Source organism: Microtus pennsylvanicus, chromosome 1 (genome assembly GCF_037038515.1).
Source record: "Microtus pennsylvanicus isolate mMicPen1 chromosome 1, mMicPen1.hap1, whole genome shotgun sequence".
NCBI lineage: Eukaryota > Metazoa > Chordata > Mammalia > Rodentia > Cricetidae > Microtus > Microtus pennsylvanicus.
In genome coordinates, this window is record NC_134579.1 from 59,589,728 (window position 1) to 59,878,085 (window position 288,358).

General features: G+C 48.1%; 2 protein-coding genes across 2 annotated transcripts in view; both read right to left on the reverse strand.

Annotated features, from left to right (window-relative positions):
• Positions 1–2,779: 2,779 nt before the first annotated feature.
• Adcy5 (adenylate cyclase 5) lies at positions 2,780–151,035 on the reverse strand. Its single transcript, XM_075965287.1, has 21 exons — positions 149,721–151,035; positions 57,601–57,750; positions 54,301–54,422; positions 42,128–42,239; positions 40,603–40,730; positions 38,672–38,830; positions 37,674–37,815; positions 35,369–35,509; positions 30,987–31,009; positions 30,017–30,161; positions 28,884–28,981; positions 25,684–25,771; positions 19,780–19,896; positions 19,228–19,392; positions 17,805–17,980; positions 16,278–16,307; positions 15,287–15,419; positions 9,521–9,784; positions 8,555–8,759; positions 6,064–6,188; positions 2,780–5,021 (listed from the first exon to the last, which is right to left on the reverse strand). Exons 1-21 carry the CDS (start codon positions 150,852–150,854, stop codon positions 4,893–4,895), a joined length of 3,786 nt encoding a protein of 1,261 aa, XP_075821402.1. The 5' UTR covers positions 150,855–151,035; the 3' UTR covers positions 2,780–4,892.
• Positions 151,036–198,121: 47,086 nt separating this feature from the next.
• Positions 198,122–288,358, reverse strand: part of Hacd2 (3-hydroxyacyl-CoA dehydratase 2) — a 98,269-nt gene continuing 8,032 nt past the window's right edge. Inside the window, exons 3-7 of the mRNA XM_075965299.1 lie at positions 278,966–278,984; positions 249,929–250,017; positions 209,715–209,836; positions 207,278–207,456; positions 198,122–200,915 (exon numbers count right to left, since the gene is read on the reverse strand). Coding sequence (XP_075821414.1) covers positions 200,833–200,915; positions 207,278–207,456; positions 209,715–209,836; positions 249,929–250,017; positions 278,966–278,984 — 492 coding nt within the window. The 3' untranslated portion in view covers positions 198,122–200,832. The remainder of the gene's footprint in view (positions 200,916–207,277; positions 207,457–209,714; positions 209,837–249,928; positions 250,018–278,965; positions 278,985–288,358) is intronic.

Here is a 288,358-nt window from a genome sequence, read left to right on the forward strand (position 1 = left end):
CATGCCTTTCGGTTCCATTCCCTCCTAATCCCAAGGCACAGGGGCGAGGGGACCTTGCCTTGTCCACTGTGGTGCTAGAATCTGGGCCTCAACAGACTTATGTCTGTCTGTCTGCATGACAGTCACGGATGACATCATCCCTAGTACCCCTGAGTCTGCATTGATAGGTGAGGAGGAGCGGGGTGGACAGCCAGCAGCCTATGATCCTGTCAGCTGACAGGCATTCTTGGAAAGCACAAATATAGCATGGCTATAAAAAGATGAAGGTGCACTGCTCTGAAAACTGTGAGCCAGTCGGGAGTGCCACTGTGGCTGAGTGAGAGTGGGGAAGCAAACTGCGTAACTCGCAAGTAGGGACAGTCAAGGCTAAGCAGAGATGCCGACAAGCCCAAGACCAGACAACCAGGCCCGAATTAGAAGTTGGCCAGCGAGAAAACACTAAGTTACTAAGCTCCCTAATGGATTCCAGTGAGTTGTTCTGGGAAGTGTGAAAGGGATCCTAGGGACCATGAGCCTGGGCTGCTCTGCCCTGCTCAGTAGCACTGCAGAGCTGAAGTTGAGAGCTGGGAGGCTGCCTCTATGACCTAGGGACTTCCTTTCTAACCGCCACTGTTCTTTTCCCTACCTAGCCTGTGGTTCAGAGCTTCAAGGTAGAGTACCCAGAGGTGTTGCTGTCCTGCATGGCTTCTGCTAAGGGCAAAGCAAGGGCCTTTTCTGACTTTGGATTGGAGGTAATCATAATGTAACCCCTGTGGCATGGTGCTTTTGCCTCACTGGTCTCTGCCTAGAGCTCTAAAAGTCATAATCTTAACTCAATTGTTGGTGCTGTATGTGTGGTCTGGCATCCAGAAATTGGGTAAAAAGCCGCACAGATACTTAGAAAATGACAGAGGGGACCTTGGAGACCTGCCAGACTGCTGTCCTCACTAGGCAATGTTCTTGTGTGGGATAGAGACCTTTCAGGTGAGGAGAGGCAGGATAGCAAAAAGGCTATATATGTGTGCCCCCTATAAACAGAAGCAGAACCCTGGGGCTTGAAGAAAATCTAGAAGGATCTCACATCACCAACCTTAAAAAAAACTATATATGTGTATGTATACACATACACACATATGTATGTGTGTTTATGTAATTTGTGTGTGTCCATGCTATAGTGTATATGGAAGTCAGAGGACAACTTGTGGGAATGGGTTCTAGATTCTACCACATGGGTCCCCGTGATTAAACTCAGTGCAAGTGCCTTTACCTGCCAAGCCATCTCAGCACCCCACTCACTAACTTCTGACATCAAGGAGTGCCAAGCCCCTCTTCCAGACCATGGCTATGGACAGAGCATCCTGGGCAAGTGGTAAGCTGCTCCTTGAGCTCTCCAGACCTGCCACCAGCCACAGCAGAGAAAAAACATGCACCGGGGTATGCATTCTTTTTAGCTTGACGTTTTACTTTCGGTGGTGATGCAAAGCCTTGGTTTCCTAGAGCCGTTGCTACTGTGACCATTCTGTAGCTTTGGAGCAATTAGGTTTCTTGGCACTGCTTCCCAGCATTCCACCTCCCAGCGTCCAAGTGCTTTCTGCCCAGGTAAGTGTCTGGCGCTCGGAAGTTCAGGAGCATGGCTTCAGTGTATAGCTGTTGAAGCATTATGCCCAATACCCATAATTTACCATGTGAAAAACCTCAGCCTCAGAACTTATGCCTCTCAGGTGAATTTTGCTTTTGGAAATTCATAAATGTCTGTGTAACTTTGAGAGTTTTTAAAGTAGCATGGCTTTGTGACAGACTTCATCTTCTCTGATATGGGAAGTCCTTGTGGCCTTCCACCAAGTCCTTGCCAGCTTCATGCTGTTACTCACCATGTTAGCTGCAAACAGGGATGGGGTGTCTGAACCCAACCCGTACAAATTCTCCTAGTTAGCTCTCTAATGTGGATATGCTTCAGAAGAAATGTAGAGCTGAACCTATTCTCTGGGTTTTGCTCCATGGGCATGATGGATATGGGAAGGACTTTCCAACTGCCCCTTCGGGGTGATCAGGTGACTGTGTGTATGTGCATGTGGTTTCAGGAGCGGCATGAGGGCCCAGCCACAGCAGGTAGGATTTCTTTAGGAGCTGGCTCCCACTTTGACCAGTGATAGTTGGAAGTTTGAATTTTTCTTTTCTTGAGACAGGGTCTTTATGTAGTTTTGGCTTGTCCCAAATTCAGATTTTTGCCTGTTCTTGGGTTAAAGGTGTGTTAACAACACCCTGTCAACTTTGAACTTCTTCATCATTGAGTTTTCTTTCTACTTGGCATGCCCCAGCTTAATTTCTGAGTTACGCCCTGCCTCTATAACATCCATCTTTTCCATGTATACCTGAAACCCTCTTCCTATCACCTGTTTCCAGTGTCATTTGTCCGTACCCCGCTAGAGTTATTTCCTGGACCCAGTTAGTCCTGAGTTTGATGAGTGCAGCACATAGGGTCTGCTGCGAAAGGTCCCACTGTGGACTCACGCTGCACCTCCTGTTACTTATCAGCTGTGTGGCCATAGGCAAACAGTATCAGCCTCCTGTGCCTCAGTTTCTTCCTCAGTGAAATGCGAAGGCTAGGAGGCTTTAGTGAGATGGTATTTGAATGGTGACCATCCTGGTGTGATACACAGCTGTCTCCAGCTGTGCAGGTCAGAATAGTTGGCCATCCCCACCCCAGGTCCTTCCAATGGTCTGGCTACTCTTTATTTCCTTTTTGGAAATAAAATCCTTCCTGCACCCTGACCCAGGATGAAAATCAGACCAGGACACGTTACCAGTGAAAGTGTTTTTAATAGTTAAATTATTTAAATAGACTTTTCAATTTCCATGGGAAATCATAATTGTATCATTTTTGCAAGAGCAGGAATAAAAAGAGTGCACACACCCCTTAGAGGGAACGAAGAGCTAGCACTGCACACTGTCACCAGTCACTGCTGGAAGGGAGAGGAGCCTCCACGAGGGAGAACACAGTATAAACGCAGCACGCACACTGTACTCTGGTTGGAAGCTAAACAGAAACCTGCCAGCATTGGCAGGACATGTGGGGGGCTAGGAACTGGAGAACAATTTGAAGAAGCAGCCCCCTGTGTCAGAGGTGAGGGCAATGCAGGACTCTGGTGGAGTGGTCGAGCACAGAACAGGTGCAGGTGTGGTTTCTGGGCTCATACTTTGCTTTTGGGTGCTGTGTTCAAACGAGGAAGGGGAGGGTGGTGAAGGTGGCATCAAAGTAACACTGAGCTGGCACGAAGCTGCCACCTCACCTCTATTCTCCTGTTAGAGGGGAGAATGATTGCGCCCTGAGAAGCAATGAAAGATCTGGGCACAGACAGTAAGGATGCTGTTCAAGTTTATCTGTGATAGAATATCATTTTCCAAATGTGTTCTTCGAAATTATAAAAATAGTATTTTCCCCTCAGTATATTTAACTATCCCCTCCCATCAAAATTAACAAATTTTTTTTGCTAATTTTCCTTTATGGGTAACTATGCCTGTGTTTGCAGGTAGAAGGCAAGGCCACACCCTTTCCCCAAACCTGAGGCCTACACATAACATCCCCAGGTCACAGGGACCCTCTCCGAGACAGCCTCCGGCACCTGGGCCAGGTGAGTAGGCCATATAGTCTGGGTGTCCTCTAGCCCTAGCCCCTGCTGAGCTCCCAAGAATCTATAGGAGCTGCCTCTGAAGGGAGAGAAACTTCATACAACATTTGACACAGCCTGGGGTGGGAGTGATGCCTTCTGACTTCTTGTTCTGTTTGCATTTATTTACTTGGGAAATGGGATGTGTGTAGATGAGGCTTAGAAAGAGAGGGACCAGCATGGCGCCTGTGTCTTCTACTTAATTGGAATGTGTAATATCCCAAAGAACGCACACCCCTGGCTGTGCCTAGGAAAACCAAAAACTGCCAAGTGTGAAATGAGGGGAACAGACCCTGCAGGGAGAGGCTCCACGGCATGAACACACAAGTACACCAATACACACACTGACATACGTACAGCATAGAGGAGCAGAAATGCCCTGCTGTGCACAGCTGTTTCCTAATATAGAGAATTTACAAAATATAGAATTTGGTATAGATCTCCAAGGTTTCAATAATACAAAATAAAGAATACAAAAAGACAAGTTGGGGTTCCCACCTCCCTACCCCAGTGGTATCCTCATTTGCTTGTGTGTCTCTTACACGCATACAACTAGCATAGTCTAAAGAAGGGCACAGAAAACTTGTTTTGTTTTATTTAATAAATATTTTCTTTTGCTCAGAGCCACCGCTCCTTGCTTGGTGTCCTCTTGCCTCCCTCTCATCAACAATACTGTTTCCCTTTCAGGGCACTGTCTGTGCGTGGAGGTGTGGACAGAGGATGGCACAGGCCACACCTCTCCAACTCCTGCATTCCTGCCCCCAAAACACCATCAGGGACATGGCTTCTCCACAGTGGAAAAGCAGACCCTAGAGATCCCTGGATGCCCCCAGGTCAGCTTCAAGCCTGCCTACCTACCTATCATGGCCAAGGCCTCTCCTCAGGCCAGCCACCATGTGCCATGCTGCACCACCAACGAAGGCCCCAGTGGCAACCCCACCATGCAGCAGCCCCACCATGCAGCAGCAGCACCTGTCAGAAAACTCAAGGCTCAACTCAAGTCTAGCGGAATCTTCTGCCAAGGGAAACATCTTTGGTCAGCTTGGTGCTCGCAGGACACTGGCACCCTGGGTCTTGGCCAAAGGCCATGCCCACCAGCAAAGGCAGAAGTTGCTTCTGAGTCAAAGTGGAAATTTTACCAGCACAGTTGTGAGGCTGGAGCACAGGCCCCATCTGCTCACGGTGCAAAAGAAGCTGTCCCATTCCTCTGGAGGCCAGGCTGCTGGCACCTCGAGCTGGCATCTGCTAACTGAGGGGAGGCCCTCCATTGAGGAAGTAGGTCATCATCTCACCCTTGCCCTTGACCTTGACCACACCCCGGCACTCCAGCTGGTATGTGTTGGCGGCCAGCACCTGGTACATGTCTGTAGTGACCTGAGGAGGCAGAGGGAAGGAGAGGACAGGCTGTCAGTGACCTTACCCATGAGCTGCTGTGGGCCCATTTACCTCTGTGCCTATGTCATGCTGCTGTCTTGACTTGAGAGTGGGGAAGGCCCTCTACCACTGGCTCTTGGGGACAGGGAGGGGCTCATCCATGGAACCTACTTAGGAATAGAGTGGTGGCAGTTGTGGTCAGCACTTCCCTGTGCTGGGCACTGTGACAAGCACCTATATGGTCAGCACAGGCTTGGGGCCATAAACTGTGTGGCTTCCAGAGGAGCATTGTCCCATGGAACTCAGCAAACAGATACTGCCCATAGCCGAGGGAAGGACTTGGGTCTCCTAGAGAATGGCTCTATGATGGAGGGAAGGCAAGGCCTGGCACCTTGGACAGCACCCAACAATTCAGTTGGGTGGGGCAGACAAATGAGAGGACATTCAAATTCAAACAGTGTAATACAGCAAAAATAGAAATGGTACAATTAGCACTTGTTAGAACAGGCCAGGGAAGTTGACTTCCCACAGTGCATTGGGACCTTCAGGTGTGTGGGAATGGAACAAGAACCACAAGTCTGCGGGAATTGAAGGAAGGGACTGAAGAGCTACAGGCCCAGGGTCATGAACATGAACAACATGCAAAGGATGGAGAACGGGAAGGTAATTCCCATTCCCCTTGGATGCTGATGCCATATAGACCCCAACATCCTCACCAGGCCTGGAAAACTGCAAGCCCTGCTGGGTGACCTTTCCCTACAGTTGTCTGCTCTCCTGTACAGCTGGCTGGGGAGGCCCAGGCTTCCCATTGGCACTCTTAGGTCTCTCTGCCCCAATGTGCTCATCAGAGGCGGCTGCACAGGCCCGGGGCTCTGTCCAGGGTAGTGAAAGTCTGACCCATCCCTGTTGATCAGCCCTGACAGCCACATCACCCTGGGATCAGAAGAGAAACTCTGAGCTATGTGTGGCCTGCAGTGAAAAGCTCCTGGTGACCGAGGCCCTTCATGTGCATGCTGTGAGTGGTGGCTGTGCTTGGACTCACCTGGATGCGGTCAGGTACCCCAGTGCTGTCCATACGGCTGGCCACATTTACTGTATTTCCCCAGATGTCATACTGAGGCTTGCGAGCCCCAATGACCCCAGCCACTACGGGTCCAATGTTGAGCCCTGTGTGGACAGAAATCAGCCATACTTGTTAGCTTAAGGCCCACACAAACCTGGCTTGCCTTTGCTAGCATCCACCTCTTGGCACGTGGCAGGTGCTGCTGACCCCTGCTGGCCAGAAGCCAAGCTTAATCCCCCAGTCTCGCACTTCTCTGCGCAATCCATTCTTGTTAGTGCAAGAAAGCAGGGATCTGTGCACGCATCCACTGGTACTGTGTCCTTACCCCAACCCTTCCAAGCCCACAGCCAGTGGTGTCCAGCATAGTCCAATACCTTCTCCTCTTAAACATATGATACTCGTGTGTCTGAGTGTATGACACATGCATGTGAGGGTGCCTGCAGAGGATGCTGGAGTTAAGGGTGGCTCACTGGAGTTAGGTGCTGGGAACCAAAGCCAAGCACTTTGGAAGTGCTCTCCAAACACTCGGCAATCTCTCCTGCTGCCCAATGCCTTTTCTTAATCTTCCCTCTTGATCTATTTTCAGCAGCAATTCAAAAACCACAGCAAACTCACTCAAATTCACTCTGTCTCCCTTTCTAAACCATTGATGTTCTTGAGACCTTGCTCCTAGCCCATTTCCCTGTCCTAGTCTTGTCTCTTTCTCAAGTCCTGTCAAGTGACTTTTTAACCCTACAGGCTATTTCTATGCTAGTGTGACCACCTTGCCGACCACATTGAGCTTGGTGGCGTGGCCTTTGGAATAGAAGCCATCTAAGACTACTTAGCTGCCTGCTCGTAGAGTCTGTCATTCCATCCCCAGTCTGGTCAGTCCAATTGTTGAGACAATTTACAAAAGGGGATGAGTGGAGCAACATTACACGAAACCAAGGACAGAGTTAACACAGACACAGGCTGTGTGCTGTGTGCTGGCTACAGCAGCAGCCTGGCCCAGTCCACAAAGCAGTGTGCCCAGAGGGCACAGTAAACAACCTCTTAAGGGGTAGCCCGATTCCCGACACTTGGGCCAGAACAAAATATCTCCTGGGGACATTAGTGATCACAATATTGGTTTTTAGTGATGCAATATTTCAGTTTAATGTGCTAATTTTGAGAACTGAAATGCCAGTATTTTTGTGAATTACTGTTACTTAAAAAAATTGACATCTGAATCATTTATGACTTGAGACATACTCAGGGAGTTGATAATGCATGAAACTTTTGACCAGAACAAAGATCTGCTCTTTAGAAAGCATTTCCACTGCTACAAATCTCAAGAGAAGGGAAGACTGCCTCGACTAAGCTCCCTTTGCAGAATGAACTGGCAAGCACACTGCAGAACAGCTCTGTGCCCTCCGGGAGCAGCACACTCAGAGCTTCAGTTCTAGAAGTGTTTTGTGGATGGAGCATGGGGCCTGTGTGAATGCAAAGATGGCTGTAGGTTCGCTCAACTCTTCTGCAGAGCTGAAACTCGAATAAAATGGTTGGAATTGATGATAGGGCTTAGCCAGGAAAGGGGCTTCCCATTAATGACCTGAGTTCAATCTCCAGGACCTACGTGGCAGAAGTTGTCCTCTGACCTCCACATGCACGTGTGTATGTATACACACACACACACACACACAAGCTCCTTTAAAGCCATCCCACAAGACATTTGCCAAAGATGGAGCCCAACAGTATAACTCAGTAGAGCACTTGTCTGAAGAATGTGAGGCCCCGGGTTTAATCCTCAGATGCAGTCAATGAAGACACACAAGCTTAACAGCACATCACACCCTCCCTAGTGACTGTCCCAGTGAGTGTGGACTACACAGCTTTCAGAGTAGTCAACTGGCCCACACCGAGAACTCAGAAGTAACCAACCCACTCACTGTACAATAGGGGCTAGAGAAAGATCACTGGCTGCTCTTCTAGAGAACCTGAGTTCAATTCCCAGTACCCACTTGGCAGTTCACAACCATTTGTAACTCCAGTTCCAGGGGACTGACAGCCTCTCCGGACTCTGCAGGTACCAGGCGTATACTTGGTACACACACATACTGTGACAAAACCCTTCTGCACAAGAAGTCCTTAAGCTTACGCTGATTTAAAAGGCTAAAATGTGCCAGAGACAGTAGCTCACATCTATAACCACAACACTTGGGAGGTTGAGGTAGGAAGGCTGTAAAGAGTTCCTGTCTTAAAACACCAGAAAAAGCTGAAATAAAATCATCGGCCAAAGGTAGTCCACTTTTGCCATCAGAGTATATGTTCAATATACTTATAAATTTGCAAATATGCTAATAACATGCATGTTTCGTATCAAACATGTAATGAATGAGTATTTGGTTTGACTGCTTTTCATTTTTACTGAATAAGTCTGGTGTAAGACTGGCTTGGGATGGAGCATTGGGAGAGCCCACAAAGCCCTCCCCCCCCCCCGGCCCCTCACCAATCTTCATCTGGAAGTTGTTGAAGGAGTGCTCATTGATGTACTTCATCTGGTCCATCAGCTTCATGGCGAAGTCTGCGAGAGCTTTGATGTGGGTCTTGCCGGCCTTGTCATAGGTAGAGTCGTTGAGGCCAGAGGCAGCCATGTAGGTGCTACCTATGGTCTTGATCTTTTCCAGCTGCCTGAACCGATCCTCACTGATGATCTAGACAGAAGGGGTTCAGACCTGAGTCACCCTCACATGCTGGGGCATTGATGTTCACAGGGTGGAGGGCAAAGTGGAAGTAAACACACGGTAGCCTGGTTTTGTGAGTCCCCTCCTTACACAGCCAGAGCATCAATTCAAGTGGGCTCCTCCACACTGCTCCACTAGACAGGGCCTCTGGAGGACAAGGTCACTAATCATTACCAGGTCTCATGCCCTTGACAGGAGAGTTATGTTTCCTTTACTCATGAAAATCTCCCCTAACTTTATCTAGTGTCCCTTTTTCTATTTCCAGGCTTCTGGAAACTTCACAGACACTTTCACCTAACAAATCACTTGAACGCCCTAGGGCGGCAGCCCTTCGAGCATTGCATATTCATCCTTCCAGATTGCACTCTGCTCCTGACGTGATGGAACCCTCCTTGTTGGCCTGCACAGATGATGTGCTCCACAAGGATTTAAGGAATACATTAAGCAATGGCTTGTTTTCCTGCCTGCCTTCTTTCTTTGCCCAGGTCCCTCCTGTTCCCAAAACCCTTCACAGATACTGGGTCATCTCTGCCTTGGGGCCACTTGAGGCTCAAGTTCAAAGAGAAGGGCAGAAACCCCAGCTCCCACACATCCACACAGTGACCTTAGGCAGGACACTTAAGGTGTGAGGCCTTGGTTGTCTCACTGTAATCTATGCCAGGTTCCTGCATCAGAGCCTCTGCCAGATGGAGAAAGGGGGCAGCAGGGACGTGTCGGGGCCCCGGGAGCACCTCATCAAAGTCTGCGATGATCTCATTGAGCAGCCGCAGGCACTCAACGCCCTCATTGTTGGCCTCCAGCTCCACATAGAACTCAGAGAAGTTGGCGATAGAGGCGAACATGACAGCCACACACTCGCAGGACTGGTAGTAGAGCTCATCATTGCGCCGCTCGCGGGCCAGGAAGTGGGCAGCCACATCCTTGGGCAGAATGTTGTGCAGCAGGCGCCGGTTATAGGCCTGCAGCTCCTCCATCTCCTCCTTCTCCTCTGTGGCCTGGGGATAGAGGACTCAGTGAGAAGGGACAGAAATGGCCCTAAGCACTCAGTGCCAACTGGTAAGTGCCGGCTGTCTCTGCTTCTGCGTGTTCTCCAAACAATCCCACTGCCTCTGGCTAACAAAACACGTGGAAGAAGGGAGCAAAGAGTCTGCAGGTCTCCCCAAGACTGGAGCTGGCAGCTGAGAGGAGCCATGATCCAAGTCCACACTCCAAACAGCCCTCCACCACACCCTAACCCTACGTTTTCTCAAGATTAGAAAATGCAATCAGAAAAACAGTTTGCCAGAATGGCTCTACTAGACTGGTCCCTCAGGAACATGGCTCAGGTCCTGCCCATACTACTTCCCATTAGAGGAGACTTGCTTTGAAGCCAGCCAAGGCCAACCACCCAGGAGGAAAGGTATCAGCCAGGGTGGGTTGGGGACATCACCTCACTGGATTTGGTTTCCCTCATTTTGGGAACTGGGTCTGCACAGCCGGATTTGAGCTCTTGCATGAAGGTAATGCTGACCCACATGAGGCTGAAGTAGCGAGGCAGTTATACACAGAGGTATAGTATATAACCTCAGGTAAGGAGCCTGATCAGAGTGGCATGTATGGATTACAGAGTGGTGTCAGCTGTATCCTCTATCCTGATGGCAGACAAAATGGTCCCCCTTCCTGGGAGTGGCTATGCGGGTTGGCGGGCAGAGAGTATCAATAGCAGAGATGTTTTAAAAGACCCACCCAGTGTCTCTGGGGCTTTCCAACACAAAAAGGTGTGTTTTGGTGCAAACAGATTCTCTAGCTGGGTCATGGCTGGATCTCAGGGTCCTGGTCTTCCCTGTGGACAGTGGCTGTCCAAGAGAAGGATCTTCTCATGGCTACAGGACCCAAAGCCAGAGGGCACGGAGAACCCCAGGTAAGATCTCATCTCCACAGCTGGGTGACTTTTAGAACCACTGGAATTGTGGCTGGGAGAGCTCAGGCTACACTGAGACCCAGGGACCTCGGCACACCTCCATCCTTTCTCCTGCCACCCTGCACTTCCAGGTAAGTCCAGTGGTTTGCACCGACTTCCTGCCTAACCTTTGCCCTGGGGACTTAATGTTCCTATGAGGTGGGCACTTGGACCTGTCTCTCCCCATGAACAGCAGCCACCTGTGCCTGCCTCTGAGCCAGTTCTCAGCATACGCCCTCCTCCTAGGATGGCAGACAGATGCAAAGGCACAAGGCAGTGAGAGGGTGAAGCGCAACAGTCGCGTCTTCCTTGTCAGGTCTGCTGCTCGCGTGTTTCTGTTATTTGATGGCTGCTGTCCTCCCAGCTCCCCAAAGCCCAGAAAAATAGGAGATGGAAAGACCTGCTAGCATCATAAGCCTGCTGATCAGCTTCAGGGGAAAGTAAACATCGGCTGGGGACAGGGACAAGCCACCCACACAAGCAGGGGACACTGGAGTCAATGCCCTCCATCCCAGTGCATAGCCCTCAGAACCTGGGGAAGTCTGTGGAAGTAGGAGGCAGAGGGACGGAAGACAAGGGCAGAGGGGGAGCTTGAAGGGAGCAAGTCATCAGTCACTAGGAATGGTAGGAGGGGGTCTTGCTCCCAGGGTAGCACTGGCAAGCAGAGTGGGGAGGCCTGAAAGAAGTCAGAGGCATTAGATCAAAGAGGGGGTTCTGGAAGGAGCGCATGATTTAAACATAAACAACCGAAGCAGTGTACACAAATAGTATACATGCACACGGAGGTTCTTTGTCTCCATAGAAGCGGTGTACACACAGTAGCATACATGCACACGGAAGTTCTCTGTCTCCATAGAAGCGGTGTACACACAGCAGTACACATGCACACGGAAGTTCTCTGTCTCCATAGAAGCGGTGTACACACAGCAGTACACATGCACACGGAAGTTCTCTGTCTCCATAGAAGCGGTGTACACACAGTAGTACACATGCACACGGAAGTTCTCTGTCTCCATAGAAGCGGTGTACACACAGTAGTATACATGCACACGGAGGTTCTCTGTCTCCATAGAAGCGGTGTACACACAGCAGTACAATGCACACGGAAGTTCTCTGTCTCCATAGAAGCCGTGTACACACAGCAGTACACATGCACACGGAAGTTCTCTGTCTCCATAGAAGCCGTGTACACACAGCAGTACACATGCACACGGAAGTTCTCTGTCTCCATAGAAGCCGTGTACACACAGCAGTACACATGCACACAGAAGTTCTCTGTCTCCATAGAAGCGGTGTACACACAGCAGTACACATGCACACGGAAGTTCTCTGTCTCCATAGAAGCGGTGTACACACAGTAGTATACATGCACACGGAGGTTCTCTGTCTCCATAGAAGCGGTGTACACACAGCAGTACACATGCACACGGAAGTTCTCTGTCTCCATAGAAGCGGTGTACACACAGCAGTACACATGCACACGGAAGTTCTCTGTCTCCATAGAAGCGGTGTACACACAGCAGTACACATGCACACGGAAGTTCTCTGTCTCCATAGAAGCGGTGTACACACAGCAGTACACATGCACACGGAAGTTCTCTGTCTCCATAGAAGCGGTGTACACACAGTAGTACACATGCACACGGAAGTTCTCTGTCTCCATAGAAGCGGTGTACACACAGTAGTATACATGCACACTGAAGTTCTCTGTCTCCATAGAAGCGGTGTACACACAGCAGTACACATGCACACGGAAGTTCTCTGTCTCCATAGAAGCGGTGTACACACAGCAGTACACATGCACACGGAGGTTCTCTGTCTCCATAGAAGCGGTGTACACACAGCAGTACAATGCACACGGAAGTTCTCTGTCTCCATAGAAGCCGTGTACACACAGCAGTACACATGCACACGGAAGTTCTCTGTCTCCATAGAAGCCGTGTACACACAGCAGTACACATGCACACGGAAGTTCTCTGTCTCCATAGAAGCCGTGTACACACAGCAGTACACATGCACACAGAAGTTCTCTGTCTCCATAGAAGCGGTGTACACACAGCAGTACACATGCACACGGAAGTTCTCTGTCTCCATAGAAGCGGTGTACACACAGTAGTATACATGCACACGGAGGTTCTCTGTCTCCATAGAAGCGGTGTACACACAGCAGTACACATGCACACGGAAGTTCTCTGTCTCCATAGAAGCGGTGTACACACAGCAGTACACATGCACATGGAAGTTCTCTGTCTCCATATCCATGGATACACATCTAGCTGTGTTCTCAGAGGACTGGATGAGCCACTGAGTACTCAGATCTGTTTCTAAACATGATTCTCCACCAGGAAGAATCAGAAATCCTTGAAGGGATCACTGAATCCTGGCCTAAAGCCAGAAAAATACAGAAAAAGCTAAGGCATTGTGCTGTGCCGGGAGGGAAGGGGGTGGTTGAAGGATGGTGGAGAAGTATCCCATGGTGGCCACCAGCCAAACCTACAGTGATGTGAGCATGAAAATAACTAGGAAGGGGCAAATCATGACCCGTGGGCTTAAGGAACTGGGAACCGGTGATAATATAGATATGTAAATGAAGTAGATTAAAGGCCAGGACAGCTCCTAAGAGTGCACTGCCACCTAGAAGGAAGGAAAGGCAGAGCAGTATCTCTCCTGCTGGGGGGGGGGGGGCAGCTTGAGAACAGGTCCTGTTATGTAGTGCTGGCTCGTTTGGTACTTGCTATAGAGACCAGGCTGGCCTCAAAACTGCAGCCATTCTCCTGTCTCTGCCTCCCAAGTACATGGGCCATCATGCCAAGCTACTAACTGGCATCTCTGTGCAAGACACAGGAAAGAATCAACAGATGCAGAGGCTGAAGATCAGAAAACTGTTGTGACATCATACTGGAAGGCAAACAGAGAGGAGATAGGAGACCTGACGAGTGAGTCCAGAGGGCTCCTAGAGAGGGCCTGAACCAGAGTCGGGACAGCTGGCAAAACATGATGTGGTCAGAGTGCCATGGTGAGTTCCTACAGGGAGGGGGCAGGGGGCAGTGCGGTGCCTTGTCTTGAAAGACATCCATTGCTGATGTATGTGTGTCAGGAAGTAGAGGTGGGGTACCAAACTAGAAGAGCGGAACTGCTGGACCTCAGTATGTAGTTCTTGTAGCATTTCTGCAGATGGGAGCTTGGGTTTTTTGTTTTGTTTTGTTTTTGTTTTTTTCAAGACAGGGTTTCTCTGTAGCTTTGGAGCCTGTCCTGAAACTAGCTCTTGTAGACCAGGCTGGCCTCAAACTCACAGAGATCGACCTGCCTCTGCCTCCCGAATGCTGGGACTAAAAGTGTGCCCCGCCACCACCCAGCAAAGGGAGATTATTTTTTAAAACTTGCCCAGGGCTGGGGAAGAGACCCCAGTCCTAAAATGTTTGCCTTGCAACCACAACGACTTGAGTTCAGTCCCCACAGCCCGTGTGTTTTTGTTGTTTGTTTCAATGGTTGTTTTTAAAGCCAGGCATGGTGAGATTAGCTTTGGATCCTAGCACCCCCAGGTGAAGATAAGCGGATCTCTGGGACTCGCATACATTCGTGCATCCGCATACACACTTGCATCCATCCGCATGTATGAGAAAACACAAACACAGAGATAAAAATATGAAAAGGGCACCAGGGGCGTGGGGCTCCAGGGAGGAAACCAAAGGGAAAGATAACCTACTGTTCCTACGGCCCGGTGGGACAGAGCAGAAGGACATTAGTGACAAAGGAGGACTAGAAGCTTAAAATGACTTTAGCTTAGTGAAGGGCCTCTGGCCAAGGTGACAGTCTTGACCCTCTCCCCAACACAGTCCCCCTTGCTACAATGGAGAGACAGGGATCGCCACTCAGCCAGGGAGGGTCAGACCACTGGAGCTGGGAGGCCTCGGCTCTCGCAGGAGCAGTGCTTCCCACCCTTTCTGGATCCCAGGGCCTTCACTGGCTGCAGCTGTGCCACCCAGCAGAGGCTAGCGACAGGCTACCTCTTCTTCAAGCCTCCGTGACACAGCAGAGGGGCACGGTGGCGACCATCTTGGGAGTGGCACCCTGGGGAGCCATGCAGGAAGACAGAGGTGAAGGTGTGAGCACAAAATGGAAGGGCATGGGCTCTAGGTCCCACAAAACCTGCTTGACTCTGGGAACTTTCTCAGAGAAGAGGGATGACATTGGTACCTCAGCTCACTGACAGCCAGGACTTTAGGAGGGTGCATTCCCCAAGGGAACACAGATAGCAATGCTCCGAGGGCCCAACTGGATGCTTTGCTACCCATCGAAGCTCAGCCTGCCACCCCTGCCTGTGCTTCCGCCTGGTGACACACAGGAAGTGTGAGACAGTGCTTTGGACCCCAGTGTACAGTCTGGACACTGTCCAGGTGGGTGTACCTGGAACCCTTTAGGGTGGCCCCTGGAGAGCAGGGAGCAGACCTGCCAGCACAGGGCAGTCAGACAGGATGAGACCAAAACGGTACCAAGTGCCAGGGAGTTCACTGAGGCCAGCTGTGTCCCTGTGAAGCTCTAGTCCAGGGCCACCCACCTGCAGTTTCCACAGGAAGTCAAGGCGAGCGGTGGACTCCACCTGCTGGGCATGAAGATACAGAGCCAGCACGAAGACAGAGATGACGATGGGTGTCACCACCTTCAGCGCCACCTTGGTCGCATGCTCAGGGCTGTCAATGAGAGGTAGGCAGGCTTGCGCTCACCCTGGTACTTCAGTAGGCTCTGAGGACTCCCCAGCCTCTTCCTCCCTCAACAGCTCTGAGTCCTCCCCCTGCTCCTCCCCTCCTGTGCAAGCTTCCTGAGGCGCCTCCTTCAGGAAACCTTCTGGCAGTAGGGGCAGTGGTCTTGTCACTGGGTGAGCTCTCAGCTGTCCTACAGAGCAGCAGCAATGGCAGAGTCATGGTAATCAAGGCTAGCCTGATGGCCTTGTCTCTGGACAGTTGGGCAAGTCAAGCCTGTAATCTTACCCTCAGCGGTAAAATGGGGTGATACCCCCATTTCCAGACTTCAGTAAGGAGAAAGATGCTGTACAGCATGCTCCGTGAGGTACCAGGCATAGAGCAGGCCTCCCCAAGTGGAGGCTGTCACTGGATAGCTACGTTCCGGCTCATCTGGTGCACGCTCACAGAGAGTTCTTGTTCCAAACCTGCTCCATGTGTAGCACAAAGCCCAAACCCTGAAAGCTGGGATTGACTCCTGCCCACCCCTCCTGGATGGAGGGCCAGCCTCACAGCCTGTGCCTAACCTGTACTGGGAGGGAAGCAGGCTCTATCCCTAGTTCTATGATAGAGGATTGACCTTGGGGGTCCTGAGTGGAAGCTGGAGGAAGCTTTAAAGCAATCTTTGGGGGATCATCTTAGGTCAGATGAAACTGTCATGGAGCCTTCAGGGCACCTCTCAGTATGGAAATCAAAACAGTCCAGGGGCTGCCTGACTCCAGGCCTGGCTGACCTCCTCCACTGCTCCTGATCACAAGGCCCCTCCTACCTGGGAGGCTGGGGCCCTATCACAGAAGGGTGTCCACTCACCATTGGGAAGTCCCGTTGTTGCTGAAGTCTCTGTGAAGAAAAGTTGGGGAGACTGCTCAGCCTCCAGGTCCCCCTGACCCCCAGCCTCTGCTGTGTTCCCAAAGCTCTGCTCTGTTGCCCTAGTTACTACAGCGCTTGGCCCTCCTCAGCCAAGGGCCCTCTGAACAGTCCGGCTGCAGAAAGCTCATCTTAGCCAGCACCCGGTCTCCCTGACCAAGGCTGCTCAGTTCTTACCCAAGACCCTGTCTGTCCCCTCCCATAGCCACCTGCCTATGCTGTCTCAGGCCTATGCTGCCATTCGAAGGAGTGGAGGGGAACCCTGCACCTGTGCCTTCCCAGATGGCCACACGGCCTTGAAATAAGGGAAGAGCAAATTAAAGGAGGCTGTGCATGTAAATACACTCTAAATATATCGGGGGAAAGGTAAAATAGTTTTCTAATAATTAACAATTGGTTACATCTTTTAAAGATGGATATAGTGGCTATATAAAATTGTTATTAAAATTAATTGCACCTGCTGGGTGGTGCCTTTAATCCCAGCACTCTGGAGGCAGAGGCAGGTAGATCTCTGAGTTCGAGGTCAGCCTGGTCTACAAGGGCTAGTTCTAGGACAGGCTCCAAAGCTACAGAGAAACCCTGTCTCGGGAAAAAAAAAATTAATTGCACCTTTGGTCTGAGGCGTTGCTCAGTGGAAGGGCACTTGTGCAGTACAGACAAGCTTCCATCCCCAGCACCACAATAAAAAGCTACTGTATTTTCTTGCCTTCTAAATTACAGCTACTGGAAAAAAAAATTTAAATTGCACACATGGATTGCATTATTTATTTACTGTATAGCACTGCCTAGAGTCAAACAGGGTCACTGGACAGTAAAGGCCTCCACTGTCTACTTCTACCCCAACAGAGGGAGAGAGAGGGGAGCGGGAGGAGGAGGGGAGGGAAATAAAAAGAAGCCAGTATGCTGGCTCCAAAGCTGGGAGCATTGGCTCCTAGCCAGGTGGAGGCAGGAAGATTCTGAGTTCAAAGCCAACTTCCAGTACCCATTCTTCATGACAGTGCCTTCCTGTCATCTGCCCACACAGCACCAGAAGTTCCTGTCTGACTCTGACATCCAGCCTCAACTTTCTCACATGTTGCTCTTGTGGCAAGACAAGGGCATTTCTGCTGGATCACCTGTTCTGCCCTGCCTGTCTCCACCCGACTCGGGATCTGCTCCTCATAGGCCCTCAAGAATGAAAGAACAGCTGAGCAGATGAGCAGACGAATCACTTGCCTTCCCTAGCCCCTGTAGAAGCTGCCTTACGCCTGAGGTGAGCACTGACTAGCCAACTAGAGACAGAGAGGGAGGGGCCTCGTCCCCTGTGGCATCCCCAACATGGGAAGAGGAAGGGGAACACAAGACCCTACGACCCCGTGTGATTTGCCTTCCTTGCAGGTGCCCTGTGCTGCCAGCACCCAGGCTCCTGCCATCCGTGCCACCCTGGACTCTCCCCAGATCCAGCAGAGGACAGAAGAAGGCGCTGCATACATGGCATTGGCGGTGACCAGAAGGTCAGCGTTGTCAAAGAGGGTGACGCCGGGCACCTCGACGATGAGCACATAGATGAACTCGATGGCCAACATGAGCACCAGCTTCCCGATGCAGCTGATCTGCAGGAACACGGAGCAGGCCAGCAGGCTGAGCAGCACACTGTAGGTGAAGTACTGGAGAGAGAGGGCCTGTCAGATCCCAGGAGGCCCTGGGCCGCGCGGGCCCCTCCCCACCTTCACCTGATCTGGGGGTGGGGCTGGGAGTAAGTCAGCCTGTCTAGGAAACTGGAGGTGGACTCCGGGATGAAGTGGACCCGGAAGTTGGTACAGATCAACTGTCAACAGATTAGCAGATCACTGGCATAGCTCCAAGCTCAAGCTGACCTGACTCACCCTCTCTGAGCCTCAGTTTCCCTGTCAGTAAAGCTCCCTTTCATATATGTCCATCCATGGACACCAATGATGCTATGCCTGGCACCGGCACCAACTGCAGGGAACAAGGGCCCCTCCCTGAGCTGCAGTTTAAACATTGACACACAAGGACTTTCAGAATTCCCCCAGCTGAGGGGACACCTGAACTAGCCTGCCTAACAGCATGCCAGAGGGGAAGTGCCACCTTCACTCCACGTCCTGTGATTGTTCACACAAGTGACTGCAGAGGCAGTGCTGTCTGGCCATCACCTTCTGCCCGGTCTCCTCTGTGGGCATGTGGGAAAGAACATCCTAAAATCTGAGAGCGTCTGCAGGCCCAATACATTGGTTCTAAATGAGGCTTCCCAAGAGAGACCACCAGGCCCTGCACTATGACCCTGGAGCCTCTCTCTGTCCTTTGCTGGCTGAGGGGCTGAGCCAGCTGATCTTAGGGCCCTCATGGATCTTTCATGTCCTGGTGCCAGTTCCAGACTTCAGTATCTGTTCTTTGGCTCTTTACATCTGGGACCATTATTTCTGAGTTTTCTCCACTCTCACTGTTTCAACGGCATCTCGCCTCTGGGCTGCAGCTGGCTGGTAGTGACTAGCTGTGAGCAGCCCTGGGCTTTCAAGAGTCAACAGAGGTACTATAAGGGGGAGGTCCCTGGTGATTAGATGGGTTTCAGAACAGCCTAAAGTCAGCCCCAGCATCAGAAAGGAGAAGACAGGAGAGCCTGCCCAGATAATTCAGTGCTAGAGTCCCATCTACCCGTCTTGTAGAGGGAAGGCTCTTACCATCCAGCCAGTACCTGGTACAGGATAGGCACTGCCTACACCTCAGCTATGCCGTGAACGCTGGCTTTGTAACAAGAAGGCTCCTGGGGTATGGAAGGGACTGGGAGAAGGGGCCTTTGTGGCCACCACCTTGCCAGATCTGTGGGGCCAAGTGGGGAAGGGCAGGAACGTCTGCTTCTGCGGCCATCCCCACACCCTGTCCCCATCTCTCGAACCTCTGGGAAGTTGCAGTTGGGCTGGGGGCTGCCACAGAAGCCCTGCTCGTCACCCAGGCTGTAGTTGAAGGCCGACTCCATCACGTGACACGCGTTGACCTGGTTCACCGTGATGTTGTACTCCGTTGCCAGGCAGCCCACCAGGTTCTTAGAGTTGCACATGAACTAAGAGGAAGGGGGGATTGAGGTTGCTCAGCCCCTGCAAGCCAGGCTAGGGAGGCCCATCCCACATGATGGTGGGCAGTACCAGTCCACCCTGTTTCCACAGCACGGCTGTACACACACCAGGAACAAAAAAGGCACCTGAAGGACAGCCTTGCTCTGGCTACAGACATGGCCGTGTAATCCACACTGGGGACATCCCCTGTACTCTTTCTAGTTTGAAAACAAGGAACTGAAAGCCTGTGTGAGATGCTAAGGACAGTCAAATTAGACCGCAGCCTGAGAAGGGACATGAACTTCCAGGGAAATGCTTCCCCTGGTCAGCCACAGGGCTCCACTGTTTGAACCCACAGAGCTAGGGAGGCACCTGGAGGCTATGGAGGTACCCACCATGTTGACAAAAGCCGAAAGGAACACCAGGATGATGGTGAACACCCCAACCAGGGTGCTGTTTGTCTTGGATCGCACGATCTTCCTGGAGAGTGTCTGCAGGGGAGTGGGGAAGAGCTGGGAAGGAAGGGGAAGACACAAAGCAGAGTTCAGTCAGTACCCTTCAGACAGCCCTGGAGCTCACTGGCCACACCCTGTCCTTGACACGGCTCTCGAGACTTTCCTGAGCTCCTCTAGGGTTGCACAGCCCTAGCCTCACAGTACTGCCCGGTGCTACAGCCCACCAGTGTCAGAGACTCAGACATGGCCAGGGGGGACTGCCAATGGCATGCAGCCCACAGGTGACAGAGGCAGGATGAAGGAAATGATGCTATCCTGACCAGATAGGAAATGGCAGGAAAGCCTGTCACCTGTGGTGGGAGCCTGAGCCTTGGGCTACAAGCAGGGAGAACATTGGGTGTTTGAGGAGTCAAGATAGGGAAGGCCCTCCTGGGAAGCTTCATGGAAGGAATGGAGAGTCAGAGAAGGAGGGCCCTCAGAGGAGGAGAGGGGCCTGGTAACAGGAGGGCATTGGGCGAGCATTTTCTTCAGCACGAAGGTTCCATGGAGCCGCCATTTGGCTTACCCAGATCCTCCTATATCCTCCCTAGTGAGACAAGCCATACATCTGCTCCCAGACCCTCTGTGTTTTTAGCAACCAAATGACAGCCTGCTAAGCCCGTCCTGTCACCAAATCTGACACACTTCACTGGCGTCATATACCACACCCTCCTCATCTGTTACACAACCTAGACTGACAAAGACGTTGACAGAGCAAAGCAGGGGACCTGGGCTTCTACAGCTCTACCACCTCGGCTGTCCCGGTGAGGCCAGTCTGCTGCCAACAGGGCAAGTGACCTTGGAAACCCCCAAGGACAGAGGGTGGTGGGTGTGGAGGGGCATGGGAAAGGAGGCAAGAAGCTGTGCTCTGGGCTGGTCTGTCCCCTGTAACCCTGAGCAAGCCACACTACTTCTTGGAAGGATGTCTGTCTGTCTGGGCACCTTAATTTTTTTTGGTTAAGGAGAGTAAGACATCCACAGGTCCTCAGCACCCCTGGACATTTCAAGAGTATGCCAGGCCACCAGGTCCGTCTATCTGTTACCTAACACTGAGGGCTGGTAAGTTGACATCAGAAGCTACCTCCCCTGTGCTCCGAAAACAGAAAAGAAAAAAAAAAACAGGTAAGTTAGTTTTCATGAATTAAAAGATTTTGTGGAGAAAAAAAGTTCAAGAAAGCAAAATGAATACTAATAAAATGAGGGGACATCAGAGCACCCCTGTGCTGCTGCAGGAATGGCCAGATAATGCTCCTGCTGTGGGCGGGCTGCAGAGGTATCTTAAAAATTAAGGGCAAATTGTATTCAGCACTTCCAGCCTTGGGTTTATACACAGAATTACTGGAAGCAGGGACTTGAGCAGACCTTTGAGCATCCAAGTCCACGGCAGCATTGCTTCTAATTGGGTGGAGATGGAAAAATTCTCAGATGTCCGTGAAGTGAAAAGCAAAATACGCTGCAGCCACAGGGTGCATGTACTGGGCCCCGAGACGGAACGACCTGAGGGCGCTATGATGTAGGGGAGCCTTGGAATCATTATGCTAAGTGAAGGAAGTCTCAAAGGGCAATCTATTGTAGGAGCCAACCCCTTTGTATGCGGTATGGAGAGCATGCAAACTCAGTGGACTAGAGGTTACCTATTACGGCGGACGGGCACAAGGAAGAAAACAAACATGAGGCTTCTTTTATAATAATGACAGCATTCCAGAATCAGTACCAATAGTTGCGTACACTAATACGCCCAAGACTCGTATATTACAAATCTGTCTGCCTTTATACAGGTACATTGTATGGAATGTGACTTGGCATCTTCATACAGCTTTTATTTTTCAAAGCCTTGTTCCATCTCTCCAGCAGCCCCAGTAATCCTGGGGAGACTGTTAACTTCTCTGAGCTTTGGTTTCCTTATCAGCAAATGGGGACTGCTGTCTCATTTGAAAAGGCTTTGTAAGCTGCTCCGTGTGGTTTGAATGGGAAATGTCCCTCACAGGCTCTCACATTTGACACTAGGTTCCTGGGTGGTGGCTCTGTTTGGAAATGCGGTGGAGCTGAGGGGCAGTGAGGAAGGGCGGGGGTGGGGGGTCTGCTTCTGCCACCTCCAGCCCTGTCCCCAGCTGGGCTGGGGACCCGCTTGGAAGTCCTGAGCATTGCCCAGGCTGTAGTTAGCTCTCTATTGCCTTGATGACCCCCACGACAAAGAGCAACCTGGGGAGGGAAGGGCGCATTTTACAGCTTGTAGTTCATCACTGACAGAAGTTAAGGAACTCTCTGGAGACAGGAACCTGGATGCAGAAACTGGTGCAGAGGCCATGGTGGAGTGCTGCTACTGGCTTGCTCTCCACGCCTTCCTCAGCCTGCTTCCCTACACCATCCAGGACAACCTGCCCACAGCAGTGGGCTGGGTCCGCACTCCTACATCAGTCATTAATAAATTGCTCCACGGGCTAGCCTACAAGAAATATTTTTCACAGTTGTAGTTCTTCTCCCCAGATAACTAGCTTGTATCAAAAAAAACTAAACCAAAAGACCCAGCTGCATAGCTGAGTGTTCTCGCTGGCTCCTGTGTCCTGCTGGAAGATGCCAGCCTTCTGCATTGAAGCTGTGTTGAGGTGCCACAGGAAGGCACGACAACTGGACTGGGAGAAAGGGAGCCGCCATTCTTTCCCACTGGTAGGCACGGGCCTGGGCTTCTTCCTAAGACAATAAGGTTACTACAGAGACACCGATGGAGCAGCTGGAATGGGCACAGAAGGGAGCGGCTGTACCCAAGACACGTGGGTAAGTGTGCTGTCACTGGAGGTGACCAAGATCAGCTGGCTTATCTTATGCAGAGTCCAGGGAAGGGATTTTGACCTCAGCAAGATGGCAGATTCCCACTGCTTAGGGCCCTCCACGCTGAGATTCTCTGAGTCTGGGATAGTGAGTGATAGTGGAGAGGGGCCTAGTTTTTTTTTTTTCAAAGAAGAAGAGTACCAGAAATGCCAAGAGGGGCAGGAAGGCTACATGTTGATTTGCCCTCTATGATAGTGGCAGCAGAAAACAGACTGGATGAGGCATACTAGGGGCTGTGGGGGCTCCAAAAGAAGCTGACACACTGAGAAGTGAGACCAGGCCTGGGGACAAGATGAAGAGCCCAGCACTGAATCAACCTTCTCAAGAAGTCTAGATGTCTGTGCACAGGCTGAAGGTAAGCCAGAACCCTTCATACAGGGAAGGGAAACCCTGGCACCCAGGGAAGGTGATCAATCGACCTATTCTGTCCTCAGGTATCTCTTGGCAAAGAGGACAAAAGATGGACAAATTAACAAAGGAAGCCTGGGCGTTTGTGGGAGATAGAGAAGCAAATGAAGTAAAGCGGCCTGGCTGCGGCTCACCAGAGCCTATGCCATAGAAACTGAGGAATTACCATATCTGAACCCCGGCCCGCTCAAAAGCTGAAATATGGTGGGGAGATTTAGGCATCCTTTTAAAAGGGGAATGCTTTCCAAGGGCAAACAGAATGACCATGAGTGTCACAGTCCAGCTAGCTCTGGTCAATACCACACAAGGTGATACGGTAACAGTTACTCCTTCTAATCCTAATCAGCGTTCCAGGGACTCAGTGATGAGACAGTCTGCACCCTGGGGGAAGCATTTAATATTTCCTGCTATGTATCTGCCCAAAGGTAAGCATTCCTTTACATCACTGTTCTGAGATAGGATCTCACATAGCTCAAGCTAGCCTCAAACTCACTATGTAACCAAGAATGGCTTTGAACCCGATTCTCTTGTCTTCACCTGAGATAACAGGAGTGCACCACCAAACCTGGTTACCTCTTACACATCGTAATGCACACTCAGGTTTTAGTGCACAACATGAAAGAAGGAAGAGGAATTCAGTGGAAATAGTTTGTAATGGAAATATTTTCTCCTGTTGGCTTCTGCTTTGCAGAGTAGGAACAAATGAAGAAAATCTGGCTGACCAGAGGAAGTGGGGAAGGAGGCAGCGGGAACAAGGGTGAGGAGTTCTGTCTACCTAACGTGTGATCGCTAACCTGGAGCGGCAGCTTCCAGAGTTGACAATATGTGGGGTTTTCTCAACATAGATGCAAAGGAACTGAGTTCAGCTCCCAACACCCACAGCAGGCAACTCACAACCATGTGTAACTCCAGCTCAGGGAATTCACTGCTCTCTGAAGGCATCTACACACATACACACACACACACACACCCCAAATACACAATTTAAAAGGAAAGTCTTTTCTTAAAAGGATATGTTCTCTTTAGAATTTAGAAAAGATAAAGAGTTTTTTAGCTATGGTATGCTTTAAACAATTGTGCTTATTTTTGAAGACAAGTTATCACTATATAGCTCAGGCTAGCCTTGAACTGTTATCCCTATATAGCTCAGGCTAGCCTTGAACTCTGTTATCCCTATAAAGCTCAGGCTAGCCTTGAACTCTCTATCTACCTGCCTCAGCCTTCTGAGTGCTGGCATTACAGACTTGTGCTAGAATGCTCTATCTGTAATGTTTGTATTGTCGTGAAATACCACACACAGCTTGCCATCTCCGTCATTTTGATGTAGCACCCATTACAGCCACACTGTAGCCATCCATTGTACACCCATTGTAGCCATCACTGCCACCTATCGCCAAAGTTCCTTCAGCACTCCACACAGAAACGTCACCCCCTAAGCACGACACCTCCCCATTCCGCCTGTGTGAGTCACCTCTAGTCTACTTTCTGTCCTATAACAGAAAATTCCATATCTGAAATAATACCAGAGTCGCCTGGCTTCTTTCCCTCAGCAGTGTCTACAAGGTCCATCCGCATTGCATGTGACAGGAGACTGCTCCCCTAGGCACTCAAACATTAGTCTATCACAGTGACGTGCCATTGTTTTATTTTTTGGCCCTCTGATGATGGACACTGAGCTGCTCTCACCTTTGCAACAATTTGGTGTCTTATTATGATGTCCATGGATGAAAAAAGTGAATTTATTTCCCTTTCTTCCTATTTTTTATGTATTTATTTCACTGTCTATTAGGGCCAAACAGGCCTAGCGGTCTTGACAACTCCAAGGCCAAAGCAGGAGGTGATTGAAAACAGAGCAGGAGGTCCCAGCCTGGAGGAAGGACAGCCAGTGCTCGCCTTTCACTGCAGTGAGCCACCCACACACGTGATTCCTGAGGTCCTTACCAGACCTGACAGCCACTACACCAAGACTTTTGACTATGGGGCAACTAAGCAAATAGATTAAGGAAGGGCCCTGTTTTGAGGGTGGAGAGTCCTTGACTCCCCACTGATGGAAATGAGGGAAGGGGGCAAAGGATTTCAGGGCAAGGGAAACAAGCCTAGATAATTCCTAAGACACACATATGGCCAGGGGTCAAGTACTGCCTAAAGATACAACTTAGACAGGGGCCTGCCATGCCCAAGAGGAATGGAAGATAGAATATACAACAGGAAGCCATGCTCCTTGGTGTCCCGTGTGGCTCTCTCTGGGGCCATATCCCTCATGTGCATGCTAGGCTCATCCCTAATCTCAGAGAATGTCCCTTCTAGGGCACCTGGGCCACTGAAGGCTATGACACTGAAGCAGCGATGGCAACCTTGTTGCAAAGATCAACAGGGGCTTAAAGAGGCGGCCAATAGGAACAGTCTGTAGTCTCCAGACAGGCTTGCCGTCAGTGCCAGTCAAGAGATGTGGACCAGCATCACACACTCCCTTGCCCATTAACTAAGCCAAGTGTGACGCTCAGGTCTTGACAGTGGCCTCTGCCACTGGTAGGAGACCCTCTGGATGGCATGTGGAGGGAGACTTACCTTTACACAGGCGTAGATCACGGACACAAACACCACCAAGGCCAGCAGCAGGAAACACGACAGGTAGAAACTCAGCATGAACAAGGAGCTGGGGGAATTAAAATGGTGAGAAGGAGCCGCACCCTAGTAGGAGGCATCCAGGGCCTAGCATCCAGGGCTGTCTGCACAGCTCTTGGGGCTAGCAGCTCTGAAAACAGTTCCATTTCTCCAAAAGCCAACTGCTCCATCCTTTCATCCCAAGAAGAGCTCTCTCAGCAAGGGCCCATGTAGGGCTATGTTGTAATATGGTCCGTTCCTGCTCTCCCCACCCTCCGGCCACCCTCATGGGGGACCAGCAGCCCATAAGGAGCCAATGGAGAGCTACAGAACACCTGGTCAATAGTGCGCCTCTCAGGCAGCATGGGAGAACTTATTTAAAAGTTGCCTGATTATCCTTACTCATCAGCACTCACGGGTTGATAACAGGGCCAAAAACAGACCTGGTAAGTGGCCGTCACGTCAGCTGCCCAGACAGCTCCTCTCTGAGACACCGTCATGTGTGTATCTAGCCCCCATCCCTTTCCATTGTCAGGGCCCCACAAAGAACCCTGCCCAGTTCCCTGATTCTTAGGCAGTCCTGGTTTCCCTGAGGAGGAGAGAGCAGGCCACAAGGGGAGGAAGCCTCAGACAAATGAGCTGCAAATGTTCTTCCAGGAACCCTCACTGCCCTCCCGGGGTAAGAGCTTGTCTAGGTACAGCACAAGCACAAGGCTGCCGGGGGTGGGGATGGCCTCCAGATGCCAGGCATTGTTGGCAGGTTGTAGGCTATTGGAGGGGAACACTGAGCCCTCCTGGGGAGGGGGCACCTCACTCCTGGCTTCCACAAAAAAACAGCTCTCAGCAGACTTCAACAAGGCAACAAGGGGAGAATTCTCATGAGGGAAAGAGAGAGTCTCAAAGTAACTGTTAAGGCTTCCCCAGTGGGCATGGTTGGAATGACCTGAGTCAACACGTTGGCCAGCTGGAGCTGTGGCCACAGGCAGGAATGACACTAACCACTGTAAATAGGGCAGGGAGCTGGCATGGCCCCAGCCTTCAGCCTTGCTGCCCTAAGAGCCAATGACAAAGGGGCAGGAGTGTGCACTTGAGCTAATGGACTGCCAACTGCGATGGGACAAAAGGCCTAGGATTCTCGTTGATGTACATGGTTATTACCTGTACCATGTTTTTAAAAAATGGGGTTGAATGACCATGAGGACCCACAGTTCCACGGCTCTGAGCAGCCTCCACGCAGGGTTAGCCAGTGTCTGGTTTGCACCTGAGGTGTCCTGAGAGTCAACAGACACATACGAAGGGGCATCTTTACACAACGGATGCCATAGAAATAAAAAGTGTTAGGAAGGCAGAAGTAGGGCAAGCAGGATGGCTCAGTGGACACAGGTGCTTGCCACCAGGCCTGACTAGCTGAGCTCCATCCCTGGGGCACAGATAGTGAAGGGAAAAGAGCCAACACTTGAAAGCTGTCCTCTGACCACACACATGCAATGGCTCATGAATGTCTGTGTACACATGTGCACACACACACACGCACACATAAATGTAATTTAAAAATGTTTAAAAGAAGGCAAGTGAACAATCTGTGGCTCCTCTGATTAAGATGCTCTGGGAAGGACAGACACGTCACCCATGCTGGGAGAAGGTTATCACAGCCACGGGGATCTAGTCAGGAGGCCCTCAGAAACACCCAAATGAAAACATTCTGCAAACCACCTGGCTGGAGTCTCAGTAATACAGCCACGGCCACAAAGACAAACAAGGCTACAGAATTATCTCCGACTTGTGAAGAGCTAACTGTAGTGTGGGGACCCGGGCAGGGAAGGAGGAGGTACAGCTAACTGCACTGTCGGACCTGGGCAGTGTGGCTTCTGGAACAGAAAAAGGGCACAAAAGGGGGAGGAAATGGGAATTGGGTGTACGGGTCAGCAGGCTGAGTATGGTTACCATGGTAACTTGTGAAGGAGGCTGTTGACATAGGGGGAAATGCAGGGAAGCTATGGACAAGCTCACCGTGCAACTTCTGCAGCTTCTCAGTGGCCCTACAATTATTTCAAAGAGAAAAGTAAAGTTTGGGTCGGGGACACCTCAGATCAAAAGTGGCTTAGAAGGCTAAGCCACATGGAACCCTGGATCCCAAGGGAGACCCTGACTAGAAAGTAGGAAGACATTTGGACATCTGGGGAATAGTTTTGGAAATTTGAAATTGACTGGGTACTAGGTGATAGGAAGAACTGTCGTTGGTTTTAGTTGATGTGTCAGATACTATGCGTAAGGGGAAAAAGTCCTTAAAATAGATGTCTATTGCCTATGGGAGAGAAATGTCTGTAAATTAACTTTTAAAAATCAGAAAAAATCCAGGCGATGGTGGTTATCCACCACCACTAATCCCAATACTCCAGAGGCAGAGGCAGGTGGAGCTCTGTGAGTTCAAGGCCAGTCTGGTCTACAGAGTGAGTTCTAGGACAGCCAGAGCTACACAGAAAAATCTTATCTCAAAAAAAAAAAAAAATCAGAAGTAGCTGAAACTAACAACTGTTCTAGGCAAGGAGTGGCAGTTGTTTGTGTGACTCCCATGTGCTTGAGTGATCAGATGCACACATACATGGGACAACACACTTCTCTCCTAGGTGTGACTCCTGTGAATTACTGTCATCTAAACCTCATTTCAAAAACCCTGTCTGCTCCCAGGTGTCCTGAGTGAGCTGGTCAGTCTTTGTTAGAGTTCCAGTGTGCCTCTTGGTAAAAGGGCCTGATGCCCCTGCTTTAAAATACTCTTCAGTAGTAGAAAAAAACAACTGTATCTTTTAAAGATATAAGACAGACAGACAGACAGACACACACACACACACTTTTTTGTGGGGCAGGGCGTGCGAGAGCTAAAGGTCTCCTGGCAGATGCTTTGGGTGACTTGACCAGGTCTGAGAGGAGAGTGACAGAAAGGGGTCTCTTGTGCAGCTGAGACGTGCCCAGTGAGGTCTCCACCTAGGCATTGAGCACTCACCTCCCCAGCCCAGAGGTAAAACCCCTGACTTCCTAGATCCACAGAGGAAACTAGGAAACCTCCCTCCCAGCCTGCACACCAGCCCACACTTCCTTCTCTGTTCCCTTCCCACTCCGGGGACCCTGCAGCCAGAAGAGGGAGTGTGTGGGGGTGGAATACTTACTGGGGCACCACGGTGACCTGGACAAAGCAGATGAAGAGGAAAACAAGGGAGGCACACGCCACATAGGCACCAAATCGGTCATCCACCTGCTTGGAGTACTGAGAGGGATGTGCACAGTGAGCTCGGGTGGCCCCGCCCACTGTCTGCTACAGCACAGCCAATGCTAGTAGCCCAGTCCCCAGGATACCCTACTCCAGGACGGAGAGCATATGGAGCCCAAAGCTAGGTTAGATGGACGGCAGTCAGTGTAAACGCCTGTATGGTAGAACCTGTGTGGCGGTGACAGAGGCTTGGGATTGCTAACCAGTCATTTTATGCGGGCTCACCCATGATGAACACAATTCACAATGATCACCCACCCGCACAGTGCACCCACGGGGACCCCTGCTGTGGTTTCTCCTTCCAGGAAGCGCTCATCTCACTCCGGGAGCTCCTGTGACTTATTCAGGGTCCCAACTCCCAGTCTCACCTCCTTCTGTGACACCACCCAGCTACACAAATGCTGAGGGACACATCAGTCAGGTCTACTTTCCTTTTCCATAGCTGTGCTTTGCTAACCAGGCCTTCCTAGCTTAATGCTGACAGTGGCTCCTAAGAGGCCATTTCAACTAGATGCTGCTGCATAGTGGGGCTTAGGGTAAAGAGAAGTGCCTGGTGGCCCTGTCACCACTCCACTGGGTGGCCCATTGGGCTGTTCAATCACAATCTAAGGTGGGACAATGCAGCACCTGGAGGTTCTGATGGGCCCCATGAAACTGGCTGGTTCCATGATCACAGCAATGTTATGGACACATTTACAGTGTGTGGTAGACGCTGTGTGTGTCTGACGGATAGAGCTCAACTGGTCCTCACTCTGATCCTGAGGTAGACGCTGTGTGTGTCTGACGGATAGAGCTCAACTGGTCCCCACTCTGATCCTGAGGTAGGTAAATATCTCCAGAGAAGGAAACTGAGGCACAGCAATAATAAGATGTATTCCTTTCAACCAAGGAAATCTCTTCAGAACTCCATCCGGGGTTCTAGTGTGGCCTCACAGGTTAGGACACTGGCTCTGGAGGTGACAGGAAGCCGTTCTGTGGGCTGCACCCTGTGCCCTGTCTTGGTTCTGCTGGGGTCCTCTCCTGGGGCCATACCTTCTTCTCTAAGTCGGGCTCCCTGAAGGTCAAAAGGAACTTGCGGACATGTTCAGACCGCAGTCTATCAATGCTCCTGGCATCAATGGCGCGGCCCAGAAACTCGTCCACTTCATCTTCTGGGTTGGCACTTTCCTGGGCATTCCTGGAAAGCAAGGGGCAGACAGACATAGGCAGACTGACACCCAGGGACACTGTCACATGGGTAGCTCTGCATGGCCATATGGGCTGGCCAGAGACACCTGGCAGACCCCCTGAGAGTTGGAAGGGACAGTGGGGACTGAGACCAGGCTGTGTTCTTAACTGCATATGACAGAAGGTACCCAAGTCCCAGAGGACCTTGCTGGCATTATAGATTACTATTGAAAATTTAATTGTGTTTGTTTTGAAACAGGGTTTCTCTGTGTAACTGCCCTGACTGTCCTGGAACTTGTTCTGTAGATCATTCTGGCCTCAAACTCAGAGATCCACCTGCCACTGCCTCCCAAGTGCTGGGATTAAAGGTGTGCGCCACCACTGCCTGCCTGAAGATTTTGTTGTTATTGTAACATATAAGCCTCTTTCTTTACCCTCTAGCTGTCTCCTCATCCTGAGCTAAGGCTAGGACTGGTGGGTGGGCCTTCCACCACAGGGACCATGGTCCAACTGCACTTGAAGCAGGAACAGGATCCCCTTGGGAAGCATGCTTATGGTGCCGCATTTAGAAGTCTAATTTCTCACAGTGGAACCTGGTCTCCGAGTACAGTCTGGCAGTCTCGAGGACTGGGAAGCACAAGAGGAGGAAGAGAATGTTCCCTCCGGATACTGGGTACACTCAGGCCCTGCTGCCAGCGTGCAAGGTCTGCATTTTCCTGGGGGAGCTGTGAAGAGAGAGCGCAGCCTCCCGGGCTGCTGCTCCTGTCCCTGCTGAACATCTGGGGCATGAACGACTCAAGGGAGGAGGAGGAGGAAAAACAGGCATGCTACTCACTTGTCCTTGGGGTCTTCAAAGCCCTGAAGGAGAAGGAGAGAGAGGAATGTGAGAACAAAGAGCCAGGAGCACACGCAGGCCTGCGGTGGCCACTGAATCCATCAAGGTGGCTGCATCTCATGGCTCTCTGCCCGGGAGCACCGTGATGACTTGGTGAACACAGTGGGTCCTTCCTAAGGCACAGACTCGGTGCTAGATGCCAGGGTGCATTGTGATTTCATCCTATCCACTGGCACAACGCCCACCCCCTCTACCCTGACTCTTTATATTCCTTGGGCCACTCCTCCTTCCTCCTGAGCCCTGGCTTGAAGAGAAATTGCTGAGCTGCTCAAAACTTGACATGTGTTCACACTCATCACCACACTCATGCACGTGTCTACACTCATACCACACCCATGCACATGTGTCCACATTCAACACCCACATGCTCATGCGCACCTGTGCACACACACACACACACACATTCACACACACACATCACATCAAACAAAATCTACAGGAAACCAGAAGCTTCCCACTTGCAAACAGCCTGGTTCTGGTTACCTACAACCACATATGTGGTATCTGGGAACCAATGTGTTCCTCCAAGGCTAGAGTTGACCAGATTTAGGAAGCAAGGAACCCATATGCCACCTGCGGGGGCTGAGTGTCTTTCTGTGGTTCAAGTCTCTAAGCCCTCAGATCTCAACCACAGAGACCTCCTTAGAGGTAATCTACGAACATCACCAAAGAGAAGCACTGGGGGGGGGGCGTCTGCCTGCTGTGGTGGGACTGGGGGAGGGGGTGTCCCTGCGGTCCCATGATGTCACCAGACAGATTGCCAGAGCAGGAACTGAGGAGGATCTCGTGTGGAGCACTAGCTAGCAAACGGAAAGTTCAGCAAGTGCTGATGAACCAGAAATCCAAACAGATCCCTGCTGTGGGACAATGGTCTGTACCCTGTCACTTGTATTTTAAATAAACTCTGATTGGCCAATAGCTAGGCAAGAAGTAGAGGCGGGGCAACAAGAATTCTGGGAAGAGGGAAGTTTCAGTCTGCAGTCATCACCTAGACAGAGAGAAAGCCAGACACAGAGCAAGCAAGATGTGACTGCCTAGCCGAAAAAAGGTACCAACCTATGTGGCTAACAGACAAGAATTATGGGTAATATAAGTTATAAGAGTTAATAAGAAGCCTGAGCTAATAGGCCAATCAGTTTATCATTAATGTAGACCTCTGTGTATTTCTTTGGGGCTGAATGACTGCGGGACTGGGTGGGACAAAAACTTCAGTCAACAGATCCCTGCCCCGCTTCATTCCTGTGAAGAACTTGGCTTAGAAGCCACTGAAACACATTTCCTCATGAGCCAGGGCTGGCAGGTGCTGAGTAGATCTGGCATACCTGTGACATGAAGGACTCCCAGGACCTCAGCAGCCTCTGGAGGTCCCATGCCGTCATTCTGACCTGTACCCAGGTGGCTATCCCTAGTGTGGGATGGCCAGTCAATCACTGTCTGCGCAGACCAGCCAGACCCTTGTCCTCACTCTCTGAGACTCACGCTGCCTTCTCTTTAGACTACAGAGACTTTCTCATGTCAACCTCCTTGCTGTAGAAGTGGGTGTCATACAGCTGAGTGTTTTGTTTGGGACAGGCCCATGTATGGGCTCTCATGACCCCTCAATGAGTTCAGCATAGCCAGAAACAGAGATGGATAGGCAAGCTGTCTACAAAAGGCCACCATGAGCCTCCAGACCACGGAGTTCCATCCCATGAGCCAGCACAAACTAACTATACAACTGGGAACAATGGGGCTACACATATACAAGCCCATCTCCACGGATCAAAAATACCCCCAAGTGCCTTGTTCCTGGCTTCTGTCAAGGATACACTTTCTTCCCTGTACTGAGCAGAAAGATGGATTGAATCTCGGTCCCTGGGGGATGCCATGCTGGTGTGGGTAGTTCAGGATCCACTGAAGGTGGCAGGTACGTTGACAACAGGATAGAAGACATTGCTGTCCATAAACCAGCTCAGTACAACTATTAAGAACAGGCCAGGCTGGACTGTGGCTCAGGGTCGGGGCATGAACCCACATGACTTTCACCGGTACCACTGCAATCCACCTACCCACCCATGCATCCATGCACCTAAACCTCAGTCTAGTGAACTAGGAACACTCACTGACTATGCGCACTACTGCTAAGACCTGGTCACTTCATCTCCCTCATCCTGCTGGTCTCATCCTGTCTCCCAGCAGGGCAGGCAGAGAGCATCTTTGGATTAATCATATAAGCTCAGGCCACACACATGTGCCCGTCAGCCACTTATTAATATACAACCTTAAAGCCTTGACAAGGGGTGTATTCAAACACAGAAGCCCAGCTCAGCAAAGCACTTGGCAAGCTGAGTAAAACCTTGATAAAGATTTCAGCAAACAAAACTGCTGGCCATGGATTAGTGCCTTCCCATTCGCTGTTATGCTTCACTGAATCCAAGCCATCCACCTTCAATGGGCTACTTTTGAGTTTGTGTATTTTTCAATGCTGTTTTTGTTTGCCTATTTGTTTGTTTTTTTAACTCACCCACGTGCCAGAAGTCAGGCAGAAGTGCTCTTTTTGCATCTTCCTCAAAGATTTTTGGGAAGCTTAACGCCAAAGCCAGTGGCTGGCAGGACAGCTGTTGAAATCGGCTTCATACCCAGCACACACTCCCCACAGGATGGGTGAGGCTGGGAAAGGAGGCTTTGATGCCAGTGTCCTCAGAGAACACTGTGCCCAGTCAGCACGGGGCACCTTGTTCTGAATGATCTTCGTCCCCTGCTGGGCTAAGCAATTAACACCCAGGAGCCTCCCCTGAGGCGCAGCCTCCTCTGGAGCCGTCCCTTCCCACTCACAGCCCCTACTGCTACTTCTTCCAGAGTTCCCTGCTCTAACAGTGATGAATATGCCTGCCAAACCAGTGCTCACAGTCCAGACTTCCTAGGAAATTACTGAGGTTGCAGGTTATTCCAAATGTCACTGGAAAATGACCCCAGGGACTGCAGAGAGACTGTGGTTTCCCACAAGGCTACTTTGTCGCTTGCTGGCTGTTTCCTTCCTTTCTCTGTACCTTCTCTAAGTTCCTTTTCTTGCTATCTCTTCCTACTCCATATTCCCTTCTATCCCCCCCCCCCCGTCCCATCTAACTTCCTGCCCCCCCCAAAACCCTCTGGTCATATGAATTCTAATTCTGTAGGAGGTTACTAAGGAGCAAACCAGCAACAGGAAGGACTGGACTTTGATTTGTGGAGGGCCCTGGAGGACATTGCGGCTGCAGGTCATGTTGGCACGGATCAGGCCTGTGGACGGCTGGGTTCATAGCCCTGGGTAAGCCCGGGATCCTCCTGTCTTCTCCCTTGCAGTAACAGTATAAAACCAGTAGTTTATCTACCCTCCAAGTTTTAAATGGACTCCGGGACTCTTTTTTTTTTTCTGGCTGTACATCTGTGTATCATCTGCTACTTGTCAGCTGGCAAGGAGTGGAGCAACCAGGTCCCCTGCCTGTTTCTTCCTTCAGGTCCTTGGTTCTAACTGCACCTAGTCTGATCTATATATCTGGATCATATTGTCCGCAGCCTGCTCCAGCTTACTCCCATGACAGAATGGCCACACCTCTTGCTCTTAGCCTTGAGTCTCCCCAGCCCTCCTTCAGTAGACAGCTTCCACCTGAGAGCAAGGTGGCCTTAACCTGAGCAGTGTCCAGGGGTGGCAGCTGAGGTCTAGGCAGAAAGTACAAGTACAACCATTGCCCCTGGCTTCCAGTAACTCCTCTTCTCCTTTACGAATCAGCAACACATTCTAAATTATACTTAGGGTTGGCCAGGTGCATGTGTCCCCAAGTGGACTAGGTGCCTAGAGTAGCTGTATGACCTATGACTTGACCTATGCTAGTAGGTTGGTGTTAGCAGGGAGAGGGTGCTTCTCAGCACAGAAGCAGAAGGGGCCATCACCAAGCACCTGCCAAAAATCACTGGGGTGGTTTCTGAGCAGCAGAAATAAGGAACATGTTCTCGATTGCCCAGGAAATGCATTGAGGACTGGAAGGGGCCAGGCAGGCCAGAGCCACCCAGTTCCATGGGGTCTCACCAGTCAATACTGAGGCTACTAGAGGCCCTAGTGGTACACCAAGTCTGGCCAGCCTGCACCAGGAAGCTCTGCCAAGAGAAAGGGAAAGACACTGCTGCTATGTCCCTGAGCCATGAGATCGTGGAACTCATGAAGCAGAACCAGGCCAGGGTCGGGAGTTTCATTTTCTAGCATAAAGTCAGGTGACCCCTACTTCCCTCCCTTATAGAGTCCCTCAAGCTGAGACCCCAGGGCCAGCCTTCCCAGCCCCAGGAGCACCATGCCACCAGAGACTCACCATCCTCTTCATCTCCTTGGACACCTGGTTACCACCCAAGTGGTTGTAGAAGGGGCGCTCGGCTCCCCAGTGGGGCGGATTATGTCCGATGGAATTGGTTCTCTGGCGGTTCATCTTGGCAATCATGGCTTTCTCTTCTTTCTGAAGAGCAACAGAGATGCCTCAGTGTGTGGGCAGAGCTATGGGAAGAGCGCCAATGAGCAGACCCTCACGCTCTCTCTAGGAACAAGAACCTGGGCAGGCAGAATGAGGAGCCTTTGCACAGCCCTGGAACTCGCTGCCCCAAAGTCTGGGGTGCTTGGTGTAGATAATTATGAGAGCTGGTGTCATGAGAAAGTCCGGGGTGTGGGGACACCTGTCGCATACAAGATGTACTCCTTACAAGTCTGAGCACGAGATTCTCTCCTGGAACTTCTCAATCCACTTGAAGGCCAAGCTCCCAAAGTTCTAAAATACACCGCAGCCTGCCACCATGTAGCCTGCCTTCCCTCTAACCGGTGGTGGCAGGGATGGGGTAACTCCATGGGAGGGCTGAGCTTCCCTTCTAGTCCCCCAGGTAGCCAGGTCAGCTTGCACTATGGTCTCCAGCCCTGGCAGGTTCTACTCACTGGGATGCGGGGCTCAGCACCTATTAGGGTCTGTTTATAGTTTCACGGGTGGGTAGAGCCAGGGCTGAAGATGTCCAGAGACGGATGGAGGGAGAAGGGCCCTGGATTCCAGGATCTACTTCCTCTAGGGTCTGTCAGCAGAACAGACCTGCCATGCTCCAAGAGCAGCTCCCAGAAACCTGTCGCTGAGTTAGGAAAGTCAGAAACGGCAAGACAGTAAGTACACAGAGACCCAGCCTCCTCCCTATGGACAAATACTCCTTAAGTACCTATCCGTCAGACTTTCTGTCATTCCCAATAGGCACCAGAGGTAGATGACATAGGGCTTAGGGGACACTCAGCCTTCCTTGGCTCACACTGCCAGGGATGGGGCTGTCACACCATTTATCTGTCCCCTCCTTATGCCTTCTGCACTAGCTGTCAGCCGAAGGAACGGAGACCCAGAGGGCTCACGGCAGGAGGGTGCAATGGAGGCCTATGCATCAGGGACCGGAAGGAGGGATACGGAGGGCCTGGGAGGGTCGCAGTTCATTCACACTCTGGTCAATGAACAAGCGGATGTTTAGGAGATTGTCTGAAGTGCTGCTCTCCCCTGACACCCCCTCCCTTCCGCTGCTGCGGCTGCTGGGGTGTCTGATCCATCTCCTCACAAAGGCCACTGTAGCCAGGACCTCTCTTCATGTTCACAGCAAGGAATCCCCCTGCTTCTGCCTCAGGATGGATAGGCACTGTTCTTTCTGCCCCACCTCTCCTTAGAAACGCACTGTCTCCACCCAGGGTTCTCTGGACTCTGCCTCCACACGGCTGTTCTGTTTCTAGCACTTTAAGCAGGAGGGAGCTTTTCTCTACCAAAGGCCACTGACCACTGGATACCCTCAGTGGGAAGACAGCAAGGTGTCCTCATTTGGGGAAAAACAGAAAATGCTCCATTTGCCTTAAAAATTACGAACATGGAACATGACACTATTAAAAATAGAACGCTGAGGGCTACTAATAATTCAGTTTTTCTACTTTACAGATGTGGGCTGAGACAACGAGGAAAGAAGAAAGAAACCAGAAGGCGAAAAGGAAGACAGTTTCAAGAAACAGAGATGCAGGGGCCAGCAAGATGACTCAGCCCGTGGAAGTGCTTGCTGCCAAGCCTGACGACCTGAGTTCAATCCCCAGGAGCAGCAAGATGGAAGGGGAGAGCCGACTCCTGCGAGCTATCCTCTGACCTCCACACACACATTTGTACGTAGAATACAAGTGTTTAAAAACAAAACAGACACACATAGATGCAGGCTGAAGCAGGCATCCACAAACACCAAAGGGAATGAGAAGACAAGGAAGCGAGTGGGAATGAGAAGAGGAATAGGGAAGAGGAGAGATGAGAAACCACCACCACCTAGCAAAAGCAGAGAGCGATTCCGTGGACGCTCACCCTTCCCTCCTCCCCCCAGGCATCCTTGCTCACTCCTCTGGGGCCTGTTGCAATTTTTTTTTTCAACCGAAGTGGAATGAAAATATCCTTTCTCCCCCATCAGCTCTGCAAGGTCTCAGTCACTTTCAGGTCCTTTCTGAGAGATGGGAGGCAACACTGAGGGATTCATAGCCTTCCTCAGGGGGAAAAGAAGAGAAGGAAAGAAGGGGCCAAGAAAAGGTTCCAAACCAAAAGACTGCCCGGGGCCCCTGACCCACAGGCCCCGCCCACTGACCCGCTTCTGGGTACAGCGCAGGATGAGGAAGGTCTCGATGCTGTGCTCCTTGAGGTAGGCATTGCGCTCGCCACCACAGCCTGGCTCCACCTCATAGTCCCCATTCAAGTAGTTGAGCGTGGCCTTGGTGATGTGAATGCGCCTAGGGGTGGGGGAGGCAGAAAGTGTGAGTCGAGAACTGCGGTCAGATACTAGCAGCCCACCCAAGGAACACGCCTCTGGTCTGACAGTCACTCCTGCGCAGAAGCCAGCCATGGCTCCTGCCACCATGAGCTAATCTCCAGCCCAGTATCCAGGTCTCTCTCAGTCACTCCTGAGGACCGTTTCTCCTGGCTGCCTTTACAAGTCTGTCTGTGCCACTTCTGTCTACTGCGTCTCCCCACACCTGTATCCTTGGTATCCATGCCAGCTGGTGCTTCAGCGTCCTGTAGGGAACGAGCCTCTCTCCACTGAAATAGGCTGCTCTCTACCACAGGGCCACAAGCCACCGTTTGTCATCCAAACAAACACTTGGATGTTTGAGACAACATTCCTTACGACTTATACGTAAACTGTGGTGCATGATTTGCTAAGTTAAAAAAAAAATCTTCCTTTGTCTTCTTTCTTTCTTCTCCCTCCTTCCCTCCTCTCTCTGTCTCTCTCTTTCCCTCCCTCTCCTCTCTTTCCCTCCCTTCTCTCTCTCTCCATCCCTCCCTCACTTCTCTCCCTCCCTACCCCTCCCTGCCTCTCTCTTTCCTTCCCTCCCTCCCTCCTCTCTCTTTTCAGTGCTGAGGGTTGAATCTAGGATCTTGTGTGTGTTAGGTAAGCACTTTATGGTACAGCTACATTCCCAGCCCAGCACCCCTCTGCGCACACACACACTAAAGAAACCTCTAACCCCGCCTGCCCACAGCATGCCTGCTCCTCCATCCTGCCGACTCCAACCCCAACTCAGGACAGTCTCACTGGGTGAGAAGGGAACTCTGGCTTCCACCTGCACCACCGCAGCTCTCACTCACCCGGCTTTGCCACCAGCCTCCATGTGGTTGGCCAGTGTGACATCGTTAGACCACACGTCGAACTGCCACTTTCGGAGACCAAGGACGCCGCAGTGTACTCTCCCGCTGTGAATTCCCACACGCATGTTCACGTTCACCCCCGTCACCTCCCGGACCAACCTGGAGATGGAGCAGGGGTAAGGCTGGGAGAGGGTCAGGGGCTAGGCACACAAAGCAGGGGTGAGGCTGAAAGGGAGGACTGGGGTGAAAGGGGAGTTGGGAGGGGCAGGGGTCAGGTGCCTTTCTTTCTGCTCTAGTCTAACCTGAAGGGCACTGGCAGCAGGTGTTTGGTTGCCTGTTCAGAGGAACCATAAGTGCTGTTTCTATCTCGGCCATAAGGTGGCAGTGTGCTGCACAGTAAACCGAAGCAACCCCCCTCCACACACCCACTACCTCCATTGCCATTGCCACTGTCAATTAGATGACTGCTCAGAAAATCATAAATGTACTGTAGTGCTCTCTTGAGTCCATGGGGGAGATGTGGTCACCCTGAACCCCAATCATGCAATGCTCTGGAGGCAAGGTAGACTGAAACGGTTTTCCCAAATATCGATTGATTGGATTTAATGCCGTTGCTCCCCTCTCGAGGTTAGCAGGACATAGGAGACGGGCATTTCCATGGGTTACATGGAGGTGGGGGTAGGGGTGGGGTCATGACTGTATGATGACATAGGAAGAGGTGAGTCTGGGACAGTGCAGGGAACTAGGTTGCTCCTTGAACTACAAGACATCTGCATTCCAAGCCACAAGCACCAGCATAGGAGTAGGGCTCACAGTCTGCTTAGGGTCTGCAGAAAAAGGTTTAGGAGTTGAGGAAGAGGAGGTACACAGTTTGCACTTTAGAAACTAGCCTTCCGTGACACTCGGCAAGCTGTGGGACTGACTGGCGGTCTAATTTGGTATGGTGGGCAGGTTCGCCCCACCAGGACCACTGCCAATCTCACCTGTCAGATCACCTGCCCCCCACTCTGCCCAACTGCAGGAAAGACTTGGGGCTCCCTCATTTCTCTCGTCCTGGGGTCAAGTCGTCAAGCATTAGTGTGGGAGTAGTTCCTTTTGTCCGAGGTGTCTGTGGACACCTCGTTTTATTGTTTCTCTTTTCTCCAGAGCTACCTGCTTTGCAAGGCTTCTCAGTCCTCTATGTGGCATCAACCACTCCTCCCTACCTGTGTGTCCGGTTGACACACCGGCTATCAGTGCAGAGGGGACCAGGCCTCCCCTCTTAGCACTGGCTGTATCCAGGGCATGACTGTGTAGCCGAGTCAGGCAGGAGACAGTCAGGAGAAGCTACTGTGCCCCAAAATGGGTCTAACCCCCTTCCTGGCCAGCCACTCTGACCTCTGACCTTACCATCCATCTTTTACTTTTACTTTCATACAGGCTATTTCTAAAGTGCAAAGTTACAGGACACCCTCCCTGAACCAGCCCCTAGCTGGTAATGCCATTGAGGTTTTCAATGACGAAGGGCTCCTTCCAGGGACACAGCAATCATGTCTGTCCCAGGCTCCTTCGGCTATTGCTCACAGAAAGATGCATTATCTATGCTTGAACCCCAAGAGATCTCTTTAGCCCACAAGAGTCTAACTCTCCCACCTGGGAGGACATGGAGCTAGTGTGCTTTACTTCGGGTCTGGGGTTGTGAGAAGTGGTGAGGGTTTTGAGGACAGGCCACTGACTCAGACACGGCCACTCCTGAAAGCTCTCCCTCTTGCCTCCTCCACCAAGGAAAGCAAGGAGCCCCGGGAGCCGGGATGAAGATTGAGGTACAGACCTGCCCACCAGCCTAGCGGGGGGCCCTGGGTGCATCACACCACTGCCCTGCCTCCATCAGTCACTTCCCAGACTGTGGGTTAGTTCCCTGGAATGGATAAAGCCTGGAGGAAAGCACTTACGAGATGGCCTCGATCATGTCCAGGCCCATCTCCACACAGCAGTGGGCGTGGTCGGCCCTGGCTTCTGGCAGCCCCGAGACGCAGTAGTAGCAGTCCCCAAGGATCTTAATCCGTAAACAGTGATTCTCCTGGAAAAGCAAATTAGTTTTAAGAATCCAAACTAGTGGGAAAGAAGAGTGGGAGGGAAAGAATTGAGAAACCAAGAACCACCCATGCCTCGAGTAAGCTGCCTTCTAGAGAAGCGGCCACAGCTGCAGTGCTGGAATTGAGTCTGGTCACAGCCGGGGCTATTGGAAGCAGTGGGACACGGGGGATAATGGCTAAGGGACAAGCACTGCGGTCTTCCAAGCCTAGGAGCTCCTCCCCCACCCCCTTTGCTTGGGCTGGCATCTCTGGTCCCACTCCTTACCCTGGGAGCATACCCCTGATTCTTGCCTGATTCTTATAAGTCTATCAAAAAATTTTTGAGACATATATATGAATATATAGACTAAAGCCAGCAGAAGTGAGCTTGAGCCAGAAACCCATCTGACCCTCAGCCTGCCGAGACGCTTATCAAAAGGAATGTTTGGCTATGCCAGCAAACACACTGACTGCCGAGAAGTGAGCAGAGCTCAGCACCGGTGGCCACCGCCACCACTTGGAGACAGGTGGCACTGGGCATGGAGGCGGGTCACCACCAATGCCTAGCTGGGAGTGAGGGAGGCTCCGTTAGTCATCAGCTACTCCAGCTGCTTGAATCTGACTCTGTGCTTCTCCATGAAGCTGGGTCAGTGAGGGGCGGGTGCTCGTGAGGTGCCTACGTCTACCTTGTTCAAGCTCAGTGATGAGAGGCTACCGTCTAGCGCCCTCAGTGGCTCCAGAAAGCCCCTGGGCACAGTAGACTCTCCTCCACATGTTAGCCTGACACCCTGTCTATAAACAGGGCTGTGCTCTAGGCCAGTGGACACTGTAGTAGGTGGCTACTTACATGGCACGACTCTACAAAGGCCCATTCTGGAGAAGAATGAGCGAAAACAGAGACCAACTGAATGAATGTCTTCATTGCCACTCCCTGCTAAAAGGTGTCACTTCCGTTTTTGGGTCCAAGTGCTGGTGAATCCCTTTCTGGAGACCTTTAGGGAAGGCACCCAGCTGCTTACAAGCCAGCTGGAGAGTCAGATGTGGCCTCCCATCCCTCCAGACAACTTCAGCAAGAATGCAGCTACATGGTACCTGATTCGCCCCAGGGAAACCGAAATCTCACTGAGGGCTTGGACACTATACCCTGCAGGCAGGCATGGAGACAGCCCCTTCAGACTACCTCACAGCCAGGGATCATGTCTCCCACTGTGCTGCCAGAGAAGGTGTGGGACATCAGGACACACTCTGCAGCCTGACTGATGTCTCTACCCATCACAGGTGCCCAACACCAGTTTCTACCAAGCTGAGCGCAAACATGGATTAATGTCTTCAACCTCCAATCCCTGCCCTAACAGTCCAGGCCAGGCAGACCACGCTCTGGCCCACACTCAGGGTGACTCACCGCAGCCAACTTGTCAAAGCGGGCGAAGAGCTCATTGAGGGTCATGACCAGTTCCTGGGCAGTACACTGGGATGCCAGGCTAGTGAAACCCTCGATGTCAGCAAACAGGATGCTGGGAGACAGGAGGAAAAGGAAGACTTGCTATAAACTGGATGTCTGTGCCCCCCGCATCCATACAGTAAATCCTAGTGCCCACTGCAGGGGTTGTAGCAGCAGGGACTCAGAAAGATCATCAGCCCATGATAGTGGGGCCCTGTGAATGGGATTAGTGCCTCCATAAGGAGGAAGAACAGGAGAGCTTGCTTCCTGGCTCTGCTGCCATGAGAAGATTCTGAGAAAGGGCTGGAACATGGCCCTCACCAGACCCAGCCATGCTGATACCATGGACTTGGACTTCCAGCCTCCAGAAGTGGGAGACAGTTGTCTACAAGCCCAGTGTGGCCCCCTGTCACTGCAGCCTAGACAGACTAACACAGGACTCTGCTGGGGAAGAAAGTTGGAGATTATCCAGGGACCTTGGGAGTACCTTAGGTGCTAGGACGGTTATGGGCTCCAAGAGTCCTGGGGGGGTTTGTCTTAGTTAGGGTTTCTGCTGCTGGGCTAAAATACTAAGGCCAAAAGCAACGGGGGGCAGAAATTTCTTCTTGCAAACCGCATAGCACACTCTGTCACTGAGGGAAGTCAGGGCAGGAACTCAAGGCAGGAAGCTGGGGCAGGAACTGAAGCAGAGGCCATGGAGGAGAGCTGCTAAATGGCTTGCTCTCCGTGGCTTCCTCAGTTTGCTTTATTATACAGTTCAGGACACTTACGCAGGGGTGGCACCCCCCATGGTGGGCCAGCCCCTCCCACATCAATCATTAATTAAGAAAATGCCCCACAGACTTGCCTACAGGCCAATCTTAAGAAGGCATTTCTCGATTAAGATCCCCTCTGCCCAGATGTGTATGGGTTCATGTCAGGTTAATAAAACCCAACCGGGAAAGGACTCCAAAGGCTGCTGGGGAGGGGACGAGGGCACTGGTCTCTCCTACTACGGGGGATCCCTGATCCTGTTACCTGAACTTTCTCTGTACTCTCATGCCCAGGCAGGAGGATGGGTGCAGAGAGAGTGAGCTTTTTGAGAGCCCCCCACTCCCCAATCACCTTGCAGGATTGCCCCTGTTGATCTTTGAGCTGCCCCTACCATAAGGAGCTCTGGGAAGCATGGGCCAGAACAGAGCCCCAAAAGACTCTCACTTCCCAGTCTCAAGCAGACCTCAATCAAGCCCTCCACTCCAGGGAAGACCTTTGGAAGGACAGACTGAAAGAGGATCAGGGAAGAGCGGAGGTAGACCCTCCTCCCCAATCCCCCCCCACACACACCCACCATCACCAGGAAGTCCCCTGCTCCTCCTGCGGGGCCTCCAGCCTCACCATCCACGGCTGTTATCACAGCCACACCAGCCAGCTATGGTTCTTTTGTCCGTTCTTGTTTCCCCTGTCCTTTAGTTTGAAAAAAATCTCTTTTCCTTCAAAACAGACCACAAGAGAGAGGGCCTCAAGACCAGGGTGTATAAGGGCCCCTACATGTTTGGTTCCTTAAGAGGGACACAGAAATATTCTAACTCTTAAGGACTGAGCTGCTTCTGGTAGACAAGCCCTGAGCCCTCTAGAACCTAATTCAAAATTAAGAATGCATAGCTAAATATATTTGGTAATTGTATTACAAATGTTTACAGGTATATGGAGCAGGTAACTGTATGTGAGAATATGTATGCAGATGTTTATGTGTTCATACGTACACGCACATGGGTGGAGTGTGCATGAAATGGGTATCTTCCTCAACCGTTCTCCACCTTATTTTTGAGATAGGATTTCTGACTGAACCTGGAACTTGCTGATTGGCTAGGCTGACTGGCCAGCAAGCCCTGGCCCAGCAGCCTTGTGTCTCCTGCTCTTTACTGCTAGAATTGCAGGTGCGCACCATTTTGTCCAGCCCCATTCCCGTACAGACTTTATGAACTGAGCTATCCCCCAGCCCAGCTTTTTTATTTTTGGACATGACAAATTGTGACGGGTAATGGAACACTAAGTTATGCGGCACACGCAGGGTGGATCAAACGCAGGCAGAGTAACACACACATTGCTTCAAGGAGTCATCGTGTCTCCCTCCCGATGAACCAACCTGCACCTTTAGATGAAGCATGCCTTTTATCATGCTGTTACCTGTGGCCTTTCTGACTCTCGCAGGGCTAGTCAAGTTCCAGAGACAGACAGCAGCTTACCTCAGCGTGGACTTTTCACATGCAGACTAGCCAGGCAAGACTCCCCTCACCCTTTCAGGCTCTGATTACCCTAGGGACAGTTAAGGGGTGCCTTGGGATAGCCCCCACACTCCAGTGGTCCCTGGAATTAGGCACACTAGTTAATCAAGAACTTCTTCTCCCAACATCATTTTCCTTCCCAAGGAAGCACAATGGAGGCTCTGACCTGCATTTTCCTTTCCTCCCCATAATAAATACTCGATTATTTTGTTACCATATTTACTAGTTTAACTAACTTAATCATTTTTTAAAAAGATATTTTAAACACACTGAAGCTGTGGGTGCTTTCCTTGCACCCAAGGCCCTAGATTCTATCTTCGGCAGCACAAGGTAAAATTATTTAATATATAATAATATATTCCTTTATGCTCCTACATATATTCACTTCTACCTCATAGCTATCCTATGAGGTTGGTACTTGCTTTTAAGAGAAGGAAATTAAAGCATAGAAATACTGAATCGCCATCCCAACGCCACACAGACAACCTGGATGCCCATTCCAAGAGTACAACCAGTTCATGTTATGTGGTCTGTCAGCCCCACAGTCCTCGGAGAATAAAAACAGCTGTTGCCCTGGCAATGACTAGGGGGGCACTTGCCACAGTTGCTCACAAACCCACAGAGCAAAACATCAGGGTGCATGGTAACAGGCTGGGTCACGGGGGCTCCAAGGCATGTAACTGGGCGGGGGGTGCCAACAAGGCCACAGAGAAGCTGGGAATGTTCCTTTTGCTTTTTCCAGACAGGGTTTCTCTGTGTCACAGCCCTGGTTGTCCTGGAACTCTATGGAGACCAGGCTGGCCTCGAATTCACAGCGATCCACCTGCCTCTGCCACCCTAGTGCTGGGATTAATGGAATGGACCCCACACCTGGCTGCAAATATTCCATTTAAAAAGTGAAAAAAAAGTACAAGTTTATTTAGTTTAGTAGAACAGTAAAATTATTGCCCAGGCAGGGTTCTAGGGTGTCTGCTAGAAAGTCTAACCCCCTCTCTGGGGGTCCAGGAAATTACCCTTCAAGTATAGGTGGAGCACAGCACACAACACTGCGGCTATGTGTTTCTTATTCTGTCCTTCTCTACTTTTTTTTTTTTACCAGAAATGTGAACTCTTTGAGGGGGAGGGTCTCATTTCACCACTGTATCCCAGTCCCTACAAAATTTGCAGCCACAGGACTGACCAACTGGGGACTGGCTCTTGGCTTTACCAACCCCCAATTTGGCACCTACATCATAGGTGCCCATATTAGATAAAGGACTGCCATTACAAAGTAGCTTAAACACTGGAGAGATGTACACTCCCTATTGTTCTGGGCCTGGAGGTCTGAGCTCAAGATGCTGGTGGGGCGAGGGCCACATCCCCCCTGAGATTTGTGTTTCTGGGGTGCCCATTCATTTTTGATATTCCTAAACCAGAGACTGCAGTGCTCAGATCGCCGCCTTTAGTGTCTGTGCCATCACACAGCCCTTCCCTCTTCTCATGACGATACGAGCCATATTTACGTGACAAGTGTGAGCTTGCCATAACCTCTAGCAATCTCTCTTACCTGTGGGGATCTGTCCCAAATCCCTTCATTCACAGCTGAGGTCATGGCTAACACAAACCCTGTGCTGTATCTTATACACACATGCATGCAATAAAGTTTCACTTAGGTCTTAGACAACAAGAGGATAATGAAAGAAATAGAAAAATTGAAACAATATACTGTAGCAGCAGGTGTGGGAATGTGTTTCTGTTTCTCTCTCTCTCTCTCTCTCTCTCTCTCTCTCTCTCTCTCCCTCCCTCTCTCCCTCTCTCCCTCTCTCCCTCTCTCCTGTGACACCCAGCCTCCCTCTCCTTGCACATAGCTGGTTGTGGATAATCTAAACTAACCTAAAGCAACATTTTAGATAAGGAGGTCGGTTCACAAGTACTATGGACAGCACTTATCTTCTGTCCATAAGTACATTCAGCCCATAGCAGTGCCTGATGCTTATTTACTGGAAGGGAGAGAATGCCCACAACTTCCGGGAAAGCAAGAGGACAAATCGTGAACTCCCCCTTCTGCCTCACAGGGCCTCCTAGGATCCCAGAACATCACCTCAGAGAGGAGCCTGTGAAGCTTGGGGGTCCCTCACAAAACCAGCATGGTTACCACGGACAGAAGATACTGTGTGGTTATCACCAGGGAGGCTTAGAAACCCGAGACCTCCCCAACTGCTGGCATACTGGGAGGGGTCTCTACGGCTCTCTCAGCTCTTGGGGAAGCAGAGAGGGAAGGTTACCCACAGTCACCCAAGAGTCATGCCAAGCACATTTCTAACCTGGGTTGGGAGAATCTCATACAAGGTCTCTGAGGTCCCAGCTCTGACCCCGGAAGCCACTCTGGCCCTTCCGTGGAAACTGGCAACTGCGTCCTCATTCGCCCTTTGAGAGGCTTCTGTTCTGTGGGAGGATTTTGCTTTCAGACTGTCCCTTATGGAGGCTTCTATGCTTCATAGGGTCTCCCCAACACAGACCATCTCTTCCGCCCACCTGGCTTTCCTGGCTGTATCCCTGGGAATTCTAAAGCCAGTTCACAGCCTAGCACCAGGCCTAGAGAAGCAGAAAGATGTTGGCTCATACATCAGCTCACTTGAGACCTCCTCTTGACACACTAGTGGGTCCTTGGAGCGACTAGACACTGGGGACGGGCGCACATGGAGGATACTTCCCTAACGATCTGTCCTCTGTCACTCCCTAGCTAGCCTGACTGCCACTCAGAGGCACGAGTGTGGGGCATGTCACCAATTACCACTATAGGCCCTCTGCAGCCCTGCTCTGCCCGCAGGCATTTCCTTACACTCAACCCCTCCTCCTGCCAACAGGCCCTGTGATTTATGAGTTGTCAGCATTTGGCCCAGCTCCTACACACAGGGCCACATCCTGCAGCATTGCTGGGCACTCAGGACTGGGTGGGCTGGCAGTGCTAACAGCTGTGCCTGAGGAGTCCCGATCCCTGGATCCTCATCCAGATCGGGGCTATGGAAGGCAGGACGGGAAAGAAGTGAGGTAAGGTTTCAGTCCACCTCTGAGGATGCTGGCAGCACCCTGGGGTGGTTAGGCCTCTGTAGGAAACCATTTCTTTGTGTCCAACAGTGATGCCCCTGAAGCACCCACCCTTGATCTCCTCCACATCACCCAGCCTGGACAGACACTTGAGTTTGTGGCTTTTTTGGGTAAAGGGGAGCAAAGAGTCATTCACATCCACTGGGAGAGTTGGCACTACCAGGTGTGAGGAGTCGACAGAGGGCTTTTTTTATTTTTTCAACAGATTTTTTTTAAATGAGTCGGCATCAGTCAGAATTACCCTAGGCACAGGCTGGAAAGGAAAGGGGGGATGACCTCGGAGAGGACACCAAATACTAGTGCACAATGCCATCAAGGCGAGGATCTGCCCAGGTGGCCATAACGTCTCCACCCTGGCAGAAACAGGGACCTAAGTGAGGTCCAAGAGGAGAAGTTGGGGGACCTCAGATCAAGGTATATCCCGTAATCCACTTTGCTAGCAAGCCTTTGGGCCTCCTGCAGACCCCAGGCCAGCCCATAATCACATCTCATCCTTACCACGCAAGCAACAGAGCCTGGCGGTGCCTGTGGACACTCATCCAGGAATGTGAGAGGCTCGGGAAAACGCCCTCCACAGGAGAGGCCCACAGAGGAGGCTGCACCAAACCCCAGCAGCAGTCAACCCGATCTGCATGAATTCCTTTTCTTTTCTACACCGCCTACATTTTCCAATTTCACTACAAAACACAGGCCTTTATATAATAAAATGTTTATGTTTGAAAAGGCAGAAAGCAAATCACTCTTTCTCTTTCAGAACCCGATTCTGACCCACTCATCTTCACGATGCCTTCCTCGACTAAGCCCACTCAGAATAATCCTCTTGTCTGAATTCTTAGTAGGATCCGACCCACGGGTCACACCTGTTTGTACTTGTCTCAGAAACACAGCCCAGCGTGCTCAGCCATCAGAGCCTCTCTCCCCCTCTCCTCCCCCTTTCCTGGCTTGCCAGAGCCCTGATTTCTAGAGTTGAGAGCTAAGCCCTTGCTGATTGCTGGCTCCATTCCCCACTGGTCCTTATACTGTGTCCCAACACAAATGTGGGCCTTTTGTGAACCCCAGACAAGGAGAGAGCAGAGCCCCTGAGCAGGTGCCGTCAGGAAGGCTGGAGTACAGAAACCTGTGTGTGTGTGGGGGGGTTCCTTAAAGAAAAAAAATCAGACCAGTTTACCACATGAGCCAGCAGCCCCACTTCTGGACATATACCCAGACAACCAGAAAGCAGAGGTATGAATAATATTTGTTCACCCATGCACACAGCAGCATCACTCACAAAGGTAAAGCTGCCCGAGGGGCATCCCAGGAAGAGATGGCGCGAATGTGGCGTACTCAAAAGGCGCCTTACTCAGCCTCAACGAAACACTGATGAATGCCACAACCTGGCTGAACCATGGGAACATTGGCTGGGTGAGCCAAGCCAGTCATCAAAAGCACAAATTCTGTAGTTCTATTTATATGAGATCTCTAGAATAATCAAACTGCTAAGGACAGAAAGAAGAAAAGCAGTTCCTGGAGTGGGGGTCTGGGGGTACAGGGACGTCTTGAACAGTTATAGTTCCAGTTTGGGGATGACAGCCCTGGAGGGAGAGGTGGGTGTACAACACAAACGTGGCTAATGCCACTTACACTTGCAAGGTTGGGTTTTAAGCAAAATATCTTATGCTAGATCAGTCTTTTAAAAGGTTTATCATCTATTTATATGTATATACATATGTGGGTATGTACATGAGCATGCAGTTGTCCATAGAGGCCAGAAGAGAGGGTTAGATCCCCTGGAGCTGGAGTTACAGGACATTGGGAGCTGCCAGATGTGGGTGCCAGGAACTAAACTCTAGCCTTTCACAAGAGCAGCAAGGTCTTCACCACAGAGCCATCTCTGTAGCCCCTTATACTACAATATATATGTGTACACACACACACACAGACACACATACACAAACAAAAAGTAAATAAGTGGCTCCCAACAGAACTGGCTGGGTTGTCAACTCACTGCTCCCACAGTCCTCTGCTCAGCTCTTACGTTCCCATGAGGACTAGATACTTCCTAATAGTGCCCTTTTAATAGCATCACCTGGCACATAATAGGATCTCAGTAATTGTTTATAGGCAGAGACCATTTGCAATCATAATTGGTATCGAATAGAATTGGGCATACTTCCAGCATCAGGTTTGAGATGTCCATGGTCCACTCTTCAGATGGCTAAGGATGGACTGGGGGTCGGTTCTTTCCACACCCTGCCCCCAGAAGGCACACTCCATCAGTGGGTATCTAAGGCATCTCAGACATGGTCCATGATCATTATAATTCAGAACCACACCACATGGTGGCTGAGCCAGACACTAAAGCAACCTAGGGAATGCAGCCATGTCCTTGAAGGAGACAGGAGAGACGATAACCTTCAAAGGGGAAAGAAATTAGAGAGAGGGGGGCTGGAGGAAGGAGGAGGCATGTAGGTCATTCCCACAGCACTTAACAGGGAGCATGCATATGACCTCATTCACAGCCCAGGCTGGGCAGCCCCTCTGCTGAACCTCGTGGGTACCAGCAAATGAAACAATGAGGCTCAGATTCAGTATCCCACATGAAACTTCCGAAGTGAGGAGATAAAGATGGGAACTGGGGCAGAGGCAAGTTACCTCGGAAAGAATATACTTCCCCAGCAGGGATATGCACCCCCTAGAGGTGGTGACCTTCCACCCCTTTCTACAAGGAAGAATCTGGAAAGGTCCTAGCCATTCTACCATCTAACAACCTTAAATCCTAAGGAACACCAGTGTGAGGGGAGTCAAGTGGGGTTCACCTTCATTCAGTAGGACCACCATGGAAGTCAGGAGAGCCTGGCATTCTCTGTCCCCTGGCCTCTGGAGTAGTGGATTACCACCTGATCTTGAAGCCAGGTTGGCAGTCTCCACGGACATCAGAACATAGACTACTAAGCAGGCTGGGGGCTTTCCAGGCATGTACCCCTAACGTTGTGTCTCCCAACACTGGGCACCTTCGAGCTGACTGCCAGAGACGGAACATACACTAACTTCAAGCATCCCCAGGAGTGGCACGGACCTCTCAAGTGCCTCCGGGGACGGTAGAGATCCTAATTTCAAGTCACCTTCGGAGATAGTGCCCCTTAGCTCCCAGCCATGCTCCCTGTCTCTGCTGCATCTTGGCGTGAAGCTTGTGACTGCACAGATTGGGTGACACGTGCACTAAACAGATGAATGAGCCCACACATCTACCCCCAGGTTACAGCTGAGAAAACAAGGTGACTGTCCACAGTCCCAGTTCCCAGCTGACAGGGCTGGGATGTGTGCCGCTCTGCTCCATGCGGACACTTGTCCTGCTCCACTCCACAATGTGACCTCTGCATCTTCCTATACTGTGTCCTCTTCCCCTAGCCCAGTGGTTCTCAGCCTGTGGGTCGTGACCCCTGTGGGGGTTGAATGACCCTTTCATGGGGGTCATCTAAGACCATCAGAAAACACAAGATATTTACATTATGATTCATAATCATAGCAAAATTACCGTCATGAAGTAGCAATGGAATAATTTAATGGTTGGGGGTCACCACAACATAAGGAACTGTATTAAAGGGTCACAGCATTCAAAGGGCTGAGAACCAATGCTCTGGCCTCTCTGAGCCCTGATGTCCCCGTAGGAGTAGAAGCCCTCTCTGAGCCACCAACCACAGGGGCTGACACAACCCATCTGTCAGCACTCATCAGACAGGAGCGGCATCTGGGACCTCATGCCACAGCCAGCGGTAGCCCAGGACCAAAGCGTTCTTCAACTCCTTGCTCAGTCTCAGCTGGTACCACAGGAGCTGCATGTTATGGGGTTGATTTACTTTCGTTGTGGCCTTGCTCTTGTTGGGGGCAGAGAACGGCATGCCATCATCCTCAGTAACTGTTACAAGTCTGCAGAGAATTGAGGAATGTGACTCATCACCCTTGCCCTCTCCAGCTAAGAACCAAGGGCTTCCTCTGGATTACAGGTGGGATAACAACCCAGAAAACAACAGCAAGGATCGCAGCTCCTGACTGCTGCACACTGAGACACCAGCACAGCTCTGCACCGTCCCACATCATCCCACTCACTCTAATTCTATGTGCAGATGAGGAAGCAGGTTCAGAGGGGTCCAGTGCCTTGTTCACACAGTCAGTACACAGCAGAGACCCCAGAACCCAGGCCTAACCTCTGCACCTCTTGGTTTCTCTGAACCTGGCCCTGGTGTGTTTTTAAATTAGGAGGCCCACCAGTACTACTAGTCTAACCTGACAACCTCTTCAAATATGAGACTAGAGTAAGCATACGCCTCTTCCCAAGGCTACATCCAGGCTAGGACCCTAGGAGGGGACCCGGCAGGATGTTTGCATGACTGTGATACCCTAATCTCTGATGTACGTTATAGATTCTAGCCCTCCCTGAGAACTTTAGATTCTCCCCCTTAAGCACCACAGCATCTTCATTTTTCTCTCCTTCCTTCTCTTTGCTGATCGCTGTTCTCAATCTGGCTTATGCTAAATAGAAACATGTCCACTGTGACAGGCCTGACTTGTGCCTTGTAGATACTGAGATAGCTCTACGACTTTCCTTTTAATCACCTGAAGTCACTGCAGGGCCACTGCTGGAAGCAGGTGCAATGGTACCCAGAACAAGGGTCATCCCTTGAGATTATCACTGTGAACTGAGCAGGTCTGGGTACTCTCTGAGCAAGCCTCTTTGCTGGAGGGCTGGGGCTGAGAACCCATGCCAGGCTGTTCCTCAGAGCAGATTTTCTTCCAGATTATCTGTGTAGACATCAGTGGAAGCCACAGGACGCTCTGCTGAGCTCAGAGTAGCTAAAGAAGGCACCTTTGTCCCTTGCCAGGGACATGGTTGGGAAGATGGAGAGAGGAGCTCAGAACCCAGCTCTGACATATTGGGGCCACTTTTGGAGCACCCTCTTCCCATCTAAAACCCCAGCCTCTTGCATCTGTCCCAACAGGCAGGGAAAGCTATTGCTTCCAATGTCCCTAGACAGAGACCTCAGATCATAGAAGGACCCTGCGATACCTCAGTCATGTGATTGAACACACACACAATACTCTCTCTCTCTCTCTCTCTCTCTCTCTCTCTCTCTCTCTCTCTCTCTCTCACACACACACACACACACACACACACACACACAACATCTCTCTTTCCCTCTCCTCCCAAGAGCTCTCCAAACTTCCTCTCAGAGTTCTTGCCCAACCCCCCCCCCCCACCTAGGTATAGAAACATATATTCAAAGTCAAAAGGTCAGAAATCTTGCTGGGGACAAGCGTCCCTCTTAGCCAGTGTTGTCCATAGATAAAGAGTAAACCTCGGGGGCTGGAGAGATGGCTCAGCGGTTAAGAGCACTAGCTGTTCTTCCAAAGGGCCTAAGTTCAATTCCCAGCAACCACATGGTGGCTCACAACCATCTGCAATAAGATCCGGTGCCCTCGTCTGGCCTGCAGGCATACATGCAGGTAGAACACTGTATAGATAATAAATAAATAGACCTTTAAAAAAAAAGAGAGAGTAAACCTTGAGGCCTCCGTTTCCTGGTCTGTACAGTGGGGAAGACAACGTGGGGACTGTGGGAACACAGAAAGCACTGACGGAGTGATATTTCACACCCAAGGACAGGTAGAGGAACCAGCATGCTGTCTGCTTCCCAGGGCTCATGTCCATTAGCCACGTGGCAGGTAGCCATCTTGGCACTGCCTGATTCGGAGCGTGGGTGGCTTATGGGGAAGCTTCAAAATCCACCCCCAAACAGACCACAGATGTGTGGTGCAGTCTACACTTGCCCCTCACAGCCTTGGCCTTTGAGTTTTAAGAGACAGGTGGGAGGGGCCCTTAATGAATGCAGAATGGTCATCGCAGACTTCAGAGCACATCTGGAAGCTAAATGGCTCTGCTCATTCTACAAGCAAATCACAGTGTTGTGTTCCTCCTCCGTCCCCGCCGACAGCCATAGTGGGGGCAGTTTGCCTGATCCAATGGCTCCCTTCAGTGAAAACAGCCCATGCCTCCCACGAGCCTCTTCAATCAACCTCAGAGGACTTGTGCCTTAGGAAAGAGAAGGTAACTTTCCCGAAGCTCACAGTGGCTCCTTTCCTGGGCATACGGGAGAATTACCAGGCTCTTAGGAGCCACGGTGGATGAAGGCCACCTGTGTTGCTTACATCCCTGTGGAACTCATAAACAGATTTTGCACTCTATTAACCTACATCTGTTTGCACATCCCTGCTGTCAGCGGCTCTGCCTAGGGAGGCAGCCAAGGTGCAGCAGAGGCAAAGTGGGCTTCAGAGCAGGCTGGGTTTACCATACTGGCTTGGGGCGGGGGGCTTCAGCACTGGTCTCAATCCAACTGGATCTCTAAGTTAGGAACAGTTTGTGTCTCCCATAGAGATGTCCAAGGATCAATGACAAGGTGGGCAATGCCTGGGACAGTGGCTCGCGCACACAGGCTTAGAGGGCATGCCAGAGGCTGGTGAAGGGGACTGTAATAAGGGTGACACCAGGGTCCACGTCCATGTGTTCTATCTTTGTCAGGTGAGCGGTTCCCCTGGAAGCAGGTCCACTTCTTTTCTCCCCTCCTTTCTCTATTCTCTCTTACAGTCTTGCTGCCTACTTCATACCCTGACAGGAAGTTAAACAGTGCTAATTCCCTAAGCAGACAAAGGGCAGAGCTGGCATGCTCCACAGCACTGGGCCACCCCCACCCTCCATGAGGCTGTCTTCACCAGGGTCCAGTTCCCCCACCCTGCCCTCACCCCTACCTCACATTGTCATGCTTCTGGATGTAAATCTTGTGGAACATCATATCCTCCTGCTTGGCGTTGATATCTGCTTTCATCTCCATGGCAACATGACGGGGAAGGACAGACAGCAGGAGACGCTCCTGCAGAGGGAAGCAGATGAGCCTGTCACTATTCCTTCCACATCTCTGGCAGGTCCCCTCTCATCCATACCCATGCCAATGGGGGCAGGACACAGGAGGACCTCCAAGGCTCTTCTGAGAACCACGGAACTAGAACCAGTGTAAGAGGAGGGAGCAGCCGGAGTCACGCCCCAGGATTCTCTGGGATACCTCCTGGTTCATCACCTATCTTGCCTCCATTCTACTCTGGGAAAGGCACTCCGGGTGGAGCCTTGAGGATCAGGCAGCTTGGGTTAAAACCTTAAAAACCCGAGTGGCCTTGGCCAAACTACTGTTGACAGCATTAGCTGGACCCATTCAACAGACATTGAGTATTTATAGATGTCTACTACGTGCCAGGCAGCAATCTCGTGAGAATTAGAGCCATGCACCTACAGGCAGCCTCCCCCCCTCTGGAGGCAAGGAGCAGGCCTAGGCTAGGACTGCTGTCGTTAGAGAAGGCCCAAGAGCCTGCAGCACCTTTCAATCCCATGTGGGAGACAGTGGCCCAGGAACAAGAGAAAAGAGAGTTAACTTTGAGGAAGCAAGAGAAGTTAAAGCCAGTCATAAGGGAGGTGGGAGAGAAGCAGGAAAAGGGGACAGGGCCACATCGTGGCAAGTCATGTCAGCTACTTATAGAGCCTGGACTTGACTCAATTCCTGAGTTTTCCTCCATGGTCTGTTCTGTGCTGAGTGGCTCTATCTGAAGGCCACAGCCTTGGCTCCAGGCTAAGCCCTCTGCCGGGCTCACACACTTAAGTACTCTCCTCTCAGGCCTTCCATTCCGGTTGCCGGCAGCCCTCTCCGTCTCTCCTTCACACCATTGTGCACTGAATTCTGTGTACCCCCTCCCCTGAGGTAGCCCTGAGACTGAAGTGTCCTCTTTGGTTCCTCTTCTTCTGGGTGCCCAGTGAAGCATGCTCTACTTCTGTCCTCAAAACACTCTTACCTCGGGGAGCAGATCCACTGTCGAGCCACCACCATCCATCCATCCATCAACTCTGTCACCTCCACTCATCTCTAGCTCCATGGCTCACTGACTCCCAAATGCCCACCTGTGACATCCCATCCCTCCCTGCCTTTGCAGAGGACACTTCCATCCTCCTGCATCAGGGTCCAGATCCTGCCCCTGCAGAAACTGCTTATGTTTCTAGAACTTTCCTCTGGTACTCATTCCTCTCCTCTCAGCCCCAGGCCAAGCCCTGGCATTCAGCACTGACCTGGGAACAGCTCTCGAATGTGTCCTTTCCCTTCAGTGTCCTCTTCTATGGCTCCAGTGCCGCGCTCACCTGTGTCTGGGACTCAGGCAGCACCACTTTGGCTCTCTACCTTCCCATTAGCCCTCCCTGCTGCCTGTACAGCCTAACTCTCTCCAAAACAGGTCATGATAGCACACCCTTGCTTAACATCAATCACCACATCAGGCAGGATTCTAGACCCCTAGCCCTGAGGCAGCAGGAGACAGGGAGAACTCAGGGCAATCTGCACTACACAGGGAGACCCTGTTTCAAAGCACAGAAACAAATGAGCAGCATCCTCGGGGAAAGATGACGCCCAGAGCGACCCTGTAAAATGCAAGTGAAGGAAGGGGTTCCATTCTCAGGGGAGAGGCCCTGGAGTTGATAACAGAGATAAGACGGGGCTCTTGAGGAAGGCAGGGACTTAGGGGGTGAGCAGGGTGTATGCACAAGGGGTGGGAAGCCTGTCAGGGCAGCGATACGGCGGAGCAGGGCTTCCTCCAAGGAGCTGGACGGGGGGCGGGGGGGCAGGCAGGGTTAAGAGAAGGGAGGCTGGGGGCAGAGTTGGGGCAGAGCTGGGGCCACATGTAGTTTAGGTGGAAGGGAACTGGTCCAACAGGCATAAAGCCTTGGGTTTGATCCCAGTGCTGTGGAATCTGAATACACGGAGACGTGCCTAGAATTTGAAGATGGGGCAAGGGGAACAGAAGTTCAAAGTCATCCTTGACATCCAAGGTTCAAGGCCAACCTGGGATACGTGAGGTTGTGTCTCCAAAGTGGGGGAGCATAAACAAGGACAGCCAGACTTCAGATTGGTCAGTGTCCATTTGGGCACCTGGCAAATCACGGCAGCCACAGGGAGCAGCGTTAGAGGGCACAGGCAGGGACAGGAGGACTTGGAAAGCTCATCCCCTACCAGGTCGTCTGGATGTCAGCGGCCACGTTACTATACCCACCTAGCACGCATCCAGACCAGACCAGACAGAGACACCTACCCTTCAGTGAGCAGAGCAGTCACAGTGTGTACTTTTCCGCTGCCTGGCCATTCTCTTCCTGTCTCTAGCTCAACGAGACAGGGGCCTGATGGCACGTGGCATACAGGAGGCCTATGCCAGTGTTTGCTGAGGATCCGTGGGAAGGACCCATTGGTCTACAGAACTCCCAGAGTCATGCTGGTCCAAGTGTATAGATACCCCTCTCCATGCTGACCACCTTCTGGGGCGAGCATCCACACCCTCAGTCTGTCTAGGCAGTGTTAGCAGGGGGAGCAGGGACAGATAACCATCTGTCTGGATTATCTGCAGGAATGGACAGCAGTGACCTAGATATGACCCCCAAGTAAAACCTCAGAGTAGGATCAGTTGGAACCTTGATGCCAACCTGAGTCACCGTGTCACCTTACCCAGGAGAAATGTCTGAGGCTTTTCTTTTGGCACAGAGCTGTGGCCCTATGGACGGCCAGTCTCTCTGGTCAAGTACACTGTGGGGGGAGACAGGACGACCTCCCTTCTCTGAAGCATCCACACCCAGGACTGGACAGAGACAGAGAGCTGGATCAGGGTACCCAAGAGGCTAACAGTACCTGCTCCTTTTCCTCCTCCTTCCCTTGGGTAAATGCCTCCGCCCAGGCTGGAAATACTGGCTGATCTCACTTCTTCAACTTGTGGGGGTCCAGGCTAGAGGAGGCCTTTTGCTGCCTGACCACAGGGCCACATGAGGAGACTACAGGCAAGGGACAGGAAAAGCCAAGAGGCTCCTACAGAGCATCAAAGTTGGACTCCCTGAGGGAACTATTGCTTGGAGGAGGGGCTGGGCGGATGATGAGCACAGCCTCGGGAGCAGGCAGAGAACTAGCCAGCTGCTCCTCGGCCAGCCTGCGGGCCTCGGCTGCCATCCAGGCCTCCCGGCTGTGCCTCACTCACCTGTTGCTGGTTCTCCCGCTGTGAGTGGAGCCGAGCCTGGATACACTCCCGGGTCTCCTGGAAGGCCTGTCTCTGGGACACTTCAGCTGGGTAGTGAGTGCAGACACCCACAATGTTGGTGCAGGAGAAGATGAGGACATTGGAGACAAGCTGCAGAGGAAGAAGCCAAGCACACAGAACTCAAGAACATGGCAGGCATGGACACCGGAGCCCTGCCCAACCCCAGTCCTCCAGACCCCGAAGTCCAGAGCCCCCATCCACATCTCACCTAGCTAGTAACAAACAAAGGCCAAATGTAGCTAACACAGGACTAGAAGAAGTCAAACTTAATCTTTCGAATTTTCTAATGTCCCCAAAGACCTAAGCCTGGCTGGCATGTGATAGAGGCACAGCACCTAAGAACAGAGTCTCTGAATAATCATGCCACATACGCCAGTGTTATCACAAATTAAAAAGACTGGAGTTGAGAGCTACCACCAGAAAGGTTCCCCCAAAGTGGCGGAACTTCTCTTTTCAAAGTGTGGTAGTTGGGATGGCACAAAGGGGTTCCTTCCTAAAGAGACCCTGACTCACTATTATAAAACCTGTCTCCCACTAGTCCAGGCTGCACCGGCCATGCAGGTCACAGGACCATGACAAGCACTCTGGGGAGTGAAGTCTGGCCGGTGGAGATGAGAGGAGGCTCAGTTCCTTCCTCTCCAGACCTCTCCTGACAGCTCTTCGCTCCAGCGTCTGTCCTCCGCTACTCCTCACGGGTCCCTGCTGAATGCTGACTGAGATGCGTGTGGAAATCCATTTTCACCTTGTTGCTCAGCAGCCCAAAGCTAAGCTTCTTTTGAAAAGAGTACTTAGTGAAAGGCTAAGGTAAAGCAAAATGGTGTAACAGACCCCCCCCCCAAAAAATGCAAGGGGATTGAGCTCTGTGAGCTGAGGTTCTTCAGAACAAACCTGGGCAAGCAAAGCTCTGTGGATATGACCATGCTGAACCTGTTCCTATCCTTGCCCTGAGACACAAGAATCCTGGAGAGATCTTAGGTCTGGAGGCTGTGTGGGCTTTGAGCTCCACTCCTCCAGTCCCACTCCTTAGCTTGTTAATCTCAACCTTGAGCTCTAACCTCAGCCCTGCATCCTTCACCGTGGCCTTCTGGCCTCTGAGAAGCCTGCATTGGTCGCCAATTCAGACTAAGGAAGGTGCTTGTCCCTATAAATCTCAAAGAGCTTTACTTGGGAATGTCTCTGCCCAGCAATAGGTGCAACACATGATTCCCACAGTCCTCTGGATCTTCCACTGTATCTGTCCTTGACTCAGATCCACACCCTGCCATACCCTGAGGTCGTGTTGAGCCCCACATCCTCCCCAGCCAAGTGAAGGTCCAGGAGCCAGATGAGCTCATACTGGCTACGGTGCCATCCCTCTCTAGAAATGCCCAGAGAGTGTCTTCCCTGCTCCACAAACAGAACTCATCTGTCTCATTCTAACAATCAGGTAACCCCCTAGCCAAAGAGGACTCTGAACTCCATGGCAGAAGCAGGCTCAGGTGACCAACGGTCCCAACTTCATTGGCTAATATTACTGTTACCAACTCCTACCCAAATCCTACCAATACCTAAATTCTGACATTTTACGTAAAGAACTGACATTGAAAATCTATTTATGACAAGGGGAAAAAAAAAACCCTTCTCCATGGCAACTAGCAAGCCACCTAAAGAATGTTACATATGGGATGCTCAAGTTCCCTTAAAACACCTGCTATTGGTAGAAAGAGGAGGAGACAGGACCATCAGGGTGGATGCCTCATGAACAGGATTAATGCCTTGATGGGAAGAGATTTTTGCTTGTTCCCTCACCTCTGCTGCCTACCATATGAAGAAATGAGAACCCCAAGGAGGAGCTCACCAGAACCCAAAAGAAGGTGCTCATCAGAACCCCAAAGAGAATGTTCACCAGAATCCAGCCATGCCAGCAATTTAATCTCAGACTTTCAATCTCCAGAATGTGAGAAACAAGTTCTTACGTTTACAAGCTACCCAGTCTATGGTATTCTTAGCAGCTCAGATCATCTAAGACAAGTGGACAAGTGATAAGACCTGAAGGAGAAGCAGGAATATAAAGCAGAAACAAACACACATCAAGCAAAAGCAGAGGTAAGTGCTTAAATGGAGGACTGATGAGGAGGCCTCTGGACAGGTCAGAGTGCACTGGGCATTGAGAGACATGTAGCAAGGCTGTGAAAAGCAACTGGTCCTTGAGTAAATAACTCAGATTCTCCAGAAACCCAGAAAGAAAATACGTAGTGCAAGCCGGGCGGTGGTGGTGCACGCCTTTAATCCCAGCACTCGGGAGGCAGAGGCAGGTGGATCTCTGGGAGTTCGAGGCCAGCCTGGTCTACAAGAGCTAGTTCCGGGACAGGCACCAAAGCTACAGAAAAACCCTGTCTCGAAAAACCAAAAAAAAAAAAAAAAGAAAGAAAGAAAAAGAAAATACGTAGTGCAGGCTGAACAAGCCGGACATAATCCTTACACAGTGGGAACCATTAAAGATTGCTGAATCAAAAATGCAGGATGAGCAGGCACATGGCTTCCACGACTCATAAGGGCAATCACATAGGGAATGGAAGGTAGGTAGAAGCCTGCCACACAAGCCCAAATAGAAGCAAACCAAGACCTGTCTGACATTGGGGCCAGGCAAGGTGGAGCCAACACAGAACACCATGACAAGATAGGAGTGTGTTCCTGAAGAAACAGACTGTGGCCTTCAGTGTAATCAGCCAAGACCCAAGAGCAGGCCTCTGGGAAGTCACTGGGGTCATTAAATGATAGGTTTGGGGACACTGAAATGAAGGCTGCAGGGTATGCTAGTTAGGGGAAGTCCTGTGAAAGGAAAGGGTAGTGAGAGCAGCAGCAAGACAGAAGAAAGTGGAGAAAACAAAGAGTTAACCGTAGTTAAGACAGTGAGTAGTGATAACCCAACCTGACTAATAGGAGTTGTCCCAGTAACGGAGGCTGGTTCAACTTCAAACATCTAGCATTTCTCCATATTAACAGAATAAAATAGAGAAACTACATGACATTTCAATAATTACCGGCAAAAACATTTGACAAAATATAACATACATTCATGACCCAATGGGGAAAATCCCACCAAATTAGGAATGATGTCACTTAATCTGATCAATAACAAATGCAAAAACTTATAGCTACCATCCTTCTTACTGGGAAAGACATAATGTCTTCCCCTACGGCTAAGGAAAAGTTACGTATATTTCTGCTCATCATTTTCATTTATTGTGGTGGTGGAGGTCCCAGACCACGCAATAAGACAAGAAAAAGAAAGACATACAGATTGGAGCCAGCAGCAAATGTAAACCTTAAAACCTAGCTATCCAAGAGACTAAGGCAACAGAGTCCATGAATTCAAGACCAGTCAAGGTAGCATAATGAAACCCCATTGAAAGGGGGAAAAGGAAGGAAAGAAAGAAGGAAAGAAGATGAGAGATATTAGAAATAAAATATAACACTTTCAGATTGAAGACAGAATAATTGTTTTCACAGAAAATTCTAATGAATCTAGAAAACCATGACCAGAATTAATATGCAAGTTTATAAGTCATGGGCTGTAAGACTGATAAAAAGTAACTGATTTTCTATATATAAGCAATGAAATATTTGAAAAGTACCATTTAATAGCATTGAAACCATGAAAATTATGCACACTATAAACCCAACTAATAATTTTCTACAGAACACTGATAAAAAGTATTTAGACTTATTTTTTAAATGGAGAGGTGTATCTTGTATTAGGTAACATACAGATGTCAGTTTTCATCCCAAACTTCAAGCACAACATGATAATGATCAAAGCAATGATAACAGGCAAAATAAGCCAAAGTGATTTTGAAAATTATGGGCTAAGTTGGGAGATTTAAAGTATGAAACTTAAAGACTTATTACAAGGTGTCATTAACTTAGAAACCATAGAGGTATAGGTCAATGGGATAGAGCTTAAAACAAAATTATCTATTAATGGTTATGTAGTCGGGGGAGGCTGCTTGTTCATTTCCAGTTCCCCAGACCTGAAATAATCACACAGAAACTGTATTAATTAAATCACTGCTTGGCCTATTAGCTCTAGCTTCTTATTGGCTAGCTCTTACATTTTAATTTAACCTGTCTTTACTGATCTATGTATCGCCATGTGACTGTGGCTTACTGGCAAGATTCTAGCTCATCTGTCCCCAGTGTTGGCTACATGGCATCTCCCTGACTCTGCCTCCTCCCCCTCTCTATAGAGAGAAATATATATATATTATTTCTTCCAGCCTGGCTATATTCTGTTAAGCCATTGGCCAAAAGCAGCTTCTTTATTCATTAACCAATAAAAGCAACACATATACAGAAGGACTTCCCATACCATGACTGGTTGAGTTTTGACAAAGATAAGCAATTAAATGGAGAAAGAGAAGCCATTTCAACAAGTGATGCTGTGTCAATTGGTTGGGTACATACAAAAGAATGGAACTTAGATCCCCGTCTCACACCACATATAAAAGTTAAATCAATGAGAAGTCTGAGAGCCATAGTTATAAACCACCCACAAGAAAGCATAGGAACCTCTTTGTGACTTTATAAAGATAGGCATCACATATTCTCCTTCATATGTAAACCTAGCTTAAAAGTGATTGTGTATATAAGTGCTTTATCTGCATGTATGCCTACACACCAGAAGAGGGCACTCAATCATGAGCTGCCATGTGGTTGCTGACGATTGAACTCAGGACCTCTGGAAGAACAGCCAGTGCTGTTCCACTGAGCCATCTCTCCAGCCTGTAAATCCTAGATTTAAATTTTTAAATTTCTCTGCTTAATTTTGAATGTCTGTAGAGATCAGAAAGCTAGAAAGGGTCTAAGATTGGGGGAGAGGTCATAAGCCAGGGAGGGGATAGTAGAACACACGTCATATGAAAGTAGGGAAGGATCACTGGGGACTAAAGGCTTAAGTGAGGGTGGGAGAGAGGAGTTGGGAAGAGGAAGGGGTTAACCCAAACCGAAGATGTGTGAAAAGTCTTATAGAAATGTACTGCTTTGAATTTGAACTGAGGTATCTTGCATGGTTATTAAATGAAAATCTCAGTGTTGGGTGTGGGATATTTTCCTGTAAGTCATTGGTCAGAGAGGCTCCCAAACAGCACAGGCTACTGTCAGTGCCTTTTGTTGCCCATCACAGCCCTCTTGGAGAAGACAAAAACCCTTTTGGCTGAAGGTCATAGAGAAATCTAGCTGAAACGGACATGGAAATTTTCTCCCTGCCGGCTATTTTTCAGTGTCAGAAACTGCTATAAAGTCACTGGGGAGAGAGAACATATCCAGTGGTGAACCTACATGCCACAATACTGGCCTGCCAGCAAGACGTACCCAGAGGCAGTAATGGCATGACTGGCGTGGGGTAACCAACCACTTTCTGATTGGATTTGAGGTCTGTTCCATAAAAGGAAATTCATGTCTGGTACTGTAGACCTGGTTAAAGGCTCATGACTAAGGAAGCCATGGCCCTAGAGGGGGAATCTACTACTGTTGTTCTGATAAATGGACACAACGTCAAACTGCTCTTTGAATATTTATCTTTATACCCATTTGTTAGTTCTGCTGTCCACCTTGGTCAGAAGGCTGGAGTGGGAAGCAGTCAATACAGAGACTCACAACTGTTTAAAGTGCTGAGAAGTGTGCTCGGTTCTAAGTGGGACGTTATCACCCCATCCCCAGCCAAGGGAACATCACGGAAGAAGGGGTGGGAAGGACGTAAGAACCAGAGCACAGACATTAGTGCTATGAAAGGCTGCCTTCTGCACACGACATGGTCATTGTTAGCAGCTACTGCTCCCTGCATCAGATCAAGGCAAGCAATGATTATAGCATGGATGCTGAGGAGCGTGCCCACGTGTGCATAAAACTGTCAAGGAATAAATAGTAAGCATTTTGGGGACAATAAGAAGTAGTTTGAATGAGAAATGTCTCTCATAGGCTCAGGTATTTAAACTCTCTGTATATAATTGGTGGCACTGTTTGGGGAGCTGGTATAGCCTTGCTGGAGGAAGTACATTACTAAGGGCAGGCTTTGAGAGTTTATAGTCATGTCCCACTTCAGTCTGCTTGCTGCTTCATGCCACGGTTTCGGCTGAAGATGTGATACCATCCTATTCCTTATGTCATGCCTGTCACTTGTTTCCATGCCTCTCCTTGCATTGACTCTGCCATGATGGACCCATCCTTTCGGAACCATAAGCTAAAATAAACTCCTATACGTTGGTTTTGATCATGGTCTCACCATATAGACCAGCTGGATTCAAAATCATAGGACTCTGCCGGTCTCTGCCTCCCAAGTGCTGAGATTAATGGCATGCACCACTACATAAAAATATTTTAAAAATCAAAAAACATTCATGGCTTTGTATTTGGCAACAATCCACTAGATGTTGCATCAAAAATACAAAAAAACAAAAAGACAAAAATAGATTCTATTAAAATTTAATTAACAACATCTTCTCTCAAAAAATTTTCTGCAACTTTGGGTCAGGTTAAATGTACGCTTGCCATGTGCCCCAAAACCCCCACTCTTAGGGTTCATTCAAATAAGATAAGAAGTTATACTGATACAAAGAACCTACACTTTCCTGGTCATGAACACCAACTCAGCTGTGGGAAGGAACAAACCATGGCTATGTCCAGTATGGATCAACACAAATACACTATGCTAAAATGAAGAGGCAGACGGCATTCTGGGAAAAGCACAACCACATTGACTACAAACAGATGGGTGTTCACACAGGGCAGGAGTGGGGTTGACTACCATGGGGCAGCAGGAGGAAATTATTAGGGGTGATGGAAGGAACTCTTATGTACCTTGGCTGTGCTGGTGCATATATTTCTATATGAATCTATTGAACCCACAACTCTAAAATAGATATATTTTTTACTGTATGTACGTTACCTTGGTAAAAAAAAAAGAACACTAAGTCAGTGCTCTGGGAGAAAGAATATGAAGGGCTGGCCAGACAGAGCAAAGGTAGGCCTTTCTCTTTCTAGGGCGAGAAAGGAGATCAAAGTGGGTTTTGAGACATGACTCCAAGGTAATTATCAGCAGGCTGTGGCTCTAGCCTGTGGGTCCTAATCCCCAGAGGTCTCAATCCTCAAGTCTCCACTGCTGTATTAAGTCTTTTCTGCAGTCTAGAGTCCAACAGCAGCGGTCGGTGCAAAGCCAGATAAAGCAGTGACAGTAACCCAATAGGGTCCAAATGGCTTTGTAAACAATGCTCTCATTCACTAAACACAAACCGGCCAGGACCAAGACGGTGCTGGGGTGCTGGGGTTTCAGAATCAGTGATAAGATGGGGGGACCAGCAAACAGAACTAAGAGGGAGAGTCTAAGCTTGCCTCACTATCCTCTACAAAGCAGGCATCTGACTGAGCACAGCAGATCTTCACACATGCTAAACCCTCTCTGCGGGTGTTCTGCTTGGGTTACACTAGAGAGGAAGCACCAGCCAGGCCTCCTGGAATTCTGCTTAGGGACACCTGGGAAGCCTAGTGTACACATGATACTTTGGACGCAGGGATGGCCCATGCAAATGCTGCCTGGCTCTGCTCCACTGACAGTGATCACGCCTGTTGAGAGTCTCTTCCTTCCCGGGTCTCCATGGAGGCAAACAAATGAAAAGCAAGGACAGGGTCTGCCTTCTATAAAAAGCTTCGTTAGTAAATAATTGTAAGTGTACAGTGGTAAAGACTGCGAAGACTGAAATGACAGGGCTGTTGATCGTCCCCATGCTGAGGGTTCAATTTAGGGTACGGTGTAGATGACATTGCTGACAGGAGACTGGAAGAAATGCCAGCAGCCGGCCTCAGACAGTGCAGTCCGTACTGAGGCTCCTGTGGATCGGACTCACTCCTCAGACCACTGCAGAAGGCGCAAGGCCTAGTGCAAGGAGGAATAAACAAACATGGGCAGAACGGAAGGAAATAGGAACATGGGCTAGCGAAGACTTCCTACAGTTTTCTCTTTAACCTGGCTCCTGTTTCCAAGACTCAGCTTGCTGCCTGCAATGTGGTTAATTTACTGAGGTGGTGGTAGTGGTGGTGGTGGTGGTGGTGGTGGTGGTGGTGGTGGTGGTGGTGGTGGTGGTAATGGTGGTAATGGTGGTGATGGTGGTGATGGTGGTGATGGTGGTGGTGGTGGTAATGGTGGTAATGGTGGTGATGGTGATGGTGGTGGTGGTGGTAATGGTGGTGATGGTGATGGTGGTGGTGGTGGTAATGGTGGTGATGGTGATGGTGGTGATGGTGATGGTGGTGGTAGAGGAGGTGGCAGTAATCAGAATTCCCCACAGACCCAAACTTCACCATGTGGTAATGTGAGTCAGAACAGGGTATTCTGTTATTTGGACTTCAGCCAGTGATTTTTAATCCAAATAATGTTTAGTATAAGTCGATCTCACACAACATAAGAGATCATTCACTGCTTTTCTGAAATTTACATTGAGCAGAGTGACCCAAGTTTCACCTGGCAATCCTGCCGGAGAGTTTACTGGCCACCCCTGTCAGCCCCCAGCTATGGCTGCCCTCTGCCCCACACCCAGCACTCGGCCCAACCACATCACCTCACGTGTACCCTGCCTGCCTCTGCTGGAGTAACAGCTGCAGACACAGAGCAGTTGCCCAGCATCTTCTTATACACGACGGTCTGAAATCTCCCCTGACAGAGTGCAAGCCAGCGAGGCAAGGTGCCATGCCATTTTCCAGGCCCAGCCCAGGCCTTCTGAAACCAGGTGACCTGGAACTAAGGGACAGATAGGTCTCCTGGTATGGAGAGGGAGATGGCCCCTCCTTCCTGTCACCAGCCGGTCCCAGTTTACAAACACATGAAGCTAACAACCACATGAGCTCCAAATGAAAGGAGCCGACAGGCCTGCCAAAGCTCACTCCTCCCACACTGACGAGCCTTTGTCCCACGCAGTGGTCGTGGGGAGCTTGGGGGACTGCCGTAGAATCCCATTAAGATTTGAAATCAAATAAATGAAGGGAAGATTATCTTAAATTATATACTCTTAGAAAGTCTATCAGCGAGGTTTCTTGTCTACTGCACCATGTTCAGGTATATACTCGATGCCTTTTAAGAATATTAAGATATTTTTAGAATTTTTAAAATATACCTCTAAAATCTATTCCTTGCAAAGAATAAGGATTTGGGGGGGGTGATTGTATTTGTTTTTGAGACAGGGTCTTACTATGAATCTCTGGCTGGCCTTGAACTCAGAGAGGCTCACTTGCCTCTGCCTCCTTAGTACTGGGATTAAAGTCACATGCCACCACTCCCTGCCTAATCCACCTGTGCCTGGGGACTTTTGTACTGAGCTCTTTTCATGTGCAGGCATATAGCGTGACTCGCCACATCCACAGGGCTCTGGACCCAGGAGCAAGCTGACCTTCTCTCCACTCCAGCTAGCATGCTAGCACCTGCTACCCTGGGTCTGCCACTCTAATGGGATAGCTCAAAAATCTCTCCCAAACCAACACATCTCCTGGGGGACTCCCACCTCCTCTATGCAAAGACCCTGGAAGGATACCTGAAACACCAGATACTTTCCACGACCCACAGGACTCCCCACAAACTGTCAGCTGGAACCCCGGCTCCTGCATTGCCCTTAACATCCTACAAGCCTCACTGTGAACCAAGTTCCTGTCTCATCACCAACCCCAGCCATGTCGGTTAACTCCCTGTCTCTGGGAAACATCACTCCATAACGTGATTCCCAAAGTACAGTGTGTGTTAATGTAATTGTGATACAACTAAAATCAAAGCCTGAATTGCTGACAAGTTAATCATTAGCATCTGCTTAATACACTTCAAGATGCCTGGAAGCACAGCTCACAGCATGGGCAAGGTCCATTCCCAGCCGCTTATAAAAACAGTAAAGGGAAAAAGAGAGCTGGAGCGATGGCTCAGTGGTTAAGAGCATTTGCAGCTCTTCCAGAAGGCCCTGGTTTAGTACCTAGAACTCACATTATGGCTCACAACTATCCATTAGCCCCATTCCTAGGTGTTCCAATGCTCTCTTCTGACCTTCCCAGGCACCAGGTACATATGTGGTATTCATATACATATGCAGGCAAAACACTCAGACACACATAAAAGTCTAGAATAATTTTCAAATGTTAGGAAAACCAAGACAAATCTGAAGGTGAAGACAGACAGGACTCGCGGAATGAATGACCACGGACAACAATTTCCAGGCTTAGAAACACTTTCACATAAACGTGAAACACGTTCATATAAATAAACACTTTAGCATAAACACACACTCTCCAACCCCTATAAGACAAACAAGCCAAACGCCATCACCTCGTCTGCCAATAAGGAAGACAGAGGCTCTGCCTGAGGTCACAGACCAAGGCAGTGGCAGAGTCAAGATCGTAACTTCATCATTCCAAGCTCAGAGCTAGTCCCACGCCACTTATACTATGCTGCTATTTATCCCAATTTAATTTAAGGCCAGTTTTGTTTTATTCTATTTAATAAAGAACACTCAACTTTCTCTCACCCTGTTGTAGGAGCCCCAGGCCTTCTTCACAGACCCTGGTCACATAAAGAACTACTGATTAGGTAGGGCGGACTCCCAGCCCCTCCAGATTGGCTGAGCATCCTCAGGGCCCTGCTGCCGCATGGCTCTCCAAAGCACGGGCTGCTGTGAGTGAGAGTGGCCAGCACCTGCCTGACGAGGCCAAGCCTCTCTCTACCTGAGCTGCCTTTAGTTATCAGCCTTGTGGAGACAGAATTCAGTTTCCACAGAGTCCTCAAAATGTACAATTCAATACTTTCTTTAGTCTATTGACACAGCACCTGCAACCTTCCCCCCGAAACTCTGCACCCATGGGAGCCCCGCTTTTTATACCCACTGCCAGCTCCAGCCAGCTCCTCATCTGCCTGTCTTGACCAGCTTGCCGATTATGGCTTTTTCATAGACATAAAATCGGACAAGCCAGGGGGCCTCCACGCCCGGTGCACCTCACTTGAGCACGGCATTTCCAAGACTCATCTGTGTCATAACGAGTATCAGTGCTTTGTTTCTTAGGATGGCTAAGGAGTAGAAGCAAGGATCTACTGCATTTTGTCATCTAGCATCAGTCAGGGACATGTGGGTGGCAGCCACTCTTTTGATATTGCAAGTTGAAATGGCCACCATTCAGGCGCGTGTCTGGGATATACACTCAAGTCGCAGGGTCGTGACATTCGATACTTGTCAGGACTTGCCGAATGGTGCTCCGAAGCAGGTGCATCACTTTACAGTTCCCACCAGCAACGCAAGCGAGTGCCACTCTTTTTTCCCACAAGTTTCCCCAGGCCTTGTTCATTGTGTGGTCGCTGGGTGCTTTGTTTTGTTTTTTATGACAGTCACATTACTGGGAATGACGCCTTATCTCATGCGGTTTTGAGTCCCTCAAATTTGTAAAGCAAATAGTGATAACAAGTGAGACCACGTAGTCTGTGCCCTACAGAGCTGTGCAGGTCTTGTTTTTCTCTCTGGTTAATTATTCCTGGGAACACCGCAGGTATTGTGTGTGACTCTCATGGAAAAACGGCGGCTTCCGTGGATCAGTACGTATAAAAGCAGGACAGCCCTGCAATTAACTGATTCCATATTGATCAGGTTCCCTGAGCTGAACATTGAGCAGAATCCCCTAGCCATCCAGTCCCCACCCTGCAGGACCCTGAAGCTGCTAAGTTACTGGCATGGGAGTGGCAGCGAGGACACAATGTCAAAGGTTTTCTGGTCTCCGGTGTCTACCATCAAGCTAAAGTCCCAAGCAGCATCCAGTCATGTGTTGGGGGAACCAAGTGAGACAACATCCTTAATATGCAAAGAGTTTTATAAACCCACCAGCAATAGTTTAGGCTTTAACAAAGTATCGGCAACATAGATGATAAGCTCTTCCAAGTAAAATATGGCAGCAGTGATGCACACCTTTCAAACCAGCCTCGGCAGGGAAAGGTGGGTGGATCTCTGAGCTTAAGGCCAGCCTGGTCTACAGAGCAAGTTCCCGGACAAACTTGTCTCAAAAGACAAACAAACAAACAACAACAAAAAAAGCACACATAAACTAAAAGAAAAAAGAAAACAAAAATAGCATAAAGTATGGAATCTTGCAGCATTCTGCCTATAAAAATAGAAAGTTTGGGTTTTCCTTTTCATGGTAGTATTAATAAGAATACAATGGAACAGGCCTCCATAAACACCACCCCCACCCCACCAAAATTTAACAGTTGGGGCACAAACTAATAAAAGCTCTCTGGAAAGCAGCTGGGTGAAGAACCTTAAAAATGTTCAAGCCCTTTGCCCCAGTCCTCCAGTCCTGTCCAGAGGTACCCGTACCACAGCAAGCCCAGGGTCTAGACTGCTTTCACTCCAGAGAGGACTGCCAGGGTTGAATAAATTACCGTACAATAGTGTGCAATGCCTCAGGCTCATGCTGTTTCATTTAAAGGAAATTTAGCATGATAGGTGATTTTTTTCCCCAAATATATCAACCGAGGGAAAAGAGAATATGGAACTATACAGTGTGAACACCAGTTTTTCAAAGGTATATACTTAAAATATTAACAATTAGTAAAATGCCTCTTGATGGCAGGATTACAAGTTTTCTTCTCTCTGGACCACTAATTACTTTCCCCTCATACGCTGTTCTTTAAGGAGAATATGACAAAATACAGGATGGAGGGGGCAAGGTCTTGCTTTTCATGATGAGCAAGGCAGACTGAAGAAAGCATCTCTTCCAGCAGCTGAGATGAGGTGAGAACTCAAATGCTCACAAATCCAGGCAGAGAAACCTGGAGGGGAGCAGAAGCCCAGACTAGGAAGAGAGAGTCCCAGCCGGGCAGCGGCCATGGAGAAGGCTGCATGGGGGATGCAGGAGGATGAGCCTCTGGTCCGAGCCTCAGAGCGAGGGGTGAGACAGGCAACAGGTCCAGGGAGCCCACGCGAGCAGGGATAGAGGAAGCAAGGAGACACCTGACCAGTGACACGGTAGGCTCCAGACAACCAAAGGTTAACTAACACCAGATCACCAGCGAAAGTCTCTGTCAGGGTAAGAAGCTGGCAAATGATGTTGAAGGAGTAAAGACTTGTGGGCTCCACTTTCAAAAACACACAAAAAGGGTACAGAAGTTTCAGATAAAATTTGCATTCATGATAGAAAATTTCAAAGCCACAGGAAAATCAATTATCACCCAAAGACAGGCAGTATTAACATTTTCTCTCATTCTCTTTCCTTGCTTCTTCTTTTTTCTTTCAATGCTTTCTGTTTTGCTCTCACGGGGCTGTGATTTTCCTGTTGACATCATGTGGTACCCTGCTTCCCTCACTTGATATTACAGCAGAGGCATGCTCCCCTCACATCACAACTATGAGCATTGCCAGCCTTCACCAGGGCAGTGTGACCTGAGCTGCATTTCAGGGAGGGAGCTTTGACAGCGGGGAGCAGGCCGAGAAAAGAAAGATGCTCAAGGCAGAGAGAGCCAAAACCAGCTATAGAAATGGCACAGGCTAGGTATGCAGCCCGGCTGCCAGAGCACTTGCCAAGCATTCAGTGAGCTCTGGCTTCAATACCCAGCACGGCATAGAGCTGGGCACAGTGGCTGCTCATACCTGTAATCCCAACCAACACTGGGAAGTGGAGGGAAGGCAATCAGAAGCTAAACGTCATCTTCAACTACATAGTAAGTTTACAGCTAGATAGGTCAGAGCCAGGAGCTGACCTCCCCCAGAGAAAGGGGCCTTTGGCGTATAGCTATTCAGGGAGGGGACAGTTTGGAGGTAAGTGAAACATGGAGAAACATGTGTTGGTGTTGGAGAGATGATTGGGCAGTTAAAAGCACTCGCTGCTCTTTCGGAGGAGTCAGGTTCAAATTCCAGCACCCACATGACGACTCCTAACAGTCTATCCCTCCAGTTCTAGGAGATCCACAACCTTCTTCTGGCTTCCATGGGTGTTGAATGCATGTGGTGCACACAGATACCAAATGCATGCAAAACACACTCATGCACATGAAATACAAATAAATAAACCTTAAAGGCAGGGGGAGAAAGGTCGGGCATGATAGAAGTCAATAGGAGAATTCAGTGGAGGGGCGGGAGCCAGAATCAGGTGCTGTAGAAGATGGGGACCTCTGTGCCCACAAGTGATCTCACATCTCTGTGATCAGGTAGATGAGAAGGCAGTCTACCAGGCTCTCAGCAGAGAGTATGAGGTGAAGATCACTGTGTCGGGATGCTTGGCAGCCTGGGCACTAAGAATGGAGAGCTGATGGGACACAACATGGGGACTGAGAGGTGGAGAGAGGGGAAGAGGGGAAGCAGACAGTGAGGCAGACCCCCACAGAGCCACACCGCAGAAGCCACCAGTCGCATGTAGCCACGAGCACTTGAAATTGCTTGTGCCTCTGGGTATTTCGTTTACTGGGTATTTCGTCATACTTCTTTAGCTCATGGGAGAGCTACCATAGTGCATGTGACTCTCTTGTGTTCTTGGTGGACAGTATTGTTACTGAACACAGAGAAATCCAGCTAGGAGAAACAGAATATAAGCTAACTCGTACATTAGCACCCTAGCCTGCAACTGTGGCCCTCTGTCGGGACCCAGATAGACCTGTCTCCCTCCATCCCTGGGGACCATTTTCCGGAGGTCCAGGTTCACCTGACTGGTTCTGAGCAGTCTCCCGAGGGCGATGTTTATGGCAGGCAGCCTCTCTTTGCAGTTTTCAGGGCAACAGGTGTGGCAGCAGGAAGGGGAAGGGATGGCCAGGGCCTGACGGTCAAGGTTATTAGACCCAAGGTGTCAGGTGTAGGCACGGGTGTGATGATAGAAGTCTCCAGGGTGATCTAGGCGAGTTACCCAACTAGAAACCAACCTCTCTATCACGCTGCGAAACCAGGAGAGTTTTGGGAGATGTCTAAATTGAAGCCCATAGTAAAGGAAGGGTCACCTCCAAGCGCAGTGAAGGCTTCTGGAGGCAGCAGTGTCTTGGGGAACTTAGATCTGAAAACAATGAACACTGTGGCTCTGGGCAAGTCCGTTTTCCACTGGGAACTTCAGCTTCCTTGTACACACAGAAGGGGAAACAAGTGGGGAACAGTCAACGCCTTTGCCACCTGGGTACGTTCACCTGGGCCTCTGACTGCCCAGGAAGGGCAATTTGCAGTCTCTCAACACAGTCGCTACTTACAGGATCCTCTGAAACCTCTGGTGGAAGCTGTCTCTATCCGCTGCAGGCTCACCAGAACACCACCGAACTGTAGCATGCTGCTATAACCCCCACCCACCTGGGTCATCCTGGATATGGAGGGGAATCCCACAGGAAGCCAGAGTCCTTCAGAATCCATGCCAAGTCAAGACTCCACCTCGCCACCCCTGAAGTTGTGGGAATCACAAGTATGGGGCAGTGTAGAAAAGCAAATACGTTCCCACATTAAAGACGGAGTTGGTGGGAGGGGGGCTGTGAATAAAAGGCTCACTGGATGCCGTCGGACAGGCTGCATAGGGGCCTTGCCCACCCACAAATGACTTCTGCAGCTCCCTGACCTCGCGCAGAAGAAAGAGTTTGCTCTGTGGCCTGGCAAGAAGGCTTGTGGGCTAGAAGTTTATTTATAATCCAAGTGCATAAAGTTTCGCTCTTCCAAAAATCTCAACTTGGAGAACAATTATCCTCTCCCAGCCTCAGCTTCCTCCTCCTGATTCCAAGGAGTCAGACAAGCTCTCATTGTTCTCTGTGAGCAGTGGTGACAGCTGAGGGTGATGGGGGTGGTGTGGGTGGAGGGAAAGGGTTCAGGGGAGGGGAAGGCAGCCCCACCTAAACACCCAGTTCCTGCTTCTACCCCAAAGGTGAGGGGCAGCACGTTCCAAGCTTTCCCATCCAACCCTAACTTTTCAGCCACCCCCAGCCACTTCTACCTTCTTCCTATAGTCCTCACCTCCAGGCTCCATTTGAGATGGCAAAATCTGTTTTCTCAGCCAGGCAGTGGTGGCGCATGCCTTCAATCCCAGGACTTGGGTGGCAGAGGTAGGTGAATCTCTGTGAGCTTTGAGGCCAGCCTGATCTTCAAGAGTTAGTTCCAGGACAGCTCGGGCTGTTACACAGAGGAACCCTGTCTCGAAACTACTCCCCATCAAAAATTTGTTTCCTCATACAGCTCAAGCTGACTTCAAATTTATTATGTAGCAAAGGATGGCCCCAAATTCCCAACTCCCCTGCCTCTGCCTCCAAAGGCTGGGATTACAGGAATGAGGTTTTTACATTGGGTGGGTCGGGGGTATGTAGGTACTGGAGAACCAAAACAGGGCTTCCTGAATTCTAGATAAGGATTCTACCAACTGGGCTACATGCCTAGCCAAGGCCAGTGAAATTTGGGAAAGCTTTTCTTAAAAATTACCAAAGAGAGAGTGAAACTTCCCAGTCAATCCCCCCTCCCAACCTCAAACTGAGAACCAACTGTATATAGTCTCTGTGTATGGCAGCCCTCACTGAGGGCTGCCACGTGTACAGCCCACTGCCTCATGGCCCAGGACAAAGGGGCACCTGGGCTTTCTTACACAAGGCTGTCTTGCCAGCTCTGTCATGTATCTCATCAGGGAACTAGGGGTCGGCAATTGCCTGAAAGAGTCAAGAGTCACAGTGGAGAAACGTTACATTGAGAGCCAGAGCACCCCAAGCCTTATGACTTGGCAAAGTCACGTAGCCCACTGGAATCCCGATACCTTCATCTCTATGATAGTGCTAATGATACCTGATAGCAAGGATGTCACAGGTACAAAGGATGTCATCACAGGTACAAAAGGCAGCATGGGTTGGGGCTGGCGATGCCCCAATGAGAAATAGATGAAGAATCTAGAAGGGCTGGATTGGCTTCTTGTGCTAACCTATCATGTCTTCCATCATTCAGAACAGAGGTACACACGTAGCAGGCACCAGTGAGCCCTGTCTGCTGAGCAAATCAGTGAAAAAGAAACTGAAAGCTAAGGGACCCTTCGGGGCTTCAAATATTCCAGCTTAGGCATGAAGAAAGTCCCAGACCTCCAGTCACTGTTACCTGGCCCTGATGATGACATCGGGGCCCAGAGGGGTTGCAGGGTCCCACTGTGGGAATATCCAGATCTGTGTCAGAGCTAAGCAGAAGTTGGTCAGATGAACACAGCACAACCACTAAGGACCAGAGAAGAAATCTTTCGGAGAGATGAGCCATTCGATCTGTATATGCGTCCATTAGTGGGAGGACAGCTCTGCTGGCCTGGGAACTGGGAGTCTGGACTATAGCATTGGCAAGACTCTTGCCATCTGGGCCAGCCTGAAGGAGAAATGGGATGATACGGGAATGAGGCTGGTGGAAGGGATACCAAAGAATTTGGATTATAGACTGTCGGTCATCTCCTCACCCCCTCATCCTTTGTCCCCTCACCCCTCATCCCTCAGTCTCCTTGTACTCTCGTCCTCTTATGCCCTTACCCCCTTACCCCTTCATTCCCTCACCCCCTCATCCTCTCTCTCCCTCTTCCCTCGTCCCCTCATCCGGCTTGGCCAGATCCTCAGCTCTCTAGGTCCCAGGAGGTTTCCTCTTATATAAAGCAGGAAGAACACAGCGCATGGTTCTCAGCTGTTCCCTGAGGACACCGACATCCTGGGCCTGTGGGACTCTGCATCATGATGATTCAGTCTCTCCAAGTGAACCCACAGGCTCTGCCCTGTCTCTGGAAGCTGTATAGCCAACAGGGGGCAGGAAAGGTGAACAGGCCCGGTGCTGAAGCAACCAACAGCACCCTTGACCCGCGACTTGGGGGCATGAAGAATCAGGCTCCCATGAGGCCAATGAACTCCCAGCCTGGGGGCAGAGGGCCGAGCTGTTCTACCCTACCATTCTTGATGAAAACCTGGAAGAGGCACACAGGGGCAAGATTGTGGCTAACATTCACCACTGCCCATCCCTCAAGCTCCCTCCCCTCCAGAAGCCCATTCTCAGGATCCCTGGAGATCTATTTCATGGACTACAATCACACCACCCCTTCTTTTAGGTAGATAATTTAGAGCCTTCTTGTTTAAAAATAATAAACTTGTTTAAAGGCTGTGACAGAGAATGGTAGTTGTCCAACTAAATTTATTGTCCCTTTCGTTCCAAAACAGTACACACTTGCCAAGCGTGACTCAGCAAGACAACACTGCCTAGCCTGCCTGGCAGCTAGGTGTGGCCACGTGACGATGTTCAGGGAGGGGTGTGAATGGAAGCGACGCGTGCAGCTTCCACGTCACCGCTCATTCCATCTTCACACAAGCCCTACCCAACAGCCCAGCAACCCCCACTGCCATTTTCTTCTAGGCTGGAACAACATGGATAGCCTCCAACCTAGCTTCGGCCAGAGGGATACGGCAGCCTCGTGAAGACCAGAGTCCTACCAATCTGGAGCAGTCGCTTCACACAAGACATGAAAGCCGCTCTCCCCGGGTGACTGTGAGTAGCTGAGCCTTGCCCCCCCCCCCACTGGCAAGCTCCAAGCAGTGAGGTTTCCAGAAATGAGCCCAAGGGGGCGGCCCCACCCCATCCCACCTTGTCTTCCACTTTTTCGCCTCCTCTCAGCTCAGAACACACAAAGCCAGGGAAAGCAGGCGGGGCTGAGGTGTGAAAATATGAAAGCCTCTCCAGACGCTGCTGAAGGCTTCTGGGCAGTGGTCCTGATGAGAGCTGGGACTGAGCCCAGACAGAAAGCAGACAGGGGCTGGAGCTCATGAAGGAAGGAAGCACAGTGGCCGAACTCTGCCGGTGGGGAGATGGAGGCCCCCGAGGAAAGAGAGCAACGGCTCTGCGGAGTATCACAGAGATGAAACCCTGTGCGAGGAACAAACAGAACTTGGGCCTGAGAGAAACCAAAGCTCAGGGCCTTCAGCGCTTCGCGGGATGGCTGTGAGCAACCTGGCCTTGAATTCCTCACCTATAAGACAAGGACAATGCAATCTACTTCTCGGGGACTGCACAGACTCACTAATTCGATCATCTAAAATGTCAGAGAAGCCGTTACTCCTCCATTGCCTGTCCAGGGTTAGATAAGCGTGAAAGCAAGAAACTGGGAGCCCCCCCCATTCCCACATACAATGCCAGGCCCCTGGAACCGGGGAAGATAAGACCATCAGTACTTTGCCAACTGTCCTGAGGCATCATGCTTCAAGCTGGCTACTTCACTGGAGCGTGTCCCAGAAAAGTGGACCGTGACTGGTCACATTCCCCGACCTAAACTGCACTCTGACCCTGCGCCTCCAGACACTATGCATAGAAGCCCAGCTTTTCTCTCCTGGGCTTGGAGAACTGGACAAGTACGTGGATAAACACCTGCTCTGTGCCCCTTGTGGGTGACACTCTTGGCTAGCCCAAGAGGAATCCCAGAGCTAAGACAAAGGCTCCCTTTCCTCTGTTCAGTGACCTCTGGAGGCTGTGGCCTAGGGCTGACGGGACAGCAGTGCAAAGGCTGCGTGTTTGCTAACGGAAAGGTGAAAGCCAAAGCCCAGCCTCCCTTGGAGGCTGTCAACTCTTTCCTAGACTAATAGACCTTCAGAATTTTCATGTAACCAAGGGCAGGGAAGCACAGGCTAGCTGAGGGCCTCAACAGGCCTTCAAGGGTGACAGCCCCACAGGCTCCTCACGGGACCAAAAGTTAGGTGAGGGGTCTGTAGAAGGCAAGCCAACCAGAGTACCAGAGGAGTTTGTAGCAAGAAGAGAAACAGGATGTGGCCTTGCCCATCAAGTCCCCAGGTCTCCTTTTTCCTCCTTCATGTCTACAGTTCAAAATTCCAAAGTAAGACACAGGGTGAGAGGGATGAAGAGTGCCTTACCCCTCCCCGGGGAGCCTGTCCCTGATAAGCCCACATCGCCTGCTGTTGGCCAGGCAACAGAACCTGGGCTCCTTGACCCCTCAGCCATGCATTTCGGCTTGCTGCCACGATGCTCTCTCATCCTAGAGTCTCTGCCTAGCTTCCACGTTAGCCTAATGTTACTTCCCATACCTCGGTTTACCCTCATGTGTCCTGATGGAGAGCTCTGAGACTCAGGAAACCCATCCCAGGCATCCTTCACCCTCCCCTCTACTGAGGTTCTAGGAGCAGCACACACCCCAGTGTGCAGGAAGAAGACACACACATGCCTCACAGGGTGGTACTAGGGTCTAAGAAATGAAATGGACGGACCCTCAACTCTCATGTTGAAGGTTTGGTAGCCAGACTGGCAGTGCTGTCGACAGGTGATTGGATCACGATGGCTCTAACTTCAATGGATTATCTGTTCATGAATTAATAGTTATTAATGGATTAGTAGCTGAACAGGCTCTTTGAAAAACAGAGTCTGGTCAGAGAAAGCAGGTAACCGGGACAGGCTTTTGAAGTGTGTATCTTGTCCCCCGCACCCATCTACCTCTTCTCCTTTCCTTTCCTAGACATCAGCACATTACGTCTCTATTGTGCCTTTCTGCCATAGCTTGTCACTCAGCTAAGTGACCAAGGACGAAAACCAGGAGTCAACAAATATTTCCTTTCTCGCGTCTTTTCTTCTTTTGTAACGTTCCTTCCTCACGTACTTTTTCCTCAGGTATTTTGTCGGTGGTGAAATGCTGACCAGTAGGAGCAGATTAACTATAGGCCCATAGGGGATTCCATCCTGAGTGCATCCAGGCGAGGAGAGAGCATAGGGTCCCTCCTAGAATCACTCGGATACACTGAAAAGCGCACGCTGGGGTGGCATCCAAACCCATATCACTTGCTCTCTGCGTGTACATCTTTAGGGGGTGAGAACGAAAACCTTGAGAGGACTGCAGCATGCCTGTCAATCTGTGACCACCACTGCCATGCCCCCATGCCCCACATCTATAGCCAGGGCAGATAAACCTGCTAGGCCAGAGGATGGAATGGAGCCATCTCTAGACATCTGGACCAAGGGAACTGCTGTGAGAAAGCAAATGGAGGCTTCCCTGATAAACTAGCATTGGCAAGTCTAGGGATGTGTCAACTGGGTTTTCTTAAGAGGGCTACGTGAACGACAGCAAGCAGAGCCCACAAAGCTGCCTTTGAACCTGGATCACCTCAGTCCGGACAAGCAGAGGAAAAGACAGAGGCTGTGAGTGTTAGGTAGTGCTATATGTGACTGTCTGTTCTGTCTTGTTTAGTAAAGGCTAAGCTCCTCCTACTCTGGGAATTGTCCTCAACAGTCTGCCAGGCAGGGACCGCCCCTCATGGAACCTGCAGCATCCAGAATGCAGCAGGCTGGTACTCAGTTACTGTCTACGGAGCAAGAGAAGGGACACATCAGTATAGGCTGCTTTGTGTCACCCACACAAACTGACAGGTGCACTAGGAACACAGATTAGTCTGAACTCAGCATGAGCCAAACATTAAGAGCAGACACTGCTACATACCATATAGTGTCATTACAAACCCCCAGGGTACCAGGGCGCCGAGAAGCCCTCTGCTGGCAGCGTTACCTATGCTCCGGCCATCCCAGCCTAATGCAGCCAATGGGGAATGCTCTAGAAGCTATACAAGTTTCACTGGGGCTGTTCCAGAAGCCAGAACAGGATTTGGGAGAATGATGGTCAGGGCGAAACTAAACCTCATCCACCTCAGGATCTCTCACAAATGCCCACAATTCCCCATCCCCCACCCTATCCCTGGAGGTGCTCCAGATTTGGGGCAAAGGTCTTTGGCAGAGGAGTGAACCGGGTCCAGTTGGAAGCTTGTACAAGTCACTTAAGTAGTTGTCCTTGTCAAAGCAAACCCTCTGCAGCATTCAGGACACTCAGACCAGTCCCGGCTCCTATCACTGACACCTGCTGAACAGCGGCATGTGGCCAAGAGGCTGAGAGACCCCAGGTGACAGAGAAGCAGGCTGGGGTTCTCACTCCATTTAGCCTTTGGATAAATCTCTCGGTTCCTATAAATTCAGGGCAAGGTTCCTAGCATCTGATCTCGTTTCTCTACTGGTCATGCCTGCCCTATTCCTAATCACCATCCTAAGAGAGCCAGTCAGTGGGCAACTAGCACGGTGGGACCTGGCCCTGCCGTCCAGGAACTGATAACTAAGGTAGAAAACACAAGAGAAACAACACAAGCAGATCCTGAGAAACCACAAGGGCTCTGGCTCTAACGCCTCTTTGAGTCACAGACGTCAGAATAGGCATCAAAGAGGAGCTGGAGGTTTCGCTGGGAACTGAAAATTATCTGGATGAGGTAAAATTTTCAGATAAAAGCAACTGCCCCCAAAAGTCAAAAGTGCAGTAGGATTAGAAAAGAGGCCACCAGAGGGGTCTGGAGAGATCGCTCAGGGCTTAGGGCACCTGTTGCTCATGGAGGACCTGGGTTTGGGTCCCAGCACTGACGTGATGGCTCACAATGATCTGTGACTTCAGTACCAGGGGATCCAGGGTTTCTGTGGGCACCAGATGACCTTACATACACGCGGGCAAAACACTCCTACAAATAACATAAACTAAACACATCTTAAAACTAAAACAAGAGGCTACCACAGCGTGGCCAGAGGACAGTTGATAACCAACCTGTGAACTCCTGTCTGCCAGAAGAGAAGCCTGACTTGGCCACAATTAGCAGTCACTGCAGGCTGGCAAGGTAGGGAATGATGGTGGAAATGCTGTCAGCCCTTGTCCACTGACTGCCTCCCAGGTGCAGGAATAGTCTCATCTAATCAAGACAACACTATTAGCTGCGGGCAGTTACAAATCCCACTTTACAGTCTAGGAAGTGACAACCATAAGCCTGAGGCCACCGAGCCAAGGAAGGGGTGGAGTTGGAACTTGAATGGGGCTTGCTGATTCGGAAACCTGTGCTCTTAACCACTAAGCTACCCTTCCCCTCCCCTGCCCCTGCAGGATCATTTACCTGCAGGAGGGACAAAGACTGTGTCTGTTAGGAACTGGGTCTGCAGGCCATGACTAGGTCATGAGAGACATGGGGCCGCAGAGGGCAGGTGAATCCGCAGATTCTATGAGGGAAATATATTAACATGATTCAGAATGGCCTTTCCACACAGGTCCTGGGAGAACGGAATGCACAGAGGCCTCTTGACAGAGAGGAAGAGTGGAAAAGGCATGGATCATGGGTGCGGTGATGAACTCAGAATGCCAAGCAGAGAGCGTCCGTATCACAGACCCTAGAATACCTTTCCTGGTCAGGCTCTTCAGCACCCCCAGCATCTCCCTGAAATACAAGCCTCTACAGATCACTCTCAGGGGAAGGAAGCTCCCTGCTACTTTTAGACTTTTCAGGGCCCCATCTTCTGATGGCAGGGTCTGGTCTGAGGGGAAGTAGATGGGGCCTGCTTAGTGTCTGTCACCGCGTCTATAGCTGTCACCAAGTCCAGAGCAAGGACTTATTTATCTTCAGGTCCGTGCATGTGAAAGCACACAAGCTAAGCGTGTGTCAGGAACGTGAAGCTATAAACAGCTCCCACCTCTGAAAAGGAAGCGCGGTCTCATTTGTCCTCAGGGGAAGACAAGCAGAGGGAAAGCAGGCACAGAGCTTTTCTTCAGCCAAAAACCTCAGCCAAAGTAGCTCTCAATACGGCTGCTCTCCTGAGGACTCACCGGACCCCAGTAGTCATCAAGGCAACACCCCAACATCCCAGCCTACCCTAACTTGGGGCTCAACAATCCTGGGAAAGGTACCTCTGCCCCCGGTTCTCAGAGCAGTCTGGAGATAATAAAGGGACAGTTAAAGCTCAAAGTCAGATGATCTTATGTATGTCTTCAGAAAGAATGTCTGCACCAAGGGTTTACCCCCCAAACACTTAAGCTGTGAAGAGAAGTCTCCAATACGCCAGTGTCCTGGGGGCTGCTTTTATCCTTCAGCATTTCCTAAGGAGCAGCTGTTTGCTATGCATACATGCATGCATGAATCCTGCCATGCAAACAGAGCAGTTGCATGGCCAGGTAACAGCTGGAAGACAGAGCAGAGAGGCCATGAAGACCTCAGCGGCCCTGCAAAGGGATCTCCTTGCTCATCACTCCATGGTAGTATACCCATCCTCGTGATTCTTGGGCACTCACTATGAGGCGGTCTGGCAGGCGGTCCCGCAACTGGGGCTCCACGAGGTCCTGCAGTAGTGATAGGAGTCCTGGCGGTGATATGACATGGGGCCTAAAAAGTTCAGTTACTTCATGGCTGTTGTAGAACATGCGTGCAGCAGACCAGAAAGCTGCCATCTGCCTGCTTTCCTGGGCAGGAGACCAGGTGGCAGGGCATGGAGCCGGTTCTAGGTCTTCTTGACAATTCTGCTATTTCAGCAGGATGGGAACACAGGGGGTCCTGACTTGGAGCCCTACAGCACTGATGGACAAGAAAATGGCAACAGAATAGCTGACGTGGCCACGCTTGAGCTAAGATGATACCTGGGTGGGTGCTTAGACCTAGACTTCAAGAAAATTCAGAATTTCTTCTATGCAAATTCTTTCTGCCTGAGGCCCAGGATCTCTATGTCCAAGCTATTAATAGGAGGAGGCGACACCATAGCCTGAGGTGCACAAGACTGGGTGGGATGCTAAAACAAATACCCACAGACCCCTCCACCTCAGCCCTGGGATCCAAGAGCCGGTAGGAGAGTGGGGCTGGAACGGAGAGGTCAAGGATGGCGAGAGGGAGGAAGCAAGGACCAGCCTTCCTCAAGGAAGGGGCAGGAAGAGCGCTTTCACTGAAATATTCCCAAAGCCTAATCTTCGACCAAGTTCCTCTCTCCACCAGCACTCTTCAGAACCAGGCCCTGGATCCAGTGTCTTCCCATCATCCCCAGGGGAAGTTGCATGGTGTTTCAGGCATGGTGGGCCAGCTTCTGTTCTGTGGCAGGGCAGACAAAGAGCCACACCCCAGCAAGGAGGAGGACAGGTGGGCAGCAGTCTCTCCCCACACATTCACCTGTCCACCTCCAGCTGACAGCACGCAACCATGAGACCTGAGCCAAGACAGCTTTTTTTAAACCAACCCGATCGTGTAAATGACATAGCCTCTCCCACTTCAAGCTTTGCTAACTTCCCAGACTGTGGCGACCCAAAACCCTGCCTCCTTGATTCAGCTGTTGGTACGCGGATGTCACAGGCTCCCCTGCTTCTCCGGTTTAGCCCATCCTGCCTCTTGCTAACACCACTGGCTTCAGAAACCCCACCCCACCCTCTCTCTAGTTGCTTCCTCTGCCTGCAGCCCAACAGTGCACTTCTTCTGATAACCCAAAGTGGCACAGCCCTAACACCCGCCACAGACCTCAGCCGAACACCAAGCACAGCCAGGACTTTACTGTGACCTGCCTGACCTCCCTGTGCAGCATAACTTCCCTGCTGACCGCACCCTCCATACAGACCAGACCCTGAGATGCCCCGTACCAGAACATCGGTACTTAGCACTCTGTCTGGCATGTGCCGAAGGCTTACGAAACGCTGCAGGCGTGTGTATTGCGTGGTGGAAGGATGAAACAACAGGGGAATCAATCTCTTAACTTCTGGGCACCCTCCAGCTACTCATGGCTTTAAGTGGGAACGCTCAAACAGAGCTGTAGAACAAAGCTATCGAAGAGCTCAGTGACCCTAATTCTCACTGTGACTGGTGAATGTCTTCCAAGACCCCTATGATGCCTGAAACCCTGGACATGGCCTAACACTGTATTCTGTGGGTTTTCCTAAATACAACTTACAACGATGCCTCATTTGTAACAGCCACAGTAAGAGATTAATAACAGTAACCAATGTGATAGAACGAATTATAACAATCTAATGAGTTAGTTAATTAAACTTAAATATGATTTATTTCCCAAATTTTCACTTAATATTTTTAGATCATGGTTGACCATTGGATAATTGAAACTTGTGGGGGGGCGGCTAGAGCTAAGTGTGGGTGGGTATTGCATGGCGGTTGTGTGTCCTTCTCTTTGGCATGGGCCCAGGCGCCAGTCAACCTTCTCCAGATGGTTAGTCAGAGCAGGCAAGGCTATAATGTAATAATAAATAAGCCCTTAAGTCCCAAGAGCTTAACTCACAAAAACTGTAGTCCTGGCTTTTGAAATATGCCAAGTGGCCCTACCCTACCTTGTGGCTGTGCCATCTGGATCATGTGACTTTTGTGGGGGAAGAGAAGAAAAGAGAGGCTGGGGGACAGTAGAGGAGGTTTTTATGAGCCAGGTCTGGAAGTGGTGCATACATATCCTGATGTACACAGCTTCTGCCCACACTGCCCTGGCTAAGGATCAGTCATATGGCCACAAGTCAACTGTGCGGGAGGCTGAGGAACGCCGGATTCCCTCCCTGCTCGTAAAGAGGGAATCTTCACTACCACCGCTGTAGTGTTCCTCATACAGGCTGCTTTTATCTAGAGCCCTGCAGCAACCTGAAGCCTCCAGCAGCCAAGAAAGCCACATTTGTTCATCGGGTGGACAAATCGTCTTACCCCAAGACAGTACACGAACCATGCAAGGCCCTTGCAGAGAGCGGCAGACCATCTTCTGAATTGCTGTGGAAGTCAGAAAGGGCTGCAGAGAGGACTCAGTAACTGAGCCCTGATCCTGAATCTCTGATCACCATCTCTTATTCCTCAGGCTCCAGAAGGCCCAGATGACCCCAACCAGTGGAAGGTCAGCTTGACACTGTCCTAGGGAAGCCACATTTCTGCATGAAAACATAAGGGTCACAGCTTACTCATGGGCCAGATGAGCCAACTGTCTGTTAGAGAGAGAGAGCCTGGCACAGGAATATGCCTTGAGTCATGTTCTACCCAGCTGGCCAAATATCTTCAATGGTGTCTCTTGAGCCTCTGTTGCCCCAAACCTCTTCTCTCTCGGCCCTACGCTTAGTGCAGGAGTTAAAGGGGTAGGGCGAAGAACAAGACTCAGAGGTAAGGAAAACCTGTAACCGTAAATAAAGTCTCTTGACAGGCATGGTGGCATACACCTTCCATCTTAGTGCTCAAGGGACACAGGCAGGCAAGATCTGACAGTCTGAGGCCAGTGAGTTCGAGGCCAGCCAAGGGTACACAGTGGGAGCCTGTCTCAACAACAAACAACAAAACAACCAACCAAACAAAGGCTCCTACAGCTCCAGGGCAGGAAAGGTGTGGTCCTTCAGTCCAGTGCCACATTTTCCTCCCCTCCAGGTATTCAGGATCCAGGCTCTCCAGCTGAAGCTCTCTAAGCTAGGACCCTGGCTACCATCTTTGGCACTCAGTCACTCTGGCAGATGCAGACATTCACAGGGTGTACATGCGCACACCAGGTTCCCTAACTGGCTCTTACACTCCCATCCCCTTGCAGCTTCTGCCACCTGCAGCGGGGACACAGGGCCACTCATCCACTTCACCATTCCTGCCTGGTCATCCGTGGGCAAAGGGACTGGGGTGGAGGTCCCCAGAGGGCTCTGGCCTTCCTCGCAGTTGTGACCTCTTTCTAGTTCCCCTCCAAGAGGGCTTCCGCCAATCTTTTGAAGTAATACCCAATCTCTTGACGGGGAACTAGAGTGTGTCATGAAGGAAAGCAGGAGGAGGCTTCAGGCCTACAGAGCGGGTGGGTTTTCGAGACTCTTGCCTGAGAAGACCCAGAACAGAATCCATCAGTCACTGCTGTGGAGAGGGGCGGTGGGAGGCAGGGGAGGGGGTGGACAGAAGAGGGTGGGTGCACAGACAATGAGGGCTGTCAGGAGAGGCCTCAATGACAGCACAGGCGTGGGAGGGCTTGGGGGAGGGGAAGATCTCACAGGGGCTGAGAGACTAGCTTTCACTGTCAGGAAATCTAGCTGGAGTCCCCCGGTGTGCTCCAACTTCGGAGCGCATGCTCGGTAAGCAGCAGAGGCTTGACCTGAAGTCGTTTCTGGAGACTTGCTTCCCTTCCTTTGAAACCAGCACACTGTGAGACTAGACACCATTTCTACTCTCATCACTACAGTCTACTCTCTCTTACAGAAAAACAAACGAGACTCACAGGAGAAGTCAGCTCTGCCCAAGGACACACGGACAAGACCCAAGTGCCACCAGCACCTGAGTTCCGTCCAGACGCACCTATGTCCGGACTTCCTCCTCCCAACACCGGAGGAGCAGTCCCGAAGAAGATCTACTTCACTAATGATGAGCCATTAGGCAACTTCTCCCCCATCTTCTCAGAAACACCAAGTTCACGTTTGAACACAGTTTGTTCCCTAAGGGAAAAGTAAGCCAGGGACACCCTGGTTGTAATTACCAGTGGCATCAGTGTGTCATCCAGACAGTTCCGCAGGGCGGCTTGGGTAAAGGAGCTACGGGAATGAGCAGGAAGGTAACTTTAAACCCCTTTGCCCTGGGTCCTGAGCCTCCCAGAACAGCAGAGAGCAGGGGAGTGTAACCCTTGTGGCCCACACCACTGGTCCTCCAATACAGGCACAGCTGGCTGTCTCTTCTGGAATTAGGATGCCTGGCAGGAGCACAGTGCCTAAAATTCAAAGGACAGAACCACACCACTATGCCAGAGGCCACACATCCTTCCTGCATGAGAAACCCAAAGGGCATTGGCTCTGTCCACAGCAAGTGCCTACCCAGGCCTCCTCCTACTGGGGACCCCACCTTTAGTCAACATAGGGGATCCGTTACTAATACTGACCCACAGACGTGCCACTCACGTGACTGCTCAGAAAGGATGCCACAAATGGGCCTCTAAAGAGGGTAGCAAGCCTGGGAGCTGGTCCCCAGGAGAGAGGAAACAGAACACTTGGGTAGAGAGAATTCTGTCCTGGCCTCCGACCTCCACTGCAGCTACCGGCAGGCTTCATGAGCGGTCTGAGTCTGTTTCCTCATCTGCATGTGGGGATATCCTGCTCTGGGCGGTACATATATGAAGGGCTAACACATTTTAAGGAAGAGTTTAACACAATATCTGATCTTTCATTCTTAGAGGCAAACACCTCTGCGACCTCCCTCTTCTATACATATTAAGGTTTGTCAGTGACCCTTAAGAGCCCAGGGGTCTCGGCATCTATTTCACAAGTCCCTTGTCTCCACTCTGCAGGTATCTAGGCCTATGACCTATGGCACATCCTGGGAGGGGAACTCTACATACCCTTCCCACAAAACTTCAATCCACACATCCTCTCCCCAGAAAGGGGAATGGGGCTCGCATTGAGGCAGGTGCCAGTTCTACCTGTGCTTGCCACTCAGAGTCCACTCGAGCTGGCCCATCTGGCAAGAGGCTGGCAACACGAACATAGGACGTTGCACTGGGCCCCATGCTGGGGTCTCTGCCCTGCTGCGTGTGTCTTTAACACTTTAATTCCTTTTGTATAACATGCATGCATTTTCAGTTTGTGCTGGGCCTGGCTCCACAATCACGTGGCCAGTTTATCAAGATCACACACTCATCTCCCAGGGATTGATGGCTCCTCCTACCGCCCCCAAAGCCTTGGCCATTATTGTTTCTGGGCTTGCAGCTTCGTGCCAGTTCTCACCTGGAAGGTGGCTGCCAGCTCTCACCTGGAACGTGGCTGCCAGCTCTCACCTGGAACGTGGCTGCCAGCTCTCACCTGGAACGTGGCTGCCAGCTCTCACCTGGAAGGCGACTGCCAGCTCTCACCTGGAAGGCGGCTGCCAGCTCTCACCTGGAAGGCGGCTGCCAGCTCTCACCTGGAAGGTGGCTGCCAGCTCTCACCTGGAACGTGGCTGCCAGCTCTCACCTGGAACGTGGCTGCCAGCTCTCACCTGGAACGTGGCTGCCAGCTCTCACCTGGAACGTGGCTGCCAGCTCTCACCTGGAACGTGGCTGCCAGCTCTCACCTGGAAGGCGACTGCCAGCTCTCACCTGGAAGGCGACTGCCAGCTCTCACCTGGAAGGCGGCTGCCAGCTCTCACCTGGAAGGCGGCTGCCTGCTCTCACCTGGAAGGCGGCTGCCTGCTCTCACCTGGAAGGCGGCTGCCTGCTCTCACCTGGAACGTGGCTGCCAGCTCTCACCTGGAACATGGCTGCCAGCTCTCACCTGGAACATGGCTGCCAGCTCTCACCTGGAACGTGGCTGCCAGCTCTCACCTGGAAGGCGACTGCCAGCTCTCACCTGGAAGGCGGCTGCCTGCTCTCACCTGGAAGGCGGCTGCCTGCTCTCACCTGGAACGTGGCTGCCAGCTCTCACCTGGAACATGGCTGCCAGCTCTCACCTGGAACATGGCTGCCAGCTCTCACCTGGAACGTGGCTGCCAGCTCTCACCTGGAAGGCGACTGCCAGCTCTCACCTGGAACATGGCTGCTCTCCTTTTAAAATGTGACTCCGAATCCTGCAGCCTCTCTGCTCAAAGCCTATGATGGCTCCCATCTTGCTCAGCGTATCAGAACAGCTGGCTCTAGCTAGCAGTCCATAAGGCCCGTCATGGTGTAGGCACTTCCCTTTCTTCTCTGGTCTCATCACCTGGGGGCCCTGCCCACTTTTTTCTATACCAGCTACATAGCCCTCCTCAGTCCCCTACAAACGAGGTACACAGAACAGTCTGGCACTAAGGTTCTGGCTCTGACTGTCCCTTCTGCATGAGACACTCGAGGTCGGATAGCCTTTCCCAAAAGAACTGCATCCTTTCCACGCCAGGATGTCCCCCAGAATCATCTCATCTATGGGGGGCAGAGTTGGCAGCTAGTCTAGTCTTTAAAGAGAGACAGTGAGAGCCAGGCATGCTGGTACATATTGTGACCCTGGCACTTGGGAGGCAGAGGCAGGAGGATCAGAACTCAAAGTCATCATCAGCTATATAGCACGTATGAGGCCATCCTAGGCTACATGAAAGCACTGTCTCAAGAAGAAATAGTAATAATGATAAACTGTTATAAAAGTTTAAAAAGCGTTGGTAAGAATATGGAGAAATGAACTCTTCTGCATTGTTGGAGGAATACAGACCGGTAAGGCTTCAAGGGAAATAGTAAACATAAAGTTGCCAAAGATCCATCGATCCTGTTTACATTCCAAAAGGAAAGCAAGGTCTTGGTTTGCACATCTGTGTTCATAGCAACATCATTCACAAGAGCCAAACAGTGGGTGCGGCCCAGAGCCACTGACAGAGGAATCGCTAAACAAAATATGGGCTCTATATACAATGAGCATTCCATACTCGGCCTCAAGGAATGAAATCCTACCACACTACAGTATGAGAGGATCTCGGCATCCTGCTAAGTAAAGTAACTAGACAAACGCAGTGACCCCACGACCATGAGGGGCCTAGAACCGTCAGAGTGTAGGGTACAAGGAGCATGGGCTGTGAGAAATGCCGATACTATTTCAGAGGGACAGGGTTTGTCTGGGATGATGCAAAGCTTCTAGAAATGGATTCTAGCAGTGACTACACAGCATGACAAACATATTTAATGCCACAGATTGGGAAACCTCTATGCTAAATTTTATGTGTCATTTAAAACACTTTCCTTTAATCTTTAAAATTCCATTGACTTATTGTATGTGTGGGTGGGGTGCGCACGCATGCTATAGTGGGCCTGTGGAGGTCAGAGAGGAAACTTGTGGGAGTTGAGCCTCTGCTTCTACCATGTGAGTCCCGGGAATGGAACTCCGGTCACCTTGCTTTGCTGCAAGCACTTTATCTGCTGAGCCGTCTCACTGGGCCTACAACAATTATGCTTTCAGAGGACAAACCACTCTGCTCCTGCCAGCCTCCTCAGCCTCCGCCACAGGCACTCCTGGGTCTAGAGTGCTGCTAACAGGTAATTCCTGACCGCAGTTGCACAGTGCTGACCAAGTCCTGGCTCTGGGGTAGGGAACTGTGCCAGGGCTGCTGCCCAAAGGACACATTAAAGGCAGCTGAGGCCATGAGGAGGAATCCCTCACTAACGACTGAACCTTTGACAATAAATACAAAGCTTAAGAGACAGGAAGTCCTGGGGGAAATTTGGGAACCTGAGCCCCTGCTCCAGGATCAGAGACCCGGGCGATGCTAAGCCATGGGGCAGACAGTGACTGAGGTATGTGGCAACAGGAGAGGCCAAGGAGGCCTTGCTCTGGTCTGCAGCCTGGCCCACAGCTGCCCTCTTGCCTCCTTGGGAATGAGAAGTGGGTCAGTGTGGCCTGGCACCTGAACAAGCTCAAAGGCCTCTCTCTCCCGTCAGAGCTTTGCGAGGGTGAAGGAAGGGGAGAGGGAGGTTTCTGGTTTCTAGATCCACTCGGTGAGGCAGGGTGAGTGGGTGGCCCTAGGGCTCTAGCTCTCGCCTTCCCAGAGGTGGAAAAACTCAGGAGGACAAATGCCGGGCAGCAAAGAAAGCACTGTACCACCAATACCGCCACCACCACCAGCAATAGTGCAGTTCCCCAGCAGAGCCCTCAAATAGCTGAGAGGGGTGAAGCTACGACATAACTGGCAAGGACACAAAAAAGGCCACATTCACATACACACACGTGTGTACATTTTCAGCACACACAGCCATCCTTCCTTCAACCTGGCCTTGTACACGCTGTTCCTCTTCCGTGGTGGGAAAAGGGCATCTGTCCGTGTTCCTGGACAGGGCTGCCTCCTGCACTGCTGTTCTGAAGCAGGAAGGCTCGTTAAATGACACTAACCATGTGGTCAGGGGGGTCAGAGGTCTCTAGGTCCCAAGAAAAGATCCTGAGGGAGGTTTAAAAATAAACCTCTGCAGATGGGACCGGTTGTCTCCTGTGAGAACAGAACAGGAGGGTTTGACAGAACATAGCATCAAGGACTTTGATGAGATCCAACATGAACCTTCCAACCGAGGGGAACCAAAATACAGAGCTTGGAAACGTCTCCAAGAATAGTGACCACCTCCCAGAAGGGAGTGTGTTCTCTGGGTTGGGACAATGTGACCAACTGGGGATATAGCTAACTAAACAGCCTTAGACACCCTGAGTGTATCTGCGTCCTCCCCAGTTGTATCCTTTGTGTTATCTGCGGCTTGGAGAGGCTGAGGATTTGCCTGCATCACACAGTGAGTGGCGGCCAGCGTTAGGATCTGAGGCAGGGTATGGCCACAGGCACTATGTAGAATCAAGCACCAGGGGCAAGTCTGGTCACCTAAAAGCCATGGTACCAGCAAACACCTGTTGCCCTGCCACTCCCCATAAGCCCCGCCTCCCCCAGCTGGCTTTATGCTCCAGGTCACCTCTGACACCCAACCTCTCACTCCAATCTGAGGAGCATAAAGACACCAAGAGCCCACTCAGCCTCTTTGATCTCCCTGAAACCAACCCTTCGGCCAAAGGGAAACAGAAAGACAACAGGAGTTCGGGGGTACCACGGGCACCGGAGGACCAGCCTTCCAGTCTCCTTGGAGTCTCTAGGCCCCACCCCGGTCCTCCAAGTCATAATATTTACAGGGAACCCTGTAAAGCAACATGCAGCCACCCAGCCTGGCTGGCAAGTTACTGCAAACAGCAGATGTCTCTGAACAATCTGAACACAGCCCCCTTACACCCACAGCCCACCCCACCCCACCCCCCACGAGGAAACAAGCAAGCAAGAAACCCCAGCCTGAGCAGCCGCCAGCTCTGAATGGCTAGATCCAAGAAGCTCCCCTTCTGACAGAGGCCACCTTGGAGCCAGCCACACAGATACACTGTGTGGGAGAACAGGCACGTCCTTCTAGGGGCAAAAAATGTCCACTGCAGTCTCTCTCTCTCTCTCTCTCTCTCCTCTCTCTCTCTCTCTCTCTCTCCCCTCTCTCCTCTCTCCTCTCTCCTCTCTCCTCTCTCTCCTCTCTCTCTCTCTCTCTCTCTCTTTCCTCCTCTCTCTCTCTCTCTCTCTCTCTCTCCTCTCTCCTCTCTCCTCTCTCTTCCTCCTCTCTCTCTCTCTCTCTTCCTCCTCTCTCTCTCTCTCTCTCTCTCTCTCTCTCTCTCTCTCTCTCTCTCTCTCTCTGAGTTCTCTCTCCCCCTCACTCTTTCTCTTGCTCTCAAACACTCTCTTCTCTCATTCTACCCTTACCCCAGCCAGCACCATGATCTGTGTGAACTCTGGGAAAGCCAAGCATGAGCGATGGAGTCAAGAGGAGGCAGAAGTGTCAACAGAGCCCAAATGCGTGTTTTGTTTGAAGCTTTTATAAACAGGCCTCACTTGTGCTGGACAACTCAGAAACATGCCGGCTGAAATCATGACTTTCGAGAGAGAAGATGGCCAGTACAGAGGTGTGTTCTGGGTGAAAAGGAAGACCTGTCCATGCTCTAAATGTGTATCTATGTGCCCCTCAACTTCTGGAACTTACACACAAGGGCCCGATCAGTCCTGAAGCTTCTACAGAAGCTAGAGTCCAAGTGCCCCGCGCCACCTGACTAAATAACCGTGGGTAAAGTCACTTGACCTCCATGTAACTTGGTTTCTCATCTGCAAAAATGGAGACTCGGTTAAAGTCTAACAGCATTTACATCCAAGGGTTGTGGACAGTGAATGAGATATTAGCTATCACCATATTGGTTTGCTTGCTCTCTCTAGTCTACTAACAATAACAAACAGCCTCCTTTTGTGACAAAAAGAGAATCACCACCATCAATGCCATTGTCACTCTGTCTAGTTCCACGGCAGCCCTTGGGGTCTGGAAATAAGGGCACTGAGGCTCAGAGGGACTGCGGCATAGACTGAGGGCAGAGCCTGAGCAATAGGCCATGGAGGATGGATAAAGAGACAAGGAGAAAGTGACAACCCAATAGGCCAGTTGAAGTCCATGCCACCATCTGAACTCTAAGCCAGGAGCAAGCAGGTAAAGGCTCAATGCTGGGAGCCAGGAGAGCTACATGACTCAGCCTTGACATCTCACCTGCTGGGGCCAGGAGGCTGAGACCCAGCTCTCCCATCCTCAGTAGGTCCACTATCCCATACAGACCACCAAGAGTCGGGATGAGACCCTCATGGAGACATCCTGTAGGATGAATGGCCCCAGGTGTCCCACTTCCCAGCCTGGAGATCTCTGGGCTTTTCGGAACACTCCAGGACCCTCCAGTTCCTACCTATGGGTGCTCTGGGGGCAAAGAGAGGGTCTTTGGAACAGGCCTGTCACTTGGTAGGCCAGATGCTTCAGTGTGCTCAGCATAGCTCAGCTGTGCCAACTTTCCTTCTGCTCTCAGACAGGACTTGGTTTCAGTGATGAACTGTATTGGTCACCATAGTCCAACCTTCCCCTCAGGTTCCTGAGGCCAGATGGTCTCCAAGGTACAGCATCCTACCCACCAGGTAGTACCAAGACCTTAAGTGGCATGCCTGACCACTTCCCTTTCCTTCCAGATCTCCATTGCCTTATGTAAACATAAGTGGACCCCTTATGTTTACTGCTCGATGATAGCTCAGTGAGCTCCCCACATTACAAACAGCCATGGGTCTTGCACTATTGGTATAGAAGGCAACTTGCGGCAGAAACTAAGCTAGAACAGAGGAGGGACCACCAGAGCTTGCCGTCAGCACAGTGACGGGTCACCAGGACCCATGAGAAACTGCCATGGCTATGAGGGAATGACAAACACATCCTCCCTCCAGCATGCTAATCTGTCTATTCACTCAGGTTATAGGAACTGACCTTCAATCAATGCCGCAGAATCCAAGAGCCTACGGACTTAGGGTGCAGACACACAAGTGTGTATACAATGCATGTGCTTAGTTATGCATGACTGTATTATATGAGTTACTCCAATAACGCCTGGGAAGCCACTGGTTTCAGACATTAAAACACATCTTGTGTCTTATTTTTTAAAAAATACCCTTTGAGCCAATGTGCAGTTACCATGTTATTCAAAAGAGTCTGGACTCTGAGATCTTTTTTACTTCTGTAGAAAACACCAGGCATTAGGGAAGTTACCCAGAGGGAAGCGATCGATGCAGTCAAACTCATTGATCTGGGAGCACGGATTAATCGCTCAGGATTTGAACAACACAACAGGAAGCTGGGGGAGTCAACCACAATGTGCAATCATATGTGACAATCACCAAAATATGAAAACTCTCAACCCTGCGGGGAAGAGCTACCTCTTAGGCAGGAGGACAGCCATCCTGGCCTGCCCATCAAAACCATCAAACCAAATGAAAGAGCGGTCTGCTTACAGAAGGCAGATGGAGGAAAAATTTCCATACAACCGTCATTAGTCAAACATATTCTAGGGTCAACAGCAGGCCAGCACTTGGCTAGGATTGAAACATCCGCAAGGAAGCCCACCTTGAGCCTTGAGATAACCTCGTCTTGGAGGAGAAAGAGAAACAGGGCGCTTCAGCAGCTGGCACTGTGGAATCCCGAAAGGACACCAAGGAAGGAAAGGATCCATCCTGTGTGTTGAAGGGTGATCTAGGAAGGCTTCCTGGAGGAGGGGAAGTCTGGCTTACACCCTGGAATGTGGGTGCAGGTGGGAGGGGCAGGAGAGACAGTCTTACAGTTGTAGCCAGGCTGTAGGACCAAGAAAGCCAGTGCTGGGGCTAGAAAGGCCAGGAAACCCTGTGCTCTGACCCCGGTGTCGGAGGAATGTCATTACAGCTATATGGCAGGTAGCCCCCCAAAAAGGAGCAAGCTCAATCAGGAAGAGCTGCTGCAGAGGTCCAGAGGAGCAGCCATGAGAAGCTGGAAAGAGCCAGTTGAGAAGAGAGAGAGATGGGCAAACAGAGGAGCACCTGAGCCAAGACTGCCAGGCGTGGGTGCCCCCAGGGGAAGTGAGAAGTGAGGGCACAGTTGTCAAGAAGGGCTGTGGTTCCTAACAGGGCAGCAGGAAGATGGCAGAGAAACTGCTTCGGGAGAAGCCAGAGGGTGGAGGGCCCGACAGAAGCAGAGCTGACAGCCGGAAACGCCCAGGAGACCACCAAGGGGGTGAATAAGGCGTCAACTAGGAGGAACAGGGACAGGCTCCATCAGTCACAGGAAAGATCCCAGATGGGACCCTGAGAAAAAGACAACGTTTGCAAATGAAGGAGAGGACAGGAGGCCGAAACAAGAGTCCATGCAGATGTGGGAGCAGCGTGAGGGTCAATACTGGCAGCCAGTGGCCTGCAATATGAGCTTCCAGGGTGCCATGACTTAGCCTGAGTTGAAAGCTACCCCGTCGGAAAGCCAGGTGGTGAGCTGCAGGAGGGATAATAAGGGAGCTGAGGCAAGAGTGAGGAGGAAGGGGGAAGCTGTGTCTGTGGTCAATGTGCACAGAAGGGACCCAGAAAACGGAGTGATGTGGCCAGGTCAGCAGAGGCAATGCTCTGAGCAGGGCACCTGTGAGGCCAGGCCAGGTGGGCACTGGAGATGGGGAGGAACAGGCACTAGCGCATCATTATGGAAGCCGAGGACTGGAGAGAATGCTCTGTGGGTAAGAGCACTTGCTGCAAAAGCATGAGGGTCTGAGTTCGAATCCCCAGAACACACACACACACACACACACCAGACATGGTTGCACATACAGCAGTAATCCCAGTGCCAGAGATGGGGAGGATCACCATAGCTTTACAGCCAGCACTCTAGGTCTAGGTTCTGTGAGAGACCCTGCCCCAGGAGAACAAGGCACAGAGAGAAAGAGCAGGACATGATGGTATCCCCGGCCTCCACTCATGCACAAATGTGCACACACACGAGAGAGAGAGAGAGACAGACAGACAGACAGACAGACAGACACACACACACACACACACACAGAGAGAGAGAGAGAGAGAGAGAGAGAGAGAGAGAGAGAGAGAGAGAGAGAGAGGGTTTGAAGGTCACCGAGTACAGAAACCACAGAGAGAACAGCCCTGGTGAGGCTCAGATTGGCCATGCTGAGAAGGATATAAAGAAAACTGTCAGCTTCACCTAGAAATCTGGCCACTAGGGCACCAGGTTCAGAAGAGTGAGAGATTCTCCTCTCGGCCCAGAAGGGCAGTTCATATCTCTCACTCCAGATCTCTGTCTGGTGCAGTCTACCCTGGTCATCAACAGGGTACATTTGCACAAGGGGAATTTTCATGGCCACTCCCGCGGTGTGCACACACACAGAGACACACGCCACAGCACTTAGCACAGACACAGCTGTTTTCTCCCTCTTGGTGACACCCCCAGCCGAGCAGCACACACAGAGAGGCGACACTAACGCAGAGGTTAGAAAACCCGTAACATCCCCCTCCTCGCTGACTGTGGGGCCAAGCAACTCTCCTGAACTAAGGACTTCTCTGTCTGCGGCCCTGGGTCGGATGGCAAATCCAGAGAGAATGAGCTCTATGCAAAACCAGGCAGAGGGAGAGCGCACACATGACCACACAGGTCTTCAGACCCCACCTACAGGCAGGGCAGGGTACAGTGTGAGGGTGGGCTCCGCTCCACGGGGAGTTACAAATGACGGTCCCTTTCTTCCCCCTTTGTAGAAAGGTATACAAAAATGCAGGACCACGCGAAGGGCAGAGGACAGGGCCTACACAGGGCTGGAAGCCCCCGGCCAAAGCAGACGGCACTGGGTGACAAGGGTGAGAATGGGCTTCCCTGTCCTGGGCCAGCAAGTGGCCTGCTTCCCTGTGAGCCCATGCAGTTGGACAGACACCGTGAGACAACAGCTCGGAGGACAGCGTCATCTGCTAACTTTTGCTCCAGTCCCCTATCCTCCTAGTAGGCTGAGCTCTGGGCCAAAACTAAGTTTTTTCTCTTGTTTGTGGACAAGGGAGGAGGAAGAGAGGAAGAGAGAGAGAGAGAGAGAGAGAGAGAAGAGAGAGAGAGAGAGAGAGAGGGAGGGAGGGAGGGAGGGAGGGAGGGAGGGAGGGAGGGAGGGAGGGAGGGAGAGAGGGAGAGAGGGAGAGAGGGAGAGACAGAGAGAGAGAGAGACAGAGACAGAGAGAGAGGAGCCACATGGTGACTGGGTGTCAGTGCAGTCTTTGGCATCTCCTTTGTCATCCTGCCTGATGTCAGCTTTCTGCCCATCCTACCTGCCTCCTGCCCATCCGTAGCACTTCTTCTCCTGGAGACCTGTTTAACGGGCCTTTGCTGTGGCATATGCAAGTGGACCCCAGGAACCTGGAAAACCAGAGCTGCTTTTTTCCCTGCAGGGAGGGGGAAAGGTCGGAGGATTACAAGCTGCTTAAGGGGATTGTGATATACTGAGGCACCTTAGAGGGAAGGCAGAGGTCTGGGCATGGCTTCCCTGTGTGCTTGGCAGGAGTAGAGAGCTTCCTCTTGATTCTCTGGCTAGCCCAAATCCACTCTAGGCCAGGGAGGCTGCAGGTGCAGCGGGAGGGCCTCGGGTAGGCCACCCAGTTACATCCTTGGAATTGGAACCCCCTCCACTCCTTTTCCTCTCTTCACAGGTTCAGGGCAGCAGGCGGAGGTCTCTGGGGCCTGCTCCCCAACTCTGTACTTCTTAAGCTTGTAACTGCATAATGCAAAGAGGTTCACGGCAGGGTATGCTGTGGGCCCTTGGTGGGCTTCCCTTCCCTGGAGTAAAACAGCTCCAACCGCTTTTGGAAAACCAGAAGTAGAACATTACAAAGACAGAGTGTGGAGCCAGGGTTGGCTTGGGGCCAACCAACTTCTCATCTGCCCCTCCAGGAGCTCAGGCGACACCCCGCGCACCTGCACAGAGGACCAGCTGCCCAAACAGACTGACCAGGGGTTCCTGGAAGCTCAAAGGAGAGATGGGGGCACGCAGGGGCCCTCCAGATGGGTGGGATGGGAGGAGATGGCCGGGAAAGGAAGCAGAAACATGTGGCTTTTAGCAGGGGGAAAGTGAGCTGTATTCTGAGAACTTGGAAACTAACATGTGCCGCCCCTGAAGCCTCTGGGCTGTGAAAGTAGGCCAAACCCATCCTTCTTCCCTGATGACCACAGACCGTCTAAATACTTCCAGATGTCCTTGAGGGCCATATAGAGGACAGCAAGTGCAGCCTGGACAATACGGAGTGAAAGCCCATCTCTTAGGAGAGGGGAGCTGCAGATAGTCAGAGCCACCAAGCGCACAAAGAGAGCGGGGAGCTAAGGATTGTAGATTTGCTTTCTGGGTGACAGCCCCCTCCCAGCCGCTGTCCTTGATCTGCCTCTGGTCCCCTTGCTCCAGACCATCCTCTGCAGTCACTATCTGCAAAGTCCACCAAAATGCCTTCACCCCAATAATGTGCCCAGCCACTGTAGGGGCCAGGATTCTTATTAAATCCAAGCAAGGACACAGGCATTCCCGTAGGCATTGGCCCATCCCCTTACTGCACATGTGCAGGGTGGGGAGGTGCCATTCCTGGTGGAATACATAGAAATGGTTCCCCAGCAGGCTTCCGCATGGCATGCCAGGGCTCCTATAGGCTAACAGGTTGTGATGAGGCCAATGGCTCTGCAACCAGCCCTCTGTGACAGGTCGTGGTGAGGTCAGTAACTCTGCATCCAGCCCTCAGTGGCCATGTGCCCAGCTCCCCACGGAGCTTGCTAGCCCCTCATCTCCATTCCCAGAGACATCTGCAGTCCCCACCCTGGCACTGTATGGCCAAAGCGTCCCTGTCAGATCAGGACTCTGGGGAGATAAGGGAAAATGAGTCAGCCTGCTCCAGGCCAGAGAGGCCACCTCTCATCTAGAATATTTGCCTTAATTCACTTTGTGTAATTAAGAAAAATCCACAGCTGATCCTGACAAGTGCAGGGCAAGCAAGTAATCAAACAGTTATTCCACGTCCTGCTGATACCAGCGTTAGTTGCTCTCAAGAAAGAGGAAGTAAAATGGATTAAAATTAGGGGTGTTTTTCTTTCCTCCTTTTCCTTCCAGATCCTCTTTGCAGTGGAGAATGCGGCTTTCGTGGCTGGTGGAGAGGACAGAATGAACCAAGAGAGAGAGAGAGAGGCTCTCCCGGTCACCCTGGAAGGGAGCCTGGGACTTCAGGAGAGTGCTTACCTCCTTGGGGTAGAAGGCACTGGACCCTATGGAGAGCACAGGGTAGGAAGGGTGACCAGCTCTAACTCTCAGGCCACATGCCAGTGGCCACTCAGCTGGCTGATGGTGCCCAGGTCAAAATCAGAGACAAGGTCCTCATTTCCGGGCTTGTCTTGCTTCTCTGTACCACTTTCTCTGTGTGTGTGTCTCCCCCCACCAACCCCACAGTACCTCTGGTGCTCACTAGAGAGGCCTTCATGCTGTCCCTTACTTACCCAACCCCAAGGTAAGTACAGTTGGGGTCAGGAAGATGTCAGTGTCCTCTGAGACCACCACTCTCCCCTGCTCCGAAGAGCTACAGGGTTGCGTGGCTCTAAATGCTTTGCGTCTAAACGGACGCACACTTGGAATGCAGAACTTCAGTCCTGCCTGGAGACCACAGACAAGGCAGATGAGTGAGCAGCCAAGGATAAAAGCTGTGCCCCCACCACCCACACCCCAGCACACGTCTGTGACCCATGTGCCATTCAAAGAGCATGGGACATGGGAGTGAGATGGGCCTCGGTTCAATCCTTATCCCATAAGCTACGTGTGCTTGGGGTTCTCGCTCTTCTTCTCTACCCAGGTCCTCGTCTAGACACTGGGAATGGTATAGACACTGGCAACGGTATAACCTCTAGGGGATTGGCATCGTATGCATAGACGGTGGCCTGTGACAAATCCTCACTCTCATAGACAAGTGCACTCCACACGGTAGCTGTTGTCACAAGTTCCATCCCAGAGGAGCAGCCTCCTGCTTCTCACCCCACCTCCCTCCAACCTTGGTAACTAACACCGTGACTAGCAACAACTTTAAGATGTTGTTATTTTCTATACTTAAGAAAAAAAAACAAGATATTTCTTTTTCAGCCTCTCGGTTCAATATGATAAGGCTTTTCCCTCTCACTTAAATCGCCAGTAAAGGATGCTGCCTCCAATCAGAACCGTAACAAACCAAGTATCTTCATGTTCCCTTGAAGGGGAGGGGGTTGTTGTTTTTGAATGAATTTTTAAGAAAAAAAAATGTGTTCCCACAGTAACACCTCTTCCATCTATAGCGATGTCAAGACGGGAAACAGCCAGCAAAGGACCTGACGGGACAGAACAGGTGTCATTCAGACCACGCACTCACACGGGAGAATTACCCGAGTGCTAATCTCAGGTTATCACTTAGTACCTGATAACTGTTAGTTTGCACAAGGCCTAATAATACACTTGTCAGGCTCGTGCAGTTTAGAAATAGCAGGCTGGCGGTGGGGGTGGGGGTGGGTGGGGACTGCTGCTCCAGGAGGAGCTGTGACAACATTGAAAAGTGACAAGTCACGGCCTCGTCATGAAGAAGAAGACAGAAAAAGTGTTATTTTGGAAGTTGCTTAAGTTGGCTGGGAATGTAACTCAGTGGGCAGAGGCCTTGCCCTGCAGGCATGAAGCCCTGAGCTCAACTCCAGCACCTCACTTACAGGGTGTAGTGGCACACACCTATAATCCCAGCACTAGGGAGGTCGAGGCAAGAAGAACCAGATGTTTCAAGGTCATCCTCCATTACCTGATGAGTTTAAAGTCAGTCTGGGATACAAAAAGCCATTTTTTTAGTTGCATAAGTTACATATTTAACATATACACACACAGGAGCTGGGCAGCTTGGTAAGGGGGAAACAGCCCTGGGCTCTCCACCCTCCGAGCTCCACCCTCTTTGGGTTCCCCTATCTCTCTCTTGGCCTGCCTCACTTCCTGACACCTCCCTCCCCACCAGCGTCCCACTCTACCAACTGAATCCCCCTCACCACATAGCTCCCTCCTGAGGATCTGCCTGAACCCCATCACTCTGGCTTGGCCATAACCTATGTGCCACAGGGCTCAGTCTCATGGGTCTCCAGTGGGAAGAGTGCCTCACAAGTCTGCCTCACGGACTGGGAGGGACGGGTTGATCAACAGCAGAGCAGACCCTGCCTTCTCCAGCACGCATGTACACGCACGCATGCTGCAGGGACCCTCACACACAGGGAAATGTCAGGAACTGATAACCGTGCACTCCGGGGAAGGCTCGTGCCCCCCTTTCCTCCACACGCCCTCAGTAAGTAGAAGAGCTTACTTTTTCCTGGCGTTCCCAAGAATGGGTGGAACTAGGTGAAAGAGGAGGAGGCTCTGCCAACACTGTCATCTACTTTCCCTTATTCTGCTGTGTGGCACAGTGAAGGGCAAGGGCCAGGAATGCCCAGGATCGCTGTTGTCCCACTTCTTGAAGGTGTCTCCCAAGAGCAGCCAAGGGAAGGAATGACTGGCCTGTCTCTTCCAGCCCTGAATCTTCACAAGTGAAAGTTCTTCCTTTGGGGGGCAGGGTCCCTTCCACACTCTCAGCCATTTCTGCTCTGAACTGAATCAGCTCCTTCATTTCTTCCTTCCTTCCTTCCTTCCTTCCTTCCTTCCTTCCTTCCTTCCTTCCTTCCTTCCTTCCTTCCTGTTTTCAAGACAAGGTTACTTGGTAACCTAAGGTTATTTTGTAACCCAAGTTGGCCTCAAGTTTGCCATCCTCCTGCCTTAGCCTCTCCAGTGCAGAGGCTACAGGTGTGCACCACCACATCTGTTTCAAGGGGACTTTTTGAAAGCAGGGGGAAGAGGTTGAGGAAGAGGTTTAAGAAAGCAAATGCTTTCCTCAGAGTGAGGAGACGAGGTGGCCGAAGCAGGCACACCTGGGAGCCACTGCCAAGTGGAGCCAGAAGGCAGGAGAAGGGTCTGAAGGGAGAGAAGGGCTAACCCTGCCGTGGAGAAGTCCAGCTGGCTGCTGAGGCCCCCCAGCGGCTTACGGGTGTCTTGGGGTCCAGGCACCTCTGTGTCTAGGACACTCTACCCCTGGCCCTGCAGCCAAGCCATCTGTTGTCTTCCTACACAGAGCACTGGCAGATGTGTGCCCATTACCATGGCAACCAGCTCTCCCAGTACCTGGAGAGCGGGTCCCCACAGAACTGGGGCCCTTGAGTGATTTGTAAAATGCCCCTCCAAGCTGAAAGCAAGGAGGGCCGACACTTTCCAGCTGCACGGACCTGCGAGGCCAGTGTGGACTAGGCTCAGGACAGTTATACACAGCCATCCCAGGGCACAGAGAGGTCACATTGGGGTCTCCTAACTGGAGCCACATAGGGTCCGGGAAGGGACCCAATCTTCCATGATTTTTGCAAGGAGATGGCTGGACAATGTTTTACTACCATGTTCACCACATTCTAGTGCTCAGAACCCAGGCATGCCCCTGCTTCAGACCACCTAATACATGGGTCACCCCGAGTGTCACTTTTATCCCAACACCTGGGAGCAGCTCATCAGAGTAGACCTAACGGTGATGGCATTCACACCACCTAAAATTCACACTCAATCCTGACCCCAAGTCCCTGCCATTCTACTCTCCCCATCGTTGTCCTCACGCCAGTCTTCAGCCCCCATCCCATGTTCCTGCCCTGTGTTCTTCCCTGCTCCTACGGCCCAGCTTTGCCTGATAGTCACCTCTTCAGCAAGCCCTGTCGCACACAGCCTTTCCTTACAGTAACCTTCTCTGCCACAATACCGGACAGTAAGTGGTCACCTGCAGATGGGTGCACATCTCTAGCTTACAAAGACTTGCCAAGGGGAGACCTTTCTCCTCAAATAGGCTCTGGAAGGCCACACATGGCCTGAACCTGCAGAGAACCCACCTCCCATCTTCTCCGTCTTATCCCTTAGACATAATTGCCCCAGATTCCCTTCCAGAACCCCTAAGGGCAGGTTCAAGGGAGCAAGTGATCTCTGGGCCTCCTCCAGGCCCCCGCAGTTTCTGGGAATAGGTGGGGGCTCAGTGGAGAAGCACTGTCCACAGCAGATTTCTACACTGTAAAGGGAAAACTCTCTGGAGAGTCTGGGTACCAAAGACTAGACGTGAAGGGTTGAGTAACCAGCTGCTGGGCATTTTCTTTACATTGCTTACGTGGTAAGGCGAGCATGCTCCAGCTATGTTGGTTTAAAACAGCACCTCACTAAAGTCAGTGTACCTGTCTCTTTTTCACTTTGGAGAAACATGGCTGCACACTTGCTGCGCAAGCCTGACAGTCTGAGCTTGAGTCCAAAGAGCCCCGGCACAGCTGGAGGCAGTAGCACGCACATCTGTAACCCCAGTTGCACCCTCAGATGGAAGACAGAAAGATGGAAGACACTGGAAGTCTGAAGGCCGGTCAGCCTGGGGTGTGCAGCCGTGCACACGAGACCCGTCTCAAACAAGGCAGAAACTGAGGACCAACAGCTGAGGTTGTCCTCTGATCACTACAGGTGTGCCATAGCATGTGCCCACTCCCCCTCACTGGGGAACACACGAAGAGGGAGGGAGGGAGGGAGGGAGGGAGGAGACACACGTCTATAGGAAAACATTAGGCTAGTGTATGTCCCACACTGTGTTTCTACTGTACTGGGGGAAGCCTGGGGAGCCATGGGGATTTCTGGATGGCACCTGTGTGTTAAAATGTCTCAGCTTGCTACAGGGTATGGAGAGAGTACCATCTGAAGTAGACTCCACACCTTAGTTCTTGCTTTGATTCTGTAAATTAATTATATCTTTAAAACACAAAACCTAACCTGAACCTTACCCTCTGAGCATATTTTGAAGCAGCCACCACGGCTCTGCACTTTATGCCCCCACGTCCCCTTTCTAGTTCTCCTGATGGATGTACATCTTTGAAAAATGCCTCAAATTCTCCCTACAAGGAACCGGCGTTGCAAAATCAGCTCCTTCTATTTCAGTTGTTGGTACCCTAAGGCCAAATCTGAAAGCCAAGGTCATTTTGGAATAGCCGACTATCACCAGCACGGCAACCTGCGCTGTTCCTTACCACACAGCATATTTGCATATGCTGGCTCAGGGGGGACACCAGGAAAGGCTGAGTCAGCATGAGCAGCCCCAGTCCACCATGTGGTCCCCTGCACATACCAGAGAGACGACACACAGCCCTCTTCTGCCAGAAGAATTGACTACATGCCAGGAGGCCCTGGGGTACAGCTCAACAAAACCCCAAAACAAACAAAACCCAAAAACAGTATTAGAATCTGAGCAGGTGGAAGACTTGACATCCAAACTGGAAACTGCGGGCCTGGATTCTACCTTCCTCTTCACCTCGGGCAGCAGCTCCCCCATCCTTGGCTGGGCTTTCTCATCTGGAGCACAGGATGCAGTAGACCCAACACATGCCCGCTTGCCCCATTGGTGGGAATGTGAACTGGCCTGATCCTTTTGTACAGCCATTTGGCAATATGTGTCAAAAGCCTTCAAAGTCTTTGACCCAGTAATTCCACTTCTGAGAATCTTAAGGAAATCACCCTAAATAAGGAAAAAGCTTTAAGTGCAAAGACCTTTATCTCAGAACTATTTATAAAAGACGCAACCCCCCTAGAAAATATGGAAACACACTGGAGTCTAATAATAGGAAGAGGGTGGTTAAACTACAGTACGGCAAATCCACTTAATGAAATATTTTGAAACTATTTAAAAGAATTTAACATCAACAAAGGAGGAGAGGGAAGTGGGGTGTTTGTTGTTTGAGCTGTTTTTGAATGGGGTGCTCATCTGAGCTATGGGGGAAACAAAGATGAAACGGCTGATGTTGTATATCTAAAGATAATTTCATTTGTACATTTATTTATTGGAAGAGGCACCATCACACATGCACATGGAATCCAGAGGACAATTTACAGAAGTCAGTTTTCCCCTCCTACCATAGGGGTCCTGGGGAAGGTCGCTAGATTTGGTGGCAAGCGCCTTTACCTACTGAGCCATCTTGCCTAGTCTATAGATAATTTGGGGGGAGGTGTGGGGGTTGAAACAGGGTTTCTCTGTGTAACAGCTCTGGCTGTCCTGGAACTTGTTTTATAGACCAGGCTGCCCTCAAACCCACAGATATCCCCTGCCTTTGCCTCCCAAGGGCTAGGATTAAAAGCTTGCTCCACTATGCATGGCTCTAATTTTTTTTTTCTTAAGAGAAAAAAGTGTCTCCTTTCTGTGGGGATACATAGACATACATGTTCACAAAAGTCAGAGGGCATCCTCCGTTGTGTTCCTAACAACTATTCATAAGGATGGGACCGCGAACTGTTTTCTTCACTCTGTTTCTAACAATGAAATAAGTAAGCCAGGAGGCCTAGCTACTTGAAAGGCTAAGCCAGGAGGCTTTCTTGACAGCAGAACAAGTCCCGGGCAATACAGCAAGACTCTCAACTCAAAACAAGCAAGTAAAAATGGGCATGGGTTTTAAAACATGCACAGCAACGACCCCGGACTTGGGGCTTCCCAAAAGTTCCTCAACATGTGGCAGATCCGGGTGGTGGGCTAGGTGGTGGTGGGCTCCTGGTCTGAGCCCAGGTAACAGCTGGCTTGACCAGGAAAGCACCTGGGACTCCTTGGCTGCAAAGCGACCCTAGGAGACCAGGGTCCAGTGTTTCTGTCCAGCCTACACTCTAACCACCCAGCACCCTAAGCACCTTACATTCTAACTTAGAACAAGCTTTAGCTGGCCCAGACCTCACTAAGTAGACCAGGCTAGCCTTAAACTTGCACCCATCTTCCTGCCTTTGACTTCCAAGTACTGGGATTCTAGGCATCAGTCACCACTCCAGACTTGAACATCGATTTGAACTCTTATTCACTGGAGGTCACTCGGTGGCAGGGAAAAGGAAGGTCATCCACCTGAGTGGATCTTCATGATCTGACCTGGGCCTCTGTGAAAGACTTGGGAACAAAGGACAAGAGTGTCACGGTAGTTCTGCAAAGAGTAGGGACAAAACGGTCCCAGCCCTCTTGGGTCAGCTATTATCTGACCGGCCCAGAAAACCTTGCCTGTCTGAAGGAAAAACACAACACACACACATACAACACATACACACACACACACAACACACACACAACACACACACACACAACACACACACACCACACACACACACACCACACACAACACACACACAACACACACACAACACACACACACACACACACGCCCTTCAGAAAGCTCTGAAAAGTTCACATGTAACCTACAGTGCCCATTCCAGAGTCTTCAAGCAATGAGTGGCTCCCATGTTATATTTCACTCCAGGCCTGACCAGGGTAGAGCAGGGAGAGAGAGAGAGTTTCTAAGAGACGGGGTGCTCTTCCATGGCCAGGTCCAGGTAGCCCTCAGTGCTTCAAAGTATCACAGTCAGGGGGAGATGTGCGAAAGGGAAGCACCTCCCTAGCTGGACCTGGGGCCACAGCAGCTCTTGTTGTTCAAAGAACGGAGATTAGCCTTGGGCCGTGGGCTCAGATGGACAAGGAGGAGGCCAAACCACGCAGTTATCAAGGGATGTGGTGGATGCCTGAACGGCCAGCAGCACCTTTTAAGGTCGATGGCAAGGAGACAGCCCTCCACTCTAAACACTGCACTTGGGCCAGGCCCAGGAGTAGAACGCCACACTGCGGAGCATGGCCCTCACCCAGAGGGACTATTCTTGGGATCGAATCTGGCTGCCTGACAGCACTGGACCTTGGTGGGTGTGACGGCCATGCGCTGACAATGCTGGCAGGCAAAAGAGGTACACAGTACCCTCTATTCGAAGAAGAAAGGGCTCAAAACATCTCCAAGTTTGCCTTCGATATAAAGCAGCTATGTTGCAGTTATTATATAATTAAAGATGGCTATAATAAAGGGAGGAAGAGATCATAAAACAGTCACTACTGATGCCGAAGGCAATGACATGGAAAGATGCCTTCACGGATACTTTGGGTCCGTGTCTGGCGAGCCAGACTAGAGGAGGACAGACTAGCAGCACAAATTTAGAACCAGAAAGACCCACGTTTGAGTTAAGGCTGCACCACTTGAAGCTTAGGGGCCCTGACGTGTTTCCTTGTTGGTGAAATGGTACAGATACTGAGCCAATAATGGGAGGAAGTCGTTCCTGGTTCTGTCCTCCTACAGATGCCACCTTCCCCTTCTTGGCACTGCCTGATAAACTAACCAATCACTCAGGAGCGCCCATGGGGTCGCTGCCATCTGGGAAGAGTGAACTCTGGGCAAAGTGTGGGGGCTCAGCCTGCCGTGCAAGCACTTGGGAGGCTGGAACAAGGGAACTGCCAACAAGAAGGCCAGCCTGGGCTATGTGACAAGGCTGTCTCAAAACAAAGCAAATGAAAGAAAAGGGGGGAGGGAGGGGAAGGGGAAGGAGGGGAGGGGGATTCCGGAGGCCAGGTTCTCCTAGCCTGCGGGGTCTCTCCTCACACAGTTGCTCAGCGCAGACCTCAGTCCCTCTTCCGCACGTGTCCCATCATATCATGCTTTTCTGTCCCTTCGACTTTCAACCCCATCGCCTTTGGAATCCATATTGCCCTTCAGGCCGTTGGCATCTCTCCAGCCAGAGGACATTGCTCTCTGCTGCTGGCCTGCCTGTCTCTGAGTACGGGCAGCTGTTCACAGACGCACACCCTTCTGCCTTTAGCAAACCCTTGGAGTTTGACTGGTGGCCAAGAAAAGGGGTAAAGACCCAGGCTCCTCCCTCTAAACACCTGACCTCCAAAGCCGAAGCCCTGATAAGCCCATCAGGAAACACTGTACCAAGCTGAGCCCAGGTGAGGCCAATAAGCACCACACGAGTTACAGACCGGCCAGGCCACACTCACCGGGGGCTGGGCAAGGGGGTGAGTCTAGCAAGTCCCCAAGGGCTAAGAGCACAAGACCTAAAAGCAGCAAGGTTTCTGCCTCCCTAGACACCTGGTTCAAGCACACACAAGAGTGGACATGGCCCGCCTTGAGCTGCTAGCCAGTTCAAAACATCGAGCAGGGGCCCTCTGGCCCCAGCTTCAGCCCGCCTAGTACCTCCCAACCCGTGGGGGGACAGCCTGCAGGGTCGAGATAGGCCGTCAGCCCAAGTCCCCTCCTGTGTCAGGGCCTGGCTCCTTCTGGCCCCTCTGTCCAGCAGTGTTCTGGAGAGAAGAATTTGCACTATGCCCAGAACAAACACTTTCACAGACACAGAAGGGGGGAAGCAGCTGGGAGAAGAGTGGGAGGCAGCTAGTGGAGGAGAGGGAACTGGGAGTGCCTCAGACCAGGACACTAGCTAGCCCTCCGAGGCAGTATGTGTTATCATGGACGCCGAGTTCAGTGCCTAGGAATTTTTGATCAGATGGAACAAGATGGGAAAACCACAAAGCTGCGGCCCTCTATAGTGGTCTAGCAAGAAGACAGACCCTGGGGAAAGCCAAGCCTGAGGCAAGGGCACAGGCCAACGCTGGAATCCCTGCACTGTCTCATCCCTCTTTCCAGAGCTCAGAAAGAGAGGCTCTCTCTGTCTCTCTGTGCAGGTGACCAGGGTGCTTGCCTTGGCGGGGGGGGGGGGCGGGGGTCTCAGCACCCAATTCTGTGTCTTAGTTTCCCTACAACCCTTGGGAGCATTTATACTTCCTATCAGTGCCTTAGGTGCTGTCTGAGAATATAGATGCACGGGGTGGGGGGCACTGTCAGGCAACAGGGAGCTAACTTCCCAGAGTTTGCTACGCCATCCCCACACACAGGTAAAGGCACATGCTCTCCAGAGCCAGCTTTCCCCAGCTGTGGCCTTAATTCTCCTGCGAAGGAGACTCAGGCCCTTATCCAGCCTAAAGCAGCCTGGTCTCCATGCTCCTCCCACAGCCCTGGGTTAAGGTTCTGAGCACCAGCCCACAGCTCACAAAAAGGGCAGCAGATGACTTGTCTCTGGCCACAGAACCTCATCTTCAAAGTCTTTACTCTACTGGGAAGTGTCTTTGTTTATTTTCTATTACTAAATAACTAAGACAGCAATAGCAACAACAACAAAAGAAAAGGCTATTCAAGTTCTCACTTATGGAGGTGGGAAATTCAAGATTGGGCAGCCCCATCTTGTGAGGACCTCATGCTGTTACAATTCATGGCAGAAAGAGAAAGGTACCCAGGGAAAAGACAAAGCGCAGAAGGCAAACCCCCTTTACAACAACCCACTCTGGGGGTCACAAATCCAGCCGAGGGAGAAGCCCCACCTGATGTGAGTTCAGGCGATGTCAAGACATAGTTCAACCCAGAAGCACACAAAGGCCTCCAGACCCAGAGTCTCTTCAGAGGGGGGGGGGGGCACTGTCCCTTTACCTCCACTTCAGAACCTGACAGAGCCGTGGAGGCCAGGAAGGGGGCAGGACACCCAATGCCAGGCCACAGCAGGGTCACACTCAGGTCCCCACCCACCGTGTTCTTACAGGGTGACACTCAGCTCACTGCTAACGGACCATGAGTGAATGTTCTATTGCTGTGAAGAGACACCTCAGCCACCCTTACGAAAGAAAGCATTTAACTGGGGCTGGCTTACAGTTCCAGAGTTAGTCCATTATCCTCGTGGCAGGGAGCATGGCGGCAGGCAGACAAGGTAGCTGAGAGTTCTACGTCGGGATCCACGGGCAGCAGGAAGAGAGAGACTTTGGGCTGGGGTGAATTTCTGAAAGCTCAAAGCCCAGCCCCAGAGACACACTTCCTCCAATGAGGCCACACCCACTGGACACTCACACTTTCAGTTTTTCATTGGCTATGCCCAGATGGGTAGCACCTGGCTGACCCTGCAGGCACTGGCTGGTTCACAGAGAGAGCAAATGCCTGGTCTGTGAGTAAAATTCTTCTAGCAGGCCAGACAAGCCAGAGACTACCTTCTCATCACCCCCTTCTACTAAGGAGTGGGCAGTGTAGCCGAGTGGTGGCATCCCTGCCCAGCGTGAGCACCACTGGGCCTCTACTCACCCCACCCTAAAGACGGGTACCAGACAAGCAGGGAGTTGTAGGCATTCAAGTCAGCTGAGCCCACACCTGCTCAACAGCCTCACCTGTTTCTTCCCTTGGAAACAACAGGAAAAGCTCCTGCCCAGGTTTCTCCCCTGCACGCTCTGCCTGCCGGCACTTGGCACCTCCAGGTACCCACCCCCCAGGTACCATGTGGTCCCCACACTGGTGGCATGGTATGGCCGTCCTCAGGGAAGCTGTAATGCAGTCGATGGCAACTGTCTCCACACCTGCCTGTTTCACCACACTTACAAAGTTTAAAATGTAAAAGCTCATCGCCAGGGAGGGCTCCCTCAATAATTACAGCCACCTGATGCCACTGAGAGTGAATTGGTATCTTCATTTAGGATAGGAGCAGTGAAGGGAGAAGAAAGGGATTCACACACACAGTCCCACCTGGACCCTGGAGACCAGCTTTCCAGTTGTCTCACAGTTACTCAAAGGGGCACAAGTAATGGCTTAATGTGTCCGGGTTCTGTTGAAGCGACAGAGGCACAAGGATGCAGGGACTGCGCTCTGGGGACTCCACTCAGCTGTCCCTCTTCACTTAACCGTCACCTGGCCCCTCTCAAGAACATACTGGCCGCCATCCTAGCAAGGTATTTACGAGCACACCTTTCCTTAGCTACAGTTTCTGAGGCACCGTGAACGCTTTCCATCCTAGGTCAAAATGTATCGCTGGAAGCCTTCTTCCCTCATGGCTGGAGACACTGTTTGGAGTTGAGTCACATTTCCAAGGATGGACCACTCCTTTCTGTGAACACAACACTGGTTACTTCTCTATTGATGTGAAGATACCATGCCCAAGGCAACTTGTAGAAGGCAGGGTTTTCTCAGGGCTTACAGTTTGGGGGTTGAGTTCATGGCCATCGTGGTATAAAGCATGGCTGTGGGCGGGCAGGCACGGTGCTGGAACAGCCGAGAGCTTACATCTAGGCAGAGACAGCTAACTGGCCAAGCTGTGGGCTTCTGAAACCTCAAAGCCTGCCCCTAGTGACACACTTCCTCCAACAAAGCCACACCACCTAATCCTTCCCAAAGAGTTCTACCAACTAGGGACCAAGTATTCAAGCATGCAAACCATTCCCATTCAAACCTCCACGCCTTCCAGCTGGTCCTCCACACAGAGGGCATGACTCAGTCCCAGCTCTGGCCACCATCTCCCACCTTCCCAAAATGCCCTACGACACTCACATTTCTCTCACTGTCCCACAGTGGTATGCTCTTTCAAGGTCCCCTCTTCAAACATCAGCACACTTTAGCACCTAACTTCAGCCCATGGATGGCTCTGGCTACCTTCAAGAATGTACTTAGAGAAACAAAGTGTGCTAACTCTGTATAATGGACTGCCAGTCCTAAGAAGGAATGAAGGGCCAGTTTATGTCATGGTGTAAATGAACTTCAAAAATATTATGCAAGGTGAGGGGCTGGAGAGATGGCTCAGTGACTAAGAGAATATACTTCTCTTGCAGAGAACCTGAGTTCAGTTCCCAGAACTCCAGCTCCAGGGAAATCAATGACCTCTTCTGACCTCCATGGACACTACACTCATGTACACAAACTTATACACATACTTATAATTAAAAATAAAAATTCACATATTTATAATTAAAAATAATCTCTAAAATATGCAAAGTAAAAGAATCCAGATACAAAAGACACATATTATATGATTTCATTTATGTTAAAGAGTCATAATAGGAAAAGTCCTACATGGTAATTTGAATGTAATTGGCCCCTCACAGAAAGTGGCATTATTAGGAAGTGTGGCTATGGCCTTCTTGGGGTAAGTGTGTCACTGTGGAAGCAGGTTTTGAGAGTTCATATATGCTCAAGCTATGCCTAGTGTCTCAGAACACTTCCTGTTGCCTGCATATCAAGATGTTAAACTCTCAGCTCCTTCTTCAGCTCCATTTCCGTCTGCATGCTGCCATGCCCCACCATGATGATAATGGACTGAACCCTTGAACTCTAAGCCACCCCATTAAATATTTTCCTTTATAAGAGTTGTCGTGGTCATGATGTCTCTTCACAGCAATAGAAACTCTAAGACACCATAGAAACAGAAAACAAACTAATTGGAGAAACAGCAAGTACTAATGGGTATAGGATTTTTCTCTGATGGTAACAAAATTGTTTAGGATTAGCTGGAGATACTGATGAACATTGTAAATGTAGCATACACCACTGAATTATAGATTTAAATGGTTAAGCCTCTGTTAAATCAATTTCATTTCAGTTGTTAAAAGGATGATCTCAAATAACAGATCAATTATATACAGTATATAATGTAAAACAGCATGAAAGGTAGCCTGGAATAGTGCAAGGAACCTTGAGCCTACTACGAAACAATCAGCCCCCAGTTGTGTGTTCAGCGAGTAGGAAACACTCAGCAATCCACGGCACAGCACCTCCATGGGATGCTCAACTCACAGGAGCCTGGCTGCAACAAGGATCTTCATCTCTGCTGTGAGATTCGAATGAAATGACGTAGGAACATGAAGATGTTCATCTGGGTACTCGGCAAGTGAATTAGTATGCAGATTGCTAAAATTTTAATACAAAGTAGCATGCTGGATATGATGGGGCATCCATGGAATTTAAGCCCTGGGCAGAGGAGCAGAGGCAGGAGAGGAGGATTTTCACACGTTCGAGGACAGCCAGGGCTACAGAGTGAGACTCCATAAATCATCTACAATTTACATATGTGAGATGCAACTGTGAAAATAAAATACAGAGTGTACTTGGAGAGCTAGCTGGTGTTTTAAACTAGAACCTGCTTCTAGAGAGAGCGCTGCCTATAACCATCCTGCGAAGCCTGTGACATTCCCTCTCCATTCAGCCCTCCCTGGAGTTCATAACTGTTTCGCCATAATTTAAGCAGAATGACTTAGTTCCGACTTCCTCTGTGTGCCAGGGACTGTGCTAGGTGCCATGGGGTTCCAGAAATGGGGAAGAGTGAGTCCCTTTTCCCAGGCAATGTGCCATCGATATGAGTACCATAAAACCAAGCAAAAATGTGAAAAAGAGAACAGACAACCCACAAATGTCAGTCCTCAGCGTGGCCACTAGGGAAGGCATTCTTGGGACCAGGATGTGTGGCTTCTCCAAGTGGAAAAAGTGTTTCCTGCCTAGCTACACCCCCACGAGGCGGGGAGAAAGAACCACCACACATCCTGACATGGCTCCCTAACAGAAATGGTCACCAGCAGCCCCCGACGACAGGCAGACTTTTGGTCTCTACCTGCTCTGACCTGGAGAATCAGAAACGCTGGGGTAGGGCCCATTGGTACTGAGTATGGCTTCCCTGCCCTGCCCTGCATCCTTCACAAAGGCCCAGCAAAAACGAGGTGAAAATTGTTCAAGAGGATGCTCTTCGTGGGAGAACCCTCCCACCTGCCAGGCCCTTGTGGGATGAGCTGAGAAAATTCCCCAAGGCCGGATAGGCTAATCCATCCCCTGAATATAGATGAACTTTCCCTCTCCACCAACCTGCTAGCCTGGGAACAGCAAACACCTGCTTGGGGAAAGCAATAATAAAATCTACTGCCAGGATCCCTCCTCAGTTGCCCTACCCCGGCAGAGGTACTCCCATGGGGTGTGGCTCTGTAGTCAGGAGGTCCCCAGCAGGAAGCGATGGAGCTGACACAGCCCTCTTCCCTTGGCCCCAGTGCATCAACCCAGCAGGAGGTCCCTATTTGCCCTCCGAGCTAGAAGGAGGAAGGAGAGGGTGGGAGGGAGAGAGAGAGGGAGAAGATGGATGGGGGCTGGAGCCCAGCTCATCACCCCAAGGACAGCAGAGTGACTGGGACTTTCCTTTCTAGAACTCCCCAGGAAGCAGCTCACAAAGGCTCCCAGGGCAACTCCACCCCTGCAAAAGCTTCCCCTCCAACCCTCCACTCCCTCCACCCGCTCCTTCCCAAAGGTCATCCAGGAACAGCGGGGGCCGTGCACAGAGCGAACTGTCTGTTTAGGAAGGGTTCTCCCACTGTTATTCTAGGGTCCTTGGCCACACCCACCCACCTCCTACGCACGCAACAAAGGCTCCATCACAGGAGTGCCCTGCTCATCACCATTCCCTGCTAGGTAGACCCCCAAATTTCCAGTACTAATTCTTGGAGCTCCCTGTCTATACGTGAGTAGCCACCCCAGGACACTCAGCAATTTACGCCCAGCCCAGTCTGTCTACTGCTGAAGAACACTTCTTCCTGCCATGTGTGTCCCTCACCTACCCCACATTCTGTAGGACCCCCTCTGGGGTTGGTGTTAGGGCCACAGGAGCACCTGGTTCAAGAAGCATCTGTGTCGTCCTTCCCGGGGGCCCCTCACAGAGGCCTGAGCCATGGGGAACATGTCTGAAGAGTGAATGGTTCACTTCCAGGTTCAGAAGCTAGGAGGCTAAAGTCGGCAGGGGGAGCAAGCCGTGGCTCACTGGCTTCGCCCCTCCCTGCCCAAGGCATCTGACAATCATGCCAGGGTTTTGTTCTAGGCACCTGAGAAAGAGGGCATTCTGAAAGGCTCTGTCCTCAGTGCTCCCAGCTTGAGACAGAAACTGCTCAAGCCTCTGAGCCAGAAAGGACTGCGGTGGTAACCTGCTTCTCATCCTGGACTGGAGATCACTCACCAAACCCAGGGACAGCACCAAACCAATGCTTGCAGTCCCTCCCCCATGTGTGGGGACCAGAGCCGCAGGGCTCCTCAAGGCATGCCCACAAGCACTCTCCCCACTGGGTCAGCTGGGCTGACATGTCAACACAGGTGAGCAGACTGGCAAGGCTTCCACACATGTTGACTGCACACAGGGCCAGGTGGATAGCCTGAAGCTTCCTTACTCTCCCTATGCACAAGTCAAGGCTGCCCAGGGCCTGCTTCTAAACTGCCCACCTCAACAGTCTGCCTGCTCCCAACACAGGCTATCATGGCTTCCCGACTCTGAGCCACTACCCCACTAACTAAAAGGCCTGTCCTTTCCAGAAAGCGCCACTAAGGTCCCTTGACCAACAAGTCCTCTTCCACAGAAGAGAGGACAGGAGGATACAATGGGAAGGAACAAAGCTAAGAGAGGCTCCCTGACTGTAAGGACATCCTCACCGCAACAGAGATTTCTCCCGTGGTCTCACTGGCTGGCAGTGTCTGGGTCCAGCTTCCTGCTACCAGGATGTCCTTTGGGAAGGCATTCTACCCACCAGGAAGCAGGAGGAGGAGAGGGTCAGCCACAGGCTGAGACTGATCTTTTGAGCCCAGGGGTCTGAGACCAACCTAGGCAACATGGTAAATGCACCCCCCCCCATAAACAAAGAGTGACAGGAAGACATCTTGACTGGCCCATGCCCATGGGCTCCCCTCTGACTGCACAGAGACCATCAGTACTGCCACAGCGAGCACAATGAACAGAGGGGCCAGGGGACATTCTTAGGTAAAGTTCTAAAGGCATATGGAGACAGCCATCCCATTGCTGATGGTGGTGTATGGGATTGTCAGGGAACTCTAAAAAAAATGCCTAAAGACTCTCAGTAGACTGCGAGGGTCCGGTGCCAACGGAATCTGTACCAGGCTTGAGTTAAGTGCTTTTGTGGATGGCTCTGGAATCCATGTCCCTCTTGCCCCTCATTTCCTATCTGTCTTGGGGGGTGGGGGGGCAGGAATGAAAAACAAAAACCTCCGCACAATTAGAAACATCTGGATCCTTCCTTGGGCTAAAAACAAAACAAACAAGCAAACAAACAACAAAAAGGGCAGTCCTGGTTATGTGCTCGTTCGATGACTGCCCTAAATAGCCCTGAACACACACAGGCCTGCCAGGACAGATGGTGGCCAAGTTGCCGGCCAGCCTGATCCAGACGCCTAGCCTAGAGCAGCCTCACAGAGCAGCAATCACTGCTCTACCTCAGGCTCCGCCCCCTGGTCAAACCTCTAAGTAGCAGAGGCCCCCAGGAGACACCCTTGGTGTGGGAAGCAAAGGCAAGGCTTCTAAGGTGAAAGCAGTTGTGTTCTCTGCTCCTTTTTCCTGTCTTCATCTTGGAGACTCGGCCAGTTCATGACAAAGTTGTTGCAGTCCGCCAGTCGGGACAAGCCAAAGCCCAGGCCGCTCCTCAGATGGCGACCTTGGTGAAACAGTGGTGTGTGTACCTAAAACACCGATTTCCCTAAGCTTCAGGGAAGAGTTCTTGCTCCTGTCCAGGAGCGGGGCTGGGGCAGGAATAAGGCTGTCCTCGTCTGACAGGGAAGAGAAAATGTTACCTCCCAGACAGAAAAGTCCCAAGGTAGAATCAGCAAAACGCTGGCTCCAGAAAAGGCCTCCCCACAGAAACCTGGCACCTGAGGCTGAGGGGCCAGCTGAAGACCAGCCAGCCCTGGACTGGTCTGTCCGAGGAAGCGATACACCACAGCCTGAAGTTACAGGTGGCAGGGCCGCCCTGGGGACCTGATCTGCTGGCCCACCTTTAGTTCTGCCCCAGATTTATACGTGTGACGGCAATGCTGGTGTCTCTCCCTGAAGGAGCATAGCGGCAGAGACCAGCGGACACAGAGGGAGGAGGACAGGGCTGTCTGGTGAACTGAGTCACATCCGAGGACGGAGTCCCGGCTTCGCCTTGCACTGTTTGACCCTGGAAAGTCATTTCCCCCTGTGTTGAGCTTCAGTTAGGAATAAAGTAGAGTGAGGGGAGACCCTCTCAAAAGTCCCAGCCAGCTCATATTCAAATAAAACAAAAGTAGAGGAAGGCAGAGAGGAGCGGTGGCTGTGTCCCGAGCTAACATCACACAGCTGCTGGGGGGCACTGAATCTTCAAGGATTCACACCCCACTTCTCATCCCAACCCCCTTTGTCATCTACTCCCAGCGCGGAGGCACAGCAGGCTCCGGGCACCATCTGCACGTGTATCCTCCCTGAACCCCATTTTTCTAATCTGAAAAACGGGTGCGATAGGAACTCCTGCTTTACCAGTACCCCAAGGAGGTAACCAAGGCAAAAACTCCTTGGAGTCTGTGCCCGCATTGCTCTGTGCCCAGCAGGAGACACGAGAGGAGGACACTCTAACTCAGGGCCCTGCGAGCAGCCATTTCTGAGTTCCAGTTCTGATCCAGGGATCGACTCGTCTTTAAAACACCATTCTCAGGCTCTGCAGAAAAGAGACCTGAGCTGTGAATGGCTAGGCAACCTGCCCCAGGTCACACGGATAGTGACAGCCCATGGAGAGACTTGAATTCAGAACTGGCAGGCGCTAAAGCTTCTGCCACTCCAGCTACATGACTCACAGAGAAGACCCTAGGGTGAGCTGGAGTAGAGCAGCCACCTCCCTGACCAAGGCGGAAATCCACTGAGCTCTCTCACGGCCCCCCTTGGCCCTCAGGCCTGATAGGAACTGTTTATTCTAGACTCTGATATTTTCTGTAAACACTGCTTGGGTTGCCAAGGGAAGGAGAGAAATTCATTTCTTAGCAAGGAATAAGATGGAACCATAAAGCTCCCTTTGGCTCCACTAAGGACCAGAAGACAGGGTGCAATCGTCGGTACAGCCTGGAGCTGCCTGGCCCAGCCCATGGGAGATCAGTGCCACCTCCACGCCCCAGCTGCAGCCTGCCAGCCAGGTGCCTGGGTGTCTGTGGTCCTGGCCAGTCAGAGCACTCCTTGCCAGAGTCCTGAGGAGGTCTTTATGGCAGTAAGCAAAATGACCCAGATTCTCTCCGAGCTGGGCCACTTGTCCTCCTGGGGTGACGGTGGCCCCTGGGAGAACTAATGAGCCTCCCCTCCGCGTCTGCGGGACCGTTTAGAAAATGATTACTTTTCCTGTGAAGGGGGGTTGGTGGAGACGCGGCCCCCAGCAGCTCTGTGGCCTTGGGGATGTGCTTCAACCAGGGAGGAGGCGATCTAATTACAAAGCCAGCATCCAAGGTTTCATCCAGCACCTCTCAGAGCACAGCTTTTCCCTTTTGGTTTTCCACTTCTTCGGAACCCCACACCCTTGGGGGAAAATGCTCTGAAGGAAGCCAAGGAAGGGCTCTGCTGGTGGCCCTGGGCTCACACATAGAGACCAAACATCGGAGAGAACATTTTTTCCAGAAAGAAATGCTAAGTATACAGGGGTCAGTGGATAGAATGGCTGGAAATGGCTTTAATACCTTAATATACTAAAGCAAGAAAGGGAGGTGGGGTGAAAAAATAATAAAATAATGGGGCAAGAATCACGGCAGCTGATAGACCGAATGATGGGCGGACAGAAATTCAAACATCTCTCCACTTTGAAATGCTTCATACTGAAAAATCTCAGCCAATGGCCCCATGTCAGGACATGGGTGATGACCCAGAGAGCCATGGAAGCAAGAGCGTTTGTCCCTCAGAGGGTCCAGTTCTAGAATCTCTGTGCCCCCAGCCCTTTCCTCAAACGTCATCCCTCAGAACTTCCTGACTCTGTCGGTAGGGATGGGCAAGTTGAGAATCGTCTTCCCTGGGACTTTCATGGCCAGAAAATTCTGTCCAGGGGAGTCAGAGAAGACACCCAGCTGTCCCGGAGGAAGACAGAGCCAATGACAGTGAGCTGACAAAGAATGACAGAGACAGCTCGAAAGCCCTGTGTCACCCCTGGTACCTCTCTCACAGAAAGCAGGGGAGTCTGCGGCTCAGAATAAATGTTCCCCAGATGGGTCTTGCACAGCCCCAGACATGCGTCCTGGCACTGAGAAAGATGCCAACTGTGGTGCTCACAAGACTTCTCGGTTTAGCTTGCGTTCTACTTCTGTGATAAAAACCAAAAGCAACTTGGGGAGGAAAGAAAGGATTTACAGTCCATTGCGAGGTCAGGGCAGCAACTCAAGCTAGGGCAGGATCCTGAGGCAGAAGCAGAAGCAAAGACCACCCAGGAGCACTGCTTACTAGCTTGCTCAAGCCTGGCTTACTTAGTTTTCTTTCTTATATACCACAGATCCACCTGCCCAGCAATGGAAGTGCCCAGAATGGGTTGCCCCTCCCCCACCAATCATCAACCAAGAAAATACAACACAGGCTTGCCTACAGGCCAGCAAGCATGATGGTGGCATTTTCTCGAGCAAGGTTCCCTCTTCTCAGATAACTCTAGCTGGTGTCAATTTGACAGAAAACCAACCAGGACAAGCGAGCCTTGTCACGTGATACGACAATACATTACTATTAAACCATAACCTTTCCTTCTTGTTCATCCCCATGATCTCACGTTAATATCAATATCACAACATAAAACAGAGTGTTACTTTAAAATTCCTAGTCTTTAGAAGTTAGACTCTTAAAAATATCCAAAGGCTCTCTAAGAATCCAAAGTATCTTTAACTGTGTGTGGGCTCCTATAAAATTAAAACAAAGACACACACTTCAAAGAGGGAAGAACCAAGGCACAGTCACAATCAAAGCAAAGCAAAATCAAAATTCGACAGTGTAAAAAGTTCAGTGCTTAATGTCTGGGACCACTCACAATACTCTGGGCAGCTCTCTCCACTCTCTGGTTCTGCCATACACAGCACACATCGATCACTTTGCTGGTTCAGATCAACTCCACACCAAAAGTGCTGTGTCCTTTGGTGGTCATTCCATGGTACAGTACCAACATCTCCAGAATGCTAGCATCTTCCACGTGGTGCCAAGCCCCAGCCTTTCTCCATGACCCGTTCAATCTTGGAGTTTCTATAGCAACTGAGCCTGCACCTTCACTAATGTACTCTCTTGGCCTCTTATAGCGCCAAGCCTCAGGTATTTTTCATGACCCCTTCATGTCTCCAAAACACTAAACCCCCTGCAAGACTCTTACATATTATCAAATTCTGCTGGCAGCAGAAAATACAGCCTTGGGCCCTTGGACCACAGCTTCTGATCTGCTCTAAGAAAACAGTTCCCGGAAGATTTCACCTCAGCGATGCTGGTTTCTTCAGCATAACTTATCTCTCAGCCCCAGCAATCGGCATTAATTGTTCCAGTAAAGCCAAGGTTGCATCTTTAGTGGCGTGGACCTCTTGCTAATCACAGCCCCACTTCTTCAGCTCCAGCTGACCAGACGCTCCAGAGTCTTAGTTCAAATGTATCACATAAACGACCCTACCTGGTACGGTCTCTGCTTCCCTCTGAAACATCCCAAGCCAGGCTTCTATCTCTGCATGGCTCTCAGCACTATCCCCCCAGCTCCCCAAACAGCTCACAAAGCTCTCCCACTCAACAGTTTCTCGAACCCTAAGTTCCAAACTCCTTCATAATCTTCCCATAAGAACTTGCTCAGGTCTGTTGCCACCACAACAGACCACCCTCCGGTACCACTTCTGTCTTAGCTGACTTTCTACTGATGTGATAAAGGCCATGGCCAAAAGCAGCTTAGGGAAGGAATGGCTTGTTTCAGTGCACAGCTTATAGTCCAGCATGAAGGGAAGGCAGGGCAGGAACTCAGGGCAGGACAGGACCTGGCAGCAGGAACGGAAACAGATCACAGGGGAAAGCTGCTCACCAGCTTGTGCATGCCTGCCTTACTCGGTTTCCTTTTAAGATATCCCAGGACTACTGTCCAGGGATGGCACAGCCCATCACAAGCTGGGCCCTTCCACGTCAATCACTGGTCAGGAAGATGCCCCCGCAGGCTTGCCTGCAGGCTAATATGGTAGGGGCACCCTCTTTAATTGAGGCTCCCCCTTCTCAGGTGACTCTAGCTTGTGTCAAGTTGACAAAAAGTCAACCAGGACACCCCCGCTGGAGACTGGATTGCAACACCCCAAATTTCTTACCCCATGTAACTGTAGTTCGAGCCTTTAGGGAGGAAAACAAAACCAACTGAGGTCAGAAGTTTGAGACCCTAATCTATAGGACTCAAGTCCTTTTTTCTTTTAGGTTTTATTTTTGGGGGGTTGGGGGTCAAGACAGGGTTTCTCTGTGGCTTTTGGAGCCTGTCCTGGAACTAGTTCTTGTAGACCAGGCTGGCCTCAAATTCACAGAGATCCTCCTGCCTCTGCCTCCCAAGTGCTGGGATTCAAGGCTTGCACCACCACCGCCTGGCCTCAAGTCCTTTTAAGAAGAGGGAAGAACCAGAGAAAAGATAAGGAAGGACCTGGGGCAAGGGCACGCCTCTGTCAGGTGCTAATCCAGGTGGCACCTTGATCTTCCAGACTCTAGAACAGTGAGAGAGCAAATACCCGATCTGGAAGCCACGGGTGGTGCTTTGTCTTGCTTTAGTCTGGGAATGGAACCCAGGCCCAAGCACCCACTCTACCACCGAGACACACCTCAGCCTCTCTGGCAGTTAGCATGGCAGTTGGAGCTAACTAATACTCTCCTCCCTGGAAAGCAAGCCTCCAGAGGTCACTACAGCAGCTTCACCTGACCTTGAGAATTAGACTTGCCCAGCTCAAGAGTCTCTAGTGTCCTAGTACACACCCCCCACCATGCAGGATCAGGGCTAAGGCATGGAAAGGCCGGAGATCATGCTACCTCTCCAGCAGGGAAAAGAGCATTAGACACCCCTACTCTCCCTTCGTAGCTCCTTTTCCCAGACTCCCCAACATGCCAGCTGCTGCTCCAAAGCCCTCCTTGTCCCCCAGACTCCCAGAGAGGCTATTTCCTGGACCCACTGCCCTGTTCAATCCCCTACATGAACACACTTGATGAGTGTGTGCTCGGCACTGACTCGTTTTGCCAGGGAGCAAGTCTTTACTAAATGTTGAATGTTGGAGATAGATGTGCAGCTTCTGACTCTCAAAGAAGTCAGAAGCCTAAAGGATAAGGAGGTAGAAGATGATGGTGGTGGGGGCTATAGGATAGTATCTCAAAAGTGGGGTCTAAAACCCAATCTCTGATAGTAGCCGTATGCTCTGGGATGGTCACCTCATCACCTCACCTCTCCAGCCTCCATTTTTCACACTGAAAATGATAAATAGGAGATAGTGACAGCTTGCTACCACTCAGGCACCCAAGAAGTCTGAGATGAAACTCAAAAAAGAGAAAATGATACAAATTATGAGTTGCAGAATAGCATAACCTGGGAGGTCTGTGATGAGCTGGAGAGAAAAGCCGAGTTGGTATTCCCAATACAGCAAGATCTTGGACCAAGCACCGCTACCAACTCTCCTGTGGGCAAGAAGAGCTACTGAACAAGTCAGGACAGCTCATCTCTTTGGCAATCCCTGGCCACCAGACCCACGGGCAGTCCTGAACTATAGAGCACCCAGGAGCCAAGGACCACCCTGGTTGCTGGTTCTTGAAGAGGACCGTGATACAGGTTCACTCAAGGTTGCCACCTCAGCATCCACTCCATGCCCTCAACATTCCTGCTGTGAAGGTTAATTCTATAGGTCCATTTGATGGGCTAGGGGAAGCCTGGGAAGCTGGGAACACATTGTTTCTGGTGTGTCTGGAGGGAGCAGAAGGAACGAGCATTTGAATTGAGAGACAGGAAATAACATGGCATTCGTCAACTGTGGTGCTTCATCTAGCCTGCTGAAGACTGGATGGAAATGCCAGTAAATCCTCTCCTCTTGAGCTAGGACCTCCTCCTGTCCTCAGGCACAGCTTCAGGTTCTCAAGCCCTTTGGACTTGGGGTTGTGATTTACTTTCCCAGACCTCAAGCTTTGGGACGTGAGCTAGGACTCTGACAATTGGCTCCCTCGTTGTTAGGCCCTTAGGTCTAGACCGAGAGCATCGACTGCCGTTCTTGCTTTTCCAAGCCAATGGCAGATAGGAGGAGCCTTCTCAGTTTCCAATGCTGGCAAGCCAATCCTTCACAATACATCTCTTGCCACATAACCCCCATAAATTACCCTGGTGTTTCTCAGAAAAACAGCCAAATTTCCCAAACGCCCCAGAGAGACCTCTGTATCCCCATGATGACCCCATCAAGAGTTCTTGTACCGACCCACGGCGGAAGGCACTTAAACACCTTCCCTGCATATGTACCATAGACTAGGGGTGAGGGGTACTGCCCACCAACTTCTTTCAAAACAGCAGCATTATTCCTGTGTTTCCCCCCCTTATGCCCTCTTTTCTTTATCTACTAAACTAACATTTTTTTTTTTTGGTTTTTCGAGACAGGGTTTCTCCATAGCTTTTGGTTCCTGTCCTGGAACTAGCTCGTGGCTCCAGCAAGAAGCATGTGTTACCTGTCTAGCCTCATCTTCCACCTGCCTCAGGGAGCCCCATTCTTCGGCCCCCAGAAAAGGCTCACAAAGCCATGCAGCCAGGCTCCAACACCAGCCGAGGCCTGGAACTTCCCTGGGCTCTGCCTCCACCGTCCCTCCCCTCAGAGCCCTTGAACTAAGAGTGATCTGTGCACTTGTTGCAGACACCCCAACCCGTTGCACAAACAGCACATTTCTTGTGAGCGAGATCTGCACCTTCCTCATCGCTGTGTCCCCAACAGAGGCACAGCATAGCTGTTCCCTCAAAAACCAAAAAACTGAACAACCAGTTCCTTGGAGGGAGCCGGCTGGGGCGGGCTGCCAAAGTGCGCTGTGGAGGGCCTTGGCGCTGCTGGCTGCTGTGTTGGGAGCTGCATCACCCACCCTGGGGACAGACAGGTCTCGTCTGTCCAGCACAGCGTGATTGTAAGTTTATGAGTCATGGTCACGAGGCCACAGCAACTTAATAAGGGACACGCTCTATCCACCCTCACAACCGCGAACAGACACACCCCAAGACAGACAGACCATGTCCCGCTCAGGGATCTGAGCCGAGGCTCTAGGAGACAGACCACAGTGACCTGTCCTCTCCAGGGCCTTAGTAGTCCACTCATTCTCCATTCCCTCTACTTCATGCAGGACTGATCTGGAGAGTTCAGTAAGAAAACGAGGCAAAAAGGTTTGGGGGAGAGTAGTCTACACCCCGAGCTCTGTGAATGGCCCCATCTCCTAGCCTGCTCAGCAAGTGGCAGTGGCGGTGTGGATGGGCCAAACACTCATCACTCAAAACACCACAAGAGGGGAGGCACAAACGGAGGCCAGAAGCCCAAACCAGAGGGTGACAGAGTCACTTCCTCCGAAGTGCCACAAGGGAGAATTGGGTCCCTGCCACTCATGCAGGGCCATGAGGGTCCCAGATGTTCCCCGGCTGACAGAGTCTCATTTTGTCGTCAGGTCCTCTTCCCATTCTGTCGTTGTCTCCAAATCCCAACTTTGTATAAAAACTCCAGCCACTATTTATTAGGGTCAATCCTACTACTTCATCTCAACACAGTCCTTTGCAAAGGAAACAAACACGGTCACAGGTGCTGTGGGTTAGAACCTCAGCGTCTTTTCCGGGGGGCACAATCCACAGGTAACAGGCACCAGGGACAGGAGTCGGTGGAGATCCTATTACTACTTTTGCTACTGAAGTAATAACTATAAAAGAGAGAACCCTCAAAGGGCAGGCCTTGTGCTTCAGCGTTTATTATAAACATGTTGAACAACAGCACGAGGCAGGCCCCTTTTATTAGCTCCACTTCCTGGTGAGAAAGCCGAGACCCAGAAAGATGACCTAACTTGCCCAAGCTCAGTTATAATTTGACAGCACCAGGATGCAAACTCAGATGGTCCTCGGTCCATGCCCTACAATAACCATATCACACTACATTCGCCTTGATGCCGGGCCCAGGCAGTTCAGACATTCTGTCATCATGACACCTTGTCCTAGGGTGTAGGTGTGGCCCACTAAGCCACCAGACTGGGCCATCCAGGAAGCGCTCTCACAAGTCAAGTGCTCCCTACACCCTGGCTCATGCCACCACCCAAAGACATATGGGGATGTGAAGGGCAGTGAGGAGGGGGCACAGGGAAAGGACAGAGCTCACAGTCTCGATTTCCAAGTCCAGCTCCGCCCAGCCCCAGATGAGCACCACTTCCACCGCTTGGCCACAGTGGAAAGGATTTGCTGGTTTGCTCTATGGGCTTTTGATTTAGTGGGAGAGAACCGTGGGAGAGGGAGCTGAGCTGGAAAAGTTTGCAGCTCGCTGCCTTCAACAGCTTACCACCATCCCTGGGGTACTTGCCACAGCCCTGGCCTGGGGCCAGCCCCTCCACTCACAACCATCTCTATAACCATGTGTGCTTGCTGGTGAATTCGTGTTGTTGTTGTTGTTGTTGTTGCTGCTGTTGCTGTTATAATAATCACATTACCTGATGCTTCCTCCCTGGCCACTCCAGGGACAGCACAGACATTAGCTCATAATAATGCGGTCTTCAGTGGAAGCAAGAGACCTTGTGGGCACAGGGACTGCCAGCTCCCTCCCGAGCAGAGAGAGGCCCTCCAAGGGCTCTGCCCAGCTGCTGCTTCAACCAGCTTTTCCCCCGCTTCTTCGGTAAACCGGCACCGAAGCTGAGTTTAGATATGGATGAACAGAAAAAGCAGCCAAAAGCGAAACTACAGGCTTCTGGAGAACTGAGGGTGGGCACGGTGGCTAAAGGAGGGGCTGGGCTTCTGTGTACATCTGCCTGTGTGGTTTCCAGGGGCCACGGGGAAAGCTGGAGCATTATACGCAGATGGGTACGCTATAATTCTCGCAACAGCTCCGCGCGGTGGACAGCAACAGTTCCAAAGTCGGGTCATTTGTCCACGTAAGCACCTACACACAGGTAGGTGGTGGAGAGGGACAATAAGCCCAGAGATGTCCAAACGGAAACCCTAAGTACCTGTCACTGAGTCCTACCTGCAGGGGAAGGCAGGGATGTTAGCTCAACACTCATGGGGAGTTGCAAAACCCTCCCAAGTCCCTGCCAGATTCACCTCTCCCCAGGCTAAAAGATGACACAGGCTTCTAGGTCAGGTCCCCAGCAGCAGGCTTGACCTCCCTTTAATAGCACCGTGGCTCATGTGGACAGAAATATTAGACGCTCCAGAATTTCCTAAGAATTATGCCATTCCCTCAGGTGGGGCACCACACACAAATTCATGGTTCTTTCTCAAGTTGTGGAGATGGAGGCTCCAGGCTATCACAGGATCGTGGGAACCCAGAGATTCTTACACGAATCACCTAGATTCACAGAGTGTGGGGCCTTGTGTCACCATGGTCCTTGTGAAAAAAGGTGTCAGGTTGACTTCAGATACAAATTAATACTTCCCTGCCTGTAAGTGAGGGGCAAGCCAGTTATTGGAGACACCCGAGACTATTATCACATAGTAAGGTAGACAGAGCCGAGGCTCAGGCCTCAGATTTAAGGCCACAAGAGGCAGCAGCCACCCCCCTTCCACTGTCTACCCCCAAACCACACCACCCCTCTAGCTCATCTTCACACACAAGCACACATGGGTGTGCACCTGAACACAACCCTAAATTTATGAGGTCTTGATCCTCTATGGTAAAATCATCCCCACGTTGCCTCTGGGGGTTGGGAGAGGAAGTGAAGGAAGCAACTAGGAGATGCTACTCTTGGCTCCACCTTCCCAAGGAGAAGGGAAAAAATTTCTCAGTCTTCAGTTAAAGTGGTGGGGGTCGATTTGGTTCCTGCCCACCCTCAGGACCTCCTAGTCTCATGGGAGAACCATGGTGGTCACCCACAGGAGCTTCTCATTTGATGGGGATGGGGGTTACAGTCCCTTGACATCACTAGGCTCACAATTACTGTGAAGGACAAGCCCCTACATTCAGTGTTTCCTGACACTGTTTCAAAAAGGACTGGAATTGAGTTTCAAGGCAAAGGTCCCATAGGACAGCACCCAGCAGACAATAGTCCCTCTGTGGGAGTATCCAGCCCCAGGAGTACAAAGCCTTCCTGAGACAGAACAGGATCCCTGGGGATCAGGACAGCAGATGGCATATCCTTCAAGAAGAGAAGGGCAAACTGACAGCTGTGGGGTGTAGGGAGAGAATGAAGAGCCAACCCAAGCATCAGATTGGCCACCATGTGCCATGGGCAGTATCTGCACAGCCCCTAATGGTCTTAGAAATAGCAGCAAGAATAATTCCCATTTCTCACACACATAGGCCAAGACCCAGGGAAGACCTCAGGTATCCATCCCAGAAGGTCCTCGCATTTCACTCCCCGTTCTATGCTGGCCTTTGAGAATACCAGGACTGGGCAATGTGGAAGGGGCATGAGAGGCCCCCGCCCCAGAGAAGACAGGCTGCACTGAGCCAAGGAGCTGAGAAGCTCACACGTCCAGACCACTCTCCCATGCACATGCCTCGTGTTCGGCACAGGCAGGACTTAAAGTCCACCCTGGGACCTGTCCCTCTGTCAGCAGGCACACACTGCACATGCTACTCTCTGCTCAGGCATGTGTCTTCCGGGCCCTCGTGCTTGAGGCTGAGGGCCATGCATCTCTCTGGCAGGAATCAGTGCTGTCCCCACACTGGGAACAGGCACTAGCCAAGTGGTCCTCCTTCAGAAGACGAGAGCAGTGGGACCAGGCAGAGAAGAATGTCTTGGGGTCTCCACAAGGACGGGGTGTTCCCCAATAGCCTATGGGGTGGTCCTTGTGTTCTCTCAGTTCGCTTCTGGAAAGATGGTCTAAGTAGAACACATGATCCTCTCACACAGGAGGGGCAGGGCCATTTCTAGGGAGATGCTACTTCCTGTCACATTCACCACCTAAGTCCCAATGCCTATCCTTTTGGTCCTTTGCCCTGGTGGGCACAGGCTTGCTCTTCCAATGAGCTCCAGGATAAGAAGGGGTGGGCATGCATGCGTTTGCACAAGAATGCCAGTGTGTGCCCATCTGTCCCGGGGAGCAATAATAGTTAATAAATAAATGAATGGCAAAAATAGCCTCAAAGGAGCTGACAGGCAGAAGGCCAGAGCGGCCGGGCGCGGGGCCAGCACCCTGAAATGTCAAATGTTAATTTAGCCAAAAAGAAAAAAGGTCCATCTTGAGACTGCCTCCATCGGCCAGTGCCAGGGGTTGCTGTACTTTCTGGGGCTGGCTTAGCCCCTCCCCAGACAGCTAGATGTGGCAGGCAGGAGGGGATCTTGCAGAGTTCGGCTAACAGGGCTGGGGAAAGAAAGGGCCCAGCCTGAGGCACACAAGGTTATGACCAGGTAGGAAGCTGGCAGGCCACTTCCCAGCAGGCCTCTAACCATCGAGCCAGCCATGGGTTCAGCCCCACAGGTTCACTCAGCCAGAGGAACACTCTGGATATTAGCACAGCCAAACTCCCAAGCCATGGGCCCTGCCCACCTAGTCGAACACTCAGAAGCAGGGGACTACACTCACAAATGTGGCACTCACTCACCCCTAGCTGATACCGTCTCAGCCGCTGTACTCTGAGGCCTCCTTCGCACAGGGCTCAGAGCCCACGGCTTTCCCACACTGAGGCCTCTAGTGGTCTGTGGTCTGTGGGAGGTTTTGTTGTCCTTCGATGATAGAGGCACAGCCACCTTAAATTTTAGAATGAGACTCATCTGGGAAAAGGCTTCTGGCTTCCTGGCATCACACCCATGACCTCTAAACCTCTTGCAAGCCATCTGCCAACCTGTAAGCTATGCTTCTCGGGGTTTGTCTGACACACTGGATATCTCACTCCTTTGGTTTTTACTTTTTTTTTTTTTTGGTTTTTGCTTTTCTTTTTTTTTTTTTTTTTTTTTTTGGTGTTTTATTTTTCTCTGGGATTCTGTCCTGGTCACCACTGCACCCTGCAGGTCTGCAGGGTATTCCTTGAGGTTAGTGCCTGTGCTTTCTGGGCCTCAGTGTTCACCTTCCAGAAGTCGGGGAGTAATGGTCACGCCAGGGAAGAGTCGTGTGCAGCACGGGGCATGGCGGACAGTGGGAGCAGAGTGCTGGGGTGGGGACTTCCAAGGGCCTTGCCTCAGGGTCCCCTTGGTGGCTGGGAGTTTGAAATCCACCTACATGGCAGGGTGCTCCCTGTTTGTCTCAACTGCCTGTGTGTCTGAATGGTAGGGGATGGTAGGGGATGGAGGAGACCCCTACACTCCCTCTGAAAACCTGAGTAAGGAGAGCACAGGTCCTGGGCTATAGGTGCTTTTCCCCATCCCTGGCCTTGTCCTTATTCTGGTTGCAAACAACCAAGTAATCAGCATAAACTCTAAGAGTGGGGCCAGTTAGTTAGCTATGACCATGACTACCTGGGCCCATGTGAACTGGGGAGAGGGCTGGGTCAGGTCCCACTGAATCAGGGGTGGCTGAAGCTGAGGTCAGCCCCGAGAGCGGTGTCCCATTCTGAGATCCAGAGAGGGGAGGAGGGGCTCGTGGAGGAGGAACGGTCAGACGCCTGCTTCACCCAGACGTGCCTCTTTCTGAAACTTCATTTACGGGAATGTGCCTGTGTGGAAGGATAGCAAAACCTCCCAAACGTTGCAGAGTATTTGCTTACACTGTAAAGACATGTCTTTGCCAAGGCGCCTTTTGATTGATTTAATAAAGAGATGAATGGCCAGTAGCTCAGCAGGAAGAGCTTAGGCTGTACTTTGGGGGGGACAGAGAGCACTCTGGGAGGGAGAAAGGTGGAGACACCAGGAGACGCAGAACAAGCAGGATGTGCAAGGGGAGAGGTAACAACCACGAGAATGGCAGAATGTACATGAATATAAATGGGTTAAGTTATAAGAGCTAGTTAGGAACAAGCCTATGCTATAGACTGAGCTTTCATAATTAATAATATGTTTCCGTGTCATTATTTGTGAGCTGGTGGCCAAGAAAAAGCTTGATAGGTCCAAAGACCACCAGTGTGGGGAGAGCCGCAGGCAGTGAGGCCTATGGAAAGGAGGCCTCAGGATACACTGACTGAGACAGTATCCGTCAGGGTGACTGCCACATCCACGAGTATAGTCCTCTGCTTCTGAGTGAGTGAGCAGGTGGAAGGGCCCAAGCTGGGGTGTGCCACTAGGGGTGGCCTCAGAGGATCATGGTTCCTCGGGGAGGAAAAGCTAGGAGATTGAACGTCTGTGTGTCTAATGACTGAATGAAAAGAGAGCCCTTGCTTGCACGAAGGAGGCTGTCATAGTTAGGGTTACTGTTGCTATGATGAAACACCATGACCAAAGAAACCGAGGGAGGAAAGGGTTTATTTGGCTTCTACTTCCAATATCACTGTTGATCACTGAAGGAAGTCAGGACAGGAATTCAAGCAGGACAGGAACCTGGAGGCAGGAGCTAATGCAGAGGTCATGAAGGGGAGCTGCTTACGGGCTTGCTCCCCTTGGCTTGGTCACCCCACCTTCTTCTATAGAACCCAGGATCACCAGTCCAGGAACCGTACCTCCCACTATTGATCACTAAGTGGGCCCTCCCCTATTGATCACTAAGTGAGAAAATGCCTTACAAGTTGGCTCTCAAGGAGGTATTTCCTCAGCAGAAGCTCCTTCCTCTGATGACCCTAGCTCGTGTCAAGTTGACACACAGAACTGTCCCCCAGCTCTGTCCCCTGAGGACTGCAAGGCAGAAGCTCCACAGAAGTTCCTACCACAAACTATACCTACCTCATTCTGCCTGCTAGGCCTGCCTCCGGCTGGAATTCACATGGCTGAAAACCATATAGAAACCAATGCTTCTATGGAGGGACTTTTGGTTTTGAGACAGGGTCTCAAGTACCCCAGAGTGACTTGAACTTCTGATCCTTCAACCCTCAAGTGCTGGAATTACAGACATGTCCTGCCATTCCTGGTGTAGATGGTGTATGCTAAGCGCTAGCTCTGCCTCTGAGTACACTCCCAGACCAAGGAAGGGGGAACCTAGATAACCGCAGCCCTTGCTCTGCCTGGGAGGGATAATGGATAGCTCCCAGGTCACCTGCCTCAACTGTGGGGGTGCCCACCTAAGATGTAAGTGGCTGGGCTCTGAACTCCAGGTAGCGGTTAGACTTTTCCATGGGAAACTGAGTGTGGCTCTTGGATGTCAACCTAACTACACCTGGAATTAACTAAAACCCAGATGACTGGACACACCTATGAGGGATTTTCTTTTTTCTTAGTTAAACCATTGACGTGGGAAGAACCACCTTTAATCTGTAATACACCTTCTGCTGTCAGCCTAGATAAAGGGCATGGAAAGAGAAAGCTATCTGTCTGTCTATCTATCCATCCATCCATCTATCCCCCACCCACCCCCCTCTCTCTCTCTCTGCTCTTGATCTTGCCAGCAAGTCCATTCCTTCACTGGCATTAGAGTCTACTTCTTCAAGGTTCCAGCATCTACAAGAAGTCTAGCTCAGCCATTCAGTTTCTATGCAACTATTGGATCCTTGGACCTTCCATTCATAGACAGTTGTTACTGGATTAGAGGACCACAACCTCCTGTCATTCTAATAAACACCCTCCTCTCTCTCTCTCTCTCTCTCTCTCTCTCTCTCTCTCTCTCTCTCCCTCTACACACACAGAGAGAGGGAGGGAGGGAGGGAGGGAGGGAGGGAGGGAGGGAGGGAGGGAGGGAGAGAGGGAGGGAGGGGGAAGAAAGAGAGGAGAGAGAGAAGAGAGAGAGGGGAGAGAGAGGGAAGAGAGGGGGGAGAGGATTCATTATGTAAGTTCTGTTACTCTAGATAACCCTGACTAATACACTGAGGAATGGAATTTTTAAACAGACTTCCCAAGAGTCCTGGTATGAATGGGTTTGGGAAGCACTGAGGCACCAGCTTAGAATGTGACACTGGAGACCCACTGTGTCACTTGTTCCAATTTCCTTATCTGTAAAATGTTCTTCTCTGAGAAAAGGGCAGCATCAACTGCCTGGTCTAATTTGTGTTTCTGTAAGGACATACCATAGACACAATGAGCAAGAATGCATATGTCTGTGGTTCTGGAACCTGGGACAGTGATGTGGGCAGAAATGGACCCCATTCCCATGCTAACAGCATTAATCCAGAGTCCCTGTGACCTCATTGTCTCACCAATGTACACCCTCACTCCCTTCGGGCATCACAAATCCTTCCTGTCCCCACAACAGAAAGCCAAGAAAGCTCCTCTCAGAGATATGTCTGCCCCATCCTCCTCCCTTACCCATCAAGCATCTTCCCAAAGGTTTTTTCTGCCAGGAGCCTGAAGTCAGAGTACACATACACAGGGATGTCTATGACTAAGACTCTCTAATAGCTCAGTCCCAAGCTGGTGCAAGGAAGGAAGAACAAATCCTAGAATGAGGGCCACATACACCCCACTTGGGTAGCCAGCCCAGGCTGCCTGGCTTCCGGAAAGGTTTCTACCCTCTGCCTCACCCTCTCCAGGACCAGATCACCTGCCTTGCCACCATCTGAGCTGGGGAGTGGGGTCCCAGAAGCCTCAGGAGTAGCAGCATACCCTGGAGAAAGGGTGCCTCACTTTATTCCAGGGTCTTGCTGTGCAGCAGACATATCAGGGGGCCCCTTTTCCTCAGCCATCTCCACTGACTACCCGCAGCAGACACACAAATACCCTCTGCTCCCTCCTGGGGTTGCAGAAGGGGGCCGTCTCCATCTTTTAGTTTCCTTAAGAGAAATCAGGCAGCTTGGGCGGGGTGGTACACACCTGTAGGACTGTGGCAAAAGTAAGTCACTGGGCAAGGCAGTGCTTGGCTGCCGACAGTATGCTGTCCCAGTTAGATAAGCAGGATAGAGAAGTCTGTCAGATATGCTAGGCCTGTAGGCGGAAGATGGACGCCCAACGTTGCAGAGGAACTTTGGGTGACTGTCCAGGCAGCCAGGTCTTTCTGTCATTACTTGATGTGGGAGTGTCATATATCAATCTGTTGATTTCATTGGTTAATTATAATAAAGAAACTGCTTGGCCCTCATAGGTTAAAACATAGGTGGGAGGAGTAAACAGAACAGAATGCTGGGAGGAAGAGGAAGTGAGCTCAGAGGCCATGCTCCCCTCCCCAGGGCAGACGCCATGAAGCAAGCTGCCAGGTCAGACATGCTGAATCTTTCCCGGTAAGACTGATGCTACACAGATTATTAGAGATGGGTTGATTGGGATATGAGAATTAGCCTGTAAGGGCTAGAGTTAATGGGCCAAGCAGTGTTTAAAAGAATACAGTTTGTGTGTTGTTATTTCGGGTAAAGCTAGCTGGTGGCGGGAGCTGGGTGGCGGAATGCAGCCCCACAGCTCCTACAACAATTACTCACATATTTTGGAAGTCGCCTGCTTGCACTTCCTGCTTATTCAGTTAATATTATTTCTTCCTTGGGTCTCTGAGGTAGTTGAAGACTAGACAGTTGTAGTCTTCCTTGTTTACGAGACTCAGAAAAGAAAATTCACTAGAGCAATGTAAAGTATATAAGGTTGAGAGACATTAAAAGATAGGTTTGGATATAATAGAAGTTGTGGTAGAAAGTAAATTAGGTACAAAATTTGGACTCACCAAGATATGATAGATGTGGAGTATTTTCTCTGAAAATGTCATATGCAAATGGACTAGACATTGTTAATGTATTTATTGCCTGTATAGATTGTAATATAATTATTATATTTATTGTATATAATTTTTATTATGTTATAGTCTTTTTATTTTAGACAAAAAGGGGAAATGTAGAGGCATTTCACTTGTATTTTTATAAATAAGCTTTGTTTCACAGAGAGTAAAACAGCCTTACAGACCAGGCAGTGGTAACACACACCTTTAATCCTAGTAGCCACACTAATTGCCATAGAAGTTGGGCAGTGCATGTCTTTAATCCCAGAGCTAGAGAGGAATATAAGGTGGGGGGAGAAGACAGCTCTCAGACACAGTCTCATTATGAGATTCCTAGAGGCAGGATCACCATTTTGGACTGAGGTCAAGATAAGAGCCAGTGGCTGCCTGCTTTGCTTTTCAGGTCCTTCAGGTTGAACCCCAATATCTGCCTCTAAGCTTTTATTAATTATGCTTCATAATGCAGAGGAAAACCCCATCTCAAAAAATAACTAAGTAATGATAGAGAAATCAGGACTGCCTTTAGATCTCCAAGTTCCTTGAACTTCGAGAAGAAAGACAGAACAAACACACAGGGCACAAAGACTAAAGGAGGCCTCAGATGCTGTCATCAACATGATGTCTCTGCTGCTAGAGAAGAAGGCTTGGGACTCCAGATCTCAATCCTGGAGCATGCGCGAATCCTCAGGAGCCTTACAGAAGCAGGGTAGAAGAAGCTGAGCCCAGGAGCTCCAGAGCAGCCTGGGGAACACAGCAGGGCCCATCTCTCTGATGGGGCTGGCCTTCGCCCCACTGACTCCCATGGCTCCCCAGACACCCTAGGATCTAAGGTGAGTTCACATCGCATCTCCTCAGCCTAGTTGGAGTACTAACAGGCTGTGGAATCCCCTGAACGTGTGAAGAAAAAGTCAACAGGAACCCCACCGGTGGAAGGCAGGTGGGACAGGCACAGGGCGGCAACACACCCTCAGGAGGACTTCAGACAGTGACTAATTGACTTTTCTGGGCCATCATCGCCAATGCTAAAGGAATATTCCACTTCCAAAATTTATCCAAAATTAACTCTCCTGGGATAACCCTTTCCCAAAGGATGACATGGCAGTCCACATGTGACCTTGGTGGAGCACTGACCTAGAGGACCAGCCCTTGCCCTGGACGATCCTCAAGCCGAGGCAATATGCTAAGGGCTTCCCATCTCTGTGCTCCAGGGCACAGGGGCTCCAACAGATGGTCCCATCCTTCTTGTTCCAGCACAAAGGGGGCAGGAAAGAGCTAGCCTTAGACTAGACAGGAAGGGTGGCTCTCACGGTGCACACGCTGTCGTCGTCCCGGTCCTTCCACCCCCACCCTGTCACCTGCTTTTATTTTCTAGGTCTTTGCCACACATACATATGGGGAGGCAAAACCATGCAATCCCTTATTTTCCATGATCTGTAAAGTAGAAGAAAAAGAAGCCGTGCCAGACTGGTGCCTTGTGACCCTCAGTAAAGCCATCCCTGCATCGGATGAGTGTTCGGTGAGCATCTGCTACAGAGACTGCTAGGCTACCACGGGAGCGATCTAGAAACTACCGAACATGGCCAAGGAGGGTGAGGCCGAGGTGTTTGTACAAGGAAGAGAGAAGGGAAGAGCTACTCTCAACCACCGGGAATTTGTCAGCAGCTAAAAGACTTGGACTTCCAGAAGGCCAAGGGAGGTTTCCTGTTCAGCTGAGACTCAGCGTTCATTTTTCTAAAATGTTCTTGCAGATATTACAGCACTGGTCTCGGCCATTTATCCAGCCGCATTTGGGGTTAATTGCTGGTGAGAAGAGCAACATAAACAAAGCAAACCGCAGCCTTGCCTGGCAACATTTTATACACCAACCCCAAGCAAGTTTTCCTCCCTGTTACACGCCTGCAGTCATCTTTAGTGGCCATCGGTCTTTACTGAATCACCACAATAAACCCCTGTGATATAAACAACTTGCTCTTCAATATCGCCATAAAGTAGACTCCCGTGTCATCTACGTGACCCCTCTGCTGACAGGGGAGGGGCGGGGCTCAAGTCTTCAATCTTGGGGCATGTTAGAATTCCCCAAGAGCTTTACAAAACGCCGATGCCAGGCTGCAGGGAGCTTAGTGACAGAGCCGGGGCTGTGAATGCAGGAAGCCCTGGGTTTTAGCCCCAGCACAGAAAACAATTTTATGAACACCAGCACTCACAGCATCTCCACTGGACCCTAGGACTAGATAGAAACTGGTGGATGCGCCTCCTCTCCCTTCTGGTGGATTCTTTGAGGTTAACCCACTCAGCCAGTCTAAACCTCAGCCCCAGGCACTTACAGTGAAATGCAAGCAAACACTTAAACGATCACACGTGCTGATAAACTATAAGGAAGTTTTCAATGTGCTCTGGCGATGGCTATTCTACTGGAATGCAATGAAAAGAACAAATCCTTTCGGAACTTCTGTAGTGATCCCTGCTCATACTGGTACAGGTGGATAGGGGAGGAGATAGGTGGGGTCCAGGGAAGGGGCCCTCTCTGTCAAAGCCAGAACTCCTTTCTGCCCCCTTCCTAAGGGCTGGACAAGTGGGGGCCAGAAGACTAGTCACATACAGTGAGCATGTGTGTATCAAAACGAAGAACTATCTGAGCAGGAAGGGGAGAGACTCGGGGTGTAACACTGTGGTAGAGCGCTTGCCTTGCCTGCACGAGGCTCTGGACTCTGCCCTAGCACAGAATTATATTTCAAAAGCAAGCTTGACAGGGGGAAGTTCACAGGCCCCAATCCTACACAAGGAAACTAAGGAATGCTGAGAGCAGGAAAAACAGTCTTCCTCAGGGAAGAGGCACACCAATTTGGTTACCCAATACCAAACGGTCAGCTCTGAAAACACACATATGAGTAACACTGTATAGACTGGGCAGGTTATATTTACATATTTGTAAGTATATACAAAAGGCATGTGACAAGAACTAATGGGAAAAAAGAGATCATAAATTTGAAAGAGAGCAAAGAGGGATATATGAGCGGGTTTAGGTGGCAGAGAGGGAAGGAGAAGTGATGTAATTATAATCTCAAAAAAATTAAAAAAAATAAATAAAAGGACAAAGCAGCATAGGTGTTGCAAAGAAAAAGACGATGCTTCTAACTTAGTCCAGATGTTGCAGGGACAGGCCTGGTCCTCACTCCCGGATGCCCAGATGTGCTCTATCCCAGTCCAGACTCTGCAGGGACAGGCCTGGTCCACACTCCCGGATGCCCAGATGTGCTCTATCCCAGTCCAGACTCTGCAGGGACAGGCCTGGTCCACACTCCCGGATGCCCAGATGTGCTCTATCCCAGTCCAGACCTTGCAGGGACAGGCCTGGTCCACACTCCCAGATGCCCAGATGTGCTCTGTCCCAGTCCAGACCTTGCAGGGACAGGCCTGGTCCACACTCCCGGATGCCCAGATGTGCTCTATCCCAGTCCAGACTCTGCAGGGACAGGCCTGGTCCTCACTCCCGGATGCCCAGATGTGCTCTATCCCAGTCCAGACTCTGCAGGGACAGGCCTGGTCCACACTCCCGGATGCCCAGATGTGCTCTATCCCAGTCCAGACCTTGCAGGGACAGGCCTGGTCCACACTCCCGGATGCCCAGATGTGCTCTATCCCAGTCCAGACTCTGCAGGGACAGGCCTGGTCCACACTCCCGGATGCCCAGATGTGCTCTATCCCAGTCCAGACTCTGCAGGGACAGGCCTGGTCCTCACTCCCGGATGCCCAGATGTGCTCTATCCCAGTCCAGACCTTGCAGGGACAGGCCTGGTCCTCACTCCCGGATGCCCAGATGTGCTCTATCCCAGTCCAGACTCTGCAGGAACAGGCCTGGTCCACACTCCCGGATGCCCAGATGTGCTCTATCTCAGTCCAGACTCTGCAGGGACAGGCCTGGTCCTCACTCCCGGATGCCCAGATGTGCTCTATCCCAGTCCAGACTCTGCAGGGACAGGCCTGGTCCTCACTCCCGGATGCCCAGATGTGCTCTATCCCAGTCCAGACCTTGCAGGGACAGGCCTGGTCCTCACTCCCGGATGCCCAGATGTGCTCTATCCCAGTCCAGACCTTGCAGGGACAGGCCTGGTCCACACTCCCAGATGCCCAGATGTGCTCTATCCCAGTCCAGACTCTGCAGGGACAGGCCTGGTCCACACTCCCGGATGCCCAGATGTGCTCTATCCCAGTCCAGACCTTGCAGGGACAGGCCTGGTCCACACTCCCGGATGCCCAGATGTGCTCTATCCCAGTCCAGACTCTGCAGGGACAGGCCTGGTCCTCACTCCCGGATGCCCAGATGTGCTCTATCCCAGTCCAGACCTTGCAGGGACAGGCCTGGTCCTCACTCCCGGATGCCCAGATGTGCTCTGTCCCAGTCCAGACCCTCAGGGACAGGCCTGGTCCACACTCCCGGATGCCCAGATGTGCTCTATCCCAGTCCAGACTCTGCAGGGACAGGCCTGGTCCACACTCCCGGATGCCCAGATGTGCTCTATCCCAGTCCAGACTCTGTAGGGACAGGCCTGGTCCACACTCCCGGATGCCCAGCTGTGCTCTATCCAGTCTGCAGCCCTCTGGGCTGAGGTGTCAGTAGAGGCATTTCCCAGCTGACACTGTCTACTGGGGACCAGCCAGGAGCCCAGTGGCTCCCATCCACGCAGCATGGTGAAATGCTTACAGGAAAGAGACTTGGCCAGAGGAGGACTAGGGACTAGGGCAAGTTCAGGGAACACACAACTTTCCCATCTCTAAAAGAAATGTGGCAATCAAACCTTGAGCATACGCTCCCCGGCAAGAGTCACTTCCATGTGACCCCACTCCAGAGCAGACTGTACTCCCGAGAGTTGTTGGGTTACACAAACTAGACCTGATGGGAGGTGGAGTAGGGGGATGGGAGACAACAACAAAACCAGGAAAAAAAAATACAAAACGTCAAACTTGGGCGAGCAGAGAGGCGAGGGTGGAGAGGGTAGGTAAGGAAGGAGGATGGGTGGGGGAATAAATGTGATCAAAATACACTGATGAAATCCTCAAGGAATTAATAAAAATATTAACTTTTAAAGACTCGTTTTCCTGCTGGGTGATGGTGGCGCACGCCTTTAATCACAGAAATCAGGAGACAGAAGCAGGTAGATCTCTATGAGTTTGAGGCTAGCCTGGTCTACAGAGTGAGTTCCAGGACAGCCAAGGTTACACAGAAAAACCCTGTGTGTGTGGGGTGGAGGAAGACAACAGACCAGACTTCTTTTCCTTCTAGTCTTCCTGAGAAGACTAACTGATGCAGGGGTGGGTTTGCAGAAGATCATCCTTTGGGACATCAAGGACACTTTATAGGGCAGTGGTGGTTTTGGGATCTGGGTTTTAAAGACATCCTTCAAGTGCGTCCTTAGTGAGCACTGAACTGTGCAGCTAAAAGAAAGCTTCTCCTCAGGAGCTCCATGCTGTACCAGGGCTGTACCAGGAGGCAGTCCTGAGGTACCTGTGACAGCCTCCCTTCCCTCTCACGTCTCAACTTAAGCTAACAGAAGACTAGCTCCAAGGTAGCCTCACCCCGGGGCTAAGCCATCCCAGCATCACGTCTGACTTTCCTCCCAGATCCTGGTTTCTCCTCACACCCATAAAACCATTAGGAGCTCCCCAGAGGTGAACGGGAATGACACCTCATTTCGTGCCCGTCTGCACCCGACACCAGGAGGGAAGGAAGACATTACAAATAAAAAGGAAAAGCCATGCATTCCAACACTGAGCTGAGGCAACTGCCTGGGTACAGCTGTGCCATCTACAGCTTCAGAAACACCACAGGGGACAACTGGACCCAGCTGTGAACAATCCCGACTTCATGTACAAAATCTGGATGTGTGCAGGGCCTAAGCAAAAGGACTGGTGGTGTAGCCCCAACGGGGTCATTTTGCCTCTGAGCCTCTATCCCCCGCCAAACCCCAGGGTATCATGTGACACCTCCGTCTAGAGCACCCTCACACACACTAACTTGTAGGGTCACAGGCCATGAGGACGGTGGTGTCACCGGGGAAGAAAAACATGGTGACTCCCCAGAGCTGTGGCACTCAACCAGGGCTGTCAACGCCCCTGGGCTGCCAGAAGCAGACACCTGTGAAATGCTAGCTACATGGAGACGTAGTTGAGCCCTCTGGGATGACTGGAGCCATTGTCTAAACCACATCTCAACCCTGGGGACAGCTTGCTTTATCCCTGGAATTTATAATAAAAACAGGCTGGGTGGGTGTGAGTATGGGTCTATTTTCAGAGCCCTGTAGACAACCCAAAAGTGTAAGCAGACAGGAAATCCCTCACCTTGACCCCTGCTCACCTTAGGCCTATGTGACCAAACAGACAAGAGACCACACAGGAAGACATGAGTGCCCTCTAAAGAACTTGACCTCAGTGTCCCATTATTTGATGCTAAGCCCTCCCTAACAAGCGCCACATCGCAGTCCTTTGGGCACATGTCCTCCGCCAGGCCACACTGGTGCCCGTCAGTGAGTAAGCAACATACTGAAAGTTAGCTGCCTGTGGGGCCCGCCTGGACAGAGTCATCAGAGGGAGCGGGCTGGGCGTTCTGCGGGCAGAATGTGCCAGAGGCTCCACCTCTCAGCAGGCAAGTTCCCAGCAGACGCCAAGAGGAAACAGACCACAGAGTTAGCCACCGGCTACATCATGTCACTGCCTGGCCAGCAGGCCCTAGGGTCAGCATGGCTTTCTGTCAGATCCACATTAGAGCAGAACAGAAACACCTAAATTTCTTTATTCTTTAATTCTTCTCATTTCTTTAAAAAAGAAAAAAAATGCTTTTGAAGAAATAGGTTTATTGCCTGCCGTCTTGTAACAGAAACAGTAATTTGAAGAAAGGTCAGGTTAGCTACATAGGGTATATAAAGCTAAAAATGTTTAAGTAGCAACTAAACAAATACATGTCTCCCTAAAAAACATTATTTTAAATTTCACCTCATTCCCCTAGTCTTGCCAGCAATCTACCAGTAACAAACACGCCACCGAACGGGAGTGGGGAGCCAAAGGCAAGCCCACGGCTGCACCGTCTGCCACCCAGTTCTGCACCTGATGCATTTCTGCCCCCAGCACACAGCCTCCTGCTTCCTAGTGTTTCCAAACTGGGGTAAAGTCAGGCTTGCCCACTGCTTGGATTCCTCCTAACAAAAGGATCCCAAGGTGAGGATTTGAATATAGGTAGTTTGCCTGGGAGGTGACCCCAGAAAGCAATAAAAGGGGGTGGCAGATTACAACTGGGAAGGAAGAAAGCAACAAGGAAGAAGAGCAGGAAGAAGGGGTTTATCACCTGAACAGCTTTAGCGCTTAACCCTCCCAGAGAACTCTGGGAAACTGGAAGAACCCAAGCCCCAAACAAGACCACCCCATCTCCAGGGCAAGGAAGGAAGATCCTCCAATGGTCAGGGTACTGCAGGCCTGCCCTCCCAGTAGACCCCAAAGTCCAAGGTCTTCAGAGGATAGCAGCTAAAAGTCCAGCAGGCAGAAACCAAAGGCACATACATGTCCAAGGGCCATCAGTCAGGGGACAGGCCATCTGCTACACTGCTTCGTGACCTTGCAGGAAGTTAGCAGGTTGTTCGGTCATACACCAGTTTCTGCAGTGGCTGATGGGGGGTGGGGAGCTCTTCCTCTCTGGGTTAATATTAAGATGAAATGAGGTAGGGTCTACAAGATGGTTCAGCAGTTACAAGTGCTTGTTGTGGAAGCTTGAAGGCCTGAGCTGGATCCCCGAACCCACGGTGGAAGGAGAGAACCTGCTCCCAAAGCTGTCCTCTGACCTCTGCACGTGTGTTCTGGCTATGCACTTGGCATCCCCACTTACACCTGCATGCACAATAGTAAGAGTTACTATTGCAGAGCTACACAGAGAAACCCTCTGTGTATGTGTGTATGTGTGTGTGTAAAATAATAATAATAATTTTTCAAAAAGTCTTGAGATAAGGAGAGATTAATGAAGTTCTACAGCTGGACATGATATGCAGATTTATAATCCCAGAATTTAGAAGGCTGAGATTTAGAATGATCAGCTCAAGTTTGAGGCTAGCCTGGGTTATCTATCGCATTCAAGGTGAAGACAAAGAGAGAAAATAAATAAAATAAATACTCCCCGCACACGGTGCTTTAGCCAGCTCCCAGGGTGGAGTAGACTCAGGACCTATGCGTTGCTTAGGATCAACCCTTCATGAGATCCCTTATTTTGGAGAGTGGGGAGAGGAGAGGACAAAGACACAATTAGGGGAAGGATGATCCGGAATGGCCATGACTCCTTCTCCCTGGGCAGCTACACACTCAGTGCCTGAAGCAAGAGTTCCAGAAACACATTTAATAGAGCCCAGGCCTTCCCAAGCATTATCACGCAGAAGCCCAACGGCTCTCAGCCTAACGCCAGCAGACAACCCCTACAAGAAGCCAACGCTAGATAAAGGGGACATCTCTCTAGCCTGGTCCAGCCCCGTCATTTTATTTTATATAGGATTTCTGACCCAGATGGAAAATGAGACTTGAAAGTAGGCAGCCAGCCAGTCAGTGCAGCCTGGGCAATCTCCTTCTAAGGGAGGCAAGCTGCCAAGTCCGAGCCTCGAGACATGCCTCAACATGCTGTTCGTGGTAGGTCTATCCCAGAGGCAGGGGACTGGAGGGAAGAGCAGGTCCTGAGAGTGCTGAAGTATGTTCCACCCAACACTAGTGTCCCCGAAAAAACTTGACTGGAGTCAACTACATCTAATAAAAGCTTCATGCGGTATCCCCTTCTCGGCAACTTTTCATAGATATTAATATATTAAAAGCTTTCAAACCTGGGAATTCTGTTCAACCCAGTACAGCTGTCCCTCAAGGTCTCTGGGGGACTGGTTCCAGGACCCACTGCAAACACCGAGATCTGCAGGTGTTCAAGCCCTTATATAAGATCGTGTGAGATTTACATATAACCCACACATCCGCCCATGCATTAAGCCATCTCTGGGTTCCTTGTGTCACCCTAATGCAATGGAAATGCCGTATGAAGTTATTATTAGGGAACAGTGACAAGAAAATGAAACCTGCATGTTTGGTGCAGACTCAACTATTTCCAATCTGCCGCGGTTGGATCAACAGACACAGAACTATAGGCGCAGAAGGTTGACTGTGCTTTCCCAAACTTATTTGACACGGGCTGTAAGTGTATTTATGAAATGTTGGTTAACGTCGCTCTCGGGAATACGCTTAATGTGGGGCTGTGGTCTAAAGCTTGTCCCGGGAGAGCCAGGAACCAAGTAAAGCAAATCATGGCCTTTGAGCCTAACCCAGCGCCAGGGTCATGGAGGCACCAGCAACAGCCGGTTACCGGAGTGAATGACGAAAGCCGAGAGGATGACTGTGTGATGATTTCCCAATCTGCGAAGCTGTGTAGTATCAGCAGTGCCAGGCGGCAGCCCCGTTTCTAAGGCATGCGTTTTAAAATTGCTGCAGGAGGGTTTTGGAAGCCCTACTCGGAGTTTAGGATTACAACCCACCAAAATAGGCTTCCAAGCGGAGCGGCTGGCTTCCTTCTGTGGAGGTGTCGGTCTAGCACTTCAGCAAAGCCTGGAGTCGGCGTGCAGACATCCACCCACCCCGCCACCCATTCATTCATTTCATTTGTTCATTCAGACCATCGCCGAGCACCTACTACGGACGGAGTGCTGGTAGACGGGAGGCCTGGAGCCCCGAGGACCCCTCTGAAGGTGCAGCTAGACTGCCCTGAGCTCAGGGACAATGCCCGATGCCTAGGGAGCCCTAGGGAGAAGGCGACGGTGATGTCAGGAGGCCTCAGTGCTGGAGCAGCAGTGTGTAAACCCCCAGAGCAAGGGGGGTGCATTTCATGCTGACACACGAGGCTGGCCGAGAGAACAAAGCCCCTTCTGTCTCCTTATGTTTTGTTTGTCTCCCCCTCCTCTGTGACTATGTCCCATTGTTCCGAGAGGCAACCCTGCCCCCACTCATGTCCTTCCTCTCCCCAGACTAGCAGGGCCAATCTCTTATTGCCATTCCCTAAACCCTACCTCCCTCCTTCAAACCACCTCCTAATTCCCTAATCCCTTCCTCTCCTCTGCTTTCCATTCACCAGAGAAACAAAGGAGCAAACCCCGAGGCAAACCTAGTCCCCCCATCCTTCTACCACTCCTATCCCATCACCATGGCTACAGATGGCTGTGCCTCCATCAAGAAGGAGGGACCAGAACAGTTGGATGAGTGGAGAAGAAGAGTTTGGAGCCTGGCATCCCTCATGCTGGTTCACTGCTACCACCATCCAATCACCTTCCAGACCTGCATCCCTGAATCAGCACACACTCACCAGCCCCACCTGGACACCCTCTGCTCCAATGCAGGATGCAGCTGCTTTCAACAGAGGTCATGCACTGTGATCTGTGCATGGTTTGTGGATGCCCCTAAGGATCCACAGTGATTAAAGTGTTGCTCTCCAGGGTGACACTCATGGGAGGAGCTTTAAGAAGTGAGCCCCTTGCAGGGGTTCCTAAGGTCACCAGGGGTGAGTGTTATCTCCTGCATGCCTTCTGTGTGACTCTATAATAGTTTTTACAAGAGCGTTGTTGTTGTTGTTGTTGTTGCTTTGTTTTGTCTTATTTTTCCAGCCAGAGTCTCTGTAGCCCAGGCTGGCCTCAAATTTACCACATAGTTGAGGATGACCTTGAACTTCTGAACCTCCCTGCCTCCACCTGCAAGATTAAGATGTGGGCTGCTTTTGCCCAGTTTATGTCCCCGGCCCAAGAGGGTTATGGTCAAAGCCCCGTCCAGCTTTCTCTGCTCCTGGTTGAAGATGTGAGCATGCGGTTCCACACAGGTTCCTGCCTCTGCTACCCATTAAGCCGTAACACAACCCTCGACCAAAGTGAGCCAACATGGGCACTGTGCCCTGGAGCCTCCAAAAAATAAACCGCTTCTTTGTAACTAAAAGTTAACTCCCAGCGTCTCTTGTTATAACAATGAGAAATAAAATGATATATTGGGAGAGTGAGATGAAGGACCATAGAGGACTCCAGGAGTCAGCGAAGCTACACTGCCCACTGAGCCACAGAAACCTAGGGCTGCACAACCAGAGAGAGCTCCGCTTGGCTCCCACATGTGAGAGCTGGCCATTAAGACTCGCTACCAGGAGAGCTTGGAACATGAGATCCAAGCTGTTTTAATAATAATAGTAAGCCCAGGCTGGGAGACTGATTGAGTAGAGTCCCCATTAACATGCTCAAGGCCCTGTATTTGCTCCTTAGCACCAATCGATCAATCAATCAATAGAAACAGACTATTTCTGGCCTCCACCCCAGACCCTTGGAAGCTGCATTTTCTAGCAGCACCTGGGACCCTGCATTTTCCAAAAACTTCCCAGAAGATACTGATGAGTCTGGGACTCAATGAGAGAATCGACCCCAGGCAAGCACTTCCCACCATAAGAGAGCCTTCTGGACTGCATTGGTACACTCCACTGACAAGAGAGTAAATGGTTTGGTCACTGCAACCCCAGTGGCCAGAAAGGTCTGAAGCTAAAATCAGTCCATTATTTTCAGTCATTTGTCCTACAGCCTGTCCTTGGGAGCAACGAACACTAAGTCCATCCTGTAAACAGCAGCCAGCGATCTCAGCAGCCACAGCTGGCCTCGTTCATTTCTCCTCCGTGCTAGCCTTCACTCCGTCAATTGTCCCCTTAGAATTCAAGGTCGTCAGTCCTCTTACCAAACTGGTCACCTCCCTCTAACTAAGCATTAAACACCAGGCTTCAGACAGGTCTCAACCTTCCTGTGAACGGGATCTCCTATAAACAAAGCCAAGATTCCTACCTGCCTTTCCCACAGCCACACCAAAGATGGACTTGCTGTCTGTTAACTAGAAATGCCCAGATTTTGTTCACAGCACTGTCAAGAGCTTCTCCCATTTTACAATTGCCTTGAGAAGGGGAAAGTGTGTGTGTATATAAACTCTGCCTTTCCAATTTGCTCCATTAAGTTTTGCATTTGGGAAAGGAAATGAATGCTTGTCCTGCTCTCCGTAAGCGAGCCTCCCCAAATCTGATAAGCACGGATGAGAGAAGAACATACTAGATCATCACTTATATAACTATACCCTAGAGATCTGTGGGAAAAGAATGGTGAAGTTCCCTGAGTAAACTTTCCATTCCCAACACTCCTGAAAAGTAAACGATCACAAGTTGGGCCTGACACAAAATGAAAGAAGTTACCTAAGGCGCTATTGTGGTACCTTGTGGACCAGAAGTCACCCAGCTGGAAGCTGGAATAGCCCAGGGAGACCACTTCCTGGGGCTCCCTGACCCACCCCTACTGCCACATTTGGCTGGACCCTAGTGGCAGCTCCATTCACATCTCTCAGGAGAGGATGTGGCCTGATCCAAGCCTAGGTCACAGCCCTATTCTCCTGTTAGCTGTCAGCTTTACACAGGGACTGACGGCTAGGGCCTGTCTACACGGGACATCTTGTAAGGTCAGGAAGAGGTTGTCTGTCCTCTGCAGGGGCACACGTGAGCTGTTCCTCAGCACAAAGACCTGAGATCTTACTTGTAGGTCAACTCAGACTGAACTGTGAACTGTGAGCATCCCTGTAAACGTCACAGCAGCACATTCTGACCCTCAGCTGAGTTCTCACTAACAGGCTCTTCCCTCTCAGGTTTCTGATCCCCTAAGACCTAGCAAAGGACCCCGGCCCCCAATCCAGAGGCCTGCTCCAACTCTTATCAGGAGCCACTCCGACCCCCTCCAAGCACCCTGTCCTAGCTGCCAGGAAGAGGAAAACAGAATTGAAACCATTTAGGAAATAGAGCCTGCAGATGCACTGAGCCCCGAGGGGCGACAAACAGACCCTCCTCTGCTCTAGATTTAAAGTCAACCCAGACTCCAGGCTGCTGGCTTTGTGTGTGACCAGATTGCCCCTGCACAGAAATACAGGTGGTGAAGAAGTTGCTGGTGACAGTCAGTGCTGGCCCTGGAGAGTAAAGGTGTGTCCTCTTCCACATGACCCAGCGGCATACTTCGGGAGGCCACGGTGACCCATCAGAAGGCCTCTGGGCCATGTTCCAGAGGAGGAGGCAGCTTCCCAGCAGGGAAGCTGTGGAGCACACGGGCTGCAGGAGCGGTGGGAAGGGGGAACGGGGGGGGGGCGGGGGGGGGGACACGACACACCAGGGAGGAGATCGCTCAAGCCCAACCCCTCCTCTCAGTGATTAAAAGAAGAGGGGCAGGACAAGCAGAGAACTCCCTGAGGAGCTCAGGTCAACAATGATAATTTGTTATCATTAGAATAATAAGAAAGGCAAGGGCCCTGGGAGCCTAGCCCAAAACAAGGTCAGTGCTGCAAGGATCTCCTCTGAAAGGCTTTCTGGCCACCCCAGCACTAGACAGACAGACAGACACACCACACACACACACACACACACACACACACACACACACACACACGTGTTTGTCCCTGGGCGGTCATGGGACTCCATTGCTGACCTACATCCTCACCCACCCCTTACTTCCTAGAGGCTGACATTCGCACACGCTCAGTCACAGAACATCTCCCACACAGCGCCTGTGCCACTCGGATGGCTGGAACAACTGGTGACAGTTGTGGGTTCGAGCAGGCACAAAAGAAGAAATGCAAGAAGCCACCAAGCTAAGCTTCCCCCAGTGAGACTGGAGAGGATAAGGGCGAGGAGCTAAAGGAAGATAGAGTTCAGTGAGGATGGGCATCCACACGGCTAGCTCCCCGAGACACAGGCAAGATCAGAATCTTCCCCCCAGGAGCCACGTGTGGCTACGTAATAAAACACCTCACATCTGAACAGTGTTCCTACTTCCCAAAGCGCTTTCCCATCCATATCGCCTCCTAAGGTATCTCTCGGAGGAAGAAGGGACTATCTTTTCAGACTCAAATGAACACTTCACCCCCACAGGTCCCAAGGACATTGTCTCCAAGATATTCTTTGACAGCCAAGCATGGGTAATAGTTGTGGGAGCATGCTTGTTTGTGTGTGAGTGCACACAGAGGCTTTATGTAGCAGAGTGGGATACAGTCAAACAAAAATGAGGTTGCCGTGGCAACAGGCTCCGGCATCATTGCAGCCTATTAACACAAGTGAGGAATGTGTTTGGCAGATGCTCGAGTGTTATTTATGGTATGGGTGTAGCAGAGGGACCGCTAACAGGCAGAAGAGGAGGAAAAAAAACAACCTATGACGCTCTTACTGTACCCCAGCGAGGGGACAAAGGGGTGACAGCAAGTCAGGAGCACAGGAGAGGCTGAGAGGCCAGCAATGGGAGGTAAAAGAGAGGAAAGCAGAACGAGCTGAAAGGCCAAGGAAGGGCTAGGTGGGCAGAGAACGACAGGGGTGCTGGAGAGGATAGGGTAGGAAAAAAAAGTGAGAGGAAAGGAGCAGGTGGGGAGCGAAGAGGGGCCGAAGAGGAGGGTGGCGGGTCTCTAGGAGCTAGAGACAAAGAACTGGAAGAAAGACACACTGAGCACAACCAAGAGGCCTTCCACCTGGGGCCTCAGCTGTCACCTGAACATAGTAAGAAACCAAGCACAGCTTCTCCGCCTAGAGCCAAGGACAGAACCCATGTATCAAAGGGGCTAGGCAGAAAATAGTGCACAGACAAGATCGCGCCAAGACCCCGTGAGGATCTATGAGGGCAGAGGGCAGCGTGGCAGAAATGAAGAAATGTACACATAATTTACTGTCAGTCTGCTGAGTGATCAAGACGGTCAAAGCTCAAATGCTAGAACAGGTTCACTGTCACTACCTGTCCCAGGTACGTGTCTTTATTAGGGGGAAAAAAACTAACATCAAACCTGAGTCACCCTCAAACACCTGCTGCTGGAGAGTAATCAGAGGTAGAAGTAAATGCGGGGCTGTCCTGTCCCTCTACTGTTTCCCCAACACCCATCCAGCTTTTCCTCAAGAAGACACATTCTAGATCAGCATAATCTGAAGGGTAAATCAAGTACAAACGCCAAAAAGATACTGCTTTCTCAGAGGCCAAATAGAAAGAATGTTCGTGTTCCCCTGCCTTGGCCCATTCCTAACAACCCTGGCTAGACTTAGAGTGGATCAAAAAAAGTTAAGTATAAACCTAACCAAAACCTTGCAGCCAAGGAAAAAGTGTAAAGACCACATTGCGAAAAGAAGCCTAGAGTGTGGCTGGGTGGAGCGGGGAGAGAGGGGGAAGGATGAGTTAGCCTGAGGAACCGCCAAGGGAGAGTCCACCTAGCAGACAAGGTTGCACCAGTTGCTCATGCTAGGAGGAAGCTGCAGCACCCTAGGGCTGGAGCCTCTTTCCTTGATTTTATCTCCATCTCCTAAGAGAGCCTATTATCAGGTCTGCTTCAGATCATTAGCAGACTTCAAGTTCCCAAGTCTGGTACTGTGAATACTTTGAGCTATCCTGGAACCTCCATGGCCACACTCGAACCAAGTGTCCTTCCTTCCAAAGAGAAGCTGCACTCCCCCTACACTGACATAACCCCCATCTGAGACCATGGCTCCATAGCAACGGTAGTAACGTTTCCAAACAACAACCACGTCTCAGAGGATCTCTCACAAGTTCAAAGCTGATCTCTACACATACCCCCCTCCTTCTGATGCCACATCGGAAAAGCTACCATCACCAACTTGACCTGACCCCAATCAGTGGACCCCAACCAAGCTGGCAAAAAGTTACTAAATCACTACTAAGTATTCTGGGGGAAGGGGAAAGAGGGAAGGAGAAATAGAGTTGGATACCACAGGAATCCAAGGCGGTTACGCTGGACAGGGTTCAAAATCAATGAGTGCCAGAGATTAACAAGCACTTGAACGTGCCTCTGGGTCCCGTGCTAACCAAACAATGGGGAGAGAGTCCAGAGTGGCCCTGAGAGAAGATTCCTGCAGGAGGTGAGGCTCCGCACTGAGGATGCTGGGAGTGGAAGGGGCTCCGCACTGAGGATGCTGGGAGTGGAAGGGGCTCCACACTGAGGATGCTGGGAGTGGAAGGGGCACAATCAACCCTCTCATTCTCTACAAGAGAAACCTGAGACCCAGGGAGGTCGCTTCCCAGTGCCCTGAAGGGTTAGCCAGACTCCATATGATTGGCATTCCCTGTGGATAAGCATGCATCCAGAGAGCACAGGCAAGCATCCCAGTATTCAACAGGCTCAAAGTCTGGGGAAAAGGAGAAAGTAAGTGTGGAGAAGCAGAACAGCAGCAACAAGAGAATACTACTAAGAGGCTCTATGTAATGAGGTAGATGTCAAGAGATGGGGCGAGGTGTGCAGTGGCGTCCTAAAGTCAAGACACTCACCTACTGCAACACCCCACTCTCCAACCGAGCCACATGCGAACAAGCAGACCCAGCAGGGCTCATAGACTGGGACTGAGAACACAGTGTGGATACCAGGGAGGGCGTCTCACCCAAGCTCGAGTCACCAGTTAACCAAGAGTCCTATTCAGTCCACAATTCTAGGTTTGCCTAACAAGTCCCATTAGGAATATAAAGTTCCCACTAGAGCAATAGGAGTGTCTAATGGATAGGAGTGTCCATTAGAAGGGGTAAGGGCGTTCAGCAAAGCCAGAAAGGGGACGGTCAGCACACATCTCTGCAGCTCTTTCTCACTTTTGCAAAAGGCAAAGAAACAAACTTCTCAATCCTTCAAGATCTCTCCACCTTCCAAGAGCCTCAGGGGGCCCGGTTACAGACTCCTCCTTAAGGCTGGGCAAGGGATGCCCAGGGTCTCTCTTCCACAACTGTGTACCCAGGACTAGCTAATAAAGCCACAGTGGTGCTCAGGAGGGGTTGGCTGTTAGAAGGCCTGGCCATTTTTGTTAGGAGCTTTTTGTATACAGGACCAGAGACTGAGATTTTCTCAAACCTTCCTTCTCACTTGAATTGGCAGTTGTGCCTACTCTGAAGCAAGCCCACTACCAGGCCGACAACATTACAAGTCATACAAAAGTAGTCCTTAGTGGACAGAGAAGCTAGGCCTGAAGGTAGGCCTGGAAGTCACATAGACTTTGAATCAAAGCCTTGTTTCTCTGGTCACTTTTACCACTTAACTGATATGGGCTGGATCCCTTTACTTTAAAATCAGGCTGAGGCCTGCCCACCCCTCAACCCAGTGTGGCCAGGTGAGTCCCTACCTGCTTCAGCAGAAACTTGTCCTGGGCGTTGGTACGCAGAGAGATGGCCAGGTGGAGGGCCGACAGAAGCACCCCGCTGAGCACCGCGGCCCTCATGCGCACAGGCAGCAGCGTGTAGATGGTATAGATGAAGAACACGGTCCACCAGATGCCCTCGGAGGCACTGCGTGGCTGTGGCAGCAACAGGCCCACTACCTGGACGGCCAGCACTACCGCAATGAGTGCATAGCAGGCCAGGCCCATGTGGTCCTGGTGGAAGGCTGCACGGTTGCAGAGCACGGCCATGATAAGGATCACGCCGACAGCAGCTGCCAGCACCGCCAGGTAGGGTAGCTGGAGCGGGGGCCGCGCTGCGTGGAAGGCCAGCATGACCAGGCACACAAGCACCAGCACGGCCATGAGCATGGTGAGGCTGCTCTGGTTCAGACGGAAGAAGTAGCGCTGGTACAGTCGCTCTAGTTTGTCCGATGGGAACTTCTTAGAGCGGAAGATCTGCAGTAAGGCCAGACAGCAGGCGCCCAGCGACAGCACCGCACCGGTCCCAGAGGCTGACCCCACTGAACTGCCGCCATCCCCGGACCCATCTCCATCCTCGACGGTGCCAGTGCCAGGCTCCAGCTCATCCTCCTTGCGGCCTTTCCCACGACGTTCCTCCAGGCCCAGCTCCACCGAGCGGGGGCGCACCTCTGTCCCACCTGCGGCCGCCGCGGCTGCCGCCGAACCGCCGCTGCCGCCCGCAGGGGGCGCCCGGGTGCTGCCCCCTCCAGCCGCGCCCCGCCGCTGCCGCCGGCTGCCGCGACCGCCGTCGTCGCCACCGCGCTCCTGCCAGGCGGACTTGGAACGGAAGCTGAAGCCGAAGCCCCCGGCCAGAGGGTCATCACCGCTTAGTGGAGGGTCGTCGTCGTCGTCGCCACGCCAACGGCTGGCCAGGCGTTGCTGTTGCTGTGGGGTCACTGCTCCCCCAGATCTCTTGGTAGAGCCGCGGGCAGAACCCCCGGGGGCGTGGGGGTAGCCATTGGCGCGGGAATCGGCTTCTCCCCACGCGGCACGATGCTCCGGGCCTCCCCGGGGCGTCGGCGACGCTGCTGTCTGTGCAGCGTAGCCCGGGGGGCTCACGCTTTTGGAGCCGGACATCCCCCCCTCGGCCTCGTCGTCTTCTTCCTCTTCCCCCGGGGGCCGGGCCGGGGGTCTCCAAGGAGAGGGCGGACGGCCAAGCAGGGGGACTAGACTAGGGTCACACGTCGAGGGCGGCCCGGGGCCTTGAGCAGCAGCGGGACATCGTGGCACCCCCGTCCTGAGCGGTGGAGGACAACGGGAAGGCTAGCGGGGAGACAGCGCAGCCCCGAGGTGAGAAGTAGCTGCGAATCAGAGTCTAGAGTCCCAGGTCCGAGACAGAGTTGGCTCCGAGCGGGGGCAGCGGGGACAGCTCCGGCTGCTGCGGCGTGGCGCGCAGGGACGTCCGGACTCCTGGCTCGCGTCGAGCTCGACGAGGGCCGAGAGTTGCGGATCAGGCGGGACGGAGAGATGTCCTTGCGGGCGGTGCCTCTCCAAAGCTGGCAGTTCCCGGGCGCGGCGCTTGCCGCTTCTGCTTAAGCGGAGCACAGCGGCTCTCCAGGCGAAGTGGCAGCGCGGGAGGCTCGGTAGGGGTCCCGGCACGGAGACTCAGCGGGTGCCCTTTGCTCGCAGCGCACTGGGAGCGACTGGGAGGTGCAGGCTCCTGCCAGCATTATTTTCTTACGAGGGGTGGGGAGGTGGGATGGGGGGTGGAGAGGACGGGGGAGGGGGCGGCGGGCGGAGCAAGAGCTCCCGAGCCCTGGGGAGGAGGGTCCTGGAGCCTGGGGGGGCCGTCACCCGCATCCCCCACCTCCGGCGGCGCGAGTGGGAGCGTGGCCCCCACGAAAGGCGAGCCGAGCCTCCGGCGCGTCCGCGCAGGGGGCGGGGGCGAGGACCGGCTCCTGCGGTGCGGCCCTTCCCCTCTCGCCTCTTTCTGTCCCCCAGACCCAGCAGGCTGGCCCGCACCCTCCGGTCCCGAGGGCTGAGTCGCTGGCTCCGCAAGCCTCCGGTTCCTCGTTGCCGGCGGCGGGCCCACCGTGGCCGGGCGCAGAACCTCTACGCGGAGGGCGGAATCCGGCGCAGCGCCGCCGCCGTTCTGCCCCAACGCAGGCGGGCTTCTCCCGGAGACCACGGCATCCAGCGATGGAGGGCTGCGGCTCAAGAGCAGCCAGCCGACAGGAGCCGGCCAAAGAGCCGCGGCGCCCCCGGGGCGCTCCCGAGGGGCCCGCGGGAGCCCGGCTCCGGGCGCGCCATGCACGCCTCGGGCCCTGCGCCGCTCCGGCCGCTCGCGCCGCTCCTCCCTTCTCGCCCGCTCGCCGCCGCCGCCGCCGCCGCTGCCGGAGCGCCCTCCGCATCCCCTCCTCCCGCCGCTTCCCCGCCCCCCCGCGCCGCTCGGGCCTCGGCTCACAGCGGCGTGCAGCCGCCTCCGCCCTCTGCCCTGCCTCGCCCCGGACTCTGGCCCCGGCGCCCCGCGGGCATACTCAAGACCAGCCCGGGGTCATTAGGGACCCCCACTCCCCTTACCTAAAATTTTCACTGCGCCCCTCCCTCCCTGGGGCCTGGAGCCGGGTCAACCAGCGGATCCCTCATCGGACCGGGCCATCCACCCCCGGCCGGGTCCTGCGCCCCCAATCCTATCTCCCCTCTTTTTATTACCCTTTTCTCTCCCACCCCCATTCAACCCAACTTCAGCTACGGTGCTGTTCCCCCCCCCCCCTTCTCTGGTCCGGCTCTATTGGCGGTTTCCAGAGCTGTCAGACTCGAGTCCGGTGCTCTTATTGGGCGATTCTGTGGCCCCGCGACGGTGCCAAAGGAGGGCGCGCCGGGTGGGGGGCACCCCAGCCGCTTGTGCCGCAAGGAACTGGAGTCAAGAGTCCCTTGAGAGGACGGAGGGACCCAGAGCCAGACCCGGAAATGAACTGAGGAGATGCAAAGACCGAGGATCTCTGAGGCACAGGAAGACAGCGAGGGAAAAGATGGAGTTGCTGGCAGTGGGTGAGGCCGATGCAGCCAGGGTGGGGCGGACAGGACCACTTTGGAGCATAGTTACTAACAAGAAACACCACCGACAGCTGTGAGAATACCTGGCGTTTCCAAGGAGCTCTTTGCCTCTTCGTGCCTTTTAAATCTCATCTGGTTCTAGTAACAACCCTGGGCTATGAGGGGGACAGGGCCTGTGTATTTATTTCCTGTTTGTAAATGTGGAAACCGAGGCTCCAAGAACTTCACCATCGTGTCTTCTAACCTTCAATACAAAGATCTTTTCTTCACTTCATCTTTTCTGCACTGACTCCCACACCTACCAAGATGTTCCCAGGAAGGATGCCCACGGGCAAGGTATAGTCTCCTTGCCAGGTAGGAAGGCAAAAATGACCCTTCTGGGGACCCTGGTCAAAGGCAAGGGGGGACAAGACGATATTGCTGAGAAGACAATCTGGTAACGTGCCTCTTCAATTCCCTTGACCCCCTAAACTGACCTGCTGGAGTTTTGGCCGTCTCAAAAGGGGAGGATGAACCAGAAATCTTCAGCCCCTTCATCCTTCCGCCCACCTCCAAAGTCCCAAGGAGCGTGGAAATCTGAGAGAGCCTTCTCTACAGCTCATCTCTTTGCTGACTAGAAGGTAAACCGTTCTAGAACTACACATCGGGAGGAGGAAAATAAAAAGAATTCCAAGAGTTCTGAGTAGACTAGGTCTTGAGTAATCACCCAACCTTTGAGTAATCCATTATTAGCTAAGTGGTAAGAAAGCAACACGGACTTCGCCAACAAAACCCGAGTGTGTTTTGCACTATGCAAAGCACTGTGCGGGACGCTACCAGGAAAAGATTACCAGACTGGACCTGGACCTTATACTCAGGGAGAGAACAGGAAAGCTTTTGGAGGTGGAATCTGGGTCTAGCCGGGGAGGAAGATGGGTAATATTTATTAAGCGTCTTGGTACTGAAGGAAAAGATTCTATTGCCGGTGTCAAACGCCAGTCAGACCCCACATTTAGTTGTGGTCTTAATTGGCTTTGCTTTGTGATTCAGGAATGGAGCAACAGCTCGTTCTGTGTGATGACTGAGGGATGTGATGAGCTACGCAGAAGAGCTCTTACTTCCTAGACAGAAAATGGCGGAAGAGGCAGGCTCAGAACAAAGAGAGAAGGTGAAATCACAGCAGACCTCCTTGTTGCATCCATGCTGGCTTGTTTGGAAAGTCCACCCCTACATAGTCTCTCTCTGCCTAATTTCCTAGAAGCGGAGACGAATAACTTAGTGTGGCCTGGACTGGGATTTGAGCGAAAGCACCTCCATGTTGGTTGGGTCTGTTGGGGCTGGTGCGGGATCTCAATCAGTGACCTCCTGTAAATGTTACTCAACAGCACATAGCCACCTTGAGGAAAGTGTTAGTTACTCCTGCATAGAGATGAGGAAACACACTTAGGGAATTCAGCCATTGTAGCAAATACGGTATTTGAGTGATGCTTGGGACATTGCCAGCAGTGTTCACAGAAGCCAGGTGGACAGCAAGGTTACGGGCCAGCCTTCCATCCTTGGACCTGCTCTTGCTTCTCTAGTTCCTTAGGCCATCCCTCCTCCTTCTCCTCCTCCCCCTCCTCTTCCAGCACTGTTAATTAAGTCGAGGACTCACACATTTACCACGCCACCGTTCTTTTAGTTCTGTTCCGATAAAGTAATCGTTTTACAGCAAAAGCTATGTGTGACTGATAAAATGGTTAATGTTTCTCATGTCAATCAGCATTCATTTATAAAACTCGTATTTTAGACACACTTTCACCATGTAGCTCAGGCTGGCCTTAAACTTGTTCTCCTCCTGCCTCAGCGTCCTGAGCACTGGGGTTCCAGGTACACTCCATCACACTGGCCTAATGTCCATTTCATAATGAGCACGTCGGAGTTGGGATAGCCAATACTCTACTGTTAAACATTACTGTCGTGGTCATTTACAAAATGTTTTTACTCTTGTACCATTAGGAACAATAAGCATTTTGCTAGCTAAGTCTTTACTTGCATCCTTAATTATAGTCTTGGGAAAAATTCCTCCAAGTACATTTGCTCAATCAAAAGATGAGCATAATATCCTTAAGATATTTCAGAAATCTGTCGTTAACTCTTGACTCTTGAGGTTCCAACTTTCCCTTGCCCTCGGATGCTCTTGGGACCCACCCATAACTGATTCCTTTTATCTGAAATTAAGACCATCTCCCAATTAGCTTGCTGCCCCTTGTGTTCGCTCAGAGGAATGACTGGACCTACACTCCCGTGAGTGGCAATCTGTCCATCTGTCTCTGCCTCTCCATCCTCATCACCACCTTTGTCCGGATGGTCCCCTCCTTACCTCGATGACTTCTGACTCACCCTCCTCTTTTGTGCTTTCATCTCATCATTGCCCCACCGAATGTTGTCCATGCATCAACATCCATCAACCATCACTTCCCATATTACCCAGCCCCCGGACTGCTCCACAAGCCTCTGCAGACATTGTTTTCCTCCACAGTTACCAGCTCCTGGGGGAAGCCCTACTTAATGCCCCTGTACCTATTGCAAGGCTGGTAGGAACTCCCACCTCCTCTGCTCCCAGGGCACCTTGCTTGTATCCCTGCCCCACGGTATGGACACATTAACAGGCCTGGCTCCACACACTGCAGAATTAGGATCGCTCATCCTAAACCCTAAACCTGGTCCCTGACAAACAGCTGTCCAGTGATGCGCAGGATGCAGTCTCAAGAGTGTGTGTGGAGAGGGCTTGCCCTGATAGGTGGAGATGGACAGTTAGGTCGGAGCCTTCAGCACAATACAGAGGAGTGCTTTAAAGACAGAGAGGAGTGGGGATGGAGAATTAGCCCTGCAGTTAACAGCATTTGTTACAGCTGCCAAGAACCCAGTGCGATTCCTAGCACCCACAAGGTGGCTCACTTCAGCCCCAGGGGATCTGACACCTTCCTCTGGCCTCCTTAATCACCAAGCTCACCATGTACGTTTTAGACATGCAAGCAAAATACTCAGACATAAAATAATAAACCTATAAAATGTAAATAAAACTAAGGAGGTGGAGCTATGGAGATACTTTCTGCTCGAACATGAGGACCTGAGCTCAGATTCCCAACACCCACATAGAAGCCAATGCTGCAATACCAGCCAGCTATGATAAAACAGGAAATTCCAGCCTCATTAAGAGACCCTGTCTAGCCAGGCAGTGGTGGCTCATGCCTTTAGTCCCAGCACTCAGAAGGCAGAGGCAAGCAGATCTCTGTGAGTTCGAGGCCAGCCTGTAAAAATAATAATAATAAGATGCAGAGCATGGACACCAACAACTGGCCTCTACAGATGTGTGCACAGGAAGAGCACAGACATTTCAAGAAGTGATTAACTAAAGGAACTCCTGCATTTGAGGCAGGAGCATCCTGGTGTTAGGAGGCAACCTCTGACAGTGAAGAAAAACTCAAGACTACAGACAGATCAGAAAGCTATTTCAGAGCAGATGGAGTTTAGGACCAGATGTGACAAGACAATGAGAATAACACTGCTGGCTAGAAGATTCCCAGATCGTTCCCTATGTTAGCGAGGAACCCTTTTGATCAGGAGATAACTCAGAAAAGTCAGGACCACAGGATGGAAGAGCAGTCCCTAGGATGTCCAGACTGTGTGAGAGAGGTGGAAAGGCCCCTGTCCTCAGGCAGGACACTGGCCTGAGCCCTCTCTGGAATGAGTGTACATGTTGCCATTGGCAATGTCGGTCCTGTTCTCCAGGGCACCAAAGGTCTTTGAGATCTAGAGACAGATCTGAACTGGCCATCTACCTCTCATGTCTCAGTTCCCCTCAGGGCTTTGTTTACCACTACTCCAGGCTGCCCTTTTGGAAGAATATGTCTACTTTAGAAGTCAGAATATTAGAATGTAAGTGTTTTAGAATCTGCAGACGCTCCTATAGAAATCAGTACTGATAGTACTCTCCTACTTACAAACAGTTTGCCTACGCTGCTTAAAAATCCCACTAGTAGACTGTCATACTTGGGGCTATCAATCACACACACACACACACACACACACACACACACACACACACACGAATGCAGAAAATCCAGAGATAGAAAGTAGATTAGTGGCTTTTGAGGCCTACAGAAGAGGAATGGAAAATGGCAGCTCATGAGTAGATTTAGGGTGATGAACGTGTTTTAAAATTAGATTATGGTGGCGATTGCACACTCTGTAAATATACTAAAAACCATTGAATTACATAGTAGAGTCTCTGGGGAGACAGCTCAGTAGGTAAAATTCTTGCTGCTCACACATGAGGATCAGAGTTCAATCCCCAGCACCCACATACGTGGAGGGTATGCTGGGACACGGGTGCCCTCCGTGGCGCACAATTTCTGCCTTGGGGGCTGGAGAGATGCAGTAAAGAACACTTGCTGCTCTTCCAGAGGACTGGAGTCTGCTTCCCAGCACCCACATCAGACAGCTCACAAACCACTTGTAACCCCAATACCAGGAGATCCATGCCAGCTCCTGGCATCCCAGGGCACTTGCATACAAGTGTGTATGCACACACATGCACACATATACACACATGCACATACACACATGCACATATACATAAAATAATTATTTTAAGTTATATCTCAATACAGTGATTAAAAAAATAAATCAGCCGGCGGTGGTGGCACACACCTTTAATCCCAGCACTCAGGGCAGAGGCAGGTGGATCAAGGCCAGCCTGGCCTGCAGAATGAGTTCCAAGGACAGCCAGGGCTGCACAGAGAATACCTGTCTTGAAAACCCAAAAACAACAACTAAATGAATGGATAGCTGTGAAAGGAAGTGTTGTTAATAGGTTGACGGGCTCGTGATGTGAAAAAGTTTAAGCAAGTTGGTGTGCATGGGTGTTATCAGCCCATTCCCTGCCCACAGTGCCCTTAATACTTCTGACTAGGGCTCAGTTAGGACAAGGAAGAAGACTCGGAGGCAAGAGAAACCGCAGTATGGAAAGCAATGGGTCCGCGTAGGAATGAAAAGCATTAGGGACTCAAGGTCAAAAATGAATTTTCCCAGGCCGAGGACAGCTCAGTTGTCAAGAGTCCTTGCGAGTTGCTTTGTCGATTTGACACAAGGTAGAGTCATTTGGGAAGAAAGACTATCAATCGAGAACATGCTCCTACCAGATTCCCCTAGGCAAATCTGTGACCCATTCTCTTGGTTGGTGATTGGCATGGAAGGGCCCAGCCCACTGTGGGCAGTACCACCCCTGGGCTGGTGGTCCTGAGTCCTATTAGAAAGCAAGCCAGGCCAGTCACGAGAAGCAAGCCAGTAAACAGCACCCGTCCGTTGCCTGAGAGTGAGCTCCTGCCTCCAGGTCCTTGACCTGCTTGAATTCCCATCCCGAAGTCCCTCCGTGGCAGACTGTGATGTGGAACTGCGAGGTGAAATGAATGCCTTCCTCCCTGGGTTACTTTTGGTCCATGGAGTTTATCACAGCAACAGAAACTCTTGCGAAGACACCCAACATGCCTGAGGCTCTGAATTCTAGCCCCAGCACTGTGGAAAACTGACATGATCCACAGACTTGTGATCTTCAGCACTGGAGAAGCGGAGGCAGGAAGACGGGGTTGTTCTCAGCTATACCAGAAGTTTGAGGCCAGCATGGCTGGAGACCCCATCTGAAAATAAAAGAGAATGTTGCCTTCTGTATGTTTTCAGGAGATCTGCCTTGAAAGGAGTTCTTTTAAAAGAACAAATTCTGGGGCTGAAGAGACGGCTCAGGAGTTAAGAGGACTTGCAGAGCCCCTGGGTTCAATTCCCAGCACCCATATGGGACTTACAATCATCTGTAACTTCAGTTCCCAGGGATCTAAAGCCCTCTTCTGGCATTCCCAGGCAAAACACCCAAATACATAAAATTAACATTTTAAAAATTAAAAATAAAAGTAAAACAAGCAGATGAGTAGGAGAAAACACAATTTTTATTCATTCATTCATCCGAGACAGAGTTTCGAGCAGCCCTGTCTGGCCTCAAACTCCTATGGGATAGAGACAGGCTTTAAACCCCTGATCTTCCCACCTCCCTTTTCCAAGTGCTGAGAGTTGCCCCACTATTCCTAGCTACGTCATTTTTTTTTCTGTGTTGTTGAGGACCAAATCCAGAGCCTCGGAACATGATAGACAAAGTTTCTACCGGTATACTACACTCCCAGCTTCCTGAAAACACATTTACTAAGAAACATTCACAGTATGAAACACAACAATGGCTTAAACACCCTCTTCATAAGGGAGAGGGACTGGGACCTGACTTTTAGGAGTGATGAACGGACCCAAGAACAGACAGTGTCCCAGTACAGAATTCATCTGGCTGCTATTCTAATTTCTCTTCCAAGTTGATCCGCGGGAGGATCCAATCTCAAGGTAGACAGGAACTACGGTGAAAGCCCCTGCCTCAGGACAGAGGGACCTGATGAGGATGGAGGCCAGGAGGACAGGGAGACCTGAGCTCGAAACTTTCATCTCACCGAAACATCCTACTTTAAGGGATCATTTTCTGAGCTCAGCCAGGATGCAAAGCATCTTAAAGATCACCCCATGCCTAAGTAGAAAGAACATTCGCGTTTTCAGAGCAAGTCCTATACGTCAAACAGGATGACATAACTTTCCCACCAAGAACTGCTACCCTTTCAGGTGTTGGAGTAGATGACAGTCTAGGGAACTGTGTGTCTGGGGGGCAGGTCATCCAGGCTTGTACTTAGTATCTTAGCCCCGGGGCCACAAATGCCTTAGGTCTCTCGGCAATCATCCCCCTTCCCAGACTGTGTTTCACTAAGAACCCTGAGATCCAGAAGACAAGGGCATTAGCCCTTGTTCTTTACCTCTGTCAAGAATGGAAAGTCTGCGCCTGGCCAGAGAGAGAGAGAGAGAGAGAGAGAGAGAGAGAGAGAGAGAGAGAGAGAGAGAGAGAGAGAGAGAGAGAACCCTAGGTTTTTCCAAACTCCAGCCTCACCTTTATATTTGTGGGCCTAGGGGAGCAGGAACCCTGCAGCGCTCAGATTGAGCCTGGAAGTGGCTGGTACTGGCAGGATCCTGTTCTCTCCCAGGTGCTGGCATTTGCATTTTAATGGAGGCGGCTATTGCCGCCAGCGAAATGAGTGACTAATAGGTTATTTCAATTGCTACTGGAGGTGGATGGGAGACCCTTTGTTTCCCAGGACCTTTTAAAGACCCTGCCGTCACCATACAAGGCCTGCAGCTCCTCTGCCTTTGAACTACTGTGCCCACATTCCTGCCCTTGCTTTGCTTTCCCCCGCGTCTTTTCCTGCTAGAAACCTAGAAACATCCGAATGAGTCATTGATTCTTTGAGCACGAACTTATTGCCCGTGTGGAGAGAAGACTGCTGGGTAGAGTGGAGTTGAGGGAGCCCAAAAAGCATCAGAAGACACCACCCCAAAAAGTTAGAGCTGAGGGATTCATCGAGAGCTGGAAACATGACATCGGCTCTTGATGACAAATGGACCATGCTGCTTATGCCTGGTGTTTCTGGGGCAATCCAGACAAGAGGTAGCAAATTTATAGGAAAAGAGATTCCTGTGTGTCAGGGTGATCCAGAAAAGCTTGGCAGGGGCCGCGCGAGGGAGTCTGAAAGTACACATAGAAGTTAGATACAGAGGCTGTCGGTGTAAAAACAACCATAGCTCACGTCTTAAAGGGATAAGAGATAGTTTATTCTGGAGTCATTTTGAGTGTCCATTGCCTGGGAATACAGATTTAGGTTACCCCAAATTTCCTATTTCAGCATGGAAGCAGTTTCACAGGGTTTTTATAGTTTTACAGAACAAATAAAGCCATAAAAGAAAGCAAGTGTAAAAGGCATTGGTGGATCAGGAGCGAGGCCATGTGGTGGTTTGAAGGAGAATGGCCCCCATAGGTCATAGCTGAGTGCTTGGCCACCAGGAGTGGAGCTGTTGGAAAGGATTAGAAGGATTAGGAAATGTGGCCGTGCCCCTGGAGGTGGGTGGGCTTTGAGGTTTCAAAAATCCAAGCCAGGCCCACGGCGTGTGTGTGTGTGTGTGTGTGTGTGTGTGTGTGTGTGTCTGTCTGTCTGTCTGTCTGTCTGTCTGCCTGTGGATCAGGATGTAGACCTCTCAGCTACTGCCCCAGCACCTGCCTCCATGTCCCCATGCCCCCCACCATGAGGAGAATGAGCTAAGCCTCTGAAACTGTAAGCAAGTCCCCATTGAATCATGCTTCCTATTTTAAAAGTTGCCTTGGTCATGGTGTCACTTCACATCCTTAGAACAGTGACCAAGACAGGCAAGGTACAGCAAAACAGGGGTGGGGTGTTGTTTAGTTCTTGGACTGGCAGAACTAGCAGAAGCTTAACATTCGGCCAAGTTAAAAGCCTCTAGGACAGTGGTTCCCAACCTGTGTGCCCCTTTGGGGGTCAAATGACCTTTCCACAGGGGTCGCCTAGGACCATTGGAAAACATGCGCCACCACTACCTGGTTGGGTTTATTGTTAAATTTGTTTATTAGTGAAGCTAAGAACCCCAAGAGGGGACTCCAGTTTTCCTAGTACCATCTGGCTACCATGAAGGGAACCCCCTAATAGTTTTTGGGGTGGTGGGAACTAGTTGACTGCTAACATGTCGTCTCGAAAGTTTTACCTGTTAGCCATAAAATGTTAGGTCAGAAATGAAGGTGGATAGAAAATGGCTATTAAGGGGATGGAAGATAACTCCAGAGAATTGAGTCTTCTCCTTTTTTTTTTTTAACCTTAAAAATGATCTTTGGTCCACCAACTCCAGTAGGACAGGGAAAGAACCAGCACAGGTCCAAACCAGTCCCTCTGAATGTGGGTGAGAGTTGTGTGGCTGGGGCAGACTGCGGGGCCATTGGCAGTGGCACCAGGATTTATCCCTACTTCTTGTACTGACTTTTTGGGAACCCATTCTCTTTGGATGGATGTCATGCTCAGCCTAGATAAAGTAGGGAGGGTCTTGGACCTTCCCCAAAGCAATGTGCCTTACCTTCTCTGAGGAGTGGATGGGGAGTGGGGGAGTGTAGGAGGAGGAAATGGGAGGAGGGGAGGGAGTGGGAACTGGGATTGGTATGTAAAATGAAAAAAGTTTGTTTTCTTTTTTAAAAAAATAAAAGAAAATAAATTATTTTTTTAAAAATGAATCTTTGGCTGGGAGATGGTAGCACATGCCTTTGATCCCAGCACTCAGGAGGCAGAGTCAGGTGGATCTTTGTGCGGTCAAGGCCGGCCTGGTCTATAGAGTCAATTCTAGGACAGCCAGGGCTAAACAGAGAAACCCTATCTCAGCCCTCCCCCACAAAAGACTCAAATAGAAGCGAGAGGACGTTTTTATTCGCATTATAAATGGAAAAGGTCCCTGGGTGGGCAAGTTTGTAACCTGCAGTAGCTGCCTGAGAAAGGGAATGGAGGAGAGAGGGGAGGTCACAAAGTCTGACCTGTCCCGTGGCAGCAAGTGGGACAGGAGGAAAGGAAGGAAGCCCACAGCCCACACAGTACCAGAAAAGCATCCTTCCGTTGTGGCCAGCCTCCCAAAAGGAGGGAAAAAAGAAAAGGTACACCTTTTTGAACCAGGTGGCTCCGCTCATACTGGGAATTCTGGGAAGAAAAAGAAGACTGTCTCAATAAAAGGGAAATTAATCCACCTACCTCTTTAGCATAGCTGGCCTAAGGTGAACCCGCCTTCCTGGGGTGGTCCATGAGCTGGACCAAGGGAAATGGTAGGTCTCTACCCAGGGCAGAGATTCTATTCTCTTGGATAGAAGGAGTTTTTCCTTAATGGGCCTTCATTAGCAATCTTAACACCACGAGTGCTATAACATTTGAAACCTACAGAAGAGAAACCCTCATGCCAGCACCCACCCCACCCCCATCTGCTGTTACCCATCTTGATGTCCCCGCCTGTAATTTCCATCATTAGGTAAGTGGTTTGATTTCTGACTTTCAGTCTGTGGCCATCAGAATTCATATAACCTCTTTCGTGATGGAATCTGCTGTGCGGAGTGATCCAGGTCCATTCTCACAGGCCCTGGCCGCTCATATCTGGCTCAAAATAGACTATACCTGATTCCTTCTGGGGCAAGAGCCATGTTTTCCATTGACACACACATGTTTTCCCACAGTTCTGGAAGCTGGAAGTCAAGATGGCTGTCACACCTGATACGGGCCTCATGCTGCCTTAACTCAAGGGCAAGGAGGCCCACTTCCCGTGTAGATGACCCTTTCATTCCTACAAAAGGCGGCCCTCATTCAGCCCTCTGAGCAGGATAACTCCCACGCCTCCCAATACTATTGTGTTCAGGAACTAATATCTTAACATGTGAATTTTGTGGAGACACACTTGAGTCATAGCAGTATATATGGGCTACCCCCACCACACACACACACACACACACACACACACACACACACACACACACACACACAGTCCTGTTACAGTCACCCAGACTAAGCACAAACCCTATATTCTGCTTTCCCAGTCTCCTGAGCGCTGACATTACAGGCATATGCCACCACACATGGCTAGGATATATATATATTCTCTTAGCTTAGAATTATACATAATTTGTGAGACTGTTATACATTTAGTAATTGAATTAAATGGCAATAATTCACCAATCTCAGAAGAGTGGTTTTGTGTCTGTGGGGCAGTTTGTTTACCAGACGTTCTTCAGCCTGGCTTTATGACCTCTTTCCAAGCCTTCTTAGTGTCTGGAGGTCCCCAGGTTTAGAAACCTGGCCAGTGCTTTGCTAAGATCTATCCAGTATGGCTCCCTGGTCAGACTAATGGAAGAAAACCCATTATCAGAAAATCTGATACAATCCCCACCCTGGGCTATTGCCGCCTCTTCAGGCCATTCAGCTAAAATGGCACCTTTCCTCCCCCCCAAACCAATGAGCTCTGCGGAGAGTGGACACAGCAAGGAAGCCAGCCAGGGCCTGGCTAGTTGGCAGACACTCGTCTCAGGCAAATGTAATTAAAGGCAGCAGCAAGTAAGTGCCTATTAATTTTTCATTAGAAACGTCAAAGGCAACCTCCTTGGAAGGCGGCGTCATTGAACTTCAGGTTTGGTGGTAAGACTGGGTTTCCCCACGGTGGAAGTCCTTGCTCCCGAAGTGCACGCATCCACTCACACAGGGAGCCTGCAGCTTCCCACTGAGCACAGGAGAGAAGGACTGGGAAGCCAGGACCCTGACCTCTTCAAAGGCCGCTCCGTTCCATTTCCTGTGCCCTTATAACTCAATGACGACTGTATGGACCCAGGATGAGGCAGCAGTCTGGAGAGACTTCGCCTCCTTATATGCTTACATATTGCTTTATAGTTTGAGCTCCAGTTCAGATGTCATGGGGAGGGGCTACTATTAGATGCTCTCAAGAGAGCCTACTCCCTAAGATGTCTGCTCCCTCAATGGAGTGGAGCCAGGGGTGGGGGGGTCTAGGAAGAGGGAAACAAATGGGGGACTTTGGTGGTAGCAGCTAACCATCTCCTGCAGGGCTGACTGCGGGCCCATCTCTCCTTCCCATCACTTCCAGCCCATCTCTCCTCTTCCGCCTCAGAGCAGAGAGCCATTCACACAGAAGTGGCTTCAGCATTAAACTAGGAGTCAGCTTGTTGCTAAACCCACTTCCCTGGGGGAGATGTTTTCATCGTCCCCTCCTCCTAAGGTCCCAATGACAAACTGAGGCACAACTCCACAAAGATCCCTGGGGGAAACCAATGAGTTTATTTTACTTCCTTGCAGAGCATAGGTGAGGGGTTACTTGCTGGACTGTGGGTCCTTCCCCACCAAAGTCTACCCAAGGGGGATGATGGTTTTCCCAGAGTCACATAAATGGAACCCCCTGCCCCCTCCGGACACACACTGCCTGCAGGCTTCCCTGAGTTATAGTCTCTGGCCCCTTCTCAAGGCCACATGCGCACACAGGTGGTAAGGAGCAGCAGGAAGCCCAGGGGAGCCTCATGTCCCTCTCCATTCCTCCATGAGGGGGTAGAAACATCAAGAAGCCCAGCAGATCTTTTGCAAGTTTTGCAAGATGGTGGTTGTTTGTCTCAGAGGATAATCCCGCGCACAACACAGCTCTCCCCAATTCCAGCTGTACAACCTCAGACAAGTCTGTTCGCCTCCTAGAACTGCAGAGCCACCAAGGATACTTCCCGTGATGTCTTGTTACCAGGAGCAAGAGAATGATGGGAAGTCCTTTTCAGATGATTCCCCCTTGTGTCGAGTGGGAAACATTCTTAACAATAACGAACGAATAAATTCACTCTGCGCAGATCCAATGTTTGCTTCCTAGGCTGGAATGAGGCACAGCTCTGGGTCTCCAGCTCTTGCATACATTTATAGAGGACTGTGATAAATATTTTCATGTCTGTGCTGCGTTGTGTACCCACTCCTCTCATAGCCTGGAGATCTGCTCTTTCATCTTCTGTGTTCAAAGCAGGGCCCCCAGGGCCTTGCAGATGAAGTTCTGGTTCTCAAAGACCTTCCCGATTCCAGGATGCTGACAGCCAGCAGCCTGCCTGCCATGCCTACTGGCAAACTGTGTTGTGTCCTCCTGCAGGCGTGGGTGGTGATTAGAGAGGCCTGGAGGGGGCCAGAGCAGTGCTAAGTGTTCTTTCTCCTCTCAGTGGCCTCTCTGCTTAGCCTTGGAGTGGTCCTGGCCAGGCTGTGTGTAGCTGGCTCTGCCTCTGTGATGGGCAACTGGCAAGTCAGGCTAGGTTAGACTGCTGGGGCTGGCTGACCTTCCCCAAACCCAGATAATCTCTCTCCCTGGCAACAGGCTAGGCTACCGAGGGACTGTGACAGATTGCAAAATCCTGGGGCTAGGCTTTCTAGAATTACTTTAAACAAGAAAATAATATCGAGTCTACACGTTTGTATCGTGTTCTTTAAAAGAAAGAAAGCGGTGCTTAAAAACGGAGGGCAAGCCTAGGATTGCCTGGGGAGACTGACCCAAGTGGATGGGAAAGACCTGTTCTTGTTTGCTCCTAATATGGAGAACATTAGGAAAAATAATTTCCCCTCATAGATGAAGATATAGGAGAAGAAAATGGAGTGATGTAACAAGATTCCACAGAAGCAGGAGCAGAATTTGACTCGACAAGATTCAGTCATTTTAAAGTAGGCAGAGAGAATGAGATCGAAGGGCCTGGCAGTTTGCCTGGTGAACCTGAGACCCTGGAGTGGAGACACAGTCATTGGATTTTTCCTCTTGTGGCGCATATGGGAAGATGCCCTGATTTGCATATCAAAAACAGTGAGGAGGAAGAGGAGGGGCAATGCAAGGCATGAGAAAAATGAGCATCCTTCTGCGAGGTTATTTTTGGTAAGGACCGTTGAACCAAGGGGCAACTTCAACAGTTAGGTGTGGACGGGGACAGCACTTGCTGCCGGGAAGGGCTCAGCAGGAAAATCACCAAATGCAGCCCAGCGGGCCACATGCAACCACTGCCTGTTTTTGTAATAAAGTTTTATCAGAACAATCATGTTACTTGTCGTCTCAGCAGCTTCTGAACTGCAGTGACAGATCTGAACATCTGTGAGAGATCTTGTAACCCATAAAGACTAAAGTCTTTAGTATCTGACCGTTCCAGAAAAAAATAAAAATTTGTTCATTGCCTAGCACCATATACACAAAAACAATCAACTCAAAATTTTTAGATCTAAATGTGTAGTGTAAAACTTCTAAAATAAGGCCAGGCGGTGATGGCGCACACCTTTAATCCCAGCACTCGGGAGGCAGAGGCAGGCGGATCTCTGTGAGTTCGAGGCCAGCCTGGTCTACAAGAGCTAGTTCCGGGACAGGCACCAAAACCACAGAGAAACCCTGTCTCGAAAAACCAAACAAAAAACAAAAAACAAACTTCTAAAATAGAACAAAGAAGACAATCTTCGAGTTAGGCCAAGATTTCCTTGACAAACCACTAAAAGCATAATTGATAATTTTTCCCCCAGTATTTAACATTATTAAACACTTTAAAATTTTGTTTGTTTTAGTGTAGGGAGGCATGCATGTGCCATGGTACATATATGGGGGTCAGAGGTCAAGTTGAAGGAGCTGTTTCTTTTTTTTAATACTTATTTATTTATCTATTTATTATGTATATAATATTCTGTCTGTCTGTCTGTATGTCTGCAGGCCAGAAGAGGGCACCAGACCTCATTACAGATGGTTGTGAGCCACCATGTGGTTGCCGGGAATTGAACTCAGGACCTTTGGAAGAGCAGGCAATGCTCTTAATCACTGAACCATCTCTCCAGTCCAAGGAGCTGGTTCTTTCCTTCCCTCATGTGGTTCCCAGGGACCAAACTCTGGTCGTCAGGCTTGATGGCAGCAACCTTTACGTGCTGAGCCATCTCACTGGCTTTCAACATTAAGTATACATATTTATATAATATATAATTATTTGTATAGGTGTTTGCCTGCTCCAATGTCTGTGCACCACGTCCATGCAGTGCCTACAGAGGCCAGAAGAGGGCATTAGATTCCCCGAAACTGGAGTTAATCATGGTAGTGAGATGCCATGAGGGTGCTGGGAATTTAATCTTGGAAGAACAGCCAGTGTTCTCAACAACAGAACTATTTCTCCAGCCTCCTCAATATTGTTTGATAAGTTAGACTTTGTTAAAATGAAAAACTTCTCAGCCAGATATAGTGGCTTTACCTGCTAGTTTTATGTCAGCTTACATATAAGCTACAGTCATCAGAGAGGAGGGGGCCTCAGCTGAGAAAATGTCTCCTTAAGCTCAGGCTGTAGTAAAGCCCACTGTGGTGCCACACACGGGCTGGTGGTCCTGCCTTCTATAAGAAAGCAGGCTGAACAAGCCATGGGAAGCAAGCCAGTAAGCAGTGCTCCTCCATGGCTTCTGCATCAGCTCCTGCCTCCAGGTTTCTGCCCTGACTTCTTTTGATGATGAACGGTGATATGGAAGTACAACCCAAATAAACCCTTCCCTCCCCAACATGTTGTTCAGGGTGTTTCAGCACAGCAAGAGAAACCCTAAGACAGCGGTGCACACCTGGAATCTCAGAACTCAAGGAAAAGCAGGGAGGTCAAGAGCACCCTGAGCTGCAAAGTGAGGCTGTCTCAACCTATTGTGATGTTTCATTTGTGCTTTAATAAATAAAGCTTGCCTGAAGATCAGAGAAGCAAAGCGGCCACACTAGTCAGTCATACAGGCCAGGCAGTGGTGGTACACACCTTTAATCCCAGCACTGGAGAGCAATATAAGGCAGGATGAGAGAGGAACCCACTCTTTCCAGTCTGAAGATTTTGTAGACATAGATCTCTCTAGCGGTTGACTGCTTTGCTTCTCTGATCTTTCAGCTCGAATCCCAATACCTGTCTCTGGGTTTTTATTAGTCATGCTACCTCAACCAACAAAAATAACACCCACACACCTATACACCAATCCTGATCCGACTTTTGGCCTCTGCAGATGCACCTGAACGTACACTCTTGAACATGTGCAAAGACTGTTAAATCCACGAAGAGCCACAGACTGTGAGAAACTATGAGGAAGTCACAAGTATGATAAAGAATTGGCAGTACCCATAAAGAACTCTCTAAACTCCCTGATAGTTAAAAAAGGAAAAACGAGCCAATAAGATGGACAAAGACATACAGATCATGTAGACCATAGGAAGTCATGCAAAGCTGTCCTACGTCGTTTGTCATTAGGGAACAGCGAAGCAAATGACATGTGAGACCCCATACATCGATTAGAGTGGCAGGATCAAAGAGAGAACATCTTTGAACAACTAGAATGCTTATCCATCCCTGATGGGAGTGGAAAATGCTACAGCCACTCTAGAACACAGAATCAAAGTGTCCTAAAATGCTAAGCAGACACATAGGATGTAATCTGTCTATCTTAGTTAGGGTTGCTATCGCTGTGATGAAACACCATGACCAAAGCAGCTTGGGGAGGAAAGGGTTTATTCAGCTTACACTTCCACATCATAGTTCACCACCAAAGGAAGTCTAGAAAGGAACTCAAGCAAGGCAGGAACCTGGAGGCAGGAGCTGAAACAGAGGCTACAGAGGAGTCACGTGTGCTTCCATGACTTGCTCAGCCTGCTTTCTTATACCATTCCAGGACCACAGCCCAGGGGTGGCCCCGCCCACAACAGGCTGTCCCACATCCATCAGTAATTAAGAAAATGCCCATAGGCATACCTATAGTGTAATCATATAGAGGTCTTTTCTCAACTGCAGTTCCCTCCTCTCTGATGACTCTGGCTTGTGTCAAGTTGACATAAAACTAGCCAGCACAGCATCCAATCCACCTTAGGTGTTTAGCCAAGAAAAGTGAAGGCACGTAAGCATATGTCCACGCAAAGACCTCTGGGCTGCAGTGGTGGGTATGGCTGCCTTCCAAAGACCCCTGTGAGGATATTTATAGCCTTTTTATTTACAACTAGATGCAATCCAACTATCCATCAACAAGTGAACAGATAAACAAAATGTGGGCTGCGGAGATAGCTCAGTGGGTAGACCACTTGCCTGATGACCTGAGTTCCGATCCTTAGTACCTTCTACCATGTGGGTCTATACATCAAACTCTGGTTGTCAGGTTTGATGGCGAATGCCTTAACCCTGTGAGTTATCTCATTAGCCCCTTAGAAATATTTTTGAGGGTAGGCAAGACGACTTAATGGGTAAAGGTGCCAGCCTTGTATGCCTGGTGACTTGAGTTCAGTCCCCACAATCTACATAGAGATGGATGGAGAGCCAACGCTACAGAAATGCCCGCTGTTTGTCACGTGTACTTTATAGTATGCGCCCACTCCCCTCCCCCTTAAAAAGCAAATTAATAAAAACAATACAAGCACGATCCAATCAATAAACAGGAACATAGATTAACACACTCTCAACTAAATTCTAATGGTGGAGGCTGAGAGTGTAGTTCAGTGAAACCCAAGGCCCTGGGTTCAGTCCTTGGTGAGAGAGAGAGAGAGAGAGAGAGAGAGAGAGAGAGAGAGAGAGAGAGAGAGAGAGAGAGAGAGAGAGAGAGAATGTTTTGAGACAATTAAATTTTTTAAAAAAAAATTGAAATAGCCAGCTGTGGTGGTGCCTGACTTTAATCCCTACACTCAGGAGTCAGAGGCAGGTGGATCTCTGTGAGTTCAAGGCCAGCCTAGTCTACAGAGAGAGAGTTCCAGGACAGCCAAGGCTACACAGAGAAACCCTGTCTCCAAAAGATCAAACCAGGGGGCTGGAGAGATGGCTCAGAGGGTAAGAGCATTGCCTGCTCTTCCAAAGGTCCTGAGTTCAATTCCCAGCAACCACATGGTGGCTCACAACCATCTGTAATGAGATCTGGTGCCCTCTTCTGGCCTGCAGGCATACACACAGACAGAATATTGTATACATAATAAATAAATATTAAAAAAAAACAAAAGATCAAACCAAACCAAAAACAAACAAACAAATAAACAAAAGAAAAAATTAAAAATTTTTACCTCTCCTCAGTCAGGATGGCTATTATAAAAGGGAAGAAGAGAGGGAGAAAGGGGAGAAGGGAGGGAGGGATGAAGAAAGGAATGAAGGAAGAAAAAAGAAAGAATGAACAACACGGGTTGGTGAGGATGCTGCGTGAAAAAGGACCTCTGATTGTAGGCGGACATGTAAATCAGTCCAGCCGTGTATATGATCCACGATCCAGCTGTGTTATCCCTGTGTTTATGTCCCCAAAGAAGCAAAGCCAATTTCCTATAGGGGCACCGGCATATTCATGTCCATTACTGCAGTATCCACAATAAGATACTGTATCCACATAAGAATATGAAATCTGCCTAGGTTTCCACCAATGGGTGAACAGATAAAGAAAATGTGGTATATATACACAATAAAGTTTTATGAGATCATAAAAGAGAATGAAATTATGTTGTTTGCAGGAAAATGGTTGGAACTGGAGATCATCACTGTTAATGAAATGACCCAGACTCAGAAAGACAAGTATCAGATGTTTGCTCTGATGTGGAATCTAGGTGGGTGGAAACAAAGAGGATGTGAAAGGAAGAGCACTGGGATATGGGAAGGTAAGGGGTGGGGGTAAGAAAGGGAAATAGAGGGGTAAATATGGTCAGAGGACTTTGAATGGTTGGATGGAAATGTAGTAATGAAATCCATAGACAGCTTTTAAAAATTCAGTTGTTTCTGTCCCAACATCTCCTAAACAATAGTTTAACCACTGTTTCTATGGCAATTGTATTATATGAGGTAATAAAATATGAATATTGTTGTAAGTGCACAGGAGGCTATGCATAGCTCATATGCAAATACTTTCTACTTATATAGGACCTGAGTGTCTATAGATTGGGCATCCATGGAGGGGGCCTGAGCATCTATAGATTGGGCATCCATGGAGGGGGCCTGAGCATGTATAGATTGGGCATCCATAGAGGGAGCCTGGGCATGTATAGATTGGGCATCCATAGAGGGTGCTTGAGCATCTAGAGATTGGACATCCATAGAGGGAGCCTGGGCATCTAGAGAGTCTTGGAATTAAAATTCCATGGATATAGATGGGCAGTTATATAAAATACGTCAAAATTGATCAAGCTGTCCACTTTAAGTATGGACAGATTATGTGTGCCAATTATAACTCAATAAAGCTATTTCCCCAGGCTGCTTTAAAAAAATTTTTTTGGAAGAAAAATTCCTGAACTCTTAACTTCTTTAGACATTCTGTGTTGCTGGAAGCAGCCAGTTCAAACCCAAGCTTTATATTCATCACGTGTACACAATAGGCTGTGACAGCCATTCTGTCTTCTTATCTTCATCCTAGCGGACCACAGGCCATCAGCCTGTAGCCATCGCGTGGGATATGAAGGACCCAGAGCAGGTCTCCTACTGCTAGCAGGTCACTGTTGCCCTCCCATCCAGCCAGGGGGAAAATACAATGTCACCATCTCATTTCCCTGAGCTGTGGTTGCTTGGCACCATCTTGGTCTCAATGACTCTGTGGGGGAGAGTTAGTTTCAGAGAACGAAGCCCATCTCCCCAGGTGACTCAGAAAGAAATACAGTAGATATTCTGGAGATGTGTGTGAGAAGCAAGGTCTCAGCTGTTTCAGTCGACAGGAATTTCTTCCGTGTGTGAGTGAATGAACTTGCCATGCAATATGAAACCCCAGCAAAGGAAGCATCTGCTCTGTGGTGGTTTTCCTCACAACACAGCACTTCTTAAACCCCTCCTTCTTTTCCTTGTTCCTCCCTCCCTTCTTCTTTCCTTCTAGTCTCCTATCCCTTCCTTCCTTTCTTTTTCTTTCCTTCTTCCTCTCTCTCTGTCTCTCTCTCTGTCTGTCTCTCTCTGTCTCTCTCTCTGTCTGTCTCTCTCTGTCTCTCTCTCTCTCTCTGTCTCTCTCTCTCTTTCTCATTAAACTATTTACAACTCAAACTCAACTGATGACCAGGACTCCTTTGATAAATTGCCATTTCACATCTGGAAAAGGACAAGGTGAATTTGGAAAGCCTCCTTGGGATAGAAAATAAAGATGTCCTATAAAATTGACAGGACATGCTAAAAAGGCCACAGGATACTACACATTATTAGAATGGCTGAAAGGCAAGGACAAAACACAAGGTCCCCAGAAGGGACTGCTCCTCCCTCAGAGCGAGCTGTTTAGTGTTCTGTGAGATGCAGCTCACAGACGACCTGGCTGTGAGTCATAAATGAATGTCAGCTTCTCTGGGGGACATCTGAGAAAGCCCCCAGGGAGAGGCCTGGTGAAACGGATTCTATACTGCTGGCCTGCCTCTGTCAGTCTAAGGGCGAGCCCTCTCTTCTGAACCTCGATGATAGCACAACATAGTACATAAGGGTCAGGAGTGGACCCAAAATGCTTCAGGCTGAGTTCCCTAGAATGCCAGGCTCCTTGTTTTTGCCCTTGGGATGTCAAGGGTCAAATGGGGGCCGGGCTGGGTGTAGGTGCCTCTGTAGAAGAGTCCAGCTTCCCCACTTTGGGGAAATATAAGTATTTAAATATATTTGACAAATGTAACTCTGTTAACTAACTGGAGGGATGGAAAATACCAAGTTTTTACTTCTCCAATTTTCCAAAATCATTTTGAAGTCCCAAGATCCATTACCAGAAGCTAGATAAAATATTCACCTCAAGTCCTTTGAGGGCTCTTCTTTCAAGCAGTGCGTAACTCCTGTGACTAAGAGGTCCAGTGAGGTGAGGCCCTTGTGAACCTACTGCCTCAGATGATATGCCACCCCTGAAACATGCGTACCTATTAGGAAGGAGCTGGCCAACCTTCTCTCTGTCTCCCCTCACCCCACAGATCTTTCTCCTCAGCCCACTTCCCACCTAAGGGAACCCTTTGGGAGGGTCTTGTATTTTTCCAAGGCGTTATTCTGTGTGTCTTCCCCTCTCGAATATACTTTCACTCAAGGAGTCTTCACCCCAACACCTTGGGGCAGGACGCTCTTTCTAGAGAGAGTCAAAGCAGAGTGGGGTCATTCGGATCTGCCTCATCCAATTGGAAGTGTCTTTCTAAGAAGACGAAATAAGGACACAGCACAGAGGAAAGAGGGCATGGAGGGAGAAGAAGGAGATGTTCTCTATAAGCCATGGAGAGAGGGCTAGGGCAGATTCTGCCCACGGTGTCAGCTTTGATCACAGACATCTGGGCTCCTGCAGTGCGGAACATGTTGGTTTTGTGTCCTTGACCAGCCAACCTCAGCACCTTTGATTACAGCCCTGATCAGCTACAGGGATTCCTGCTCTTTCCTTAGCTCCCATTGGAACTCTGCATGCTCTCCTAGGGATTGCAGGCCAGTCCAGCTGCTCTCGAACAGAAGAGAAAAGGACAGGAACTAGACTTTATGCCCCATGGTCTCATTCAGCCACACATGCAGAAGGGGCTATCTAAGCCAACGGTCAGAGGCTAAGACTGCTCTAGACGTCACAGGACTGGTGACCGATGTCACTGACTGGGTGATGGGAGGTTCTTCAGAAGATCAGGATGTCATTCTCTCTATTTTTGTATATATTGAAATTTTTTCCATTATAAACTTTTGGTTGCGAGCCTAGGTTTTAACAGCTGAGCCATCTCTCCAGCCTCCACCATCAGCTTCAGAGGGGAGGTGGAAAGCATCTCCCACCACTGAAGCACTCCCTGTCTCTAAAGCTCCTAGCTGCGACTTCAGGACCTCCTGTGGCCTGACCAGCCATTAAGAGTGACCCCCAGCCCTCCTTCCCATGTCAACCTTGAACCCGGCGCCTTCCTCAGTCAGGCTCCAAGCTCTGACACCATCACAGCACTAAGGCAGTTGCAGTCCGCAGAGCAAGGGCGGCTGACAGATATTTCTCAGTCCCCAACATCAAGCAAGCCTTCCCAAGCCTCATCACACCACAGTGGCTTCGCTGCATCCCCCCAGAGGACTCCTTTCCCAGCTTCCCTTCCTCCTCTCGGTTGTTTTCTCTGTGTGTTTTCTCGGTTGTGTTCTCGTTTGAGTCCTGTGTTTCCATTTAAAATTCTAAACCAGAACTGTGGGCAAAGGACCTGCATTTTCTCCCCCCACACACAGATGACACATGTACACACATACACAGAGACACACATGGATACATAGATGCCCACACAGATAGGCGCACGCACACACACACACACACACACACACACACACACACACACACACACACACACAGGTTTACTACCGATCACATGGTCTACTTTTCTGAGACAGGCTCCCAGACTCATCAAGAACTTCTGTTGCTTCCCAGCCTGGGTCAGGGTAAAAACCCACAATCCTGTTATCTGTGGCATCTGAACTGGGCTCTGCATATGGTGGGTGTCGGGCTGACAGCCCTCCTGGTTCTAAGGTTAAACATGTAGTCAGTGGAAGCCCATCCGTCTGGGTGTCCTCTCGCCCCAGTTCAGGGCTCTTCTTTCTTTCTGGGTTTTTATTCCCCCCCCCCCTTAGAAACGTGTCTTTTCCTTTGTTTTGAAGTTTCCAACACAATAAAACAAGAGAAGGAAAATGAACTTCCACAGGACTGACTTTAATAAAATCCGCAAAGTGTCCTTTTATTTTAGAATTATGTTAGTTTTTTTTTTCCTACATTTTGTTAGGAGATATTTTCTGTCATGAAATGGTGGAGTCAGCACACCACAACAGTATCAGCCGAGGTTAAACTGCAGGCACAGCCGTCACTTGAGTTATTTCAGCAGAACAGAAGAGAAAACAGGTACTCGGAACTTCCCACAATGATTGGGAGAGCTGGGGTGCCCACTTAGGCTGGGTTTCCTGGAACGCCTCCTGTGTCTGTCAGCTTGCCACCACTATAACAAACGACTCCAGCTAATTAACTTGCAAGTGAGGAAAACGTTTCTTTTTGAAAGATTTATTTTTATTTTATGTATATGAGTGTTTTGCCTGCATCTATGCTTATGTGTCATGTGGGTGTCTGGGGCTGATGGAGGTCAGAAGAGGGCATCGGATCCCCTGGACCTGAAGTTACACCCTGTTGTCAACTGCTATGTGGATGGTGGGTACCAACCCCGGGTGCTCTACAAGAGCAATCAGCGCTCTCAGCCTCTGAGCCCATCTTCCAGCCCTGTACACGTTTACGTTTTTAGAGGTTGTTTGCAGCTAGCAGCCGGAGAGCTGGCAGGGGCATTCACCCCAAGGGCAGATAAGACTCTGTGAGCAATGAGAACGAGGCAAGCCAGCCCAGATCTGGAGGTAAGCAGGTCCTCTTGGGACGGTGCTCCATTCTTTCCTGGCCCACAGCCTGTCAGTGGTCCTCTGCTCCTCTCTCCAAGAGGAATACTAAGCAGTGGGCAGTGCCACCAAGCGCCCCTGAGGGAAACACGTTGTTCTTGAAGACAAGCCTCAGAGAATCACAGTTATTGTTGGCTATGGGGAGGTGACTGAAAATTCTGGAACTTGTGCTTGCCCTTGGGCCAGCATCTCTGGGGCAGCAGAGAAATGTTTGGATGGGAGGGGGGTGGAAGGTGGGGGGGGGGCGGGAATCTGGCGATCCCCGACCCACAGGAGCAGAGCGGGAGAACAGTCTAGTGTCGCTAGACCATGTTAGCAGAGCAGGCTGGTGGCAGCAGGAGCCAGTGCCTCTGGGTGCTCCAGTCCCTATGTTCTGGATGTGCCCGATGCACATCCCTGATGCCTCCAGGGCATGCCATGACTATGTATCAGGCGTGCCCTGTGAAAGCGGGCACAGTCTCATTCTTCCCCATTTGCAGCCTGACACTGCCGGTACTTGGCGAGAGTGGAGGGAAAGGAAATGCCAGGCATTGAGCTAGGCAGGCAGTGAAGAGACAGATGGTATTAAGAAAGGCAGCAGCCATGCCCACATCGCTTCTAGCCTGCATGGTACGACGACTGACCTTCACTGAGTGTTTGGTGTTTGCAGACCCTGTTCCAACTTCATGGCATCGTCTCGCTGAGGCCTTAGGTCAACTCTGAGCTGGGGCATCAAGATCCCACCTTACATACAGGGGAAAGGAAGCTGAGAAAGCTGAAGTTACTTGGGGGTAACCTCTGAGGGCTTAATCTTCCCACCTCCTTGTCTTCATGCTCTTGTTGACCTGGGGTCTTGCTACATAAGCCCAAATGGCCTGGAACTCGCTATGTAGACATGACTGGCTTCAAGAGTGCATCGGTTTTCTCGAGTCTGCCTCCTAACGGCCACATCTGGCTTGTCTTCGTGTTTTTTTGATACTTTTTTAATTCCATGTGCAATGGAGGACGGTTTGGATGCATTCATATCTGTGTGAAGGTGTCCAATCCCCTTGCAAATGGAGTTACAGGCAGCTATGAGCTGCCATGTGGGTGCTGGGAATTGAACCTGGATCCTCTAGAAGAGCAGCAGCACTCTTAACCACTGAGCCATCTCTCCAGCCCCTGTCTTCACATACCTATAGAACCCCTAACTATTTCTGTGCAGGCTGGATTTGTTTTTTTATTGGCTCGAAATGGGTAGAATGAGGCAGACTCTGGAATATCAGCTTGGAGAGTGGGTTACAAAGAGACAGTGGTCTGCTTGTGGGTGTCTTGGGCTATTCTGTTAGGGAAGCCAGATGCCGCCTCATGAGGCCAGCTTGGGGAGAGATGACGTCCATGTGACAGAGGTTGGAATCAGTTTCTCAGCTGAGCTCTGAGATGACCGTGACCTTGTGAGACTCCTTCCCACAAGCTAAACTGCTGTCAGATATCCTGAGATAATACATGGTGCTGATGGGGCTGGAGAGATGGCTCAGTGGTTAAGAGCATTGCCTGCTCTTCCATAGGTCCTGAGTTCAATTCCCGGCAACCACATGGTGGCTCACAACCATCTGTAATGAGGTCTGGTGCCCTCTTCTGGCCTGCAAACATACACACAGACAGAGTATTGTATAAATAATAAATAAACAAATATTTAAAAAAAATACACGGTGCTGAGCTAACGCGCTAGGTCGCGAGAGACAGCTAACACACTTGCCCACCCCATAGAGGCTGTCCGTGATAAGGCTGGCATCGGAGCTCAGCAAGGCCTGACTTCAAACTTCATATCTGCTTTTGTTCTTTGGTGCTAGACTCAAACTCAAGACTGTGGGACGCTGAGCCACTATGGAGCTATACTTCCAGCCCTTCAAAGCCCACTGTTTAGTTACTAAACCATGCTGCTTCCCCTAAAATGTAGACGAAAGACATCCCACCCCAAGCGAAGATAAAACTAAGAGCAAAGTAACCAACTCTGCATCAGTTTCCTCGAATGCAAAATTGGCTGAAGCTGAACAAACTCCTAAGGTTGTTGTGATGATGAAATACATTTACTTACATGAAGATCTTAGAAGATAATAAACATTCAGTAAGAATTAACTATTAGCTGGGCACAATGGCAATGCCTGTAATCTAAGGTGTTTGAATCTTTTGGGAGGCTGAGTTCAAGACCAGCCTAAGCTGTTACACAGTAAAACCCTAGATTAAAAAAAAAGGAGGGGGGGGTGAGTTCATTATTGTTTTTGTTTTTAAAGATTTATGTTATCTTTATTTTGTGTGTAAGAGTGTGTGCCTGTGTGTGTGTGTGTGTGTGTGTACCATGTGCATTCCTGATGCCCATAGAGGCCAGAAGAGGGTACCAAATCCTCTGGAACTAGTTACAGACATTTGAGAGCTGCCATATGGGAGCTGGGAACCAGACCCAGGTCCTCTGCAAGAGCAGCCAGTGCTCTTAACCTCAGAGCCGTCTCTCCAGCCATGAGTTAACTATTATTAGTACTAGATGAAATGCATACACACATTAAGTGATTTAAAATTGGCTCAAGCCCCTGTGAAAGATCAGCGATATTTGTGTAATGGTGATCACAATACTGTCGACCATGGACAGGACTAGAGGAACTGGCAGGGTATCCAGCTTCTGCTAGAACCTTAATAAATGGTTGCATTGATGGAGGAGGGCCATCTGTCTATGTGTTACTTTCATTGGTTAATAAAGAAACTGCCTTGGCCCTTTGATGGGACAGAAAATTAGGTAGGCAGAGTAAATAGAACAGAATGTTGGGAGGCAGAAGGCAGTGAGGCAGACGCTATAGCTCTCCTCTCCAAGATGGATGCAGGTTAAGATCTTTCCCAGTAAGCCACCACCTCGTGGTGCTACACAGATTATTAGAAATGGGTTAAAGCAAAATGTGAGAATTAGCCAATAAGAGGCTGAAACTAATGGGCCAGGCAATGTTTAAAAGAATACAGTTTCCATGTAATTATTTAGGGTAAAGCTAGCTGGTGGCCGGGAGCTGGGAGGCGGGAAGCTGCCCACGGCTCCTACTACACTGCATAGTGCCTGGTACATTCAACATCCATCCATCCATACCTGGAACACTATTCAACACACATATAAATATACATACATACATACACACATACATACATACCTGTAACACTCTACTCATCACATACATACATACCTGTAACACTCAACACATACATGTACATACATATAACACTCAACACACATATACATACATACATACATACATACAAACAAACCTGGGATACTTCACTTAGCACACACACATACCTGGAACACTACAAACATATTCACATAAAAACATACATACATAGACATATATATGTGTATATATATATATATATATATATACACACACACACACACATACATACCTAGAACACTACTCAACATACACATATATACATATCCTGGAACACGCTACTCCGCATACACATACAAACCTGGAACACTCCACCCAACATACATGCATACATATGTACATACTGACTACTGCTTTCGAGCAGCCAGGAGGTGCTGTCCCAGCATTCTGCTGATACTGTTCCCTGGAGTCAATCGTCAACCCCCTGCTGCAGGGTCTGGGGAGCCAGAGCAGTTATGGTCCCTGAGAAATCTGAGAAGAGGCCCGGTAGGTCCTGGTGCCTGAGAATGTGCCCTTGCAGAGCCCATCCAGGCCCCCTGCACTGGCACGAGCAGGACCTTCAGGCCTCCAAAGAGAGGGTTATGTTAACAACCCCAAGGAGGGAATTTGTTCCATGGCCTCCCGGATCCCTGGGGCAGGAGGGCTTAATGAGTCCCAGCACAAAGGGCACTGCCGCTTCTCATTCCAGTTGGATCTCTCTTGCAATCGCACTGTTTGTGCTCCAACTGCACTCCAAAAGAAATAAATGAGTAAATAACACGAAAAAGATGGGCCTGGCTCCACGGCCCTGTGTGGGAATGTTTGGGGAAAATGTGATGACCATCTTAGTTCAAAGATTTGGAGATTTGCGGAACATGTTTGTACAAATCCCTTGGCCAACTTCTCCTTGAGTTTTTTGGCAGTTGAAGTACCAAATATCATAAAGAAAAAAGTAAGAACCCACCCAGCCACCAGTGAGACCGGCATACACTCATGAAAATACATCTTTGAATCAGACATGGTGGTGCCATTTGAGGTCTCAGCTGTTCCAGAGGTTGAAGCACGAGGATTGTGTTCGTGAGTTCGAGACTAGCCTGGGAACACAGTGAACCCTCCATCTTTAAATCAACCAATCAGTAGAGTCTTCCCAGAAGATAAATGTCATGATTTTCCTTGATTTCCAGCCGCACTGTCAATGAACTTCATATCGGGAAAGATGCGGGCTGAGGTCCTTTTCTGGGAACCTTGTCCTTGACTGCCGACTTTTTATCCACAAAGTGTTCCGTTTGACCTGATCAGGATTTTCAATTTGGCTTCTTGGGGGTACCCTGGGGGGTGGGAACACCCACTTCTTATGTCAGTCAGAAATGCTTCCCTTTTGTCAGTGTATCAGATTTTTTTTGGGGGGGGCCACCAACCAGTTCCCAAATCATGACACAGAGACATTATTAGTTTTGAATGCTTGCGCATTCAAAATGCTTAGGCTCGTTTCTGGCTAGCTCTTTTAACTGAAATCAGCCTGTTTCTTTCTCTCTCTCTTTTTTTTATTTGTTTTTTGAGATAGTGTTTCTCTGTGGTTTTGGAGCCTGTCTTGGAACTAGCTCTTGTAGACCAGGCTGGTGTCGAACTCCCAGAGATCCGCCTGCCTCTGCCTCCCGAGTGCTGGGGTTAAAGGCGTGCACCACCACCGCCCGGCTCTGTATCTCTTTATGTACCTTTGGCTTCGGGGCTTTTTACCTTACTTCTGTGTCTCTTACTTTCACTGATTCTCAGTGTCTGGCTGTCTGGCTTCTTGACCCAGGCACGTTCCTTGTTCTCTCCTCCTTCTCCCATTCTTCCTTCTCTCTTTTTTTTCCTTTTGAGCCTAGATTTCTCCTCCTATTTATTTTTTATGTCCACCAGCCCCACCTATCCTTTCTCTGCCTAGCTATTGGCTGTTCAGCTCTTTATTAGACCAATCAGGTGCCTTATGCAAGAAACCAAGTAAAACAAATGCGACCCATCTTTAAATAAATTAAACAAATACAGCATACGCAATTGTAACACATCTTTGCCCAGTTAATAATATTCCGTGACCCCTCAGTTTTAGAGCTCAGAGTCTTACTTTTTGAAAAAGGGATTTTGCTACTTATAAAATAGTAACACCTGACTTCATGTCCAGTGTTCCCCTCACCCACCACATTGTTTTTTTAAAGACAAGTTACTATGTAGCCTCAGCTGGTCTGGTTTTTACCACTTAGTTCAAATTGACCTTCAACTCCATACAACCTCAGCCTTGGAAACGCTAGGTTTACAGGTGCATGCCACCACACCTGGCTTTGAATGCCCCTTTCCTGGGTGACCTCTAAGGTCCTGACTAGTACCGATAATGCTAGATCACCTTTGCTAGCGCTTGGAGGAGGGTGAGGGTTAAACTCGCATGTGAAATATAGAAACCAGGTTCACCGAACTGCATAAGAAAATCACTGCGACCACTCAGATGGGAGGGAGCTGTGGAGTTCTGCTCTGTGGGGGAACCTTGAAGAGTGTGGAAGGGTTTGAATTAGGGAGACACTGACAGCGCGGGGTTGAGGCGATGGGCTGGTTCCACAGTTGGAGGATTCCACCAGCCTGTGAAATTCCGCCAAGAGCTGAGCAATTCCTAAACGGGGAAAGGCCTGGCAGACTCCAAGGCAGGCTGTTCCTCAGTTTCTTCCTTCCTCTGGCACTCACTCCTCCCAGCACTCCAACCCTCGCCGTTTACTGAATGTTCTGTGTCTGGTGCATCGAACCCAGAGAGGCCATATGGAGGTTAAGCTCAGGGTGTGGGAAACAGAGGACTCCCCTGAGGCCCAGCCCCAGGGCCTGATCCGGAGCTTCCACTGCGGGTTAGTGAGGCTGACCATCGCGAACAGTGTGACTTGGACAAGGAATGGTTTATCCTTGGTCCTGTCCCGCCAGAGCCCCAGGAGAACACGAAGTGCACAAAGCCCTAATGGCTTACACTGCAGGCTCTGCGAATGTCACCTGTGTCTCTCGCGGTGGGTTGGTGTTCAGCACCCAGTGGCTGGCTTCAAAGTGAAGCTCAGGATGTCCGTCTCATGGCTGAGAAGACAGGTTACCACAGCCTTGAACAGGGCAGCACAGGCTTCAAACAGGAACTGTCTTTACTAGCTAGCTGCAAGTCTTCCCAAAGCCCCAGGCACAGTGTCGGCTGTCTCCACCTGACCATGGCTGCTCCTGCCCCAGCATGGCTGCCAGAGGCAATGGTTACAATGAGGGTGAGCAGAGAGTGGTCAGAGCCCTTGCTTGGTGAACTGTGGGTGATATGCTATCACTGAAGGACCCAAGAGGTGCAGCCTGGAGATAATTCTGGTATGTGGAGAGCTGGTTGGGTCAAAGGGCCAATGATGCCTGGTCTCCAAAGGGCTTCCTCCTCGTAGAATCTAACCACTGTGGGGTAGCCTTCCCATGGAGGGAGGCTAGCACCTTACCTATTCGGAGCCCAGGCTGGTAAGTGGAGAAGATGCCCCAAATGCCCACAGAGTATGGTACTGGGTAAGGATCCACTGGGGATGAGGGTGTGCTGGAAACTTGAGCCTTGTCGTCATTGGTTTCTATTACTGTGATAAACACCAGGACCACAAGTTGCCACTTGGGGAGGGAAGGGTTTATTTCATTTTACAGCTTACAGTCCATTGGAGAAAGCATGGCAGAAACTGATTCAGAGGCCATGGAGGAACGCCACTCTTAGGCTTCCTTATCTACCCTAAGACCACATGCCCAGTGGTGACACCACCCACAGAGAGGTGGGCCCTCCCATTCCAGTCATTAATGAAGAAAATGCCCCCCAGGCTTGCCTGCAGGCCAATCTGATGAAGGTAATTTTCATCTGAGGGTCCCTCCTCCAAGATGACTCTAGTTGATGTCAAGTTAACCAAGCCCAACTAGCACAAGGCCCAAGAGCCCCACAGGCTCTTCTCTGCCTTCCGGCTATGTCCATCCTACAGAATGGCCACAGAGCCTGCCTGGTTTTGCTCTCAGTTCCCTGCCCACTAGAACCTACAGAGTCCATGGACATCTCTGTGGTGTTTGTCACCATAGAAACCAAGGACAACAGAGACAGAACAAGAGAGGAGGAAGGTGAGTCTGAAGAGCATGTGGGTTACTGTGCACACTATGGGCATGGGAGGGAGGCTGGTGGGGGTGCAGGATATACCATCCTATTGGACGAATTCAGACACGTGGGTGGGAGACTGAGATCCTCTTGTCAAGCCCAGATGTAGTGCCAGGTGACTTCTGCCCCAGCCCCTGAGAGGGAAGTGAGCCTTTGGGACACTTCTAGAAGTGTGTACAGAGAATGCCTGCTAAATGGGACTTAGCAGGGTCTCTGTGTGATCTTGGAGATGGTGAGACACTGAGCCCAGCCCAGCAGGTGCTGGTGACAGCTCATCTCCTACCAGCGGCAGAGGCAAGAGCCACTCTGGTTGGGGACACGGTTCTCTAGTGGGGGTTGGGCCAGGATCCCACCTGTCTTCTCCACTGTGGTGTTTTCACTTCAGAGGCAGTGGAGAGTGGAGCAGTATCATTAAATGAAGATAATAACTAAATTAATCTGTCAAGTAATTATAGACATAGCTGCTATTATAATGTGTGCTAACTGACCATGAACAGCAAACAGTTTACAAAAAACAAGGCAACGCCTTTTACTCAGCCAGGCTGGGAGACTCCAAGCAGGTTCCTCATGGTCCTGGCAGCTCTCCAGGATGCTGGGGACTGACTCAGTGCTGACCTGGGCAGTATTCAATCCCACACAACCACTGACACTTACCTCTTGTGTCTCAGTTGTCCGGCGCCCCTGAGCAGCCCAGGATCTGTCCTTATCCCTCAAGGGGAGTCCAGCTATTCTATTGGGTCTCTTTTTTTTTTTTTTTTTTTTTTTTTTTTTTTTTTGGTTTTTCGAGACAGGGTTTCTCTGTGGTTTTGGAGCCTGTCCTGGAACTAGCTCTGTAGACCAGGCTGGTCTCGAACTCACAGAGATCCGCCTGCCTCTGCCTCCCAAGTGCTGGGATTAAAGGCGTGCGCCACCACCGCCCGGCTCTATTGGGTCTCTTTTGCCTCCTTCAATTTATCAATTATTTCTTTTTTGTGCCCCTCCTCCATGCGACGTGGAGGGGATGGCCAGCTAAACTGTCAAGGGCTAACAGAAACATCCATCCTCTTAGGAGGACAAGAAAATCCTCTTCATGATGTCACAAACATGTCATGGCTCATAACCAAAATACCTTTTGTTGGGTTTTCTAGTCCCACATTAGAATGCCAAAATGTTGTTTGTTTTGACTCTTTACTCTTTTGTTCTTTGGGGGCCTGACACCCAGCACCCAAATCTCTCCCCCCTTCTCTCTCTCTCTCTCTCTCTCTCTCTCTCTCTCTCTCTCTCTCTCTCTCACACACACACACACACACACACACACACAGAGGCATATTCTTACTTATAAATGCCTGGCCTTTGTTTCCAGCCAGTTTCTCTTGTCTTAAATTATTCCACCTATCTTTTGCCTCTGGGCTTTTATGTTTCTCTTACTTCTGTACATTCTTATGTTCACTCTCACTCCATGGCAGACTGGGTGGCTGACCCCTGACATCCTCCTCTCCTTGTTCTCTTGTTCTTTCCCCTTCTTCCAGAGTTCTCTTTGCCTGCCAGCCCCACCTATCCCTTTCCCCTGCCTTGTTATTAGCCATTCAGCTCTTTATTAGACTGTAACACAAGGGCCTGCTTGTTGGGGGTTTCTGTCCTGCCCAGTTCCCACAGCTGGTAAGCCCCAAAGAAAATCACACAGAGAGTCTGCATTAATAATAATAAACTAATTGGCCCATTAGCTCAGGCTTATATTAACCCATTATTCTTATCTATGTTAGCCACATGGCTCAGTACCTTTTTCAGCAGGGTAGGTCACATCCTGCTTCTTTGGTGGTCTGGGCAGAACTGGGGAAAAAGCTTACTTCTTCCCAGAATACTCCTGTTCTTGTCACCCCACCTCTACTTCCTGTCTGGTTGACCTGCCAATACTTCCTACCTGGCCAATCAGCATTTATTTAAAACATGATTGACAGAATACAGACAATTTTCCTGTACCATTAGACCATCAGGCGTTTTAGACAGGCAAAGAATCACAGCTTCACAGAGTTAAACAAATGCAGTATAAACAAAAGCAACACACCTTTACACCATTAAACAAATGTTCCAGAGCATAAACAGATGTAACACACCTTGAAATAATATTCTACAACAACCTTTGTAGGGCACAAAAACCATTTGGAGACCAGGGAGAGATGGCTCAGCAGTAAAGAGTGCATCTTTTGCTCTTGCCAAAGACTGGAGTTTGGTAGCTGGCATCTGCACTAGATTGATGTGGGATTCCCTTCTGTATGCTGTGAATATGTTTTATTACCATTAGTTAATGAATAAAGCTGTTTAGGTCAATAGCTTAGCAGAGCAAAAGTCAGGCAGGAAATCTGAACAGAGATATAGAAAGAGAGTAGGCAGAGTCAAGGAGACGCCACATAGCTGCTGAAGGAGAGGGTTGCTGGAACCTAACCCGGTAAGCCACAACCTCATGGCAATACACAGAATAATAGAATGGGTTAATTCAAGATGTAAGAGCTAGCTAGAAGTATGCCTGAGTCATTGGCCAACCAGTATTGTAATCAATACAGTTTCTATATCATTATTTGGGTGTGAGTGACGGGGAAACAAACGCACAGTCTCTGGCTACACTGGATGGCTCACGGCTGGCTGTAACTCCGGTTCCAGTGAATCTGGCACCCTCTTCTGATCTCTTCAAACACCTGCATACATGTGTTACACACACAAGCACACACACACGAATAAAAACAAAACAAATATTTTAAAAAGCATAACACAGATAAGTGTTGTGGAATATTTAACTGTGTGAAGGTGTGTTACATCGGTTTCTGCTGCATTGGTTTAATTGCGAAAAGATGTGTAAGGCACCTGATCGGTCTCAAAAAAAAAAAGCTGACCAGCTAATAGCTAGGCAGGAGAGAAATAGGTAGGGCTGGCAGGCAGAGAGAATAAATAGGAGGAGAAATCTAGGTTCAAGAGAGGAAGAAGAGAAGAAGGGGAGAGAAAAAGAAGGAGAGACCAAGCCCCGGGAGCAGGCAGCCAACGTGGAAGAAGCAGAAAAATAGGATGTACAGAATGACAACGTTGTTTGCCTCCTTTTGCCCCAAGGCAAAGGTAGATGAAGAGAAACAGGTTAAGTTAAAAGAGCTAGCCAGAAACGCGCTAGGTTGAGCATTCATAACTAATAGAAGGTCTCTGTGGCATGATTTGGACTCTGGCTGGTGGATCACAAACAAGATCAGTTCAGGTTACATTGGGGACAGCAAGGCTAGAGGAAGTGGAGCAGCGGCTGCATCAGGGTGCAGAGGAACTGTGTGCATGCTAGCATGCAAGTCCTTAGCCTGCATCAGGGCGCAGAGGAACTGTGTGCATGCTAGCATGCAAGTCCTCAGCCTGCATCAGGGCGCAGAGGACACTGTGTGCATGCTAGCATGCAAGTCCTCAGCCTGCATCAGGGCGCAGAGGAACTGTGTGCATGCTAGCATGCAAGTCCTCAGCCTGCATCAGGGCGCAGAGGAACTGTGTGCATGCTAGCATGCAAGTCCTCAGCCTGCATCAGGGCGCAGAGGAACTGTGTGCATGCTAGCATGCAAGTCCTCAGCCTGCATCAGGGCGCAGAGGAACTGTGTGCATGCTAGCATGCAAGTCCTTAGCCTGCATCAGGGCGCAGAGGACACTGTGTGCATGCTAGCATGCAAGTCCTTAGCCTGCATCAGGGCGCAGAGGACACTGTGTGCATGCTAGCATGCAAGTCCTCAGCCTGCTGTTTCCACTTCCCACGGTCCAGATTTCCCTAATGTGGGAATGGGCCCACCGCTAATTTTTTTTTTTTTTTTTTTTTTTTTTAGACAGGGCTTCTCTGTGTAGCCTTGACTGTCCTGAAACTCGCTCGGTAGACCAGGCTAACCTCAAACTTAGAGATCTGCCCACCTCTGCCTCCCGAGTGCTGGAATTATAGGCATGTGCCACCACTGCCCAACTGGTCCCACCTATAATTAAGACGGGTTTCCCCATGTTAACATCATCAAGATAACCCTCACAGGTAGGTCCAGAAGCCTGCCTCCCAGGTGATGCTAGGTTCTGTTAAGGCGACAATTATCAATAGCTACTGGAGGCCTACAAATATTAATGACTGAAAGTTTAGCATCTTGTAATATGCAGATCACAGTGGCCCATGGGACCCATGGACTGGTACTCCAGCCACGAGTTCAAGAGTAGCTGCATCCTGAACTGGAATCCCTTCCTTTTGAACAGGGCTAAACAAGGTGATCAAACAGGGAAGAGACAGGGGACTTCAGTGTTTTGTGTTCCTCAGAGGTCACAAAGGAAGTTCATCCTTGAACTTCTTGCCTTTTCTGGGTTATTAAGAGCTTCACTTGAAGCCCAGAGAGGCCAGTGGCCCTTGTTGTTTGGGCCTTGTGCTGTCAGGGGTGGGTGTTGGTGACCAAATGGGTCACTGTAGCCAGAAACCATCCAAGATGTCACAAGCTGGGCGGGGAGCTCACTTCAGGGTTTGCAGCCATGTGAAGGCAATGCAGTTAGTGAACTCACAAAGGGCACAGGCTCCGCCATTCATGTGTCAGGTGACTTTGGGTGGGCTTGATCCTTTCTGTGCCATGGTGTCCTTCCTCATCTGTAGAATGCGCGTCTGACAGAATGACTTTGTAGAAAGTCGGAATATCTATGAAGAATATGAACAGTGCTTGGCATAGCAAGGCCTACACAGTAGCGCGATGCTCCCTGGGCTCCTCCATGCATGAGGGCTGCACGCGGGGAGTCTTTTTGCATTTGAAATATGAGCCGTGAAAGAGACTTCTCGGCCTGCCTTTGACCATGAGAAAAGCTTTCATGAGGTGCCTGATGAAGGAGAACTTTTGTTTTTTGGGGACAGGGTCTCATGTAACTCAAGCTGGGCCCCTTCTCACCTCCAAACTTTATTGCCAACATGAGAAGGCCAGGAACAAAGGGTCTGAGTAGATGGCAGGATCCCTAGCACAATGGAAAGAGATGGCTGAGGGCTGGGGATGTAGCTCGGTCGGCAGATTGCCTGTCTAGCCTGCACAGGTCCCTGGGTTCGATCCCCAGCCTAAACTAGGCATGGTAGCAGACACCTGTCATCCCAGCACTCTAGGGATAGAAGTGCAAGGATTGGGAGTTCAAGGGCATCCTCAGCTACAGAGTCACCGAGCTTGAAGGCAGCCTGGGCTTTCATCTGGCCCTTTTCTCTCCCTTGGAGCCTCAGTTCTGCCTTTCTGGTCTTAGGCCTCTTGGTGCAGACTGTTGGTATTTACCCCTGCTCCTGAGAGTCTGATGGCCCCCGAGCATTCTCGAGGCTGCACTCACTCCTCAAAATGCTTCTCCTTTAAATCATCTGGTGTTCAGGCCAGGGGTTGCCTGGGAGACCTCCAGCAGTGCTCAGAGGTGGGGATGGAGACCTGGAGAAGGCTGGGAGGAGCCCAGCACAGCAGCATCCTTTAGGAAGTTCACAGTTCTTTTACCATGCCAACGCATGGTAGGGGCAGTGCTGGGTGGGGTCTGCCAGTCACTCCTGCACATGGGATGCATGGCAGTCATTAGTTCCTTGTTATTGCCCTTCCAACCACAGGTAGATAAAAAGGTCTGAGGCATGGGTGCCAAGGCCCTGGGCTCAAACAAACACCGTTGGGAACTGTTCTGGCCTAATGGAGGGTCCCTGGTCCTGACCAGCCAGCATCCCAATGAAACTTATCATGCAAGGAGGTTTTTGCTCTCAAGAGTCAGAAGTTGCTGGGCGGTGGTGGCGCACACCTTTAATCCCAGCACTCGGGAGGCAGAAGCAGGTGGATCTCTGTGAGTTCAAGACCAGCCTGGTCTACAAGAGCTAGTTCCAGGACAGGTTCCAAAGCTACAGAGAAAACCTGTCTCGAAAACCCAAAAAAAAAAAAAAAAAGAGTCAGAAGTAGCTGGGTGGTGGTGGTGCACGCCTTTAATCCCAGCTCTTGGGAGGCAGAGACAGGTGGATCTCTGTGAGTTCAAGGCCAGCCTGGTCGACAGAGTGAGTTCCTGTATTGTGAGGGGCCACACAGAGAAACCCTGTCTTGAAAAACAAACAGTCCCTAAAAACAAAACAACAACAGCAACAATAAAACTAGTCAGTGTAATGGTTGTTCTGTCTCTTTAAGAGACAAGCCATGCCCACTCCCTCCCCCATCCACCAAGGCAGGCAGGTCTTCCTTCTTGCTTGCAGCCTTAGTCTCTCTCTCTCTTTTCTGTCTTCCTCTCCGAGAGGCAGCTTCTGCCTCTCTCCCCATTTCTCCCCTTCCCCCACTTCTCTCTCTTCTCTCTCCTCTCTCTTTCTCCTCTTCTCCCCTTCACCCTTCCCCCTCCATAACCCCCTGAGTAAATATTCAACCTCACTCTGCATGTCATGCCTATCCATGTCTCTGTCTCTTGCCTGCCCACCATGTGTCTCCCAGCCTGGGACCAACCACCGCTCAGGGACGGGCAGCCGTCTCTGCCTGGGACTGGCTGCTCTCAGGGCCCGCTGTCTGCCACCACATGGCACACTACCACCATTTGGGGACCTGCAGCATTTCTGCTGCCTGCTGCCGCTGGGGATCCTGCAGCATTTTTACTTTTTCCCTTGCACTTAGTGCTTAGTCATCAGGGAATGACACTATTTGAAAAGGATTAGGAGGCTTGGCTTTGATGGTGTGTTAGAAGTGTTTCAAAAGCCCATCCAGGCCAATGTCTCTTCCTGCTGCCTGCAGATCAAGATGTAGAACTCTCAGCTTACCGACCAGGGTGTAAACTTCTAGTTACTTCAGCACCACACTTACCTGCTGCCATACTCCCAGCCACCAGGCTCTGGCGCCCTGCTGCCATGCTCTCTACCACCAGGCTCCCTCTACCCGCCACCATGCTCTCTGCCACCAGGCTCCCTCTACCCGCCACCATGCTCCCGGCCACCAGGCTCCCTCTACCCGCCACCATGCTCCCGGCCACCAGGCTCCCTCTACCCACCACCATGCTCTCTGCCACCAGGCTCTGGCGCCCTGCTGCCATGCTCTCTACCACCAGGCTCCCTCTACCCACCACCATGCTCCCGGCCACCAGGCTCCCTCTGCCCTCTGCCATGCTCTCTGCCACCATGGCTCCTCACCGTGAAAGTGGACTAAATCTCTGAAACTGTAAGCCAGCCCTCAACTAAATGCTTTCTCTCATAAGAGTTGCCTTAGTCATGGTGTCTCTTCACAGCTACAGAATGATGACTAAGTCACACGGTCACTTCTGGACTCCTGAGGGGAGGGCATCCTGTGGACAGGAGCTGTTTCCTGGAACCAGGGTAAGGACAGACAGGACTGACTTCTTTTGGGTCTTCTTTAGCCCATCACTGAGGCAAGCATAAGCATCCGTGGCTACCAATGAGCTAGGACTCTTCAAGCCACCCCTCACAGATACCCTGCATTTTCTGCCCCTATTTTATGTGTAAAAGGCTGCAGAGAGTGGTGAGAGCGAAAAGTGGAGAGGAAAGCGAACCCCGGCCTGACTCAAGGCATCACACGGCTCTGCCCCCATGGAACCAGGCAGGTTGGGGAGGTTGGTGCCGTGCTAAAATAGAACAGCACAGGCAATAATATAGGGCACAGGAGTGGGGTGAGAGGAGCAGGAAGGGGGAGAACCTCAGAAGACCAAGGGACATAGAGAACGAGAAATAAAAGACATGCGAGCAGGCCTTCCTTCATGTCCCTATGCCTCTCGTCACCTGCTGCCATAAAAGGCCCAGGCTGTGTGGGCTGTCTGTCCCCAAAACCTCCATTGCCAGCCAGAAGACACATGTGAGCATCAAAGTCTGATGAGGTGGTTCAGGGACCCTTCTCTCCAAACGACAGGTGTCTGTCTGTTCCCCAGGGAGCCACTGTGGAGCGAAGGAGCAGGACCTAAAGTGATAGGAACGCCACATGTTTCTTCAAGAGAAGCAGGAAATTAATTTTTTTAAAAATGTGATCTCTCATAATTTTAAAATGAAAAAAATATTTTAGAGGAAAAAGAAAAAGCTGCCAGTCGGCAGTAGGCACAGCTAAGCTTTGGCATATTTGTTTATATGAGGGTCTCTAGCTAGGCATGGAGCTCCTAAAGACCACAGGAAGGCACCGTGTGTGTGTGTGTGTGTGTGTGTGTGTGTGTGTGTGTGTGTGTGTGTAAAAATGAGGGTCAGGATGGATTCAGAGTGGAAACAGCCTTTGGAGAACAATGCCTTGCCGTCTCCAAACACAAAAGGGACATTTTGCCACTGGCCAGGGCTGCTTTCTACCAGCCAGAGGCATCTGCTCCCCACATGGAGCTGAGAGGAGCAGAGGGAGGAGATGGGGATGAGTGAGGCGGGGTGGGAGAGGAGGGATGCTTGGAGGTGGTGGGAAGCGGCTCAGAAGTGAATCACATTTCCACGTGATGGGTGCAGTTCACACTTTGGGAGAGAGCAGGGAGCGACCAGAGCCTGACTTTTCTAAATATATCAGCCAAGTCAAACAGCTGCCTGGCTTGGAATGGAGATTTGTGACAAGGGGCCGAGCACCCCATGTTCCTTGTCTCCAGTGGGGGGAGGGGTGCTGAGGCTGACTCAGGACGGAGCCTGGAGACTTCTTTTCCTAAGTGCTGACTGGGCCTCCGGAGACCACCACGGAATATATATATACACATACATACATACATACATATACAGAGAGAGAGAGAGAGAGAGAGAGAGAGAGAGAGAGAGAGAGAGAGAGAGAGCCTGTGTTTTCTGATGGTCTTGGGTGATTCTTGTGAAAGTGTTGTTTGGTCCCAAAGGGGGTTTATTCTGCAAGCCCCAGGAAGGAATGTACTTGGAGTGCCCCCCCCCCCAGCTGTGGCTCTGCTGCCTTGGTCAGGAGCCTGGGTCACCAAGGAGCCAGATATGCCCCCTTGGCATACCCAGATGTGGCCTGCACACCATCCCAAGGCTGTGGGGGGCACCCACATGTGGCTTGCACACCTTCCCGCAGGTTGTGGGGGGCACCCGGATGTTCCCTGCACAGCATCGCGCAGGCTGTGGGGGGCACCCAGATGTTCCCTGCACACCATCGCGCAGGCTGTGGGGGGCACCCAGATGTTCCCTGCACACCATCGCGCAGGTTGTGGGGGGCACCCAGATGTTCCCTGCACACCATCGTGCAGGCTGTGGGGGGCACCCAGATGTTCCCTGCACAGCATCGCGCAGGCTGAGGAGCAGGGTAAAAGCAGCAGTTCTGTCACTATTGGGCCACACCTTTTCCCTCCTTGGCCCCATTTCCATCTTTATGTAAGCAGAAGCCGGAGGTGACGGAGCAGGCTGAGGCACCTTCCAGCTCTAATGTCATAGTTCCCTTAGGTTAGAGGTGGGCTGGGGTTTGGGGGCAGTGACAGCCTTCCATGGAGTGGGTGGGACTCTAGTTTCCTTTGTCTATGAGGTGAATTGTGCTAGTTACTGGCAGGTCATGCCCATCCATACTTTGCTGGGAGGCAGAGAGGCGCCTGGAGCCTGACTAACAGCTCTCACACAGAAATGTGCCAAAGAAAGGTGGCTTCCATACTGCTCTGAGATCCCCTTGTGGGGACAAGCGCTGATGCTGGGTGCTGCCGGAATCTACCCCAGGCCTCCAGGAATCCTGTGGGCAACTCCCAGTGGCTAGCAGCTTTGCCAATAGCAAGTGCCTGAGGAACAAGCCAAGTCTGGGAAAAGCTCTACCTCAGCTTGAAGGCAGCTGTGCAGGGTGCCGTAGCCCAGGATCTAGGAGGTGGCACCCTCTTAGGCCCTCCACCTTCCCAGGCACTAACTGTGCTTTTCCAGGAGTCATCAAAGATGTCCGGAGGGCAAAGGGGGAGCCAGCGCAAGCCTCAGCAACCAGCTTTCATAAGCATATTTAAATATTCTACTTTGTATGTATGTATGTATGTATGTATGTATGTATGTATGTATGTGTGTGTGTGTGTGTGTGTGATGCGCACCTGGGTCAACATCAGGTGTTTCCCTCAACTCCCCCCCCCCCATAGGGGCTTTCCTTGATACTGGAGCTGTCCAACTCAGCTAGACTCACTTCACTGGCCATGAGCCCCAGGGAGCCTTGTCTCTGTCCCCTTGGTCCTGGGATTAGAGGGGAGCACCGCTGTGCCCAGTTTTTTGTTTTGTATTTTGTTTTTATAGTTTTTTAAAAAGTGGGTGCTTAGGCAGTGTGGGGGGTGGGGGAGCAGAGGAGGGAAGCAGGTGGATAGTGGATGCTCAGGACCTAAAACCAACAGGCTTGAGCAACTGAGTGAAGTGAGGACAGGCGAGAACCCAGGAGAGAGAAGATGGCTCCAGGGCCTGCCTTGAGTGGCTGGTTGACTGAGGCCGTCAGAGGCAGGAAAGAGCAGAGGAAGAGGACTGCAGAGGACGAAGATTTGTGGCGGGGCGGGAGACGGGAGTTCCAGTGTGGAAAGGTGAACTGGGTGGCTATGGATTCCTGGTGGATCTGCTCCAGGAGCCTCCAGGACCCGGATGGGCAGTGCCAGGGTGAGCTGCAGGACTGGACAGCCAGCACTGAAGCCTGAGCTAGTTCCCTTTCCTAGCACCAGATCCAACAGGTGACACCCTCCCTGGTTGTCACCAAGGCCCGATGGCAACTTCCTATGCCTCAGCTTTTTATTATTTTAGAAGACTACATGGCATCTTATACTTGCAAATTGTTGGCAACTTATTTGATTAAAGAGACAATGAGGGTCCAACAGAATACACTCACAAGTCAGATCTGCTCTAGCCCCGCAGGACAAAGGCCTTGGGTTAGAATGGAGAAGGAAAACAGAGATGGAATTTGTAGCACGATTAATAAAAATCCAGAGACAGATATTAGGGTTAAACTGAAGACCAGAAAAGCAAAGCAGCCAGTCACCGGCTCTTACCTTTACCTCAGTCCAAAGATGGCGTTCCTGCCTTCAGAAATCCTCAGAATGACACTGAGCCTGAAACCTGTCTCCTCCCATTTTTTATATTCCTCTTTAGGGCTGGGATTAAAGGCGTGCACCATTACTGCCCAGTTTCCATGGCAAACTAGTGTGGCTACTGAGATTAAAGGTGTGTGTCACCACTGCCTGGTCTGTAAGGCTGATCAATGTGGCTGTTTTAGTCTCTGATCTTCAGGCAAGCTTTATTTATTAAAATACAAATGAAATGTCACTACAGGAACCACCAAGTCCAGGAGTCCCACATTGTTTTTCAAAAACTCTCCTCAAGAGGGTCAAGGAGATGGCTTAGCGGGCACATTTGCTGCCAGTCAGGATGACCTGAATTCCATCCCCCAGAATCCACATGGATTACCCCAGTTGTCCTCTGACTTACACAAGCATGCTGGGTAATACGCAGTAAAATTTCTCCATATGCCCCTGCACTCATAAGTGCTAGCAAAAAAAAAAAAAAGACCCTCAGGCTTCAGTGTTGCCAGTTGGGTGGGCTTAGGGGTAGCCCAGGGCTGATTCTAACGAGTGCCCGGAGTTCTTGGGGGCATACCAAGTACATGAGAAACCAAGTTGGGAAGGAGGCAATAAAGCTTGGCCTAGAAAATCAAAAGTGTGGGCTAATGGACAAGAGAAAACAGAGCTGCTGATGTGAGGGAGGGTGCTGGCTCCCAGGAAGACTTCCCTTATCCTCCCACGGCATCTTTGCTTCTCCCCAAGGAAGAGGGATGCTGATCTTAATGTCAAGTCTCAAGGTTATGGATGCTGTTGATGGGCCTTAAGAGGTCAGTGCACTGGGCTGGGATCTCTGGTCTCTCCCAGGCTTAAATAGCGAGAGGAGTAGGGGTGTTCTCCCTAGCTCTCCTTGGGAACTGCCCTGCCTTCTCGGCCTAGTCCTCGGCCAGCCAAAGCCAGTTTGGTGCCAGGTGTAGTGGCACAGGCGCTCCATCGGTCTTTCCCTCCCGGTGCTAGTGCTGGGATGAAGAATGGGATGACATTTGAAGCGAGTTTAGAAGGTCTCGTCATTTCCTTAGTCTAAGTGACCACTTCACATTGGTTTAGGGAGGAATGTTTTGAGGCTCTTTCCCAGCCTAGAGGAATTCCACCCTGGAAAGATTAGCCATGACACTTTTTTTGTTTACTCTCCATGGAGGAGAAACAAGAGTCCTGGGCTAGCACTGGGCATTGCCGAGCCTCCTGGTTTATTCCAAAACCCTATCATGGTCTCTAGAGTCTGAGACTACTGAGTGCCCAGCCCTAAGACAAGGACTAAACAGAGTGCCCTGAACCTATAACACGGAGACCACCAGCAATCTTGACTGAACCATGTCAGTGGCACGGCATGGCAGGAGAGGGACAGAGAAGCAGTGTGGAAAGAGCCCAGAGGCAGTACCAAGAGACTCGGACTGAATATCTAGAGTACAGCGGAGGGATGGGTCGTGGGTAAAGGTTAGGAGGAGGCAAAGTGTGTTTCCCAAACAGGTTTAGGATTTTGGTAGCAAAAACTGGAAAGATTGCTACTGATGGCCCCTTCCCCTCCACCACCTGCCTGTTTTTATTTATTTTTTTTAGGCAGCATCTCTTTCTATAGTTCAGGAATCCACTGCTTCAGCCTCCTAAATGCTAAGATTACAGGTGTGAGCAACATGCCTAGCCTAGGTCACCGCTTTCTTGGTGAAAGCAGGGATTTAAGGGGGGATGGAGTTTAGACTCCTACTGGGCAGGCAGGGAGCCCTAGGGGTTTGACTGAACTTGGCTTGGAGCATCATGGACAGAGTCACGCACACTAGCGACACCTTTTACACCCACGGAACACCAGCAACCGTCACACTCCATCTGGGCTGGGCATACCTGCATCGTCCAGCTAAGCATCCATGTACTTATTTGATGAGAGTGGTATATCTAAAAATCCGACCCACCTAGAAACGGAAGTAGCAGGCTCCCCAGATCCCAGGTTGAACCCCACTTCCACCATCCCCAAGAACAGGTGGCTATCCTTTGGAAGGCTACCACCAACAGTCATAATTTTCAAGATGTGTTCAGAGAGCCTTGGGAAAAACAGGTTTGGAAATTAACACAGCACCTCCGCTTGGAGATTCCAAGTCTACTCATAGAGTAAAAGCTGCCAGGAGAAAACTTCCAGTGTTTGAAACCACGGCCACCCCCACCCCAACACATCCACCCACAACTGTGGTGGATGGCTGACACATCTGGTTGGATTAGCCCTGGGTTATCTGCTTGGTCACGTCAATGTGGCGGCTGTTTAAGCAGCTCTCTGGAGGAAGAGGTTCAGCCTTTTAAAGAGAATAATTCATGGCATGGGCAGAGTATTTAGAATCTGTGAGAAAGCCCACAGTCCACGAGTCAAGTTAACTCAAGTCCACAGTGTACCCAGCAAACTGCAGACAGCATTCTCGGGTCCAGACACTGCCTTATAAGGTGGTCTGACATTTTCTCATGGCCCAGACTGCCCTCCAAAAATATCCAGAGACAAAGCAAGAGTGGGAAAGGACCTCCTGGGGCATTTCAGATAATCACACGCAGGCTCGGCTACAGAGCGGAGCTAACACCTGCTTGCTGCCCTGGCTCTCAAAGCTCTGGGCTGTGCAAAACAGGAGGGCACTATGGGAAAAACCCGACCCTCAAGGCAGGCACCCAAGCTGCTTTTTCTTTGTATGCTTCCAGAATGTGCTCTCAACCTGCCTTTGCTTTATATGGACAATAGATGCGTGACTAGTTTTCATCTGTGTGCCTTGCTGCCCTTCTTATCCTTGGGCCGAAGCTGTTTCTGCGATGCTGCCAGTGCTCCCAAAGCCCAGATAGCCTGCGAGGTGCTGCCCCCCAGCGGGAACGGCTGGCCACTACAACTCGCTGGCGGAAATGGCGTTCCAGACTTCAACCAAGGCTGTAACTGCAGCATGTCTGGATTCCATCAGCCCACTGCCATACAGACGTGAAAGTGATGCGGCGGACAGGAGTTTATGCTCTAGAATTAGGAAGCTCCCAGAAAACAAAGTGTTTTACAAAAGAGACATTGGATGTTTCAATACAAAGCGTCTCACTGTTTTAGAAAGATTAACCAATGGGGGTCATGGGACAAATTTGCCTTTTTATTTTTGGTATGGAGATTTGCCCATGTAACACCATGAGTGCCAGTCTAAATGAAAACAAACAAACAAACACAAAAACAAGGAGTCTCTCACATTTTTCAAAGGAAGTATTGGTTAAAAACACAAAAGAACTTCATGGCTCTCCCCTGATCTGGCTTAGATACAAGGAGGGGAATGTTAATAGGTATGGCTATTTTTGGGTATAGTTACTTAAACAGTTTCTTCACCACCAAATGGTTTGACAATGAGCCAGGCTATTTGTAAGGCTGGGATTAAAAAATAACGATATGATGAATCGCAATGCTAGTTCTCACTCGTTAAGGGGCAGAACCCAGCAGCACAGAAGGCTGTGTAATAGGAGGCTTCCTAATCGCACCAGGCAAGTCTTCAGGCTAAGGCTAACATCAACAGAGCAAACATAGTTGCCACAAAGTAGACAACGGCAACCAGAAAGTGCCAGTTCTCACCACCACCCTGAGATGGTACAGGATGACTGACTTTCCCACCTGATTCCTTTTCGCGTAAACGAGAAACAAAGGATCCTGCATGGGAGAGGGGCGCTCAGGCTGCGGTGCAGAGAGCAGATGTTCTCCCCTGGGATACCAGACAGTGGTTAACTTTGAGTAACACTGCAGATTTAGGTCGGGGCACCTAGGAGACTGGACAAGCCTGTGCACGGAGACCGTTCTAGGGAAAGAAACTGGATCCAGAGCGGGAGGGCATCCTAACCAAGGTCCCTCCAACACTTCTTAGGTGAGCTTGACCACGTGAAAAACTCCCAGGAACTTTCTGGAACTGGAACCACTTTCAGGGTGAGGTCCTTGAACTTCACCACATCTAGTTTCATGGAAGACGAACACTGCTGGGAAACAGTTATCTGCTGCCTGGGGACTCAGCTTAGTATTAGAAAACCCCCCAAACAAATAAACAAAAACCCCATTCTAGGGCAAAGGATCTTCCATCTTCACTTCTTACTGATTAATGTTGTAGACTTCTGGTTCCTCAGCTGGGGGGCGGGGGACTCGCAGCCTTGTGCAGCCTGTTGGCAGCCTGCCTTGGTGAACCCGAACACTAACTGGCAGAAAGAAACATCTTAATAAAGTCTATTTTTTCTGTAAGTACAGAAGTGGTAATATCAGAAACAGATTTGAAAATCATCAAAGAACAAGCTGGAGTCTGTAATGGAAGGGGAGTTTCCACATTCTTGCAACATGGCCCAGATCAGACCCAGGCAGAGCACACACCAGTTTATTTTGAATGCAACATAGATCAGTGTTTGATGAGTATAACCTACTACATTAATATCAGATAAAAACAGCTTTCAAATGCATGCATAGAAAGTTAAGCATAGTCTTTGAGCTCCTTATTTCTAAATATACAAAAAATACATTTAAATTATATAATTTTAGTGAATCAAAGACTTATAAAATTACAATTTTGGTTTCCACAACATAGAAAAAATACAAAAATGATTATATATATGGTTGTATAATTTTTTTCACCCAAATTTCAAAGGAGCAGTATGTATTGACTTTGATGTTTCATAATGGTTGATCTGAAACTCAGAACTGAATGTGATTTTCAGGCGGACCACAGTGACACCAGCTTTTATTAGAAATGAAAAGCAGCAGCACGGGCGATCCCTCGTCTGCCTCTTGGGCTGGTGTCAGCTGCATCATCCTCTTGCTCAGCTGGCTTTTAGAGGAACAGCGCCTATTCTGTGACTAACTCCACGGGGCCTCTGATTACAGAGCAGGACGTGCAGTGAGTGGTCCCCACCTCAGCACGATGCAGATTAACAACACGAGTCTACAGAGCACTGCTGTGCACCTCAGAGAATCCTTCCCTTCAAGAGGGCCCCTTGGGAAGATCTGAGACCATCACGGGTGTGGGGAAGATGATGCCTCAGACTCTTAAGTCTGAAAGTACCCTTTGAAGTACCCTGAGAAGCACCTTCCTCAGTCACACCTCACTATTAGACGTGACACTTGGAGGGACTGGATGTTCTCAATTTATAAAAGAACAAAATTACCTTAATTCCAAAGAAGAAATTAATTCACGTTAGGGATGAAAAAGGAAAGGAAAAAAAAAAAAACCAAAACACTAAAAGCCAGCTGCCAAGAGAGGTGACTGACAGACAGCTGCACACACCTGCTGTGCCTTCAGTGCTCAAGTCCAGAAGACACTGGATTGAGACCCTTTCTGAAGGAAACCGGTGATTGTGTTCTCATCACCCACATTCAATTTGATGTAGTTCAGCTGACGCAGAACGCCCCAGGAAGACCCTGTCCTTGGGCTGGACGGTTTGCTTCTCACATCACCTCCTGCAGCCATTCCGACACAACTGTGAAAATCTTAGTCAGATACAAGACTGATAACCCAAGTTGATTCTGTTTTACAGAAGTACAGTTTGGAGGAATAAAAAGTTGAAGAAAATCTTTCCCACATATTTGTCTATCAAATACCAGAATAGATTGTGATTTAAACACAGCCAGGTTAAGAGAGCTGACTGGAGGCAGAATTCTAATGTTCCCTTTGACAATAACTTATTACACACCTGCCTGCATTGGGTTTTCAAGCTCCTATGAAAATACACATTTGAAAATGTAGTTTTCATTATATTCTTCTGATTGGAACAATTATATTCTAAATGACAATGGCAAGATTTTTAAAGTCTTAAACAGAAAAGAAAACAAGGGACGAGATTCTATTAATCCTACTGCTGTCTGAAATCAGGTGCACATCTAAACTCGGCCTGGCATCTTCATTAGAACTTTGCTTTCTATTTTTAAAAGGACAGTTTGTTGAGTGCACTGTGAGGAGCGGCGGGCAGGGCAGTAACTCAGGTTTTGCCTGTCTCCTCCAAACCTTTCCTAAAGGGACTTCCATAGACAGTTAGGCAATTCAGTGCTGGGAAGACTCCTTAGACAATGCCCACAGTCGAAAGCCAGCTGGGGGCTGCTCTGACATGTGTGTCACTGAACTTACAAGGCAGTGGGAATTAACACAGGGCCACAATCAGGAAAAGTATTCAAACGGAAGAGTCAAAAGCTAAAATAAAAAGTAAGTATAGATTTATATTTATTTCTGATGCTTTTCTGAACTATGGTGGTAACTACAGATTTCCTCCTCCTGTGTAATGCGGGCTTCGAGTCTGGCAATGAGAATAGCTTTGGGCCAGTACACATCTGTGCTCTGAGCTGGGTACAATGGAGGTACTGGGCATTTACTAGGTACTGAGCCTCCCCTCTCACACCTTGGTTTGTTAGATCCTGCAGAAGCTAAGTCCAGGTAAGGGTCTTTACAGTATACAGACTTACTAACTCCAAGCACGGTTCTTAGTGGCAGGCAGTAATGAGTCAATTGTGAACAAATGAAAGACTTAGGCTTTAGTGGCTTTCTGGTTACAGGCACTACCCGAAGCTTCACAGGCATATACATCTTATAACTCATTCACTAGATAATGAGGGCTAGGTCCTAGCCAGAACTTCAGAGCATTCCAAAGGATAAACTGCCGCTTCTTAATCACAGAGAGTTTCCAGCATGCCGTCAAGCACTTTGAGAAGGGGATGCTAAACACACTGCAGACTGCAGCTCTCGAGAACTCAGTGTTACAGGTCTCTATCTGTCAGGTATATGAAGGACACAGAGAAGATAAACACCAACCTCTCTAGGACCATCACAGACACTGGGAACTCCTGGTTATAGAATGCTGAAAGGACCAGCTAGGATGCTTGAACTAACAGCTTTCTGCATTTTTATCTTTATTTTTATTTTTTATAAAATCCCAGGCCCACGTGACACTGGATTTTGGTTCTTATTTTGTTTTTAATATTTTAAAAATAGTTCTTACTTATTTTCTATGAAATGTACTGGGAACTCAAAAAGTCTGCAGCATTTTTTGATCTTTGAAAAGTTTGGTTTCGGGTAGTGGTGTGGTGAGCTAGTCAAACTTCTTGTGTTCTTCAGTGCGAGAGAGGACCTTTCTTCTCTGGTGGAGCATGTGGAAGTACAGCTGGGGGAAAACTGGAAGACAAGAAGAGAACAGTGGCTTAGGCACCTTTGGAAGCTCCACTCACTCACTCGAAGCACGGCTCCAGATGGTGACCAATAGCACTAATAACACAGGCGTAGAGAGGGAGGAACAACACGGGACTCTCCTGCTCCAGCTGAAGGGAAAGCAGTGTGCAGTGGAATGGCAGACACTATTGCCACTACCACAGGAGTCAAGATGCCAGAGGTCACCAAATAGTTATCATCCGTGCCGGAGACTGGAAACAGTGTCACACGAGGCAAGTTTCTGTCACTGAGCAATGGGCCCAAAACTTGCTTACGCCCCACTAACCACATTTATTCTAGGTAACTTCAGAACCCCAGAGAAAGACATGTGATGGAGTCTTCCCAATTTCAGGAGAGGAAATCACAGCTTCAGAGAGGGTAAACAACATGCCTGGGTGCTCACAGGGAACCTGATCAGGTCCTGGGCTCTGGACTGCTTGAGGGTGGGGCCATAGTGATCACCTCAGGGCACATACTGAGAAAGGCTCATCTATGACAGGCAGAATGAGGAGGGAGAAGAGGGCCACAGACATAACAAAGTAGCACTAGGGGTATAGAAGGGAAGCCAGTATTTTGGGTACTGGAAAGCCTTCTGTCCTTGGTATTGATTTTAGAGGAGAGACTGCCTCCCTAGAGAATGTTTGGCAAGGGAGTTGGAGTAATGAGCATTTAGAATATGAAACAGGGATGCCAAAATATGCCTAACACCTGTTCACCACAAACCAAATGCCCAGTGGAGAAGTGCTGATTGACAACCTGGTCTTCACATGGCTACTGCTAACGGGGACACCCAATCACCACAGAAACACTGTGTAAGGACCCTTCCCTTCCCTTTCAGTGGCCCCATCTCTGTGTTCCAGAGAATAGCCTGTATTTGAGGGAAGGGGGCTTCTACTATTGCCAGCTCTCCTGGGAAAGTTAATTCCTTAAGCTGATAACTGTTTTTTTTTTCCTGACAGAGTCTCTCTGTAGTCGCGGCTGTCCTGAAACTTGCTAGGTAAACCAGAGTATCTGCCTGTCTCTGTCTCCCAAGCGCTGAGATTAAAGGTGTGCACCACTATGCTTGGCTTTAAGCTGACCAAAATTTAAATGCCCCTCTTAAAGAGATTCAAGGTATCAGGAGGTATCCAGAGATGTGGCCAACAGGCTCCAAGCCCAGTTGCCACCCCATTTGCTACTTCCAGGGAGGAAGTTACTCATGGAAGAGGCTCAGCTTATGCAAAGAATTCAAGTGACACAACTATTTTGGTATAAAAGCCAGAAAATTTGACAAGCTCTATAATCTAAAAACTGGAAATAAGGATATAACTAAGCCATAGGGAGTGCTAATTGTAATCATTTAAAAACGCGGGCCAGCCACATCGCCAGCTTTCCCTAGGAAAGGGGCTCTCTGAGCTGAGCAGGCCCGGGACTGGCTGCATTTGTGACTACTGCATCACTCACAGGGGGTGGCAATGTGTTGGGAACTATAGATCCCTGGCCTCTTGACTTTCTCAGACCCTTTGGCTGCTTGAGTGAACTGAGCAAAACACCTGTGTCTGCAGCTGCTCGATCCCAAGAACTAGGCATGGCTAAGGATCTCTATATAAGCTGTCCCTGAGCACAATAAAGACTGGCACTTGGCATTCTTGTATCAAGGATGAGCCGTGTCTGCGTCTCTCTGTCTCTGTGTCTGTCTCTGTATGTTTTTACGTCTCCAGCTTAGTTCCCGGCTCACGTACCAGTCCTGTAGTGGCACGGGAGCTCCAGAACTGTCTCCATTTGGGCTTTTACAGCAATGTCCCATGGCATCTTCAGAGGTTAGTACTAGAGGCTATTCATTAGATCCCTCACTGGTAGTAGAAGCAGAAGATGGTCATGCATTCCTTCAGTCTCACGGGAAAGAGCTTGAGGCTATCAGCAGGGTCACACTACAGAAATGAGGCTTTTTCTAAATTTAGAATTTTTAATAAACATTTATTTAGTATGCGTGCATTGTGTCTGTGCACGTGCCGTGGTACATGTGTGGAGGTCACAGGACATCTTGTAGGTGTCGTCGCTCTCACTCTACCATGTGGGTTCCAGAGATGGCACTCAGGTTGCCAGACTTGGCACTTTACCCATAGACATTTTGCTGGCCCAGATGTGACCCTTTCCGTTCTCTTACATTTGGCAGTGGCCTTTAGTGCTCTAGGTAGAAAGAGGAATGTATGTGGGAAGCTGGACACTGGATGCTCTAGGGCGGTTTTCTGTTCCAGGGGTGACTTCTTGGCCGTCAAAGCATTGATACTGTCTCTATCAGAATGACCACTGTGATCAGGATGAACACTACCCTACCCATTCTAAGCAGTAGATCCTGAGTTTACTCCTAATGACAATGCAGAAAAAGAAGAACAAGACAGCAGAAAACAGAGTAAACTGCCCCTGTGTCCAACTGTCCCTCATGAAATGAGGACGGGCAGAGGATGTGGATTGGAGGCTAGGGTGCCCCTGTAGCAAGTCAATCCTCAGTATTCAGGACACATGGCTACTTTAACTACATCTAGCCATACTGATGAAAGAAAGCCTTGAAGAAGATACTAACCTGAATAGGCAACTGAGAAATCTACTATCTTCTGTTGGTTCTGAACTGGAGAACAGAAAGGAAGGAGGAGGAGAGACCTAAGGTTAGGAAAGCTGAGTTCCATGCCTGGAGAGACCAGTCAGCTGTAAAAAGTATATGTTTCTCTTGTAGAGTACCAGAGTTTGGTTCCCAGCACCCACGTGAGACAGCTAATTCTAGCTTTAATGGATCTGATGCCTCTGGCCTCTTAAGGGACATGGCCTGCCTATAACTAAAAATCAATCTTGATGACTTGGTGGATAAAGAGGCTTGCTGAGCAAGCCTGACACATGACTGTGATCCCGGTCACATGGAAAGAGAACTGACACATGACTGTGATCCTGGGTCACATGGAAAGAGAACTGACACATGACTGTGATCCTGGTCACATGGAAAGAGAACTGACACATGACTGTGATCCATGTCACATGGAAAGAGAACTGACACATGACTGTGATCCCGGTCACATGGAAAGAGAACTGACACATGACTGTGATCCATGTCACATGGAAAGAGAACTGACACATGACTGTGATCCATGTCACATGGAAAGAGAACTGACACATGACTGTGATCCATGTCACATGGAAAGAGAACTGACACATGACTGTGATCCCGGTCACATGGAAAGAGAACTGACACATGACTGTGATCCATGTCACATGGAAAGAGAACTGACACATGACTGTGATCCATGTCACATGGAAAGAGAACTGACACATGACTGTGATCCATGTCACATGGAAAGAGAACTGACACATGACTGTGATCCCGGTCACATGGAAAGAGAACTGACACATGACTGTGATCCATGTCACATGGAAAGAGAACTGACACATGACTGTGATCCCGGTCACATGGAAAGGGAACTGACACATGACTGTGATCCATGTCACATGGAAAGGGAACTGACACATGACTGTGATCCCGGTCACATGGAAAGAGAACTGACACATGACTGTGATCCATGTCACATGGAAAGAGAACTGACACATGACTGTGATCCATGTCACATGGAAAGAGAACTGACACATGACTGTGATCCATGTCACATGGAAAGAGAACTGACACATGGCTGTGATCCCGGTCACATGGAAAGGGAACTGACACATGACTGTGATCCATGTCACATGGAAAGGGAACTGACACATGACTGTGATCCCGGTCACATGGAAAGAGAACTGACACATGACTGTGATCCCGGTCACATGGAAAGAGAACTGACACATGACTGTGATCCATGTCACATGGAAAGGGAACTGACACATGACTGTGATCCATGTCACATGGAAAGAGAACTGACACATGACTGTGATCCATGTCACATGGAAAGAGAACTGACACATGACTGTGATCCCGGTCACATGGAAAGAGAACTGACACATGACTGTGATCCCGGTCACATGGAAGGAGAACTGACACATGACTGTGATCCCGGTCACATGGAAAGAGAACTGACACATGACTGTGATCCCGGTCACATGGAAAGGGAACTGACACATGACTGTGATCCATGTCACATGGAAAGGGAACTGACACATGACTGTGATCCATGTCACATGGAAAGAGAACTGACACATGACTGTGATCCATGTCACATGGAAAGAGAACTGACACATGACTGTGATCCCGGTCACATGGAAAGGGAACTGACACAAGACTGTGATCCCGGTCACATGGAAAGGGAACTGACACATGACTGTGATCCCGGTCACATGGAAAGAGAACTGACACATGACTGTGATCCCGGTCACATGGAAAGAGAACTGACACATGACTGTGATCCCGGTCACATGGAAAGAGAACTGACACATGACTGTGATCCTGGGTCACATGGAAAGAGAACTGACACATGACTGTGATCCCGGTCACATGGAAAGAGAACTGACACATGACTGTGATCCCGGTCACATGGAAAGAGAACTGACACATGACTGTGATCCCGGTCACATGGAAAGAGAAATAGCTCTTCACTTTTGCCCTCTGACTTCACACGTGTGCTCCTTATAAATAAAAAGTAAACATGTAAGTGAAAAGACAGTGAATCTAGTTTAGGGCTGCAGACACAGGCTAGTTGTAGAGGCTATGTGCTAAGGCCCAACAATCCCACTCCTCAAAAATGAACGAGAATGAGAGCGAGTTCTGCCCTTACGTCTGTGCTTGCTCCCCTCTCCCTGAAGGTCAAGATGGGAGACCCCACAGTGCTGGCTGGAGTTTCCACCAGGCCCAGTATCACGGAGGGCTGCTCATGCCTGACCTGCTAGTCAGTCCAGCAATAGGCCATCAGGAAGGCTTGGCAAGGCTGGCTACCAGGGAGAGCAGAGGGAGGCTGCCTTGAGAACTGCTCCTAGATGGAGGCCTTACCAGCAGTGGGACTCTGGCAGGAACCCTGAGCTGGACCCCGGATCACCATCAGTGTGGAATTTCTTGCAGAGGTGTCCATGCCACCTTCCCTGCCCTTCTTAGTCCCACAGTGTGGGGCATATCTCCTGCTTGTCAGAATAGAAACAAACAACCGAGGTGCCCACGGGGTTGCTATTCTGAGAGTAGTAAAACCACTGCTGTTCCTTGCTGCTTTGGAGCTGAAAAAACGAAGCTCCAGGAAGCAAACGCTGAAAGGTGAAGAAACCGTGCATTTGCGTAATGCACATTTCACTCTTCCAGATTTGTCTTTGTTTCAACATCCAGGCCTTTCCATGTGAGGAGAAATGGCTGTTAGCTGCCAGGGACCCAGCACGAAAGGGGAGGGTTTGGGAATGAATAGAAGGGAAACCAAACCATAAAACAGGATTGCTGTGTTCAAGAATTTCTTCAAGACAAATGTGCAGATGAAATCTGGATGGAGTTTTTTTCCCCTCCTCACAATGCGTAAAATGCAATTTTCCAGAGGGACACAAACATAGGATGACTCACTCAGATAATGCTGGGGGCTAAAGAAATAAAATCTATCCCTGTGTGAACTTAGTGGGGTTTAAGGGAGATTCAGCGTTACAGTGGCTACAGTATAGCTAAATGAGAAGATGAGTTAGCTGCGGTTGTCCTTGAGTCTAACAGGTCCTTTTTGGAATACAGAGATCAACCAGAGGAGTTACAACTGAGGAAAACACTCCTCGTGACAGCAACAAGATCCGATGGCACTGTCGGATGTGCCCTTCCTGCTCCGTCCCTGTGTACTCAGAGGTACATTGAATTTTCCGTACATTTAAGCCATCAGTGGTTCTATTAGAATAACTGGAAACCACACTGAAGGGAACACTGTGTCCTATTCTGAGGGTTTTGTGCTCAACAAAAAAACGAGAAATGTAGAAAAATAGAACATTTGTTTTCATTTTGTTATTTGTTTCTTCTAGTCAGCTTCTAAGCTCTGGAAATGAAGCAGAGCTGCCTATTTTGATATAGCGAGCAAAGCAAACATCTTTTACAATGTGTTTCACAAACCATAATAAAACAATTCTTAAGAGATAGGAGAATAAAGCAAGGAAAGGCCTTCAGTGGCTTTCTGCTTTCTCCTCAATACTCTCCCTAATACAGGGTTGACCTAGCTTCCTCTTCAGTGTTTCAAACCCATACACTAAGAAGGGCTCATCTTTATTCAATTACTACCAGAGAAAATTACTTCTGATAGTTGGTGATCAATGAAAACCAAAGTGTTCCCATCAATGAGATTTATATTAGATATAAAGCAAAGACAAGCAAAGATGTAACTGTAGTTACTGTAGAGCTGACTTTTGCACATAAATATACTTACGTGGAATGTAGGAGATCATTACCAGGATCAGGAATGCATAGTAGTCAAAGGAGAAGTTGTACTTGTTAGGTAAGCTGATGGAGTACAGGCCAGCCTGCCGGACAAAGGGCAGAGCTGCGTATATTGTGAGCAGCTCTCCGGATACCCCCATTGGGTACAGCACGATGAAAAGCGTGTACCTGCAACAAAACAAAACCTCACGGTGAGGCTCAATGCCATGTTTAGAAGCACTGTCTTCTCAGAAAGCTATTGTCTCTGCAATTCCTGATCACCTGTTTATAGTCAGCCTTTACCAGGCAATTTGAAAAGGGCCCATTGTCGGTACATCTTTCTAAATGTTCTAAAGCAAAGTCAATGTGTTTAGCCAGCCTCAGAACTTGTCTTCTTCAGAACATGCCTCTTGAGACCAACAAAGGGGCATTAAGACATAACGAAGGACCTTCCTCATGGAGGCACAGAGGAAGGAGGTAGAACAGCTACCCAGGAATTCCTAGGGCACACCAAGCTGCATGTGGACTGAAGAAAACAGCACATTACACACGTACTTTCTGCTGTTTCCCAAATGCCTATACATGCTACTGTGAAAACAGAATCTTGACTAATTTTAACATTAAATTTCTAATAGCCTTTAATTTTACAAATAAACCCACACAATTATACTATTATTGCTGCATGAGAGGCTCGTACAATTATTCTCACTTTAAAAAGTTTTATCTGGCTGGGCAGTGGTGGTGAATGCCTTTAGTCCCAGCACTCAAGAGGCAGAGACAGGAGGATCGCCATGAGTTTGAGGCCAGCCTGGTCTACAAAGTAAGTTCCAGGATAGGCTCCAAAGCTACAGAGAAACCCTGTCTCAAAAAACAAAACAAAACAAAACAAAACAAAAAACCCAAAAAAGTTTCATCTGCTTTAAAAGAATTCAGAAGAGCTAGAGAGAGGCTCAGTGGTTAAGAGGACTTGCTGCTCTTACAGAGGACCAGGGTTCAATTCCCAGCACCCACATGGTGGCTCATAGCTATCCATAATTACAGTTCCAAGAAATCCAAAACCCTCTGACTTCTGCAGGCATCAGACATACATGTGCTACACATACATGCCTGCAGGCAAAACATTCATACATATTAAACAAAAAGAAATCAGAGGGCAGGTACTACTAGCACAGGACTGGCCTACAAATTATTCTATGGCATCAACATCCTGTGGAAATTACCAGCTTTGATTTAAGAAACCAGTGCCTGTTCATGGCTCAAGATTAACCTGGACAAAACTTCCAGGCACAAGAATCTGCTGAGAAAGAAGCCATATTCTCTGTTGCCAACCTAGCTCATTAGGCAGGGTAGTGGTAAAGAATTGTTCATAGACCACGGAGGAAAATGAGCCAACGAACTCTCCAAGAGGGGCTGAAGAGATTAAGAACACTGTCTGCTCTTCTAGAGGACCTGGGTTCCATTCCCAGCACTCACACGGTAGCTCACAACCATCTATAATGAGATCTGGTGCCACGCCAGAACACTGTGTTCACAATTAAAAAAAGAATTCTTCAAGAGTAAAGCCAAGGCCCAGCCAACAACCATCCCCATAGACAGAGAGCCGGCATAGTGGCGGTGCAGGTGGGTTGGGAGCTGCTAGTTCCCCTTTTTCCTGAATAAAATTATTTCAGAAAATAATAAAAGAGGCTCATATACCTGAAATGTTGGAAACTGGATGCTGTTCCTAATGTAATCACTGAACAACAGCTATTTACCTTCCAGGAAATGAGGAGTCTCAACTCCAAAGTGAATCTGGAGCTTTTTGCTGTGTCCTCCTCACCCCATAGTCCTTCAGGCACAAAATCATAACTGGATAGACAGATCTGCCATCAGTCTTTTGCCAAAACCATAACGGAATTTTGTTATTGTGATTGAGACAAGGATCTCATTCTGTGGCCAAAATTTAGGGCAACTCTCCCGTCTCAGCCTCCCAAGTTCTAGGAATTACAAAGGCGTGAATCACTGTGCTGAATTCTTAATTGAATTCTTAAAATGAAAAGCAAAATAAAACTCATAAGCTGAGAAAACAACATAACGTTTGCTATTAAGTAAAAATGACCTTAAAACTCATAGTTTCTTGAAAAAACAAGACTAAGAGAGGTAGATACGAACCAGAAATCACCACAATGGGACGAGTTCATCAGCTAAGTCGAATAAGGACAAAAACCAGATATTAAATCTCTACAGAATAAGTTAACAGAAAAGAACTGATTTCCATAAAAATAATCTAAGTAAAGCACAGAGACTGCAGAACTGTTTCTAGAGATGAAAGTCAAGACCATTCTGGTGAGACCCCTCCATCTCATTCAGTTCGAGTTTGGGGGAGTTGGAGGCAATACTCAGGTGGTGAGAGGAGAATACAGTGATGGATGCTTTCAAAGTTAGTCTTCGCTTATGCACTTCTTTACCTGGCCCATTTGATGATGTAAGGCAAATGGTTTAATAGACTGAACGTGTAAAAGGAGTAACGAATAATTTCCGTGATTGTCCAGGCAATAACAAACAGAAGCACACTGTCTTCACTCTGCACCTGCAGGGAAAGGAAAAAGATGTAAGAACAAACAAAGGAGCACGTGGAAAGAGGCATTACAGTCTGCAGTGCCTGCAGAGCTGCCCAGCCACAACCACCCATCTCTGTTCTCAGTGGCTGTAGCACAGCTCAGAAAAGGGCTCACTGACCAAAACCCAGGTATTACAGCAGTCCTGCAGAGACGCATAGGAGGCTCAGCTTATGGGCCAGCCCACAGGAGCCGCTGGACGGGAACTATCTGAGCTGGATCTCCCGGTGGGGGGGGGGACAAATACAGCAAGGCTCTCTGCTGCTCTGAGAGGCAAAGGTACAGTGACACTGGCAGGAGTCAAAAGCAGGGAGGCCAGGAGGACAAGCTGGTGGGACGCTTAGGATCCGTCACCAAGAATCCGAATGCAATTGGTGTCACAGCTGGGATCTGAGGACATTTCAAGAACGAGAATGTGAGGTTAAAGCTCAGGTGGGCAGGATGAACTCAAGGGAGGAAGAGGTGTAGACCATTCACCAGGCAGGTGTTTATGGTGGGGCACTCATGACTTCTTCCCCGAGCCCAGGCTAACACCCTCTGTGAGGAGAAAAGCTGTCTTGCGGCTCACAGGAGGCAGCTAGAACCAAAAGAGCTTTGACACTGCCTGTTTTTTTTTCTCTTATCTACCCACATTTATTAAATCCTGCCTAGAAACAAGTCAATATGGAATAACATAGACCCAGTAAGTAGAACAGGAATTATGAAGACGTTCTTTAGATCCTTAGGTGGACAATGATATTCTTTGATCTTTCTTTCTTTCTTTTTTTTTTTTTTGAGACTCAAGAACAATGGCAATGGGTTTTTGATCCTACTGCATGTACTGGCTTTGGGGGATCCTAGGCAGTTTGGATGCTCACCTTACTAGACCTGGATGGAGGTGGGTGGTCCTTGGACTTCCCACAGGTCAGGGAACCCTGATTGCTCTTTGGGTTGATGAGGGAGGGGGACTTGATTGGGGGAGGGGGACTTGATCGGGGGAGGGAAATGGGAGGCAGTGGCGGGGAGGAGGCAGAAATCTTTAATAAATAAATAAATTAAAAAAAATAAAAAAATGACACTGCCTGTTTTTATGCTGTAAAAATGACAACCTTTTAAACTGTCACTACGTATCTTACAGATGCTGTCCCCATGCAGGGGAACTTATGGCTATAACATGAACTGAAGCACCCTCCCATCCCACTCTAGTTGATCATTTTTTCATGAGCCAAACCCAACAGAGACGCTGTTTCCCACGCCCTCCGTGGTCGGTGAGTTGATGTGTTAGAAATCCGACTCAGTAAACTGAGCAGACTACTATGCACTGTTTTCTGTCTTATCCCAAAGCCTAGCAGCAAAGGTACAGCATCCCAGCCTTCACTTTGCTCCTTTCCATCTGCAGAGGCAACAGTTTCTAGCACTTACATTCTTTCTCAGAAAGTGTACATGGAGCAATCCACCTACACGATGAAAGAAGCAGTCATTTACATAGCTATTAACTAAATTGCCCTGACAAAGAACTTCATAAATGCATGGTTACTATTCTCTAAAAATAATAAGAATTTTATACTGTCAAGAGCAGGAGTACTTTCTGCTTTCCTGGTGCTTTTTTATTAGCCACAGTAAGGCCAGAGTGCAGCACCTTCAAAGCCCATGGTGAAGCTTTGAGTTAAAGCCTACTGATACTGAATCTAAGCTCGTAGGACTTGCTGCTTTTTCATGGATTTTTGTAAGCTTCTTTATCTGACACTGATGTAGGATTTTATTGGTTTTATTTTATTATTATTTTTTTACAGCTATGGCTAAATCCTGTGTAAAGACCCCCAGTAGGAAGCTCCTCCAGTGTTTTGTACTCTGTATCATCTTGAAAGAATATGTGATTTAACTTATCTTTTGTCTTCCCAAATCACCCAATGCTTTTCCCAGGAACAAGCTCCACAACTATCTGTGGAGCAAAGGGACTCAACCTACTCAGCTCACTAGACCCAGTTCCCTTCTTTGTAATACTTAATATCTGTTACCCACATAGGCAGGTAACAAATGAGCAGATGAATCTCAGGTTTCTCACTTTGAACCAGTCAAGCAGGTGGTCTGAAGGAACAGACAGCTTTTACACAGTCTCTGTTTACTTACGTCTCTTTTAAAGGCTGGGACTAGGGGAATGGCCATGTTGTACAATTATAACTGCTGATCAATAAGAAATTCATCCTTGGGATCAAGAAGGGATTTGAGCAACTACAGAGATGGCCTAGAGGGCACTTCCAGAGGACCTAGGCTCAACTCCAAGCACCTACATGGTGGCTTTCAACCATTCTTAACTCTAGTTTCAGGGGATTCAATGCCCTCTTCTGGTCTCTGTGGGTACCGGGCACACACATGGTGCACGGACATACATGTAGGCAAAACACTCATATACATAAAATAAGATTAAAATAAAAAAAGAAGAGATTTGGATAAAGTTAGAGGTCAAATCTTTCTGATTTGCAGATAATTATTTAATAACAAGGAACAAGGGCAAAATGTAATGAGTTAAAATCAACAAGATGACTGTAGTAGTTTGAATGTAATTGTCCCCATAAGCTCACAGGGAGTGGTACAATTAGGCTTTGCTGGAGTAGGTATGGCCTTGTTGGAGGACGTGTGTCACTGTGGCGGAAGGCTTTGAGGTCTCATATGATCAAGCCAGGCCCCATGTCTCAGTTCACTTCCTGTTGTCTGTACATCAAGATGTAGGACTCTCAGCTTCTTCTCCAGCACAGTCTGCCTACACACCACCATGTCCTGCCATCATAATAGACCTCTAAACCTCTGATCTGTAATCTACCCCAATTTAAATGCTTCCTTTGTAAGAGCTGCCATGGTCATGGTGTCTCTTCACAGCAACAGAAACCCTAAGACAACGACCAACAAGACTGGGACTGGTGTCTGTAACTCATGTCACAAAAGTATTAATCATAACAGTCAAAAGGTGGATGGAATTCAAGAGTACATTATGGATAAATACATCAACAACTGCATGCATGTATAAACACACAGAATAGGAAATATTAAGCCTTAAGAAAATCTTTACAGGTGCTACAACATGGATAAATGAACCTTGAAGATTATTTCAGTTAAATATGCCCTTCACAAAAGAACCAACACTATGATTCTACTTACATGAGCACATGAGAAGTCAAACTCAGAGGTAAGTAAAGACAGGTTTCTAGGAGCTGGGCAGGAAAATGGGGAAATACTGTTTAACTGGTATGAGTTTCGGTTTGGGAAATTGAAGAAAATTCTGCAGATGGAAGGCAATCAAGGAAGCAACTTAACTGTACACCCAAAAATGATCAAAATGGTAAATGTCATATCTATTTCTCCATGATAAAATAACTTACACGGAATATTTCAAAATCTATAGAAAGAAATATAAAGTCTTCCACAATTCAGCAATGAAGTGACTTCAGTACAGACTAAAGAATACCCTGGCTTTGGTGGTTTGAAAGAAAATGGCACTATTAAGAGGTGTGGCCTTATTGAAGTAGGTGTGGTGTTGTTAGAGAAAGTGTGTCTCAGTCTCCTCCTGCTGCCTTCGGATCCAGATGTAAAACTCCCAGCTACCCCTTCAGCACCATGTCTGCCTACTAAGCCTCTGAACTGTGAGTCAGCCCAAATTAAGTTTTTTTTTTTTTTTGTAAGAGTGGTGATGGTCATGGTGTCTCTTCAAGGCAACAAAAATTCCAACTCAGACAAAGCTGATACTAGGGACTAGAGTATTGCTGTGAAAAGCCTCACCACGCTTTTGTTGGGAGGAATGTGGGCTTTGGATTAGAAAAGCAGTTGAAGGCTTTAAGTGGGGATTACTGGCCCATCCTAGTAGGAACATGGAAGACAGTGGTGCTGAGGTGATCTGAACTGTGGAGGACTGGCTCAAGAGGTTTCAGAGAAGAAGATTAATATGTGCTATTAATCTTGTGACATTTTGGTGAAGAATGTGGCTGCTTTCTGTCCTTGTCCAAAAATATCTGCCTGAGGCTAAATTGAAGAATTTTTGCATTAATTGCATTAGCTGAGGAAATATCAAAACAGCCTAGTATTGACAATTTGTGGTGATTAGTGTTCACTCTTATGCAGATTTATAGTGAACAAGCTGAGCAAGGAAGACACAAAATGTACAATCTGAGAAGAAAAGGGGCACCAGGAAGTGAAATGGAACTAAGGTCTGTGCTAAAGGAGATAAACAGATTAGAGAATAATCTAAAGTTATGTCGAGTGGTGATCTCAGGGCAAGATCCCACTCAGTTAAGCTTCCAATTTGTGAAAAGGAATTAAAGAAAGCTTAGAGCCAGGTGTGGTGGTAAGCGCCTAAATCCCAGCACTAGTAAGGCAGAGGCAGGCAGATCCTCAATTCACGGACAGCCTGATCCACGACATGAGTTTGAGGACAGCCAAGCTCAGGCGGTGAAGGAAACCACACAGAGCAGAAGGCTGGTGGAGATGTAATGGAGTGAGGAGCAGAGATCCGGCCACAGCAGCAGCAGAGCTCGAGCTCCAGAACCACATGGCTGTCTCTAGAGTAAGAATAGAAGAAAGGGCTTATGGAATCTCCTCCCATGACTAAGGAAAGCCATTGGGGGCCAGATGTGTGTCAGGAGTGTCCCTGGATGGTGGCCCAGAGAGGCCACTGTGTGAAGCCAAGAAACCTTGATTGCCTTGGAGACCCTAAAATATTGAAGGTGCAGAGTTGTGGGATACCTGCCATGGAAAGGTGCTAACAGGGAGAGGAACCAGCCCAAGGAAAGAAGTGTGCTGCAATCAACAAAGCTGAAAAGAGCTGGAGATCTGAAGAGCGTTTTAACATAAGACATGGAGATGCAGTTTGGAGTTTGCCCAGTTAGTTTTTGGTCTTGCTTTGTTTGGTCCAATATTTTCTCACGCTTCTCCTGTTCTATCCGTTTAGAATGATAATGTGTAGCCTGTGTCATTTTATGTTGGAAGTATGTGATCTTCTTTTCATTTTGATTTTACAGGGGGTTACAGTTAAGAGACTGCATGAGTCTCAGTAAAGACTTTAGACTTTTACAGGATTTAGACTATTATAGACTAAGGGGACTTTTAAAGTTGGACTTAATGCATTTCTGTATTATGATATGGCTACAAGCCTATAGGGGCCTGGAAACGGAAGATGGTGGTTTGAAAGAATATGACCCCATAGGCTCATAGGAAGTTGTACTATTAGGAGCTGTGGTCTTGTTGCAGGAAGTGTGCCTTGGTCTCTTCCTGCTGCCATCAGATCCAGATGTAAAGCTCTCAGCTCCTTCTCCAGTATCATGTCTGCCTGTGTACTGTCATGCTTCCCATCACGATGATAATGGACTAAGTAAGCCTCTGAACTGTAAACCAGACCCAATTAAATGTTTTCCTTTGTAAGAGCTATCATGGCCATGGTGTCTCTGCACAACAAGAGAAACCCTAACTACAACACTGACTTATGAACCCCAGAAATGGGAGCAAACAGAGTATGAGCGATTACAAAACACACACTCAGCATTCAGCCATTAATACTGTAGTCCTGTCCCTAAGACTATGCTCTAAATAGATCAGACCCCAGCTAGGGGCCTTGAACTAGCTAGCAGAGTTTATCCTAGAAAAGGAAACAGAGGGCATGTACTTTAAAGCATAAAAGGACACCATTAACATGAGACTAGTAGATAAAAGCAGAAAGCACAGATGCTGGTCTGAAACCAGAAAACTGACATAACAAACCAGATGACTAAGAACACCTGCTACCTCCTTAAGCTGCAGGATTCTGGGCCATGGACTTAAATCCAAACTGAGGCCAGGAGCAAGGAGGAGTCCTACAGAGGATGGTGGGTGAGTTGAATGGGCGCTGACAAGGGGTCCTGTGCAGTGCCTTGGGAAGGAATGGTGTTACCTCCCCTGGAAAGTCACTGGGCTGGCTAACAGTTAGAACCAGCCCAACAAGAAGGCAGGGGTGGAGGAGGAGGCAGAGGAGAAGAGAATAAAGGATCACTGGTTGCTGGGTGGGTGGGATTGGAATGTTATATTTTCCTTTGATTAGAGGGTCTTGAGCAGACTACGTCCCATCATTCAGTTTTCTCAGTTCCAGTTCAGGTCTGGTTCCAGGGCTGTATGGTATAATGCTTCTTACATTCGATGAAAACTAATTTTTTTGCTTTTGAAAGCAAAAGTTGGGACTATTTCACCAGTCCTATCTAATAGAGGGTAGTGATTCAAAGAGAAATGATAAAAAGTTTTCATAGAAGTTATGATAGTGTAGCTTAGGAAGGCATTTTGAGAAAAAAAAAAGGACAAGTATGTCAAAGAGTTCAGCTCAGTTCTCTTTGTTTACTTGTTCTGGAGACAGTGTAGCCCTGGCTGGTCTAGGATTCACTAAATTGCTAGGCTGGTATCAAATCTGTCACTGTTCTCCTGCCTCTGACTCCTAAGTACTGAGGATACAGGAATGAGCCACGACTTGCAATTCAGCTATTTCAAGTTAAGACCTAGAGACATACAGTTTTATTAGCTATCAAGAATAAGAGGAGCTCATTGAATGTAGGGAGGTTGAACTAGGCTTGCATGGAGCCTTCACCCATCTCATTGGGGTGGGAAGGTTCTCTGTGGGCTGTCAAAAGAGAAACCTGGACACCAACCCACATGCCCCTTCAACCTACAATCTGTCTGTCCTGCCTGTAAGATCTGCTGGGGCAATGGTGGTGTAAAACTTGTGGGAGTGGTCAACCAATGTCTGATTTAATTTAAGGCCCACACCAGGAGAGGGAGCCCATGCCCTATACTGTCTGGATGGTCAGGAACTGGAGACTGGATCTCCCAGAGACCTAGGATAACCCTAAACTTGACTGGCAAACAAACAATGAAACGATTCCCAATGATATTCTGCTATACTCATAGATGGGTGTTATGTCTAGTGTCACCAGCAGCAGATGGGAGCAGGCGCAGAGAACCACAGCCAGACATTGTGCAGAGAGAAAAGAGTCTAAATTGAAGATCTCTATTAGGTCCCTCACTTCACAGCTCAGGGAACCCCTTGGAAGAGGAGGAGGAAAGATTGTAGGAGTCAGAGGGGATGGAGGACACCAGGGGAACACAACCCGCTGAATCAACTAAGCAGGGCTCACATGGGCTCGGAGACTGAAGCAGCAAGCACAGGGCCAACCTGGGTCTGCACCAGGCTCTCTACATATATGCTGTGGTTGTTAGCTAGGTGTTTCTGTGGGACTCCTAACAGTGGGAGTAGATATATCTCTGACTCTTTTGCCTGCTATTGGAACTCTTTTCCTCCAACTGGGCTGCCTTGTCGAGCCTCCATATGAGGACTTTTGCCTTGTCTTATTGTATCTTGTTTAGTCATGTTTGATTGTTTTCTCTTGGAGGCCTGCTCTTTTCTGAAGGGAAGTGGATCTGGGGGAGAGGAGAGGTGGGGAGATCTGGAGGAGCGGAGGGAGTCTCGTCAGATTGTATGAGAGAAGAATCTATTTTCTAAAGAAAGACCGAGAGAGGGAGAGGTTTAAAGCTGAGTATGGTAGGATATAATCCCAGGACTCAGAAGGCTGAGGCAGGAGGATCACAAATTTGAGGTCAGCCTAAGATACATAGCGAAATCTTTTTCAGGAAAAAAAAAGGGGGGGGAGAGGGTTGCATTTAAATATTCATAGAACTATCACAGTTTATAAGAGTTAAAACAGTTGAAATATCTAATAACTGGTGACATAATATAGTCATACAGCAGAATATGATTCAGCAACCTCCAGGAAAAAAACTGTATGTACTACAACATAAACTAGTTAAATGAGTTAAAAAAACAAAATAAAACATGTGTCATACTGTGTAAAAGAAGCAAAACGTAAGTGGTCATTGTCTAGAAAAGACAAATCTGGAGACAGAAAATAAATTAGTAGTGGCTAGGGTTTGGGTGTACAGTGAACTATAGAAGAGCAAAAAGCATCATATTATGGTGAAAGAATGTTCTAAGACTAGATTAAGGTATGTTGGTTGCACAACTTGTTAAATATACCAAAAAGTAGTGAATAAGTAAAATATTTAAAAAAATTGCAATGTTAAAAACTGATAAAGATTTTTTTAAACAAGATTATAAATAAATAAATAATACTGACTTTTAACAGTGAAAAAGGTCATACAAGGCAAAAGAGGAAAAAGGTGATAATTGTGATTTACTGGGACTCAGAAAGGTCAGAGTGCAGGGCTAGGGTGGGCTTCCCCAGGTATCTTTAATCTTAAACACAGGGTCTGTGTCCTAGGCTGGCTAAAGATGACTCTGAATTTCTTATCCATCTGTCTGTACCTCCTGGGTGCTGGATTACAGGCAAGCACCACAACACTGGATTATACAGAGCTGGGGTTTGAATTGAGAGTTTTGCATGTGCTAGGCAAACAATATGTTAACTGAGACACTTCCCTGTCCCCCAAGTGTCTCATGCTGTGTTCAAAGATGCATGTTCACAGTGAGGGCACACAGAGGGCAGAGGTACCTCACCGGTGCAATGTGCTATGGGCTAGACCCTACTGCACACCATGGGCATGGGTTCTGTCCCTGATCTGAAGCCAGGGAGGAGGTAGTGTGTAGGTGGTTTGTGTGGTTTAGCCACAGGAGTTTACATAGCAATTCAAGCTGGAGAAACAAATGGGTGCAAGAGAGAAACCTTTACACATAAATAGCATCATCTGTCTGACTTTAAAAGGCATGGGGACTATCAGCGCACGGAAAGCTGTCACTTTTGTCACAGTCGAAGAGAAACAGATGGTGCACATAAGAAAGCAGCTATTGCAGAAACCCCATTCTTCTCAGTCCTTTGAAACCCGCTGTTTATCACTCCATTTATTTCAAAGGACTCCTGAGCCCAAGCTTTATGGCAAGTTTTCTTACTACAGCAGGGAGGAAGAGAAATGGTAAGGGTTCAGTAAGATGAGACACGGGACTAGAGGCTGCTCTCAGAAACACTAGGAAGGGGGTCTGTACCTCGGGCTACCCAGGCTTCATAGCCTAGACAATGGAAGTCAATTCTTTCACAGTTCCAGAGCTTGATGGCCATCAGGGTGGCAGGCAGCATAGTTGGCTGTGGTAAGAGCTTTTTTCTGACTTGCAAGCTGGCTTCCTGACGCAGCCTCACATGAGGGTAGAAAGGGAGCTTTTTGGTATCCTATAAGGGTACTAATTCTTCATGAACTCAGCTAAATGAAACTGTCTCCAAAGGTTCCTGCCCAAATACCATCAACATTAGGGTCTTGTCATCAACATAGGCATCCGGGCAATGCAGTTGCATGTGTGCAGTAGGAGGGGCATTATGTGGTCCAGAACAATGTTCTAAACCAAGTATTGACAAATTTTTTCTGTAAAAGGCCCTATATAGTAAATAATTTGGGTTGTGCATGACATGAAAACTTTTAAAAATCTTGATTGATTTTTATACCCCTTAAAAATGGAAAAAAAAATCTGGCCAGGTATGGTGGCACATGTCTTTAATCCCAGCCCCCAGGAGGCAGAGGTAGATAGATCTCTGTGAGTTCAAGATTGCCTGGTCTACATAGTAAGCTCCAGGCCAGACAAGGCTATGTAGTGAGACTGTCTCAAAAAAAAAAAAAGTAAGTATAAAAAAAAATTAAAAACTGCAGGCTTGATTTGACCTAGCAGCCAACCCCTTTACTAGGTCTATTTGCCCTTCCTATGACTCCTTTTATCACACAAATGGGTCTTTCCCTAGCATTCCTTTTAAAGGTTGAGTCTGAAGGACAGGAGGGCAGTCAATATGATTTTCTCTTTACAGCAGGGATATAGTTTGAAAAAGTGTTATGAGGTCATTCCATTGTGCAAACGGCACAATACTTTTATTCAAATCCAAGTGATGAACCTAGAACACTCACATCTAGAGTATACACTGCATGTGCTATACGTTCATAAAGTGGCAAGATGGGTGTTTATATCAGAATCACCACATGTGAGTCACTAGGCAATAGGAAGTTCAGTCCCATTTTGTGATCACTTTTGTACTGTCTGAAATGATGCTCCATGATACATGACTGTCTATGGCCAAGGGCATTGTGGGAAAGGAAGTATTCATGCAAGACTATGCATGAGCTTTTCACATTACCGTATCTTAGGATCTCAGTAATCTTTGTGCATGTCAAAATACACATAGCAAATATGAACAGTTCCGGCCATTTATAAATTCATTCATTGGTAGTAAATGTACTCACCACATGATATAACCATTACCCGTTTTTCGCCAGAACTATGTAGGGGTTGGGGAACAAGGTGGCAGGCCTCACACATGGTAGGCAAGCACTCTACCACTGAGGTCTTCTCTAACCCCTTTCAGACTACTTCATCATCTCAAAAACTCTGTACCTACTAAATTACAACTCCCCATTCTTCCCACGCAGCCTCTAGTAACTGCTACTTCAGTTTTTGCCTCCAAGAATCAGTTTATTCTAGGTACCTATACAGTTAGACTCATTCAGTACGTGTCCTTGTGTGCCTGGCTTGTTTTATTAAGCAAGATGCTTGCAAGGAACGTTTCCTTCCTTAGGACTGAATATTTCATTGTGTTTAAATCACAATGTTGGTCAGTTTGCCTGCTGATGACTGTTGTTGGGTTGTTTCTGCCTTTTGGTTATGGTTAACAATGCCACTGTGAACAGTGTACAAGCTTGTTCTGCCCAGTTCTCTGGGGTGCATACTTAGTAACACACACTTGGAATTGCCGGATCAGTTGCAGTGGTAATTCTTTTTTTTTTTTTTTTAAGATTTATGGGGCTGGAGAGATGGCTCAGTGGTTAAGAGCTTTACCTGGTCTTCTAAAGGTCCTGAGTTGAATTCCCAGAGACTACATGGTGACTCACAACATCTGTAATGAGATCTGGTGCCCTCTTCTAGCACGTAGGAATACATGCAGGCAGAACACTGTATACATAATAAATTGTCTGCATGTATCCCTACATGCTAGAAGAGAGCACCAGATCTCATTACAGATGTTTGTGAGCCCCCATGTGGTTTCTGGGAGTTCAACTCAGGACCTCTGGAGGAATAGCAGTGCTCTTAACCTCTGAGCCATCTCTCCAGCCCCCCTACTCCCCACCCATGGTAATTCTATGTTTAGCTCTTTCAGGGCCTGGCAAACTGCTTTCCACAGAGATTGGACCATTTTACATTCCTACAACGCATTGGGGTTACAATTTCTCCACTAGTTATTTGTAGGTTTTTTGTTTTGTTTTGTTTAAATAACAGCCACCTAAGAATGTCACATATGACTTGTAATGGTAAAAGTAAAATGTTGCAAGTCCCCGAGTGGTGGCAGTGGGCAGTGGGTCCCAAGACCATGGCAGGCCACGAAGGCAGCTAGTCCTGGGCAGGGAGCCATGCAGCAGGTGAGAGACCAAGAGCAGCAAGTCCCATGAGGACCCGCAGCCCTGGTGGGTGAGAGACAAAAGAATAGGCAAGCCATGCAGAGTGAGGTTGGATATTTATTTAGTGGTTAGGGAAGGGGAGGGGGGGAGAAGGGGGATGAGGAAAGAAACAGAGGTGGGGGAGAGGAGAGGAGCCGCAGCAACAGCTACCTCTTTGGGAGACGGAAACGAAGAACTCAGACTGGAAGCTGAGTTCACTTGCCTCAGTGGTGGATGAGGGGGGGGGGGAGTGGGCAGCTCTTGTCTCTCTTTTTTCTTTTCTTGTTTGTTTTTTTCAAGACAAGGTTTCTCTGTAGCTTTGGAGCCTGTCCTGGAACTAGCTCTTGTAGACCAGGCTGGCCTCGAACTCACAGAGATCCACCTGTCTGTGCCTCCTGAGTGCTGGGATTAAAGGTGTGCGCCACTACTGGCCAGCATGGGTCTTGTCTCTTAAAGAGACAGGACAGACCATTACTGACCCCTTGTTGTGGCTTCAATGTATACTCTCCTGACTAGTGATACTGGATTGTGGTGGCCTAAAAACCTGAGTCTATTTCCACAGTTGACCAAAGGCTAGAGAGTTGGAACTTACTGATGTGGGAAGGTCATTTGTCTATCTGTTGCTTTCATTGGTTAATTAATAAAGAAACTGCTTGGTCTGATAGGTCAGAATTTAGATAGGCGGAGTAGACCAAACAGAATGCTGGGAAGAAGGGAGGTGAGCCAGACGTCATGGAGCCAGCCACCAGGTCAGACATGCTGAATCTTTCCCGGTAAGCCACCATCTCGTGGTGCTACACAGATTATTAGAAATGGGTTAATCAAGATATGAGAGTTAGCCAAGAAGAGGCTAGATATAATGGGTAAAGCAGTGTTTAAAAGAATACAGTTTGTGTGTTGTTATTTCGGGTAAAGCTAGCCATGTGAGAGCAGGGTAGGATGAAAATTGGCCTGCTCGCCCTCCTTACTACCACTTACCTCTATTTCTTCAATGTTATTGTGTTTCTACCTCAAACAAAGGTCCCAAGTAGATTTAGAACAGAGGGTTCTGTTCTCTCAAGGTTATTGTCAACAGGTGTGGCTATTTGCCAGAGCTTGTATTTCAGGAATAGAGAAGTAGGTATGTTTCTACTTCAAACAGAAGTCTAAGGATCCAACTAATGTTCCAATTATTTTAAGGAGATAACATTAGATTCCACCCAGGGACTGGTTTGCCTACAGAATGTTTGGTCTAGGGTATGAGCATGACTTGTTTTGTTCTAGCAACAGAATGTTTAACTATGGACTAGTCAGCGACCTTCAACTGATACGTTCATTTCCTTGTATCACGTTAATGCAGTTTTTTTGTCTTATTCCTACCTCTTGGGGTCGGGGTGTTTTAAGCAATTGGAAATTAAACGCGGGAGATTTCAGTATTCACCGGAACTTCCTTCCAATACTATTTTATGTTTTTCTGTCTTATTATTTTCACATCTTTGTATTCTTTACTAATATTTCTAAAATCCCAATGTCCCTACCCTGGCGAGTGATATTTTTGTCGAGGCTGGTCCCCAACACCGGGTGTATTCTCCTGTGCTTGTTGGTATTTGTTCCACTTCTTTGAAAAAATAAATGCCTATTCAACTTCTTTGCGTATTCTTTTTGAAAGCAATGATTTTTCAGTAGCTATAAAGGCAACAATAAAGCTATTATACTAACTGTGTTTGGGCTCTTATACACCAAACACTTCTGTACATAAACTGCCTCATGAATTCCCATCGGACAGACAAGGAGAGTAAAGCTGAGAAAATCCAAACCTTAACCTTGAACATTTCTGATTTGTGTTTTTGGGCTACACAGATATGAAATAAATGGCCAGTGTGGTTGGGAATTAAGGTCCTAGGAGTAAAGAAGTAAACTAACTGAGCAAATAAACCAATGTGTTAAGAAAAAATAGGCTTCTTTTGGCTGGAGAGATAGCTCAGTAGTCAAGAGCACATGCTGCTCTCACACAGGACAGGAGTTCAGTTCCCAGTACCCATATGGTGCTCTTGTTACAGGGAATCCAGATAGGGGGACACAGACAGAGAGACAGAGAGACAGAGAGACAGAGAGACAGAGAGACAGACACACACACACACACACACACACACACACTATTTGCAACTGTGAAATGAGAGTACTAGAAAGACCAGAGTATTGGAGGAATCAGTCTGACCTCATAACAAATACATAAACTCACATTGCACATACAATTTAGCTATGGAAGTACATTTAGATGTATATGTGTGAGTGCATGTATTCATAGATACAAGAAAGTATGCTTTAGTTTTCTCTACTCAAAGAACCCATGAGCAATCAATAGCATGTCTGCTGTAAGCTCTTTAACTGCTCAAACTGCAATTCTTTTTAAAACACAATTTTAAATTAAAATTTTTCATATATATTGCTCATGTTTTTTCCATCCTAGATACTCCTCTCTTACCTACCCAACTCCATCTTTCTCTTTCAAAAAGACAAATAACAAAACTGGTCCTCCCCAGCCCAAAAGAAAAAAAAAAGAACACAAAAAACATGGTCTGATTTATATTGGTAACTATTTTTGAACACAGAGCCTGCCTTGGAGTGTGGTTGATAGATCCAGTGTAACTTCACTGGCTGATTTTTTCCTATCACTGCAGTTATCAACTGCAAATACCTTCTTGGTTAGGGCTGGCTTTATACACACTCTCATCCATGCTGGGATTTTCAGACTGTGGTTCTTAATACAATTCTTCACTAGAAGGAACACCAGGCTCCTTAGTAAGTGGCCAATTCTAGGGCAGGGGCAGGGGAAGTACAGGGTAAGTCTTGAAATGTTTTCACTGAATAAGATAAAGCATGACTGAATGATGGAGCTAAGATGAAAGGACCAGGAAAAATCATAATTTTGGCATCAAAATAAACAACAGATCATAATTCACTGATTTTTTGTGAAAACTTCTTAGTAAAAATCGATATGCATGAATAAATAAATAGGAAAAAGAAGTTATTCGTTATGGTAGAACAGGAGTGGAAGAAACAGCAGATAGACATTTGGTAGCCATCACAGAAGCAGTGGGCATGGTCAGGAGTTAACATTAACATTCCCACAGATGTTAATAAAAAAGAACAAAAAGCAAAATTAAGGTTGAGAAACCTGGCAAACATTATGAGGAGCTGGTGTTTGGGTCAACACTACTGGCGCAGGAAGACTGCCATACTATCTTGGTGTAGGAGTTCCTTCTGTTGTGTGTTGCTTTCATTGGTTAATAAAGAAACTGCCTTGGCCTAGTTGATAGGGTGGAGTTTAGGTAGGCGGAGAAGACAGAACTGAATTCTGGGAAGAAGGGCAGAGTAAGAGACGGCATGGATCTTCTGCCTGTTAAGGACGCTGGTTAGAATCTTGCCAGTGAGCCACAGTCACATGGTGACACACAGATTGATAAAAATGGGTTAAATTATGATGTAAGAATTAGCCAATAAGAAACTAGAGCTAATGGGTCAAGCAGCGTTTTAATGAATACAGTTTCTGGGTGGTTATTTCGGGTGTAAGCTAGCTGGCGGCAGGGATAAACAAGGGGCCTGGCTCCTTGTAAAACTATCTCCTAAGGAGTGCATGGGGCCATTTCTGTGGTTTCCTGCCAAGAATGCATGGCTTGTATTGTTAGGAGCAAACTTTGGGTGGATCTATGTTAGAGGCCACCAGAAAATATGCTCTTTAAAGCTGTCAATGATGTGAGCATGGGTGAGCACATGTGAAATATTGAGGAGCTTTCCAGACTGGGTTGGAGAGGCCTGACAGGAACATACCCTCCTTTCCCTCTGTGTTTTTCTACTTAGCACAGCACCTAAGGCAGACAGCACATCTCTCTGTATATATACACACATGTGCATGCATACACACATACTTCCAGAAGTACTTATATAGCTATACTGTCTGTATATGCATGCATATGTATCGCCATTTTAAAAAGGACATTGTTTGGGCAGTTAGTGAAGTATACATGGGCCCCATGGAATAGGTAGCCATGTTTTATCAAGCTGACTTCCTTATTTGGAGAGCTACATACAGGTACTTAGTATCTGAATCCCACACCTAAGTATTTAAAGGCAACAGAATGTCACGCACAACTTACTCTCAAGGATCAGAAGACGATACACAATGATGCACATATGTACATGCACTGGAATGGATGGAGTAAAATGTCAATGGGAGAAAGATATATTGGAGCTCACTGGACTGCTGGGGCAGCTTTTCTGCCAAGTTTGAAATTATTCAAAAGTAAACTTTCTTTTTTCTTTGGAAATTTTCATCAGCTATTGTGAAATCATTTTGATAGCATAAAGAGCATATTAATTTCTATGTGAAAAATTAATAACAAACATCAGATTAAACCCAGGGCCTCATGCATTCTAGGCAAGCACTGTATCACTGAGCACATCCCCAGCATAAGTAGTCTTTTAAAAATCATCTAGAGGGTCGGGCATGGTGGTGCATTCCTTTAATCCCAGCACTTAGGAAGCAGAGGTAAGAGGATATTTGTGAATTTGAAGCTAGCCTGTGTTGTGGGAATTCATTCCACCAATAGTTTTGTTGTATCGGCCTTAAGGCATGGCTTCTTGTCTGCAGCTGTGATCGCTTAAAATGGGAGAGAGAAGTTGGGCAGGCTCTCTCTTGAGTTGTGAAGACTGCAGCGTGTGGCCAGTTCCCAGCTCTCTAGATCCTGTGAGTCTGTTCTCCCCAGCATCCCTAAATAAACTGATTTTATATATATAATATATATAATATTGATTTTACACACACACACACACACACACACACACACACACACACACACACACACACCTTTGTGATTCTTCCTAATAGCCTATTCTACATAGTGAGCTCCAGGACATCCAGACTTACATAATGAGACTCTGTCTCCAAAAATTAAAATAAACAAACAAAAAAAGATAAAAATCACCTAGCTGCAAGCTATAGGGTGCCTCAGTGGTTAAAATGCTTGTCACATAAGCAAGAGGACAAAAAGACAAAGAGCAAGTTGGCTCGTGAGGCTAGCCTTATCAGAGAGCTCTGGGTTTGACTGAGAAATGCTTCCTCAGAAGAATATGGTAGACAGAGATTGAGAAAGACATATCAATCTGAGGCCTCCACATGCATGAGCACCTGTATGCATCGTCCCCCCACATATTGCAAACACACACACACACACACACACACACACACACACACACACACACACATCATAACATAAGAAAAAATGAAAAAACTCTTATAGCTGGGTGTGATGGTTTCTAGTGGTATATTATTTGTGTTTTAATAAATAAAGCTTGCCTGAAGATTAGTGCAAAGCAGCCACACTAGGCCATACAGGCCAGGCAGTGGTGGCACACATTTTAATCCCAGCAGCCATACTAGTTATGTGGTGGTAGTGGTGTACACCTTTAATCCCAGCACTAGAGATGAATATAAAATGGGAGGAGACAGGTCTCATTCTCAATCTGAGGATTTGTAGAGGTAGGATCACTCCTCTGTTTGTCTGAGCCTAGGTAGTGGTAAGACCTCTCCAGTGGCTTGGCTGCTTTGCTTTTCTGATCTTCAACTTGAACCCCAATATCCGCCTTTGGGTTTTTATTATTCGTGCTACAGTGGTTCATGCCTGTAACCTCAGCACTTGTAGGGCAGAAGCAGGAAGATTATCCAAGTTTGAGGGCAGTTTGATCTACAGTAAGTTCCAAGCCAGTCAGGGCTACACTATGAGATCTTTTCCCAAAACTGAAAGAAAGGTGCAGTGAGACAGCTCAGTGTGTAAAGGCACTTGTCACCAAGCCCAAAGACCTAAGTCTGACCACATGGTGGAAGGAAAGAACTGACATCCTCGAGTTGTCCTCTAAGCTTTGATTGTACCCACATACACAATAGACAAATGAATAAGGACAAAAACCAAAGAAAACCACCACCACCAAAAAAAAAAAAAAAAAAAAAAAAAGAAGAAGAAGAAGAAGCAACTACCCCGGGGAATCAATTTAGAGATAAATGGAACTACTACCAGGCTTCTACATAAACATTTTATTCCTAAAGGCTCAGGATGCGCTGGAAGAGGTGGGTTATGAAACAGTCTTAGGAAAGACATGAACATGTATAAAGAAACTTACCAATCAGGGTCCTGGAGAAAGACTAACAGGTTGGATGCTGGCCCTGTGCTGGGCTGGCATTATTATTGTCTTAGAGCATAAAAACACAGGGCAGGCTACAAACTTGCTTTGAAGAAGGGTTAGCCTAGTTAGAAGCTAAAATCAAATTCTTAATAAATGCTTTAGATTAGGATAATAATCATGATTATGATAATGATAGTTCCCATTAGCAGGGATAATTATTCCTTAAGTAGGATAAAAGTAATTATGTGGAAATTTTCACCAGCTACTGTGAAACTATTTTAATAAGTAAAAGAACATATTACTTTCTATGTGAAAAGTCAATTATATCTCTGCTAGAAACCTCAGGACATAGAAAAGGCTTCAAAACAGTTACACAGGAAGTCGCCACTACACTGTCTTGAAAGGGTCAGGCTACATAATGGCTAGAACGCAGTGACTATTCACTGAGTCCTTCTAGGAGCCAAGGCTCCCCAAGGCTGCTCTAAGAACTTTCTATACACTGACTCACAGCAGCCTCTAGATCTCCATGTAGGAAGAAATGAGTGTGCGAGACAGGCTTCCTTAGAAGAGGTGCTAACAGACTGACATTCAGTGGAGGCAGGACTAGTGGCCAGACCACCCCTCTTTTCCTCAGCTTCAATAATGATAATCCCACAGTGCTGTCTGCAGCCTGCTTGACTTGGTCTGATTTGTGCTAGGCTGGACGCCCTTCTGAGGGCGGCAGCTGCATTTCTGTTTCTCCCATATCCCAGCACTTAGCCCCAAGGACACTGAGGCCCTTGTACTGGGGACCTAGCCAGTCACAAGGGCTGAGCGACTGAGACAGGAAAACGTGACATGGGCAATCTTGGTTCTTTCTTTAGTTTGAATAAAAAAATAACTTTTTTAGTCACTTATTTAAAGGAATTTTATCCTTGGTAAAACACAGAGATATAGATATAGTGGTTTAAAAAAGACATTTCGACTAATTCTTCATCTTTTAACAGGTCAATTTCATATATTAAAGCACTCTTCATGATTAAATCCATGACAGGATACATAACAAACCAGAAAATACCTTTTGTTTGTTTTTTGAGATAGGGTCTCTGTTACGGGAGGTCCTCCCACTCCTCCAGCCTATCGCCGCTGAGATACCAGCCCCTTGGGGCGTGGTCTCTCTCCCTTTAAAAAAGCGGCCACTTCCCTCTCCTCTCTCTCTTCACTTCCTGCTCCGCCGGTGACTTGACTTCCTTCCTGGTTACACAGAGGGCTGACAGTGATCTGTAAGTTTTTTCCCCTTTAAATAAATACCACCCTATTAATCATAATTCCAAACCGGTGTGGCATTGTTTGTGACTTACGCCTTCATTTGGCGCCCAACGTTTGGTTTTAGAACCTCTCCCGGCTCGCAGCCGCGAGTTCGGCTTGGCGGCCGGAAGTTCGGCTTGGCGGCCGCAAGTTCGGCTTGGCGGGCGCTTGTTCAGCTTGGCGGGAGCCCTTGCTTCCTCAGCCGCTGCCTGTGGATTTAAACTCCACAGGCCCACGTAGTCTCTGCCCGCCTGGTTTGCTCTTTTCTGAGTCGTTTTTAAATCCCCCTTGCAAGCACAGCTCTTAAGTGGCGCGAACCAGAGCACGCGGTTGCTGAAAGCTGCAACCCCTCAGGGTGACTCTGTCACATGGAGGCATAAGCGGCTTCCAGGTTGCTCTTCTCTACCCCTGGATTCTGGTTTCTGGTTCCATCTCTGGAATTGATTTAATTACATTTACTTTGTTGAGCAACTTACATTTTCCAGTTTTTAACAAATACTAGGCGGACTCTGAAACAGGACCGTGTTTTCGTCGAGACTTGGCAACAGCGCCACCTGCTGGATAATAGGTAATATGGCAGTTCCCGTTTCCAACGCGAATTTTACTGTTCTGGTTACCAATACAATGGGTTATATCATGCAAGGTTTATATGACTATGGGGATAACTTAATTTACTGGTTACTAGGTTTTAGTATTCTTTTGCATATTCTATCATTTAGGAAGATCATGGCACTCCTAAGAACCATACAATCTTTACTAGAAACTCATGCAGGTCAGGAGATTAAGGATTCAAAAGAGACAATAATAAAAAGACTTGAAATGATTGAAGAAATGATTGGAGCTGGTGAACAGAGTAATAAGGCACAAGGACAGGATACAATGCCAACACCAGCTATTAGAACTGGCTTACCAAAGGTTTTAGCAGCATACCCTATACTTAATTCTGACAAAGCGTCAACTTCTAAAGGCTCAAAGGGAGTCAGAGAAGCTAGATGGACGCCAATAGCAATGAATGATCTAAAAGAAATTAAGCAAGCTATTGTTAATTTTGGCTTGCACTCTGCATACGTAAAGGAAATGATAAGGACTTGGGCTTCTAATGCTAGAGCTACCCCCCATGATTTCCATCAGTTAGTGTCTGCAGTCTTAGATAATGGACCTTCCTTGATGTTTGGAATTTATTTTAGAGAAGAATCCAAACATATGGAACAGCAAGGAAGAGCAAAAGGTATTGAGGTTTCCCAAGACCAAATTCTTGGTGCAGGAGAATATGCTGATCCACAGGTCCAAGCTCTTTATGATGATGAAGTACTGTGTCTATGTCACCAAGCAGCTTTAAATGCTTGGAATAGGATACAAGATCCAGCAAAAAGGGTTGAATCATATACCAGAATTAGGCAGGGACAGAGAGAACCCTTTATTGACTTTTTGCAAAGATTAATTAAGGCTCTGGACATAGGGGTAACAGACCCAGAAGCTAGACGAATACTTCTTGAATCTCTAGCTTTTGAGAATGCAAACATAGAATGCAAAAAGATAATTGGGCCTTTAAAGTCTAGATCAGCACCTATGGATGAATGGATTCAGCATACGATGAATGTTGAGACGTTTAGCTATAACGATGAATCTTGGGTAGGAGAAGCGATTTCCACAGCAATGAGGAAACATCAAACTGCCAGGTGTTTTAATTGTGGTAAATTAGGACATCTGAAAAGGGATTGCAGGCACAGAATTTCTAGGAATATTATCTCCTCTGGGAATGACAAAGATAGGAGACCTAGGCCTTCAGGTATATGTAGGAGATGCGGTAAAGGCCGACATTGGTCCAATGAATGCAGGTCAACAACAGACAAACAAGGCAACCCGATACCGTCGGGAAACTCCTTGAGGGGCCTCTCGCAGGCCCCCAAGCCAACAGTGGCCCAGTCATTCCCAGTCACAGTGGAGAACGTGCCTCACCAAGAAAATTAAAAGCTCCAATTTCTGCTGTAAAAAGTAATACTGGTCTAAATGATGAAATCCATGTGGAGGATGAGTCAAAAAACCCAGTTGGACAGAGTAAACGTATATTTTGGCAGACTTCTATTAATGATCAAAGACCAAAGCTAAGAGTCTGTATAAATGGCACTTTTATTGAAGGCTTATTAGACACAGGTGCGGATGTAAGTATCATTACCCCAGAATCTTGGCATCCGAATTGGCCTCTTCAAGAGGTTGATGTTCAGTTCCTGGGAATTGGAACCCTATCTCGTGTAAAACAAAGCACAAGATGGGTTGAATGCATAGGGCCCGAAGGGCAAATAGGAAGACTAAGGCCATATATAGCCAATATTGCCATAAATTTATGGGGCCGTGACCTGCTACAGCAATGGAATACCCAGATTAACATTCCTGTAGTTCCAGGAACTCATAATTCTGGGAAGTATATGATGAGGTATTATGGAAAAAGGTCACTAGCCATTCAGGCTGTACAAGAACATACAGCAAATACCAAACCTTTAGAGGTACCAACAGCCCTACCTTTAAAATGGCTAACTGAGAAGCCAATATGGGTCAAACAGTGGCCTCTAGCTGAAGATAAACTACAGGCATTGGAACAGCTGGTGCAGGAGCAACTAGATGCTCACCACATTGAAGAATCAACCAGCCCTTGGAATTCTCCTGTGTTTGTTGTAAAAAAGAAATCTGGTAAATGGAGAATGGTGACAGATCTAAGAGCTGTCAACAAAGTAATTCAACCTATGGGCTCACTACAATCTGGAATTCCTTTGCCTTCTCTGTTACCAAAAGGATGGCCTCTTATAGTTATTGATTTGAAAGATTGTTTTTTCACTATACCGTTACAAGAAAAGGATAGAGAAAAATTTGCCTTCACAGTGCCTACTTATAATAATTCTCAGCCCAATAGGAGATATCAATGGACTGTCCTCCCACAGGGTATGCTCAATAGTCCTACACTGTGCCAATATTTTGTAAGTAAGCCATTGGAAATAATTCGTAAACAATTCCCCAAGTCCATTATTTATCATTACATGGATGACATCTTGTTATCTGATTCAAATAAAGATACTTTAGAAAGGATGTTTGAAGAAGTAAAGAAAGTCTTGCCTAGGTGGGGATTACAAATTGCCCCTGAAAAGATTCAAAGAGGAAATTCTATTAATTACCTAGGTTACAGAATAGGGTTAGAGAAAATTAAAACGCAAAAGGCACAAATTAGGAGAGACCGGTTAAAGACTCTTAATGACTTCCAAAGATTGTTAGGAGACATTTCCAGTCTACGACCAGCTGTTGGGATAACACCTGATCTAATAGTTCATTTAAACAAAACCTTAGATGGTGATAAAGATTTGAATAGTCCAAGAGAACTGACAGCTGAAGCAGAAAAGGAACTGACAATGATTGAGGAAAAATTACAGGAGGCACATGTGGATAGGGTGAACCCAAATCTTAGCTGCATCCTAGTCATATTGCCTTCCAGAATTTCTCCTACAGGGATTCTAATGCAGAGGGAAGATATTATTTTGGAGTGGATATTTATACCTAATAAACCAAGTAAAAAATTAAAAACTTATGTGGAAAAAGTCTCTGAATTAATTATAAAAGGTAAGCTGAGACTTCGTCAACTAGCAGGTATAGACCCAGCAGAAATTATAGTGCCTTTTACTACTGAAGAAATAAAAAAGTTATGGGAAGACAATGAACCGTGGCAAAGAGCTTGTGCTAATTTTTTGGGAGAAATTAATAGCAACTATCCCAAAAGTGGTAGACTTAACCTCATAAAAAGAACTTCTTGGATTCTTCCTAGAATTGTACGTGATGCTCCAATAACTGGAGCCCGTACGTTCTATACTGATGCAAATAAATCAGGGAAAGCAGGTTACAAGTCAGATGAATTGAGTAAGGTGGAACAAAGCCCTTATAATTCTGTCCAGAAGGCAGAATTATATGCCATTCTTATGGTGCTAAGGGATTTTAAAGAACCTCTTAATATAGTTACAGATTCACAATATGCAGAAAGAGTTATCTTGCATATTGAAACCGCTGAATTTATACCAGATGACACAGAGTTGACTTCATTGTTTATCCAGGTACAAGACGTAATCAGGAACAGGCTTTGTCCGATGTACATAACACACATCCGGTCCCATACAGGTCTGCCTGGTCCTCTAGCCCAAGGCAACGCTGAGATTGATCAATTATTGATTGGAAGTGTGTTGCAGGCCTCAGAATTTCATAAGAAGCATCATGTCAATAGTAAAGGCCTAAAGAAAGAATTTTCCATTACTTGGCAACAAGCTAAGGACATTATAAAGAGATGTCCTACTTGTTCTTTCTATAATCAAACACCGTTGCCTGCAGGGAGTAACCCAAAGGGCACTAAGAGAAATGAAATCTGGCAGATGGATGTGTTCCACTTTATAGAATTTGGTAAATTAAAATATGTACAACACACCATAGACACGTATTCAGGTTTTCAATGGGCTACTGCCCTGAGCTCAGAAAAGGCTGATTCAGTAATCACACATTTATTGGAAGTTATGGCCATCATGGGTATACCTGCGCAAATAAAGACAGATAATGGTCCAGCATATGTATCTAAGAAAATGAAACGCTTTTTTGATTATTATAATATAAAACACATTACAGGTATACCAAATAATCCTACAGGTCAGGCAGTTATAGAAAGATCAAATCGTACTATAAAGGATATGCTGAACAAACAGAAAGGGACCGAAAATACCCCCAGAAATAGATTACATAATGCTTTATTAACCTTGAATTTTCTTAACGCTAATGAGAAAGGAACGACAGCAGCAGAGAGACATTGGATAATGGAAAAGTCTGCTGAACTAAATCAACCGATTTATTTCAAAGATGTGCTGACCTCTCAGTGGAAGCCAGGAGATGTGCTACGTTGGGGAAGGGGTTTTGCTCTTGTTTCCACAGGAGAAGAAAAATTGTGGATACCATCAAAATTAATAAAGTTTCGATTTGAAGAAGAGAAACCTCTTGGAAAGGAGAAATGACAACTCATCCACAATGATTATATTCATACAGGTGGTAAGAAAAACATATAGAATGGGGGCAGGGTTCTGTTCTTATCTCCACAGGAAAACACTCATCTTTGAGAAATTCAAGGGACCCTGGATGTTTGGATACTGACAGATGGAAAAATACCTGCCCGATAGGAAATATCAAGAAAACTGAATGGGCTGTGTAAGTAATATTAAACCATATTTCTAAATTTATAAAGCTGGTTTTGAAGTTGGACTCTGGCTCAGTCCCTCTCCAATTCCAAGCCTGTTAGTAAGAGAAAAACCCAGAGTTTCTGGAGTTTCTGTCTCATGTCAAGAGCCATGATGTGGGACAGAAAGAAATATGAGTTTAGAAAACATCTTTGCTTTTCTTCATATCTATCATACTTTTCATTGAATATATCTATCATGTCTTTCATTGAATATATATATATGTCTATATGATTAATGCTTAAGTTTTTCATAATGAACAATGAGTTTTTCCTGAAGTGACATTTGAAGTTTCCAGGAAGAAGATGGGGCCCCATAACAACAACTCCACCTGGTTGATATGACGTCATGATACTGATAGCGCTACAACAAGACCTGCTTTGGGTACCAGCTGCACAAGACAGTTCCAACTTGGTTAGCTGAAATGGTGCACATCTTATACAACATTTTGGCCAGACCTGCACAAAATACTCAGAGACTATTGGCAATATTAAAAGACTTGATCTTGAAATTTAACCATCATTTTACTTTCACAGGATCCCCCAGAAAGAACGTCGCCCCCATGACAGCTGGAAGTAATTCTAGAGGACGACGTCCCCTCTCCCAGTAAAGTTTGCCCTTGGGTTTAGGGACATCATTTAGGGGTTGATTATAATTAGTATACGATTGAGGGTTGGGGGAGGAATTTTATAAGCTCAGGGATCATTTTGAAAAAAAAAAAAAAAGAGGGATGATGGGATAATAGATTTGTAATTGTGAGTTACTGTTTTTAGACAAATATATTGGTATAGATTCTTGTATATTGATACAAAGTTAAATTATATTGACTATTGTATGCATGCATGTTTCTACCTTGTTTAAAACATTTTTATGTATTGACATATATTGTATTGTATATATTTACCATATTGCTGTGTACATTTCTACCTCTGATTAAGATACTTATATAATGTTTGTGTATTGATATATATTTACCTACTGCAATGTATATTTGTACATTGTTTATATTTGGAGGTCATTGTCCTCATTTGTTTCACAGTTGTTTATTGTCTTAATCTTTAAGTTAGATAGATATTGAGAATTATATAGACTAATAGTCATCTAAGTTTGTCATTTATAATTAGACTAATCAGGTTCTTTAGATATATAGAGATTATACTCAGTATAGATAGTCTTCAACTTCTTCAAAGAGCTGTAGAAAATGGCCTTTAATCTAACTCAGAGTTTTGTGGTAGTGAGACACAATTGCTCCTGGCAACACCACTCTATTCCCGAGAGAATGTTGAGCACCAAAGACACTCCACCTGGAGCCTTTCCTTTTGGCAGAACTGGCCTTGGGGCAAAGAAATGCCCATACCTCAACCACTGACAAAGATACAGAGCATGCATCAATGGATAAAACAGGGCTGTCTTATCCTGCCAAGACAGGGTAAGATAGTTTTGAAAAGTTGCTTGCCTTTGAAAATGGTGTGTCAGTTATGTTAGGCCTTAGCCAAAGTTGGTTGCTTCAACACTGCTAATGTGACTTTGGGTGATTGCCTAGGTAGCTAGTTGTCTCTGTGATTTGTTGCATGTTTTGGAAGTTGTTTTACTGAACTTCCTAATTAACCAGGTAACATTATTTCCCTTCTCAGATCTTCGATGGGGTTGAAGACTATATAGATGTAGTTACTTTTCTCTCATGACTTGGCCAATTTATTTATTATACAAGACCTAAGCTAGTTAGAATAGGATATTTGTACTTATTGTATATAATTTCATAGTAGGTTTAGAACTCTCTTATTTAAACAAAAGGGGGAGGTGTTACGGGAGGTCCTCCCACTCCTCCAGCCTATCGCCGCTGAGATACCAGCCCCTTGGGGCGTGGTCTCTCTCCCTTTAAAAAAGCGGCCACTTCCCTCTCCTCTCTCTCTTCACTTCCTGCTCCGCCGGTGACTTGACTTCCTTCCTGGTTACACAGAGGGCTGACAGTGATCTGTAAGTTTTTTCCCCTTTAAATAAATACCACCCTATTAATCATAATTCCAAACCGGTGTGGCATTGTTTGTGACTTACGCCTTCAGGTCTCTCTACATAGTCCTGGCTGTCTTGGAACTTGCTGTGTAGACCAGGCTGGCCTCAAACTCATAGAATCAGCATACCTCTGCTTCCCGAGTGCTGGGATTAAAGGCGTGTGCCACCATGTCTGGCTAAAATACTATTATTTTTAATGGAAAACATGAACTATATGATTAAAAAAAATCACTATTTACCCCATTTAGAGGTTAGAAAAATGCGTTGTTGCCAACACTTTTTTTTAACTTATAGTGACAAAGGAAACCGATTAAAGAATTCTTACCATTGTAAAATAATAACTAAGGACTTTGGGGGACAGTAGCTTGAGACAGAGTCTTATTATGAAGTCCAGGTTAGTCTCAAACTTAGAATCCTCCTGTCTCATCTCCAAAATGTTGGTTAGAATTACAGATATGCATCACCACAGCCAGGTCAGGATTATTATTTTATATGCATGCGTACTTGTCTGCATGTATATCTGTGTACAACATACATGCATTGTCTACAGAGGGCAGAGGAGGGCTTCAGATTCCCCCCAAGACTGGAGTTACAGACAGTTGTGGGCTGACATGTGGGTGCTGGGCATCGAACCTGAACCCTCTGGAAGAGCTGACAGGGCTCTTACCCACCTAGCCATTTCTCTGGCCCCAGGAGTACTTTAAAAACAAAAAAACAAAATGAAAAGAAAATATTTTATTTATTTATTTTGTGTGTGTATGTAGAAGTCAGAGGAGAACTTCCAAATGACAGTTCTCTCTTGATACCACATGGGGTCTGGAGATTGATCTCGGGCTCTCAGACTTGGTGGTGGGTGGCCTTTACCCCTAAGCTGCACCACCAGCCCAGAGGACTACTTCTGATACGAATGATGATCTTGGTCTTAGGTATGAAATCAACTGCTCTGATCATGCACTAACAAAGACATACAGGCATGCAGTCAACAAGCAATGCACAACCAACTCTGCATCACGACATTGCCAGGCATGCAGGTCTGATCTGAATGTTCCTTTTTCTAGCTTTATGGCTTTCTGTGTACTCAGCCCATTTTCCAGAATGCATGAAAGAGGGTCATGGGTACTTTATTTAAATAGGCTAGCTTGGTCACCATGTCACTGTTTCTGGCTCCTACTGGAACTCTGGAAGGAAAGAGACCTCCAAACTTCTTAGATGCACTCCTTGAGCAAGTTATTCTGTCTGAACCCTGGTTTCCTCATATGGAAACTAGGGGCTTGCCTTTGTGTGGTTGCAGGGTTTGCACTAACTCCTGACCTTTGCCAGCATTGTTCCTCAGTCCTAGCTGGGTCTCTCTCTTTCAAAGAACACTAGTAACTAAAAAGATTTCCCATAGTTACTATGTTCAGCATAACCCATGTGCTGATTATATCTGGTTACATCTGAACAGGGCTATATGTAGTCCCATATATCTAATCCAATGTGAGGATCCTGTGAACTAATATTTCTGTAAGCACAGCGACAACAGCTCAGAGAACAATGTCCCCAGCATCAGGCTGCTGTGACCCTAAAGAAAGAGCTGGGTATACTCACACTTCCAACTATACTCCAAGGGGTCAGATATATAACAACTAGACACTAGAAGACATCACATTGGCAACACATATTGTGAATGCCATAGTGTTTGTTATGTGTAGTGTAATAAGTGCAAAAGTTTCAAAAGACAGGAAATAAAAATCAAAGCTATCATTAAGTACCAATTCTTGGAACAGAGATGAGAATGGTACCCAGCTGTCTCTGTCCACAGATGTCCTGTTTGGAATTGTACAGTGCTTTAAAAATACTTACACTAGTTTTTGTTCATTTGTTTGTTCTTTAAACTGGGAGATTTCATATTTTTAAAAAAATCTGTATTTTTGTCATTTTATAAGAAACTCAGACAGTATCTGGCGGAGATGACTAGTTGAGGTACACACTGGCTGCTTTTATGAGATGGCCTGCTCTCACCAGTGCCCACATCACCAGCCTGACTAGCTGAGCTCTCCAGGGCTACAGTGCTATTGCAGTCTCATCAGCTTCTACACATGGATTCCTGTGGACCTTCCTGTGAAATCATGAACTCAAGAGAAGACCTTTACAGCTGACCCAGTAAGACAGCCACCAGCACAGAAGGCAAGAGACAACTTTCAAACTCAGGTTATTTTGGTAGAGAGTCAGAGCAAAGGGGGTAAAAGGGAGAAGCAGACAGACTTTGTCCTGTTTCAAACATAAATTTATGGCAGCGATCTGAGAACAAAAGTTAAAGCTGGACCATGTATCAAGCCTAGGATACTGGTGATTAGATTCCCCTGTGGCACAGCAGGCCCTGCACATGCACACACGACATCCACACAAGAATCAAGTCCATCTTACAAAGTCCAGAGGTGCACCAGGGTTTTACGCCAGACTTGAAAAGGGTCCTCTCTGGAAAATGCAGACAGTTTAGTAATATGCCTTATTTCTTTTATGATACATTACTGTGACAATTTGAACAGGGTGTTCTGATAATGTAAAGTCAAACATGGTTACTGAGCCCTCTTTCCTAAAGACATTGTCTTTCTATAAGGATAGGAGTAACTTCTCCAAGTCCTCCTGTAGGTCACAGAACTGTTAATGGACAGTCACTTGATTGTTCACTGTGTAGAACAGCTCTCAGTGGGTGGAAAGTTCCAGGAGTCTTGACTTTCATATCCAAGCTTCAAAATAAATGTGCTTATAAAAAGCTACAGTGTATAGGGCACTGCTTGCTCTGCCAAAGAAGCAGGTAATAAGAGAGAGTTCTTCCCACATATTAAAAAGTTTCCACATGAATATTAATCAATGCTTTAAAGATTGCCATCCAATGTACTGCAGAACACTCCTGTTTAAACACACTGTATAGGTGAAAGCTTTTAACTTCTCTTGACTGACATATCTTAGCGATGCTCACGATGCATGCCAATCTCTTAACTTTGACAGCAGGAAACAAGGATCTTTAAATTCATCCAGATAATAACACTGACTGTACACCACTGGTATTATTTAACTCAAAAAGGAGAGAAAAGGCATGTGACATGTTTCTCAACAAGGGTGAACCTGGGACATGCTGTCACAGTGAAAATCTCTCTAAAGGGTGAGGCCCACGTGGCCTCCTGACTGGTGGTTAGAACCACCAATTTCTACCTCTGTACCAGACAGTGAGAAGATCGTGAATGCCACCCCCACTATCAGGATTTGTTTAAAATTAACAATCCTTTATTTAAAGAACAGCATTCCAAGTACTCCTAAGTTTTCTGACTGCTTTCTTGAAAAAGTATTACGGTCATTCACTAACCATGAGAAACCACACACATGAGAATCAAACTGGATGAAATACAGGAAGGCTCAAAAGGCTGCATGCACCATGTGTGTAAACCAGCATCTTAAGTCACTTCACCTGCTAACAACTCTCCACTGACATCACAACTACGGGAGAGTTATGTGATACAAGCTTTGTTCTGCATGTTATATTGCTCAGGTCACTCCCAGCCAAGAAACTGCATTTGTTTATTTGGGAAACTATTACTTTAAGTTCAAGCAATACTTTTCTTCCTTCACTCCTGTTCCCTTGATGTCAAAAGCCAAGTATTTTTGTGCAAGTGACCAGATTTGGCCCTGAACACACTGCCCACTACTGACAGACAGCTGCAATGCATATATTAAGACACCACTCAATAGTGTATATACCTGGAGGATGTACTCCAATAAGCTACTGTCAGAATTATCAAAGATAGGAATGATGCAGAGCACTTCTTAATATCATTATAAACAAGAACCATCAGCATTTTAAAGAGCTAAAATGCAAAATGCACAAAATTCCCAGAAATCTGGGACCTGAAGCAAAGAGAAAGAAGCAGGTAACTCTGCTGCCTGAAAGGACTGGCACTGCCAGGGCAGGCCAAGGCAAGCCTGGCTGTAACTCCTGAGAGGCCTCAGCAAAGCGGCCCGGACACTCCCTACCAGCCCCAGCCCTTCCTCTGAATGGCATTTCTCAGAACAAAGACAGTGGTGTAGGCTTCTAGAGAATTGATCTGGTGTTGTTTCTTCTCATGATGACTCTGACACCTGGGGATGCTGTGTCAGATTTTAGCCTCAGGAATAAGAAAGCAAAAGAAGTACCAGGAGAAGCCTCACGTCTGGATGTTTGCAGGGGAATGAGCTCAGCAGGATAAGGACGATGCAGGGCATCATGAAGACCAGAGAAGAAAAAGACTAATAGTAAAGAAAACTTATGCCGGGCGTTGGTGGCGCACGCCTTTAATCCCAGCACTCGGGAGGCAGAGGCAGGCGGATCTCTGTGAGTTCGAGACCAGCCTGGTCTACAGAGCTAGTTAGTTCCAGGACGGGCTCCAAAGCCGCAGAGAAACCCTGTCTCGAAAAAACCAAAAAAAAAAAAAAAAAAGAAAAAAAAGAAAACTTAGTTAACTTCCTGCTTTTGCTGAACTTGGACTTACTCAACTATAGACTGACCAGGGGAGTGGGAGGGGGTTTATGCTACATTCTGTATGGAGTGATGATAATGCTGAACAGTTTACAAAGACAGTTGTAGTTCTTAAACAATGACTGAACTCTCACCAGAGGACATCATATTCTGAGTGACAAACATGCTGCAGGAGAGCCTGACAAGAGATGAGAGGGTTGATTGTAGGAGAAAGAGGCAGCTTGAAATGGCAGAAGTGAACCTAGGCCAAGCCTAATGGATCTAAGTATTTGCAATATTTTGATGTAGAATACTGGAACTTGGCAAGCAGGTAACAGAGAGGGGAAAAAAAAAGACATTCTGGTTTTGCCACAATCACCCAAGATTGGTAATGGAAAAAGAACAATTTAGCACAGATAAAAAATCCAATCAATCACCAAGTGCCCGCAAAGATCAGACATGAAAAAGAGTGCTGCCTCTACCCAAGAGCTGCCTCAAGTTTGACAGTGCTTGATGAACAATCAAATAATGAAGTTTTTTGCCTCTACGAGTGGGCTAATTTTAAAAGTGAAGGTGAGTGCATCCACCTACAGGAGTATTTAAAATAGAAAGTAAGGAACTAGATGGAATGGGAGAATGGCAGATGCCTAGCTTTCAAGGGGACTACAGGATACTGAGCTGTGTCTCAACAGTATGAGATGGCTGGAGTATCACTGTGGGAGAGGGGACAGGGGATACTGGCATAGTCCAGGTACAGCATTCAAGACAATGACACTTGTATAGACACAGTATCTCATCCCCCTTGAACAATAAAGACTCAAAGCTGATCTTTTTTTTTTTTTTTTGAAACAGGGTTTCTTAGTAGCTTTGGAGCCTGTCCTGGAACTTGCTCTGTAGACCAGACTGGCCTTGAACTCACAGAGATCCGCCTGCCTCTGCTTCCTGAGCACTGGGATCCACCACTGCCCGGCTCACAGCTGCTCTTTCTGCCTCACCATGCTTGTGCGTGGCATGCTGTGAACATAGACCCCCAGTGGCAGGAGAGGCAGGATGGGAACTCTGTGAACCTAGCTGGAGGACCCAGCATAGAAGAATAAAAAGGAGGGCCCAGGAGGAAGAGAGGAAAACCAGCTGTAGGATGAGCCCTTCTTCCTACAGAGTCCTTTCTACGCTTTCACCAGCTTCTGACTGGTTTCTAGCTCCCTCCACCTTGTTTTCACACTTTGTTACTTTACAGCTGTGAGGCAGGAGCAGGACAGACAAGATAAGCTCGAGGAGGCTGAAGGGCTCTGTCCTAAATTGAAAGTGTCAGACACAAACCATCAGTCGCATTCCTCCATGTTCTGGAATGCTGAGTTCCATTTACTCGATAATAGTACGATCGTCTAGGGCAGGCACAGCACTGCCTCAGGTGGAGACCTCCTACACAACCCCTAGGGCTGCTGTAGGCACCATGCAGCTAGGACCACAGCGTGAAGCAGATGTAGTTCCCAACACCTCTCTAACCGAACAAATGAGAAGTCGTTTTGTTTCCTAGATGCTGTGACTTCAAATCTTTGAAGGCAGACTACTTCTCCAGCTTCCTTTAAGGAAACACCAGAGCCTACATGGGAATTGTACTGAGTGGTTTAAAGAAATTTTAAGGATCTCCTTAAATCTGTAGGAATGAAATTGGAGCCCACTATCTTAGGATTGTCTCTATATTATCTCTCCCAATTAGGAATCCCAGATGGCTTTGTTGTAGCCTCTGTCATCCTGTGACCTGCCAGTACCAGGGAGGAAATTCTAGGGAGGCCACCAGAACACCCTGGCAGCCAGGGAATGGCATTATTATCATTTAAAGGTGGGGCCATTGACTATTTTTAAAGTTGATTTAGTGTATGGCTTGCCAGGATGTACAGGTACCATGTGCAGGCAGTGACTGTGGAGGTCAGAGAGGGCATTAGATTCTCTGGAACTGGGGTTATAGATAGCTGTGGGTGCTGGAAACTGAACCTAAGTCCTCTGGCATAGTAGTCAGTACTCTTATATGCTGAGCTATCTCTCCAGCCCAACCTTTCACTGTTGTTGAGACAGGGCCTCAAGTATCCCATGTTACCTTCCAAATCCCTATCTAACTGATAAGCAGTTTGAACTTCTGGTTCTTCTGCATGCATATGCTGCCATACCTCATTTATGAACTGGGCTTACTGAATGCTAAATAACTCCCGCTACATCCCCCAGCCCCAGCCACTGACTTCCCTCCTAAGGAGCTAGAATGCCCGGACTTTGTATAACGGGAGAACTATAGAACCCTACATTCCTAGGCATCTGCCAGTAGTACAGAAGTTAACTGACATACCAGGAATGGAGCCCAGTGGAGCCAGCCTGAGAAATAAAACACATGAAGTACAAATGAGAAGACCTGGAGAGCAGGGCTGCTCAAGGCTGTTGGAGCTCCCACACCCCAGACGTCTGCCCTGCTAAGTTTCAGTACTACACTGATCTCAAACCTCCTTTGTATGCCCCAAGTCCTCCCTTCTGTAGGTCACTGTATATTGAAGGTGTGTATGTGGGGCTAAAGAGGTGGCTTGGTGCTTAAGAATACTTGGTGTTATTGTGGAGGACCCAGGCTCAGTCCCCAGTACCCACACTGTGCTTCACAAACTATAGTTCCAGGGGTTCGCATTTTCCTTTTTGGCCTCCATGGGGCATCAGGCACACATGTGATGCAACATACATATGTGTATGTATGTGTGTCTGTGTATAGGTATATGCATGAGAGCGGGTTAGGAACGTACCCAGAAAAGACCCAATCCTCTATCTTACAAATCAAATATATATTCTACCAAAATGTCTAGTCTACTTTGTACACACTAGAATGTGAGAAATACTGTTGTAACTCACTAGAATGTTTTCATTAAAAAGTCTGTCTAGCATGACTCAAATCCAGCATTTAAAAGTATCTGCTGACACTTGATAAACATATGTGAACACAAGCTTTCCACAAGACTGTGGGGCTGTAGTCTCTGTCTGACCTGTTGCTCTCTTACAGTGTCCTCAATTCACTTCTCCTTTTTATAAATAAACAGGAGAGAATAATCTAAGAAAGAATTAGGGAACAAGGACTGAAATGGAAAGTAAGACCAACAGAACACAGCTATCTTTAGGGCATTTCTCAAAGCTTAGAACTCATAAGATTATCTGAAAAAACGTTCATTCCTTGGCCCTTGGCCCAGATATCCTCTATATCTGAAGTGGGACCTGAAATTTGCATTATAAATAAATATTCTTAGTAATTTTGGTCCAAATGGTTCATGAATCCTAACTTTAAAAAGTTTGACAACTTTAAAGCAGATAAGCCAGTGAAGTAGAGAGATTCACCCAAGAGCCATCAGCGCAGTAACAGAACTTGAGAAGTAGGACTGGGGAACTCAGTGGTAGTGTTTGTCCACCATACTTGAAAGCTTGGGTTCAATCCCCAGCACGGGATAAACCAGGCATGTTGGCACATGTCTGGAATCACTGTTCTCAAAGTAGAGATAGAAGGATAAATGTTTAAGAGCATCATCAGCTACTTGGGAGCTAGGAGATTTTGTGAGACAGCTGATTTCACTTGTTAACTTGACATGACCTAGAATCCCGAGAAGAGTCTCAGTGAGGGATTGTCTATATCAGCAGTTCTCAACCTGTGGGTCACAACCCCTCTGGCAAATCTCTATCTCTAAAAATATTACAGTTCATGATAGTAGCAAAGTTACAGTTATGAAGTATAATATTACAGTTATGTACTCAAAATTGGTTATGAAAATAATTTTATGGTTGGGGTCACCACAACATGAAGAACTGTATTAAAAGGTCATAGCATTAGAAAGGTTAAGAGCACTGGTCTAGACAAAGGTGGCTTCTGAGAACGCCTATGGGTGACTGTCTTGATTGTTTCTGATGTAGGAGGATGCAGCCCACTGGGGGTGGCACCATTTCCTTCTTCTGGGTCCTGGACCCTATCAGTGTAGAGAGTGGGCTGAGTAAAAGGACAATGTATATTTATCGTCTTCCTGCTACTGACTGGATATGAGGAGCTCCTCCACGCTCCTGTTTAACTTACCCACACAACAATGTAATCTGGAACTCTAGGTGAAAAAGCCCTTTCTCCCTTAACGCTGCTCTGTCAAGGTATTTTTTATCACAGCAACAGAAAGGAAACTAGAAGGCCCTATAACACAAAAGGAAACAAAGTACACAACAAAACAAAAACTCAAAAGCAAAGTGCTGCAGGTAAGTCCTGAGGGGAGGCCCACCACTGATCTGCACAAGGTGTGCAACGGATTTGGTGGGGGACTCATACTTAGTACACACATGGCAAAATGAAGTGTTGAAGAGGAAGCACGGCCAGGGTCCCAGGCAGTGAGAAGGGTGAGAATAAGGCAACTGTGATGCGGGCTCAAGACCCCGGACTCAAGCCCAACTCCAAATCTGACCTTTGCTGGTGTGAGAGTAACTTTACCTCTCTAGCTTCCAAACTAACAGAGGGCCTAATTTACCTCCAGAGACCATGGTCAAGAGCAAATGATTAAACTTTCTGTAAATTATAATGCATCAAACAATAATCAGTACAATAATAATAAGGCACCAGACACTACTTTCTTAAATACTGATTTTGACATACTTGTAATCATTTTGATGAATGGCAAGAATAGTAGAGTACTGCTGGAGAGATGGCTCAGGGGTTAAGTGCACTGGCTGCTCTTCCAGAGGTCCTGAGTTCATTTCCCAGCAATCGCATGGTGGCTCACAACCATCTAAATGGATCTGATGCCCTCTTTTATCACGCAGGACTATATGCAAATAGGGTACTCATATACATAAATAAATCCGATGGCGTAAATGTCCAGAAGCCCAGAGTGTGCCACAAAGCGGTGCCAAATAAGCTGCGTGCAGTGATTCAAAGAATGTGGGGAAACAGCCCTTGCTCCAGCTGTGGTAAATGGTAAGAAAAGGAGTCGAGGCTCTATCTTTGGGGTTCATTTTATTTTATGCAGGTCATCCCCAATAACGGGGTAGAGCTTCTTCATGGCCCTTGGCTGAAAGTCTTGAACTTCCTCAACTATTCTCCACAGAATACCTGGGGCTTCTCCACCAAGAGCACAGTGCTCTAAAAACTTAGGGACTGGGTTTTCAGAGGGCTGAGTCAAGGAAAGAACAGAACAGCTGTGTGTCTAAGAGTTTGAGGCCAAGCTTAGCTGTTTCAGAACAAGCAAGCGAGTTTTGTTTCTGAAGGGAGTCACAGTGAGAAACAGAAAGTGAACTCTTGCCCATTGCAATTCATTTTAAAGATCTTGGCCCTGTCTCAGTTCAATGAGAAGACTCACACTCAGACCCAAGAGAGAGTGAGGGACCAAGTACCAGCAGAAGGCAGAAGTGGAAGCAGCCAGGTCAGATTCGGGATAGAAGGAAACCTGGGGACAGACTAGGTCAGCTAGAGTTGTGGACTGCCTCTTGTGACTCCCCTCTCACCTCCATGCTGATTGTTGCACCACAGCTTTTCTTTGTTCATATGTATAATCTCTTTAAAAGGAAATGTAGGAATGATATTTGCTAAAGGAGAAGCTTTAGTATAGATACTTGTCTTTTCTTTCTTTTTTCTCTTTCTTTCTTTCTTTCTTTCTTTCTTTCTTTCTTTCTTTCTTTCTTTTTTTTTTGAGACAGGGTCTATCTATTTATCCCTGGCTGTTTTCAAACAGAGATCAGCCCGTTTTCTGCCTCCTAAGTGCTGGGATTAAAAATGAGCGTCACCAGGCAGGCCCACCTAAGACACTTTCTTGACAACCTTGTTACTGTGGTGTCACAAGCTGAGACTGGGTCCTTATGGTGTAAGAGAAAACTCTCTGATCATCTTTAGTTCCACAATGTGACAACACAGGCTGATGTGGTAGCACACCTGGGATGTGGAAGCAGGAGGATCAAGATTCTAGAGTTCACTCTGAGGCAAGCCTGGGCCCATTTTTTTTAAAAGGAAGGAAGGAAGGAAAGGGAAGGAGTATACTTCAATATAAAAGTCAGATCTTGAAAGGTTTATGAGTTCGACTGTAGCACATCACAAAATTACAGGAAAAAAAAAAAACAAAAAGCAAAACACCTTTAATCCCAGCACCAAGGAGGCAGAGGCAGACAGATCTCTGTGAATTTGAGGCCAGCTTGGTCTACAGAGTGACTTCCAGGACAGCCAGGGCTACACAGAGGATCCTGTCTTGAAAAACAAAACACAACAACAAAAACATAAGAGTAATGAATTAGCACTGAAGGCAAAGTAAGAATCAAACCCACAGAGAATGTAATTTTTGAGCAAGTGGATTACTTGCTGTCCCCTTTAGGGAAGAATATGGCAAAGAAACTGAGAAATATGGAAACTGATACTGTATTTATGCGGTTCCCACGGTTAAAGCACAGGCTACATAAGACAAATACAGCTACTTTTCAGATGCTTCAGGAAATGGAAGGGAAGTCATATGCAATGTTGGACACAACAAATGGAATTACAATTTCTAAGAAACCCCAAGACAGAAAATAGCATTTGGTTAAGACATGGGGCTTAAGGACAGGTAAGAGGTAGCAAACAGCCTGACCCCTGCAAACACAGTAAAAGGTTTTTCAATTTAGCTGTCAGGTAACTGGTGTGTGTGTGTGTGTGTGTGTGTGTGTGTGTGTGTGTGTGTGTGTGTCCTGGAATCAACAAAATGACGAGTGAGTAGTTCTGTCTAGAGCAAAGAAATAAAATCCTGGGTCAGCAAAAATGCTGAATTCTATTTACTCAAGAAAAGAATAAGTCAAGTAATTAATAGAGTGCACAAAACAAAAGGATCCTGAAACACAGGATACAGAGGCAACAAGAAGATGGTGAAATTCACTACACTAGGTCTTCAGAAACTGGCAGGTTAACGTTAGCAGAAACTGGATCACTTTGGCTGCAGAGAAACAGCTGTGAGTACCCGTATGTAATGAGTATATCCAGTAACACTCAAATGTGATATTATATTTGGAACCACCTGCTAAATGTCAAGTCTGCACATCTGGCAGATAGTGTGGGTACCAGAGCTGATGGCCAACTCTAGTACCCAGAATCTACAAAGACATATAATAGCTTTTAGACAATCTGTTTCAATGGTCTGTTTAGGAAATCTGGGAATCTAATGGAATTGCTTTATCTGAACTGCAAGTATTTTTGGGAACTTGTCCACCTGCTTGGGCAACCATGTTAATAGGCAGAAGAGTGGTCACGGAGGCAGCTAAGACATTAACACCTGGATAATCAATATCAGACTGCATTTGCAAAGTGATGAACAGTCTTTATTGGACAATATTTTGGATCCACGTACTGCATCTCATTATTGAATCCACATAATCACCTGTTTAAGGTGTAAGTAAGCAGCTAGGCATGGTGGTACAGGCATGTAATTCTAACCACTCTGGCTTAGCCCTAGGAGCACAGTAATTTAAGGTCTATGTGGGACAAAAGAATTCAAGAGTGACATGAGCGACTTAGTGAGATGCTACCTCAAAATAAAAATGTGAAAAAGAGGACTGGGGACGTGGCTGAGTGGTAGAATGCTTGTCTATCACACTTGAGGCCCTGGGTTCCACCCATAGCATTGGGGAAGAATACAATTGAATTACAACTAGGAAATATTTTAGGTTATTTGAAAATATTGGCAAATAAAATTAGGAGTTATTGGTTACAATGAAAAAAATTATAGCATAAATATATATTGTATAAATATATAGTGTACTATACAGTATAGTATACAAAAAATACATGGCTGGGCAGTGATGGCTCATGCCTTTAATCCCAGCACTTGGGAGGCAATTGTAGACGGATCTCTCAGTTCGAGACCAGCCTGGTTTACAGAGTGAGTTCTAGGATAGCCAGGGCTACACAGAGAAACCCTGTTTCAAAAAACAAAACAAAACAAAACAAAATAAACAAACAAAACCCAAAGAAACAAAAACTAAAGAAAGAACTTTAAATGAGCCAGGCAGTGGTGGTGCACACCTTTAATCCCAGCACTCTGGAGGCAGAGACAGGTGGATCTCTGTAAATTTGAGGCCAGCCGACTACAGAGCCAGTTCCAAAGCTATAGAGAAATGCTGTCTCAAAAAACAAAACAAGGGGCTGGAGAGATGGCTCAGTGGTTAAGAGCATCGCCTGCTCTTCCAAAGGTCCAGAGTTCAATTCCCAGCAACCACATGGTTGCTCACAACCATCTAGAATGATGTCTGGTGCCCTCTTCTGGCCTCCAGGCATACATGCAGACAAAATATTGTATACATAATAAATAAATTTAAAAAAAAAGAAAAAACAAAACAAAAGAACTCTAAATGAAGACATTACATGGTATTATAAGTAACACAACTTCCCTAACTTTGTGACAATTACAAATGAGAATAGAGGGTTGTATGTTATACTAGAATTTAATTTCCTTTTACAACTTTTAAAACTGTGGTTACTAAAAGTAGGTACACAATTATTCTGCATGCTTCCTGCATAGTAAGTTTAGATAGATCTTGAAAGAATGAGAGATTAATAAGTAAAGTCCATGGATCTGTTCATCCCATGTGAATATAAGAAAATGATAGTTTATTAATCCAAGTTGTTTAAACCTTGGCTAAGACTTCATTAACTATGTACATTTTTACCTGTATATCATGTGGGTCAATTTTTAAAAAGTTAGAAAAAAAAGCCTCATTAGCTGAAATGCAAATGAGACTGTCAAAGGAGATTATGACCAACACTAGAGTTTTGACAGAATTTCAGAATAAAGAACAAAGAATACACAAGATTAAAGTTAACAGATAGATAAGCAATCGCTAGAAAGTCAGGGAATCCCATGGTGATGCTAACAGGCTGTAGAGACTGTACGCCAAAGATAAGTCTTTGTACCTGCCAATACTCTAACTCCAGGTAACAACAGTGATAAAAACCTGACACTGGAACAGCAGAATCCTCCTCAAAGCAATGTGAAACAAACCAATGCTTGGCTAGGGATTCACACCTGAAGGAATGGTGGTTTTCTCCCAGTTCTGGTGGTGAGGGTTCCTGGACCTACACGAGCCACCTGGCACATGTAGCAATGCCATTAGCCCAGACTAGTGGGCTGGAAACAAGTTTGCTTCTCCTGGTACCACAAAAACAGAAGTGTTCCCCCATGCTCTCCAAATGATGCAGAAGCCAATGAGCTGGCTACAGACAGACACTGAGGCAAACAACTGAGTTGCTGAGAATATGCACACCCAACCTCCATGAGAACTGAGCCTCCATGTCTTCGATGCTAACTCAGCTCTCTCCGGAGCAACAGTGAAGACTGGGATTATGTGTTGCACTTTTGACCTAACTGTAGCAGTATACATGAACTTTAACTTGGTAATTCTGAAATGATCTGAGTTCTGTCTTCAGTCAAAACAAACATGTACAAGAAGAGCTCACTGCTGATATTCCCTTTACTCACCTCTTTGACACTATGTGTTACTGCCCATATTAGGAAAACTCTTGACATCACCTGGAAAGAAGTCAGGACAACAGAAGATGGCACAATTCCTGGAAGAAATTTAGGATGTGTAAATTAATGTACTTTTAAAAAAAATCACATAATATGTTTTATCACATAATATGTTTTCCAAAACTTTCAAATTTAAATGTCTACAGTCAACACCACCTCCAGCAACTGACACCTACTATGTGGCTATAAATTAAGTCTGGCAATATCACTGTAAAACTTTCCCTGCCCAAGCAGTAACATTGTTCATGACAAATGAGGAAGCTGGCTGGCTTCCTTTCTTAAGCCTTCAGAATCAGTGACCAAATACAATATTTTTAATACTTACAGACAAAACAAAACCACCACCTGACCATTAAACAAGGACCTTGATGGTTCATTTTCTAATATGGCTTTCCTGATGACTAAGCAACTATGGGGCAGGAAATCAGTCCTACTTATGTCTAACGAATGCTGAAAGTTCCTGGATATAAAACTTAAATATTTGGCCAACAAGACTAGCAAAAATCAAAGCTTATTATCTTAAAACAATTTTTTCTCACCTTGTTCACTGCAAGCATAAGTCTAATTATCCTCTCAATACACTGTTTATAACATGAAAACATCTCAAATTCTACTAAGTTCATACTTCTTTGGCTTCAAATGCTATAACCATGACCCCAACATGTAGCATTCTTGCCTTTTTTTTTTTTTGGTTGTTCGAGACAGGGTTTCTCTGTAGTTTTGAAGCCTATCCTGAAACTAGCTCTTGTAGACCAGGTTGGCCTTGAACTGACAGAGATCCAGATCCAACTGCCTCTGAGTGCTGGGATTAAAGGCGCGCGCCACCACCACCTGGAGAATTCTTACCTTATTAAAACCCCCAAATAAGCCATCATTTGAAAACATTCTCTTTGTGATGTTAAACTAGCATGGAACTGTTTTTAAAATGAGATTTGAAAGCCAGCAGCCCTTCTGATTCCCTCACTACTGCCAATGCCTATTCTCACTTGCTAGACCCCTGAGATTGAACATGGGACATTCTGCACCTTCCAGGAGCCTTCATCCCAGTCAGTATCTGTCTCCTTTAAAACCAAGCTGATCTTCAGCACAGCCAGTGGACCATCTGTATCCTGCACCGTCTCTACTCTTCAGCACACTCACTGGCTATTCTGCGCCATGTCAATCCTTCAAGCTCCCTAAAATACAGTCTTTGAACATTTACATAGCAGGACAAACTTGCAAAGACCATGTACAAGTCAGATGGAGCTACAATTGTCACCACAAGCTGGCTACAACAGGAAATCACTTTACATCTATTTAAGGGATGCTATAGCATGCTAAACAATGGATTTTTAAAAAGAAACATGGGCTTCAAAGAGGGAGAGTTTGCTCCTTAAAGCAGGTATCATGGGAATGTCAAACACACTGTTTGGCACACAGAGGCAGTCGAATGAATAGAAGAAACTGCAAGTGCAGAGACAGACAGGCAAATGGAATACATAGTGAGTCCAGACAAGAATCTTCACCTTTACACTCGCTTGATTTTCAGTAAGCATCTAAGACAATTTGATAGAAAAAATGATTTTATTTTCAACAAACTGGTGCAACTGGGTACTCCCAGGTGAAAACAAAGGACTTACACAAAACCTGACTCAGGAGCTAAGACGGCAAAGTGGTTAAGAATGCCTCCTGCTCCTCCAGTTTGTCTCAGCCCCCATGTCGGGTGCGATGCCCAGTAAGTTCGGCTCTAGGGAACCTGACGTCTCTCTGGCCTCCATGGGTACCCACACAGATGCGACATACACACTGACACACATACATATTTAAAGAGACCAAAGACATTAACTCAAGGCTGGGCTTCAACTCAGTGTCAGAGCACTTCCCTATCAAGGTTCATGTTCAAATGAACACACACACAGACACAGATACACCCACTCACCACACACCACCTACAGGGCTGAAACCCTAAAACTCAGTAGAAAACAGGTACAAATCTTGAAGGTTTGAATCACATAATAGTTCATGAGATATGGCACTAGGAAAAAAATATATTTGGCTCAGAAAATCCAAATGCCATGTGCTTCAAAGGATACCGAACAGGAAGTGAACACAGCTCTGTTCCAGTTTGGATATGAGGTTTGGTGCCCAATTTAACAATGTTCAGAGATGAGCTTTGAGGAAGTGGCTGAACCATGAAGCTATATTCTACTAAAAGTGCCCTGACCTCAACAGTGGGTTAATTCACTGATGGGTTCCTTGACAGGAGAAAGACTTCAGGAGGTAGGCTCTACCTGAAAGACATGCGTCACTGGGGCATGTCCTGAGAGAATGTGTATTGTCTTTGGATCTTTTCTTGGTTTTTGCATTTTTCCTGCATTCTGTCATCATCAGAGAAATAGCCCCCTTTGTCCCATGCTACCTCTGCCGTGATGCTGCTTTACAGTCCCACAGTAATGCAGCCAACTGACCATGGAATGAAAGGGTGAGCCAGGATAACCCTTCAATCACAGTGATGGACCGCTAATACACCATAGCCGGGAAAAGATCTGCAATCTTATTTGACATGTGAGAAACTTTTACAATTCCATAATGAAAAATAACTGAATAAAAAAATAGTTGAAAGGAATGGGAAAAGCCACTGAACATCATTAGTCACCAGGAGACACAGATCAAAATCAAAAGAGACAGAGTTCATACCAGCTAGCACAGCATTGCTGTTTGGACTGTGAAACAGTACAGCCACTCTGGACAGTTGTCAGTGCCTCAGAGTATTAAACACTGAGTTATATACAGGCATGCATGTGGGCATACACACACACCCACATACACACACCCAAAAACATGCGTGTGCACAAAATTTGTTTCCACAAAAATTTGTTTATGTATGTTCATAGTGGTGTATATATGTTTATGAACTGAGAATAAGTGTCTGTCAATAGGTAAATGGGTAAACAGAATGTGGTATACTCTTAAAGATAAAGATTAATAAAAACGTGGGGCTGGAGAGACGGCTCAGAAATGAAAAGCTCTGGTTGCTCCTCTAGAGGACCCAGGTTCCATTCCAAGACCCCATATGTCAGCTCACAGCTGTCTGTAACACCAGTTCCAGGAATCCGATTCCCTCTTCTGGTTTTTGTGCGCACCACAGATGCAAGTGATACACAGACACACACACAAATGAAACATCCACACACATAAATAAAAACTGAAAATAGAATAAAAATAGATATACATGTTTGAATTTAATTCTCAAATAGTTAAAACTATATTAAAAATGAAATACTGTAAAAAGTAATGAAGCACTGACATATGCCACAATATTGATGAAACTTCAAGATACTATATTGAGTTATAAGAAATAAAGGGCAAAAGGCCATACAAATTTATATGAAAGTACATCTGTGGTTATCTGGAGTTTTGGGGGAAATCGGAAGTGACTGTTAATGGATTTCCTTTTGGGGTAATGAAAATGTTCTAAAATTGACTGTGGTAATGGTTGCACAACTCATTTTACACTCTAAATGGGTGGATTATATCTGAATAAAGAGATGTTATTAAAAATAATATGAGTGAAGTGCAAAGCCTGGTTACATAATTATGTAACACAGCTAAAGAAACAAATTAGCAAATCAAACATTTAGCTAACACTTTGAGAAAGTTTTACAAAAGAGCCAGATAATTAGATTTTTATGAGCAAGTATTTGTTGCTTAAGAAAAGATGAATATTTCCAACTGCTTCTTTTCCTCCTGCTCCAACCTAAAGACCAGTTTATTACAAAAAACTATGGTTTTGCCCTAATTTTTGCCCACCTTCCTTGTCCATTAAACAGTGTGTTGGCCACTGAGCTGCTGCTGTTTCTTGAAATGCTCCAGGATGCTGTTGTGAGCTTCAGAGTCCGGACTTCAGAGCTGTAAGCTCAAAACTGATTTGATCTCAGCAAGAATGGAGCACTGGGAAACTGATTTACATTAGTCAAATCATGTAAGATACTGTAATAATCCAAATATTAATTTACTCATCTGTAATAGTGGTGTAGCTTTCTAATAATCTGAGGCCAAAATCAGGATGCTCAGAAGTGTGGCTTTAACTAAAGAGTAGAAGGACAGTCAACTCAGCTGAACACGAGAACCCTTCCCACCCCAGCAATGGAATCCGGGCCTTGTGTAGCGAGACAGGCATTCTACAAACCATGCCACAAGGGAGCCTTTTATATTTTAAGATTTATTTATTTTATGTATATGAATGTTTTGCCTGCACATCTTTGTATGTGCACCACAGGTGTGCCTGGTGTCTGAGGTAGTGAGAAGAGGGTAGATCCCCTGGAACTGGAAGTATGGATGGTGGTGAGCTGGGAACTGAATCCTGGCCTTCTGCAAGAACAAATGTTCTTAACTGCTAAGCTATCTCTCCAGTCTCTAATGAGGAATTCTTGTGTTTTTAGAGACAGGGTCTTATTATGTAGCTCTGGCTGTCCTGGAACTTACTATGTAGACCTGGCTGGCTCTAAACTCACAGAGATTTGCCTGTTGAGATTGAGGCACATGCCACCATGCCCAGCCCAACAAGGGATTCTTACTCACCCCTTCTTTACCATGAAAGTACACTTTTCTAGGTAATAAGAGTATTTATAATTGTTTTCTTTAAAAAAAAAACAAAAACACTAAATTAAAAAATATCAGGAAGTTTTCCTTAGAAACAAAATTTGAAATAAAAAGCAACGATCTATTCTTTTCCTTTACCTTTAAAAATGTATTTATTATCATTGTATATGTATGGTATGATGTGATGTGTGTGCCATGACATTCATGTGAGTTCCAGGGATGGAACCAGGTCACTGAACTCAGGCTTGCCCAGAATGTACTTTACTGGTAGGTTGAGTACCCTTGAAAGCCCTCTGAGCATATTTAAAGAGACATATGAATTCTAATGCTTGTGCTCTTTGAACTGTTTTCCCTTACATATTTCTCTGACACCCTTCAAAATATCTTGAGTGATACTATTCCTTTAAGTGAATATATTTATCCATTCTCCTTTTATCAGACATTTAAATGACCTCAAATTCCTTGCTGTAGTTAAGTGAAGGAATAAAATACTATAAATAACTTAGCATTTTTGAGCATGGATTTGTTCAAGGACTCTTTTCTTGGGGTAGTTTCTCAAGAGTAAAAGTACTAAGTCAAATGGTAAGAACAGCTTTAAGGCTCTGAAAACACATTACCAAATTACTTTCCAAACAGTTTGTTATCAATTTGAATTCCTAATCAGCAATATCCAAGAATGTATGCCTTTGGCAACAAATTTAAATCTTATTCACAAATCAAAAGCTAATTAATATTTTCTAGTTTGGTGACTGGCCCTGCTTTTAGGCACTCCTGCACTTGTAGCCAGGAACCTGGTTCTGTAGACGCTACCATTTCCCCACACTTGTTCTTCACTCCAGCTCTCAGTGCGGTTGCAACTCACCCCAACAGGACACCCAGCAAACAGAAGTTGAGGCCCTGATCTAAGCACTCTCAAAATGCCTGCTCCCCTAGGACAGCTGAAATGCCGGTGGTGGGAGTCCTGGGGATGGAGCTCAGTGGCTGAGCACTTGGATAGTACTCCTATGGCGCAATGCTCAACCCCAGCACTGCATAACAACAACAACACAAGAAACCATCTAACAAAATATGCCAGAAGGAGCGAGGCACAGTGGTGCATGTCTAAAGTCCCAGGACTGGGAGGCTAATGCATAAGAATTTTACAAAGAAAAATGCCAGCAATGTCTTAGGGTTTCTATGTGATAAAACACCATGACCAAAAGCAACTGGAGGAGGAAGGAGTTTATTTCATCTTACTTGTATCCATCATCCAGAGAAGTCAGGGAAAGGACATGGAACCAGGAGGTGATTCACAGGTCATGGAGGAGTGCTGCTAATTGGAATTGCTCCCCATGGCTTGCTGAGCCTGTTTTCTCACAGTACCAAGGACCACAGCCCAGGTGTGGCATTGCCCACAGTGACATCCTCCTCATCAATCAATAAAATGCCCTAGGCTTGCCCGTAGGCCAGTCTGGTAGGGGTACCCTCTCAATTGAGGTTCCCAACACTAGCTTGTGCCAAGCTAACACAAAACTGTATGTAAGGGGGTGTAGTAAAGAAAGTGCTGGATGGCTCCTCCATGGGGCTGGGGAGGTTTCTATTGCGAATAAGACAGAGAGAACATCCAGAGGCATCTGGATGTGTCCAGAGCAGATAGAAAGACACACAGACCGGACATAGCCAGGGTTAGGGAAGCAGGAATAGAAACAGCGAGCGGGAGAATAGTGAGAGAGGTTGGGTTATAACATGAAGCATGAGTAGCTGGGAGGGAAATCTGTGAGCCAGAGCAGTTGAGGGTAGAAGTGGGCAGGTGTAAGAGTGTGTGTTCCAGGATGCTAGCATGGACTTTGATATGATGACAAGTGCCACAGGTATGTCAATAGGGAGCCTTATCCTTTCTCCAGAGACAAGGAGAATGACTCCTCTTGGTGAAGAGAAAACCCATTTCACAAGTTCCTGAGGAATGCTGGATTTTATCTAACCGCCAGAGATCCTTCTATAGTCCTGCTTGAGACGGGTCAAGACTGTCACTTCTGGATATATGCACTGCCTTTTAGAGTTTGGGGAATTTGAGTTCTCTTTGAACTTGACATTACAGCCTTTTGTTGATGATAAAAGACAGAGATAATCTCTGCTGCAGCTGTTTCTCAGATGAGGAGGATCAACTTGGTGGTCCAGAAAGCTGGAATGCAGTCAAAGGCGGGGAGGGAGGAGAGCTGGGCGATTGCAGGAGACTTGGGGAAATTCTGTCAAACTCATCACTTTACTGACTGTGCCTGATGAGACAGTGAGCAATCACACTGGTGGGACTGGTTTACATCCAGAACACAAGCAAGAAGAGAGGCCTTTCTGTAAGGAGGACTGGCTGAACGCCGGGGAGCTCCGAGTCAGCCTTACATTCCAGCTACACAAACAGCAGAAGCCACACATCTCATCTCTAAAGCATCTATCTCAGGGAGGCTTGTGGTTATCAGATGCATGTCATAAGAGACTGTCAACCCCATGCTCTTTTCTGGAGGGATGTTACACAGTGCAATGCTTGCCCTAACTCTCTGTAACCCTTCCATAAAGCTCCAGATGGGAAACCTGCTTTAGACTTTATGTTTGCTCCTTTCCAATGATAAGAACTGTATGACTCAGTCACCCTGGTACCCAGAAAGCTTAAAGCTAAGCCTAAAGCATAAATCCCAGGCAATCAGAGTACAGACAGAAGAGGACCACTAGATGCCTTTCTTTTCTGCTTCTGTACTGGTCCCACTGTGCTGTGGCCCTTGTTGGAACACAATGTATGGCATGTTAAAGTCAACTGCAGATGTTTTTGTTATTTTCAGGAGTCAGGGATTCTGCAATCTTAGTAAACTCCAGATTAAAATTTATTTAATAAAGATTTGCTGGCACCTATTGTCATTTTATTTAACAACTATTTCTGGAATACCTATTTTGTGCCAGGTTCTGTTCCCTTGGTAGGATCCCAACTGTAGAAGACAAAGTTCAGTGTGAGCTTAAACACGGCATGTAGGGAACATTCTTTAAAACACCTCTAATACTGAGAACTTCTCTCTGAGGCAATGAAGGTGCTTAGAATTTGTAAGTGACAGATGGTATGATCACATCACAGGTAAAGAAAGTTACCATCACGCTTGGTTTAATTCCAGCACTTGGAGGCAGAGGCAGGCAAATTTCTGTGAGTTCGAGGTCAGCCTGGTCTACAGCGCTAGTTTCAGGACAGCCAGAGCAAATAGTGAGATGTCTCAAAACAAAACAAAGAAAGCAAGGAAGGAAGGAGGGAAGGAGGGAGGGAGGGAGGGAGGGAGAGAAGGAGGGAAGAAGGAAGGAAGGACACTACTGTCAGCAACACAATCCCTTAGCTAGGCATGGGTGTAATTTGAGAAATCATGAAGGAATTTTGTTGAAAGGACAATGAACTTGTGGAGCAGAAATGATACAAAGGAGAAACAGAAGAAACAACATATAACATTACACGTGTCGCCCTTGGTAACAAATGTACAGTAAGCATTAAATCCTGTGAACTGAGGGGACAATCACTTCAATAGCAGAGGTGTAAATAAATGGAACATGTGTACCCTCAAGGTGTGAAGACTATTACAACAGTTTGTACCATTCAAATTGTTCGAATTCAACTCAGAGGCAACTCCACCAAGCTGTTTACTATATGACTGTGCACACCAGAGTGAGGGCCCTCATCTCACCAAGTCTGCCTCTCAGCGTCAGAATTTGTATGTACAGTCCTGAATGTAATTACTTCATGTGACATTCAAAAGACACAGGAAGACACAGTTTGATCACTACTAGGTCACACTGTGAGCCAAGAGTAACCTAAGACATTTTTCCTTATAGAAGCAATTCTGCCTTAGGGAACACAGGCACAGGATGCATGGTGCTTCTTGGAATACTAATTTTTCCTGGGATTTTTAGGGGAGATCTATTTTCACATTGATATTAAAAAGGAACTTTAAAAGTGGCCCTTTCTACACTGTTGTCAGGCTGCCTGTCTCTAGTCTCAAACCTCTTGGGGTAGAAGTAGACTCCTGCTATTATAGAACCTCGGAAGAAAAGCACTAGAACACAGGACCAAAATATAGGGGGAGGCTGGGCTGGAGGAAAACAGGGCAAAGGAACTTTCATACAACCAAAGAAGGGGCAACACCTACGTGGGTGGACACGGAGGCTAGCACGCTTGTGTAGGGTAGGGTGTTGATCCTGAGCTCCTTTTCTACCAATACAAGGAAATAATAAGGCTGGTAACCAAGAAGGAGCCAGGAGATTGGCTCTTTGAATCATGTTCTCCTGTACTGAACGGCTATTGCTGTACATTTCAGAGCCATTTCCTGCTTCAGATGACAGTTGTCAATGTGCCTGTGAATAGCAGCTTATTCTTCCATTTACTGAGCTTTTCATATGTAAAACAGCCCCAATAAACTGGTTTTAGTGCAGACTCAGTGTCTTCTGAAAGAAAGGGGAAGTCTTTTGGAGGCTCCTTCCAACAGTATTTTCACTCACTCACTTTGGAGGGGGGTCTCTGCTATCATTGTCTAGCCTCTGAATAAGCAAAAGACAAACATGAAACATATAACCCGAGTCTCCATGTTTCTGAAGATAACATAATAGAATGTCATTTTGAAAAAGGTGAAGGCATAAACATACTAGAACAACACAGTAAGCCAAAGTCATGGAGGCTTACTCAAACCTCCATTAGAGTCAGTGTTCCAATGGCATTGGCATTCCCATCTGATCATCTTCACGGTATGTATGTAGAACACAAGGTGTTTACACCAGACTACTGAATACATTATATGGATGGTTCACATGCCACCTCATTTTTTTAAAAGTAAAACTGTCAGAGGCAAACAAAATTGGCAGCTGAACTATGACATAAGTAGCACTATACAAACAGCACTGAGTTGATCTACTCCATTTGTTATGTCAAAAGGAAAAAGACATTGGGGGGCGCGCACTGGTAGGGTAGAGAATGAATTATTCACTGAGAAATCAAACTCATATAAGTATCACTGCAAAGATGGTGTGTGCTTGAGCAGATTAAAACAACACAATCTCAGAATTCACTTAGTAAACAGTCCCTGACAGACAGACAGGAAGAGGAGTCATGGCTAGGTAATAACTTTCAAGATAGCTGGCTGCTTCTTCCTCACCCTCCTGCCTGACAGTTTTTACCTCCCTCTCTCTCTACAAAAAAAAAAAAAAAAAAAAAAAAAAAAAAAAAAGGCCTTGTCTATTTTTGTCTGCCCCCAGCAGACCCCTGCTGATGGCTCAACAAGTTCAAGGTCTGCTAAGGACATGTCACCTAACAGTTCTCAGCCAATCAAACATCTAGCTTTCTTCAAACTGACCAATCCTAAATTAGGGGAGGAAAAACCCTTCAGAGGCTTTAAAACCCCAGGCCTGGAGAAAAGACTGTCATGGTCTTTGTGGTGGTTGTCTGTGCCTGTGTCCGTCCCCCACTACTTCCCCCTGCTTTGTGGAGGGTCTTTTTCTCCGTATGTCTGGTCTGCTGTGTGCCTGTTTCCTCACCCTCAATAAATGCCTTTCTTTATCTGCTGATTCTATCCGTGGTCCTGAGATTTCTCTGCTGCTACCTGCTGTGTATCAGATTTTTTCTGACTTTCAATTCTTTAACTGGCAAAAAACAAAACAAAACAAAAAACAAAAAAAAAACCCAAGACACAAAAACAATCAAGACCCCTAGACTATATATCATTTCTAGACTCTATCAATGTAGAAGCCAGGTTATTTGAACCTTGAACCCACAGCCAACATACTGAGAACAATTTGGGGTTAACGTAACTACACAGGCAAGAGGAATAAAAGAAAGGGTCTCCTGAGGGCTATTCACAGCGAACACGCACAGTTCAAATGTCTTTGCCGCCTGTTTCCCCTTGCTGCACTCATGGAGGTGGGGTGGGGGTGTTCACTGAGTAGGAGGCCAACAGAACATGGAAAGAGCCTGTCGACAGCATATAAAAGACACACACTGAAAACACTGCTTGCAGGAGGAGTGAAGCTTGTCAAAGTACTGCAGAGGCTGGAAACGTGAAGAGAAGAGAAAGCAATTATAACCTGAAGCTAACAATTCCTTGGCTAATTTTAACTGGAGAGGTGGAATGTATCTGCAATTGAAAACGATAGGCAAACGAGTGTTCAGGCACAAAAGACCCACCCACACAGAGCCCGAAATGGTCACTGCAAGAAAAGTGTATTTCCCATCAATCATCTGCCATTGCTCTGATAATACTTCACTTGTGGCTCCTTTAGAATAAATAAATGGCCTCAGGGAAGAACAAAAATCCTAAGCTCAGAGCAGAAGCTGTAACTTTTTGTTACAAGATAAATCAAAGTCAGTAAGACTTTATTAATGTCAAACTTGGCAGAAATGCCACTTTAACATTTCTCAGCTATGAATAATGGAAACCAAATATTAACTCATGTTTACTTTTAAATGGAGTTGAAATAGTTATTCAGCCAAGGTTTTCTTAACTTTTTGAGTCAAGAGCTAGCACAGCTAATATATTTATTCATATTGAAGTATGTTCACAAATAATTTTAAACATGTTTCCCATTATTTTAAAATCAGAGACAACAATGACAATTATTTCTTAGTGATAGGATCACAAATGACTCTTAAGTTATTATGAGAGGTGTCCTGTACCACGTGAGGGGAGGGCAGAGGACAGCTGTTCTCTTCCTCCATCTTTACATGGGTTCCAGGGTTTGAACTTAGTCACCAGACTTCCAGGCTATTACCTGTTCAGTCAGCTTAATGCTCACCCTGAGGGGTGATTTTTACATTCTTCACATATTTTGGCATTAGATTATTTTTTTAAAACACTATGCACGTGTTAATTTTATATTAGAAATAAAGCCTATTCCTTTAAGAATGTTACAACTCAATTTAATAGCCATTGAGTTAAAATGGGTACAATTTCCAGAAAAAAAACAGCTGTAACAAGCAGATTTACGAATCTTTTTAACAGAAAAGCAAAACTCAAACACATATAAAAAATTAAACACAATATGTGAAAGGCTTTATTTATTAACTGCTCCTTTTACTAGTTGAGGATTTTGCTGGGAGGAAGATGAGATTACACACAGGTCATTACTGTGATACACAAACATGTACGCTGCCTAAAGGCAAATCAGTGCTCTTTTTAATTTAAGCTTAGCAAATAAAAAACATTACTCATTTACATTGAGTATTATCCCACCACTATGTTCTACCACCACGTGGATGCTGTGCTGCTGGAGCTCACAACGTTGGCAACAATCCAAACCCTGTCGCTTACTCTTTGCACCTCCCCCTCCCCACAACACAACACTGGTTTGGGCACTGCTGACACACTAGTTTCCTTGCAATCCTTTGCACCTCGAGGAAGCCATGGAAAGCTTTGCTAGAGTAGCCACTTTGTGCCTGTGATATGAATATGACACCACGTAAGTTGCCACTGTTGTAACTACTGGACCACAGCACAAAGACAGAAGCCACACAGTGAAGATGACAGAGTAGAAAGACAGACTTCCCACCTAGGAAAAACAAATCCTTGTTTGGTTAAGCCCACAGTGGCCAGAATTCTGGATAGCATAGCTAAATGCAATGCCCCTGCCGTGTATAGCTTGGAAATTAGCTTCAAGTAGCTGAGGGGATTCAGAAGTCAGACTAGAGCAGAGTCAACAGTGGCCTTCCACCAGAGGCTACTTCAGTTATACTGTCTGCACACAAAACAAATAGCATCACCAGGAAAGAACACAGTGGAAATCTAGTGGATTTTCTTTTCTTTTCAGAACCATCTATAAAACAGCTCATTATGTTTAAAAGATCACTAATATTTTATATCTAAAAAATGTGAAACCCGTATCACTAATATTTTATATCCAAAAAAACCTGAAACCCACTTCATTTTACAGTCCTGGCATGCGGTACTCATGAGTAGCACTTAAAAACATCTTTCTGGAGCCATGGTGTGGCAGCTCACTTGATCTAGACGACAGAAATGCGGTACTACGTGAAAGAACTGGGCTGTTCTTTAATTTAAAGGTTGCCCTTTAATATCTCTTTTCTTTGCAAGCGTTATAAGTGTCCCCCCCCTCACCTTATGCACAGATTACTTTAGGGAAAAAACACCCTACCCATAAGCATATTACCTAAATAATCAGATACAAATCTAACAACAACAACAAAAGAAATAGGAAAGGAAATAGGCCCCAGAGTTAAAAGTACGCTTTGCACTCAAAAGGAGTTTAATAAATAAGTGTGTTCTGAGTATGGGATAAGTCTTGAGCAATGAGCACAGACCACTCGTCCAAAAGCAAGGCTCAGCACGTGTGTATTAGCTCTCATACTGCCCACTGCAGACGGACTCTGTGCACGTCATCACTGTGCTTCCACCGTGTATTCCTGAACACAGAGGACAGCACTGGGTGAGAGGTGCAGCCCAGGCATGATTTTACAGACAGACACTAACCAGGCCACACTGTTGCTTACACTAGCACCACCAGAAGCCATCATTTGCTAAGGGCACTCTATGCCTCAAACTTAACTCCAGAATAGGGAGGAAAAACACAGGTCAAAACAAGTCTAAGTGATGTTAAAATATGTCCACGAATTCTTTGATATTTCTCTCCGTCAGATGTAGAATTTAATTCTTCCTTTGATTGTGGTGTGCACTTAGTAACATGCTTTTATCAAAGAAAAAAGCAGAGCCAACGGTGTGTAATTTTATAGCCTACATCACAGAGGCCACTGTGGCTCTCTCACTCTGGAGGAAGACAGCTATCAGGTCTTGAGAGATATCCCAGGAGACCTCTGGAGAGGCCAAGCAGTGAAAGAAAGACTTCCTGCTATCAGCCACCCTTCGGTTCTAGTCCGGGATCTAAATGATGGTCACCCTGGGTGAAACACTGACTGAAAGGACAGGACACAACTAGAAATATCCAGCTGAGCTGCTCAAGTCCTGAGCCACCACTCTTCAAGCACACAGTCTTAAGTGATGATTTGGGGGCTAACTTTTAACACATTAATACAAACTACTAAGGGAAAGGACTACTCAGGCACTTTCATCAGAATCCTACTTCCAATCAAGTCATTTAGACTAGTTGTCAACTGTATAATTAATGGCTCCATGTGGCTGCTCATTCCCTGGAAGCAATAACTATTTTGATCAATTCAGAAGGAACAACAAATCCTTTATGTCCCTTCAAAAGCATAATGAACTGAACTAATTAATTTTTGAAATTCTACTCAGAATTTCTAATCAGAAAAATTCTACTCAGAAATTAAGCAAGGGCTACAGGGTATAGCTCAACAGTAGATCATCTAGTCAGAAAGCAAAGCAAAGTAAAACAAAACACCAGGAAATGTATAGAAAAATGAATGATTATTTTGGCTCTAATATTCACACACCCTTTTTTCATCTAAGTCCATAAAGAAGCAATGTAGTCTACCTCCGACGATCTATAAGAACGAGCTGTCTACTTGATTCCCGACAGTCTACTCAAGGTGCTAATCTGCCATTATTTATAGACCCTTGGCTCCTTTCTGCGCAGCTGCCATTAATAGAACAACTTAGGAATTCAAAACACATTATCCAACTCAACTGCCTCCTGGAATATTAGTTTCTCAAACCTACAACTGTGTAAGAACTAAAGACAAACCACGTCTTCACAAGGCTATGAAGAGCTGCCATGAAAAACACCAGGATTAACTGTTGCTCTCAGACTGACATTTCTTTGAAGCCCCTATTCCTAATCACTACGGAATCTTCTATCAGCTTTTAGGCTTCCTCTTCCTGGGAGGGCTCTCTGTCCCAAAGTTACAAATGTCCTCCACAGACAGGCTGGTCTATCTCCCAGGTTTAGAAGGAAAGGGGCAGTGCTATTTCTCAGCTAAAGCATCCTCTCTGAGCCAGGCTTTTGAGTTTGGCTACCCATCTCAACTCGAGCTTTATAAAGAACAGGTCACAACCAACTGGTACCTGGGAAGTACATCTGGAGAAAGTCTAAGGGCAGGGAATTTAGACCAGACACATGAAGAACCAAGCAGAAAAAGGAGAAACAGAAAAAATGAGCAAGATTGAAGAAAATAAAGAAAAAGCAAGGAAGAAAAAGTATAGAGTTTTTTAAAAAAGCAGACATGAGATCAAACAGGATTCTTATATAAATTTATATATATAAAGATTTATTTATTATGCATACAGTGTTCTGCCAGCATGTATGCTTACATGCTGGAAGAAGGCACCAGATCTCACTATAGATGGTTGTGATCCACCATGTAGTTGGTGGGAATTGAACTTAGAACCTCTAGAAAAGCAGTCAGTTCCTAAACCTCTGAGCCATCTCTCCAGCCTCCAAACAGGATTCTTAAAAGTTGTTGTTATAGTGTGTGAGCACACTCACACTGTGTGCCATAACACACAAAAAGAGCTTGACTCTGTGGAGTTGGTTCTTTCCTGCTACCTCTGTGTGGGCTCTAAACATCAAACTCAGGTCACCAGACTTGTGTAGCAAACCTCTTTACTTGCTAAGCCCTCTCACCTATTCTCCAAAAGGATAAAAAAAAAAAAAGGATAAGAATATGGACAGAAACAAGGAAACAAAGTTCTCTGAAGGAAAGAGGCAGAGAAAAAAGCAGGTGGCAGACGGTGGAAAAAGCAAAGACCGACTCAAGCTTTCTGACCGAGGACTAGTTAGAAATTGATAGGGCCACAGCAGATCCAGAGAACAGAAGACGGGTCAGGGTAAAACCATGAGAGAGGTTCTGGACAAGCTGAGTTTATGGTGTCTGCAAAATGAGCAAGGCAGAACCAAGGTGTGACCCGGAAGAGATTACAGGGAGCCACTGTTCCACAGAAGAGTGGTAAGGTCACACTGGGAGACTGTCAGCAGACGATGATTAAGGACCAAAGTCCAGGGAACTTCAATATTTGAGAAACGCAGGGGAAAAAAAATCTCAGGACAGGAGCAGGTGGCTGAAGCCATATGAAGAGAGCTGTGTTATAAGAATGAATGACCACAGCTTAGTGAGTCCACAGTGCTTTCCTTGGGAGGGTCCAGTATCCAATGAGGTTTGCAAGTAGTGTAGAAAAAGAAGACTTTATGGTAGAAAATACCCCAAGCAGCTCTGTGGCCACTTTCTATGCCCTCTGCATTTCTCTGAGCATAAGGTCTACTATACTGTCTGTTTCATACCCTTTCAGGAGTGAGCTGGGTTCTTGCTTTTGTGCACCCTCAACTGACTGTCAGCACAGCTCCTGTCATCAAATCCTTATGGGTTTGCTGGAGGACAACTGGAGAATGTGAACTAGTGAAAGTCTCAAAATGACACTGCCCTTGACCTGTGTCTAGGAGTTACCAACAGAGATTGATCTAGTTGTGTAAAACCACAACTACAGTATGGTTATAATCTACAATGTGAAAGACCCTGAGTCTGTTTCCCAGCACCACAAAACAAAAAGACCAAGAAAGCCTACTACAGACTCATAAACACAGAATTGACTAAAACCAAACAAACCGATCTAAACTACAACACATCTGTACAGCTGAATACCATAAACCCAAATGCACAAAGATAACAACAAATAAAACCACACAATACCCATACCCTTAGCAGAACTAAGAGATACGGGTTAATATAGGTGAAAAACAAAAGACTTCATTTCCAACACAAACTACCTTGAGCTTCCACTGCAAATCTCTGTAAAAAGAGAGCTTGGAAATGGCTTGATGGAGGGAAGAACAGTACAGAGGGCCAGAATCGTACTTAAATTACCTCTGAAGAGGACAATATGCCCTTTGTAGAAAAACACCTCTTAACTAACTACAGAACCAACCAGAGGGATGGTGTCAGCCCACAGGAACAGCAATCTGAAATCTGAAAAAGATTCTCCTACTGCAAAGGGGTGGGCAAAAGGAAGCCAGAGGTGCCCTCTAGCGACTGGTAAAGGAGAGGAGGCAGCAAGTGCTGGAGCCTATAACACAAAGGAGAACTAAACAATCAGGACTTAACATCCATCCCTAGACAACCTCAAGCAAGACTCTACCCATCCACACTTCCAAACCCACAAATCAATCAAAAATGCCCCCCCAAACAACCAAAAGGAGACTAACGTCATTCCAAACAAAACAAAGAACCTTTAAATAAACATTTGGCACCTAAAAAGTGTTAAATCAGAATTTTAAAAGGCAAGATTAAAAATGGACAAAACAAACAAAAAACCCAAAGTGCAATAAAAACTGATTAGACTTAAGAAAAGTAAGGAAAAACTAATGTGGAGACAAAGCCTTAAGTTTCAACATGCCCAAAGGAGGACAAGTTCAAATGAACACTTAACAGAGGAGACTCAAGAGTGGAGATAAAACATCCAGGGAATTGAAGAGAACAAATCAAAAAGGATAAAAGGGAGAATTCAAAGAGCAGGCAGGTGAAGTTGAGCCAGCACATATGTATTTGAAGTCACTGAAAAAAAAACCTGCAAAACAAAACTAAAAAAATTTAAACTCTAATCCAGTAACACTTTCTAGAAAAAGAAGGCACAATCATTGTTAAGCACAAATCTACTGAGTGCTGGGGGCTGGGTGTAGTGCAGTGCTTGTCAGGCATGCATGAAGCTCTGGGCTCAATCCTCAGCACCATATCAACAGGGCTGGGTACTGGGTGACTGTTATACTAGCACTCTGGAGACAGAAGAGGACCAGATGTTACAGGTCGTCCTAGACCACACAGGAATTCAAGGCCAGCCTGGGATACACGAGATCCTGTCTCAAAACAAAAAACTGTGCTAGTATTGTCAACTCTGAACCACATTCTAGGAAAACAATCTTACCACCCTCCCTCACACACAACCAAAATGTTTTATGATTTTAAAAAGGGCTGGAGAGATTGCTGAGGGATTAAGAGTACAAAGCGCTCTTGTAGAGGACCTTAGTTCCCAGTACCCCTGTCTGGTAGCTTACAACCTCCTCTAACTTCAACTCCAGGGATCCAACATCCTTTTCTGGCCTCCATGGATACCTGCATAAATGTGTGTGCATGTGTGCATCTGCATTCACACACGCACGCACACACACAGTTGCATTTTCAACAAATTCAAGGGAAGAGAGAGTGGAGTATTTGATCTAGAAAAGGCTAGAAAGAATGCCTATTACAAGTCTGAACTCAGGGGAAACTGCCTGCAAGCCCTTTTTGAAAAGCTTTCTAGAAAAGACAATCAGGCAGACCCCCTGGATTATCCTTGTTCGTGCAGAGTCCTAACAGTCTTACTGCAGAGTCAAGCTCACTGATTTACTTATCTGAGACAGTCTCACTCTTAACCCAGGCGATTTCCTAGGGTTCTGTTTTCAGGAAGCAACCTTGGGAGATGAGGGAGCACTCCCCCTAAAGAGCTTCCATCTACTAAGTGCAGATTTCCTTAGTTCTCTATTCTTCCAGAATACAAACCGCTGTCATGTAGACATTCATATATACTTACACGTGACGTGAGAAGCATAAAGAACTACTGCAAATAAATGTAGAGCTTTGGTTACTGCTTCTGTCATAAGTAATAAAGTTCTTTGTCCCTGACTTGAGAGTCTTGTCTTTTGCCAGCACTCAAAAAACAGTACTAAGCAATTCTACCAGTTGGGAAGTAGGGTAAGAGCTCCAGTTGTCAAAACTCCCAATGGTACCAAGGAAGCTCCAACCCCCTAGAAGCTGATGAGCCGGTTAGAGCAAAGAATGGACGGTGAGCACTGACCGAAGGCTAACACCTAGAGAAGAAAAAGATACAAATGTATGCATGTTCTCAAAAGGAAATAATGTAATTCTAAACACAGGAGAAGGTGAAGGGAAGCAGGAAGGCAACAGGTGGAGTCAGAAGGCAGCTTTTAAAGTTGACAAGCTAGTCGGGCAGTGGTGGTGCATGCCTTAATCCCAGTACTTGGGAGGCGGAGGCAGGTGGATCTCTGTGAGTTCGAGGTCAGCCTGATCTACAGAGCGGGTGCCAGGCCAGCCAGGCTACACAGAGAAACCCTGTCTCAAAATAAATAAATAAAAATAAAAAATAAAATAAAGTTGATAAGCTAGACAATGAAAGATAAACTAAGAAAATTGAGGACTGAGGATATTAAAAAAGGGCACAAATCCAAAGATCATTACTAGGAAAAAGAAAAATTTCTAAATTCCAAAATTAGTAAGAAAATATGTCGGGTCAGTAAACATAACAGAGTAGATGTGGAAGTTATAACATAAACTGACAGAGACCTCCAAAAGAATGCAGGCTGCCCCCACTGCTCTTAACTGCTCACTGCAGGCCCCTATTGCTGAAGACACAATACATTTGGGTTGCAGGACCTAAGAAAACTTGCCCACTTCTGACTAGCTTTCCTACTTTAGAAAGTCACCAATGGTAACACCTAGTTAACCCTGAATGCTACAAATCATCATACCAGGCATGATGTGTCCCCTGGTGCCACAGGGCATGAAGGTTGTCAGAGTAACCAACTACTTTCTGGATTTGACCTATTCCCCAGGGGAGAATTCATGCCTAGTGTAAACCTGATGAAAAGCTCACAGGCTGTAGGAAGGGACCTACTACTGCTGCTCTGTTACATGTCATAAATACTTATGTTTACATCCAGAGATTGGTGCTGCTCAACTGGGTCAGAGAAGTTGCTTCTGCAAGGGGCAGCAGTTGACTCACACATAACTGGTCAAAGTGCTGAGAAAACTGAACACTATATCAACTTCTGATAGGGCTCAGGGAATGGATGGGAAGATGGGAAGAAGTAGCGTGAAACGCTGTCTCTGACATGGCACGACTGTTGCACTCATGAACTTACTGCAGCAGTACCTGCATAAGACCGGAATGAGATCAAGCCAGTTAACATTCCAGTCTGTAACACACCAGGTTACAAAAGAACAGCAGATGACATGAGGTGGGAGGGATACACAAGGGGGTGTCCTGGTGGAGCGGGGGTGGATTTGATAAAGATCCATGGTATACATGTATGAAACTGCCAAAGAATAAAAGATATTTTAAAAATTGACAGAGCAATTGTCACATCAACAACTACACATGAGTTCAACTTATTTATCAAGAGGTTTTTAATTGACTTACAAAAGAAGACCCGACCTTGTATCATTACAAAAATTATTCAAAGGGGCACAAATAAAAGAATGAACAAAGGATATTGGGCAAATGGAAACAAAATAAAGTATAGGTCAAGATCCTGATATCAGACAAAGTAGAACGAGAGGGGGAAAACAGCAGTTAATGCTACCATCTGTGGTGTACATGCCTCCAATCAAAACTACTTGGGATGCTGGCCTAGGAGGATCACATGTAGAAGGCCAGAACAATTTAGCCAGACCCTGCTAAAAATGAGAGTATAAAGGACTCTGGGGATATAGTTCAGTGTAGAGCACTTGCTTATCATGTGTAAAGCATTGGGTTCAATTCCCCTTCCTAACCCCGTGTGTGTGTGTATGAGAGAGACAGAGAGACAGAGAGAGAGAAGACAGAGAAAGACAGGACAAACAGACAGACAGACTGTATTTAGATACATTTTATTATGCATGTGTTTGTCTATGTATGTCCTACTTTGGTATCTACTGTTGTGACAAAAATACCATGACAAAAAGACACTTGGAAGAAGAGTTTATTACGCTTACATGTCCAGATCGCAGTGTATCACAGAGGAAATCAGGATAAAAATTCAAAGAGGGTAGAAACCTGGAGAAAGGAACTGAAGATAACACATAAAGTTCCAGTTTTTCATTATCTCCATCATTAATGACTAACTCAAGAGGCAGCAACAAAAAAGCATCCCCTTTCTCTGGTTAACTTACTCATGCCTCTCCAACTGGACCAGGACTGAATGAGCATGGGATCAAACTGGACCCTCTGAATGTGGCTGACAATTGGGGCAAACTGAGAAGCCAATGATAATGGAACTGAGATTTGTCTCTATGGCATGTACTGGCTTTTTGGGATCCTAGTCTATGTGGATGCACACCTTCCTAAGCCTGGATGGAGCGGGGAGGGCCTTGGACTTCCCACAGGGCAGGGTATCCTGTCCTCTCTTAGGACTGGAGGGGGAGGGGGAGAGTGAGTGAGAGGGAGGTGGGAGGAAGTGAAAATTTTGAATGGTATTATTTATAAAGTAATAAAAAATTATTAGGAAAAACTTACGCCTCTGCTTCAGTTAATGGTTCACTACAATACATTTTTAAGAGGTATTTTCTTACTAACACAAGGGTGCCACCTAGTGACAACTGTGGGAATATGGTATAGAAAACTTCATCAGTCCACAGAGCTTGTCATGCAGGCCTAAGAATCTAAATTAGATCCCCAGCAACCACGTGAAGGCTGGGTTTGGTGCCGGATGCCTATACACTCAGTGCTGAGGTGGAGGAAGACAGGCAGATCCTTGGAGCTTGTTAAACTGCCAGTTTGGCTAAGTTGGTGAGCTCCAGATTTAGTAAGAGACCCTGCCTCAAAAATTAAGAGGAACATGCCTGATGTCAACCTCTGGCCTCTATATGCATATATGTGCACCTGCCTATGTATGCACACACACATACCGTCTTAGTCACTTTTCTGTTGTCACATAATACCAACAAAAGTAATTTAAGGGAGGGTTTACTTTGTCTCAGTTCAAAGCACAGCCCATCATGGTGGGGAAGTTAAGGAAGAAGGAGCAACTGGTTACACTGTGTCTGCAGTTAAGATGAAAACAATGAACGATGTACACAGTTCACTTTCCCCTTTTTATACAGTCAGGATCCCAGCCAGGAATGGTGATACAACCTACAGTGGGTGGCTTCCTACTTCAATGAACTTAAGAGAGTCTCCTACAAGCATGTCCGGATGCCCACCTCTCAAGTGAATCTAGATCATGTCAAGTTGATTACTTGATCAAGTGAGACTAATCACATGCACACAGGAAAAAAAAAGAAAATTGTATTTATTTTATCCCAGTTCTGCTTTTTGAAATGACTTTTAAAATGCACCAAAAATGGTAGCAATGCTACCATACTTGAGCTTCCTAACACACACATGGACACACTGAAACATCTAATAAACACTGCTTACATCGCTGCTCAGTTCACTAATCTCATTTAGGATACAGCATCTTTTAGTTTCATGGAATTCTGAAAACCTGGTATTGTGGTGTCAACATCCTAGCTTCTCAGATCTCAGCCCAGAGTGTAGACGCTTGACTAGTTACCCAGGCACCTAGATAGAATAAGTTCACTCACACCAGCTTCTTGTGGACTAGAAGGAGCTAATGGTTGATGAGGATGGCATTTTCACCACCTTTAGAGATGTTTCCGATCACGAGGCCCTGGCTTCTCCTTCAAGGGCAGCAGAGGGCAGCCTCTGGGCTCTTTTTACATGTTCCCTTCTGAACAGGAAGTGGCCACACAAACCCAAGTACTGTTTTCCACAGGCTTTGGGTTCCAACTACCAAGTGCTTGTGAGGTTTCAGGTAGTCTACACAGTCCCAAGTGCCTTGGGGTCCTAAAGAGCACACCCCACTTCTCTCCCCTTTCGCTAGTCTCAGTATGTTTGTTCCAAGCAGGGAACAAGTATCAAAGCCGGGTGTTCCTGGCAAAGAAGCTGTATGTGCAAAACCAGAGGTGTGAAGAAGGAACTTATTCAGAGAACAAGAGTGGAAAACTTGTGCATAGGGAGTAGAATGTGCAGGTGCTAACTCCCTCTTTCTTTTTTCTTTCTTTCTTCCTTCTTTTGTGGAGCATGGAAGGAAAATATATTAGGAAGCAACAGAATGAACCATAAGCAAGACAGGGCGGCTAAGCCAATGCAGTCTAAAGGAAGTAACTGAGTTGGCAAAGGTTTCAGTTTGGTTAGTGCCATCCTGACATGAATGTATGCAGTGTGGATGCTAAGAAACCACTGTATTTGAGGTAAAAGGCAAAGGTAACACCATAAAGGATGGAAGGTAGCTGTCCAAAGCCGAGCCTTAGAAGCCTGAAGATGGAGCACAAGCTGGCCAGCTGAGCATGAGTCTCCATTCTTCTGACCCACTCCACTGCAGTCCAGACAAAGGCCGCACCTGAACCCAAGTGAGAAATGGTCTGTGTTCTTATTTGTAAGGAGGATGAAAATGTGGGGTTGGAACAGGGGTCAGGACTTGAAGAAAGGTGGCTGAACTGGCTCCCAGGAACTAAGCATGAGTTAGGCTTTAGGACCTAACTCTTTTTTTTTTTTTTGGCGATATGAAGTTTTTATTTTAGATAAGTATCCCCCTTTTCTTCCTTCCTTCCTTACTATTTTGGTAAAGTTCAGTTTTAAAATGTCGCCCACATTAAGTAGAACCAAATAAAGCAGTTTTGGGTTCAAAGAAAGCAGTTCTGTTTGTGTGCCCAGCTACCCTGAGGGCTGGGTACAAGCTGGAAACAGATGTTAGGGGTATTAGCTACTTTTCTTTTTGCTATGAGCACATAAACTAGCAAGAAGTAACGCAGGCTTTAGATTGGCTCAGTGTCTGAGCATATATGATCTGTCACTGTACAGCATGGCATGGGTGGTCTTGGTGCAACAACAACATGTGGTAGCTCCTGGGGTTTTATTGTTCTTTTTTCTTGTTGTTGTTGTTAAGATTTATTTATCTTCTATGCGTACATGTATTTTGCCTGCATGTATGTCTGTGTACTACATGTGTGCAGTGCTTGCAGAGGCCAGTAGAGGGCATCACATCTACAGGAGCTGGGTGCTGGCAAAGGATCCCAGGTCCCCTGCAAGGGCACCCAGTGTTGAGCCATCTCTCCAGCCAAGGCAGCTGTGAGACTGGGCCAGCTCAGGCTAGAAGTAAGTGCCTCTGAACTGCTCACAGGAAGATCACAACTTAAGAAAAACAAGAAAAAAATTACATTTGGATTTCATTTGCACATGTGCACTGCACATGATGGGTGGTTTGATAAAAATGTCTCCTAGACTTGGTCCCAACTCACCAGCCGTACTGTTTAGGGAAGCACAGATCCTTTAGGAGACACTGCCTGGTTGCTGGATGAAGTGAATCACAAGGGGTGGGCTTTTCAGGTTACTAACCCCACCCACTTCCTATTCTCCCTATGTTTCCTGGACGCAGATGAAATGTGATCAGCCAACTTCCTGAGCCTGCCGCAAAGTCTTCCTCACCACCGCAGACTCTCCCTCACCACCGCAGACTCTCCCTCTGGAATCTTAAGCCAAAATAAACTCTTGCTCCTGTAAGTTGCTTTTGATTATGGAGTTTCATCACAGCAAGAGTAACTAAGAGAGAAAAGGGGCAGTGTGTGAGTGCAGGCATGTGCGCATCACAGCACATGTGGGCAGTCAGAGGGCAACCTACAGGAACTGGTTCTCCCCTTCTCCTTGGGTCCCAGGGATCAAACTCAAGGCTTCTGGCTTGCCTGGAAAGTATTTTTATCCACTGAGGCATCTTACTAGCCCGTAAGAGATTTTTTGTTGTTGGTGTGGATGCATGCGTGCGTGTGTGCATGTTATGATGTATGTACATAGGATCTCCCTGTCTCTGCCTCTCAATCCTGGAGTTACAGGCATGCACAGCCATGTCTGGCTTTTTACATAGGTACAGGGGATTTGAACTCAGATCTTCATACTTTTACAGTGAATGTTTTCACCCACTGAGCCATCACCCTAACACTTACATAAATCTAACTACTGACCATTATACTGGCTTCAGAATAAGCGTATGACACTCTGTGCTATGTCGTTCTCATTTTCAAGCTGGCATGCTGCAGGCACGGTGTGCCATGTTCTTCAGGTACTGTCGGGCCGACTTCCACAACCTTGTCCAGCAGGGTCATTAGCTCCTTTTACTGAGATAGAAACAACCATGTATAACATCTGCCTTACTTATGGGAGCCACGCAGTTCACAAGCAGTCTGTTCAAGGTCCAGGTTTTTCAGTTTAGGAGCAAAAATATTTTAAGCCTGTAAGTTTCTAAAAGATCAAGTGCTTGTAGAAAACTTCCAAAATCAATCGTTATTCCAAAAATAAACTACAGTCTTAAGAGTGCCTTTAGATAAATACTAAAAAAAAAAAAAGCTCATTTTTATTGTTATCATTAATTATTTAAAGTAACTGAAACTATTTTGGAATATATTTTGGAAATCCACCAGGATTTGGTAGGCCCATGATCACTGATCACGAGGCTACATAGGTGTGACAGGAAGTCCTAGTGTTATGTGCTGGAACACAGGGACCAGTAAGAACAGTTTTTGATTTCCAAACAATAAGGGCATGAAACACAGTGACAAAGCACACATTCTACAGAGGACATGGCACTGGGTCTCACAGCAAAGCCACCTACAGTGCGTCACATAGTCAGAAGACAGCAGGGGAGTGTAGAGAAGGAAGGAGCTAAGTCAGTCAGGCGGCCATGTGCTCGGTTCACTCCAGGAGAGAGAAAGGCCCAGACACAAATCCAGATGCAGGAAGCCAGAGCTGCCCTAATGCGGACTGGAAGGCTGGGTGTAGACCATGAAGAAATGAAAACCTGTCAAGGTTTTAAGGAGGAAGCAACACGTTCAGAGCCATTCCTTAACTAAAGCCCTCAGGGACAGAGTGAAGCAGAAACGTGGGCAGTATGGAAATGGGCTCAACACTTGGCTGTATGAACTGTTATACAAGACTGTTTAGTTAGTTTTTACTGCTATGAAGAGAAACCATGACCATAGCAGCTCTTAGAAAGAAAACATTTAATTAGGGCTGTCTTACAGCTCAGCGGTTTAGTCCATTATTGTCATGGCAGGAGCATAGCAGCACACAGACAAGGTGCTGGAGAGGTGGTTCTACATCCAGATCCTCAGGCAGCAGAAGAGAGAGCTACTGGACATAGCTTGAGCTTCTGAGATCTCACACATCAATATACTACATGGTTGGAGACATATGTTAGCGAAGATTAACATCTGTGTTAGCTCACGTACTTATCTATGGTGAGAACAGATGAGATCTACACTGGGTCTTGCCAACTGTTAATGGAGAGTAGAGTAAGACATAGCAAACTCAAGTAGTGGAGCCCAGCAAGTGATAAACGGCAGCTGCTGACACGAAGACTGTGTGTCTCTACTTCAGGAACATCTACGTGGGAGTCTGATGAGATCTACTGAAAACCCTCATGGGAGAAGTAGCTTTCAATTCTTCAGACTGTCAACTAGACAATCTGAAAAATATTTAGGAGATAAAATTGAAAACTTAAGTGATAGCCCAGGGCTAAAGTGTGAGAGAGAAGGTGTTAGTGATAAGTTCTAGGTCTAGGCTGGGTGATGGAAGGCTGTGGCTGGTGGCTCCTCTGACAAAGAATATGGAGGCAGAATGAGTCTGGCAATATGGGGTCTTGCTGAGGAGCGGACCCTCGTGTGCATACAGGAGCAGAGACCTAAAAGGTCAGTGGGCAGGTCTGGGGTGTGGGTACAAGGTACGGCTGGGAGTTAAGAGGGGTTATGAGCACCTCACACCATGAGAAGGGAAGACACCGCCTGGAGAGGGCATGTTCAGTCAGCTCAGTGAGCCAAGACGGAACCTGAGAACACTGACAGGACAGGAGGCAGGGGCACCCATGGAAGAAAAGAAGTACAAAGTGGACTGGAGCCCAGCTCAGTGAGTGAAACACCAGCCATCAAATGCCAAGACTGGAGCTCACCGCACACCTGCAGGGATGTGTACTGCTCACATTTCATCAAAGAATCTTCTTCTTAAAGCTGATGGAAACCATCACAGAAAGCCACAGCTAGTCAGCAGGCAGGGAACAACTGACTCTGGGGTATCTATAACACGCTAACACAACCCTTCCCCTAAGGCCCAGGGAACGTTAAGGAAGGAGCAGAAAGACAGCAAGAGCCAGAGGGTCAGAGGATCAGAGAGTCTGCTGCAAGACTGTGTCTTCTAGATCTGACAGGGAAGCCAAGCCCACGGAATCTCAATATGGCTGTTTAAACAAGAGCAGAGCAGGATAGGGAAAATCTTATGGGGTCCCATGCCCAGATGAAGAGCTACAGGCAATTAGAGACTGCTGAGAGGGAAAATTAGTCTTCTCCAGATGAGCCCCTTAAATTGTTATCCAATCCCAAGTGGTCAGCACTAAAAATATATATGGATAAGCAGCACTAAACAGACTCAGCAGGTTGTATTAACATATTTACTTTCATATATGTGTATGATGTGTGTGTGTATATATATAAAATTAAAGAATGAGAGGCCATGAATTTGAATGGGAGCAGGGGGAAAGGAATCATGAAAGGAGGAGGCAATGATATAATTATATTTAATTTAAAAACTTTGGGTTTTGAGATTAGTTCTGTCTACATAGACCTGGCTGTCTTTAGAACTGACTCTGTAGACCAGAATGGCCTCAAACGCACAGGGATCAGCCTGCCTCTGCCTCTAGGGCGCTGGAATTAAAGGTGCCGGCTAACTAACTTTAAAAATGACTGGAGTTCAGATTCCCAAGAACGCATGAAGAATTTCAACTTATGATGGCAAGTGTTGTCAACCAGACAAGACCTAGAGAAGGGCCTCTTGGCATGCCTAAAGGGGGTTATCTACCAACCCACTATAGGTGGTAGTAAAAAAAAATCTGCTAAGCACCAGGATCCACTGATAGAAAAAGAGAACATTTCTCTCCCTCCCTCCGATTCATACACACATACACACACCACCAATTGTAGGTACAATGTGACCAGCTGCTTCAAACTCCTCTGCTTTGATTTCCATGTAACTGTGAGCCGAAATAATCCCTTTCTCCTTAGCTTGCATTTGTCAGTGTATTTTGTCTCAGCATCAGCAAAGGAAAACTAAGATAATCTCAGCTCTTATATGGGGAGATGGGAGGAGGAAAAGACAGGAAATCTCTGGAAGCCTGGGGTCAGTTATGCAGTGGTAAACAACAACAGACCCTGTCTCAAGCAAGGTAGAAGACCAGGACTCATAGCGGAGCTTGTCCTTTGACCTCCAGATGCATACTTGTATGTGTATACATTTACACATGACATAGCATACGCAGCAGTGGGAAGGGGAAAGAGCCTGCCATACACTTAGGTGATGGGACAAGGGGGAACTATCCAGGAGGAGGAGGAAACTGCAGACTCAAAGGTTAGGCTCAACATAGTTTTGGCTCTTTGTTTAGACAGGGTCTCATTATGTAAGCATAGCTGGCCTGGAACTCACAGACATCCTCTTCCTGCTGCCTCTCAAGTGCTGGGAATCATTATTTGTAAGATAAAGAACTCTGGTCATTCTGTGAACTGTGAGAAATAGAACCACAGACAATACAAAGAACAATGACGAATTCGGGAAGACCCATTGACAGGACAGGGTCCTTGAGAAAAAAGAAAGGCTTTCAAGATTCACCCGTGTATCAGGGGCCTCCTAAGAGCTCACAGTCTGCCAGGGGAGCAGTATCAACAAACAAGAGGCACATAATGCCACAGAATGGAGGACCCACGTGGCATGGCTTCCCCGAACCATATCTGTAGCTGCTCTCATTCTCCATTCCTGCTGTCTCGGGCAGCAGCTGGGACCCAGCCCCACCAGGAATTTGATGAGGCTTTTTGTTTATTTTGTATGAATGAACAAATGAACCCACTGGTATTTACTCCCAGGGATAGAAATTTTAAAGAAGTGTAACAACTTATTTTAAGATAAGCAAAGTAATTTGGGACATTAAAACATTCAGACATTAATAAAAATAATACTATACATACAATAGTACACACGTCTACTTCAGCTGTCAGGTAAACTGAGCGGGCGATACTGGCTTGCAGCCTCAGTTCTCAAGTTTTCAGACTTTCGGTACGTTTGAATAAATATCATGTGCACACTGTCCCTTTGCTTTATAGGGTCTGTCCACTTTCCGAAATTGACCTTTGTTTAACTACAGGTGTCTATCCATCCCATACTAGAAGCTATGCCTCAGAGTTCCACGGCAAAATGTGATGGCTCTCCCAATAAAAAGGAACCATTCGGCCAACCATGCACATGATCTACTTTCATTAGAACTCCTGTACCTAGTGTTAAAACTATTATGCTTTACAATACACAGAGAACACCCATGTATGGGTCACAGGGGAATTCTCCAACAAAGCACAGCACCTGAACCCGAGCCATGCTTAGAAACATGGGAGCGTCCTATTTATTACTACTGTGTTCAGAAGGGGAGGTCCCTCCTAAACCGACAGGAAAGGAGCTACAACAGATAATGTGTGTGGTGACATCTAAGCAATACTTTCTACGTCAGAAAGCAAAACTACTTAATGAGCAATTATATACATATTAATTAAATAATCTGAGTTTTAAGGACCAAACCAAATCCATCATCTATGACTCTAAAAAAGGCAAAATTTAATTCATTCAGAAGGTGTGTGTGTGTGTGGGGGGGTGGGATTCTACTTACCTATAGCACAATGTAAAACCTAGAGAGAAAAAAAAAAGGGGAAGAAAATTAGTGAGGACCAATATTACAGCTTTATTTCACATAAATTGCTTTCAGTTAAGAAAAAAGCAGCAGTGGCCAGCTAACCCGAAAAAACGAACATTCTACTTTTAAACCTTGCTACAGGCTATTTAACAAAATAAAACTTGTTACTAGTTTTGTTTGTTCATTTTAGTTCGTGTATCTCTGAGAGATCGTAAAGACTTAATGGTCACACAGTGGCTTCTTAGATGTCAATGACCTCTTTTATAACTCATCAGCTCACAAGTACAGCCCAAGCACAGCCTCTCCTGTGTCCTATAATGTGCAGAACAGAACTGTCACAGGCCACACAACGTGGCACCAGTAGTGCCTTTGTTGGCTGTTCTTGCCCACAGACCCTTCAATGCGGATATTCATTCTTCAAAGCTCCATCCTTGGTCCCTCTCTCGCCTCACTCAATGATCCTGCTGCAGAGTTCTTCCCTGGTCTAATTTCTACACTTGTCTCCCAGCTCCAGCTGCACTTTCCAAACCACGGTGGACATCTGCATGCACTACATCAGCATCTCAAAACGGTTACCTCAAGGAGGCACATTGCTTCCTTCCTCTCTCCATTACCGGAAACCACTGGGCTCCCAGTCTGTTGGACTAACGACTCCTCACCTCCAAGTCTCAACTGGCTTCCTATTCCTGCTGGTTTCCACTTTTAGCACCTGGACTGAGAATGCCATTTCCACCCTATCTCAATGGCCTCCCAATTGGCCAATTGTGTCCTTCTAAACCCCTGTTGCTTTAACCCTGGTGATGACCGTCTTGATGCCACCTCAAGGACTGAGTTCATGAACAGAGTTCTTCTGGGCGATAAGGATAAAATATGTTGCAGTTCCTGGTATCACTTTTACAAAACATCTCTAGCAGTTCTTTATTTGATCCTGCTAGTCACCCTGACAGGTAGACAGGGCAGTTAGGGCAGTGGGTGGGAACACCAGGACACAGAATGCTGCACAGCTTGCCACAGTGGTCAGCAGCAGCCTGGGCAAGAATCCACACCTTGGTTTTCTGTCTTCTCTATGTTTTCTGCCACTATTTCTGAGTTCTGAGCCCCGGAGGCAAGACCATCACAAGACAGACTTTAGCTGAACTATCCCTGATCAGCTCTCTGCTTAGAGACTACTTTTTCACTAACGTCCCCAGTCTCATGGAGAGAGCAGAGCAGAGGGAGAGAGCCTGGCTTTAAAAACTGAGCTATGCAAAAATTCCTGCTACCCAAAAAGAGAAGAGAAAAATTTTCATCCATCCAGTCATGTTATCCCTTTTAAAAGATGCTCCGAAAATCTCAAATGTGTGACTATTACAAGAGAAGCTCAATCTCCTACTGCACGGCTTGGGAAAAGCAGAGGACAAATCTAGATTAAAGTGAGGGCTGAAATGAAGGGCATGAATGAAGAGCAGCCTTTGAGGAGACAAAGCAGCATGCATTCTCTTCATGTGTGTGACAAGACATCCTGACTGCTCATTAAGGACCGGCACTGGAGGAAAAGATGACAGCAATTCGTGCTACCCTGTTTTCTAGGTCTCCATCCTTTCATCACACGTATTTTATAGCACCCCCTTCACCTTCCTAATGAAACTCACAGCTGACGTGACCTACTTACACAAAATTTTCAAGAACTATCCTAACTGATACACGAAGAAATAAGAAGAAAATAATTTAATTAAAAATACATATTTTAGTATGTAAATGCTTTTGGACATAAATATGTAACAACAAGCAGATATAATATTAACTCATAATAAATAAATTTGGATTTAAAAATAAAATGGCCAGGGCCAGAGATGGCTCAGCAGGTAAAGCCTTGCTGTGTAAGCCAGGCACCCATGCGAGGCGCCCATGGGAAGGTAGGTGGAGGGGCTGACTCCAGTGTTCCCTGCCTTCCACCATGTGCACTCCCATGCCCATACCCACATAATAATAAATAAAACTTAAAAACGGTAACATAAATATCTGTGTTTTCCAATGATCTTAAGTAATCCCTGTAAAATCTACAAGGGGGTTGCAACCCACAGGTTGAGAACCGCTGTCCTAAGAAGTGCCAGTGCTCTGGGATCCATAGAATAAATCACTGGACTAGAAGAAGCATACCCGTAAACTGAAGTTTCTGTTCCACTAGCTCAGTTGGGAGAGCATGAGACTCTTAATCTCAGGGTTGTGGGTTTGAGCGCCACATTGGCGCCAGGATGTTGCTACAAATATTTTCCGCCCTGCTGGTCCCCCTGGACTGGATTTTCTCAGCCCGCCTGTTCCCAAAGCTGCTTATAAAATATCAATCACTCTGAGGCTTAATATTAATTACATACTCTTTGGCCTATTAGCTTAGGATTCTTATTAACTAACTCTTACATCTTAAATTAATCCATTTCTGTTTATTTTATATTTTACCACAAGGCTCATGGTTTGTTATCTCACATCTTGCTTCTTGGGCGGCTACATGGTGTCTGACTCCACCTTCTTTCTCCCTACATTTAATTTAGTTTTCCCTCCTAGTTACATACTGCCCCGCCATAGGCCAAAGCAGCTTCTTTATTAACCAGTGGTAATAAAACATATTCACCGCATACTAAGGGGGATCCCACAACACATACCTCATAGGAATAACAGTAGAGAACTTGCCATATTCAAACTGCCTGTGAAAACACCATACAGTTTTCCCTCGAGAGCCCTTTACATTGAGGGGATGTGGCAGCCAGTCCTAACATGATGACACTGTGTAATTGCCTCTAAATTACAGTGACACTGCCCCCAGAGTGCTCAGACCTGTGTAATAATTCACACATTAACTCCCCTGTGACGGCTAAAGAAATTTAATATGGTACCAGGCAACCCTTAAGGGCTGTTGACTTTTGCCCTGGAATGCCTGTGAGACCCCAATGGCCTGAGGATGCGTTAAGAATAGGATAATGGTGTTCCTGCTTTCTGCTTTGTAAACCTACCTAACACTCTGGGACTGGGATGAAGTGGTCTTTTTATTACTATACAATGGGGAAAAGAAATAACTGGGGGAAGTAGAACAATTTTCTTGCCCAGCTATGAATTCCATAGATAATTGTAATGTACACCTTGCTATCCACCTTTATAAACCTCTTCTTTACCCCCATTTAGCATGGAATACTGTTTGGCTGTAAGGCCATTGTTTTTCTGCTAGCAGTAAGAATAAATTCACTTAATCTAAATTTGAGTTGAGTCTAAGTCTTCGGTCTTTCCCAGTGGATTCAAACGCTATAGTATCTACCTACCAAAATATACGCTGGTTTTGGTTTTAAATTTTAACTTCAGTATGCCATCTTGTATAATGGCTTTTTAGAAATGCCCTTTTGAAAAAGTTCCTATGATTTGAACTGAGGAAATTTTGTGAGTTATCAACAAACCTTTCCAATTTCATTTAAAAATATTTTGTTATTTAATGTGCATGGATATTTTGCCTGAAGGTATGTCTGTGTACCACATGCACACCTGGTGCTAAAAGAGGGACCCAGATTCCCTGGAATTCTAGTTACAAATGACTGTCAGCCAACATGTGGTTGCGGGAAATCAAACCCAGGTCCTCTGGAAGAAGAGTCAATGCTCCTAACCACCGAACCATTTTAATTTCAGGTAAGGAAATAACAGTAAAACACCCACACAGAGTTTAACAAGTCTCAAGGCGAACAGGAACCCATGGGAGGATAAGAACCTGACCAGCCCAGTATGGGTTAGGTATGCACCCCTGCTTCAACTGGCTATGGCTTAAGAAGGTGAGTCTTTGGCAAGGGATGCAGTTGCTGTGGGTTCAGTCTCAAGAACAGAGAGAACTTCCACACATGACAAAATTCAGAGCTGGGTAACTCAATCGTATCTACTATAGTTGTCTACACTGTGCAGTAGCCCATAATTAACTGTGTACATTAACTAAAATTTGATTCAATTAGGAAAATAAAATACCATATACAGATAATCTCATTTTGCTTTAAACCCATGCATATAACATGTAACCTTTTCCCCCAGTGCCGAGGACCAAATCCAGGGTCTCACATATGCTAAGTAGGTACTCTACTACTGAGCTACACTCCTAGCCTTAACATGTAGTCTCGAGGGTCAGACACCAAAATGTGACGAGCAATTTTGAGGCATGGAGCATATGAACAATATGTACACCTCCTTCACCATCTTCCATCCAGTGAACACACACGGCATTTACTGTTAGAAGGGAGAACCTCTCTCTCCTCGGGTGGCCAAGAGCAGGGTTTCTGCCAAATCCTACCAGTCTTTCTCCACCTTTTAATTTATTTACCTCCGGAAGAGCGGGTGACTCATCCTGGTGTCAAATCTGGAAGGAACAAACAGGGTGTGCTGGACTCTGTCTCACCCACAGTTTCCATAGAGTGCCTTATGTGGAGGGAGGCCAGTGGGGCAGGGAGAGCACGCAGGGTGCATGCAACCACTATGTGTGATGCACATATGTGAAAACGTATAGTGAAATCTATTATCTTCTACAGTGAATGTGTTCATAAAAGTTCTTGAAAACAGAGCCCTAGGTTCTCATGGATTCTTCCAGGCCAACCTGGCTGCTACCACCTGTGATGCAGTGTGTGAAGTCGCTTCTGGGGTTCATTGAGGGACGAAAGCATGTTTTCCAATCTAGCCTTCACTACACAGGCAACTCCTTTTTAAATGTTTAGAATCTAAGCAAAAAAACAAAATGAAACACCAGAGGCACCAAATGTTTTTCCAAAATCCTTTTACATCCTTGAAGGAGAAAACAAGTGAAATTTCCCCAATTGCCAATATTTTCTCATTGTTCTTAATTTCACCATCTTGCAGCACTATAGTGACTAATTTGCTTATATTTCATTTTCTGAGAGTAAAGTGCTAAAGTTTCACGGAACTTAACATTGGAAAGTAATTTAATACAGTGTGTTCACTATTCACAACAAATCGAGGCTCAAGAGAAAGAGGGTCACCGTGCTAATCAATGACAAAACTGTCTTAGATTTGTGTCTGCAGTGTTTGCATACACACAGCATGACGAATCTCAAGACTCCATTTTCACTTCTCAAGCACTTCTGCCAGCCTTTCTACACATTTTGATTCTCTGTTCAGATAAACATTTACTCATCAAATGATCTCCCATGTTCTCTGCTTGTTGTGAAATCAGCTTTATCTTATGCTGATCTTCCTCTTGCCTTCTCTCCCTCCCTCCCTCCCTCCCCCTCTGCCTGCTCCTCTTTTGACTAAGTCCTACTACTTAGCCAAGGGTGGTCTCAAACTCCCAGGCTTCCAGACTCAGCTGGGATTACAGTAATGTGCCACCATGCCCGTCTAGTCTCAGCTAGCTTTTCTTTTCTCTTTTTCTCTCCACCCACTCTTTTGTGGCAATGGAGCTGAAACTAGGGTCTCACATATGCTATGCAAGAGCATTTATTATGCTTTTTGTCTATCGTCTTGTAAGTTTATAGTAATTCTGTCACACACAGTTTTTGTAAAGATTTATTTATTTCTATTTTCTGTATGTGAGTGTTTTGCCTCCGTGTCTGTTTGTCTACCATGTGCATGCCTGGTGTCCACAGGTGCCAGAGGAGCATTAGATCACCTGGAATTGGAGTTAGACCGTTGTGAGCTAGATGGATTGTGGGTGCTGGGATCCTGGATTCTCTAGAGGAACACAGAAGCCATCTCTGAAGCCCCTCCCACTCTCACTTTCCACTTTGATAGGCTCTGTACAGCAAACGCAGATCTCGGGTACGTTTCCATGACCCCAAGCTCTCAAGCTGAGGCTTCAAGACTGAACCCATGAACTAGCTCAGCTATCGCATTCCTTATCCAAAACGGTTTTAATCCTGCTTTCCTCACCCATCCAGCTTTTTCGCATGTTATTACATGTTATTACATATAATTATTGTCTTTCAAGAGTCATATAAAGAGGTACACAAATGTATACAAAACACAGAAAGTAGAAGAGGATAGCTCTTACTCAGCACCCCTACACTCCACACAGACAGCACTGGCAATGGCAAAGCCCTTCAAGCCTTTCTCCATCAGAAAACACTCATGCATCTGAGTAGTTAGTCTCATCGCTCTAAAGTTATGTGATGTAACGTTTACAGCACGTCAGCCCCCTTACTCAGTCACCACCTTCCTACTCACTCTGTTCTGGCAGAATCGGAACCAAGTCATGGAATTCCAGGGGGCCCTTGGCAATCTGGATCATGGTCTACCTACCCTGGGCTGTGCAGATGCCACTAGTCATACATATCTACCAAAATGGAAATGAAATTTAAAACCTGTTTTCAGTCCCACCAGCCATGTCTCCAGGGCTCCACAACCATGTGATTAGTGGCTACTGCACTGGGCAATACAGATCTGGGACATTATTAAGCAGACAGTTTAAACACACTTAGCTAACGTCTTTATTATTTATGTAACAGCTAAACGCACTTTGGTTCTCTTCCCAAGTCTGTGCTTCTGGAGGTGTTAGGATACCCCACCTGTAGGAAATAGTGCTGTCTCCTTAGGGGCCCACTGCTCTCAGCCAGCATCACGTGGACTTTGTTTCCTTGGAAGGTCCAAGTCTAAGGCCCTAACTCACTTTTACTATTTCATTTCCAAGTTTCTTTTCTTCTAGGAATTAAGATCTTTGATCTAAGTTTAAGAACTTAAAAAGAAATCCAAAAAGAGGAAGAATGTTTTTCCTGGCAGAAGTGCTCCTCTGTGGTGTGCCATAAACTGTCAAAAACCAGCCTTTTCCTTGAGAAAAGTCTCTGGATTTTTTTCTTCACGATTACTTTGAATTACACTTTCCAATTTTTCCTATTTCTTTGAGTAGCCTTATTATTCTTTTAAAGCTTTTATGTCTTCATTCAGTTCTATGGATGCACTGGTTTTAACCCCAGTGGTTAGCTCAGCGGCTCCGCGTCTTCACAGACTGGGCCTCTGTTCTAGTGCCATGCACCACTAGCCAGTCCAATATACCGCATCCATTGTACCAGGCAGCCTGTGTAATGTTCTTTTTAGGCCTTAAATGGTGAACTCTGCAAAGTTCTCAATGGCTTCTTCTGCTCTTATCTGCTTTACCTGGGCTGCTCTATGACTGGGACTGACTGTTTCGTGGTTATTGCCCGTGTCACCACCGTCTCTTTCCTTCCCTACAGTCACTATCAATAGATTTAGTTTTGGGGGTTTGGGATTTGTTTTTTAATTTTAGCGCATTCTGTTCTAAAATCATTAGCTTTCTCAGTTCTTTGAGCACTGTATTATTTAACTTCTACTTGCTTGAGTTATCAAGCAATGACACCTGTGTGGGTGGGTCTTCTTTCCTACAGACTCCCTCTTCCTGTCAAATGTTGTGACACTTCTTACATCCAGGCTCGTTTTCTCCCATCCAGTTCTCACATAGTTTCTGAAGCTGGTTTTTCTGGGATTTGTTGTTCAACAAGTTTGTACTAGATGTCTCCACCTGACTGGCTCTGCTAGCCCTCCCAAACTCTTCTAGATCTGTTCTCTTAAAAGCAATCTTCAGAATAGAGGGACTCTAACAAGTGCATGTAGATTGGTTCAAATGGCCCTTAAGACATAAAACTGTTATTGGAAAACCAACAGGTTCCCACAAAAAATAAAAACAAAACAAACAAACAAACCCTGGCCTTTTGTGAATCATCCCCACACCAGTTCACAGAAGCAAGCCTGACACGTAGTGTGCCTGGAGCATAGAGCTCTATTAGTAAAACCTTGACACCAACACAGGGCCAGCCAGAGGCGTGAGCTGGGAGCCTTTTTCTTAAAGACATATGGAATAAGAGTGCCCTCTATCTAAAAAGCTTTCAAAACCATCTCCTATTCCATCTGAAGGATGGAGTAGGCAAGAAGACTCTGACTAGATACAGAGGTGGAGCAAGAATTGCTACCCCAGGGTTACAAGATCTGGCAGAAGTTGTCTGCGGTCCTCACAGCCCTCCAGAACCAAGTCTGCCACTTCAAATCCAGCAATAGGAAAGCTCTAAAAAAAGGTAAGAAATGAGCCTGCATATTTCTCCGTATCATCGATAAGGGCTCTTGCACAGGAGAAGATCTGGAGGGCAGTAGGACATAAAAGAGTTGTTGTGGGCCACTGGGCCAGAAAGACCCAGTACATGAGGTACATAGCAACCTCCATGGTTTGTACCAGCCCAACAGGCCTGTGCAAACAATCTCATCCGGCTGGAGATCTCACTTTCAGTCCTGGGCCACAGTCAACATGCACTCCTATTTTAACCAAACGCATGCAGGAATGCAACTTTACTCAGAAGTCATTTTAAACTGCCATTCTGGCCCAGTCTACAGGTGCAGATCTACTTACTTCTGAGAATGAGACAGCTGGGCCTCAAGTTCACCGCATGGCTGGACTATAAAGGGGGTTTAAGGGCAGCCTGGGCAACTTTAACAAGACACTATCTCAAAAACGAAAGGTTTTTTTTTTTTCTGAACTATGTATTATTAGTGGGGGGCACATATGTGTGGAGGTCAGAGGACAGTGGGGGCACATATGTGTGGAGGTCAGAGGACAGTGGGGGCACATATGTGTGGAGGTCAGAGGACAGTGGGGGCACATATGTGTGGAGGTCAGAGGACAGTGGGGGCACATATGTGTGGAGGTCAGAGGACAGTGGGGGCACATATGTGTGGAGGTCAGAGGACAGTGGGGGCACATATGTGTGGAGGTCAGAGGATAGCTCTGTGGAGTTAGTTCTCTTCTTCCATCATGTGGGTTCCAGGGAATGAGCTCAAGTGCCCAGGCTTGTGCAGCAAATGCTTTTTTACCCAATGAGCTTTCTTGCCTGTCCAATAAAAGGTTTTTGTTTGTTTTTTAAGGGAGGGCTAGAGATATAACACAGTAGTACAGTGTTTATTTACCTAGCATGATGAAACTCTAGGTTCAACCCCAGTCCAAACCAAAGCAAGATTAAAAAAACAAACTACCATGACTGTAACATCAACCAAGTATTTGTTTGTGTACAAGGAGTTGAACGTAGGACTCTACCACACACTACATCCTCAGCCTAATGTTCAATCTCTGCTCAGAGAACTAGAAAAAGTCTGCAGTGTCAGTGACTATCACGAAACAAAGCAAAAGTGAGAAGAAGCTGACCCACAGCACATTTTGACAAATAGCATTTTAAACCAAGATATGATTTACAAGATGACAAAATCCACCCCTAAGAAGTGTATGATTCAGTGATCTTGTTCAGTACAGGCACAAAGTTGTAAGTCAGCGTCATTACTGACACTAGAACATTTTTATCCGTTTAAAAGGAAACCCTCTACCCATTAACAGTCAATCCTCTGCCTCTACAGACTGGTGCC

Bases quoted from the DNA above. Each gene is read 5' to 3' on its own strand.
- Adcy5 (XM_075965287.1), bottom strand. From the start codon at position 150,854: ATGTCCGGCTCCAAAAGCGTGAGCCCCCCGGGCTACGCTGCACAGACA. The intron at 38,831-40,602 runs GTAAGTGCTTTC...CTCCATCTCCAG, and splicing joins GACATGATCGAGGCCATCTC to GTTGGTCCGGGAGGTGACGG. The intron at 28,982-30,016 runs GTATGGCCCCAG...CATCCCTCTCAG, and splicing joins AGCCCGACTTAGAGAAGAAG to TACTCCAAGCAGGTGGATGA.